The following is a 243,793-nucleotide window of genomic DNA, read 5'->3' as shown; positions in this document are numbered from 1 at the left end:
GTTTTTTTGTACATTCTCTTTCTTTATGGCTAGTAAATACATTAAGCACGCTCGGATTTTTCAAGAAGCTTCCTGGCCATGGCGGTTATTTGGGAAAAACCACCACCACCACCACCACACATCATCTTTCTTTTGAGTTTTACAGTAAAAATCTGTTTTGAGAGGGAAATGGAGCGTGCTAAGCTAATCACAGCTTTCCTTTCTCTTATTTTCCCCACGTCAGAACAATCCGCTCCTATCAGCTCCTTGGCGTGCGGGATGTTGGCAATGCTGCATAATTAAGTGAAGCATCCAAACCACTCGGAAAAATGCAAACAAATAAACCACCCCCACCCCGCTCCCCGCCCATGCGGGAACTAGACTAAATTTGTCAGCAAACAGACTAACAACACATTTCAAAGGTACAGTTTCTGAGACTACAAAAACAACCCACTTTGCGGGGAGACTGTTAGGTGCGTCCCGCTGAGTAAAGCGCTTGGCTAGTAACTTACTGCCTTTCGGATCCACTCATGCCAACCCACAGGCCGGGAGGATGGGTGTGCGGGGACCCCGTTTCCATTCTTGGGGATGGGAAGCCGAGCTCCGAGGACAGCTCATCAATAGATCCCAATGCTTGACAAGTGCCCCTAATTCCCACCCCGCACCTTCATAATTTGATTACAGAATTTCTTCTCTCCACCATTGCACCCCGCTTTGCGCAGAGGGTGCCACGACTTGGGCAGGAAGCCGCCATTCGGGCGGGCGAGGGCGGGAATCTGCAGGGCGTAGGGTCGGACTCCCTGACACCCAGGGCTGCGGAGGCGAGAAGGGCGCAGCCCCGGCTGCCGCGGCCACAGAACGACAAGCCGCCGAGGCCGTCTAGGCAGCCTCGCCCGAGGTTAGCGGCCGGGCGGGTCCTCCCGCGCCCTCCCTCTTTCGCTGGTGAATGAATGGTTGGTCAAACAGCACCTCCCCGCCTCAGTCCGCCCGCGGTTGAAAGGGAGGTGTCTTGGAGAAATGGTGCCTCTTTTTTAAGAACGAAAAGCGTTCGCCTCCGTGGGTTTATTAATCGACCTTGCGCATTCTGTCCTCCCTGGTGTCAGGACGCGCAAACACGAAAGCACCCAACACTGATCTCCAAGGTCCCTCGCCCCGCTGGCCGCTCAGCTCGTGAGTCCGCTGTCCGCCCCACGCCGGCCCCACTGGCCAGAGGGAAAGAAAGCATGGACGTGAAAGTTGCGGGGGCCCTCCTGGCCCCGTTTGCCGCACCTTCCCAGAGCTGGGGCACCTGGGAGGGAGTAGGGGTGGTGCGGACCCCTGGGCCCCATTTTCTCACCCAGCGCAAGGTTGAGCACCCGGGAGTGAGCAGAAGTGGTGCTGCATTCCCTGTGGGGAGGGCTCCCCCGGGACAGAGAGGAGGCACCGAGCGCGCGGGAGTTGCAGACGCGCCTGCCGGCTGGGACCCGCGCGCCCGGGTCCGGTGGCTTCCTTCGAAAGGCTGAGGACCGAACCGGACGCCGGGCTGAGACGTGTCCCGGGTGCGGGGCTCCTGCGCCGGGGCGCCCCCAGCGGGTTCCCGGAGGCGCCCAGGGCGCCCGGGTCTCCGGCGCGGGAGCGAGCGTGCGCGCCGGCCCGCCTGCGAGGCGGCGGGGACGGCGGGAGGTGGGAGTGCAGAAGAGCAGGACGCACGGCGGCGGCGGCGGCGCCCCGGCAGTTCCTGCAGCCCGGGTGGCGGCGGCGGAGCAGCAGTGCGCAGCGGGCAGCGCAGCCGCTCCTCTCGGCTTATCTCCGGCGGCCCCGACTCCCCTCCTCCCGGCCCCCTCTCTGAGTGGAGCTGCGAACAACTCCCTACAAAAAAAAAAAAAAAGCCGCATTGGAGGAGCCGGGCCACAGGACCCCTCCTCCCTGGGCGCCCCTCACCCTTCGCCTCCCTCTCCCGCCTCCCCCCCAAGCCCCCCACGTCCCCCCAGCCCCCACCCCCGGCGTGCGGGCGCCCGCCTCCCTCCTTCGCGGACTGTCTCCCGACTCCCCGGCTGAGAGCCCTTTTTGACTGCAAGCGGCGGTAGCGGAGCAGAGGCGGCGGCGCGGGACCTGCAGTCGCCCGGGATTCCCTCCAGGTGACGATGCTCTGGTTCTCCGGCGTCAGGGCTCTGGCTGAGCGTCCCTGCCGGCGCTCGCCCGGGATTACCTGCTGCGTCTTGCTGCTGCTCAATTGCTCGGGGGTCCCCATGTCTCTGGCTTCCTCCTTCTTGACAGGTAGGGGAGGGGGAGGGAGGGACAGGCCCTCCCGGACGCTGGCTAGGTACCTGGGAGAGGAGGCGCTGGTTTGCTCCGCGTACTGGAGGGTGGGGAACGAGCACCTTGGCGCCTGCCTCTCGCTGGCCGATGAGGATGAAGCGAAGCCCGCGTAAGGGGTGGGAAGGCAGTGAGTAGGTTAAGGGATGGAGGGCTTGAAAGGCTGTCGACATTAATATAGTGATAATAGAAATTCTGTTTGAATTTTGGAATTAAAAAAATGTTTTCCTCACCTATTTTGATAAGAAGAGTCTCCTCCTGAATAATTAAGGAAGAAATTTCCACCGTTTTCCACACATCCTTCTTTCTTACGCTGTAGGATTCCAATATAGCTTCTGTGCTAGAAGTGCTTTTTAAAGCACCCGCTCTCCAGACCTTGAATTCAAAGAAACTATCATATTTTAAAAGGGCAATAATAACAGGTTATAATAATTATATGCTTTCAGGCAGGTGAAGACCTCAGCTGCTATTCTGAAGGACATACTTTACTGACACCTGGTGCAGAAAAGCAAATATTGAATCAATTTATAAGAGAAGGGGAAAGAAGATTGTAATTCAAAAAGTCATCTTAGCTCAAGACAATATGAGGCAAAATCATATAAAGGCCTGTTCATTGACACAGTCCTGAATTTGCTCAAATTTAAAATTAAAATTTTTTTTGTATTTGGGAGTGAGTTTAGTTGAAATGCTTTCAGAAAGGAGTACATATTCCAGTGAAGTACTTGGAATTGTGCTTAATCATGTGAGAGCAAAAAATCTATATATCACAGTGCCTTTTTTTTTTTAAAGTGTGTTTAATGAAACTAAAGTAATCTTTTGGGGGGGGAAATTTGTTTTTGATGAGTTTATTAACTTGAAACTCATTAAGAATTTCTGAAATTTGGGTCATTGCTTCAAGAAGGATTAGTGTAAAAATTTAAATTTTCACAATATGTCACCAAGATAAGGTTAAGTTAAACTTTTTTTCCTTCACTTCAGGTTCTGTTGCAAAATGTGAAAATGAAGGTGAAGTCCTCCAGATTCCATTTATCACGGACAACCCTTGTATAATGTGTGTCTGCTTGGTAAGTATGGAGATCAGGTAACAGTGAAGTCAGTTACTCCCTCTGTCAAGGTGAATCCACTAAATATAATAATGTAACCAAATTTTAAAAACTGTTTTTAGTCGTTACAAAGCTATACGTAGCTGGTGAATGGAATTTAGTTGAATATCTGAGATTTGTGGACTTTGGCAATTTCTGTTTCATAGGACTGGGAGTTCTTATCTTTGACATCATCATTACAGAAGTAAATGGAAGATGGACTTTGTATGGCATTGTCTTAGTGGTAATCACTGTTTGTGCTGTATGTTTCTACTGCCACTGAATCAAAAGTGCCACCAAATTTTCTGCTTTGATTCTGTAGTCTTACCTTAGTGGGGAAATGATGAGATAACATTTAGGTATAAAGAACAGGAATAAGGTATGTGACGAGGGGAAAGAGAGGTGACAGTCACAGAGAACAAACATGAGGACAAGATGTAATCTTGGATTTCTTGGCCTAAAGAACCCTCCATTCTCCAAAACAGTTTTTATATTTCTGATTTGGAAGTGTGAGTCAGGAAGGACATTCTATCCTTAATAGAGAATGACACTTGGTGGTCAGCTGCTTATTCAACACTGGCAGTGGCTGGTAGATGCAAAAAAATTTGTTTCAATTTATTTTAGCTTAATAGTTAATGATAAGATTTAATAAGAAACCACCTGGGGGAGATTAAATCATATGAATAAGAATTTCTGAGATGAAATATAGACTCAGAAAAAGCAGCATTTTTGCTTAAGAGAGTTTTACATGCCAATCACTCTTGGCAAACCTTGATTAGAAACTACACATCACAAAAGCCTGTTGGAAATACATTAAAGCAGTCAAATGCAAAGCCGAAAAGTGATAGATGACTGCTACTTATCAAATCAACATGCTGTATGGAACTAGAGAAGGGATTCTTCTCCATTTAGGTGAAAGCCAAGCCATCTGGGTTTAAACTACCCAAACTTTTTCCTGACAAGAGATGAGGTCAATGTTGCAAAATGATAAATGAGTGAAGGTGAATGCCTGTATCAAATGATTATCAGGTTCTAAAGACTGAAGAAGTCCACAGGAACAGAAGTAAAAAGCGCATTATATTTCTTGAGATAAAAATTGCTGCCTTAATAAAAGAAAGCTAAGAGAGAGAGGCTCTTTAGAATTTGTGTTTATGAGTTGCCATGTTAATTGATGATCTTTCACTAAAAGATCTGTTGAAAAGAAGCTTTGAGTTTAAATTTTGACTCAGTTGTGTAATTACAAATACAATATAATGTGCATGTGTGTGTGTGGGGTGTGGGGGGGTTGTAGGATCTTCCTTCTTCATTTATCCATATAATATGAGTGAATTATTTTATCATAATCTCTTAAGATTTCAGAGGAAATTACCCTGATCTAGTATTATTTAAATGTGCTTGGAGCACCACATGTGAAAATGCTGTTTTTCTCTTCTGCACTATTACTGTTGATAAAGTTTAAATACATAATTTGGGTTTTGCAAACTGTTCCCAAATAACATGATGAAAAATTCTCCATGCAGCATTCCTCTCTTTCAGTGCTCCCGCCTGGGTGGAAAATAGTGCCCTTCTCTGAGAGCGCAGTCTCACTGATAGTAAGACGGGTGTTAGAAGCCTGACATTGTGATGGTGAAGAATGAATCTAAAAAGATGCATAAATTGGAATTCAAGTGGGAATGATATTCCAGAAAAGTGTTGATTAAGTTTAGAAGAGTCATAGGGTCCTTTACATCTTTAGGTAACATTTGGAGATATTTGCTTTGAGTGAATACTCTCAGAAATCCCTTCTAAACAAGTAACTTGATGCTGGCAATCTGACTCACTTGGTCTATAGAAGATGCCTCAGAGCTGTTTCATTAGTGATAGTTATTGTGACCTTTGCAGGGCTTTAGGATTATGGGACCAAAACACTGGTAATTATTGCTTCCCAAACATTGTAATGACTTGTTAAAATTAAGTAAGAATACATGGACGACCACTTCTCTCTGTGTTAAGTATTTGTTCTTACAATTTTCCCAGGGACTCATTGCAGATAGAAAATATCAGCAATAGCAACTAACATTTATGAAACACTTTGTTGACATTTACCCTGAGCCTGCATCATTTTATTTAATCTTCACAAAAATCGTGTGAGGGCTTTTACCCCCATTTTCCAGGTGAGGACACTGAGGCTAGAGGAGTTGAGTAGCTTATGAAGATTATGTATTAGTAAATAACAGAGCTAGAACTCGCTCTCGGTTTCATCTGACTCGTAGAGCACATGCGTATAGTCACATGAAACTATTTGTGTAAAGATGTGAAAAGCAAGGAAAAAAATAGGAAAGTTGTTGAGTTATTTTACCTTTTGGCATTGCTTGAGTTATTTTTTTCTTTTGAGTCTTTCAGGAGTTCAGTTAGCTAACATTTGTTAATCACATTATATGAAAGGAAAATCTCTTTATGATTTCAGTTGACCTGTAGGGAGCTTTAGTTGTGAGCTAGTTTAATGTATGTACATTAAGAGGGTATGTAATAATCAAAACTGTACTTTGGATAAAGAAAATAGTCATATTTAGTTTGTGTTGGTCCAGTCTCTTGGCAGAAATGTACCTAAGCTGAGCACAAGCACCTATCTTATTTCATAACATCTACTAAAAAAACGCTAACCTCAATGTATGCTTAAAAAAGACGTAAAATGTTACAGTTGGGAGGAAATAGGTGGCACAAAGTCCTGTATGTAATTACAGTGTAAAAGCTTCAAAAACCCCACAAAATCAACTTGGCCTGGTTTAAACTTTTAAGCTCCGAAAAGTTTCAAAGGTGGAATGAGCTCATTTCTGTGGGAATTTTGAGGATGACAGTGGCACAGAGGCCACAGCAAACAGAAGTGGATAATTTTATTCTCATTTATCCTCATCTGCTCAGACTGGAGCATCTTGCCAGGAAGAGTCATGGTCCAAGAATAATCTGTTAGCTGGTGATAGATACCATTTTTGAGTGTGTGGGTCAAAAACTTCAGTTCCTGTATTCAAAGGGGGAAACTGAGAAACTGGGGTATTGTCCTGGCTTTTCCCTACCTTACAAACTGGCCTCTTATGGGGCTGAGGAAGGAAGGCAGGCCCAGACTTATTGCTATTTTGTATGATTTTGCCCCTTCTTGCTGGAATTATTTTTCCCAGAATGCCCAGGAAACCATGTTGGTGCCCTCCCCAAAGTATAGCTGATGGGAGCCAGCCACATCCAGATATGAATCTAGAGCAGTTCTTGATCTTTTGGGCACCCGGGGAGGTGGTGCTCCTACCTCTCGCCCCTTTTCCACCTAATCCTGTAGCACAAGAGGAAAAGGCACAGGCTAGTGAGTTCACCTCAGTGCTGGAAACCTGAGAAAACTTTGGAGGCTGGGACTCGGAAAACCAGAAGTCGGTCAGAGCTTAGTTTGGCATACGTTTTGTTCAGCAAAAAAACATTATTCTGAGGTTTAAATTTCCTCTTTTAAATCCAGAGGTGCAATGTAGAAATGGACCCTCTGCTCATAAAAAGCAATGTGAAATTTGGTGTTACAAGAGGCTGGGCTCCACCTACCTTGGAGACAACCAAGTGGTGAACACAGAGGAGACTTTGTCTGCTGTCTTCTACTTGTTAATCACAAAACTCTCTGTCACTCAATAAGTAGCTACCAGTGTCTTCGATTCTCTGGGGTGCCTTATCTCTATAAAATCCTCATGTTTTTTATTGTTCAAATTAACAGCTGGAGAATAGATATCTATTATCTGAACAAGTGTTAGGCACATGTTTGAGAAAGAGGGAGATAACTGCATAAGGATTCAATTCGTGTTGTGTGTGTGAGAGAGAGAGAGACTGGAGAGAGGGATGGACGAAGAGGGTGGGGAGGGAGAGAGGAGTGTGTAAAATTGTCCAGATGGGTTCAGAGAGATACTGTACTTCACACAGGTCCATATACATAAATTGTCATAATTTTTTGAAAATTGTTTTATATTATTTTCAGACTTAGGATGCTCACTAAGGAAATGATCAGTATTTATTTATTTCTTTATTCTTTGTTTAGAAGTTATTGTGACCAATTGCCTTTCCATAGAACAATGTGTTCATCAGAATGTGTTCACCAGAAAAGTTTTAGGGGAAGGTGATAGTTTATGGCATTGTGCTGGCAAATCCACCGAATTCACCAACCCCAGGTCTGAGGCAGTTATTTTTACCCATGCTTTGGTAACATGCTTAACTGAGGTTAAGAGAGGCAGAGCAAATGTCCTGAGGTTCCACTATTACTAAGAGATAGAACTCGGATGTGAATCCAGTGCCCTCTTCACAAAACCAATTTGCTTCTGCTAGTCCTTTACTACTTACAAACATCTATAAATACTTCCAAAGGCTTCAGAGTTATTTTGACCTCTGCAAAGCTGATGTAGGTTCTCTTTGGGGGCAGTTAGTGATTTTGGTCTTGTCGTTCAAACCAAGTCCGAAATCTGGAGGGCTCTTTCAAAGGAAGACACAGTTCCTGTACCTTTACACTGATGTACAATTTTCACAAAAAGCTTTGTCCCTGGCATCAGACAGACCTGGGTTCAAATCTTAGTCTGTCACTTACTGATGCTGAACTCGGGAAAATGACCTCACCTTTCTAGGGCTCAGTTTTCTTATCTGGAGAGTGGGATGGATATCAGTATGGAGCTCATACAGTCACTGTGAGAATTAAATGAGATACAGCATTTAAGGCTTGGCCCAGTGGTTTGCATTTAGTAACTCTCTAAAATGATTCAGTGTTGTTGATGATGATGCTATTGTTTAAATTATTGTTTCTTCACATGGAAAAAGATGCAAAGTTCCATCAGAAAAGGATAAAAAAGGGAAGCTATGATGGGGAGGAGACATAGGGGAATGATGCCAAGCCCACCCATCGTTATGAATGAACAGGGCTGAGTCAGTAACATTTAGTGGGGTTTTCTGGCCCTCCAGACTTACACTGGGCCCATCTAAGCTGCTCCCTTATTGGTCCAGTGGTCTGTGAGCCCTGGTGTAAATTTCCCCTTGCTCTCCATTAAACACTAAAAAAACTTTCCATGGAAGAGGGGCCTTGATTTTCTGCGGAGTATTTACCTCTCTATGCCTGTGGGGTCACCTTCACTTGTACTTTTATTGGCAGAGGGAGAGGGTTGGGACTCGGGAGCGCCGTAATTCTGGAAAAACTGCCTAGTGGTCTGGCACCATGGGGATTTTCCTGGCCTGCCTCATGGAAGTTGCTCAACCCAATCCAGACGTGAGTGGGTTCTTGCTGCATACCTATGCGTGTGCTCCCCTTCCCCATCCCAGCCCCATTTTCTACACGCTTTCATTTCATTTCACGGCACTGGTCTTCATACTGCGCATTGAGAGCAGACTGCATTTTAAGTGTAGGAAATAATGTTGAGGAAAGACAGTCCTTCCCCCAGGTTAGGATACAAATATGGTGAGGGCAGAATAGGACATAATGAGAAAAGTCAGGCAAGGCAAAACGATGGAAAATAAAGCCAATTAATACAAATTTCTTGAATAAATAAAGGATACCAGTTTTTACACCCTCGTCTATGGCACTTCATCCAACTGGTGGTATATTGAATCTTTTGTGCTATAAAATAATACAAATAACATCACCTTTCGTGGCATCAGGAGGGCAGGTGTGTTGTTGAACTGAGTTAAGATCAGCCAAGTGAGCTGGGTGCATATTTGACCTCTTGGTTCTCAGTCCTAATTCTATAAAACCCCACTCAAAGCGCTAGGGATAGCAGGTTGTAAATTCTATAATATTATTCTTACTCCCTTCTCTTTATACTTCATTCTCCCCTTCCATTTTATTTTATTATTTTTAGCCTTTTCTGTGTTTGAAGCATTGTGCTGGTTGGGCACCTTGAGGAGGCAAAGACCAATAGGACAGGTCCTTGCCCACCATCTAATGGAGGAGAAAAACACATGCATGAAGTTTTATGGGAGGGACAGAAAAGCGCTGTCATAGACTGGAGCCCAAGTGCTAAGGGAGTTGTAGACGAGTTCTTTCTGGATTATCTGGGACCTGGACAGGCGGAGGAAAGATAGTCTTGGCAAGGCATTGTTGGAGTAAAGGCACAGAGGACTGTGTGCTTGGGGATTGTGGAAATGCCCGAGTCCACTGTGCACAAAGCTCTGATGGAAGCTGGAGCTAGAAAGCTTGGGCCAGGGAGCCAGCAAGGGGAGGACGCTGAGTGCAGTAATAGCGGGGTCAGTAATTCATGCAGTCAAGGGGAGCCGCGCAGCATTTTGGTGCAGCCTCATGACTCCATCCATAAGGTGTGTTTTATATCAAAGCCTCGAGGAACTTCTGTGGGGGATGTTTCAAGTACAGAGAGGCTGGAGTTTGGACCACAGTCTCCAGGGATGTGTTGTGGTCAAGTGAAAGCAAGCAACCTGGAGCAGGGATGGGCACTGGGAGTGGAAAGGAGGCATTGGGATAAACCAGTGTTGCTCATTCTTTTGGATTTCTTTAACCACCTTCCAGTTCTAGAGTATTTGGATTAAAAGACTGCAAACCCTGCCTACCAAGACACAGTAATTAAAATGCAGTGGTCATTACAGTGAGTGTCCCCACTGCTGTCACTTTGCTAATCACTTCTGTCTCCAGTGCAGGGAGCTGCTATCTGAATAGGATGGTTTCCTTTCCAGGGCTTTCTCCAAAATCCCATTTTGGTTGCCTGCTCTCTCCTCTTACTCAGTGATACCTTGCTGTGCACTGTTGCTTGGCCCATTTGGCAAATTATTCAGTCTGGTAGGTAGTACCATGACAGTATGTGTTAGTAGTGGTAGCACACATTTTATGCAATAAGCAAAATTGGGTGCCTTATATTAAAACTGTATTAATGGCTGGGACCCCTCGACCTGCACAGGAGTTTTGGAGCCCAAGTTGATAGCACATGGCAATAAAATCAATGGCAGAGGTGAGAGATGAGGTGAACTAAAGGGAGCTGGTTTTAAGAGTTCTTGTCAGTGTTACAGAGAGTGTGGAAGGAGGAGGTCATGAATGTGGGTGGGTGATAATGAAGTTAGACTTGATGAATTGGGCTTGACCTTCCAAGTAGAAAAGCCCAGTAGGCTCCTTACATCTGGATCTTGATCTCAGGAGAGAAATCGGGACCAGAGGACAGCAGTGTGTTAACTGTGCATTGAAATAAACTTTAAAACTTTGGGAATCAATTATTTGTCCTGGAAAGGGGTCTAAATTGAGATTCAAGCAACAGGCCAACAGTAGTACCTAGAATAAGGATTATGCTTAAGAGAAGGATAGACAGGGAGAAACCCATACCAGAGACTGAGAAGTAGTTATAGAAGAAACAGACCCAGGAGAGTCCAAGGCAGTAGATGTTAGAAGAAGAGAAAGACCAGGGGTATTAAATATGCAGTTAGATTGAAGAGTCTAGGAGATTGTCAAAGAAGGAACTTTCTCAACATCTTCCTGGAGTATTTGAAACAATCAACAATGGTGACCACCTCCCTCCCACCTGTTGCACAGAATTTTCACATGAAATTCAATTGATCGTAGATGGAATTTGGTGGAACCCTATTTGAAGAAAACCAAAACTAAGATTGCTTTAGGGATTTTGAAAATTTACTGCAAAAAATCAGAAATTTTCCAAACTTGTATTTGCAAGGATCTTGGTATAAGTGAATAAATACCACATGAAATTTTAAAAGGTACCAAAAACAAAACTAATTTCATAGGTAAAAGTAATATACTTTGGAAACATTTTTGGAATGTTTCTATAGTTAAGTGCAAAATGGACAAGGCCACATTGAGGCATTTTTTTTATTATGAATAAAAGCAACAATACAAAAGAGGCTGGGTAATATAAAATCTTACCATTATAAACTTTCAAGTTTGCTGTATTAAACTGTTAATGGTGCTTTAAAAATATTATGATATAATTTAATCCCTTGCTAAATCTTCAGGAAAAATATTTTCTTTTTCCACTAAATTTTTAATGTCCATTTTTGTCATTGAAGTACAACTGTGGAATGGTGGCCTTACTGTTTGAAATTAAGACAGGTTCAAGTCTCTTGGTAGCTGTGCATCATTGAGCAGGCACCTTGCTCTCTCTGAGCCTTAGTTGTGAGTTCTCGGCAAGTCACAATGGTGTGTGTGCCCTTCACCTTCATCTCTAAAGAGGAGTAACAATTAGGCCATTAACTGAGGGTGCTGTGTGTGGGTTAAATATGCTGATGTTTGTGAAAGACCTTTGTGAACAGTGTAAATAGAATTACTATTATTATTATTTTTAAGGGCGAGAACTTGAAGAAAGTGAAGTGTATGTTGTCAATCACTTTTTATACATAATTTAAAGAGTATATATTTTAGGAATGATAGTGGTGTGGTTCCCATATCTTCTCCTTAACAGTTGTGTGGCTTTGTATCTTGACAGCTTTATCTTCATCATAAGACTTTTGTCAGAATTGTGAGGGACAATGTCAAATTCTTAAAACGGGATCTGCAACATGGCACGTGCTTCAGAAGTGAGAGCCACTGCCACTACCTAAATGCTATGCAATTGCTAAGAAGTGATTAAGTGGACTGTTTGTATTTCAATATTATTGTTATCACTTATGAGGAGTATTTACTTTGAATTTCTGTCAGGGTCGACTGTGGAACTTCAATAGAGGTGAATGCTCTCTTTTCTGGTAAAAGATGGAAAACGCTGGCAGTGTTTGGGGCTTTGCGGGATGGCTGGCTCCTCTGTTTTTCATCTTCAAAGATTCACAGGCTTGACGGGTGTCCACCTACAGCCAGCTAAGCACATGTTGTTTTTGCAAGGAGGCTTAGTTGTCCTTTCAAGGCACCTGCTGTTGAATCAGGAAGTGGCAGGTGGGAGGCAAAGATGTAAAACTAATCACGGAGTGGACACGCTGAGCCTGGCACTCTGAGTCCTGCTGTCCCACTGAACACTGTCACTGGTGCATACCCGTGGTATGGGGCCTCCCTGTCTATAGGGTAATCTCTGATTAACTGACATGACTGGGTTTGGACATGCAGGCTCTACAAATTCACACAACTTAGTGTGTTTGCGACCAGAGGTTCTGTCAGCCTCTCTAAGAGCTGCATGTTCAATGTTGTAGTGTAGTTATTTGGGTGAATTTAGGTCTTATGAGATGAGGTCCATGGGTAAGAACCTTGTCCTATCATCTCTGTAAGCCCCATGGCTTCAGTGAGAGGTCCACAACCTTGAGACTTGAGTGGGAGTCAGGCTGGAGTTTCCTGTTTATAGTTTGGGCTGTTAACACTTGGGATAGCTCCCCCTCGAATGGAACTCCAAGTTCCAAAATGTGATTCTCCCAGTCTTTGTCACAGAAGGTCAACCTCCTCTGTGAAAGATGTCCTAAATAATCATTACAAAGGCACATTTTCTTTTCCCTTGGAAAGGAATGTACCCATGTTTGAACGTTTAGAATCATATAGACATTAAGACCTGCTATTATGTATGACAAGAGGAACATGCCCTCCTATATACATACCCTGCTAAAATGCAGCAATATGGGTGACAATGCACGAGGCTCAAGAGGGGAGGATCTGGGATTATCTCACGTCTGCTTTTCAAAAGTTACAATAAAATTGCCTCCCTGTCCCCGGAGCCACGTTCCCCAGTCATTTCCTCCCCCTTTCAGTGAGGCTAAGTCCGGAGCCTTGACACAAGCCTTAATGTTTATATTAGGTTTTGGATGTTAGCTCCCTTGGCTTCTGGGAGCTGGCTCTGTTGAAAATTATGTTTTTCTTTTAAGGACAAAGGCCTTATTGTATGTACATGTTGTGTAGTTTAATGAGTGGGTTTTTTGTGGTTGTTTTTTTAAAATGTTAGGTAATGGGTGGTACTAACCCAGATCTGCCAAATGAGTAGTTCAAAGGTCTGTAGCCTCAATGGCAATTTTCAGGTTTTGTGCAGGTAACTCGAGAGAAAATGAGAGGGTGGGAGAAGTGGCATCTTTGCTGCCCGGAGCATATCCCCCAGATGCCCTGCCTTGATGGAATGACCATAGAATGATTTGGGGAGACGACCTGCACCTTGAAGGATGGCACCCTGAGACACTTCCCGAGAGGACAACGATCAGAAACATAGTAAAGATAACAATTGTCATGTTTTAACTTATAAGAGCACATGTTTCTAAAATGACTCTTATACTCTTGGTCAAATAAATAGATTTTGGCCAGATGGGTTTTCATGGCTACTAAGGCTGTTGGGCATAGGCCGAGCTGCTTATTTTCAGGTCCTATGTGGTGGGCTCTCTGGTTGTGCTGCTGGCCTTCACAGCTGTGGGTGACCTCAGGGAGGCTATTTCCAGGAGAGACCAGGCCTGGCCCACCAGAAGGAGGCATGAACACCGGGAGGCCCCACGTTGTTCTTAACCTTCGTTGGGCTTCAGTGACAGGCAGTTTTAGCATCTTTAACCTAATTTTTTTTCCTTCTCTCTCCATAAACATTTTTTTTTTAAACTTGCTCTCCCAGGTCCTCTTCATGGCCAATCTGTGGACTGCAACAATAGCATTAAGGTTCTTTAACCCCTCACTTTCTTTCTTTATGGTGAGCAAAGTAATGACATTGCACTCTTCTTTCACACTTATTCTTAGAGCTTCTTATTTAAAAACACCAGGGGACTCCTTTTCCATTTTATTTCTAGTTAAACACAACTGTTTGAGCCAAGAAATGACAATTGCTCTTTCTAGGCTCAGATTCGTCGGCATTTTGTCAGTGGCCTGCGGTGCTTGAAGCATCTGCCTCCAGTAGGGCCTTGCTGTGCCTTGTTTTGCCCTTTCATCTCTCAGAAATTCACAAATCCTAGAGGCTTTTCCAGCCTTCTGGGTCTCTTCTGCTTTGTGGATTTATAGTGTAAAAACAATAGCATCAAGACACTCACAGAGCGGTGTTTCTTGGTCTCAGGGGGACACTATTTTCCTGAGTGAGAGGACATGAAAGGTTAATCAGATATTCTCTCATTTGAGAGCTGCCCAAACAGGGTTCAGCCACCTACCTGTGTTTTTGCTTCACAGGGAGACTGGGCCTCTTAGAATTGAGGTGTGCTGATTTCCGTCTTCAAGCACGTGGGAAACAATGTTTGGGTGCCCACCCGGACCCACCAGAGGTCAGCTGTCAGTCCCATTAGCACATAAGTGAGCACCCAGATGGAAATCCCTTCTCCGTAAGTGGTGGCTTGAGTCAGAAGCTGGGGAAGAGCCAGACGGCAGGGCAGAGGAGAGACACTTGCCCTCCTTTAGTGAGTCTCTTTAGTCCAGGGTAACTTCTGTTGGAGCCACCAGCCCTTCTTTCCCCCTGTGGGGATGTGCTGAGAATGCACGGACCAGAGCGCAGGGCTTTCCCGTTGCTTGTGAGGGCCTCTGTGTGTTGAGGGGAATAGGTGGGATTTATTTAAAATGTGAAATTTTCCATTTCATGTAAGCCATATACTAGACAAGGACAAAGAGAAGGTTGCTTAATAAATTTACACTCTCCTTGGCCACATAGAGCTCCCAGAATTTGGTGTTAGCTTGAAGTAAATGAAAATTTTGATACTTGGTGTTGACCTATAGAAGTAGCAGTTTCCTCCCCTAGGTGGGTTAACCTAATACATGCTTTGAGCTGGAGACCTTTTCACTGGAGATCGGTATCTTGACAGGTTGTTTTAGTGTATCTTAATGAGGGCCCTTTCAATCCAGGGTGAATTTACACTGGGTTCATAAACTGAAAAAAAAAATGTGGTGGTATAGTAAAATGCTAACACCCCCAAGTCTTTGTACCCCAAGCTCTGAATTAATGGCTCTTCTGATGGTGGTAGGGTGGGGGAAGGGAAGCAGTATGCACCTGTGTACCGATGAGAAGGGGACGTGGTGGTGCTCTGCAGGAAATGGAACTGAACTGCAGGACTGGGGTAGGAAAATGATGGATGGTCATTAATCTCAGCACATATTTATTGAGCACTTATGTTAATAATGGCCTGAGGCACTGCAAGACTGGGAAAAATGCCTTTTTTTCTGTGAACAAAAAGACTAAATTATGTTCCAGAGAGTTTTGAAGTTAGATATCTTTTATTGCTTTAGAGTTCTTTGAACATTGATGAACTCATGTAAGCCATAGATATTAGCTCTTGGTTAGAATATTTCATTAAGCAGAACAAACTATTATTCTGTGGCGGTGCTAGATTGTATAGGTGTATATGTGTATATACAAACAAACATATGTATGCTGAAGTATACTTATGAATTTAGCATCACATTTGAATAATGAATTTAGTTTGCAAACTACTTTCTGTCAGTAGTGAGTCTAAAATAAAAGTGTGAATGTGTAATTGAACTAGAGCACGTGTTGGGGGAGGCCTTTGAGGTGGAGCTTTGCGCACCGTGACAGGGCCTATCACTGGGGCCTTTCTCTCTCCTCCCTTCTCACCCACTCACCTCTGTCTTGCTGCTTGTCTTCTCTCACAGTTGTAGGATGTTAGCAAGTCAGTGGGAAGAATTTTGCCATGGGTTTCCCTCTCTTCTCACACCTGGGCTCCAGTGGTGGTGGCCCCCAGAACTTTAACATGGAGATTCTGTGGTCCTGCTACAGAGATTCTGACTCAGTTGGTCTGGTGGAGATCAGAGAATCTCTGTTTTTTATAAGTTTTTACAGTGACTCTATGCAGGAGCCCATTTTTGAAAAATTCTTCCCATTTGAGGTTAATGGAGGGAAGGATGAATAAGTTGAACATAGGTGTAGCTAAATTCCCTAATGAACAACATGTTAACTAGTGGTTAAACATTGTATTTGTGGGGCTTTCTGTGGTTATTTTGCATTTTAACTGTCTTCATTGAACAGCTGCCTTCTCCCTTTGTGTCGTCTCCTCTATCAAGTCTCCCTAGTCACCCCATCAGAATGGATCACTTACTCTCTGAAGCCTTATGTTGTTTGCTCTTGTTATAACCTGCCTGTCTTCAAGTTCTATTGATTATTTACATGGCCATCTCTCCTACTGGACTTTAAGCATCTTTAAGGCAGAATAGTGTCTGACCTCTATCACTCAAAGCATCTAGAAGAGCCCCTTGTACACAGTACATCCAACAACTATTTCATGAATAAATACTGTGTTGATAAGTTGGGGGATGGCCTGAACTTCACTTCCTCAAAGCCATGCTATGAGTAGGGCAGGCCTTCTCAAGCCTGTTTCACAGTGAGATAATTAAGGCTCAGAAATGTAAAGCAAGACAAAGCTCACACAGCAAGTCAGAGAGAGTTGGGACTACAGTTCAAGTACAGGAATCCTGACCTGTCCCAGGTAGACTCCAGTGCAATGTCTTCCAGAGAATGTTTCCTGACCACAAGGGTTGAGAAAGTACCCTGAGGGAGTGAGTGAGAGAGACCCAGCAAATAACTGTCCTGGGGATGACGTTTTTCATGGTCCTTGAGGTCCAGTTAGGTAGAGTCCTGACTATTGCCTTTGGGTGGGACCGGCTGATTCTCTGGGGTGCTGCCAACCTTTTCATGTGATGGGTTGCCACAGAGACACTCCGTTTCCTGTGGTGTTTCTGTGACGGGCAGCAGCTGCGGAATGAAGCTGATGTATGTTGGTTGCTTCTTCAGCATGAGCCAATGAGATGTAGCAATTGGACAAAACAGCCAGGTTTTTATGACTGACTTGCTGGAATCCAGCAGCATCTGGAGGAACCAGCAGCAAGCAATGAGGCAGGGGAAGTGGGGCCTACAGACACCCCCACCCCAATTCCTTCCCTTCCCAAAGCTCTGTAATAGAAGCTGTTTCCTTCTGACAGCCTCCTTGTCCAGAATATAACCATTCTGGGAAATCCGAGTTCTTTTCTTTTTATCTATCGCATTTCTGCCCACACCTTCCTTTTCTTGATCAGGGAGAAAGTGAAGTCAAGCTGACGAGGTTCTGACCCATGGTGACTTCACATCATTCTGGTCACACTGCTAAACTTTTTCCCATACTTTTATTGCAAATCCTTTTTTAAAATAATATTAAAATGAGCCTACAGCCCATTGCTCTAGAGTTTCACCTTTATTCTCTTTATCTTTTTTGTTTTTTTACCATATTATTTTCTTTCTTTGTTATTAGCCCAGAATTTCCATGATGTCACCACTCCCCAGGTGTCATGCCTTGTGTTTCTGTTTCCATTTCTGATTCTTAGCTGCAGCCTGATAATGAAATGTACAAATGTACAAGCAGAATTACCATGGCGTGGTTGTTCTTCCTATGTTTGCACTGGTGGCCCAACATCTGAGGGATGGAATGTCCGGTGGGGAGCTCGTTGATGTAGGCAGACCTGGGAGAGCTGGTGGAAGGCTGGAGAAGGGCTATTTGTGATAATGCTTAAGGGGTCAAGAAAAGGATGGCTGGATTAGCTAAAGGACTAGCTTCAAGTGATGTCAAATGCCCAGGTTGGGGGTCAGTAACTACTTTTCACTAATGGTGAAGCGCTGATATAATTGAGCCTGGTAGAGAGAATGCCCAGGGGGACTTTAACAGCCTTCAAATATGTGGGAAGGAAATAACGGTGTTGAAAGGACGGAGAGGAGTCCAAATCCCGAAGATACAGCATAGCTCCAGCTTCCCCACTGGCTTCTGCCTCGCCTTTCCTTCCAGAGGGAGCCCCAAGGTGGCTGCGGGGTCTTGGCTCTCTGCTTCTTGGCTAGTGCCTGCCTGGGAGTACAGGCCTCTTCCCTAGATCCCTAGATCCTAGTTATCCTGCCACAGATGAGATCATTCTCCCAGCTTTGAGCCACACTTGTTGGGATTAGAAATTGAAAGCAGGGTCTGAGTGTGGACTGGGTTCATCCCAGAGTTTTGGCTTTTGATCTTAGCATAACTGAGAAAGAAAACTGAGAAGGAGGGATTTTTCCTTTCCCTTTGTTCCTAGTACTCCTACGGGTTTAGTGTTCTCTTACTCCCACACCCATCTTTAACACTCAGCTGGCCTTCAGTCACTAGGCCCTGGGGAATCCAAACCCTGTTGGTTGGGGACATTGGTCCTAGAACTTTTCTTTGGCATTCTTAGCAATTCTAGCCACTCAGAATTTCCCGAAGCTTGAGTCTGTTCCCTCAAAGATGTAGCTTGGTAGGCATAGTGCATTTTAGCACTTGGCCTAAGGAGTGGGCAACAGTGGCCAGGACAGCATCTCTTGTGAACCTCAAATGGTGGTCAGTGACAGTCCTGTCCTGAGGTATCATGGTCTTTAGCATGTGGCACAGTGGCAGGTGCTGAGAGAAGGTGACCTCTGCTGGTCAATACAACAATGCTAATTGGATTAAGGTAATGATCTCAACCAGTGATCACGTATAGTTGTGTGCATTTGTGTGTGTGTTGTGTAGGTAAGGACTTACATGTATAGAGTTCTCTTAGCATTTGCATGATGGGTTTATAAGAATTTTATTTGTCTACTCCTTTGTAGACCTTTTTTTTTCGCTGGGTCTTTCTTAGCTTCTTAAACTTTAAATATTGGAGGGCCCCAAGATTCAATCAAGATGTTTCTTCCATTTACACTCTTTCCCTAGGTGATTTTATATAGATCCATGGCTTAAAAACTAAACTATCTGTGTGTTGAAAGTTCCCACATTTTTGTTCCCAGCTCCCTCACTCCTCAAGTGCAGACACATGTAGCCAAACTAGGCACCTCTACATGGATGTCTGGGAAGCATCTTGAGCTCAAAATGGCCCAGACAGAGATCTTGTTCTCCACACCTCCCCAGTAGTTTCCTCCAGCCAGTGATGTCAGCTGCATTGTTTCATCTCCTGGGATCCTGGATTCCTCTTTGTCTTATACCCTGAATTTAATCAATCAGCAAGTCTTAACGAAAACCTTGGCAGTATGTCTGCTAATTTCTAACAACTTCCATTATCCCTTTTGCCTTCAGACAATATATTATCAATCAGTAACCATTTAAAGGTATATATCCAATTATTTCACTTATTTATGAAAAATCCTCCAGTGGCTTCTGGTCTCACTGGAAATAAGGTATGAAGCATAACAGTGGTTTACAAGGCCCTGCAAGATATGGCTTCTGATGCCATCTCTGGCCCCACCTCCAAATGCATCCTCCCCTCTCTGCTCCAGCCACACTCGTTGGCTCCTGTTACTCCTGCCTGATACTTAAAACCTTCTTGACAAGGGAGTTTGCATTTGTTCCTTCCTGTACCCAGAACACACTTATCCAGTATATTATATACTCTCATTACTTCACTGTGGTCTTTGAACAAAAGTTCCCTTATTAGAGGCTCTGTTTCTGATCACTGCCCCAAGTAGTACCACACCTTGTGATTCTGTTCCCATGTCCTGTTTCATTTTCCCCAGGTTCCTATCAGGGCCCAATATATCACGCATCTGTTTGTTTTCTGTAGGCCTCCCTGCTACCCTGTCAGCTCTGTGAGCATGTGGATTCTCATTTCATGCTGCACTGCCGAGGCCTGAGACAGTGCTGGGCCATAGAGTGCGAATCCGTTGGATAAATGAATATGTTCCCTCTGTGTTTAATTTTTTAATTTACTAATTCAAGGATCTGACTTACTCTCTACCCCCAAAATAAACTGTACATTTCCCTTTCTATTTTAAGCTCTGCTTCTTCTGCCATGATTTGCCTTTTTCATTGCTCACAGTACTTTGCATATTAAGTCTGATAGTGAATAAACTACACAAATACACTGACTGAGATGAAAAGTCTGTATAATCACAGTAAAATATATAATAAGCAATAATAATTATGAAATAAAATCTTTCCTATAGAAAACTATTTTTAAAGACAGATATTACTGCTTATATACTTGGTAGCATGATAATGACTGGTTTTGGAATATAGATTAAAATTCAGTAGGTTGTTATTTTATGCCTTGCTTAAAACATAGATGAAAGACTAGCAAAGCATGTTAAACATTACGATTTCATAGAACAAGAAAAAAGTGGCATAAGATATTCTCCCAAGATAGACATAAAACAAACCATTCTGTCAATGGCCAGCACTGTGCTGCCCTTAAATTGGAGTGTGCTGGGATGTCATCACTGAAGGAGATTGCCTTCGTGGGCTGTTAGATCCCAATGCGCTGACATGTTGAGGTCAAATTCTGTCTCAGTGAGATAATTGTGCAGCAAAACTTTTTTTCAGGCTCCTTCAGTGGCGCACATAGTATCTAAAGAAGCCACATGATTTAGATCATCTCGGGGAGGAAGTGGCAGAAGAATTTGGTTGAAACTAATCTCTCCCTCCTCTGAAATGAAGAGCCCTGTGTGGCAGTCATGTTGCAACATGTGAAGTGCTTTGTTCTGTATTTATACTCTGTCCTTTTTCCCTCTTGGACTGTAAGCTCTTCTAGGGCAGAAGATGTATCTAATTCATATTTTCTGTTCCCAGCAAAACCTGGCACAGTGCCTCGCCCACAGCAGGGGCTCAAAAAATATTTATTAAACAGACTCATAGCTTTTTAGTTAGATAGACTTGAATTCTGTACTGCAAAGTTTTAACCTGCAGAAAGAGCCGAGTTTATAGCCAAGGTGTCACATTTTCTAAAGACCATTTATTTTCTGTTAACACTTTTGTCTTATTTTAGAAGTTAAAGCTCCCAGAAAGCTGTTTTATGGTGAAACCCTTTTAAAAACCAATCATTAAGGGTAAGAATCATAGTGGACCATTTATTTTTTAAAATGTGGCACATGTTGTGAATCCCATGAGCAGGCAGTTAATAATATTAATAATGTTTTGTGGATAACTGGTTGCTTTGATTTCTTTATAACACCTTAATCAAAAGTGGATTATATGCAAAATTTGCACTCCTTAATTGTTGAGTGAGTTTGAAAGTGGAAGCTAGTGGATTAAAATTGCATCCTAAATCTGTGAAATAAATCTGTGGCTTCTCCAGTTCTTTCTGACATCTGCATGTGGCCCCTGGGGGAACCTCGCTGAAGAGAACACGCTGCTAATGGCCTTGGTGAATGAGTCAGACCAACCCCAGTTCACAGAATCGCCTTCATATGGGAGATGCTGTCTGAGGCTGGCTTTTTTCAGCTCTCTGAACTTCCAGCCAGCTAGAGGGCTTCTGCTCCCCTTTGCTCCCCTGCCTGACATTCCTCAGGCTTACTGGATACCCTCTGCAGTAAGTGCCAGCAGGGATGCAGCCCGGGAGCAGAGAGCTTTCCAGCACCTGATGCATCACGCCGCCCTTACGGTTGTGCAGACGCAGGATGGGAGGCACCAGCCCTGCCGCCTGCTCTCCCAGGGGTCCCTTTGAAAGCCTCTGTGATTGTTGGTGGTCGGGGTCAATTGTGCAGATGTCTTGAAAAGTGTCTCACCAGTGACCAGAACGTTACTTTGTCAAGATGACAGATGGACTGCCAGCAGCTCCTCTGCCCTGCCCACTTCCTGTGATGTCAGCGCCATTTACTTGTCAGGCGCAGGTATTTTTGTAGCTCCCGACAGCACATGAGCTCTCACGGGCAATTCGTGAAAAATCCTCTGCTCTGTTCCGTGAAAAATCTGCTCAGTAGCTTGTTGTTGACCCACAGCAAAGCAATGCGGGGCATTTGGGAACCTGGTGAGTGCCACCCATTATGGATGGCTGAGGCAGGAAGGAGACACGTGCTGACAAGAGAGTAACAGGCCTGCCACCACCAGTCACTGGGCAGGACACAAACAGCATCTAAGGCATTTGGTTTCCATGTTTGGGTTGCATTTGCTCTTCTTTGGCGGAAAATCATCTATGTGTGTGATTAAAAAGGCCCATTGAGTTCTCAGCTTCTTTGTATAGCCAAGGTGCCCAGTTTTTTATATTGTGATGAGTTAGAAAAGCGACTGCTTAAATAAAATCTCCTGGTATCCCTCCTTAACCTCAAATCACAACCTTTCCTATGCAGGTTGCTCTAATTTTACTATTGTTTTAACTGCTTAACCCTGGCTCCCTCCTCTCTCCAATGCCCCTCCCAGCCTGGTCACTGCCTCCGAGCTGGGCCCCAGAGGTTGGGAAGCTGGGCTAATGCCCTCTGAGATGGAGACCCTGCTGGTGGTTGGAGTTGTGTCCCCATCAGCTTCTTGAGTTCAAAAGAACTCACCAGAAAGGCATGAAAGTGTTCATAGAATTTCATCTCCCCTTTCCTTTTTGTTTTCTTTTTGGGCAGAGGAAGAAGCTGATTCATTATTCATCATGTGCTGAAGGGCGCTCAGCAATGTAAAATAATCAAAGGTGTTGGGAGAGGCAGTTGGGCTCCTCGTGCTGGGACTTCACTTCTTCTCACCCCTAGTTCACACCCTCTGCCCAGGTCAGAAGTCTGGGGACATTTTCTCTGCAACACCGACTGCATCCCACACCCCAGCTGTTTGAGTCCCTTTGGGTGGGGCAGGAGATGAGGCAAGACTTGAGAATTTGGGCAAAATAAAGGAAAGATGCTGACAGTTATTCCTCTCAGTTCACATACCTGGCTCCTGTCCCTCTCTGGCGGAAGGGGACACAGCCCACCCTCTGGTTTCCCAGTCTGCTTCTAGGAGCAGAGTATGGGGACAGAGCTGCATCTGTGACAGGGGCCACTGCATTAAGTCACTAGCTGCTTTGTGTTCAGCCCATTCCAGTTACATTAACGTGGCGCTGCCAGCAGCCCCTTGCTTATACGATGTACAGTATAATAAAAACCAGGCAGTGCTACTTTCTTTGGGCTACTATTTTTATTTGGTGGTGATTTCTTTTGTGTTCTGCCATCTCTAATGTTTTGGTCCTATTTCAAAATATGATTAAACAGAATGAGGAACTGTTTGACACTGCCCTGTTTTAAATCAGAACTGTATTTGAGTAGCTGGGACATTCTAATGGCCTGTGTTTCTTTGTTCTGAGAATTCCTTGAAGAGGCCAAAAAAAAAAAACCAGACCTAAATCCTTAAACAACATAGGACCCCAAACAATCCCTCCAACAAACTAAAGCCCGTTAAAAAAAATTAAAATGTTAAGTAAGTTAAATCTAAAAACGGCCTCCTTATTAATCCCCCATTGCTTCTGCTGGCACGTGTCATATTTTCAAGGTACAGTATCAGGAGAACACTGTCATGTAGTGATGTATTAGGGCCATATATCATCAGAACATCGTCTTTGTAGAGGATATGGGTACTAAAAGACATGATTCTGGCCAGACAGAATAGCAGGGGGTCTTACTTCTTTTCCCCACCTCTGGCCCCTCCTGCCTTTTTCTTTAATCTCCCTCTGTTTTGTGTTGCAGGGAAGTGAATTTCTTCATGGGATATGACTTGTTGCAAAATAATCGGGGGGCCCCAGTGGGCTTTATAAAGTCTTTTAAATGGCTGGGCTTCAAGGGCAGCTTTGTTCAGAGCTTGCACCATTAGCTGGGCTGGAGGAGGCTGTGTTTGCCAGGGTCCCGGTCTCTGGGGTAAAGACTTGCTGAGCCTAGACAGGAGGAAGAAAGAATAACACTCCCAGATGCAGTGCAATGAGTTGTGATGTTCTTGCAAGATGCTTTAACATTAGTCTCCAAAAATATGTTCTTGCAAGATACTTTAACATTAAGATTTCCAAAGCATGGCCATGGGATGCTGCCAGCCTCCAGCAAGAGACTTCCTCCTGCTCAAATCAAGGAAGCAACGAGAAAACTTGGAGGCTTTGAGTCCAGGTTCTGGTCTGACTTGCAAATGACCAGGCACTCAGAACCTGAGACCTGTTTTGAATTTCTAAGTCAGAGATTAATCTTTCTTTCCCCAAAGGCATTATTTTTACTCATGTGTTCAAAATGAAATCATAAACCACTAAGGTTTATAATGGTCTGAAAATGGGGACTGCTTAACAAAGGCAAACATTTAAATTCTTAGCTGCAAGGAAGACGTGGCTCATCTTAAGTCTCTAAACCAAGCTGTAAAGTGTAGTGAGTAAATCACTGACTGATCAGTCAGTGAGTCCTGGGTTTGAATCTTTGCCCTGCCTAGCTGTGTTCTGGGTAAGTCATTTAATCTCTCTTTGCCTCAGATTTCTTACCCATAAAATAGGGGTAAATCAGTGCCCTCCTCAGGCTTGTTTCTAGGGTTAAAAGGACATAATACATAAAATGTGTTCAGCATAGTCTGGCAAATAATAGATTTTCTATAAATGTCAGGTACTATTATTCTTAAAAGTTCAGCCTTCCCTGGAAAGCTATATGCCACTTCATTGTTTGGTTAGTGATGGATCAGCTTTGTGGCTTTGGCTGTTGAAGGGATTTGCAAAAGTGGTGGAGTTCCGGGGTTCAGAAAGATCTGGAAATGATAATTTACATTAAAAGCAAGGGCCATTGACACTGTCCACCCTTCCTACTGACCTCAGGCACCTCCCATCTCCTGTAGTGACCTCACTTAATTGGGGAAGAGAAGAGGTCTTAAGAAATCATTCTCTTGGCTGGGAGGTTTGGGTCATTCTCCCTATCAAACATACTTTCCTTACTTTAGAAATGGTTTTGTTAGGTTTTTTTTTCTTTCTCTCCATTTTTTTTCAACTTGCAATGAGCTGAGAGACATGGCCCAGACCCTCAGACGTGTACACTAAGGCTTTGTAGTGGACCAAACACGTTTTATTTTTTTTCTCCCAGCTCTTTCTGTGAAAGAGTTATGGGGAAGTCAATTGTACTATCAGTAACAAAGAACAAGCAAGTAAAGCTTAATTAAAATAATAAATCATCAATCAAATTTAATATTGCCATTGGCAACCACTGAACTATCTCAGTTCCCCCTTCTCTTGATTATTTTCTAAGAGATTAAGAACAGATTTTGTCCAAAGGAGACAAGCTGGAGCAGGTACAAGCTTGTGTTATCTTTGCTTCTGCTTGCCTGCAAAGGATTTCCCCTGACCTTAGGTTCCAGGGAGGGAATCACTTTATTTTGCATTCCAGTTATCAAAACCTCTGGCAAGCACTGGAACCTGCCCCTTTGGGTCTTTTCTTTCAGCTTTTGCCTACATCTCTGCATTCTAGAGCTGTGACATTCTTCAGTCAAGGCTGTCTGCCCAAGTCCTGGCCCATCCCTTCTATGGCAGCTGTGATAGTTTACCTTAAATCAGGGCAGGAGACCTCACATGACTGATCCAGGTGACCTATTTTTCCAGAAAATTTCCAGACTAGCTCAACTACATCCTGATCTATTCCTAAAATCTCAACAGTTGTGTGGGAATAAACCTAATTCTAATATGCTACACCCATAAATTTTAATGCTGCGCTTTAGCAACTAACCTCCCTGGCTGGCCCCTTAGTCCAGGCCTGGGACTTGTGTTCTATTCCCAAGTCCACTGCTAGCTAGCTATTGGAGGGACCTGACACACTTAGCTTCATTGTGTGCTGTTCCTCCATCTGTAAATCTTAAGAAGCCTGTGAAGATTAATGAAATAATGTCTGCTGAACTCTTTAGAAGAAAAGTGCTATGTAAACATGAAGTATTATTCTTCTGTTTATGAGCATTGTATAATATTATCTAGGAGAAGTTGTGACCTGTGTTCAAAAGTACTGTCAAGTTCTCTTTGGCACTTTTGGGGCTGGCATTGGGTTGTAATGGGGCACTTCAAGGAGAAGTTAACCACTTTGACTTCTTGCATGGGAGACTAGAAATTCCAGGGAGAATACATCTACTGATGTGAATTACCTTCCTCTTTGGGAAACTTGACACAAGCCATCCATATTCCTAAAAACAAATTACCCTGTGAGCAGTTTTGAGACTCTCAAATAGTGAAACACTATTGTGCATGTTTTTCAAAGAAATTCTATAATAAAAAGAATTTGATTAAGGGGCAAAGTGTCCAACTTGTGCTCACTGGCCATGATGGCTTTGGAGTCAATGTGAAATTCTCTTCTGTAAATTTCACTTGGTGTGAGAAGTTACGCTGCAATTTTTGTGTCATCTTCTAATGTCTGATGTCTTGTTTCCTCCAAGAGTGCATAAGTGTCTGGAGAACAGAGAGGAATCGTGCAGTATGATCTCTGTCTCGCTGCTTCAGCACTGATACAATGGCACATGGGCCAGTCTTTAGTTCAGCTGCCCTGGAATTTTCACTGTTGAGCTCTTTTACTTCTCAAAGGTGCCTTGCTGGGCATCCAGCCCCTGACAGTAGCTGATGATAAAGGGAGTAGCCTATTTAGGGTTAATAGGAGTCTATCCTTATGGATATGTGCATTTCGATAAGGAGGTTCTTGAAGGCAGAAAAACCATAGGCTCCCTCCCCAGGTAAGACTACAGTGATGAAATGACAGGGGTGTGTGTGTGACAGAGGGAGGCATAGTCTGGAGGGCTTCTAATTTAGGAAGGAGAGCCACTTCTACTTGCTCATTCCCTCTAATGATACTACCTGGCCTGTGTGCTTCATTAACATATAGAGTGTTGTTAGTTTGGGCAGAAAAAAACCCTACAACTTCACAGCTTTCTCGATTTTCAGAAAAAAAGTTATAGCACTTAGAATTTTCTAGTTTGCCAAATGACAACTGTCTGTCCCCAAGACAGGCTTTGCTTTTATAGGAGACAAGGATTCAAGGAAAATAATGCATCTTCTAGAGGAAGAGACTCATGTGCTTTGATACCTTCCTGATGTGGCTATGGAGGGTTGGCAGGCAAGGCACCAGTTATTCTCCTTTTAATTCTTATTTCAAGAAATTTGTGATGCTGTTTCATGTTCTAAATATAGACTATCTGCCAGCTGACATTTCTCCATGATCAGTCTCATCATATTAGCTGCTGTGTTTTTCTCTCCAGAGTTCTACTTTATTATTATTTTCTTAGTATAAATGAAAGGTCAGGCAATACTTCACATATTGCATCATAGCATTGGTCCTGGAAGAATATTTGAAAAAATAACATCTAAAGATATTGGCTGAAATAGAACAAAAGCATCTCAAAAACATTTTTTTTTGTCTGGTTGAGGAAGGCAAATAGGAGAATTTTAAATTGGTGATTTACTATCTTCTTTGTGCAACCCTATCCGTGAAAGATCATTTCCCTGCAGATCAGACCCTGAGAACTGTGCAGGAGGCACTGGCTGGTTGTTTGGCCACCGTTCCTAAACCCAGGGAACTCTGTGCTACCATCTAGTGGCAGACCTCAGCCACTGCAGCCTGGCTGCAGGATTCCTGTTTGAACTTGGCTGTGTGGCTGGACCTGTGGTTTGGCTCGAATTCTTACAGAGCTGTGTTGCCAGCCTTGTAGACTTTTTCTTTTTTACTCCTTATATCCCCCTTTTATTGTTGCATGTTGGCACTTCATTTCATGTGCCTCCAGAGGCTATGTTTTGGGTTTTGATATGTTTAGTCATTTGGAAAGGAGGCAATAATGCAAACATGCCTTTGACAACAGGTAAATCACAACCTGGCAGATCCTAGAAAGTGATAAACATGGGAGACAGAGCTGGAGAATGAAAAATGTGATGAGGTTTATTACTGTTATGTACTGGTTGGGTCAGGTTTTTAGAGATTATTCTGATATTTTTCTTCAGTGCATTTTTTGCCACCATTTCTGTTGCTTAGATTTGGGTGGATTCAAACTCAACTGCAATCTTGGGGAAAATTTGTTTGAGGATGCCAGCCTGGCTTTCAAAGGTGTGCCAGGCTCAGTTGCCTATCAGTATCCCAAACTGTACAGTTTCCCTCGTTACCAGAAAACAGCTGGTGTTTGTAGACCTTTCTGTGGTTGATGGTGACACAGCTCCTTGGAGTTAGTCTGCTCTTGTTGGAGAGCTCATTTCACATCTATGGAACCACCCGGAAAGCACTAATGTCCCTTGAGCCTCAGGATGGGGTCATTGTTTTGTTCTTGCTTGTATCCTGAATGCCTGAGAAGTTGCAAAGGGCATCATTTAAACACTTGCCTTTCGAGTCCGACAGACCTCCATTTGTGTTCTACATCTGCTTCTTGTATGACCTTGGACAAGGTTTTTAACCTTGGTTTCTCATCTGTAAAATGGGGATGATGTGGAATTTTTTTTTTTTGTGTGTGTGTGTGTGTGAAATAATGCATGTAAAATTCTTAGCACAGAGCATGGTACATAGAAAGTATGACTCTGTATCAGAAAATATTTCTTAAATGAAAAAGTAGACACTTGATGCACATGGGGATGAGTTCCAATAGAGATGGACTCCTGAAGGTGTGGCTCTGTGTGTACAATTTCTCACCAGAACCACTGGCTTGAAGACCGGTGTTTTAGTCTTTTGGCAAAATCAGGGAAAGTACAGTGAGTGGTGTTAATTACCTATGCTTGAGTCTACTCTGGTGCTGGACTCAATTAAGGAGATGGAGGAATCAGCCTCTAACCAGTGATTCTTTGTACTTTTTCTTTCTTACTTCGAGGGCCTGGGATTCTAAGCATGTGCTCCACATCTATGCCAACCAGGCACCAGGGAAATGCTCAGATAGGGCAGCTCTGCGCCAATGTGACCTTTGGTGGAATATAAAAAACTCCAAGTATTACTATTAGAAGGTGGAGAAAAGCCCACTAAAGCTACCGCTAAGGTTTAGGTTTGCTCTGTCCGTGTGTGTGTGTGTGTGTGTACAAAAAAAATTCCAGATGTGAATCTACAAACCATCTGGTTGGAATAATTTTGTGCTGGGCTGTAATTACAAGCTATTTATTATGAATCCTGGGATCCTGTTAGGGATTTTGACTGGCTCCCAGGTTTCTAATTCAGCTCAGAGTTCCCATATTTAAGAGAATTTGTATCTTCCTAGTTGTCAGACCCTGCGTTATGACTTCATATCCACTCTGACTGCTTTGAACTCCTCGTGTCTGAGGATTTTTCTTTTCAGAGAGGAGATGCTTTTAGGAGTTGGCCTTGAAGAGATGAGCTTTGGGGACAGCCCTTCCCTAAGGCTGCAGCCAGGTCTGTTAGCCTAACACTGCAGTAACAGATACCTCTCTTGGGAAGGGTGTCACTGCACAGCCACCTTGGAGTGTGGGGATTTGGTACCCAACTATGGTTTTCAGGGACTGAACTTCGCCAAATGGCATCACCACTAATAATGCCAAACAGCACATATACCTGACCATTGTTCTTGCTCACTTTGGTGGTAGTGCAATGACACACTTAATTTTTAAAAATATGCCTCTTTGATTTGGGTTGTGACCATAACTATATATTAATATTTGCAATTTGAGAAAAATTCTGAGAATAAATCGAAAGGTCATGGCTGATAGTGAGTCTGGTACCACCATCACTGTGAGGAAGAGAGGGTGAGGGAGGGGCTTTGAAGAACTTAGATTCGGGACACCTGAGTCCAGGTTGTAGGGCTGTCATTCACTGAGAGCCTGTGGACAGCTCCTGGGACCCACTTAGCTTCACAGAGCAGTGGTTCTCAGCCCAGGCTACATCCTGGAATCATCTGGGGAGCTGGGAGAAACATCTAGGCCTTAGTAGACGCAAAAAAGATGAAGAAAGAAATATCAGCAGTACCAGCCCTGTGGGAGTGGGGACAGTGGCTGGGGACTGGTGTCCTCTCTCTGGGTGACTCTGCCATAGTGGGGACGGTGGCTGAGGGCTGGTGTCCTCTCTCTGGGTGGCCCTGAGGGAGTGGGGACAGTGGCTGAGGACTGGTATCCCTCTCACTGGGTGACCCTAATGGAGTGGGGACAGTGGCTGAACACTGGTGTCCTCTCTCTGGGTGACTCTGCCATAGTGGGGACTGTGGCTGAGGGCTGGTGTCCTCTCTCTGGGTGACCCTGAGGGAGTGGGGACGGTGGCTGAGGACTGGTATCCTCTCACTGGGTGACCCTAATGGGGTGGGGACAGTGGCTGGACACTGGTGCCCTCTCTCTGAGTGACTCTGCCATAGTGGGGACAGTGGCCGAGGATTGGTGTCCTCTCTCTGGGTGGTTGGGCAGGTCCCAGATGGCCTCATCGGTATGTTTACCACATTGGTCTCAGGGTCCCTTGCCTGACATGAGGGTCACTTTCTTTGTGTGTCCTTTAGTGGAAAAGTGTGAGCAATGCTGGCCATGGCAGGTGTGTTAATGGCTAGTGGCCTTGAAAAGCCATTAGGTTAGTGAAGTAACCAGACTGCTGTGGACATAGAGCTGTCGGGAGAGTGAGGCCCAATCATCCTGGGCCCCATATCCTCCATTCTGGGGGACGGTAATCGGTGAGTTGGTGGGAGCAGGTTCTGGGACTCTTGGAGGTTATGATCACTTGAAAGGGGAGGGCTTTACAATCTGGATTCATGTTAGAGTTAGTCCCTGGAGCATGCAGGGAGTTTCTGGAACTCCCAGGGAATTTGTGGGCTGCACAGAGGCAATGTGTGTTATTTTAGAACTGCTTTCGCTCTGATCTTTGGTGTACAGGCTTGGCTTGGACCACCCAACATGAACACACACACTTACAGACACATACACCACACGGTGCCTTAGTCCTGGACCAGAGAAGGTTAAGACCTTCCTTATCCTCCTGACACCTGACACTGAAGCATCCTGGGTACCCTTGTGAATCTTCCCAAGCTCATTGTCAGGGCTGAGTCAGGATTTCTCTTGCACATATTCCAAGAGGGTTTCAGGTTCATCTCAAGGTGAAAGAACTGGTCAGTCCTTTCTCTCTGATCTGCCCCCAAATCAACCAATGAATGTGTATTACCACCCTTCACTCAGGATAGGGCGTGGGTATGCACACATTTGTGAGTTCAACTTGAAATCCTCCTCAACCAAAGCAGGGCTGTGAACTTGTGGAAGCATCATATACCTTTTGTGAGCAGCAGTCTTCTTGTTTGTAAACTCAGGTTAGTGAAATACTTATCCCAAAAGTTGTAATCAGAATGAAAGCCACAGCACCTAGCATATAGAAGACACCTGTTAAAGCTCAAATCTTGTTGAAGTTCTGTGACATAGTATTTTCTGTTCATGTGCATCCAGTCTGTGTACAAACAGGCATATACATGATGTTTGAATCTTCTCTAAGACATTTTAACAGCTAACCTTTCAGGATAAAACCAAAGATACAAATGCTCACCACATTTTCATTAGCATTAAGTGCTAATATAACACAGCTGTCCCATGGCTATAAAACACTGACAACTGTGTCTCTGCTTGGTATGGGGAATAATTTTTTTCTATTACTTAGCTGATTCAATACTCAACTCTGTCATTATTTGAGTTGGAACTTCAGATTGCTGCATTTTAATGCATTCTACTGTTAAGGATTGTTGGACAGCTATGCACAAATATTTTTGTTCTCATGATGCAGTCCTGGCCCAGGTAGCCCAATGGGCAAAATACAATTTACACAAATATTATGATTTCTATAATGTGTACTAAAAAGAAACCTTAGAACAGAGTGGGACAAAGCTTCTCTCTTGGCATTTGGTTATCTAGGTTCAGTTGGTTTGTAAAGAAGGGACATTTCATCCTTTCTCATCTGCCCCTAATCTCAAAAAGTCCTATGTTTCTGGATGGATATTTCTGTTCCAGAGAGAGCAAGATCCTATTTGCTATCCTAGAGTTTTCTTGAAATGATGAAAGCAAGATAGGAGGTTAGGAAAACCTTAGCCATATGTCAGGGTTCTGGGGATTCTGTTTGAAGTTTATTTGAAACATCTCTTTTCTCTTTTTCCTAGAACAAGGAAGTGACCTGCAGGAGAGAGAAGTGCCCGGCGCTGTCCAGAGACTGCGCCCTGGCTATCAAGCAGAGGGGAGCCTGTTGTGAGCGGTGCAAAGGTGATTTATGTCTTGGCTGCCTTCTCTTTTGGCTGTTGCTTCAGACATTTTTCTTTCCTTTTCTCTCACCTTTCTCTTCACCCAGCTCTTGGCTGGGGTGCCACTGGTTGTTGGGAGGAAGGCTGGTGTGTGTGTTGGGGAGGTCGGTAGTAAGGGGCACTCTCCTGGTGGAGGAAGGAAAGCGTGGCCAGCATCTACATACTTGGTTTATTTTCTAAGGCAAGTTGCTAACATGTCAAAGAGAAGATGTAAACACGATGCCCGTGCATGTCCGCACACACGCACACTGCATATTTTGTCAAGAAGTCTCAACACTCAGTTTTTCCAGGCTCTTTGCTCACCCCGCCCACCTCTGCCAGAGGAGTCTTTAAGCCCGAATTTTATCATTTTGGTCCCTATTAAATTTTTTTCTTTCCTTCCAAATTAAATCTTAGTTCCTCCATTTGTTTTTGAAGTAGTCCAAAATATCCTCACCCCACACTCTTTCCCTGTGGCCGTGCAGTGACATGCTCTGTCTAGGACACGCTGTTCCTTGTCCTGCCTCTGAGCCTTCGTTCAGGTCTTTCCTCCCAGCCTGTCCAGGGACCTCCTGTGCTCCAGGGCCCCGCCCTCATTCACCCCTGCCCCGTGAAGTCTCTACAGCATACGGAAGCTCACACGGATGCTTGTCCTCCTTTGTGACCTCATTTGTGTGCAGTGAGTCAGCTTTTTGAGGACAGGAGCCAGACTGTGCTCTGACATCACCTCGTGTGTGTGTAAACAGCTTAGCAGAGTGGGTGCCTCACAGGGCAGCATGAACAGCGTGGTTCAGGATGTGGGTTCCTGTCCCGCCGCCAAGTCTGAATCCAGCAGCCCTGGGCTGCGGAGTGTTCCTCAAAAGTGCACGCCCACTAGGAACCTCAGAATATGACCTTCTTTGGAAATAAGAATCTTCAGAGATGTAATTAGTTAAGATAAGGTCATACTGACCCCCAGTATGATATCACTGCTGTCTATTAAAGAGGAGAAGACAGACAGACACAACGGAGAACATGGACATGTTGCAAGATTGTGTATATAAACACTTGGACTCTGTTCCCTGAGATTTATATTCAGTTGTCCTTGGGAGGAGGCATCTGCTTTTTAAAAAGCTCCCAGATGCAATGCGTGGCCTGGGTGGGGAAACCACTGAACTAGACCTTGATGTAGTACCATGGGATTTCTGTCATTTCTGTCCCCTCAGAAAGAATATATATATACTTTTCTTTTTGGAGTTGGGAGTGGCCTGAAAGAACCACGAAGAAGAGCTCTATGGAAACCAGTTGAAAATGAAAGCCTGATTTTAACTCATCAGTTTGTATATTCACTAGAGATCGTGACAACTTTTCAAAACACACTATTATATAAAATCCACATTTCAAGTATTAACGCCAAACTTCTTAACAACTATAGTTATTACAAGAAACCATAATAATTGTTTAAAAACTAGAAAAAAAAACACCCGAGAGGCAGAGATTGGAGTTGTGCTGCCGCACGCCAGGGGGCGCCTACCGCTGCCAGGAGCCAGGCCCAGGCAAAGAGGAAATCTTCCCTAGAGCTGTGGAGGAGCCTGGCCCTGCCAACACCTTGACGTTGGACTTCTAGTCTGCATAACTGTGAGAGAATGAATCAGTTAGGCTACCAAGCTCATGGTGATTTGTATGGCAGTCCCAGGAACCTGATTTACCAACATCTCCACTTGAGCAGGTGGAGACATGGGGCCTTTCTCTATCCCACTTCCCTCCCTTGTGAAAGAGGATAATAGTTGTGTTGGCGCAATCAAATGGGATGGTACATTCAAAGTGCTAGCACTGTACCTGGCGTGTAAACATTTCTCAATTAATGTAAGCATGGTTACCGCTCTTTAAATACTTGATGGACTGACTGTGCCAACATACTCTCTAAAGGCTTTTGGAGCAGGAGCCGATCGGCTGGAATGATATCTTTTCAGAACCTTCTGAATCAACCATTTACTTATCATCTTTTTTTTACAGAGTTCGGAGTCAGCTGTTTTACCCATATGACTTCTGAGAGCTATCAGTGCAAAGCCCGAGAAAGTAATTTATTAGGACTCTCCCAAGTAGATGATCAGATAAAGTAATTACAATGAAAAACACATTAGTGTATCTAAGTCATCTGACCTTAAGGAATCCTTCTCCATTTCATTCTTTATTTTTTAAACTGCTTATTTGCTATCTTCTTTCAATCATTAGCAAGGTTTCCTTGCCAGTGTGAGGTCAGTTGGATACTACAGAATGAAAGCAGAATGAAAGTCAAGCGCACGTTACCTGTGATACGGAGGGAAGTTCCTGCTGCTGTAATGTGTGACCTTTCCTCCTTGTCCTGCTGTTTCCTTCATCACCATTCTTTCCTTTGATTGCCCTAGGAAAGGAGACCCCCAAGACAGACAGGTTTCCTGAGTATTCTTTGTGAGCTTAAGAAGTCAAGATTCTTTAAATTAAAAAGGACCCAATAATAGAACTGATTTTCTTTCTGATAGTAAGGTTAAGTCAAAAGGCCCAGCCTGCCTCCTATGCCCTCTTCATAGGAGAGACTTCTGAAAGGACCTGATGTCTTAGGCTTTGGGGTTAAGAATGTGAAAGACGCCCCCTTCATTTTCTCCATTTCAGCTCCATAACTTCATGTTTACCCTGTGGGTTTTAAGGGACATGGTTGTATTTGCTCTTAGCTACTGGCTTATATATATCTGATTAGAATAGTAACATATGCTCAAGGAAGAAGCTTTGGCAAATAGTGTAAATCGCTGGAAAGCAATAAATAAATTACTCATAATCCCACCACCTAAAGGTAACAACTGTGAATATTTGGTGTATCTCTTTCTGAATATTTTCCCATGTAGAAGTGTTTACCTGGTTGATGTCCTCTAACTCCTGTTGCGTTAGTTTTTAAAAACTTTCCACTTAACATCAAGGCATAATATCTTCTCAACTTATTTGGAACTATTGTCCCTAATGGTACATAAGATTCTGTTGTGGGACTGCACCAACATCCTTGGATCATTCTCCATTTCTGGGCATTTAGGTGGTGCTCTGGATTCTAGCACTGGGCAAGGATAAACACAAGAGGCTGAAGCCAAAAAGCATGTAGTAAAGGAATTAGGACCAGACAGAAGGAATAAAGGGAGCATTACCTGGGTAGAGAGTAGATATTACTGTTAACCCAGAGATACTCTGCATTTAGCCTTCCAGGGAATGTGGTTAAACCTCTCCTTCACCTGTTCACACATGGGAAGAGCTGCCATCACAGCAAATTCTTAGTGTGTGGCAGAAATTCTGTGACATGACAACAGCTGCATCTTTCCTAAGTGCTCTCTCAACAGGCATCCTCCATGCTGACACCCGGGGTTTTCACTTTTCCTATTCAAAGAGAGTGATTCAGTGAGGGATTGTATTCATGAGAAGTGTGTTGATAATACCTTACTTTAGGGCAGAATGCTGTTTAGGCAAAATTGTCTCAGGGTCAAAATGTTTTGATCAGATTAGGGAATAATTTATAATGGGTTTTTCTTAGCAAAGAAATGGAGCCTCTTGTTTTTTAGGTCAGTTAACACATGGTAACTGGAGAGCCGATGGACTTAATTTTCCTATTTTGAAAGGCATTTACATTCAGAGGTACCACTTTATTTTTGAGGTGCTCACCAGGCAGATCAGGCAACACTGGTCAGGCCTCTTGTAGAGGTGAGCACGGCATGACTCAACCTGGTTGAATGGGTGGAGGGTGTGGGTCTACCAGTGTCCACAGTGGAGACAGCCCTTCTGGATGAACCTTCCTACCATTAGCAAGTGTGTGGAAAGGTGAAGTCTAGTGTTACTAACTGCACGAAGCAATAGTGAAAGCTGGATAGTTGCTTTGAGCTCCCTTTGAATATTGCTTTTTTATTATCCTTTCTCTTACCTGAGGGAATCGTGAGTATACATAGTATTTCTCAAAGTGCAGTGGCCCACAGACTAACCTGTTAGAATGCAGCTTGCTGGGCCTTGCCTAATCACAACAGTAACCGAGGTCATAATCCTCTTTATCGAAATGACAGCAGCTAGTATAGTTAGTCCTTACTCAGAGCCAGGCACTAAACTCAGTGCAGGCAGTACTGTCAGAGCCCCAATTTACAGGTGGAAGAATTGGTAGCACTAAGAGGTTTGCTAACTTGCCCAAGTCGCAGAACTAGCACATGACAGAGATGGGGACAGACTATGGTCTCTCCAGTAGGCTTGCGAGCTTGCTGCCTCAGTGGCTCTGGACCGAGGTCCCTGGGCACATGTTCAGGGCTCCACTGGACTCTCATGGGGGCTGAAGCTTGCTTACCTGCTGCCAGATAAATAAAGGAAGGGAGAAGGTGGGCCTTCTTGATGAAGGAATGAGAACCACACCTTTTAGAGGCTATTGGTCTATAGATGCTCTGGTGAAGGCATCTTTGAGGTGAGAAATCTCTTTGCCTTTTATAGCTGTGAGGCCATGGTGTTTCTTTGACCCTATGTTTTCCTCCTGCTTTGAAAATCTTGTATCACTAGAATCACTAGAATGGTATAGGAAATAAAGCAAAATAGATAATGACCAAGAAACACTTCAGATGTTGACGTGCTGGTGAATGCTTATCAAAATTTGTCTAGTTTTTCGATTGTGTAAGTGAGTAGGTGGGGGTGGGGCACTCAAGCGCAGGACTGGTTAAGCACCGCCCATCATTTGTTGGGCCTTTTTTCTCCCCCTTCTGACTTCTCCGTCTTCCTTCTTCCCTTCCTTACCACAATTATTTTTAATTTTAACTGTATGTATGTATGTATGTGTGCCCATGTATTATGTTCCTTAAGGACAGCAACTTGGAAGTCAAAAGTGCTGTCTGGGGAAGTTTGCTCCTGTTACATTGTCATGGACATTACTTAGTGGCCTTGGAACAAGGCAAGGCTAGTGTCAGTTCCTATTCCCTTGAGGGTTTTTAAGCCCTTCCCTACTAAAAGATGATGGGAAAGAGGAGGGAGAGCTGGGGTCACACTGGCTGTGAGCCCCACAGTGAGACACGTTGGCTGCCTTTGCCTTAAGATCTTTGCCACAGTGCATAATGGAGGTTCCTCATTTTAGACAGTCACATGTCCTCTCCTATCCCAGTTCTTTCCTGTTCTGGACTTTCCCCATGTTACTTTTGGGTAATTTTCCTCCCCCGTTCTGTGGTTGGGTGAGAAATGGTGTCAAGTTCCTATTGAAGAACCTAGCTCAGGGCCAATAATTGCTTTTATGTTTTTCAGTATATTGGGAAGTACTGACAGTTGTTAACAAGTTACAACTTGAATGATACTATTTTCACAGAATTTGGCCCAATGCTGACAATTGCAGTTATAGAATTAACTAAATTTAGAGTATAGGCTTGATGGAGAAAGGGGAGAGTGTTTTACTTGCCTCTTATTTCTAAGAATGATTTTTCAATGAGAAATACCATTATTATCTTTGCCATCCTAGTCATTACAAATTCTCTACAACTGAAACATTTGCAAGTGTTCTGAGGTTGTTTTTGTTTGTTTTGATACTTCCACAACAGGGAAAGTATGGAGAGAAGAGATATGATCAGTTCATTCTTTCTTGGGCAATCTCTTAAGAAATTTGGAATATTAAAAATCTCATATTATGCCATGTTTATATTTATATCTATGTTTATTTATATTTCATTTTATATTTATATCTGTATTTTATTTTATGTGTACCATCATACATTTGGGCCACATTTGTAATTAGTGTTCATAGTTTATATATAATTATGTGGAGCCTAATTTCATTCCTTTAAATAATTACAGCAGTTTATATGTATTGCCTTTACGGGTCTTTACTAGTCATTCCCATCCTTTGTTTGAGGCCAGGCTGCTGATCAGGGAACACAGCTCAGCGATGACATTTGTCCTGCAGGAAAACAAGATCTTCTACACGTTGATTACCTTCCAGGGTGATGAAAAGTGGAACCTGCTTGTATCTACCTAGAGCTTTGACCCAAAGCTGTGAAAGCTGTGGGCGGTTGCCTTTCCATTTAGTGTTGCTGACGCCCTGTGGGTTGTGAGGTGTAAACCTTCTGGTTGATTTCACGTCCTTTATCCCCACCTGTTGTCTTCATAGTAGTGATCGCAAAGAGACTCGCAGCTCTGCAATGCTAATACTGGGCTGGTTGGTTTATGCTCACCACCTGGTCCTCACAATGGTGACATCATTTCTGTCTTTCTCATTTTACATGTGAGGTAACTGTATTGATAGAGACTGAGGGCCCAGGAAGCTAAATAGCTCATTTGCCAAGAGATCAACCAGAGGGTGTCCATGCCCTAAAGGAGTTTTCTCTACTGGGCGGATGGAGGAATACCATGCGGTGGGGAAGTACTGCAGGGAAGACGAGTCAGAGTGCAGAGGGAGAGGGAAGGACAGCTTGTGGACCAGGCCTGTGTAGTGTGCGGGGAAAGGCTTTCCAGAAGGGCAAGTCGTTGTCGTGAACAAGGAGGAGGTAATCACGTCCAAAGAGGGCTGTCCAAGGGGAGGCTCTGAGGAGAAGGCTGTGAGACACACAAAGGCATGAAATGGTCTTAGACATGGCGTGCAATTCATAATCACTTATGGAACTTGTTAAAATACCAGTTTCTGGGCATCCCTCCAGACCTATTGAATTAAATGCATTTGGAGTAAGTTTTTGTTTGTTGATTAGGGGAAGGGAGAGGGGTCAGACATAAATGTAAGAGAATCCTATCAGGACTTCTACTTATTTTCCTCTGAAAAAGATGTTGGTATTGAAAGGAAGCGAGAGGGTATATCTGCTTGAGGACAGAAATACAAAAACTTGTATTTCCATAAGAATTCTTAGAAAGGAGTGTGTGTGTATTTGTGTTCCTGTATGCTTCAGTCAGATTGCTCATTTGTTCCATTCATTCATTCATTCAATGAGTATTTACTGATCCACGTGCCAGATATTTATGGGATGGCACTGCTTACCAAATTGTTCTTAACTTTTATGAAGCCAGAATATATTCTTTAAAACAACAACAAAATATTAAGTAAATTATAATTAATTCTTCTCAAGCAGGTATTCCAGGGCACTTTTTGAGATTATTTTATGCTAATAATGCTTATAAATTTTTACCCCAAAACTCCAACGATTGGCCAAAGATTAATCTAATTTGAAAAAACAGTATTGTTTGATGAAAACAAATGAGATCATTGAGACAAACAGATGGTTTTGGCAACTTTTCTGTATTTACTTGGACTGAGAATCACCCTTTAATTTGGGATTCTTTCATGAACAGTAAAGTATTTGTTATCTGAATATGTTTGTTATTAGTGGATCGTAAATGAATAAGGTGTGTTTCAATCATTTATAGGTCCGATTCTATCCTCTGTTCTTTATATAGAGCATGCATTATTAATTGTCTGCAATACTTTGATGAAAAAGATATACAAAAACAGACTTTTCATTCGTCAGATGGGTTTATTTTCCACAATCTTCCCTTACCTTTGATTTCTCTGCATTTTGTCTTGTTTTTTTTATGGATTGTGATCCCACGGGATGCATTTTTTAATAGCTTTACTTTTATATTTGATCTAAAAATATCCTATGATATCTCATTAACTGAAGTGAAAGAGGCAAAGTATAAATATCTGCGTACTGATTTCCAAAATCAGACCAACCATTCTAGGGTCTGATAAATAAGAACTAGAGAGCAGAGCATGTAGGGAGAATTTTAAGGGGATTGGGCTCATTGATAGAGACTAATTACTGACCAAAGTAAAAGAGAACTGTGAATAATGGTAAAAGATTGAACAGTGTTATTTGTAGGTTGCCATTAATACAATACAAGGTCATGAATAAGGGACTTCTTCTCCGTGTTGCTTTGAGAATGACCTGGAAGATGACCATACCTTTTAGAATATTGCTATGTGGCTGTTTTGGAGGGAGCCAGCCACTACCATAAATAGGAATGAACATTAAAAAAAAACTTATATTAAAAATAATCATGCTCCCTATGTTGACAAGAGTAAATTGTTCTATTGTTTAAATGTTTTAAGATAGAAAGCCTGAGTTAGCCATGTGCCAGTCTGATTGTCTGCTTTCAACGAAAACCCTATTGGCAATCCTAGCCATGCTTAGACTGGTGTCCAAACAAGAGTGGCTCTTTCCTCAACCTCTATTTTCCTTTCTTTTAGACAAAACCCAATTCTTTGGTAGTTATTACATGTAGTTGTTACATGTAGAGCTACCTGATGTAGTTGGCTCTAGTCTTCCCATTGCAAATAAAGAATGGTGTGCTTCAGGTTAACGCTCTATTGGTCATTTAAACTTTACTGAGAACTAGGTTTAGAAACTCTTTTGGGAGAAAAAACAGGCCCTTGATCATTAGACTTTCATAGATATTGTTGTATTTAGCCTTGAGGTGGTAGTTACTATTATTCTGAAATAAGGGAACCTTAACTACTTAGAGAGGTGAAGTGATGTTTTTCAAGATCCCACAGTTGCTGAGAGGTAGGGAGTACTCAGACTCCAAATGCTCCATTCTTGCGCCTGGTGTCACACCACCTGTGAGATAAGAAGGAGGGAGGAGACACCTGCAGAGTTAGAAGGGCTCCGAAGATAAAGGGGTGAGAGAGATGCCCATCACTTTGGTCTCGGCCTCCCCATACCTCTTCTCCCTCCCTGGGCTTTTGTACCCTGGATGGACCAGCACTTTCAAAGGAAGTATATGGGCAGAGAAGTTTTGTGGAGGTGATTAAAACCAACATGTGGCTTAGGAGGTGGTGGCTTTTCTTACTGATTGACTTAAGTTGATTTGCTCTTCAGTATCCATGACAGCAGTGCCCCAGTTTGATAATTTAGATGAGCTTTACTCTTTTGTGAGTATATGTATGCCTGCTTTCATAAAATATTTTTAATAGATAATACATTCATATAATTAAAAGTAATAAAAGCATCTATCGTCAAAGTTAAGATTCCCTCCCACTCTTGACCCCAGTCACCTGCTACCCTTTCCTGGAGATAACTATTTACCAGACTCTTGGGGATCTTTTCCAGAGCCAGCCTTTGCGTATCCTGTGTGTGTGTGTGTGTGTGTGTGTGTGTGTGTGTTTTGTTTCCAACCCAGTGGAAGTCTCCATTCGCTTAACTCCTAGCAGTTCTGATGCTGAGACTCTAACTTATCATTTAAAACATCTTGGGAAATTGTATTGCTCTGAAAAGCATCGTACCATGGAGCTACTCAATTCCAGTACTGATGTTATTTTTACTATGATTTTGAGTTTAGGAGAATTTCTAATGTTTTTCTTGATGAAAGTTGTTAGGTTATGGAATGCCTGTATACATAATTTAGCCTATGCAGTATAACTAATTTTATCTACTTAGCCCCATAAATTTGAATGGGAATTGTCAATATATTTTCAAAAACAAGAGAACAGAACAAAACAAAACAAAAAAACAGAGGTGCTTGTTTTTTCCCTCCTTTTCTCTAACAACAACAAAAAAGGTATAAAATGATGTATTTCATAGGTTGATTTCCCTTCATATAAACAGGCTATTTTGGCATTTAAATAAATATGGCCCTTATTGTTTAAAGATATTGCTAACATTAAAATCATACCTTACAAAAATCTGTTTTTGTTGTTAAAACTAGTTACAGAACTTGAAACAGAGATCTTTTCTTCCCTGTCAGATTTGTCCCAACCCATTTATTTGGGGTCTCTGTTTTTTAGATTCCATAGGATTTTGGAAGGCACTTTAAGTAGAGAGTTTGTGGTTGCCTTTAAGTTAGAAGATTAGATTTCAAAGGCTTGCTGCTGACAGAAGGTGCATCAGTTTTTTCACTTTTCTAGTGTGCAAGTTGAGAATGTTCCTTGTTGTGGTGGAAAAGGCCAGTGGCCCTGGTCTCCCTGTTGTATCACATGCAAAGTGCTTTAATCAGGCATGGGCCTCACAGCCATATCAGAACACAGGGGGTCTCTTAAATGTCTACCAACCTAACATAGCCACCTTCAGCTACTGATGCTATCTACTAATTTTCTACTGATACATAACAAGTTATGATAAACTTAATGGCCTAAAATAATACTCATTTATTATCTCACAGTTTCCATGGGTTAGGATTCTGATTCTGGGCATGGCTTAGTTGGGTCTCACAAGAATGCAGTCAAGGTCACTCATGGCTGGGGTCTTTCGTGAGGCTAAAGGTCATCTTCTAAGCTCATGTTGTCAGTAGAATTCAATTCCTTACAGCCGTAGAATGGCTTGCTTCTTCAAGGCCAGCAGAAGAGCATCTCTCTGACCTATAGACCCTTTTTAAGTGCTCACCTTAGGTCAGGCCCACTCAAGATTATTTCCCTTTTTAATAACTCAGAGTCAAACTGATTAAGGACATTAATCACCCATGCAAAATCTCTTCATGTTTGCCAGGTGATATAACCTAATCTTGGGAATGACATCCATCACATTGACAGGTCTTGTCTGTGCTCAAGAGCAGGGGATCATACAAGGTGGATATATCAGGGAGTGGAAATCTTGGGCTGCACCTTATAATTCTACCAACCACATTCAGAACAGCTCTTCTACAAACAAGTAGAAGCATTTTTTGAAAATGGTGCTTAGAGCTAGAAGAGCCTATGGATCACTGCACACAGTAAGTGCTAGCAAACGGTCACTCTTGGCTGAGCCCTCTCCTCCTCCTGGTAAGTGGCTAGGGAACAGCAAGGTCTGGCTGCAGTCTATTCCTTTAGCCTCCTTTTGTTTGGACTACTCTGGTAGGAGGCTTTCTTTTGTTTTTCTTAGTGCTCTGTGCCTGCCTCCTGCTGTGGGGCCTGGCACATGTGTTCCCTACTCTTGGGCTTCTTTTCCCTTAACTAGGTGACCCTATGTCAGTTAACTTTTACCTTTTCTTCAGTTCCCACTTTCAGCATCAATTATTCCTGGCCTCCATGGCTACTTGCCATAGAATTCAATATCTCTCCTTCCTAACGCTAGGCACAATGCTGGTTGAGCATTTTGATTTTCTGTAATTCCCACGACACTGGGTCTGTGAGGGCAGGGACTATAGTGTTCTCAGCTGTGATCACTGTGCCTGGTGCATAGTAGTTGCCTACTGAATATACATGTTGGAGACAGGGAAGTAAGAGAAAGAGGAAAATTGGGACCAAATTCCAGTCTTAGTTCAGTACATGTCTTATGATTTCAGCTGTATTTTTAGGGTATTACAGTTGACCTTATATACAGCTTAACACATCTCATGTCCTTTTTGGATTCTTCAGGGCTTAAAATGAATTAAGTGAGAATTTTAAGGAGAGAATAAGAATGGGTAAATAGGACTGAACAATGGCTGAAAGTCTATAAACCAGTTCTAGGCTCCTGAAACTTTACTGTTGCTTCACTCAATTCCATAGGGACTAAAAAAAAATCCTTAAAATCATCACAGGCTAAGTGTATTTTCATGTGGTAGTGGCTGTAATATATCTCAGCACTAATAGACTTAGTAATGAACTAAATGTACTTTTTTATAGATCTTTTGTTATATTGTGCAAAGTTACCAAAAAATCTTATGCAATTATGACTGCATATTTCACACTGACCATCATCTTGATATGATGATCTGCATCCTTTTACAACATCATATAAAATGCACCTCTCATTTGACTTTGAGTTTTCTGCAGTTGCTCCTAAAACTATTCTGTGACCCTTTAACTTGCCCACTATGAGGAGTAAGCTGTTGTGCACTTGAAGATTATTTTCCCTCCTCCTGCCTTATGTTTCACTATGGGAATGAAGTCACAGTGATGCTTATAATCTCAAAATGTCCTGGATTCAAAACAGTCTCATCTCCTCTGAGGCTTCTAATGTCATTGTTTCATGGAAGCTATTACACTGAGAAAAATAAACTAGGTACTCCAGGGTGTATCATCAGAAACTACAGGGAAGAAATGATTTGACACAGAAGTCCCCAACATCTGTCTAGATTCTCTTTCGTTTGCTGCTTAAGTTTGGCAACTGCGAAATTGAAAATATGGTTGTATGCATGACATGTATCTATTTATGAAGATGCATGAATGTACATGCATCTATTTATTATTTTTAAAATGATTATCATGCTGCAATTACAACCATTCTTATTGGGCTTTGATCAGAAAATACTTTTGCTCTCTTCAGAGGTTGGCTCAATTTTTTTAAGATCAAATGTTCTAGATTCTCTTTTTGAGAGGAATTTCATCTTGAGGGCTAATTTGCCTTAGAAATCTATCTGTTAGAGAGGCTGACATTTAATAGGACTAGAGTCCTAATAAAGATGAACAAAGTACATTGGTATGTCCATGAACTTGAGTGCCTCCTTCACTTAGATGAGCTTACATACAGCAGAGCCAGATAATTATGTTTCCAGTAACTTGGTTAAAGGGCTCAAGATGATTATCTACAGACATGCTTAGGCATTGACCAGCTGATATTTAACACATGAGGCAGTCCTCTGACTACGTGGGAAAGGTTGGCATCTTCAGAACCATACCTGGCACAGGCAAAGGGATCAGATAGAAAAATGCACTTTGAGTTTTTGATGTTTTGGATTCTGGGCTTGTGGTATAGCCACCCTAATGGTGCTTGAATGCAAGTGTAACAACTTCAAACCTCTAGAGGCAAAGCCACATTGAGGTGCTAAATGCAAAAGCCAGGATCATATTTTCAGGCATCTAGACAGGCAGGGAACTTCTGTGTCTTGGTGCCTGTGGATCAGAGGATAGTCATAAAGACTCTCTCAGCCATTTGAAGAAGACAGTGCAGGAGACTTGAAACTAGATGGGGAATCAATTCCTGACTTTGCCACTTCTAGTTACTTGACCTTAGCCAAGCCACTTCTTTCTAGGCCTCAGTTTCCTCTTCTGTGGAATGTGGAGGTCCTGAACCTGGATGTGCCTTAGAATTGTCAGGGCTGCTTGCTGAAATATTCAGATGCGTGAGTCCCAGTCCAGACCAAGTGAATCATAGTATCTGTGAGTAAGGCCCAGGCATCTCTATTATTTTTCTTGTTGTGTAAAATATACATAACATAAAATTTCCATTTTAAAGCCTACAGTTCAGTGGCATTACATGCATTCACATTGCTGTGTGGCTATCACCCCTATCTGTTTCTAGAACTCCTTCATGGTTCCAAACTGAAACCCTATACCATTAAATAATAACTCCTCATCCTCCCTGCCCCCAAATCCACGGTAACCTCTATTCTGCTTTCTGTCTGTATGAATTTGCTTATTCTAGGTACTTCATATAAGTGGAACCCTACAGCATTTGTCCTTTTGTGTCTGGCATATTTCACTTAACATGTCTTCAAGGTTCATTCATGTTGTAGTATGTGTTAGAATTTCACTAAGGCTGAATAACATTCCATTGCATGTATGTAACATGAATGTTTATTCATTCATTTAGCAATGGACATTTGGTTTCCTTCCACTGGGCATCTATAGTTTTAATTAGACTTCAGGTGGTTCTGATGTTCAACAGGCTTGGGAACCACTGAAGTGAATATTTTCTTGGTTAAATTATGGGTTTGTGTATACCATGTTTAGCAGGAGGAAGGCCAGATATAATGTCAAAGCTGAAAAGATGTGACTATTGTTATTAAGTTTTTATTCTAGGTATATAAAATAAGCAGTATGCCCTCTGATGCTATTAAACTCTAGCCAAGTATTCATAGTCTGCTATTAGGAAGAGATATGCTTTCATAGACCCAGTAGCCTCTAATGTTAAAATAAATGGTGCTGTATACAGTGGCATGCAGGAGTGCCCATCTTCCTAACTCTGTGTTCAGTGACATCATGTTGGTAGCTTGAAATCAGCCATGATGGGAATGTTTACACCTTAGAAATAGGCATGCACTACAAAATCAGGGCATTTCTCTTTTGTAGAGCTTGTTATTAGTAGCACACCACTGATATGCCAGGTGTTTGATATTTTTATTCTTTTTAACAAAATCACTAACAAAATAAAGGTTTAAAAGATAAACCTTCTTTGACAAGCCAATATCCAGAAATCCACAGTTCCTTTCAATTCAGAAAGTGGAGGAAATCGGTAGTACAGAGCTCCCGTTAAGCACCCCTCCTTCAACTCCATTTAGGATGAGGTGGGAACTCAGCTCCGGGTGGAAATTTCTCCTCATTCCTCTCCAAGTATATCACACTGATCAGTGACTGCTTTTCTTGTCAGATATTTGCCAGTGTCTTCTATAGCTTCTGCCCACAGGTTAAGGTCTTTTTCTATTTGTCCTGTTTTTAGAGAGGGTGAATTTTTCTCTTTAATGCCCTAACTACCCATGTTTAGGATGTAACAAAGACTCATGGTATGAGATCAGAGGGAGCCCTACATAGCTTCCCAGAAGACTATACATATATGTTGGGCTGTTTAATCAGACACCTTTTCTGCTGGTCACACTGTTATAAATCATCCCAAGCAAATGAGGTTCAGCTCAAACTTTCTAGGAAACAGCCTAGGTAAAGGAGATGGCAGGCAAGAGGAAAAATGTGGGCTGCAGGAAATCTACATTTTTACAGGCTCCCTAAAGATGCCCTGAGTCTTTAGACTATTCTTTGACAAATGCTTCTTAAAAGTGTACTTGGCATACACAGGCAGGCTTTGTCCTGCAGTGGGAAAGGCTCCTGGATGATGTGTGCATCAAGCATGATTTTCCCATAAAATAATTTTTGAAATAGTATAGAAAGGAGTATGACCAGCAGGAGTATTCTGTAGACATAGACAAGCTTTTCTAAAATTTGTATTAAAAGGCAAAGGGCCTACAATAGCTAAAACAGTTTTGTAAAACAAGAATAAAATGGGAAGAATCAGTCTGCCCAATGTCAAGATTTGTAATATACAGCTGCAGTATAAAGACAGTGTGGTATTGGTGGAGGAACAAATCATAGACTGATAGAATAGAGTGGAGAGACCAGAAACAGACTTACACAAATATGCCCAACTGATTTTTGATATCTCGGTAGAAGAAGAACCTTTTCAACATACGGTGCTAGAAGAATTAGATAGCCATAGGAAAATATAAACAAGGTCCAAACCTCATATATTATACAAACATTAACTCAAAATTGATAATGGACTTAAATGTGAAACATAAAACAATAGAACATGTATAAAAAGTATGTAGAAGATAATCTTTGGGACTTAGGATCCGGAAGAGTTTTTAAATTTGACACCAAAAGTACTGTCTATAAAAAGGAAAATTTGCTAAATTGGACTTCATAAAAAAAATCTGTGCTTTGTGGAAGACCTTGTGAAGAGAATAAAAAGTCTAATTAGAAATGGGAAAAAGATATGTAGAAAGATTTCATCAAATAGTATATGCAGATGGCAATAAAGCACAAGGAAAGATATTCAATATCATTAGCCATTAGGAAAATGCAAATCAAACCTGCAAAGAGGTATCACTATTCAAAATAGTTAAAATGATATAGTGTGATAACACCAAATGCCAGTGAAGATGTGGAAAATCTCTCATATATTGCTGGTGAAAATGTCAAATGGTTCAGCCACTCTGGAAATCAGTATAGCAGTTTCTTATGGAACAAAACATACACTTAATGCCATATAACCCTTGTTTTTTTCTCCTTTGGTTATTTAACCGAGCAATGCAGAGGTCCTTCAATGGGTGTAAGGTTAAACAAGTGATGATACATGCATACCATGGAATAATACTTAGCAATAAAAAGGAACAAACTATTGATCCATGCAAAAGCTTGGATGGGTCTCAAAAGAATTATTCTGAGAGGAAAGAGCCAATATTGAAGGGCTATATATATATGACTCTCTATATAATGTTTGTGAATAATAAAATTATAGAGATGTAAAGCTGATTAGTGGTTGTCAGGACTTAGGGATGGAGGTTAAAAGTGTCTGCAGTTACAGATGAATAGCCTGAGAAGACGTGGTGATGATAGTTCAGGTTTTTTTTTTGATATTTAAAGCATGCTTTAATCATTGATTTACAGTTAGTTTTATCCTATCAGGGAGTAATCCCCCTTTTCTTTCCTTTTTTTTATCATTAATCTACAATTACATGAAGAATATTATGTTTACTAGGCTCTACCCTATACAAGGTCCCTGCCACAAACCCCTTTACAATCACTGTCAATCAGCATAGCAAAATGTTGTAGAATCACTACTTGTCTTCTCTGTGTTTTACAGCCCTCCCCTTTCTCCCCCCCCAATTATGCATGCTAATCATAATACCTGCTTTCTTTTTTCCCCCACTTATCCCTCCCTACCCACCCATCCTCCCCAGTCCCTTTCTCTTTGGTACCTGTTAGTCCATTCTTGGGTTCTGTGATTCTGCTGCTGTTTTGTTCCTTCAGTTTTTCCTTTGTTCTTATACTCCACAGATGAGTGAAATCATTTGGTATTTCTCTTTCTCCCCTTGACTTATTTCACTGAGCATAATATCCTCTAGCTCCATCCATGTTGTTGCAAATGGTAGAATTTGCTTTCTTCTTATGCCTGAGTAATATTCCATTGTGTATATGTACCACATCTTCTTTATCCATTCATCTACTGATGGACACTTAGGTCGCTTCCAATTCTTGGCTGTTGTAAATAGTGCAGCGATAAACATAGGGGTGCATCTGTCTTTCTCAAACTTGAGTGCTGCGTTCTTAGGGTAAATTCCTAGGAGTGAAATTCCTGGGTCGAATGGTAAGTCTATTTTGAGCATTTTGAGGAACCTCCATACTGCTTTCCACAATGGTTGAACTAATTTACATTCCCACCAGCAGTGTAGGAGGGTTCCCCTTTCTCCACAACCTCGCCAACATTTGTTGTTGTTTGTCTTTTGGATGGCAGCCATCCTTACTGGTGTGAGGTGATACCTCATTGTGGTTTTAATTTGCATTTCTCTGATAATTAGCAATGTGGAGCATCTTTTCATGTGTCTGTTGGCCATCTGTATTTATTTTCTGGAGAACTGTTCAGTTCCTCTGCCCATTTTTTAATTGGATTATTTGTTTTTTGTTTGTTGAGGTGTGTGAGCTCTTTATATATTTTGGACATCAAGCCTTCATTGGATCTGTCATTTACAAATATATTCTCCCATACTGTAGGGTTCCTTTTTGTTCTATTGATGGTGTCTTTTGCTGTACAGAAGCTTGTCAGCTTAATATAGTCCCACTTGTTCATTTTTGCTGTTGTTTTCCTTGCCCGGGAGATTTGTTCAAGAAGAGGTCACTCATGTTTATGTCTAAGAGGTTTTTGCCTATGTTTTTTTCTAAGAGTTTTATGGTTTCATGATTTACATTCAGGTCTTTGATCCATTTTGAATTTACTTTTGTGTATGGGGTTGGACAATGGTCCAGTTTCATTCTCCTACATGTAGCTGTCCAGTTTTGCCAGCAACATCTGTTGAAGAGACTGTCATTTCGCCATTGTATGTCCACGGCTCCTTTATCAAATATTAATTGACCATATATGTTTGGGTTAATGTCTGGAGTCTCTAGTCTGTTCCACTGGTCTGTGGCTCTGTTCTTGTGCCAGTACCAAATTGTCTTGATTACTATGGCTTTAGAGTAGAGCTTGAAGTTGGGGACTGAGATACCCCCTACTTTATTCTTCTTTCTCAGGATTGCTTTGGCTATTCGGGGTCTTTGGTGTTTTCATATGAATTTTTGAATTATTTGTTCCAGTTCATTGAAGAATGTTGCTGGTAATTTGATAGGGTTTGCATCAAATCTGTATATTGCTTTGGGCAGAATGGCCATTTTGACAATATTAATTCTTCCTAGCCACGAGCATGGGATGAGTTTCCATTTTTTAGCGTCCCCTTTAATTTCTCTTAAGAGTGACTTGTAGTTTTCAGGGTGTAGGTCTTTCACTTTTTTGGTTAGGTTTATTCCTAGGTATTTTATTCTTTTTGATGCAATTGTGAATGGAATTGTTTTCCTGATTTCTCTTTCTATTGATTCATTGTTAGTACATTGGAAAGCCACAGATTTCTGTGTGTTAATTTTGTATCCTGCAACTTTGCTGTATTCCAATATCAGTTCTAGTAGTTTTGGAGTGGAGTCTTTAGGGTTTTTTATGTACAATATCATGTCATCTGCAAATAGTGACAGTTTAACTTCTTCTTTACCAATCTGGATTCCTTGTATTTCTTTGTTTTGTCTGATTGCCGTGGCTAGGACCTCCAGTACTATGTTAAATAACAGTGGGGAGAGTGGGCATCCCTGTCTTGTTCCTGATTTCAGGGGAAAAGCTTTCAGCTTCTCGCTGTTCAGTATAATGTTGGCTGTGGGTTTGTCATATATGGCCTTTATTATGTTGAGGTACTTGCCCTCTATACCCATTTTGCTGAGAGTTTTTATCATGAATGGATGTTGAATTTTGTCAAATGCTTTTTCAGCATCTATGGAGATGATCATGTGGTTTTTGTCCTTCTCTTTGTTGATGTGGTGGATGATGTTGATGGATTTTCAAATGTTGTACCGTCCTCGCATCCCTGGGATGAATCCCACTTGGTCATGGTGTATGATCCTTTTGATATATTTTTGAATTCAGTTTGCTAATATTTTATTGAGTATTTTTGCATCTACATTCATCAGGGATATTGGTCTGTAATTTTCTTTTTTTGGTGGTGTCTTTGCCTGGTTTCGGTACTAGGGTGATGTTGGCTTCATAGAATGAGTTTGGGAGTATTCCCTCCTCTTCTATTTTTTGGAAAACTTTAAGGAGAATGGGTATTATGTCTTCTCTGTGTGTCTGATAAAATTCCGAGTTAAATCCATCTGGCCCGGGGGTTTTGTTCTTGGGTAGTTTTTTGATTACCGTTTCAATTTCTTTGCTCGTAATTGGTTTGTTTAACTTTTGTGTTTCTTCCATGGTCAGTCTTGGAAGGTTGTATTTTTCTAGGAAGTTGTCCATTACTTCTAGGTTTTCCAGCTTGTTGGCATATAGGTTTTCATAGTAGTCTTTAATAATTCTTTGTATTTCTGTGGAGTCTGTCGTGATTTTTCTATTCTCATTTCTGATTCTGTTGATTTGTGTTGATTCTCTTTTTCTCTTAATAAGTTTGGCTAGAGGCTTATCTATTTTGTTTATTTTCTCAAAGAACCAGCTCTTGGTTTCATTGATTTTTGCTATTGTTTTATTCTTCTCAATTTTGTTTATTTCTTCTCTGATCTTTATTATGTCCCTCCTTCTGCTAACTTTAGGCCTCATTTCTTCTTCTTTTTCCAGTTTTGATAATTGTGATGTTGGACTATTCATTTGGGATTGTTCTTCCTTCTTCAAGTGTGCCTGGATCGCTATATACTTTCCTCTTAAGACTGCTTTCGCTGCGTCCCACAGAAGTTGGGGCTTTGTGTTGTTGTTGTCATTTGTTTCCATATATTCCTTGATCTCTATTTTAATTTTTTTTTTTGATCCATTGATTATTTAGGAGCATGTTTTTAAGCCTCCATGTGTTTGTGAGCCTTTTTGCTTTCTTTGTAGAATTTATTTCTAGTTTTATACCTTTGTGGTCTGAAAAGTTGATTGGTACAATATCAGTATTTTGGAATTTATTGAGGCTCTTTTTGTGGGCTAGTATGTGGTCTATTCTGGAGAATGTTCCATGTGCACTTGAGAAGAATGTATATCCTGTTGCTTTTGGATGTAGAGTTCTATAGATGTCTATTAGGTCCATCTGTTCTAGTGTGTTGTTCAGTGCCTCTGTGTCCTTACTTATTTTCTGCTTGGTGGATCTATCCTTTGGGGTGAGTGGTGTGTTGAAGTCTCCTAAAATGAATGCATTGCAGTCTATTTCCCCCTTTAGTTCTGTTAGTATTTGTTTCACATATGCTGGTGCTCCTGTGTTGGGTGCATATATATTTAGAATAGTTATATCCTCTTGTTGGACTGAGCCCTTTATCATTATGTAGTGTCCTTCTTTATCTCTTGTTACTTTCTTTGTTTTGAAGTCTATTTTGTCTGATATTAATACTGCAACCCCTGCTTTCTTCTCACTGTTGTTTGCCTGAAATATGTTTTTCCATCCCTTGACTTTTAGTCTGTGCATGTCTTTGGGTTTGAGGTGAGTTTCTTTTAAGCAGCATACAGATGGGTCTTGCTTTTTTATCCATTCTATTACTCTGTTTCTTTTGATTGGTGCATTCAGTCCATTTACATTTAGGGTGACTATTGAAGGATATGTACTTATTGCCATTGCAGGCTTTTGAGTCGTGGTTACCAAAGGTTCAAGGTTAGCCTCTTTAGTATCTTACTGCCTAACTTAGCTCGCTTATTGTGCTGTTATATACACTGTCTGGAGATTCTTTTCTTCTCTCCCTTCTTATTCCTCCTCCTCCATTCTTCATATGTTGGGTGTCTTATTCTGTGCTCTTTTTAGGAGTGCTCCCGTCTAGAGCAGTCCCTGTAAGATGCCCTGTAGAGGTGATTTGTGGGAGGCAAAATTCCTCAGCTTTTTCTTGTCTGGAAATTGTTTAATCCCTCCACCATATTTAAATGATAATTGCGCTGGATACAGTATCCTTGGTTCAAGGCCCTTCTGTTTCATTGCATTAAATATATCATGCCATTCTCTTCTGGCCTGTAAGGTTTCTGTCGAGAAATCTGATGATAGCCTTATGGGTTTTCCTTTATAGGTGACCTTTTTTTCTCTAGTTGCCTTTAAAACTCTTTCCTTGTCCTTGATCTTTGCCATTTTAATTATTATGTGTCTTGATGTTGTCCTCCTTGGGTCCTTTCTGTTGGGAGTTCTGTGTATTTCTATGGTCTGTTCGATTATTTCCTCCCCCAGTTTGGGGAAGTTTTCAGCAATTATTTTCTTCAAAGACACTTTCTATCCCTTTTTCTCTCTCTTCTTCTTCTGGTAGCCCTATAATACAGATATTGTTCCTTTTGGATTGGTCACACAGTTCTCTTAATATTGTTTCATTCCTGGAGATCCTTTTATTTCTCTCTTTGCCAGCTTCTATGTGTTCCTGTTCTCTGGTTTCTATTCCATCAATGGCCTCTTGCATCTTATCCATTATACTTATAAATCATTCCAGAGTTTGTTTCACTTCTGTAATCTCCTTCCTGGCATCTGTGTTCTCCCTCCAGACTTCATCCCATTGCTCTTGCATTTTTTTCTGCATCTTCATCAGCATGTTCATGATTTTTATTTTGAATTCTTTTTCAGGAAGACTGGTTAGGTTTGTCTCCTTCTCTGGTGTTGTCTCTGTGATCTTGGTTTGCCTGTAAGTTTGCCTTTTCATGGTGATAGAAATAGTTTGCAGAGCTGGGACGAGTGACGGCTGGAAGAACTTCCCTTCTTGTTGGTTTGTGGCCTTCCTCTCCTGGGAGAACAGCGACCTCTAGTGGCTTGTGCTGGGCAGCTGTGCGCAGACAGGGGTGTGCAGACAGGGCTTCTGCTTCCTGCCCAGCTGCTATGGAGTCTACCTCCACTGTTGCTGTGGGCGTGACCTGGCTTGGGCTGCTGCTCCTAAATGGTGGAGCCACGTTGGAGGGTGAGCGGCCAGGAGGCTATTTATCTCCATTAGGGGCCTCCGTGCTCCCTGCTACCCACGGGGTTAGAGTGCCCAGAGATCCCCAGATTCCCTGCCTCTGGACTAAGTGTCCCGCCCTGTCCCTTTAAGACTTCCAAAAAGCACTCACCAAAACAAAACAACAACAACAACAACAAAAAGCCGCTCGCTTTTCTTTGTCCTCAGGTGCTGGCCTCAGGAACCTGCTCACTGGTGTTGCTGTCCTGTTTCCCTAGTATTGGTGTCCCTGTCCCTTTAAGACTTCCAAAAAGCACTTGCCAAAAAAAAAAAAGCCGCTTGCTTTTCTTTGTTCTCTGGCGCCGGCCTCAGGGACCCACTCACCAGTCTTGCTGCCCTGTTTCCCTAGTATCCAGTACCCCACGCATGCACTGTGTCTGTGCTCTGGTCCGGATGGCTGGGGCTGGGTTTTCAGCAGTCCTGGGCTCCCTCTTCCTCCCCGCTCTGACTCCTCTCCACGCGCCAGGAGCTGGGGGGAGGGGTGCTCAGGTCCTGCCGGGCGGGGGCTTGTATCTTATCCCCTTCGCGAGGCGCTGGGTTCTTGAAGGTGTGGATGTGGTCTGGATGTTGTCCTGTGTCCTCTGGTCTCTATTCTAGGAAGAGTTGTCTTTGTTATATTTTCATAAATATATGTGGTTTTGGGAGGAGATTTCCGCTGCTCTACTCACGCTGCCATCTTGGCTCCACCGATAGTTCAGTTTTGTATGTTGACTGGTTATGCAAATCTACACATGTAGTAAGACTGAACAGAAACACACACACACACACACACATGTGCACACACAAATAAATGCCTATAAAACCAGTAAAATCTGAACAAGCTCTGTGGACTGCACCAATGTTATTTTCCTGATTTTGATATCATACTGTAATTATGCAAGATCTTAGCACTGGGGGAAGAATCTAGGTGAAGGGTTCATGGAACCTCCCTGAATATTTTTTTGTACCTTGTTGTGAATCTGTAATTATTTCAAAAGTAAAAGTAAAATAAAAAGATGGGGATGGGAGGAGATTTTGAACACTTGTTTCACAATGAGTCCTAAATATCTATTTAAGTCAACTGTAAAGATTATGTCTGTGTAATATGCTTCCCATGGTATAAAAATCATTCAGAGCAATAGATTAATGACACAAATGGTATTCTGTATGTGTGTTGTATATACGTCACTTCTGTATGCTTGTCAAAGAGATTTTCACTGATGTCTTTGAAATTACTTTGGGGAAACTGAGGTTCCTTTCATGACTTTTTGTCTGTAGCCCCCATAGTTTATCCTTTGAGGTCATTGGTTGTTTTGCTGTCTTCAAATAAATTGTATTTTCTTAGGCTGTTACTATGCACCCAAAGTATGAAACATGTTCCTGTTTTGAAAAATGCACGAATCCAACCTTAAATGCTTGGCTTTGATCTTCTAATCTCTCATTATTTCTTGCTTCAAAACGTCAAAGGCCCTACACATAGCATGATTGGTAGCCAAAGGTAAAGGTGTTGGTTTAAAATAGAGTTTAAACATAAATCCACAAAAATCAGGTCTTGTCTCTTCACCCGCAAAGCCTGCATTTTACTTCGTATTATTGGTTTTCAGACATTACTAGAACATGATGTTAAAGTATCACTGAAAGGCAGCATGTCATCCTCCCCAGGGATATTATTTTTACTTTGAAGCTACCTCTTTCAGAGTTTCTTCTCTGTGCCTGGCAGAACCCAAATCATAAATGGAACATGGATTTTGGAGTAAGATAAAAAAGAAGAGCTGTGTTACCTGGACAAAGTAATTTAGCTTTTCTGAGTCTTGTTTTTCTCATTACAAAAACTAGGGGTAAACTATTTTCTGTACTAGAGTGCTTTTGATGAGAATCAAATCAAGTCACCTGTGAAAACTTCCAATACAATGCCATGCTTATAATAATTATGCAATGTTTTAATTTTCTCTCTTCTTTCCTTTTCTCTTGTTGGAGAACTATTTACATAGTATTTCTGAAAATGTTTTTTGGAACTCATCTTTTGAAATGATCTCCAGTGACATTTTTCTGCCCACATTAGAAAACCAGTCTTATTACTTCACAGGATCATCTTTCCGGTTTTTCTTTCTTTTCCATTTTTGTTCAGTATGAGCTTGACCTAGTTCTTTCTCCTTTGCCTGCCGAGAAGCAGGGGATGTTGGCTATTTGACAATGGGGTGCTGAGGGTAAAAGGGATGCTACAGTTCTGATTCACCCAGAATCATATTTAGAACTGTTTATGGTAAGAGCAAATACAAGAATGCTGGGTGATGTGATTCAGATAAAAAAGTTGTTACAAGCATTTTTCTCCTTTAATGTAATACATATTTCCTTTATTGTATTACATTAAAAGTTTGAAAGCATATTTTATTGAAAAGGAGCCTAACTTATTTGTGGCTTATGGAATCTGTTTTATTACCTTAATATCAACTGCAGATAGTATATATATTATAATCCTAGGAAGTTATGAGACTGGTTCTGTAAGCCACAATTTCATCACTTTACAGTCTTCAATAAACATCCAGATTAGAAATTCAAGTAAGTCCTATGGAGAGTTTGTGTTCCTTTATACTGGTGAATTTGTAGGTCATCTGTACTCATTTGATATTTCTGCATATTTGGAATTTCATTCATAAAGCCACAAAAATAAAGTGAAGTACCTGTCTACCAATTTCTTTTTCTATTATTATTTAATTTCAATCCTATGTTTAATTCCTAATTGGAAAACAAAACAAAACAGAACAAAAGCTATTCTATATGAATAAAGAATATTGTGACTGGGGGCACACACTGTTCTTTAAGTCAGTTCATAGGCCTGATTCTTTCTTTTGGGATTGAGGAAATGGTTTAGCTATAAAATTCCCATTAGCCAAACATAAGCAAAATTGCCTACAGGATTCAGGGTAGGTACAGCCTTGAAGAGTAATAAAAGCCTGTTTTAAATGAACTCCTAAGGACACAATTTAAGCCCTCAAATGGCTAGTCAGATTTTATGTTTATCCCTTTTGATGATACTTCCATATGTTTCTGGAGAACAGTGTCCGAAAAGTGGTTCATTAAAAAAAATTGTATTGGGCTAGGGTAATTTGGGGCTTATTGACCAAGTCCAGGGGGTGCAGATACCCTATCAAGTAGCCCAGAAGGAGCACAGAATGGCAGACATGTCTGCTCTGCTTCCTTGTTCCATGTGGCATGAACGGACTTCAAAGACGTCAAGTTTGGTTTAACTTAAGTAAATATGACAGTTTGCATGCTAGTCCTTCCCTCCACAAAGACAAGCATAAACTAGTAGTTTGGGGGACCAAAGTGGATCTTGGAAAGAAAAGGCACCCTCCTGAAAATTAACTTAAGATGAGGCTTGCATAGCATGGGACGAGGGGATTGGAAAAGTGTTGATATGTTTCTCATTTCTAAGGTTCGATAGGTGCTGGTTTGCTCAAGGATTTCCCTTCATTGTGTTCAACCCTGGTGTTACAAAAGACGGACTGACATTTGAGTTGCTCCAGGAAAGCTTTGCTATTTTTGGAGGTGAAATAGTGAAACTAACTGGTTCACTTATCAACACAAGAAGGTTTAGGGAATGCCATCCTTTCTACATTTTTTTTTCTATGATTATCAGAAATAAGCTGTATGTTGCCCTTTACTATTGATTACCAGGGGAATTAAACATTTATTAAGTACCTGCTTTACACAAAGTCCTGTAGGGGGCCTGGAAACAGACATTTAAAAGGCCCAGTGTGCATGGAGAAGGTGCACAGAAACACCCTGAGTTGGGATGTTTCTAAGGGTCTTCCCAGAGGTTCTGACCTTGAGTTGAGTCTTGAAACAGGGTTATCCAGGCAATGGAGAGCATGGGCGACCTGTATGTCATGGTGGGGATGATGGAGATGGAGGGAATGGATGAGATCTGGATTTTTCAAGAGGGAACCAGCATTGCAAAACAATAGGATGAGATCTTCTGGCCATCTCTGGGGGAATTCTCAATGTGGCTTGTCCAGCATTGGGAGTTTGGGAGCAGTAGATAAGAAAATGGAGAGGTGAGTCAAAGCCAGGCTTGAGAGCTATATAACTAAGATGTTTGAATTTTGTAGTAATGGTCAGTGGTTTTTCAATCCTGGCCGCTCATTAGATTCTGCTTCTATTTGTAAGATCTTGATCCAGCTGGTCTGGAGAAGAAGGGTGGGGAATAGATACCCATCTATACCTCAGTCAGGCTGAGAACCACCAGTCGTTGATAAAGTCCAAGTGTGTGAATGAGATAATAAGACCTGACTGGAAAGAGCACGCTGGTAGGTGCACAGGAAGATGCCTGAAAAAGGCCCCTCTTCCAGTTAGGAAAAACAGTCAGCCAGGCTGCTGTAATAGTCCAGGTAGAAAAAAAATCCCAGCAGCATAGTTGAGGCAGAAGTGGAAGGAATGGAATGAGAATATCTAGAAGGTATGCGGAGCGTGGCCGAGGGGATAGTGGTCAGCCCACCACAGAGAAGTCCTACAAGGTAAAGACCGAGTATCCCTTACATTGGACACTTGGTAGGCAGCCGCAGCCTGGGAGAGAGAGAGTGACATTCAGTGGGCTGGTGAGGTGGGAGTCCAATCGCCTTGACTGAAGGACTTGAACCTGTTTTAAGAAGCATTCAAGTTCATTACGATCAGGGAAAGGTGTGTAATCCTAAGGACCTAGATGGAGTTCTAGGAATGAAGGACAAATGCTGGAGAGGCAGGTGGGGGTCACACTGTGAGGCCCTTGGGTTCCAGGGGTTATTGGTAAGAGTAAGACCCAGTTCACTGCTCTAAGGTTTATGTTAACAAGAAAAATGGGGATTAAGACTAGAAAGGGGAAACCAGGTGGAGCTGAGGCTCGTTAGAAGGGCAGAGCTATTTTTTATGGTCCTGATGATTTTTAACTGCTATTTTAATAACAGGATGATGAAAATGTGTGGTGTTCTCTCTCCCTTGGGATACTGTGGCCGCTGAAAAAGGTCAGAACTAATAGGAAAAATGAGTTTTATTGCTTAATTGTGGGTTCAATTTATTTGTGTTCTTCCTGTTTCCATCGCTGCGTGTTTTCTAAGTTGACTAGTTGGCTAGACTGAGTTTCTCTACAAGAGCATGTGTGCTTAAAAAATGGTCTGAAATTCTTCGCCACTCTGAAAATATTTAACTTAAAAGAATCCAAAATACATACGATAGTAAAGCGTATAGTAGAGGCTTGTTTTTGTGTTATTTTAGTTTAAAATAACTATTTGGAACTATGTGTGATGGTTTAGAACAGGGTTTCTCAGTCTGGCACAATAGACATTTCAAGCTGGTTGATTCTTAGTTGCTCATTGTAGCAGGTTTAGCAGCATCCCGCGTCTCTACCTACTCGATGCTTATAGCACCCTTATCACCCAGTTATGACAACGGACAGTGTCTCCTAATATTACTTAAATGGGTGGAGACGTGGGTGGAGCAGGGGGGAGGGAGAGGCAAAATAGACCTAGAGTGAGAACTGCGAGTTTAAACACACTGTGGTGATTTTAGCAGAAAATAAGCACTGCCTTCTTCTGCAGTATGGATAGTTTTATTGAAGCCTGTGGAATCTAAAAAGCTTTGTATCACCAGAAGAAAACTAAAAATGTTTATAAATTCTCTTTTCAGAAGTTTGCTTAAAAATAGTTCACAAAAAAAGAAAAAAATACTCTACTGGTTGCATAATTGTGCCTCTGCCTGCCCCACTTACCCACTCTCTCATTTAGTTCCTGGATCTGCTATCATTTAATTTTATGTGGGACAGTCTTGATATTTTTCTTGGGCCATTAAGTCTTCAATGCAAAGGATATTATGAATGAAAAAGTGTCCAAATAGTATCGCCAGTTAAATCTGGAAGTGAAAGTGTGAATTTCACGGAGGACCTAAATTCTAGTGGGGATTTCACATCTAATGCCTTCTAACTTTGAGCAAGCCACTTTAATCTTTCTCTGCAAATTTTCTCATCTGTAAATGAAGGAGCTAAAGTATATTATCTGTAAGTTTGTTTCTAGTTCTAGATATTGAGGATTAAAATATTTGGATTGTTTCTTTGGGTTGTTCTCCTACCGCATGATAAATCCCCCAGTGAAGCAACCCAAAATGTGCTCTGCAGGTTGCCAGTGGTCCATAAAGTACAACACCAGTCTACAATGAGATAAGTACAGAAGTGGAGAGTAGACAGAGTAGACAGTTAGAAGTGTTTACTATTACTTGACCGAGTTATTCTATGCTTGTTATATATAATGCATATAACAATAAAACAGTTGGGCTTATATTTTGTCTTGGGTTTTTAAACCTAATTTTTCTAGTAATTAATTTTTATCATATTTTATGAAAGTATCAGTCCACATTGGATTAGAAGAACAAAAACAAAACAAACTGGTCTGTCACTGGAGGTATTTGAGAAGCACTGACTTGATGTCTGATGGAAAATTTTCTTGGCCTTTCTACCCTGGCTAATAAGAGCTATTTAGTATATTCCTCCTTTGGGTTTCAATTAAAAAAGGGACAAGATATTGTCTGTCTTCCCTATTAGCAGAATAAAGTTGCTAGCAAGAAGAATATGTTATAAACTTTGCCTTACAGAAAATAAGAGGTAATTCTGGAGTACATATGAGGTTCTGTTTGATTGTATGTGTATGTGAGTCTTCATAGAGCTCATGTTAGTTGTTTTGTGTTATGATAACATGTTTATCTTAGAACGTGAACCCAAACAGCAGTAAAAATGTCCTTTTTAAAGTGATCTTATCCATAAGAATCCCTTATCTATGAAGCCTATTAGAATGCTTGGCATCTGAAGTCTCCATAATGAGCTGATGCTGGAGAGGGTTGGGGAAGAAGGGAAAGGTATACATTATACTTGCTTGAAGAGATTAATGCAGACGTTTTTTAGTCTATTCTGTTCTTCAGACTTATCCAACTTTTGGGAAAATCTTACATGGACCCAGGTGGGGAAGACTGACATATAAACAGGGCACTTCAGCAATGAAGTACTGCTCAATGAAGCACTTGACCTTGCTTTTACATGCTCAGCTATGGTGGAGAAGCCGGCCTTCCAACTGGCAGCTATTTGAAGCAGGAAACATTGCTGGGTTCCCTGCACTAGGGACCACTCAGTCCAATAGCTTTTATCCCATATGAGTGGAATAATCCAGAGACGCCTGTCTTACACCTGGGGGCCCTTTGCACATGACCTGGCATTGTTGAGGAATAGTCTCTGGGCTCCAAGGTTTCTTAGTGTACTTCCTCCTCCAAAGCAAAAAAGGCAGACTCTTTGCCTGCCCTATTAGCAGCATAAAACCACCCTTTCTTCTGGTTATTTTAATCCAGAGGATGAAAATATATAACATATTTGGAAACTCCACTGGCAGACTTGGCAGGCATTTAATATCCACTTGGACTTAACATGAATGGATTTGGTCCTCTGATTTCCCCGCCTCCATCTCTCAAAACAAGTTATTTATTATCCGAATGCGTCTGTGTTAGTGGGTCAGACATGCACATGGCATGTCTATTGTAAGTGCATTTGTTCAGTAAGATTTATGCTAGCCCCAATTGTTTTATATTGGTTTTCATTGTTGAAAATTTACTGTATTCATTCTTGGTTTGGCATAAGTATTTGTAGTGTGCTAGGGGTTCCTGTGGTTGAACATTTTACCGCTGTAACACTTCATGCAAAGGAAATTAAAAAATATATAGTGAAAGCATTTCCCTAATATGTTTCCAATCAGCTGTGTACTTTAGTACTTTGATTTGTAGGAACCAGAGAGAAGAGTATTACTGAGCTCTTTTCAATCATTCATAATTTGGATCATGGTTCTAAGTTTATGAAAGCATCTATTGAAATTTTCTTAAATCCATTGTTCTGTTTGTATGTATTATAAGCAGGTTTTTTTTGAATTACCATAGCAGTATCTAAAATAATTCAGGAAAGGAGGTGAATCTCCTCTCTGTATGTTCAAGAAGAAAAACAAGAAAGTGGATTGAGGTTATTAGAGAGGCAAGTTTTTTTTATTTCTGCATTATCCCATGTGTGTGTTCTTACTTCTGTGTTCTTTGTGCTAAACAACTGGACTATAATTGACAAATCCCTTTGCTTGGTGGGCAGTGACTAGAGGCATAGCCAGGTGCATTTTCCCTGTAAGTGTAATTCACAGGGGGTGTTATTTGGAAAATTCAATCAAGATCTAGGCTGTGATCTTTGCAACATTATTTCCTTGGCGCTTTCTACAGGGTCTTCAGCGAACTGGCCTGGTTCCTCTTGAGGGTCTCTGGCCTTTGACTTCTGTTTTGGCTAGTGAATTAACATGTGATAATCCATATATGGATAGTTTCAGATTTTCTTAATCTAGTTCCACTATCTCAAGTAAAATCAAAGTGAAATATGATATCATAGCTTTTAGAGCTGGGAGGCAAGACTTGGAAGGTTTCATCTGGAGAAGACAGTAGCTTATTAAGAGCCTAAGAAGGGTATAGAATTTTGCAATTATTTCCTATATTTTAATTCTCTGATTTTATTTCCTACCATGTTTTAAACTTCCCTCTTGACCCCTAGCAACTTGGAGTTCATTTATTAGTCTTAATGTAAAATCCCCTTTCACTGTGGTGTTTTTAGCCCTGGTTCTTTCTCCTCATATTTCACAAGGCATAAATGAAGTTACAAGGATATGCATTTTGGCCTAAAGAAGTCATCGATTCATGGTTTTCCATTTAAAATATAGTATGTAAGGTTAATCTTCTCAGTTAATGTAAGTGAAAGCCACATGGATATTTAGAAGGTTAATTGTGTGTTGTGGGGAAAATAGCCATGGAGCATGATGATTCCTGCAATCACTTGTCCTGGCTTAGAGATACAACTTGTTTTGCTCCAAGGACAAAGGGAACACACATTCATTCTTGGCCTTTCTCCCTGCTTCTGTGTTTCCTGTCTAGGTTGCACCTATGAAGGGAATACCTATAACAGCTCGTTCACGTGGCAGAGTCCTGCAGAACCCTGTGTCCTGCACCAGTGCCAGGTAAAGCCCAGTTACTTTACTCTACAGTGAAAAAGGAGTCCATAACGTGCTCACTGAAAACTGCTTTCAGTCAACAGAACAAAACCAAAAAAAAAAAAAAAGGGCAAAACAACAATGAGAAACAAATGAAAGACCAACTGTACTCTTATACACATTTATTGTGACATTCACCATAATAAGACAGGTATAGGACAGATATTGGATAGGACGTGCTTCCAGAAACACACAGTGTAGTTGTTCACTCTTGTTAAATTGTGCCTGGAAAAACTCCGAAAAGATGCATATGTCCTTGGGGAAAAGTCATGTCTTCCTGTGAGTCAACTTTGAGCAAAATACAAATTCCTGTTAGTAGAAAGAGGTATTGTTAGAGGATATATATGTTTTCCTTCTTTGATTTAGAAACATTTTGAACTGGAGCGGATCCATAAACTGTATTAAATCAAAGCAATTAGTACATTGTAACCTTAAGAACCACCAGTTCCCCTTCTAAGGAGTCTACTGTGGCTGGTGTTTGCTGAATTCTGAAAAGAACACTGATTCCATGGGGCTCTAATCACTACAGGTCCTTAACACGGCAAAATAAACACAGGGAAAATGAAGAATCTAAATTTTCTAACTCCTTATCTCTAAAGAAATACTCTTTAAAAAATGCTCATGTAATTTTGACATAGTTTCAAAATTCTTTTTTATTTTTTATTTTTTTGTTGTCAACACGCAAGCCACTTTATTTTCTCTCAGTTTCCAAGTAGAAAAAAGAGAGTAGTAACAACCTCATAATTATGGACATTAATCAGTTAATATATGTGGAACATCTAGAACAACACCTGGTACATGGTAAATATCTAGTGAATGTTGGATATTATTATCACTCCCTACTTTTTTTTTTTTTGAGAGGGCATCTCTCATATTTATTGATCAAATGGTTGTTAACAACAATAAAATTCTATATAGGGGAGTCAATGCTCAATGCACAATCATTAATCCACCCCAAGCCTAATTTTCGTCAGTCTCCAATCTTCTGAAGCATAATGAACTCAAAATTCTTTTATGTGGAGATGTTAAATCGTTTTTCCCCAACCCCATTTCAATGTCCAAGGATATGCTTTTGAATTTAAAGGAGAAATTACAGTTAATATAGTAGTATATATTTCTTGCTGATCTTAAGTCTACTGACATTTAGTTTATCAAAATCTGAATTTTATGTAGTCATGTTCTTATTATATGCCCACAGTGGACATGTTCATTTGAATGTTCTTCAGTTATTGATTCAGTTACATAGTCAGCTTATATATTTGGTAAATGTAAATTATTTGTGAAAATAAGAAGTAGGTAGAACAGATATAAATAATATATAAATTGAATAACACGCATTTGTTGAATTATTACTCTGAGTTATGGATTCAGTCAGCTTTATGGAACAGAAAGCAATGAGTTTAAATAACATCAAAAGCCTACATTCATTCTACAGTTTGCACCATCCCACCCCCATCCTGCTTCTTGACTAATGAAATTTCCACTCTTTGGTAGGGGCACTATGAAAGCCATGGTTACACTGACTTTTAGAAAACAAGTGCATGCCCTTTGGAGTGCAGTAGAACATTTTTGTACAACAGTCAGAGGTCTTAAGAAGGTCCTCAAGTTGCATGGCCCAGTGGTGAATTTTGCTGTCTTTGGATGAAGACTTTGTTTAAATTAAGCAAAAGTATTGCCTGGGAGGGAATATTTTGTTTACTGAATAACACCGCAAGCCACTAACAACTGTTAACATTGACACTCCTATTTCTGTCATCTTTGGGCATTAGCCACTCAGCAGAGCCCAGTGAGAATGATGCAGAGATATTGAATTATTACTGGAAAAGTCCTTAAAACACCAGTAGCCCTGGGAGTCAGGAAATGCTGAACTGCAGAACGGAGCACAGATTGGGGACATTGCCTACCAAAGTTGAGCTTTGCCTGTGAATATTTTCTTCCTTTTTGAAAACTTTGCCTTAGCTGTTTTAGCTAGTTGAAAAAATCATTTCATTCAATAGCCATAAAAGCAAACATCTGTTAAGGTAGTTATAAAAAGCTGCTCCTCTGCTCAGCTGGCACCTTCGCATCCCTGCTTACTTTCTTCCTTCTTTAAGAGATGAGATCTCATCCATGAAGGCAGCAAGGACCATTTATTGGTTCCTGGCGGTCTTCATTTAAGATGCTCCTCTGCAGAATGACACAATTGCAACCTATGGCTCCAAGCTCTTCTCTTCCCAGAGCATGGAGTCAGTAACAGAGGGGAGAGTGTAGTGCAGCAAGTAAACTATGAGCTCTGCTACTCACCTAACTTGTTACTTACCCTCTCTGGACTGCCTGTTTTCCTCCCCCGTAAAATGAGGATGGTACTATGTCAGGGTAATTAGAAGTAATGCTTGAGACTGCCATTAAAAACATTTCCACTGGAGCCTGCATGTACTGGTTACAACTTGGTGCCAGACAGATAACGGCTAGTCTAATGATCTGGTTTATTTGCATTTGAGTTGAATTCTAGCTTCTTTCTTACATCCTCCTACCAAAGGAGTTCTGATGGTGAAAAATTTACCTTGATTTTCTGCTTTTACTTTCTTACTGGAAGAGAAAAATCTGAAGATTGCAAACAGGAAATTCATGCTGGGAATGAACCTGACTCCTCCATCTGGATTGCAGATACTAAAGGGAAATTGATCTTGGGCCATAGCTTTTGTACTGCTTCAGTTATATAACTAAAGCACAAATCCTTTTTTGATGTTGTATGTTGAGTTATTTTGACAGTTGTCTTTTTCTTTCCCAAATATGATATAGACTACAGTAAATTCCTCTGATAGTGGAACCCTCAGACCTGACAGATAGGAAGACATTTAGAATATAAACTTCTTTGTTAGAGATAATATGGTAGCAGACTTGATGAAGAAAGTTATCTCATTGTTAAATTGTTGCACTTTTTAAAGCCTGTGCTACTGCCTCTTCTCAAAACAAAATTAAACAAACAAGTAACTCCATTAATAAAAATGGGTAGAGTATATGGAGAAAAATTCTTCAAAGACCAACTCTGAAAATTAGTTTAAAAATAATTCAATTGACTTTAAAATTAGTCCCAAGATCAGTTTGCAAATGAGTCACTTGATTTCATTATTAAAACCTAAAGTCTCTATTTTGACACATGTAATATGAATTTTAAAATAGTTTTATCTCATATCTTCATTTGATGCATGAGAGCCAGGCTTTATGTGAGGCAGAGTGAAATGTCTAAGATTATAGAGTTGGTCTGGTTATTTCTAGAAGGGTGGTAAGGATTTAGGTCTCCAGATACCAGCCTGGGGTATTATGTTTGTACTTTATGCTTCTTAAATAATGGCTTAAAGTGTAATAACAACTAAAGAACATATAGTAAGCGCAAAACCTTGAAACAATTGTGAATGAACAGCTAGGCTCTGACAGCTACTGACTGATAGCAAGAAGGTCTTAAGTACTAAATTTCAAAGAAATCAGGAAAGAGACCAAGGACAGGGTAAAGAATGGGTGGCAGGATTTGTATTCTGAGCTTAAAAGCATCAATGGGCAAGCTGGGGACACCTGACCTCATTTGTGTCAGGCACCCCTGGACCTGACACGCACCCTGCCTTTGCACCTTTCTTGTACTAACCTTGTTACTTTCCAGACGTGTGTAACTCCTCAGTGGGAACTCTGGCCTGATTTGACTTGTGGCGTTGTTTTTCAGGAAGGCGTGGTCACAGTGTCTGAGGTGCGGTGTGTTGTTCATTGTAAAAACCCTTCCAGGCATCTGGGGACCTGCTGCCCTGTGTGTCCAGGTAACACTCTCAGCAAGGGGAAGGCTGCAAGGCCCCCTGGTGCAGCACAGGACTGTTGACATCCCTCTGAGCTCTTCCAAGAATGCATGATTTTCCCTACTCCTGACTGAAATTTTTGTCACTTTACATCTGTGTATGTGATGGGTTTAGAGAACAAACTCCTTTGCATAGAAATGTCCGGTTGGACTCTCTGGTGTGCCCAGGATGAATGCAATGTGCTGTAGGTCTTGGCATGTGGAGGCTCCAGGCTCGGGAGGCCTGCTTTCCACTCTACGGGGCTGCAGGTAACGCTTATTTTGGAAGGAAAGGCTGTGGCTTTCCCTTGCTTCCAGAAATCTTTTCACTGCTTCATATTGCAATACCTTGGCTAGAGCTGGCCTTGGTGATGAGGTGACCAGATGTTTTTTGAAAACTGAGAGCACTGTCCCAGAGTGAATTTATCTTAGTGTTTTGCTGGTCTCACTTTTCAGTGTGGTGCAACAAGTTGGACCCACTGTCTTTTTAGAGGGCCCCACTGCCTTGCTGAAGCAAAGGCATCTTTCCATTCCAGTGGCTGGAGTATTTCCTCTTACTTTTCTTAACAGGATTACAAAGGCCTCCCACATCTTTTCTTACTCTTAGGTATGAGCTGAGGAATTTTGAGGTGAGAGGTTTTTTTCCTGATCCCTTAAGCTCCTGGCCCATACTCTTAAACAGATGTTCTGCGTTTTGGGTTTTATTCTGAGTGCTTTTCCTTCCTGGAGTTGATACCCACAACTGCTTCTCTTTGCTTTTTTGGTTCATCTGCAAAGGGCCCTCTGTTCTTTGAACCTTCCTGGGAAATGGCTAAGGCACCCCAAGGGATGTTCTGGAAAGATGAGTCCCTGTTCCCTTTCCAGGCACCTGCCATTCCCTTCCATACAGTCTGAAACATGCCCAGACCTGAGTCCTTTCCAGAGTCCGGTCTTTGTCATCTTTAAATGACAATAAAGATGGTTGTTCTCCAGTTCCTCTAACCTTCCTGAGTTCCCTGGTCAGTCTTCCTTTGGACGCTGGGATTGGGATTGAGCCAAACCTCCTTTTCACGCTGGGATTTCTGGTAAGCCTGTATTATTGGATGAGCTTATGTGAAGGCCGAAAACTGGTTCAAAGTAAAATAATTCTTTCCATAGTCTCATTATTGTGTATCTACCAAGCAGAGTTTGCTTGAGTGCGTTTTTTGCTTGAATGCATTAAAAGCTTTGTATCACATGACCGTACTCTTCAATGCCTAAAGGATCTTTACTCAGATCAGTAGTTCTCCAGACTGTACATTAAAATCACTTGGGAAGCTTAAAATAAGCCTCAATGCCCAGGTTGCATCCCAGATGAATTCCATCAGAATCTCTGGGGGCAAGACCCAGGCCTCCCAGATAATTTCTTTTCACTGCCAAGCCTAACATTGATAATGGAGCAAATTTTATATGTCATATAGATTAAAAAATCATTACAGCTCTTAAATATGAGTTCAGTTGTGTTGAGTAGACTATTACTTTATTGATACAGAATCAACCCAGCCTATATAACATCCTCCTCACTTAGGAGACAGTCATATTTTTAGGCTGCCTTTAAAAGTGGTGGGTATATAAACAGCAGAGTGAATTTGTTTCAGCAGTGGAGGTTATCATATTTGTGCAGTTGCTTCTTTCACTTCGTGTCTGGTTGAGTTCCCAGGAAGGAAAGGCTGAGCTCCGTGGCTGCACGTATTGCAGGGCTGACTTCTCACGACCATCCAGTGAGGGGTGAGGTCCTCTCCGCAGGTCACATGGGATCAACAGACCTAGTGAGAAGAGGTAGCTGCTCCAGGGCCAGGAGTGAGTAAGGGCCAAAGGTGGAGTTGGGGCCTGTTATCCTTCCTGGCCTCCATTCTAGGCTACCTCTTACCACCCACCACACCATAATTGTTCTGCGTGGGTCCAGATGCCCTGGGAAGCAAATCTTTAAAAGTTAGCATGCCAGTGCCACACACTAGCCTATGTCACCTGGACAGGCTCTGTGACCTTGGTTATGGGGTCAAGAATCCACTTGGCTCCCTCTCTTTCATTTCAAAGGCCAACCTTTGGGATGCAAATTAGAAGACTTGGAAGAGGCCACATAGAGAATGCATTATCCTTTGTCTTGGGAGGGAGGACTCAGCCAAGTTTAGCTGGGGACAGTCCTGGGAAGCCTTGGGGCATTCTCCTTGGTAATTCAGGAGGACTGGCATCTGTCATTGATCATGAAATAGTTTTCTGCATAATGACAAACATGTAGGGTCTGTGGGCAGTTTCTTCCTGAAACTGATTTCAGGGCATTCTTACTTGTCTGCTCCTTTCTTTTTGTCTAACTGTTTGCTCAAGGATGGTAGGTTGTGATGGAACAGTTGGCATAGAATTTCCATTTAAAATTCCCTTACTTAAGTTGTTAAATGTAGATTGTCGTGGTTCATCTGCCTATCAATCTATATGGTAGAACCAGTGGTGCAAACATGAAAGAAATGAAGACCCTTTGTTGGAAATGTCTATTGAAAAGAGACATCTGGGCACCTGCCATTATTAACAATGCTGAGATACAGCCGCTGGCAGGGACCCTAGCCTACAGACTTTTCTGTACTGAAGTGGGCACAGCAAGGAGGTAGTTGATTGCTCGTTCTGGGTATGGATATCAAAAAGACTTTAAAAGCACAGTATGGCTCAGATCCTCAGCTTCAGACTCAGTAGCATTCCTCTGCACATCTGTCAGTCTCCATATCTAGCTTTAAATGAATAGGTCTGGCAGCCAGATTGGGTGGTGGTAGGTAATACTTATTGCCCCATCAGGAACCAGCTGCTTCCAGAGGTTGGATGGTTCTGCTGAGACAACATTGGTTGGGAGCCTTGAACGCTTCCCCAGGGACCTGAGCCAACCTTTCACAGGAACTCCTTTGCTGGGTTTTGGCCACTGGTAGTGCTGCTTCCAGCACCGTGTACCCATGCGAAGGGGCCTCAGCTGTTCTGGCGCAATACCTCATGAGGACAGTCCTCAGGAAACTGCCTTTGCCATTAGCTGACAGTCCTTGCATGGCCCGCATGATGGGGGGTTACTGGCCAGCCTGTGCTGCAGGTCATTTCTCAGATCTCCGAAGTGTCCTGAGATCTTTCTGACTAGGAGACACCTACTGGGCTTTTGGTCCTATTTTTAGTCAAACTTGGTGGGGCCACAGCCCCTTTAATGGCACAGAGGGTGGGGCTGAATACCTGTGCAGCACCTCCTGCCCTGCCTTTGCCCCTCTTGCCTTGGCGCCTGTCTGCCTGGTGTGGCCGGTGAGTGAAGGCTGAGTTCGAATCCCAGCCCTGCCACCTGCTGGCTGGGTGAGATGCTTCCTTTCTCTGGGCCATGTTTTCCTCATCTGTGAGCACAGGGATGAGTCCCCACTTTGAGGTTCCCTGGGAAGATGGAGTGAGATCAGGGCTGTGAAGGGCCTGGATGAGGCCGGGCAAACTCACCGAGTGGCAGCCCTGTGTGTCATTAATTGTCTCACTCATCGCTGGCTTCTCTCTCTTGGCCTTCCCTTTGTCTCTCTGGCCCCTCTGGGGGTGCTGGTTCTCTTGGCGGTGGTCACAGTGGTCATGGTGCACCCCTCGGACTTGCAGGGCTCCCACCGTGTACCACTCCCCCCACACTGACCCAGACTCCACTGTCTTACTTGCTTTGTAGCGTCTTTGGGATTCTGGGCCCCTGTCAATCTTTTATACCCTATTTTTTTTTTTTTACCAGGTAGCAGTCTTGTCCTCTGATGAAAGAGGACACTCTGCCGGGTGGAGGTGGGGGTGGGAGATGGATGAGCAGTGGATAGAGGATAGTGTCAGGCTGAATGATGGCTGCTATCCTAATTCTAAACTTTTCTTTGCTTCCCAGGCTGTATGTTCGAGGGTGTGCAGTACCGAGAAGGGGAGGAATTTCAGCCAGAAGGAAACAAGTGCACCAGGTGTTCCTGTGTTGTAAGTACTGCCCTGGGTGTTACAAGGGCATTCCTTCTGTTTAACTGCTCCCGGGATCCACCAGGAGCAGCCCTGACTCTGCAGTTTCTCTTCCTCTCACTCCTGAAGTTGAACCCAGGCAAGAGAGCTCCTTGCTCTAAGGCAGGTTTCTCAAGGTTGGCACCATTGATATTCTGGGCTGGTTAGTTCTTTGTGGTGGGGCCAGCCTCTGTGCTCTAGGAAGTTTAGCAGCTTCCATGGTTTCTACCAATTAGATGCCAGCAGCACTCACCCTTCAGGTGTGATGACCAGAAGTGTCTGCACACATTGCCACATGTCCCCTAGAGAAGAAGGTCATTCCTAACTGAGAACCACTGGCTGAAGGAGTGAGGGAGAGAGGCTGTTTTCCTCCACCTGCCTTCTTCTTGGGGAAGACTTTGTGGCCTCTGTTCTTTGGGGCAGACGGCGCCCTGCTGGGGCAGCTGTTGAGTTCTTGAGTGCTGTCAGTGGGAAGCAGATGGGGATCAGGGCAGCTTACCTGGGGGTACTGCTGGGTGAGAGAGCCTGTCTGCTGCTCGGTCAGTTATCCTGGGGGGAAATGGACAGGAGGAAATGGCCCCTAAACTGTAGATTCAGGGCAGAGCAGGGATTAGGGAGACAAAGCCAAAGATACATTCAGAGCACTTTGGAATGAAAAAAGGAATTTGGCATATATTATAATTTAAAAGAGATCTTTCTTACTAATATATTTCAAATTTGGAGTAAAATCATTGGTAGTGGTGGTGGTAATGGTGATGATGGGGAATGGAGTCTTAACCACCAATCCAAGTTATTTACAGCAGGGAGTTAGTACAACCATCTATTTCTAAAGCTTTTACTCTTTTTTGAATACTGTTTTGAATATACTGTCCAGAATATTTAAAAAAACACATGAGGAACTCTAGCATCCTAATTTTGCCAAAGTAGAATCATGTGTGGGCCATCATAAATCATATCATTTGTCCATTCTCTGCATGTATTTTCTAAAACCATTCTCTCTTCCTATAGCACATACGCACACACAACCTCGAGAGTCCGATTAAAGTAAACATAACCAAGGGCAATGGTTTTTGTATGGCAGAGAAGGAGGTAAAAAAGAAAGGGAAATAGGATATATGTAAAAAAACATACAATATGAGGTATAAAATACACATTATATTATAATATATAAAAACACAAACATAATTTACTAATGAGGATGAACATGAGTTTGCAGATTCAGACTCAATCTCCATGCATTTCCTTTCTTGCTGATTATGGTCCAATAGCTTTATGTTATTTTTATGTAAATAATTTACATTTGCCACTCAATTTTATTTCTTCCATATTGGAACATGTTAAGTTTTCTAATTACATTTTTAAAAAATGTAATCATTCTTTTGAGTAGATTGAGGGAAAACAAGGCACCTTTCAGTAGAAAATTTTAAATCTGCAGCTGAAGGAATTGTCTTTCCCATAACAATGCTCCAAGGTTAGGCAGCTGAGCCTCCTTAATGATTGAGGAGATTTAGAAGGTGGCGAGGAGGATGGACAGTTCCTGTAATTTTACCACTGACAGCCATACAAAGTACAATGTGGGACTGGCAGTGAGTTTAGAGATTAGATGTACAGGGGGCACAAACTCAAGTGCAGTCAAGGCATTCATATTTTATGTGTTTCAAAACACAGTGCATGCTGAGCGAAACACACATGAGGGTCAAGTTCAGGTCCCTGGATGTCCTCCTTCATTTTCAGTTGAAATACAAAGTCAGAGATGTTGTTACTTGCCCAAACTTTTCTGCTTAGTGAATTCTCTACAGGCGTATCTTCTATATCATTTTCTATATCCCTATATTCTAATTTCCTACATTCCTTTATTCTTAATCCTATGTTCTTTCTGTTCTTCATGTTGGTTCCACCCTCAGCACTTCAGGGCAGCTAATGACTCTCTGTCCTTAAGCTAAGAGGACAGGTCGGAGAGAGGGTGGAGCTCCTGTGTGGCAGTCCGACATCTGGGACATCTGTACGGAGGCTTGGGCTGGAGAGGGTCATAAGAGCAGTTTTCCTCTTCATGGAAACAAAAATGTGAGGTGTAAGCTTTCTCTTTTGGCAGCTTGTAATTAAAATATGCTGGTTTTTAATGTTCTTTCATTTTACTATCTTTTGAGGTAGTATGCTAAAAAAAAAGATAATGTCTTGGCAGCAGATGGCTCTGCCTTGAGAGTGATGATTGTGCAGATGATTGCCTTGGAAGGTAATATGCAAACTGGCCCTGGCACTGAGGAGTCTGGGGTTTGATGGTGCTGGTGGGCAGAGGGCTTCTAAGGTTTGGTGTAGAAGGTGAGGTTTGGTGGGAGGGCTGAGGTGCCATCTGACTGAGTGAGAGGGCAGAGCGGACAAGGGCTGTAGACAGGACCACTGTGAGGCTGAATGCTCTGCAAGAAGGCTACATGGAGGGCCATGGGCTGCATATTCCCCTGTAGGAACAGAAGCTTTGGCAAAAAGGAGAACAATAATCCTATGTATACATAGAGATAAACACATTCATTTGAGCATGTGTGTGATAAGTGTGTGCACATATACCTGTGTGAATCTGTCTATATCTATGTATATCTTCACATGCACATATACAAATTTATCCAAATATGCCTATAAATATAAATACAGACACACACATTTACATGCGTAAATTTGGATTCCCCAGAAACAGACATCGAGACAAGTATTTACAGGTAAGTAGTTTCTGCTACAGATAGAGAAGACTGTGGCACGAGGGTGTGGGGCTGAGAAGAGGGGGAGGCAGCTGGTTGCAGGTACGCCACCAGGCGAGGATCATTGGGCTTGGCCAGAGCTCACTCTTGCTGAGCATCCCTAAGCCAGTGTACTATGGTGAGAGAGATGAGATGTGTTTACACCGATTCCCTGCCTGAGATATGTTTATACCAATTCCCATCTGCTACAGGGGCTTTTGACCAAGTGTCATTTTGAGCCTGTCCCTCAGGGGGCATGGTGGCCTTTAGAATCCTAGGCACTTTCACAAGTGCTGGCAGTTGGAAATCTGGCATGTGCACTTGTGTACTGAGGGCGAGAGGGTGTGGGTGGGACAGTAACTGAGTCAGCTACCACATAGGTGTGTATGTCTGTGGATACATATATATTCACACAGGCATAGGTATATTAATATTTTGTATCTCAAAATAGATATGTATATATGTACATACACATACCTGTAGGCGATATTCATACACACATCTTTGGAACACAGGATCACCAGTGTTTTCCTAAACCCGTTACTCTTTCTTATGCCTCCAGTCTGCTGTGCCTGCTGCTGTCCCACCTGTAATTCCTTCCTTTTCCTTCTTCACCTGTGGAATTCTTGACCTTTCAAAGTCAGTTATTTCCAGCCCCCGGCCCCCTGTCTGGGCACTCCTTTCCCCCAGGTGGAGGCAGCAGCTCCTTTCTCATTTGTATTCCTGAGGCTCAGGGCTCTTACTGGCTAGCTTACCTGCCATCTTTCCTGCTTTCCTTCCCCTCATATGCACACATAGCACATGTGCACACACACATAGCACATGTGTGCACACACACACAATACACAGCACACATACACACAAGCAGCACCCAGCACCCGTGTGCACGTGCACACACATGGCACACGTGCGCACACAGTACACATGTGCACACACAGCACACGTGCACACACACAGCACTCACACTTCCAGGTGAGCACCTGCCGTGTTGTAGCACGGTTACTGGTTTCGGTTCCAGTTCTCTGGGTTAGACCGTGGCCTCCATCAGAGCAGGGGCCAGGCTTCTCTTTCTAACCTCAGTGCTCAGCCCTGTGGACTCTCTGTGATGCTGGTGCTCTTTGCCCTCTTTTGTATTGTTGCCTTGGAATGTACTACACTAAAAAACCACTAACGTCCTCTTTTCCAAACTCTGACAATTCTGCGGTTTAAACCTGGCCCGCCCCCGCACAGGAGAACGGCTGTTGTGGGGATGGATGTCCTGCTCTCGCGGGTTTGGGACTCCTGGGAGCACGCCCTGCACGTGTGAAGCGCCCCCTAGTGTGTATGTATTGCCCTGTCTGACGAATAGATTGCGACTCTCCTAGGTGTTCACCACTCTCAAGGCTTGTATTTTACATCCACTCCCCTTAGTTACACTCAACAAATTTGTGGAAATGTCTACCCGTGTTTTTGTGATGTGGTGACAGAGGCAGACCACCAGAAAGACAGTTCATCTTATTGAGATGGATTCCTTAGATAATGAGACAAATGCCTTACACATGATTTTACATCCTTGCCTTCGGTCAGGACATTCATTATCCATGGCATTCCAGACAGTTGAGAGCATGTTAACTTTTGAAGATATCTGGAGATTTCACAGCCTCTCACTTAACCCACGCCAGAAGCAGAGCGTCTAACATTTTTACGTGTGAATATCATTATGACTCACATAGAAAATACAGTTCTTTGCTATCACTTGCTAAACCAGATCATCCTTTTTTTCCCATTATATAACTAAGAGTGCCAAGAGAATTACTTCTCCAATACTAATCAAGGAGGTGAAAACTTGAGTTCCTGTAGCTGTTCCATACGGCTGCATGAGTCACATCACTGTGTGTTCTTTATGGCATGTGTCCAGTGTGAAAAATTCATTTTAAAATGAAAAGAAGATGATTCTTTCCTAAGACAGAAGCAGACAATGCTTTGTAGTTCATAAAGCAAACCGAACATTGGCTAAAGCACCCATCTGCTTCTCTTTCACTTAAGCTTGAGCTTTTGTTCCCTGCTTGAATGAACAGGAAATAGTCCGGTGTCCCTCTGTGCAGTCAAATTTTCAGGGAATGGGATGGTGGCGGTCAGCACAGACATGTCTATAAAACCTGACATCTTCAGGCTTGTAAGACTAAAGACCATGGTGCCAACAGGAGGTGTTTGTGTTCCCTTTCACCGAACTGGTTTAAGAACGCTATGGGCTCAGTGTTCCTGGAAATTGCTTACTGAAGGGGGTAAAGCCCGTGGCGTTGTAGGATACTCTAAAAAGAGTGGCAAGCCCTCAGTCTGCAAAACCCGCCAAATTAACGAGCCAACATCAATTACTTTTGCTGACAAAGGCGTATTAAATTCAGAGGATTTTTAACAATAAACATGAGTTGTTAACGGGCTGTCTGTGATGAAGGAGCTGTACTTTATTGGCTCTTAGAAGCCCTGAAGTCCATAAACACCTTTGGTCTCACTTACACTTCAGATATTGCGAAGTGCTGTCTCCCAGGGAAAATGAAACTCCGGGAAGGTTCTTTGGAGAGAACAAAGAAAATGGAGAGATTCATGGTTCCCATTCCTCTTAGACCAAGTTCCTTAAGATGTTCTGCACAGCCTGGCATGGTCTGCCCTCTGTCATGCTCTCTGGCCTCAGCATCAGCCTTCCCTTTTTCTCTGTGGTCTGGCCTAGGTAGATCCTCCACATGCTGGCTACACAAAGTGTGGGCCCTACCAGCAGTGTTGGCCTCACCTGAATGCTTGTAAGAAATGCAGAGTCTTGGGCCCTATTGAATTGAAATCTGCAGTTTAACAAGATCCCCCACAGGAGTCCTTTGCCAAATAAAGTTTGAGGAGGATTGGTGTAATACCTCATGGCCTTTATCTAGACTGCTTTTTCTGTCTTATCTTCCCTATTGTGCCCTGTACCTAGTTAACCCCCTCCCATCCTGCACTCGGAAGCCCAAATATTCTTCTTTAGGAAGGCTTATTCGGACTACCAAGACCAGATCAGGTCCTGTGGTTATACCTTTTAAAACAACCCATACTTTACTTCCTAAACATTTAAAACGTTTGTAATTAGATATTTCTGTTTGTGGTGATTTCATTTAACTCTATGAGGGCAAAGTGGGGACTTTGTATCTTCAGTGCTTGGTACATAATGGGCACTCATAATATTTGCAGAATTCAGGAAGCACTGAATGCTGACTTTGAGTTCTTTACCTTGCCCTACTGTCTTTCTCTCCCCTCTGCTACTTTATTTTCTCCTTGCACATTTAGTCTTTCCCAGTTCAGCAGGGACTAAGGATGCACACCACAGTAGATGAGCTCCAAGAGGCAGATGGATTTATGTTCAGCTGTTATAGTGCTCATTATAAATTGCTTTGTATGGAATGTGCATGACTTCCCTGGAGATGTCTTGTTTGAGCAGGGTTCTCTAATCCTCAAAGGTTCCCATCACTCATGGCAGCAGGAAGATGCAGTGGCAGGAAGCACTTGCCCATGATCAGGGGTACGTGCTGTGGCAGAGCCCAGAAATGAGAGCATAATGCTCCACCCTCAGAAATGTCCTTGCCCTAAAGTGAGGGGGTGATGTCTCTCACCCCTCCTGCTCCAGTGTGTCCGGCTTCAGCTTGCATTTCCCTGTAATAGGAAACAGTGAGACATCTCATCATTTCCGTGGTCACATGATGCCTTGGCAATCCAAGCCACTTACTCCCAGGCACACCGCCGCTCCTCTGACATGGGGACTCAGGATCCTCAAGACCTAAACTCTCTCACACAGTCTCTGCCTTACTTGTAGAAACGTGCACTTTGGTACATCTTAGAGGCTGTCATTACATCCTCCTGTCCACAGGGAGAAATTTGACTACATTTGGGCAACATATTGGAGAATTGAGCAATAATTGAGTGAATTAGATCAATGTGGGCCATTTATCTAAGCAACACTTATCTAACCAAACCCTTCAGAATAATTTTCAAGACTAGTCTGAAATATGGGTATAATTACTGCAGTGCATTTTGCATTGTGGATGTACCGTCACTCTGAGGACAAATGGTCTTGGCACTGAACAGTTGAATAGAAAAGCCTTTTCATTAAGGGCTGAATGGAACTTGGACCTAGGAGGGTCCTCCAACTTGCTTAGAAAAAGTGACTGGTGCTCTACTTGTTTTTGCCTAGACCAAGAGGTTCTGAATCTTGGTGTTTCAGGTTAGAGAAAATTTGAAAGGTTGTGATTCATCTGTTCATTCAAGCTTCTGTTGGGAAGTCTCCTGTAATGCTGTTCTCTTTAGATTGAATCCATAAATATACAACTATTGTTATGGAGGTGTTAAATTCTTGCTTCTTGAAAATACTACCAAAATGACCTGTTTATAAGTCAAAGCTGAGTTTATTATGACTTACTGTCTTCATTGATTATTATATAGAAAGAGCCTTAAAATAGTCTTAGAAGGAAGAAGGCAAAGGTGGGGTATTTATCAGGTTTTGAGGGGTCTGGTTTAAGGTGAGTTTTTCAATGTAGAGACTTTATTTGGATTTGGCAAGTTTCATAATATACCAGTTTAAACTGGTGGAAACACAGAATCCAGGGCTTTCAAGGTATGTCTTAAAGAATTCATGAGCCCAGTTGAATTATCTGTGCCACTAGTTGTTCTCAGCAACTTCCTGAATCAACAGGGGTCTTAATTGTTTTGATGGGAAACAAGATCGGAAATAACTGTTATGTATTTTAAATCTTATTTCAGTCCTGCTTGATGTGTTTTCAGATCTAATCCTGAATTTTAATCCTCATATATGTCTTTATTTTTGTGGTTTCTAAGGTTCCTTATGATTACTTCTTTACATAATTTATAGCTGAAGCATCCTATGATGTTGTTTTTCTACTTAGGGAGACACCATCTCAAAAATGAGCCCAGTAGGGGAAATAGTTGGAACAGAAATTTCTTGTATGACATTTGAGCATCAATAGGAGAACACACAGTTTGAAAAGAGATCAGCAAATGATTTATTTACAGAGAACTTATTGATGATAGTAGTTTACTGAGTGTATACCATGTGCCAGATACATATAATACTTTAACGTTAATTTTCAAAACTGTCCTGCAACCTAGAAGACATTAGCCACATTTTTTTTTTTGATGAAGAAACAGATTTTGAGAAGTTTAAGATCAAAGATCAAAAAGATCAGTGAGCTAATAGGTACTGAAATCCTGAACTGGGTAATTATAAAGCCACATGTCAGTTCTTTCCCACCTACCCTCCCTCCCACCATCAACAGTGTAATTTTGAAATAATATGTATGATTGTGGACATTTGAAAGAGGGTGATGCCATTTGAATCTGTGGAGTGAAGAACAATGAGACATTCCAAGAAAGAAATAGTGGTGATGTGAGCATCTGCAAAGAACCCCAATTCTGGCATAAAAGAACCCCAATCACAATAAAACTGTGAATTACACTTCCTTTCTCTGAAACTCGCAAGTCTAAGCAAGTTTAAACTCATACCAGATTTCAGCCTTGGGCTTCCAGCCTAAGTCTGTGTCACTATGATGCCAGAGTGGATGAAGAACATGTATCTGTTACCTCCCATTAATTGGAGAATCAAGACACTATGATCTATAGTTGTCTACTCGCCAAGAAACTATGAATACACAAAGAAAATGTGATAGTTGCTGGGACAGAGCCATCCTCAGTGCCTCTGCATCCAAAGATGAATAGATATAAATTTTTATCTGATGGGGCCCCTCTAGTCCTTGCAACAGTCACTGACTGAGCTTGAGCATCAGTTTTGGGTAGCCCTCCTTGGAGAGGCAATAGCCAGTTTGGGTTCACCTATGTGTGAGTTTCAGCACTTCCTGAATATAAACTTGTCCTCCTGGTAGAATTAAGGGGCGATTTGTAATTAATTTTGAACAATTGCTTTCTTCTATCTGTTTAAGGAGCAGATTCATTTGTACCTATTTGAGTGGGGTTTGGAATAGGGCTTGAGAGTTGTAGAAAAACTAGTTTAAGTGGTTAAATCTCATCCTATTGTGTCTTTAGAAAGATCAGTCCTTTTATTTTTCTTCTCTTCCCTTTATTCTCTTTAAGGTCTGTCACATGATGAGCCCCTCTAATCTGAAATATCCCATGAAAGATACTGATTTTACTAAGTGCTAAAGAATTTTCAAACTATTTATCCCTTCTACCTTCTATCCTTCTCTTGTCTCTACAGCCAGCCAGTCATTTATTAATTTAACAATGATTGAGTATCTGATCTGTGAGTCAGACACTATATTGGGCACTGAGCCCTCAAAGATGAAGGGGTCTCACCTTTTCTCTTCAGACAATTACAATCTAGTGACTTGGTGTGCTTATTAAAATGAACCCCATATCAAAGCATCTTGCAACATTTTTTTGTGTACTAAGCATGTGATAATATTTTGTGATGTTATGTGCCAACTATAAGATACATGATAATTATGAAAAGTACTATATTGAAAAATAGAAATAATTGTACAACTCAAAGGTAACCACTAAAAATATGATTTGATCTATTTCCTGCCATCCCTTTTTCCTCCCTATTTACACAGAGTTGTATAACTAAATAGGATTACATTCTAAAGGCAGTTTTACATCCTGGTTATTTTCATTTAACATTATATCATGAACATAGCTGCATTTCATTAAAAAGTCAGTGAAAAATAATTTTTAAGAGCTATATAATATTCCACCAGTATACTATGATTAATTTAATCATTTTTCTGGTATTAAAAATTAACATTGTTTTTAGTTTTCATCATTGTGAATGAGGCAACAAACATCTGTGAAACTTAATCTTTCGTTGTTTCTCTGATTATTTGCTTAGGCTAAACTCATAGAAGTATAATCAATTGGTCAAGGATACAAACATTTTAAAGTGTTTGTATTTGTGCTTCTAAATACCTCATATAGTGATGTCCTAATTTGCACTCCAATCAACAGTACATAGGTGTGTATTTTTCTGAGCCAAAACTATTTGGCCATTCAATAATCTTGTTTTCATTGGCATTTGAACTAAACATTTTTCATATGTCTATTAGTTAATTGTGTTATTATTTCTCAGTCTATTTATATTTCTCATTCTATTGGGTGGTTAAAATTTTACTGAAGTGTTTGTATATATGAAGGATAGTAATATTCTCCTCTTAATGCTAAGGTGTGTTTTTAAAAACGCTGAAGAAAATGCTGTGTGCCCCATTTGACCTTAGTGTGAATACAGCAAGATGGATAAAAGCAGTTTGCTGAAACACCATGTCATCTTCCAATCTTTTCTCCTCAAATCTTGATCCAGATATATTAACAAAAAGCGAGTCAATATTGTCACCTCCCAAATTTAATTAATCCAAGACTTTCCTTCATTGAAGCTCCTCACTTCCATTTCTGACTCCTTTGATTTGAGATAGTGAAGTTCTGTACCTGCTGTCAAACTATAATGAAGTTATTATTTGAGTTTCTGTAACCCCTTCCCTCACCTGTAGGTCCGCAGCTCCCACCTCTGTCTTCCCCAAGCCTTCTCTTTTTCTCAGCTCAGAGTGAGGAGTGTTCCTTCTGCTTTCCAGGCTGTTCTTCCATTTGGGCTCTTGTTCCCATCCCTTCCCACCTTTCCTCCTGGTGTGTTTTAGATTGTGTTTCTTGTGGGCAGGCACGATGTGCCTTATGCCTTTGAGTACAGTGTCTTTCACATAGGAAACAGTAAGAATTTCACTGAAAGCCGGATATTACACATTCTGATGTGATTATCTCTGTTTCTGAAAATGAGCTATTTGATCTAGAACTTTCTACCTTCTTACTTGGGTCTTCATTTCGATCTGGAAAGCAACAAGCTAAATGTTCATTTTTTTCCTTTATGAGTGCAGTGCCATAAGGATTCATGGTAAATCTGTAGAGGAGGGGTTGCAGTGGGTGAGCTCTGGCTCCACGTAGCCCCATGGAATGGCAGGGGTAAGGGGGCATCTTTCTGTGGTGTTGGAGGAAAAGAAAGGAAGCATTCATTAGTAAAAGTAAAAATAAAGATCTTATTTTGTCAGCAAAATAAAGTAAAATATTAGTGTTACAGTACTTCAGAATAATTCCAGACCTTCTTTGGTCTTTTTCTCCATTATTACTTGGAGAACTTCTGTTTCCTTTTTTTCAGTTGGTACCTGTGGGTCTGCTTTTTTCTTTGTGCCCTTGCTGTATGGCTCCCTCTGCCCCCCTTCTCTTTTCCCTCCCGCTTCTGTTTCCCTGTCATTTCCAGTCCCTGTTAAGCTGCCCTTCTTCAATTCCCATCAGTATCTCAGGATGATTGTCCATTTAGTAAAGTGGCACGATGCACTCTCACTGCTCCCTTGGCCTCTCCTTGAATAACCATCCCGAGGCCCTGTACCCACTAGATACTCAGGAAATATCTTTTAAATGACTTGATTACACATTTTGGCACTTTTAAACTGTCACTCAAATGTTCAATTAGTAGGGCGGCAGTGCATTTGTGGTCCTGTGAATGGCTTCCATTACTACCATTCCCTTGGAGTGGAATTTTAAATGGTACCACTTGTTTAGTGTAAGCGGAAGGGTTTGGATTGAAGAGAGCCACCATTCTCTCAAAGACTAGGGAACACTGAACCACAAAAACACAAAAGACTGTTTCCCCTGCACACATCTCACACTGCCTGCCAGAGCGCATCTCTGAGCCTATGCTCAGTCATTGCAATGAATCATTCCTTTTAAACCTACCTAAGTTTTCTAGCTGTGGTTTAGAGAGCCAGATCGAAATGTTGAGCAGATTCTGCTATTTGAGAAGGGACAGGCCTCCAAGATCTGGGTGGACCTCCTATGTAAGGAGCACCATGAAATTTGTAAACAACTTGGAGTTATATCCAATGTCAAACACGTCTATCACATAAATCTATGCACTAAATTTTTGCTATAGTGCCTCCCTCCTGTTCTTTATGACACATATAACAGAAACAGATAATGTGATCATGATTAACATATTCTGTTCCAGATGTCTTCTGTGAGGACTTTTCAAACTCTGCACATCGCTGGAGTTAAGTAAAAGAAAAAAAAATGATATTTATAGTGAGTAAGAAGAAAGGCTATCATTTGTCCATGACTTTTTCTTTAGTTGAGGTGGAAAGGTACCTGTTTCATTTTTGGTCTGATTAAATATAAATCTATAATGAGGTCAAACATGAATGAAAGCAGTTGCTTATTACAAAGGAGTATCCTTTGGTCATAGTGTATGAACTAAACTTCAGAAATAGAAAAGTTATTTTTTAATTGTAAAATGAGTATGAAAAATTACTCTCATCACATCATTTATACTGACACATAGCTCAGTTTTTTTCCCATGTTTAATTTGTCAAAATAAACTTTGAATATACTTTCACATACTTGTTTGGGGGCTGTGTTGACTTTGGGGTTCTTTTCCTTCCCCAATCTGAGTTTATGAATGTGATTGGTAGATGACAGGCATGACTGGTCCTGACATCGGTGGAAAATGTGTTTCTTTTCAGCTTCAAGTTGAAGAAAAGGAGAGGGAGAGGACTCTTGAGAATTTTGGGTTTTGTTATTAGGTTTTCAGCATCCATAATATTCATAAACAATGGACACAGCTGTCTTTAATAACTGAGCCCACTAACTGAAAGAATAGAACACATGCCAGAAAACCATCAGGGTGTAAGAGGATTTTTTCCAACACAAAAGATTTTCATATATTGAAGCAAGATTTCATTTATAACCAAACTGGATGTTTACCCTAAACTTCTATCATTGAGTAGAATCATTTGACCAAGCACTTGGAAAAGTTCAGTGAAGTTTGGCACTTTGAAAAGTGTTGCCATTGCGATTAGATTGTTCTGAATGGTTTTAGAGCAGTAGATGTGTTCTGTATCCCTTAGGGGACACTGTTGTGGCTTGAGGTCACTGGCCATGCTGAGGAGACCTGTGGTCCTGTCCTGCTTCTGTCCCTGGCTAGTTTTGTGACCTGGAACCTTCCCATGAAGGTTCTCTGAGACTCAGTCTCCTCATAAGTAAAACAAGGGTCTGTTAGAGCCTCTTCAGTTCCATAATTTGCCAACTCAGGAAAGACCTTAGTTTTCTTGGGAAGCAGGCTGACAGACTCTAAATACCAGTTAATAGAAATGATTTTTTCCTAAATACTGATAGGTCATCACTACAATTTTAAATGTACTTTAAAAAAATTAATTTTTAAGTGATACACAGTAAAATTCACTCTTTTTTCAGTATACATATCTATGAATTTTGACAAATGAACAGTCGTGGACATTTAAAAATAGTTAACATTATTTAAATTATATTAAAAATGCAAAAAGTCTTTGCCTATTATTATAGCTATACCACAGCTTATCATATTAAAAAAGCTAAAGAGAAAAGCTCTTTTTGACTCTTCAATCATAAAGCTTTTCTGAAGTATTGAGACATGTCTGGTGCCTCCAGTATGTCTAGAATAAGGAGCAAGGGGCTCTCCTCCATTGCATGAAGTTTTTCAGTCATGAAAAGGGTTCATAGGTTTGTTTGCAGAACAATGATTATAGACAGAGGAAGATTTCTTTTTCTCCCCAAGACCAGGGCAAGACAGTAAAATGAGATGGTAGTGAGAGCTGGGAAGAGAACTCCAGTTGCAAGGGTCTGTCACTCATGCTGCTGAGTGGGGAGGGCTTAGCATGTTGGTGCTTATTATGCAGTCTCAGATTCATAATCCTGCAATGGAAAGGCATTCTGGTAGCTTGGTGTGCCTCCACATTAGTATAAAACCAGGCAACATGAGATTGATGGCTTTCTGGAAGAGTTTGAGATTAGCACCGTTGGTTCCTCAAGGCCTGTGCAGGTTTTAAGGTGCTTCACTCTCCATGATCACCTTGCTGCTTCCCCATTCCAGGCATTGTCCAAATGTTGGTATCAAGAGGCCTGAATTTTTCCATGGGGTGAGGTAGCCATGACCAGAGTATTAATACAGTCAGAGCCCAGCAGGTGAGTTTTGTCTATTCCACCTGGGATCTGGTGGGGAGGCATGGTCTTCGGAGTCTGTGGGGCAGGGATTTAATTTGGCTCTGCTCTTTGTGCACATGAATGCACCACTGAGCCTCACTTTCCTTGTGCATAAAATTGGGAACCACTTCTTGGCAAAATATACCCAGGAACCTTCGGTCTTCTTCTTCCATTTCTAGTATGGTTGGGGTAGCAAACAGGACCTACAAAGCTGTTCCACACATGAAGAGTTTCATGCAAAACAAAAAGATAAGGCTCCATTGCTTCTTGGTGTAGAAATGAAATGGAAGGTTTCAGAGCCATGTTAGGGTTTTGAAGCCCCAAACATCCCCACACCCATTTTTCTCTTCTTATGTAAGAGAAGTCCCAGATGGTGGCGAGGAGTTCATGGAATGACACATGCAAACTGCCCTGCCTAGTAACTAGCACTCGGTAGATGTCCTCCCTTTCCTGTTGGGCGGAATCATTCTTAGATTCCAGCTCTTTCAGTGGTAACCTGTTTGGGTTTGGGACATTTATCTGTGTATCAAACGTAAATATTTTAAAGCAGAGTTTCTTGGATTGGTTTTCTGAGGAGAAACTTACTGGGTAGCTTCTTGGTGTCTTACTAATGCCCTTTGTACAGAAGACTCCCTGGAGAAGCTGCCTCTTTGCCACCAAATGCTGGTGCCTTTATACTCATGGGGAGACAGGATTTTATAGTCTGAGCTGTTCTTTCTCTTCACTGAAGAAGCTGCTGAACGTTAGTCACCTTGGAGGTCCAAGCACCATCTTCACAGCACTCTGACTATGGTCTGTCCAAGGCAAGGGTAATGTGAGCCATATATGCAATTTCTAATTTCCAGCAGCTACATTAAAAGAAGCAGGAAAGAAACAAGTGAAATGGATTTTAATAATACAGTACATTATATTTAACACATTGTATCTAAAATATCATTTCAATATAAAAGCATTATAAAAATATCAATGGACATTTTACATTCTTTTTTCTTTTTTTCATACTCAGTACATATTCAACTTACAGTGTGTATTTCACACAGCCCTTCTTACTTCAGCCTAGCTTCATTTCAAGTATGCAGTAGCACATGTGGTCTGTGGCTACCGCATTGGACATGAATGCCGAAATGTAAAGAAGGAGCAGTTCCCATATTCACACTCATCTGGATCTTCTCTCCTCTCTTCTCACCTCATGTCCTCACTGCCATGTTGATATTCTATTGGTGGTCTGCCTGATTGATACTGTGCCAAGAAATCGGGATGAAAGTGAAAATGGAAGTTAGTGACCAGCCAGAGTGAGTCTTCCTAAGTGTTTGCCTCCCTCTGCTCTGCATTCTCCAGAGTTAAAGCCGAAGCTCCATCCCCAACCTTATCTCCCAAGACTCCTCTCTCACATGAACCTTTCCAGACACACTGAACTCTTGTATTTCTTGAACATTCCAGGCACACTCTGAATCTCAGGTCTTTTGTATTTGTAGAACCCTCTGCCTGGAATGTTCTCCAAATGTTCTTCTGGCTCTTTATCTCCTTCAAGGCTGTGCACAAATGTCACCTTTTAGTGAGGCCTTTTTTAACCAATACTATCTAAAATGGTCAGCCTACTTTGCTACCAGCTCCCTCTGCCACCTGACACTCCCTAGCAAGCCAACCTTGTTTATTTTTTCCCATAGCTTTTTGGTCACCATCTGATATATTTGTTTTTTCCTCTACCTTTCTCTTTTCTGCCTGCTCTGGTAGAATATGAGCATTATATCCCTTTAGGGCAAAGACACTGTTCTGTTCATTGCTGTATTCCTACTACCAAAAATGGAGCTTAGCACATAGTAGGCGCTCAACAACTATTTGCTGAATGGATGAATGAATGAACAATGCCAAGCATTTGATATTTCTGAGAATGCAGAGTTCCAATCATAGTATTTACCAACAACTTATTAATATTTGTGAAAATCCTAAATACTACCCTGCTCAAATAAATGGAGTTACCTTGCTTAATTTGGAAAATAATCAAATCATCTATGCATAGCATTGTTCCAGAGTGGAAGGACCACTAACAGACTCTTAAGTTGTCCAGGTGTCTTGCCAGTGGGTTTCAGCTCAGGGCAAATTCACTATGGTTTCAATGTGAACAAAGAAATGACAGTAGAACACTCTTGGGGTGAAAGGGTTATACCCAACTTTATTTCCATGGTGGCAGGTCAATCATGATAATCCCATTCACTCAAAGCGAGTCTGCATTCAGCAAGCCAGTCTCTGCCTCTGGGCCTCTCTGCCCACACAACCATCCTCTGGGCTTCTCTATCCACACAGCTGTCCTCTGGGCCTCTCTGCCTGCATAGTTGTCCCAGTCTCTGTCCTCAGTGCTGCCACCACTCCAGCCTCTGCTCTCCTGCAGCCTTGCAGCTGTGCCACCATGTTGCCCAGTGCACTGGGTGGGGCTCTTTATATAGAGTCAATAACAACATTGCCCACACATGTGTAGTGAGCCAGCCAACCAGGGCCAGGTGAGAATCCTGGCCACAGGCACCTTCCCTTTATCCATACCAGGTCAGCTATGCCCTGGTGGGGGACTGGTTGAGACCCTCAAACCAGGCACTGCTTACTTTAAAATAGTGGCTTGTTGGAAGGTCAGAGAAGATTCAGATCCATGAGTTCTTGAACGCTTTTCCTTCTTTGAAAGTAGACTTAGGAAGTCTCAAAATGTAGCAGCTCTCAGCTTGAATGTTTAAAGGGGGCTGGATACCTCCTCTCTCTTCACAGTCCCTTGAAACAAACCTCTCCTGTTCATTTTAGCAGAGTCCTTGAAACATTGTGAACATGTGCACAGGGTCAAGGCTGATGGTAAGAAGGGTTGGTGATGGCCTCGTCCATGTGCGGAGTCAGTGCTGACCGTGGGCTCATGTAGTCAAACCATGTGATGTGATCCTCCGGCTGCTGAGGGCCTGCCAGATGCCAGAGTCTGCACAGCAGCTGCCTGGCTCCTCTGAGGAAAGGCCAGTCTAATTGAGAAGCTACACAACTTTGTTTTGTCTTGTTTTTTCTCCAAGAAGGTGAAGTTTCAAAGACCTCAGCAGGAGGGAATTCTTCAGTGTCAGAAAGGCTTGTTCAGGATTTTGTGACTTGTATTATGGAGGTTAGCAAGGCACTCTCAGCATCTCTCTCCTGCCTGCCTGCTCTCAGTCCCTAAACATAAAAATTGGCAATGGCCATAAATGCATTTTATACTGTCATTCTTTCTAGCACTGAAGTAGCCTCTTACTATTCTCTTACATTCCAAAAGAGAAAAATCAAACCTTTGTCAGCAGCTTAAAAATCAAAACTCAAGATGGAAGTTTATAGGCAATGAGTCCTGTTTTGACTTTACTTTACCTGCCTGAGCACCAGGAACACATTGAGTTTCATAGGCTGAGAACATGCCATTGGGTGAATGAGAACTTAGAATTCTAGGTTAAGAAGGTCTTGAAGCTAGTTTAAAGTTTGGTAAGATAGTTTTGGATTAAAACCAAAAACCTCAAATGCTAAAAAAATATGTTCTCCCCATAAAAAAGAATAAAATATTGAAAGGTTTGTTCTTGAACTTTATTTTTATAATGCAATAATTTTTATATTTTCAGATTTTAATTAATGGTAAAAAGGCTTGACTTCACTTCACTGGTTTATATCATTGGAGCATTTATGAAAGATATAGTTTGATAAGAACTTTCAAAGTCATTCAGAGAAAGGATATTTTGCCTGAAATTAGTTTTTGCTTTTCTCTCAAAATCTTTCAAAGAGACTTTACTTCTGGGACCCTTAGGTCAGACCTTATGATCTGGATGAGGAAATGATATACAGTCTGTTGATGGCTTGGTTCCTGACCTTCCCACAATCCTCACTGAATGAGGCCAAATGCTTTTGTAAGATTGATGTTGAACTGTGCATAAATCTGGGTTTTGGGTGATGAAAAACATCTTGTAGGGAGGGGGACCATAGAAACCCATTTTACCCTCTAGACTTTTTTTTTTCACTTTCCCTTCATTTCCTTCATCTAAATACCTCTTTAATTTCTCCCACTTCTTCAGAACTTTAAAAGTAACCATGGTTAGAGATGAGTTGGAGACCTTCACAAATCCTCTACAGAGGGTTTCATATACAGAACTTCATTGTCAAGATCTATAAGAGTTTTGTATTTGTCTGTCACAAATTGGTTAATAACCATTCATTTTCTGATCTACAGAATGGCCCATTTGTAATGCTTTTCTGTAATGAATCCATGAATCAGTACTCACATGCTGACCATTCAGGTGGGAGAAGAGAAGGTAGAAAGGGGATTTGGGACAGCTTGATCAAATTATAAGTGAAAAGGAGCTGTCATTTGACAAAATTCAACATCCATTCATGATAAAAACTCTCAACAAAATGGGCACAGAGGGCAAGTACCTCAACATAATAAAGGCCATATATGACAAACCTACAGCCAACATTATACTTAACAGCAAGAAGCTGAAAGCTTTTCCTTTAAGATCAGGACCAAGACAAAGATGCCCACTCTCCCCACTTCTATTCAACATAGTATTGGAGGTCCTAGCCATGGCAATCAGACGACACAAAGAAATAAAAGGCATCCAGATTGGTAAAGAAGAAGTTAAACTGCCCCTGTTTGCAGATGACATGATATTGTACATAAAAAACCCTAAAGAATCCACTCCATAACTACTAGATATAATATCTGAATTCAGCATAGTTGCAGGATACAAAATTAATACACAGAAATCTGTTGCATTCCTATATACTAACGATGAACTAGCAGAAAGAGAAATCAGGAAAACAATTCTATTTACAATTGCATCAAAAAGAAGAAAATACCTAGGAATAAACCCAACCAAGGAGGTGAAAGACCTATACTCTGAAAACTACAAGACACTCTTAAGAGAAATTAAAGAAAATACCAGTAAATGGAAACACATCCCATGCTCATGGATAGGAAGAATTAATATTGTCAAAATGGCCATCCTGCCTAAAGCAATCTACAGATTCAATGCAATTCCTATCAAAATACCAACAGCATTCTTCAATGAACTAGAGCAAATAGTTCTAAAATTCATATGGAACCACAAAAGAGCCTGAATAGCCAAAGCAATCCTGAGAAGGAAGAATAAAGCTGGGGGGATTATACTCCCCAACTTCAAGCTCTACTACAAAGCCACAGTAATCAAGACAATTTGGTACTGGCATAAGAGCAGACCCATAAATCAATGGAACAGACTAGAGAGCCCAGATATAAACCCAAGCATATATGGTTGATTAATAGATGATAAAGGAGTCATGGACATACAATGGGGAAATGACAGCCTCTTCAACAGTTGGTGTTGACAAAACTGGACAGCTATATGCAAGAGAATGAAACTGGATTATTGTCTAACCCCATACACAAAAGTAAACTCAAAATGGATCAAAGACCTGAATGTAAGTCATGAAACTATAAAACTCTTAGAAGAAAATATAGGCAAAAATCTTTTGAATATAAACATGAGCAACTTTTCCTGGACGCATCTCCTTGGGCAAGGGAAACAAAATAAAAAAAAAGAACAAATGGGACTACATCATGCTAAAAGCTTCTGTACAGTAAAGGACACCATCAGCAGAACAAAAAAGGCATCCTATAGTATGGGGGAATATATTTGCAATGACATATCTGATAAGGGGTTAACATCCTAAATATATAAGGAACTCACATGCCTCAACACCCAAAAAGCAAGTAACCCAATTAAAAAATGGGCAGAGGATCTCAACACACACTCCTCCAAAGAAGAAATTCAGATGGCCAACAGGCACATGAAAAGATGTTCCACATTGCTAATTATCAGGGAAGTGCAAATTAAAACCACAATGAGATATCACCTTACACCAGTTAGGATGGCCAACATAGAAAAGACTAGGAACAACAAATTCTGGCAAGGATGCGGAGAAAGGGGAACCCTCCTACACTGCTGGTGGGAATGTAAACTAGTTCAGCCATTGTGGAAAGCAGTACGGAGGTTCCTCAAAAAACTAAAATAGAAATACCATTTGACCCAGGAATTCCACTCCTAGGAATTTACCCTAAGAATGCAGGAGCCCAGTTTCAAAATGACAGATGCATCCCTATGTTTATTGCAGCACTATTTACAATAGCCAAGAAATGGAAGCAACCTAGGTGTCCATCAGTAGATGAATGGATAACGAAGATGTGGTACATATACACAATGGAATATTATTCAGCCATAAGAAGAAAACAAATCCTACCATTTGCAACAACATGGATGGAGCTAGAGGGTATTATGCTCAGTGAAATAGGCCAGGTGGAGAAAGACAAGTACCAAATGACTTCACTCATCTGTGGAGCAAAAGAACAAAGCAAAAACTGAAGGAACAAAACAGCAGCAGACTCACAGAACCCAAGATTTGACTAACAGTTACCAAGGGAGAGGGACTGGGAGGGTGGGGGGTGGGAAGGGAGGTAGAAAGAGGAATAAGGAGCATTACGATTAGCAGACATCATGTGGTGGGTGGGGGGCACAGGGAAGGCAGTATAGCACAGAGAAGACAAGTAGTGATTCTATAGCATCTTACTACACTGATGGACAGGGACTGTAATGGGGTATGTGGTGGGGACTTGATAATGGGGGGAATCTAGTAACCACAGTGTTGCTCATGTAACTGTATATTAATGATGCCAAAATAAAAAAATTAATAATAAAAAAAGAAAAGGAGCTGTGTGGCTCAAATATCCCAAGTCCCTAAAATGCCTTTGTGACTCTGGCACATTGTAGTGTGGGCAGGGAAACCAGTCATACACTCATTTACTCATTTATGTATTAGCAGTTTTTACTGTGGATCCACTAGAACTGAGGGCCTGGCTCTGCATGCTGGGAATAAAACAGTCAGGTAGAAAAATAAAAATGTCCACCCTCATGTGGCTTACATTTCCAGTGGGGGAGGCAGGCAACAACCAGGAGGAATAAATGAAATGTATGTATATCAGAGAGCAAAAAGTGCTAAGAAAAAAAAACAAAGCAGAGAAGGGGGAAAAGTGTTGGGGAGAGGATGGGTAGTGATTTTATATCATGGGACCAAGAAAGGGCTCACGGTGTCCTCACTAGTGTATCTGGGAGCACTGGACCCCAAATTCTACTATGTTTGCAATTAGTAGACCTTCACATATCTGTCAAATGAAAGGAGGAGTTGAAAACTGAGGAAGCCCCAGAGATTTGTCTAGACTAAATAATGAATTTTAGTGCAAATAAATTTATGGGTTTCACATTGCTTATCTGTTTCTGAACTGAGAGTTGACCCTTTGAGTTATGGCCATTTTAGGGCCTCGTGGTGTGTGGTTTTTTGAGAAGTTACTGATACAAATGAATTTTGGAAAAACATGTTTTTGATGTTTTCCCTTTCAAAACATGTTTGCACAGAAATGGAGAGACAGCACTGTCATTCAGAAGCAACAACCCTGCCTGCTTAAGTGATGGCTGAAACATCACCTATGTACTACCTCAGCAAAACATGCTTAACTTGGATCTTATCATGAGTAAACAATCAGACAAATCCAAATGCAGTTGTGTCCCAGATCCTTAAAAAATGGAAGTGTTGTGAAGAAAAATTTGGCAAAAGGTCTAAATTAAAGTAGATGAAAGAGACATAACATTAAATGCAACATATGATCATGGACTGGATTTTAGGTAGAAAAATTTACTGTCAAAGACATTATTAGGAAAACTAGGGAAATTTGAAGATAGACTGTACATTAGATGATAGCACTGCATTAATATTAAATTCCCTGAGTGTGACAGTTTTATCACAGTGAAAAAGGAAAAAGGAATGTGTTCTTAACCCTAGGAGGTACATGTTTAATTGGGGGGGAAGGTGTCCACAACTGAGACTTAAATTGCTCAGAAAAAATTCTTTGTCTAAAAAGTATTGCAAAATACTAAAAGTTGATGATTCTAGGTGAATGGCATATGGGTGTTCATTGTACTATTCTTGCAACTTTTCAAAATTAAAGGTTAGAGAATAAGAAGTGGTTGCAAAGGTACTGTCATTTTATCAGCTAACCTGTATTTACCATTAGTATGATGTTAGCTGTGGGTGTTTTTGTAGATATCTTTATCAGGTTGAGGAAATTATTTTCTATTTCTAGTTCATTGGGTATTTTAAACATGAATAATATTGGATTTTGTCAAATGAATCTTCTACAGTTTTTGAAATGTTCATGTAGTTTTTGTCCTTTGTTGTGTTAACAGGGTATATTATATTGATTGATTTTCATATTTTATACCAACTTTGCATTTCTGTGATGAATCACACTTGGTCCTGGTGTGTAATATTTGTATATGTTGCTGGAATCAGTTTGCTTGTATTTTATTGAAGATTTTGATTGGTTGTGAATTTCTTTAAGCTTGTCCTACTTGGAATTTGTGGAACTTTTTGATCTGTAGAGTAAGGTTTCTAATCAAATATGGCAAGATTTGGTTGTTATTTCATCATGTATCCCTTCTGCCCCATTCTCTGTTTTCTTCCCGTCCAGGACTCCCATTAATTCTATGTTGGGATACTTTGTGGTGTCCCACATATCTCTGCAGCTCTGTTCTTTTTTCTTTATTCTTTCTGTTCCTCAGACTGAATAATACCAGTTGATCTGTCTTTTAAGTTCACTGATTCTTTCTTCTGCCAGTTCTAATCTGTTATTGAGCCCCTGTATTGAATTTTTTAAACTCTAAATATTGTACTTTTCAATTTCAGTAATTCTATTTGGTTCTTTTTTATAATTTCTCTTTATTGATGTTCTTTTATGAAATCTCATTCTCAAAGTATTCTTTTTTCTTTAGATCTGGTTTCTTCTAGTTCTTTGAATATGTTTGTAATAGCTGAATTAAAGTCTGTCTAATAAATACAACCTCTGGGCTTTTGCAGGGACAGTTTCTATTACCTTCTTTTTGTGTGTGCATGTGAGTAGGCAACACTTTCCCATTTCATTTTATGTTTCATTTTGTGTTGTTGTAGAAAACTGGGCATTCTAAAAATCTGATTCCTCCTGCGCCAGGATTTGTGGTTGTTATTGTCGTTATTTGGTGACTTTGTTGGAATAATACTGTAAAGTCTGTATTCTTTGCCCTGTGTGACCACTGGATCTCTGCTTAGTGGTCAGCTAATGATTGGGAAGAGAGTTCCCCAAATGTCTTGAACTGGTATATTTCCCAGCCTTTGCCAAGGGGCTCTGTATGTGTCAGGTCATGCTTTCAACACTACAGTAGAAAGCTTGCAATGCTGCCCTGTCTTTCACATCCTGATTACCCAGAGCCTCAAGGTCAGCCAGATGTGAGAGATTTGGGCCTTTTCAGGTGTTTCCTGAACATATATACTGTCTTGCAGTTATGTGTGTGGCTTTCTAGATTCACAGGACTATGTAGGCTCTTTTCAAAACCCCATGTAGATGTCCATTCCTTTAGCTTTTCTTTTTAACTTTTGGTCAATGTCTTGTTAACTTCCAATAGTAATGCTGCTTCTAGCAGCTACTATGTTAAATAATTACTACTGATCACTTTTAACAAATGCCCTGGGGATAGAGTAAGCTCTAGTTGGAGATAAATAAATACAAACTTTAGAGTAAAGCTTTTCAGTAAGCTGCCAGGGGGTTGAAATAGTGACAAATAACTCCGGTGATGGGATGTTTGGGGAACTTCAAACCTTCCTCTCTGGTGGCTGCTTGGCTACTGTACTTGTGAGGCTCTTAGTTTTCAGGGCTGAGACACTGGGTAGAGAGGGACAAGATTAGTGTAAGTTAAATCGCCATAAAGCTCACGCTATTCTTACTGAGATTCAGTTATTTTTTCTTAATAAATACTCCTCAGATTGTCATGAGCCTTAAATCTCTTTAGTTCTGAAAATTTTGATTTTGATAAGTTTTGATGGTATTCTCATTCCTTTATAGAAGAGTGAATTTTCAGAAGTCCTTACTCCACTCTTCAGGAATTTGTAATCTCTCCAGATCATTTTATGTTACTTTTGCATTTCATTTTATCAATTCATTTTACTTAAGTACTAGGAAAGGTCTTGAGATAAAATCTTTTATTCTGTCTTTAACTTTTTCCCTAAGATAATACATTTTTAGAAATATGAGTGGTAAGTCAAGAGATATTAATATTCTTACTTTTTTTGTTTTGCTTTGCCAATTTGTGTTCCAAAAACACTCAGTTTGCACTTTAGCTGTTAGTATATGTAAAGTGCCTATGTAAATATGTATATTTCTATATTAATATGTAAAGCTATTAGTATCTGTTTCCCATATCTTTAGCAATTAGGGATATTATAATGTGTGTTATTTTTCGATTATGAAGTTAGAAAATACAGAGTTCTAATTCCATCTTATTACTTATTTAGATGAACTACTGTAACAACTAGGATCATGGCCAAATACGATTTAAATGAAATAATACATTTTTTCTGAAGTAATCATTTTCTTCTTTATTTAAAAATATGTATATAATGCTAGTTTCACTCTAAAAGCCTTTGAAAAATATAGATAAACTACGAGGAGGTTTTAAATTCTGAGAGAGATTTTGGTTTATGTCTTCTTAATTAAAGATTAGGTTTTACAGTGTGTAAGTGAATCCCCAAAACCATCATGTAGTTTTGGCTAGGTTTCACTGGAAAGGAGATGCCTTACTAAACTCTGTTATTTGCCAAGGAAAAGAGGAGGAATAATGATGAAACCAGAAAACAGAGCATATGTGAACAGCCAGAACTAAATTGATGAGTACTCCAGAAATTGAAATTGCTAATCTGTGATATCTCTTTGGATGAAGCTGCTGCTGCCGAGAGCAGGAGGTACTTAAGAAGGGTCACTGACATATTATGCTTAACTAGCAATAGGGTAGGTTTGATGGATGAATGCCACGTAGTCACCAGGAGCTCCCAGGAGATGTCTTATAAGTTGGTGTATTACTTGCAAACAGTGGTAGACACCTGTACATTGTCATTTATCTATTCTTTAGGTTGCCATTGAAAAGAAGTTCATGAATTTGGTGGCTGTAGTTTGGCCTTCAGTGCAAATTGGCACATTTTATGCATAAAGCAAACAATCATTTTATGTAATTGTTCCTTTGTATGAGAACTGCAGCACCAGCTAGAATGAGGGAGATTTGAGGAGCACATCAGTCTTTCCACCTGTTTCAGAGTGGACCAGCCTTTTACTAGCCGAGGCACTTTAATATGATTTTCTGAGAACTTTTTCCTATGCTAGGAAGGAATTAAATGAAGGGCCATTAAACCTTACCCACCCTTAGCTAATTCATTGTATTCTGTGACATAAATAAGATCAGATAAATCATACAACCTTAGCATTGGAAAGGACATTGAAATAATCTAGTGATCCTGGACAAGTGGCTTAATTATAGATAAATTCTTACCTATGAAATGAGGGGATTGTGGTAGCCAATGATTCTCAACCCTTTCTATGCCCTGCTCTTAAGAGGGTTAGAAATGCTATGTATAGTGTATTAAAATTAAAAATTTAATTTTATTTCTTTTTAATAGGGTTCATGTGCACATGTACGTTCCTAAGGTACAAGCTGGTAAATGGTGAAAACAAAGTCTCCCACCCATCCCTGTCACTCAGTCTTCTAGTGTTCTAAGGAGGAAACCACAGTTAGTAGGTTTTTGTATTCTTCACAAAAAGTCCACGTTTACCACCATAAACATACTCATTTCCATTTCCATATACCTATTGTTCCTGTGAGTGGTAGTATTTTGTATATTGTGCTCTCTTTTACTTTTTTTTTCACTTAATTATTTATCTTGTATGTTGTTCCAAACCAAAATATTTAAGACCGGCCTCATTGTTTCAAATGGCTTATTCCATTTATAGGTATAGGATAATTTACTCATTGGCATAGAGTAATTTATTTATGAATGTAGGTATATATTCTTTGCAATATTTTGCTTTTATAAATGATGATGCAGTTAATATATATGTATACCCATTTCATTTCACACATGTGAAAATATTTCTTTAACATAAATTCCTAGAACTAGAGTGCATGTAGTTTGGTTGTTTCTGGGTACGGCTGAACTGCTCTCTACGAAAGCTGTGGTGATTTTCACCTACCCTCACAGTGTATGGGAGTGCCTGTTGGTCTGTACCTTTCCAACAGAGTACTTTTATTGTTTTATTTTATCAGTATCGTGGGTGAAATATATTATTTCATTGTGGCTTTAGTTTGATTTTCTCTTACTATGAGTGCAGTTTAATACCTTTTTATGTACAGCAGGCATTTCATCATATTTAAGAAACCATTGATTGTAAGACTCATCCAGATTTTAGAAGTGTTAAAATATAACAAACTGAGAATCAATGAAATATGGTATTTGGGCCATATATATTTCCATTTTTGTGAAGTATCTCTACTGGATTGTTGGTCTTTTGTATTGACTTCTAAAATTTTTTATAAATTGAAGAAAGTGGACTATGTCTGTGATATGTATTACACTGCACAGTTTTTCAACATCTATTCTGTACTATTTTTTTATGCAGAGTATATTCTTATTTTATGCAAATTCATCTGTTCTTTCTTTATGAGCTTCTGGATTTTGTGTCACTATGAAGAAGTCCTTTCTCACTTTAAGATTAAAAGAAAATAATTTTCCCACTTTTTTTTGTATTGTTCTGATTGTTTTACTTAATATTATATCACTGATCTTTTTATAATTTTCCAGAATTTTCTTATTATAATATCAACTTTATAAAAAGTCTGTTTAGTTCTAAACTGCATCCAGTTGATATGTTTATTAGTCATGCTTGGACTTTCTAATAAATCAACATATCTGACAATGATAATTTTTATTTCCTCCTTATAATGTGTATATGTTTTAATTCTTGTTTTGTACAACTGCTGACTGGCACTTCAGGAACATTCTTCAGTGATCCTGGGGATGGGGGATGTCTTTGTCTTGTTCCTAACTTGAATGACAACGTCCCATTGTTTTTCTGTTGCCCATGGGACTGGTTTTTGGGTTGACAGAGCATCATGTGAAGGAAGTATCCATCCAACCCTATTTTATTAGGAGTAAGATCGAGCTATTAAAGCAGAATTATTGACTGTATTTATTATTGAATGTTCTGACATTAGACTTTGTTCTTTCTGAACTCTTAAGGCCTGGGAAAGGAGATGAAATAACTCTTCTAAAACTGCCCACACTGTGCTTCATGAGGGTGCTCTATTAGGAGAAAGAGAGCCTTGCTTTGAGGGAAAACTCTCCGCTTGTTTGAGGAAGGGCCACCTTCATCACTGCATGCAAGACAAATGTTTTGACCTTACGGCCACATCCAAATGCAAGTAGCCAACTTGGCTTTTTAATAATCATTACTATCCATATAATGACAATTAGTGCTTAATATAATGAAATATAAAAAATAAATATAATGCAAGAGTTTCCTGTGGCTGGCAAAGTGTGCCTCCCAGCACAAAGTTTATGTATGTGAGAAAGTGATTGCTTTCTTTGGTGCTTTTTTGGGAGAAAGGAGGAATCCCAGGATTAAGGAAAGAGATGCGATAGAAAAGGTAAGGCTAAGATTTCCAAGTCACCTGTTTTAGCCTGTTCAGCTAGTTTCAAGCTTTGTTTCTAGAAAATTAGAAACTAATTAGAATTAGAAATTTTTCTTCAAGAGCAATACTTTACCTATATCTCTAGGCTTGTACTGTGATTCTCTGTCAGCAGGTTGCTTGTATATGAGAGCAGGAAAATGATCATCAAGTATTTTTGTTGAAATCATGTAATCTTAGGAGGAAGGCGACCTTCCAGGTAATTCTGATGAGATACCATGTTTCTGCTTTCCCCATGCCAGGGTGAGTAGGTTAAACAATTACTTCCAGCTGAAAACATTTTTATACATCCACCCTCCTTTACATATCTTTGTAAACTACATGCTTCCTTAAGCAAGCCATGTCTTCTCATGTCCATGACTCAGGACATGTGGTGTCTATGCTCGCAGTATTTTCCATCGATTCCTCTTCTATTCACCTTCGAAATTTAGCTCAGATATCATCTCCCATGAAGCCTTCACTGTTATCCCTATGCGTGGCTCCTTCCTGTATATGAATTTTGGACATAGTTCACTGTTAGTATCAATCACATTGTTGTATAATTTCATTTCTGTTTCCTGAGTATTGGGAACATTCGTGTGCTACTATTAGGTATTAGGTAGGCTACTCTCCATTTTTTCAATGAGAAAGTTAGACAGAAAGTTTTTGAATCAAATATTTATTGAATATTTTTGAAGGTATAGATGGAGTAGTCAAAAGTCTTTTAATGTTTAACTTATTAATTTGGTCATACATACATATTTAAACATCACTTGTCATATGAAATGTTATTTAAGGAACATAGCTATTCTAGTCTCACATTTCATAATAAAACAAATTTATTCACACTAATTACATGCATCTTCATCATGGACCTTTGACATCACTAGTGCTACGCTCTGAGTTGTCAGTCATCGTTTTCCATAGTAAACTACCTTCATTTCCATTTCAGTTGTTTAAGGTCCAGTACTTATTAAGTCTATGCATTGATGTTGTCACAAGTATCCACTGATATATCAGTAGGGATATTGGTTTTTGTCATTCATCTCTTGGGTTCTTGTCATAAGTTTCACAATGTAACTGTATGCTGTACTACTTTTTAATGTTGATCTTTTAAATTTTTGTTTAGGATGATATTCTGTGGTTATTGAAAGTGAACTTTTGCCTCAGGAATAGTTATATTCTTGTTAAATTTCTTTTCTTTTTTCTAATTCTACAAGGTGACCTTTTAGGTGGTGTTGATTGGCATACATTTGGGCTAATGGGTCTTACTTAAATAGTAATTTGGTGTTCTGAGTAAAGTAATTTACTCTCTAAGTATGAGAGATTTGTGAGTACTTGAATTCGGGAGGGATCTCTGATACATAATTTTTGGTGAAAAAGAAAAAGCCTCAACTTATACTGATCTATGGTGTTCTCTCTGAGAAGGACCTTGTCTTGTATTTCCTTTTATCCAGGTACTGATTCTAGTAAGGTTATCTGTTAGAAATTAAGGAGATTAATCTAACCACTGTTAACATGACTCTTAGTAAAGATCATGAAAAGACAGTAAAATGAGAGCAATTTTTTTTTTCTTTGAGAATTGCTTTGGAGTGGGCTAAATCTAGCTTTGCATTCATGCCCAATATTGACTGCTTGGGTGAGTTTTAGGTAAGCTACTTAAACTCAATTAACCTCAATTTTCTTTTCCATAAAAAAGCTGAAAATAAATAACTTATAAGATAGTTATGAAATTTAGAAATCATGGCATAAATATCCTCAGCATACATACATGTGTGCACATGTATGTATGAAAGGCCCCCATCATTATGTTCTTCCTCCATAATTTCTTTATCTTCTACTAATACCCAAAGCATCTTTCCCCAAATTCTCTACCTAATGGGCTTCAGGATTGCCTGGAGTTGCATACTGGGGACACATTCTGGGTATCGCTCTTCCTCAGCACTGCTCTACTTTGTCTTCCTGCATTCTCCAGATTTCTGGCATCTCAAGAGTATAGTCACAGACCAATAGAAGCAGCAGTGACACCTGGAATCTTGATTCAATAAACCTTCCCAGGCTTTAATGAGCATATGAATCATCTGAGGATCTTGTTAAAATACAGGTTCTGATTCAGCAGGTCTGGTGTGAAGCCCAAGATTCTGCGTTTCTAATAAGCTCCCACTTAACATCAGTGCTCTTGGTCCATGGACTACACTTTGAGTGGCAGGACAGGGAATGATGCTGTACCTTTAAGGATTGATTAGGAAATTGTTTGCCTGCCTCTAAAGGTATCAGTGAAAGGAAATAAAAAGCATACTTTGCATGTGCAAAGTTTCATAACACGAATGGCTCACCCATCCTCATATTACCCTCTTTGAGTGAGAATTTCCATGAAAGGAAAACCTTTTAAACCAGAATATAAATAAGGGCTTTGCTGCTTTCAGATGGACAGGGCAAGAATAGCGAGTTTACACTGTACCCTGAAACTCTCTTGGACTAGGAGAACCAGCACATTCCAGAGATCTGAGTCCTTCTTAGAAAAGACTGTTACTTTGTTGGGAATTTTACATTGCTGGAGATATGAAAAACGAAAGCCAAATTTAAATTTCAGCCTAGAAGTCAGTGCTGAAGGTTTAAAGTCCGTAATATTTTCCCTGTAAAATCTCTTTGGAAAGGCTGTCAGATCTGAGTTAGCTAGGGTGAATCCATTTTCTGAAATTTTGTTTCTGGAAGCATTTAATTGAAAGGAAAAACCCCAAGAATGCATCCAGAATTGAATGTCATGAAGCCAGTGGGAGGGCCTGGGAATAGCAACAATGGGAATAAGTGAAGCCAAATGGAATCTGCAAATTATTAGGATGAAATTGTAAGCAGCATAGAACTTCATATGAGGGAAGTAAGAGAAATCAGTTTCCCAATACAAACTCTGTACTGAGATATTGTGAAAAGGAGGACTGGAAACAAGAAACTTCTGTAAGCTAAGATGGCAAAGGCTAAAAGTTCAGTGAAGACTAGAAGCTTGTCATTTTAGTTTGATTTCCTATGAGGAATTTTTAGTTTTAAAGGTACTCCTCAGCGCAGCTTCTTTTAATGCTTCATAAAAATAACCCTCTGAAACCTCAAAAAATATACTCTCAAGAGCTCTGAAAATTGAGATAGGTGGAAATCTAATGTTGTTATCTGGAAGGAACTGGCATTAATCTTAAAGCAAATAGGTCTTAGTTAAGGAAATTGACTTAATTTTCAATTTATTATATATTTAATTTTCTTTTGTTCAGACTGCCAGAAAAAGAGCAGATGTCCTCAAACTCCTGTTCCCCATTCTCCTACCTTACACACACATACACACAAACACACACACACACACACACACACACACACACACACACACACACACACAGAAATCCAGACACGATTTCTTTCTACACTCCTTCTGAAGGCATATACCATCTCAAACCCTGAGGAAAAATTAAATCAAAGAAAATCCTGATAATATAATAATAAACAAAATGGATCAGCAACATATACCAATAAAGTATTCATATAACAATATTCACAACCAAATAAAATGAACAAAGAAATATGTATAACTTGTGATGGAGGGAAAACCAATATTTCAATCAAAACAATAAATGTAGTTAGATTAAACTTCTTTAAAGATTATCAACTGAAATCGATATGAAAACTTTATCAGTCTATCATTTCTAACTGTGTTTAAAAAAGTTGTTAGCTCAAACTTTTTGAAAGGACAGCATCTTTTGTTGCCTTTTTTTTGTTTGTGGAACTTCTGGAGTCCCCAGATGTCTCAGCCTGGAAACGCTGACTCATCAGGAGTCAGACATTGCTGAAAAGAACTGAAGACCTAAAATTCGCACAGAGGATGCTGCTGCATTGAGTCCCCTCTGCCGGGAGCTGGCTAGCCCTGTTCATCTCCGCTTACTGTTCTCCTGGTGCCGTTGTACGGGAACTCGTGATCATCCTGCACCAGCTCCGCTTCTCTACAGTTCCCTGTCTCAGCAAATAGCACACTCTTCATTCACTTTAAAGCCAGACACCCAGGAATCATCTCTACACCTCATCCTCCTCCCTGTCTCTCATCATTCGCCAAATCCTGCAGTTTTTATCTTAAATATTTCTTGAATCTATTTCTCTCTATCTTCACTGTTTCCATTGGAGTTCCACCTACCATCATCTTTCAGTTGATCTGCAGGGAAGGCTTCCTGACTAGTCTCTTTATCTTTACTATTTCTGTTTTATTATTTTAAAAATTTTAATAGGCAAATCTCTTATTTTGCATTCTTTTGTAATACAACTTTGTTGAAATGTAATTTACACATCATAAAATTCACTTGTTTCAGTGTGCAATTCAGTGATTCATTGGTAAATTTAGAGTTGTGCAACCACTACCTAAATCCTACCTTCTGTTTTCAGAACTTTTATTATGGAAAATTAATACATATGTAAGTAGAGAGAATAGTTTAATGAGCCCCTATGTACCATCAATAGTCATCAATGCATAGTGCATCTTGTTTCATCCATACCTCCTCCACTTGCTTCATATACACCAGATTACTTTGAAGCACAATCCAAACTTAAGATCATTTCATCTGTAAATATTTCAGTATGTATTTTTAAAAGGTAAGGACTCTTGAAAAAAATCATGAATATATTACCACATCTTTAAAAAGCTACCAATAATTCCTTATTGCCACTAAATGTCCAGTTGGTATTTAAATTGCTCTCAGTTTTTATTTGTATGATTGGCTTATCTGGATTCAAACAAGGTTCATATGTTAGAGTTGGTTTATATGTCTTTTAAGTTTCTTTTAATCCAAAGTTTCTCTTTTGCTCATATTTTTGTCATTATAATTTATTTGTTGAAGAAATCACATTGTATGCTAGAATTTCCCAGATGCTAGGTTTTCTGATGACATCCCCATAGTGTCATTTAACATGTTCTTTTGTCCTTTGGAAACTGGTAGTTTAATCTGGGAGATTGATTTTCTAGAAGTAATATATCATATCTGGTATCCTGAACTAACATCAGGAGACACCTAATGTCTGCTTGTGCCTATTTTTATGAAGTTAAGTTTGATCTGTGGATTCAGGTGTTGTCATCCTGATCTATGCATTTTGTGTTTTCTCATCTCATCAACCTTCTCTCTAAGATTTGTAGCAGCCATTGATAATCAATCATTGCCTACAGACAAAATGCGGCCATCACGAACTTTTTTTTAGGCAATGAACTTTTAAAACAAAAATCTGACCATGTCTTTCTTCTTCTTAAAACTTCTTAAAACTCCATCCCCTCAGTGCAATACCACTGAATCTAATTATAGTCTGGTGGGATTGTTTTGTTTTCCTCTGATTACTCTGCAAGCTCCATGACGGTACAGACCGTGTTTGCTGTCCCTCATCGTTGAAGGCCTATGACAGTGCCTGACAAATACTAGGCTTATTCAACACTTTTTGAGTGGATGAAATGAATGAATGAGCTAATGAATCAAACCAAAGGAGGATTATAATATCTATGAAAAAGGCACGTTGTGTGAGGTGTTTTTTTTTTCCTGGATGTGGAGCAATATGGGAAAGGCAGGTAGACTTGGAAGAAACCAGAGAAAGTAAAGCTGAGAGGAGACAGTTCAGGAAGAGCCTCCGTGTTTCTGACTGTGGTGACAGTGTGGAACAAGACGTGGAGCACTGATCACTGTTTATGGGGGAGAGGCAGCAAATGGGAAGCTTCCTGGGCTGCATAAGATGGCATTGTATTTGGGGCAAAGTGAGGAGGGTTGTCCTTGAAACAACACATGCTGTGCTCTGTAAACACGGGGGGCAGCCCTGTGTCCCAGTTCAGTGGACTCTGAGGGCATCATTGTGGTGTGATGAATTCGGCCAGTGAAAGCAGCCCATTCATCTTCTCTTTGTCCGTGGGGTCTCCTCACTGCTCCGTACAGTTCTGTGCCAGGCAAGTATTCTGGAGTGTGGAATTTCATCCCATGTGGGGAGTCTCTGGCCCTGAGAACACCTAGTATAAAAATTCTCAGTTGGGCAGCTTCAAGTCTTATAGGAAAATGATATTGGGAAATGAAGAGTGTAGGTAAACCTCCAAAAACCTTTATGACTCATTTGTATGGTCACTAAATAAAAGAGTCAAGTTAGCTCAATAGAAAGAATATGTGTGTATTTTACACATTTCACATTAGCAAAAATAGGTATGAAATGACTTACTTTTATTTATCACTAACTTTAGCTTACTGGCATATTTTCAGTGTTTCTCTCTTTTTAATGGATGCTCACAAATTTGTTTTGTTTTCTTATCAGTACTATGCATTCTAGGATGTAGTAGTTTTGTCCCTGTGATGTCCTGTCCCCTTTTGGGAAGCAGATTATTGAATGCCCTTGTGATTTCATCATAAAAAGCCTCTCATGTCATACTCTATCATGATTGGGTATACTCTGAAGATTCATTCAAATGTGCACTGACATTCCTTCAGGTTAAGGGACAAAATACAGAAGATGAGTTGAATATTGCATAGAGGCTTGAAAAAGTGGATTCTGGAGTCAGAATACCTGAGTTTGAATTCAGATTTCAATTAGTTGTGTGACCTTGGACAAGTTACTTAACTGCTCTGTGTTATGTTTCCTCATCTGATAAAGTAGGACAATAATAATTATACTACACAGTGTTGCACAAGGTTAAATGATTTATTAGAGGTTCTTAGAAGAGTGCCTAGTGCTTATTAAGTAAGAGGTATAAAAGTGAACCTATTAAGATTGATGTTACCAATGAAGTAAATCCTTCACTGTGAGAATTTTACCTGTGGGGAATCTGAGGTGAGCTTTCAGCTCTCCTCCAGTGAGATGCAAAGAACAGAAAGTTTAGTTAATTATGAAAGGGCAAGTGCATATTCTTTTTTACATTTGAGCCCATGTAAGCTTTGATCAGTTGAAGTTAAAACTGTTTTACTCTATTGTCTGCTGACTCTGACCAGAAAAGGTTTCCGTTGAAGGTGGTGTGCTCTGAACCTGGGGAGCTGAACACTGGGACATATTTTGTGTATCTACAGCTCCTTTGCCTTGCTCCAAGCCTGGGGCTCAAGCAGTGAGATCTGAGGGTGTGCCCCACCTCCCACACGGTGCTTGTGGAAAATGATGTGTGTTCATAGGAGCAGGTACAGGAGCATTTTGGAAAAATGGCTTTGGTGTTTCATTCAGATATGACATTAAAAAACTAGGCAAAAAAATGAGAGAGAGAGAACCCTGTAAAGTTTTAAGGCTTTTAAAGAAAACCCAGTCAGGACCATATTCTGTCCCCTGATCATACTTATTGCACCAATGAAAACTTTTGTTTGGTGCACTGATGAAAACTTTTGTTTGGGGTAGCATGTATCATTTATCCCACAAATTTTTTATCCTCCCTCCAGGAAAATAATGGTACATTTGCCAACTACCTTACTGAAATAAAGAGACAGAATGGCTCAAATATCCTTTGATCCCCTGAGAGGGGTTTTTGCTGTGACTGATTATTGAGTGATCATTGCATGTGCCCATAATCACTTTACTTTCTTTCTTGAATATTCAACCCTACCTGTTTAAAGCAATGCCTGAACAATTTCTAAAGCAAATTGTTAAACTCATTGGTCTGAAATTTCCAAAATTTAACTTTCCCTTCTCTTTCAAAATTAGGTCAGCATTTATCCTTGTGTGTCTCTAGTAACTTTCAGCTTTCTATGATTTCTCTGATTATTGACTGCATTTTCACAACAAATCTGCAATTTCTTTTAGTTCCTGTGGTGTAATTAACCTGGATGGGAACTGAAGCTTGAATTTATTTAAAGTGACTGGGTTGTCTGTCACCTCACCCATAGGGTATTTTCGGTTCTTCGTAATGTGTGTTCCTCTGTTGTTCCCAACTTTCCAGTTTTATGGGAGTAACTTCCCCCTCATATGAAACAGCTTTGTTCATCTTGTAATTCTCTTGCCCAGTGCATTCTACCAGCTCTCAGGAAGTCTGTTTTTTTGGAGGTGGGGGAGCAACGGCAGTATCCAGTTCAGAATTTTCAGGTGGAATGATGGTGTCAGTCATTGTTGTGTTAGTACAAGCAACAGAAATCAACTTAATTTTAAATCAGAACTCCACTTGACATTTAACACAATAAGGATTTGGGAGACTTTACTGAGGCTGGCTGAAGCAGAAATTGGAAAATTGTCAGCATCCCATGGAACGCCAGGCACTCCACAGTGGTTTTCTGTTTATGGTGCTGGGTGAGTAATATGTTAGTCATCTGTCTCCATTGAAGGCTGGTCATTTGAACTTGGGGAAATTCTGGTTCAGTAGTTAGGAGGTGGCACTGAGGATCAGAAAGTTTTAAAATGCTGCCTTGTGATGCTAATTATTAGCCCAATTTGGGAACCTTGAGTGAAACAGTGATTTTCAAACTTTAATCCCTTGAAGTGCTTATTAAAACACAAATTGCTGGGGCAAACCCCCAGAGGCTCAGATTCAGTAGATCTAGGGTAGGGCCTGACAATTTGCATTTTCTGAGTTCCCAGGTGATGCCAAGGCTGTGATGCAGGCTTTGAGAGCCACTGAGCAAAAGGGCTAACCGACTGTTGGTTGACATGGAAACCTGCGTGTCTAACTTTTGTATTATTTCTAAAATTTGTGTTGATATCTCCTGGGAGATCTAGGCTCTTCTGTTGGGATCCACGACCAAAGATACTTAAACTTGTCAACAAAAGCCTGTAGTTAAGTTTTTTGAATGAGTATCAGGAAAGGGTGCATTTACTTCAGTTCGGTTTAAAATCCATGACTTCACCTTGTCTGCGCTCAGATCCCAAACCACTGATTGTCGCCTGAGCTGCATTTAGTGAGTTTTGAAGTCGCCAGCAGCCACATCCAGTTTGCCACCCAACCTTCCTTGCTAGGAGAAAACAGAGAACATACTGGTTTGAAGGCTCTAATTATGGGCTGTAGAAAAACAGATTGACTTCAAAGAAGAGATCTGGTGATATAAGGAAACCTTTCCTCTCCTAGCAACCAAATAGGGATCTGCTCCCTTTGCTACTTCCCACCCCAACTGCCCTAAAATTCACAGGGACATTTTTATCTTTAGCACATATCGAGAAGTTTCAGATGGGTCTTGTCTTTTAAAGTGAACATGAGCAAGTAGATATCTCATGTTGAAGGTGGACTCAGTTTTATAACCTTCAGATCCTGATTTAGAAAGTCTGTGTACGAAGCTTACTGTCACTTTGGAAAGGCCCTGACAAAATTCTGCACACCTCGCAAAGTTTTGAGGTGTAACCAGACACCAAGATGAGTCCCATATTTCATTTCCAGTCCTAAATGTGGCTCGCACTTGTTTGACGCTCCAAGTTTCCAATGCTTTTGATGCAGGTCTGCCTTGACTTTATCACAAATACTTCCTGAGGTGTTTCCTGTGGAAGAGAGACTGTGCTGCAGTGGAATTTTTCTTTGGAAGTTGTCTCACTTTCTCCCTATAAATCTGGAAGATGAAAGACAAATTCCCAGGAGGTGAAGTCATGAAACAAAACTGCAAAAAAGAGAAAGAAAATGCCATATGGCTTTGTGTCTCACATTCCTTGTCTCACCTTGGGATTGAAATGTGCTTCTTGCCTTGACTCAGAAGGGGTCTGATGGGTGAAAATACTAGTTTGCAGTAGGAAAGGCCCCCGTGCCTGACCTACTTGTAAAATCTTCCTCAGTGCTGAGGAAAAGAAAACCACAGGTTTCCAGAGGACTGAGGAGCAATAGACCCACAGACGGGTGATCTGATTAATTACTGATTTAAACACTCTCTGGAAGATGTTGCTCTTTGGGGAATGGGTGCTTGTTTTGGAAATGAATCACCTGCAGGATTGCATCACTCTGTCTAGAATATAGCTTTGGAGAAACTGAAAAAGATCACACCACTCTTCCTCTTCAGCTTCCAAAGAGCTGTTCAGTTTTCCCAATACCACTTATTAAAGAGACTGTCTTGAAAAAGCAGTCATTCTTGATTCCTCTTTTATTTTTTTAAGAACTGCCATTTTACTACCATACATTAATGGAAATAGGGTGGAAACATTAATCTGAATAGATTAAAAGTCTGAATAATAGAATATTTTATTTGCCTTATTTCTAATGTATTTTCATTTAAATTAATTAATACATGGATGTGGAAAAAAATCAAACAGTGCTAAAGGTTAATAACAAAACCAATAGCTCCCCACCCCTTCCCCACTCCCAGGTGAACAGTTCTAGCACTTTTCAGCTGTCTCTTCTGATGACTTTCTCCATATTACTCAGTAACACACATGCACTGCTTATTCTTGACTCATCAGTTTATTATCCATAGACTTCCTGTAGTCTATACTTTGTAGATGAGGATTATTTTAGCTTTTTCATGTTCCTCTCCTTATGGACCTTCATCCCAGTATGTGACGTACTAATACTACTAAAATACAAATCCTGAATATAGAAGTGTTCATTAAAATCCCAGGCATATTCTGGTAGAGTAAGTGCAAGGTGTCCTCATTTTTATGCGATATGCATTTTTACCAAATGACTTGGGTAATTTTGATACAGGTATCCAACAAAGATATTTGGAGAAACTCTAGCCTGGGGTTTGACTCTTGATTCATCTCTCAGTGTCAGGTAATACAGGATTTCTAGAACTGTGGAGGATATCAAGGTGTGGTAATCATAAACATGGACTCTGGGGTTCTGTTTTAATGAACATATAAAAATTACTCTAGATGCCACATATATTGTTTGTATATAATTAGGTAGTTGCTGTTTGTAAGATTGAAAATAGTTTGCTCCCCCAAATATAACAAACATGTATCCTTCAAAAAAATTTGCTAATGAAAGCATAAACTTTAACTTGATCTTTTAATTAAGTGATTTATAATGTTAAAGTGATGTTCTGAATTGCTTTTTTGATTTCTAAATATGTGTTTGTATTTGTCCAGGAGGCACAGTGGCTCACAAATGTGACAGTTGTGGGGGAGGAGGCAGAGGGTTGGCTCAAAAAGTTGGGGTGCAACAAGGTAGATGGGCAGGCCTGGGGCGGTAAAGCCTTCAGAGCCCATCCTCAGGCAAATGGTTAGTGCCTGGGGCCCCAGATGAAGTAGAGGGATCCCAGGAGGGCAGTGTCTACTTCCGGGAGTCAGGAGTCTACAGTGCTCACATATGTAAGTGTCAGATCCTCTTTAGGAAGTTCTACCTACAAAAAGGAAGTTTCTACCCTTTGGCCTGGGGTTCTGGGTCAGAAAGAGAAGTGATTCTAGGTTCCAGGTGCTAAGCAGAATGAATGTTCAGTGATTATAAAAGGGGCGGATGCAGAAGCCCCAGCCTGAAAGAGTGAATCAATTTGGATGACAGCAGATGGGGAGACTAGTGATCGTTTCATGTCCCAGGCCTGTTTGCCCATGAACTAGATTTGGGGTATAGCAGGAGAACCTAGAATGTGTTCGTGTGCTGCAAAGTGCCTAAAAGGAAAAGCTCTGGAGATAGAGCTTCCAGGATATTTCTGATGTACCTAGAGGCTTTTGCATTCACTTGGAAGCTGCAACAAGGATTTATCAGTTAGCTTGTCCAGCTCGGAGGACTTTGGGAGGGCAGAGGATGCCCATGACCAAGAGGTGTTGGAATATAAGCTCAAGAACTGTTGGAGTTTCAGGAACAATTCCAGATACCCTACTTTTGTTTTAGCATTAGAGATTACCTCGTAGCCCAGCTTAGTAAGAAAGATGATCCTGTACCAAGTACTTCTGGGGAGTTGGGAAGGTAGAGAACTTGAGACTCCTTGACCCTCTACTCTCTTGCTGTGACTGGCCTGGGAGCTGGAATGGGACCGTGACTCTTGGTAACTAGATTTGTAATAGTGGTAGAGGAAGCAGGACCAGGCAGAGTCAAAGGTTCACTTTATTACACAATCAGATATTTCAGCTTCCAGCATTGTTATGAATCACAGGTTCTCCCTTGGATTGTTTCTTCTTTGTGGGTCAACTTAATGCAAGGATTTCTTGGATTTTGAAATGAGGGGAATATGGAATTTTCTCATTCAGGTTTCTTTAGGTGAAAATTCTAAGCAAGTAGCTACAAATGCCATATGGTTGACTTCAGCACACCAGGTCTGATCCTTGTAGGTCCTGGTTTACTCCAAACAATGACCATCTTGTGAGGACACCCCACCTGAAGTGTCTTAGAGAAGGGTTAGCTGGAGTTGCATGGACATCAGATTGATTACTAAGAGCTCAGAGTCACTAAAGTGAAAATGGCCACTGTGTTTATTTATAAAAGTTCTTTGTTGGTCTTCTAAGTTGAAGTTGATGACAGATGTGTTTTTAGAGAAAAAGTACAAACTGTAGAGCCATAAGCATCTGCTTTTTCTCAGCCTTGCCTCCTAAGTTTATACTTCATTTTTTACCCACACAAAAGGCTTCCTTTTTTCTACTGAATACCTGAAAATATGGGTGTAAATGACTAATATGGATTCTTGACAGGTTTACTGGAACAAAACTGGTGTTTCTAGGCTTTGATTGCCCATTGCTGGCTGGCTCTGTGGGTGGCGTTGATTAGCCCTTTTTCACCCCATAGTCCATATGGCATTACAGCCCACTAAATGAACTTGCCAATTTAAGTGATGATGTACATTGTTTCCCTGGGATCCTAGAGTTCATTTCTGTGACCCAAGTGTGCTGGTATCCTTTGGTTTGTTTTTCCTAGTCATAATAACTACTTCACGGAGGTAGACCTCAAGAATGTACATGTCAAAGCATTTGAGGCAGTGGTTCTCAAAGAACAGGCCATGGACTCCTGGGAGTCCCCAAGACTCTTTGAGATGTTTCACTATTTCAAGACTATTTTTATCATAGTACTAAGACATTTTTTGCTCTTTTGCTATGTTCACATTTGCACTGATGAGTAAAAAGCACTAGAGCCTTTGCATGGATCCAGGCAATTGCATCAAAGTGGTCATTGTATTGGTCACCACTCTGTACTCTCAGTTTTAAAAAAAAGGAGGCCATTTTTATTTGAAACTGTCCTTGATGAAACTTAAGTCTTATTTTTATTAAGACTTACACTTGAATGCACATCATTTTAACATGGGAAGTATTCAGGAAAAAAAAAAAGAAAAAGTCTGCTGACTATTGAAATATAGTGGATATCTAAAGGGAAAATATTCATATGTTCATTTGATTTGTGAGCTGAACCAACCATTGTTTTCATGGAATTCCATTTTTATTTGAAAGATTGATTGACAGACAAATTATTCAGACTTGGGCATTTGACAGACATCTTTTAAAAAATATAAAAAGTGAGCATGCTACTTTGAAAAAAATAAGTGGTGGTCTAAGTCACAAGTGATAAAATTTGAATGGTCATGTGAAAATTAGAATTTTGGAAAACTTGCTTGCCACTGTGAACTTGACAGATTTCTAATACTTAAAGACTTTTCTGAAGCCATAAGAGACGAGATTAATAAATGTAATTTCTTTTTGATGTTTGAGAATGAAACATACAAACATTTTGGAAGTTCTGCCTAAATCTTTTTTGGAAGTATTTTCCAAATGACCAATGCATAGTGTTATAAACTCATGGAAGATTTTCATGAAAAGTACAAGAAAATGGTTTTGAATTCCATGTTACTGTTACGGAAAATACTGAAAAACCTGGACTGGATCACTGATGGAAGAACCAAGCGGCACTCAGAGGTCTAGGAGTTTTGAGGTTTATTTCACACCGGTGTGCTCAGTGGGGAGTAATCTCCCAAGGTGTGAGCCCTGAGCACAAGCAAAGGGGAGCAATTTATATTATTTTGATATGTGGCATTTCGGCATGCACAGGGCAAAAGAGGAGCCTGGAGGAGGGGAGCTGGGAGCTGGGGGTGCTTTGCCAACTGGAGGAAGAAAGCGGTTTGCTGACCTTGACGACTGTGTTGAATATTTTCCTTATCATTACAACCAAGCTTTAAGATGGTTGAATTTTGGTACAATATCAAAGAAGAGTATCCACAATTATATAAAATGGCTCTTAAAATTCACCTCTGTTTTCCAACTGCCTGTTTAAGGTTGGATTTTCTTTATACACCCAAAACAACATATTGCAATAAATTGAAAGAAGAAAGTTGGAGAACCCAGTATCTTCTATTAAACTAGACAATAGAGAGATTAGCAAAAAGCTAGAATAGTGCTACTTTTCTTACTAATATTTTGTTTATTTGTTTTGGAAAGTATACTTATTTTTTTAAATGTGTTATGTTACCGTAATGAATTTTTGTACTTTTAGAATGAACAAGTTTCAGAAATATGTTTTAATTTCTAATGCAGTAAATATTGATGGATAGACAAAACCTGTGCATGCAAAAACTCTAGTAGGTTCAATAATTTTTAAAAATGTAGTGATTCTGAGACAAAAATTTCAAAAACCACTGTTTTAAATTATCTTCTGCATATATATCCCACACTAGAAATCTATATCTAGTTTAGATATTAAGCAAACCATTTTTTTTCTTTTTTCCCAGTTTTCTTAGCATTGCTATTGTCCTTTGGGTCCTGTGTGTCTGTCTAGAAATGCCCATAAGATATGTTCACTGGCTTCTAATCTAGAGGTTCCCAGATATGCAAATTGTCCCCTGGGAGGAAGCATTAGCCATGGGCTCCACCCACCTGAAGGGAAAGAAAGGAGCTGGTGTGCAATTACAGACAAATTGTTACTGTTTTTCATATCTGGTTAACTCTTCCATATAGAAGGATGGACAGTCAGCTGAGGATATGGTGACTAGCCTGAATGATTTGGTCTTTAACTAAAGATGGAATTGTAATTTGGAGGAGTTTTTGAGTTCATCATGAAGAATACCACCAACATTATGTAATAGTAAATGGGCAGTAAAATGTTAATTATGGGAAATCATGAAAACTGCTTGCTAAGATTTCAAATAGGAAGGGTGGATTATCAAACTGTAGTGCAGTCTAACAGCAAAAGCTATAATTATTAAAGAGACATTGTGGCAGGCACTGGGGACACAGTGGTGAATAAAAGACGTAGTCCTTGACTATAAAGTCAGGTGTGCATGTTGAGACAAATTTGAAGGCTATGAGTAAGAATGAAAATAGATTGATAGGGAAGCTGCCTCAAACCTCTCATACTTTTAAAAAGAATATTTTGTTGAAATTTTAATTTCAACATCAGGGAAATGAAGGGCTAGAGATGGGTGTGGATTTCATGTTCTTTTGACCTGTGCCTCTTTAAAATGCCTCACACGTGTGGAAGAGAGGCACTGGGAAGTGTGCTGAGTGGACTGATTGCTCCCAGCCTGGTGTCCTTGCCTGATCCCCGAAGCTCCTGCCCTGTTTATTCTGTCTAACCTAGCCCAGGGCTGTCTCCCTTGTGGTTCATGAAGTCCCACCCAAAGGGAGCTACAGGAGTAAACAAGGCTTTTTCTAGGACCTTTCTTTCTTTCATTACCGCCTACTGAAGAATCTATTAGGTTTCTATTTGTTTACAATGTGTCACCTCATTTAAGGCCACCCAGAGACAAGGACTGATGGGAAATTTGCTAAGTGAAAAAGACAAGAAAAAGACATGGCTGAAATATTCCTCAGCATATCCTGCAACTACCCCTTTTAAAGGCACGGAAACCACATGTGCCACATAGTCTGTCTGGGGAATTTGTAGTTAGCACGGTTTTCAGAGGCTGTGGGAGGTGGAGTTTTCATGCTATGGTATTTATAAATATTCCAGAAATGCCAGGCATTGGTAGGGTGACCTAGTTTATGGCATTGGAAAAGGGCCATGTGGAAGCCTTGAGTTCTTTTTCTGTAGTAAAATGTGCAAAGGTTCTGAAAAATCAAGACAGTCTTGAAAAACAAAAACAAAAGCAAATGGGACTTCTGAGATAGCTTGTTGGAAGAGTGTCCTTCCAACAAACAAACAAAAAACCTGTCTAGTGGTTTTTGGACTCTATAAAAATATACTCTTAAGTTGAATTTGAAGAGTTTATTACCTAATGCAGCATTTATGGGGTTTGGGAAAAGGCTTTGGGGAGCAGATTGTTTGCTCAATTAAGGAATATTGATTGCTCAATATAAGGACTTGTTTAACCAAAAACTGTTGCCAAGAAATTTGTTTCAAGGAGGATGGAGGAAGGACCCTATGGTTAGTTGTAAGTACTTGGGAGAGATGTACAGGAGTATATTGAAGTAAACTAGCATGTTCCAAACTGTGTTTCTCACTTTACTGTCCAGAATATGTTCATATGCCATGACAAAAGGGTTCTTTGGTCAAATAAGTCTGAGAAACACCATATCCTATATTCTCCCCATTGGGTATGCATATGCATTAAAGGATAAGGAAAGACCTTCACTGAAGAAATCTATTTAACTTTAACACAACCTGACTCATTTCTTTACAGGAGTCATATCACATGAGGTAAACATTGGTGTGTCTTGTACGGAACTGTCATTGTTTTTCACATCTGGCTAACTCCTTCCTCAGGAAAAACAGCTGGCTAGGGCTATGACAGTTTGCCTGAGGTATTCTGTGTGCTAAATTCACAGCCGTCTATTTCATCCTTCCTTCCAGACCATCTAGACCAGGTGGCTTGTGGTGATGGTGCCTATCAATACTGTTTTTTACTGAAAGAATATTTTAAAAATGTTTATACAGTGGGCTACTATATTGGGGTTGCCTCCTGTATTCATAGGAAACACCAGCCTATTTGTGGCTGTGGACCAAGGAGAGTGCCAGCATGTGTTACTTTCTACAGTGAGATGAAATGATCATCTCCCCCAGCCTTGAAACACACCCCTCCCTAGGAAAACAAACATTTGCAAGTTTATTTTATAAAATCTGCATAGGACTTGTATAAATATATTGTGACAGCAGCTGTCATACTGCATGTATCAAGAAAGGGCTTTGAAATTTTATGCAAATACATGGGCAATGTATACACTACTGTACACCCCAAAGACTACCCCATGTGTTCCTGTTGCCAAGAAAAACACAATGTTCTCCAACTAATTCAGAGGGAAAGTCACCATAGCCCCATACCTTTCACAGCCTTGTTCTTCTGGCCAGTGAAATATGCTATGATATCTAATCCTAAAGATAGCAGGCTGGGGTGAGGGTGCTGAAGGTTCATTTTTATCAGTCACTTTTATCAATCAAGTACTGTGCTGGGCACATGAAGCCCTTCACTCCTAAAATTTTCACCCCAGCTTTGTGGGGAAAATGGCATTGTTTAGTAATAAAGCAACCAAGACTCAGATTAAATGAATTTCCCAAGGTCACACATTTATTCATTTATGGAGCTGGCTGGGATTCAAAATTAATTCAACCCTAAATGTTTGTTGTTTGTAGATACTAATATTTAATGAGCACTTATAATGCATGAAGCTCTGGGCTGAATCAAGCTTTACCTCCATTATTTTACTCTTTACATGAACTTTGTGAAAAACATCATACTGTTATTTTTCTTAACATACAGGCAAAGAAATAGAAACTTAGAGAAGTTAAGTGACTTTGGTGCAAGGTAACAAGGGATAGAAATGGGGTCAGAAGGAGCCTTTAACCCCAGGGGTTTCTTTAAACCATGTGGGTTTCCAGTTTTTCTTCTTGATTTAGAATCTGGAAGCTTTCCTGGTTTGTACTGAGCTTAAGGCACCGATCTGCTCATGACTTCACGAACTAGGATTTGATACACATTTTAAAAAGTCACTGTTTTTCCTCAAATTCTTGCTCCATCACCCATTATCTGGAATTTGGGATCATTTCCACATTCATGGATATTGTTATTTCTACAACTCTAATTGGTCAAATTTGGAGTTTTGATAATATTTCAGTGCAGAGACCTCCTATCTGAGTATTACAGGAAGGAAACTGCCTCTTTACAAAGATTTGTAGTTTTTTGCCTGTAACATTGGAAAACATGCATAACTAAGGCTCTTTCTCTCCATTCCTGTGCACCCTTTGGAGCTGGGAATATTTGAGAACAGAATGAGAGATGGCTAATGGCTCTTTTTAGAATGACTTAAAATTTTTGCCATGTACAATTTCAGTGCTGGTACAGCTCCTTTCATTTCCAAGTTCTAAAAACTCTTCTGCTTTTTGAAGTAAAACCTGTTAGCCCCTTGGAGAACAATGGATTTTGAATCCTTCTCGTCTTGTGATTGCCTGAGTTTCCCCACCATGGCCTGCTTTATTCCTGCCATAATTTTCCAGGCAGAACTGATCCAAGAGAATGGGGCACTTGTGATTTCAACGTTAGCCTGCCTGGCAGGGTTTGCAGATGAGGGACCAAGCATTGAGCCTAAAGGCTGCCTCAGGCTGGACCAGTTAAAAGGCCCAAAAGATCACAAAATCATCATTGCATATGAATGTCCACAGGATGTATTTTAGGTAAAATATAGAACATCAATGTAAGTGTATTTTCTCCCTTAGCAGTTTCAGAGGGGGAATGGAGACATTTTGTTTTGGAGTCTCATCCACAGTCTCTGCACTTACCTTATCAGATAGTTACTTAGAACAATAAAAGTTTTCTGTCTTATCTAAAGTTGAGAGACATATTTCACTGCAAGGGCAGTATCTGTGATCTACAAACTTGCAAACTTGCCAGACATTCTTCAGATCACAAATATATGCATACAACCAATCAGAACTAGCAATGTTCTGATCCTGAGCTGATTGTATACTTTGAGCTACTTGTATATGTCAGTTCTCTGAACTTGGTAACCATATTGAAGTACTGCTTGATAAGGCTCTTTTTAAATAACACAAATCAGTTTGAAAGTGGTTTTCTGATTTTTTTTGTCAAAAAAGAGCTGGTTGTTCCACCTGACTATGTACATTTTCATGTTGTCTGTTTTCAAGACACTGCCATCGTCCTCCAGTTGGCTTAGGATATAAAATGGTGGATATCTCTGAACCACTGCCTCCTTAGTCCTGGACATGTGCCCCCAAAACATCCCCCTTCAACACTGGTCTATAGAGAGGGCCCTGGGTGTGTTCTGAGCCACTTGTCTCTGCTTCACTTACCACTAAAAGTCCTGATGGCTCTTTTAAGTGTATCGGGTTTGCCCTGACTTCCACTCCAGGACGGCCTGCTACGCTTCTTCCTTTAGCTTCACAGGAACCATGGAGACTGTCCTTGGTTTCCACTGAAACGTTTACGGTTGTTTGGCAAGCACTTGAACTTCTGTCCTACCTATGGCCTAAAAAACCCATTCTGTATGCTGTCTATCCTGTATAATCTTTCTGTGACCTTTTCAAATAGATTCTGTTGTTTAGGTAGAACATTGTTTCCATTCTTTTTAATAAGGTTAAGGATTTAACTTGGCCATTCCTAGCTCTTCATCCTTGTTGGAAAATCCTATGGGGTTGCTAACATGTTGTCACAATTAAGGAGCTTGTTGTCCCCTGAGACCCTGTACGTGACCAGGCAAGCTGCCCATCAGCTGCTCTCTCACTGAGGGACCTGCTCCCTTCTGGCTGTGCACAGAATGTTCTGGCCAAGATTATAAGATAATGCTCCTGAATCTGACCTAATATTATTCCAGGAGAGGCTTGATTTAATATAATTTATTACTTCTCCAAGAGACCAAGCATTTTCTCTTTCTGCCTTGCCAATATGTGAATCCATCTGTCAGAGAATATACCTACACCTGGGCTGTCAGTGCTATTTTACCCTGCCCAGTGCAGGGCACTGGTAGACGGTCTTCCTAACAAGTCAGAGTTCATGATAGAGGAACTGTCCCTTCCCTGGACTGGATAGGATCCCATCTTCTCCCATGTCTGCCTGTTTCCTCTGTATAGCATGGCCACTGCTGTCACAGGCATTTCAATTCTCAGCCTGACATGGCCACTACTTCCACCTTCTTTGATCGCGCCTTGCCACCCATGTCCTGGAGGCCTCCAATGGGAAAGCAGGAAGCAGGAAGGGAAGTGGGAAGGACCAATATCCCTTTCCTTTTCATGTGTTTTACTCAATCATAGGATTCCCAAATTGGTGGGGCCTGTGCCTGAGCATTTCACAGAGGTTCCCATGGCACAGTTCCGCAGGCTTTCCTGTCAGCAGCTTCCTCCAACACGGGCATCCATGGCATGGGATGTGGATGAGCTGAGTGACAGATGTCAGGTTACAGTCACAATAATGCCTTCCTTCTGTAACTAGGCTCAGTGACCGGGGATTCTGTTGTGCTGCATCTTTTCCTCCCTTACGATGGGATTTTTCTTGCGAGAAACCAAGCAGTTGAACCTCTCCCTTTCCCTGGACTTGCCCAGACACTGAATGCTAGCTTTGGCTCAGACGGGGACGCCCCACCACAGCTGTTTTCAGCAGCATGTCTACTTCTTTCCCTTTGATCATATTTGTCCTAGATTATGATCATCCCAAGAGCTTGCCAAGATTGGCTTGCAGGCTGATTGTCTCAGAACACAAACTTAGAATTGGTTGATAAGACCAATACCCAGAGGCATCACTGGTTTGAATGAATGGTGCCAGAAACCTCTATTTGGTCCCCTGATGGAGGCCAGAGTGTTCCTAGGACTCTATCATATTATACATATGACATTATAGATTTTCTTAGAATTATAGGTAATTGTCCCAATACAAAATAGAGAACTGCACATGGCAATGTATACCAAACATAGATCTTGAAATTTTTCATGTAAAGACCACAGTACCTAACACAGAGAGACTTAAGTGTTTGTTGAATGGGGGAGTGAAAGCCGTAATGCTGTGACTAGTCAAATGCTGTTTGGAAATTAAAGTTTAAGTGTAATCTTATTTTTCACTAGTGTGTGCAGGTATACTATGTTTAGGAAATATTCCAGAGACTGCTAAATATAATTTGGTCAATACAATGAGAGGATCCAGATATATCTTAATTAAGACTAATTCATTTCAAGCAACAGATATTTTTGTGCCTCAGGAAACCTCCCTGGAGCACAAACATTTTTGAGTTATTTTGAGCTAATTGATACCCAATGAGTAGGTGTTTAACTGAAAACCAAATGCTTCTGATGTTGCTGTGGTCTTTTTGTAAAGCTAGGAAGACAGAGATGCTTGTGGAAGAAATATGAACATGGCTTCTGCCTCAACCTAGTTTGGGGCAAATGACAAATCTAAATGAAACATTATGGAGACAAAGTAAAACAATAAACATATAAAGCATGTTGTATACATAAACTATTTTTGTTAACCAAAATGTAAAGTCACCAAAAAGGTTCTGGAGAAACCATTCATCAGTGATGCTTGGGTTCCTGGCTTCGGGCATCAGTGTTTCCGGAGACTTTTGCCTCCATCACAGGCCTTCACGGGGCTTCCTTCTTAGTGCATATCCAGCTCTGCCATGGTGTAGACAAACCAGCGAACATGAAAAATGCCCTTTCTCCTGCACAATAGTGTTATTTCCTTCCTTTCAGGAATGGTTCTTAACTCACAGGAGGTGTGAGTTCTGAATGATTGCTCCTTTCATCCCCCTGGAAGTGGGCCAGGCTGTAGATAAAGCGTTTGATGTGTCAGCAGTAGGCTTGTAACAGCTTTGAGTACTTACATGATGATGAAAGGTTGAACTTTGATAAAAATGGCAAGAAAAGGAAAAGGGCTCATTTTCTTTCTTTTGCTCTTTTTTATCGGGTGGTGGTTGAAAAACATCCTCCCGGGGTGGTCTGCGAGGTCTCTGGGAATCTGAAATATTAGGAGGGTGTTCTCTTGCATTTATTTGTTTATCGATTGTTGCAGAGAGGGAACACCCGTGCACCAGACACAGTAGGACCAGATTCACAGGGCCCTCATCGCAGGCCCCTACTGCTCTGCTCAGTGAGCCCTGGAAAGGCTATTGCATTCCCCAGGGTGGACCCCTGATGTCCCAGCGTCCTCAGCACTTGCTGGCAGATACCGAACAAACTGGCTGGCCAGTCTGCCCTGAGCCTCAGGCTTTCCTCGCCCGCGGTTCCCTGGGCACTTGTTCAGAGATCTCAGCTGAGCGTGGGCCCATAACGTGGGCCCGTCTTATCTTCCTGTTTCTAAAATAGATGAAGAAAGGAGTCAAATATCTGTGGAAACCCAGCAGCAGTTGAAAATTGTCTCAAATGGCCTCCCAGTCTTACCAGGGATTTGAGCGTCTGCCTGTGTGGAAAGCTGGGTTTGGGGAAAATGAAGAATTTATAAAAAAAATTTCAAAGTCAAAAACATTATAAAACAGAAAGAAAAACCCAAACCTGCCGTTCAGCTAAGTGACGAGAAAGAGCTAAGAATGAGGATTCAAAGAACAAGACAGACAAATTGTACCTGTAAGTATTTGAGGCTTAAGCAAACACAATACTGAACCCTGTTTTTAAAATAGTTTTAGTGAAGCAATAGCAAATGTATGTCCATCACCTATTTATTTATGAATCTAATATATTTTTCACAAAACTTTGGCCCTGAAGTCCAGTGCTGTCTCCAAAGCCGGGTTGGGCCCACTTACCTCTGCAGCTGCTAAAAGCTGACCTCCAGCTGCACTGTCAGTGGGAGAAGGCCTCACGCTGTGGTGCCGTGCAAACCCCCTGCTGAGGCCAGTGCAGCCATGTTCCTATAGTCTTCTGCAAGCATCTTTGAATGTATGAGCACAGTCAGTCTCTTTGGGTGTCATCTGGCCATCAATGGACATCAAAGTATTTATGGGGCTTGCCGGCATGGGCCAGAGGATGACTGATTTGGGGGGTTTACTGGTCCTCAGCAGGGCTGGTGTAGTGCCCTGAGAGGCCTGTTAGCAAACAGAACAGTTTTCCTATTTCATTAACACCCAAAAAGTTGCTCCTGAGTGTTACGATATGCCTGTGACACTAAGGAGAGGGTGAATGAGATAAGAAACTCGGATTGTCTGGTTTGAATGTCACTCTAAAAGGTAGAGTGAAATAACTAGAGTTAAGCAGATGAAACTAGAGAAGAGCAGACAAGAAGAAGGTGTGAACTTGTGCAGTTCAGCAGCCATGTGACTGGGATTTAAATGGATTATCTTTTCCTTTCTGAAAAACATGGGAAAAACTAGCTTTTTCAGAGAGAGAAAGGCTGATAGAACAGGTTGTTTTAGTGTGCTGTGGTGACAGAAGCCTGAAGTACTACATGTGGGACTGCACAGTGAGATTGTCATTTCTTTAGTAATAATCGTGGTAGGCAGAATAATGTGCCCTGGGACACCCTTGATGTCCATGTCCTAAAACCCAAAACCTGTTATTTTATATGGTGAAAGGGTCTTTACTGTGACTAAAGTAAGGATTTTGAGATGGGAAGATTATCTTGGATAATCTGGGTGGGGGCCCTCTTACAAGAGACCTTATAAGAAGGAGTGGGAGAGGTAGACCCGGAGGAGGTGTGATGGGATGAAGGGCCAGGGATAGAGTGATCTGAAGATACTGCACTGATGGTTTGGGAGATGGCGAAAGGGACCTGAAGCCAAGGAAGGCGCAGCCTCTAGGGGCCCGAAGGGACAAGGAAACAGATCCTGCCCCAACTCTGCCCACACCTTGATTGCAGCCCCAGGGGACTGATTTCAGACTTCTGACCTCCAGAACTGTAAGATAAGACATGCGTGTTGTTTCAAGCCACTAGTTCTATGTGATGGTTTGCTACAGTAGCAACAGGAAGCCAAAACAATAACATGAACAACAATATGATGGACTTTGAGACATCAATTGATGGGAAAAATTGAAGGAATTTGTTTCAGGTTCGGTTCTCAAGACAGGGCATTGAGTCATGGTTCTGTGAATGGGTAGGGATGGAGAAAGGGTTTTTGTTTTTGTCAGCCTACTGGGTACTCCTCAGGGGTCACTGTTTGCTCAAGGTTTTTATGAGACAAAATCTTGGTCAAGCTTTGCTGACATGTCCTTGATTTTCCATGTGTGGAACCAAAGTTGAGCTTTATCACTTAAAAACAAAAACCTATGTATGGCGTACTGTTCAGATTCTTAAGGTAGAAAGCAGGATCCTCACAGCTGGGGATGACAAAGCACAGGTGCCTTGGTGACCCTGAAAGCAAGCCCATCAACCTCAACCCAAACTACTCTCCGCCCCTGCTCCTCACCCCCTCTTCCTCCACAAATCTGACTGAAAGTGGCCTCCACACCCCAGAGTGGTGACATGAGCCCTGGCTGTCCTCTCAGAGAGAATGCCTTCACTTGGAAAATGTGCTCCATCCCTCAGAACACAGGTCTTGACACATGCAAAGGTATGATGTACACTATCTTCTAGAGGAACAAGATAAATCAGCCTTAATCCCTGCTTGTTGGAAGCTCGTGTTCATGAGGCATTTTGCAAAATGCAGTGCCTTGCACGGCAGCATGCAGTTCATCAGGGTAAGTCATTAAAAATGCTCGAACTGGGACTGTGGCTTGAGAAACACTGGTCTCATGCAGTGGTTCTCGATGGGGAGTGATTTTTGTCCCCCACGGATATTGGCAATGTCTGGAGATATTTCTTTTTGTTATAACTGGGGATGATGGGTGGTAACTGGTATCTAGTTATAGAAGTGAGGGATGCTGATAAACATCCTTCAGTTCACACAGGACAGTCCCCTAAAACAAACACTTATCTGACTCCAAATCTCCATAGTGCCAGAGTTGAAAATCCCTGTTCTAGTGGGTGAATCTCACAAACACACATACAAACTATTTTACCATAGTGGTATATAAATACATGTCAATGTAGTGTGTGTGTGTGTGTGTGCGCACGTGTGTAGCTTTATACTACCCCCCTCAGTGGGCTCCTCATGCACTACATTTTGGGGTGTCCATTCTCCCCTTGTCCACAGTACTTCTGCTCACCTGCCACCCCTCCTCTGCTTTGATTTCCACTTCTGCACTGGCCAAGAACAGTGAAGCCAAGTACCAAGACCTTTACCCCTGGAAGTAACTGTCATGCTCTGAAACTTTACCAAAATACATTTCTAGGTCAAAGAGAGGCATGGCTAAAGGCATTTGTTTCTTCTTGTGAAGTTTTTGACCAGATTGTAAGTTAAGACATGCATGTTGTTTCAAGCCACTAGTTCTGTGTGATGATTTGCTACAGTAGCAACAGGAAGCCAAAACAATAACATGAACAACAATATGATGGACTTCGAGACATTAATTGATGGGAAAAATAAAAGGAATTTGTTTCAGGTTTGGTTCTCAAGACAGGGCATTGGGTCATGGTTCTGTGAATGGGTAGGGATGGAGAAAGGGATGGGGAAAAGCAGTTCATTGGGTGCTCTGCTTACAAATCAGCTTTGCACCACAAACTGTTGTAACGTTAAGAATTATGGGTCATACTTAACTCTGTACTCAGTATTTCTCCCCTACACCAGCCTCTCCAGTTTTTCTCTCCCCTTGTTCCTACCTTCACCTAGAATCAATGAAGATCTTAATTCTCTTCAAAGGATTGAACACTGGGGGGAAAAATCCATCTAGAAGGTGGTTGAGTGCAGCTCATTGGTTTATAACTAGTTAGAAATGCACTGCTGTGCTTCTTCCCCACTCTTAGGGAGTTGGGCTCTGCATCCTGGTCAAGGGATAAGGGCCACGTCATATGCTGCAGGATGGTTTCCAGCCCTCAATTCTCAGCGGTCCTCAGGGGTGGGAGAAGCATGCTGTGTGCACATGGCTGTGGTTTTATCATCTTGCACTCATCACTATATTCGGGAAGATAGATTTCTATTATGCAACAAGACTGCTGCTTTAGGGTAAACTTTGACACAAAGCAAATGTGTTCTTGACTGAATCAGCTAAAACAAAAAATAATTGGGCAGAAAATAGGTCTGGGACAAATTTCATGTCTTCCTTTTAAAAACACCTACTTTCAGAGAAGCGTTTGGTTATGCAAATAGAACAAATGATGACCTTAAGGAACAAACCTGCCTTTCCCATGAAAGGCAAATAGTGAAAAGCATTTCACTTACCACTGAACTTACCAGTACTATGAAGTTCTCAACATTCCTTTTCTTACTGACCAGATGAGAATATAGCCATTATTCCCTCTGTATTTTAAGCATTTAGAAAATGTCAAACATTGTATAAAATACACATGATCCTAGGAATCCTACCAGCTTTAAGTTGAAGTGGAGTGTTGCTTAATGAGGTATCAGCACCGACAAACAGTTAGTACCTAAAATATGCAAAACTCAAGGAGATACAAAGGTAAGGGTTTGCATATAGCCCCAAACTATGCAATCCATCAGCATCCTGTAATTCAAGTCATCTGGAAAGGTCACCTGGTTTCTAGAGCTCATTAAGTGTGGTGGCTCTTCCTTTCAGTCAACAAATTTTCACTGATAAGTTTCCTTGAGCCCATCACTCTCCTGAAGGATATTAGGCTCAAAGGACTGGTCCTTGCCCCCATGGTGGCCTTGCTTAGAAGCAAAACCAGTGTCATCTTGCAAGGTTAGCCTTTTATGTATGTGTCAAAACTATAGGCGAATAGATGAGAAAAGAATAGATATGCAAATATGGAAGAGGTTACTGGTAAATGAAGGCTCTAGAAGTCTTTACAGATGAGAAGGGGCTTGAAATAGACCTTGAATAGTGTAGGATTTCCATGTGGGTCAATGATAGTGGGACAGAGGGAAAGAGTTATGTGTAAAGAAGATGGAAGGCATAAAGTATGTTTGGGAATAATAAAGAAATAATATACACTAGCACCCTCTGTGTTGGTGTTGGGAGGAAAGGAGATTATGGATATTTTGGCAAAGTAGGCTAACTGTGGTAATAAAGAACTAATGCCTCTGAGTGTTAATGCAGTATAATTTATTTCTTGCTCATTTGAAGTTTCACTACAGATACTTAGTTGGTGACTCAGAGAGGCAGGCTCTTTCCAGTGTTCTACAAAATTCTTGATGTTTCCGCCATTCAGCTGGCTATCCTATCTGTCCAGTAGAGAGAGAAAAATGAGAATGTGGAACATTGACATAAGAGATTTTTATGGATTAGGCCTAGAAGTGTGTTATATTATTTTCATCCACCTCTTGTTGGTCAGAAATGAGTCATAGGGCCACACCTAAATGCATGGGAGTCTGGGAAATGTAGTATTGCTCTGTTTCTGAATTAAAAAGGAACAGATTTTAGTGAGCTCAGAGTCACTTCTACACTGACTTTTAGGTTGAACTTAATCCTGACTGCAGTGGTAAATCATCCTCCACTTTAGCATGGGGGCATGCTGATGGGTAATGTAAGTTCCATAAAAAGAGGGATTTTTATATGTTATATTCACTGCTGTATCTCCAGCATATGGTAGACCTTAAACAAATATTTGATCAAATAATGAAATGATGGATGGATGCTGTGTAGAAGTCCTGGACTTACTGAACCTTCCAGGAGGGTTTAGTGGAAGTGAATTGAGTCAAAAAGTCAATTAGAAAGTGATTGTGATAATCTTATAGAACCGGAGTTAGTGCAGTTACAGTAGGAATTCGAACTCTTTGAGAAACAGAAACGTTTACTTCTGCTATTTTAACTTTTTTAGTTTACAGCATAGCCACAGCTTATAGTTCAACCAGAGTCCCTGCTGAGTTGAAATCATAGAAGCAGGTTGTGGGCCGAAAGGGCCTGGGCCTTTCTTTGGAGGTACTAATTGGAATGCAGCCTCGGGACTTGGGCTATGCCACAGTGCTGCAGCCCAAACAAAATAAAACTTCACTAAACCAGCAAACCCGGATTGGAGGTCAAGTTACTTTAACGGACTCTTGGGAAACACAAACTGCTGTTGTATTATGTATGCAAAATTCGCTCTTTGACCTTATTGTAAGGAAAATTATCAGGGTACACACAAGCTCTTGCCAGCTTTCCAAAGTGTTGGACAAGTTAACTCCTATGCAATTATGCAATATTTTTTTTTAATTTTAATTTTAAAATATGCTTAAAAAAATAGATGCTGATCCAACAAGAACAGAGAATATCGATGAAAAGAATACGTTGTCTGTGCACCTAAGAGAAGCCAACACACAGGCAACCTGGGGGGGCCTGAGGCTTCAGGGTTTTAGGAGGTTGCTTGCCCATGAATTTCTTTGAAATGAAGAGCTAAGGGCAGCATTTTGTCCTCCCTCTAGATTTGACATTTGCAGTTTATGTATAAGCTGGGGCGGGCCTCAGAGCCTGACCTAAACTCAGGTTATGGGCCTCTGGGGTCTGGTGAAAGGCCAGACTTTAGGATTATGCAGAGTTAAGTGAGGAACCTCACAGAGAATAGCCAGGGATTCTTAGGAGATTTTTCAGTGATTCTTGCTGATCTGGAAATAATGTAAAAACAACAGAAGAGCTTTTTGCGGTATTTTCGCATGTTCTCTATTGGTTTGGGGAAGAATCCAACCTGAAAGTGGCTTAAAAATAATAAATATTTAAAAAGACATAATGTGCCCTACTCTTTTTGCCCATCCCTGCCAAAAAATAAACTATAATAGTAATAAAAATGGCAAGAACAGGAAGGGAAAGTAGAAACAACAGGCGACAGCAGTGTGCTAGGATGGGAATCAATGTGATCCAGACGGCTAACGTCTGGTGTTACTGAAAGTGGTGGAGGTGTGAGGAAATGCCATTAGAGAATCTTTCGCTTTCGAGGCCCAAGACTCTGAGGCGTGAGTTCATTTCCTGAGGCCTCTTGAGATATAAATCACTGGCTTGAGATGTTTACCTGAGGGTCTACTGGTTTATTTTCTAGCTCAAATCCCAGCAAAGCCAACCCATTGAAATTCCATTTGCTTAGTGACCAAATTTACTGATGTTCTAAAAAAACAAAAAAATATTCATAAGTTTGATAGCAACTCATATTGCATAGTTTTGCATGAGGATAGTTTTTGCATGAGCCTTGCAAAATTGTTGGATGTAAATTAACTGGAAAGTACTTTTTTTCTTCTCTGCCCCAGCTTTCTGAAGATTGAGTTACAAATTGCTAAGGCTGGAAACAACAGGCGTCTCTGCTGAGGGATAGGGGAGGGGGAGCCAGTGTATTGCATCTCTGCATCCTAGGGAGGAGAGGGCTACTGATGGGCAGAGGAAGGGGAGAGTGCTGACACAGTGCAGGAAGGAATGGGTGTCAGAGGCAATGGGTGCTAGAGGGCAGAGAGGAGCAGGAAAGAGGGGCAGGGAAAAGTCTGAAGGCCCTAGAACTTCTCACATAGGCCGTGGGACTCTGCTAGTCCTTTCAACGTCATTCATACACTTTCTACACAGTGAAGAAACAGGTCTGGTTAGCTTGGTGAATTCAGTGGAATGTTTCTGAACATATGTTTTCATTGTATCCATTTCCAAAAGATTGGCTGCTTCCTCAAATCCGAATGTTGAGCCATTCTAGCAACACCTTTAAGCTGGGATGGAAAGGGAAGCCTTCCTGAAGGGAGATATCTGAAGAACCCATAGGTAGTTAGGGGTCTGGAAGAGGAGGAAAAGTCTCATAAAACCTAAAGGGTTCCTATGCTTGGAGGCTGGAAAGAGACCAGCCTGTCCTGGTTTGCTGGAGACTTCCTGGTTCTCGTATTGACAGCCTCAAATCTCAGGTGAACTGAGACGGTTGGCTAGTCTCTAGGAGGAAAAAGCTAAGTGTGGTGGTAGCTGGAGAGAGGGGGTGCTGTAGTCATCTCTTTATGGGCAGTCTTTCTGCAGGTACAATTTATAGGCCTACAGAGAAGAGTAAAAGATGCTTGGGAGAAATTACATGGATCGAGCAGTCACTCCAGGGACCTAATACCAGGGAAGGCCCTAGGTATGTCCCAGATACCTCGATTATACAACATATGTGCACTTACTTTTCTAAATGTACTTTTCTCTCTCTCTTTTCTTCAGGGAGGCAGGACACAGTGCGTGAGAGAAGTCTGCCCCATTCTCTCCTGTCCTCAGCACCTTAGCCACATTCCCCCAGGACAGTGCTGCCCCAGATGTTTCGGTGAGTGACTGTTCAGGTCAAAGAACAATGGAATTCACTTTCAGAATTTCTGCTGAGAGTCTTCAACCACACCGTTACCTTGAGGTGCTCAGGTTGTCCTATCTCACGGCTTGTTAGACGACCGCTGCTTCCGAGCACAAGAGTACAAAGCGTGCAAGGGGTTTCTCTCTTTCCTGAGGCCTCCAGAGACTTCTACTTTCTTGTCTTCTCTTGTGTTTGTAAACCTGGTATACCAGACAATCACAGATAATCCCCCAATGGGGAGAACAATAGTGAGGAAACTATCTTTAATCGGGCACATGGTGATTTGGAGGAAATGTATTTTAAAAGCATGTGAAATAAACATAAGGAGGAATATAGATTAGTGTTACTTTCAGAGGCAAAAGCATGCAAGAGGGTCACATGCCAAAGATGAGAGGTTTGAAAGGGAAAAATAAATCACCAGCAGAAAAGGAGGATTAGTTATTTTTTATTGAGTATTTACTATGTATTAAGCACCATGCAAAGATTGTATGCTTTTCCTCATTTTATTTTCTTAAGATGCTGTGATATATAGGTGCTAAATATGTAATTCTCATGTGTAACATAGGTGCTTTTATTGGTTTTTTTGTCCTGAGAGGAAAGTAGATTCCTAGAAGGAGGCACAGCTAGTGAGTTATAGAGTTGACACCTGAACACAAGTCTCTTTGATTCCGAAGCCTACGCTTTCACCTGCTGCAGCTCAGCTCCACCAGTGACATGGAGAGCAGCGTGCACATTGCCAACCGAAAGGAGACAGCCAATGGTAGAGGCTCTGTAGAGCAAGAGCCTTTGCTTTTTGTATAAGCCATATGTCATCTTCTTCCATATGACCTTTAGGTTCTTAAGTTAGTTGAGGTGAGACTAGTAAGATTCAAACAAAACTAGCCTGACCCATCAAATGAATACGATAGCACACCCAGAAGCCCCCCTGGAATCTGTAGGGAGCCAAGGTTTTCCCGTCACCCCTGGCTTGGTGTTACTGCTCCTCTTGTTTCTGTCTTTGCTCCCTTCCTCTTCCCCCTCTTTCCCTTCCTCCCCTCTGCACCCTCACTCTTCTTTAGCATCCTTTGGGCATTTCAGGACACTTCCCCTGTGGTCTCTTCCACTTCTGTGGTGCTGTCATATCAGGGCCTGTGTGGCAGGCCTTACTGAAGGTTTGCAGTCAGTGAGGGTGATTACTTTACAGCGCAGCTCGCTGAACAACCCCAAGTGGAATATTTAGCTCCCTTTGTTCTTCATAGGTCTTAGCTGTTTTGCCTTGTGGAAAGTGTCATTGTATGAAACACATGTAGATAAAACTAGGGAGAAGGCAAACCAGTTGATCACAATTTAAAAAAATTGCTCAGTTAAAGCAAAGCTACTTTTAATTTTTAAAAGACTGGAATATGTCTCTGATGGATTAATATAGAGGATAGTATTTAAAGCAGTGAAAAATGATTTCAGCATCATTTTTGTAGTAAATATGAAGGAAAATATGCATAGGGATGTTTCTTATGCCAGAATGTCCTAACACCCAGGCGAGATGTGACCAAGGTGATTCTGATTGGGCGGGTGGCCTGCACACAACTTTCTGATGCTTTAGGGTAAGGGTAGGGGGGGTTCCTAGAAGAAAATCTAGAGAAAGGATGAATTTTGTATTTTGGAGGCAATCCCCTAATTTAGTCTATAAATTCTCACAAACTTCAAGAGCCTCAGGACTAGGGTGCACACAGAAGAATGCCTGTCTTAGTTGGGGTATTAATACTTGCTAAGTGCAAATATAGTCATTATGCTTAATTTTGTTTTAACCATGAAAGAGTTTTGGTTGTATGGTTTAATAGCAACATTGGAGACCAAGATAGTGATATGTCACTGGGAAGAGGTATTATTGATACCTTTTTATGAGTGAACTAAGTGAGGCCCTGAGAAATCATATTCAAGGTCATCAGGAGGCCCTATGTGGGACCCAAGTTACAACTCACTGCCATTTTTGAGAGCAAGGTCTCAACTAACGATTCAATTCTGCATCTACACTGTATCTAACCCTTGAGCTTGGCTCTGATGGGATGACAGCATTTTTGCTGACTTCCAACTAACAGTAATTCCATTAACAATCCATTCCACTAACCATTCTAATTCTGAGAATAACATTTAGTCTGTGTTTCTAGGGATTTTCAGCATGTCATTGGACCTCTTGATAGAGATTGCTCTTAATCTTTTTATAAGAATAAAGAGGGTAGATGAAAATCTGATGAATGACCATGAACCTTTGACTTCTTTTCTCAGCCCTTAAGTAAAGTAACATTTCAGGGATGTTTTTATGTGCTGCAGGGAGTAGAAACTCAAATACTGAAAGAAGGGAGGAAACTGGATTGTACTCTTTTGGGGGTTGCTTCTTTGGCCCTTGCAGTCACCAGATTCTCACATCAGGGTAAACCAAGCTAACTCCATAGAGATGGGATGCCTGTGAGGCGCTGCCCTCTGTCTCGGTGCACTCTGACTCAGCGTCATCCGTATGCCATGGACTTGTGGTGGCTTCAACAGAGATGCTATGTCATTCGTTCTTTTTGCTCATTCTAATCCTTCTTGGGATATCTTGACTCCTCCTGTCTCCTCCCTGCTAATACGGCTTTTGGACAATTTCACTGGTTTTTTTAAGCTGCAACTCAGGTAACATATCCTCTCAGAGTGTTCTCTGCCCTCCCTGACCCCACAGTTCTGAGATTGGCTTCTTTCCTGAGTTTACCATATTGTTGTACTGAAATCATCTTTTGTGGGCTTGTCTCCCCAGTAGGCTATGAGCTCCATGAGGGCAGGTCTGTCTCATAGCCACCTTGATTCACTATGATGGACATGTAATAGAGATTTGAACTGAACACTTTTTTAACAAAAACTGTCTAACAAAATTAATGACTCCTGGGGATCCCCTGGGAACAACTGACCCAAGCCTCTGTTTTTGTGCATCAGGTTTACCTGGCCTTGTGAGAATGTTTAACAATTCTGTGATATCATTGCTGATGACAGAGTGGGACATCCTGGCTTCTATCTTCTTTATAGTATACCATTGCTTCCCTCTAGGTCAGAGGAAAGTGTTTGACCTCCCGTTTGGAAGTTGCCTCTTCCGCAGTGATGTTTATGACAACGGATCCTCATTTCTCTATGATAACTGCACCACATGCACCTGCAGGGTAAGGTGGTTCTGAGGGGCCCTGGTCCAACTAGGGTAGCTTTTTGGATCTTAGTGTTGACACTATAGCCCAACATGGTAATGTATGATTTATTGGAAAGAGGTATTACTGATGCCCTTTCACATGAGAAATCATGCTCAAGGCTGCAAGGAAGGTCAAACATAGGATCTAAGTTACAATTTGCCATCATCTTCCAGGGACCAATAAATTGGCTCTGGGTGGTGAGAACTAAACTCTGACAGGATGACCTGAGGCTCTTTTTAAAATCAGACAAATACACATGGCAGTGATCTCTGGCTCTAATTATCCAAGATGAATTCTCTGACATATTTGGCAATAAAAATGGCTTTAATCATATTCAAGAGGAAAGAAAGGCATGGATTTGCAGCTCATCACAAAGACAAACCTGGTAGTTTAGTAAGAGAGTATTTATATGTTGCTCATTGTACCGTCTCTTACTTGAGGCATTGCTGACTTTTCTCAGGGGCAACCAGAGGTCTAATGACTGGTCCAGAAAGAATTCCACAGTTCCAGAATTCTAAATGCATGCACATCACATATTCATAGACTGTTTATGCAGTGATTTAATTCTGAAACTCAGAAGAGAATCGTTTATACGTAAGACTTGAAGATCATTCATTAGTGAGTTAACCCAAACATCTGTGTGACACGAGTTTAGAGTAATTCACTTTGGTGGTGATGGTTTTTGTTTTGTTTTTATAGCTAAAGGGCTAGAGAGGGAAAGAGAACAAGCTTGCTCAATGTCAGCTATGAGTCAGTAGCTGGGATTAGGGTTCCGAAGTTCCTGATGACTTGAGGCAGGCTTTGTTAAGTAGCATGGACAGCTCAGGGAGGTGGCCGGGTAAGGGCTGAACTGCCTGTTCCCTGGCCCTGAGCACCCAGTAATTCCCAAGCCTGAGAATACTTTCCTAAGGCTCCTTCCTCTCTTCAGCAGTTTCTCTTAGCCTATGCGAAACACACAGCCACTCCTTCTGTGTGCCTCGGCCTCCATCCTCAGGACTTCCATTCCTGAAGTTTAGAGCACAGGTTAGAGCTTCCTCTTGGGGATGCTGAGCCTACAGTGAAATGCATCACATTCCCACTTGTCTTGATTGCAGGAGAGCCAGGCACCTTGTGAATGGGAACTGCTCATGCTTGCAGTGCTTTGGGTTCATAAAATCTTTGGGAGACTACTAGGTGATATATCCCAGTGCTCAAAAGAAGGGTAATTCATACTGGTCCTTCAGGAGCCTGTTTTATCAGAGTGTGAGTTCACTGTCATCTTTGGGAACCTGGATGCTTGAGGAATCAGGCTGCAGTCACTTTGGGTGGTCAGCACTCTTTTCTGTCTGAGAGCTTCCCTCTCTGGCACCCCCATCCTGTACCATGGCAGGTGCGGGAAACTGCTGAACAGTTCTCTGAACGCAGTATGGCTGCAGGTCTGGGTGTCTTCAGGCTTGATGCTTCCTCTATCTGCAGTGTCCTCATCTATAATTTGATGAGCAAACTCCTCTTCATCCACTATAGCCTATTTCATATGTCACCCCAGCCCACCTACATAGATAATTATCCCTTTTCCTCTTCTACCTCTGTACCTTTACTAGTCTGTTTACCACATTAATACTCCAATTTATTTGTTCATGTGGTTCTCTCTCCTCTTACTTTGTGAGCTTCTTGAAGCCAGAGGCATATCCATCCATCTCGGTTGTCCCATTGTATAACCTAGTGCCAGATCCATGATCTGATGTGTGCCCTGTGTGTGTGCGCATATGTATGTGTGTATGTGTATGTGTATTTAATGAAAGTTGGTAAATCTATGGTGAAGTATACCTTTTTTGAGAGCTAGTGAGTGCCCTTGTTTCTCAAACTAGAAATGAAGACATGCATTTTGACAAAGGATTTTTTTCTAATTTATGAGTTAACATTAAAGTTTCTATGAACCAAGTACTTTACATATTTCATTTAAACTGCACAATAAGCCCAAAAGGTGGGTATTATCATCTCCATTATGAAGATGATGAGTCTGAGGCTCTGGGAGATGGATTTGCACAAAATAGCATACTAATTAGTGAACTGGCATTCTACCCTGGCCATGTCCAGCTCTGAACCCTGTCTACTCATGTGATGTGATTAGAATCTTAAAATTGAAGGCAACAAATGCCATTTTTTGAAGGATAATGTCTTTGTCCTATTAATATTAGATGGATAAGTCAGTGGGAGTATGGTCAATGGGAGCAGAAGTACCTTTTGAAGTCATAGAATTTACACTGAAGCTATAAAAGTTACATAAGTTGATTTACACAACCTATCTGTATGGAATACTCAGAAATGAGTCTATCCTCAATGCTTACTAATTAGGCCTTTGTCTTGAAGAGGGCTGTGCTCTCATTTCCCTCCCACTGGTCTCATACTAATGCAACACTTTGAGGGGCTTGCTGATTCACCCTGGGCCACTTCTTTTCTCTCATCCATGTCTTCCACTAAGTTTCATAAATGTTTTGCTTTTACAGTCATTCCAGCTGACAACCTATTTGAGGTGAAATTGCATCTTGTTGGCTAGAGAGCTACAGAAATTAATTTTTCTTAAACTGCTCTGAACTTTTCTCAGTGTATTGTTGAGTTAATCAGTAGGCATAATTTGCTTGCTGTTTTGTTTGTGGAATGCCATGTCTTTAGAAATGAAACCTTGCCCCTACCCCTTTAGGTTACAGATATAAACTTGTCACCCTCAGAGATTAAGTGGCCTGATTAAGGTCACATGGTTTATGGAAGAGCCCTAGAATCCAGGTTCAGTTTTGAAATGCTCGTTCAGTTCCTTTGTGAACACAGAACATAATAAGGAATTTCATCTTGAGGTGGAAAATTATTAGCTCTTAATTTTTACTCTTTGATGGATGATATCCTGCCTTTACGCTAAATTCTTAGAAGGTGGCATAAAGCCATGGAACAGACCCAAGAGGGCACCATTAATGAAGGATGCAAAGGAAGAAAAAGGCAGGCAGAAGGAAACTGGTTGACTTGTCATGAGCTGGGCCTTCTTGCCACCTGCTGGCTGGAGCAAAATCATCAGTCTCTCGAGCATTAAATTATAAACTCTTGGAATGGGGTGAGGAGGGCATGTCACACTGTTCATAGCTTTCTGATCTTCTAGTCCAGATATTTAATCAACAAATAACGTTTTGAAGTAAATGAAAGATTTATTGCAACAAATTAAAATGTAGTATCTTCCAAATAGGTTTTAAAGCAGATGGTTGTGGGGCCTTAAGGGAAGGCCAGGTAGGAAGTTTGGTAGACGTAGAAATAAGTTTTAATTTCTGCTTTGCCTTTGGGCCCCCAGGACTCTACAGTAGTATGTAAGAAGAAGTGTTCCCACCCCAGTGGCTGTGACAAAGGCCAGGAGGCCTGTTGTGAGGAGTGCCTCCTTCGAGTGCCCCCAGACGACATCAAAGTATGCAAGTTTGGCAACAAGATTTTCCGGGTATGTCATGAACCAAGCTCATGGGAACTACCCTGCTGTACTGAACTGTAAACAGCTCCACACAAAAGGCAGATTGGAGTATTCCATGTTTTATATATACATATACATACAAGTGTGTGTATACTTATCTCTACTATACTATTATGTATACATATATATATTCAGAATCAAGTACACATAGGAACAGAGAAACAACTGTTTGAAAAATGTTTCTATTTGGCTTTAATTTTGCTTTATAAAATATTTCAAACCTATAAGACACAATCACCTTTTCCAAATGCAGTTGACTAGTGCCTGGGGTTGAGCTGTGGCTGCCTCCCACCTTCCCATCCCCCACCGCCCATCCCAGACGATGCAGTTACAGGTGCTTGGATGCCAAGGAGCTTCATGCTCAGAGGTGCTCAGTGCCCCTTGACAAGCAAGATCCTGATGGTTCTATAGCTTGATCATTTTAGAAGTTTTTCACAAAGCTGATTTTTCAAAGAGATTTTCTCTATTGGCGGACGGTCAGGTATGGGCATTCATGGCATATGTTGCTGGCAGAGCAGCTAAGCAAAGGGGAGAGCCTAGCCCCATCTGAGCCAGCAGAGTTTTCTCCTGGGCATCTACTACCATCTCAGGCGTGTTTATATTATATTCTGATGGCTGCATTGGGAGGCTGTGCAGTGACCATTTAAATGTCAGGGTGGACCTTGTTCAAAGTGCTTCCCATTTAGTCTATTTTCCCCAGGATGAAGGTGTCATCTTATGACACCCATGAAAACTGAAGCCCTCACAATAAAGTCAGATGTGGAAGCACTTCAGTCTGCACTTAGCCCAACTTCCTGTGACATTGACAGAGTTGGAGGGAGAGGCTTGGTTCTTATGGAGTCAGTAAGAAGCCAGGATGTGTCACGCCCAAGGGCAGGGGGTTGTGTGTGTGTGCTGTAGTTATACCAGGATTTCAGAACCCTTCCTATGTCCTTTCACAAGTCAACCTCTGTCTCCAGAGCTCCCAGATGCAACACACCTGCTCTCCTGATGGTGCTGGGTGCAAAGTGCTTTCAAAGCTCCTTGTGAGAAGATTCCTTAATGTGATGAGGCCTAAAATAATTCACAGGGGGTCATTCTTGAAACACTGAGACCTAGAAATGTGCACTCAGAGAATTTGGAATAGTCAGACATCCTTTAAGAGATTCAGTTAGGTCTTTCTCTCCTGAGAAATAAAAGGCACTAGAGAATAGGTAGTCCTTAAAATAGTTTCAGAAAATGAGAAGGAAGAGGAAACAGAGCTGTCATCATCAAAGACTGAAGCTAGTTTTTATGTTTTTTTAACAAAGTCTGCTGCTTAGATCCCTAAGTCTGGGAAAGAATCCTTGTTTCATTTTCAGGCTCAACTCTCTTGCCTGCAATCTCTTTTCCCACAGGCAAGGACTTAGATTTCTGCATGTTCTCCAGAGGTACAGGGCTTCTTGTGGCCAGGCATTGGACAGTTGTAGGTTATAAACCCTGAGCCAAAGAAATTCCTCCAACAGCCCTTTTGGGGCTAGAAAATGTGTCCCAAAGTGCTACCCAGCTTTTTGGGAGGAGAGTATCAGACAGACAGCAGTGTGGTCTGAATGGCCCTTGAAGTACTCTGTCTGGCTTCCACAGTTGCAGATGGCTTGCTTATCAGGTGTCTGCCTGGGGAGTGGGAGTTAGTTGAATTAGCCTGTTTTTTGCATGTTTGTGACTGGTGTGGTCTAGAACCATGTCACATCTGGGAATAAACTAATAACCCATGGACATCTCAATTAACTGCTGGTGCCTGAGACAGCTTAAACATTTCAGTCCTAACAAACAGGAAAAGTGGACCTTTGTTTTTACATCATGAATGAAAACTCATGTTTGTCTCACAGGGTGAAACTAAGTGAACAATGCAGGAAAAGCAAGACACAAATATGACTTGGTTAGACACTCGAGAGTTCTTTCTATATCCTGGAGAGGGAACACTAATACACACCACACATAACCCCCTCAAATCTAATCCTGATTAGATCAGTTAGGTGCAGATAGGCAGCACCTCAGAGTAAGAAATGCTTTTCTTGACAAGGAAATCCCAGCCTTTTGGATTAGCTCCTGACAGCCTCCAGCTGATAGCAGAATCCTGTGCTCTCTCCTTCAGGATGGAGAGATGTGGTCCTCTGTTAACTGCACCATCTGTGCTTGTGTGAAAGGCAAGATGGAGTGCCGCAAGAAGCAGTGCATTCCCATCAGCAGCTGCCCTCAGGTACGTTTGCAATGCGGGCTGGCTTTCTCTCTACTTTAACATCTTGGGAAGCATCTGGTGTGTGGCATGGTCTTCTGAATACAGAATCCAGATCTCCCCCAACTTTCAAGCTCCTAAATAGCCACGTGCCCCTTGCCAAGCCCCTTCTTTTATGCCACTCCTACCCAGATGATAGCTTGGCGAGAACAGCTCTCACCTTGTGCTTGTCCCACTTCTCCTGTTCCCTATTGACTCTCCCACTTCTTCAGTTTGACATCTCCACCTCCTGCTAGATCTGTGCCCTTGTTTCTTTTTGCCAGATTTTCTGCTGAACATCATCACCGTCCTTTGTGTTTTCCTCCTTTCTCTCTCATCTTTCTCTCTTCTCTCAAAGTTTTCTTCCGTTATTCATTCAAAGAAATATGTGGTCATTTATTAATAAATTCTCCAAGGGGTTCCCCAACCCCTTTACTGAAGTTTTCCCTTTCTAACCCTGGCCTCCATTGTAGCCCCAAATGGAAATAGCACCCTTATGGAAATATCTCCTTTCAGAAGCCCCCAGTTCCAGCACACTGAATAAAGTAACCATTATCTTCTGAAGCATGAGCTTCATTGGATTCACCTCAGCAACTTGAAACCTTTTAAGGTTTTATGCATTTTGGGAAAATGTCAAATCTATTCAATACCTTCCAGTAGAACAGAAAAATATATCCATATATTCAGGACATGTCCTCTCTTCTCTGTTATAGACAGCTTTTAATTTTATTCACATGTGTTATTATTATAAACAAAAAGTTGCTGTTTTTACTTCAGTGCCAAATGAGGCACAAAAAAAACAACAGCTGCTGCTATTGCACAACTGAATAAAGGGGGAAGAAAAAAAAGGAAAAAAATCCTAATTAGTCTTGCTTTAAAAGGCCTCAGACATAAAACTGAAAGCGTCCTATAAAAGAAAAAAAAGGATATGTAATAAGTAGACTTGAACATGGTCTGCCTATAAATATTCATTGGGAAAAATGGGATCACATCGTTTATGCCAGTCCTCGGGGAACCCTCGCTGCTAATGAACTCTCTCAGCACATGTTGGTAATAATGGGCTTCCTTATTCTACAAGACAAAAACAAGATGCTGTGCCAACCTGGTGGCTCAAGTAACTAGCCTCAGCAGGCCATGGTGGGGTTGCCAGCTTCACTTGAGTCCTGCCACTTGTAGCTAGGTTGATGGTTTTCATTGTCTTCTTGCTGAGGGGAGGTCAACATTCTTTATGTCACCAGCGTCTCACTAGCATTTCTTCTTTGTGGACCGCATTTGGGCCTGGAGCGTCTGTCCCTCCAAGTGCAGACCGTTCCTCCATCCCATCTCCTTCTTGCCTTGCCAAAGCTTGTCAGGGCCTGGCTTCTGCCTCAGGGGCCACCTTTCTGTGTCTAGGCCTCTTTCCAAATGTTGCTCTGGTTCACACTTTCCCTCCTTAGGGGCCAGCACAAGGACTTCAGAGGATAACTTAGTTCTACCATGGAAATCCTGTTACACATTAAACTTGCCCTCCTCTGCATTGCCTAGGGAAATTGAAAAAAAATTTTTGAAGAAGCAGCCTATATTTTCTGCTTCATCTTTCCTGGCTACTACACATCTTTTTCCAGAAGTATGTGTGCCGTGCTAAAGGATATAATGGCTGTATTCCCTTTCCACCCTTCCTAGAAACCACCCAAAGGCAAAGGAGTGCCTTTTGTGAGAAGGGCTATCAGGGTTCCAGTGGGGGTAGGGTCCTTATGACACTGTCATCTCATCATCACTAATCGATGCTAAGACTTTCTCTACAGGCACAGGGCCAACTCTGGTTAATGCTGAGATCACCTCTCTGAGATGGGTTACTAAACCTTTCTTAGTCATGAGGTCACAACACAGCTAGTTACATATAACTCAGGAGCTCACACTTCATAGCTTGTGTTTGATTCACACTCTACCTAAGTGAGTGGTATTACCAGCCCCATTCATTTCCCAATGAAGGGAGATGGCATTTCTGCCAAGGTGCAAATCTAGAGGATCATACAGTCATCTTTTGCTGGGGCCTTGGTTTAAACAGTTCTACTCCATTCGGATAAAGTACCCTACATCCTCCCCTGTGGACATCAGTCCATTGGCCAAGTGACCTCATTTGTCTTTGCCCTCAGCTGCTTTCAGTCACAAGAAGCTACAGGAGACCACTGTGCGGAATAGAAATAGGTAACAGAGCTCTAGGCAACAAAAATATGTCATGATGCCTTAAAGCATGTGAGGGTTGAATGGGACTGAGCATTGTTCTAGCTCTTCAATTATCAACCAGCAATTTCTTTTTGAGTGCCTAAATCTATTCCAGGAATCACTTAGATGTCAGGTGACTAGTAAATTGATGCAATTGACTAATAGTGAATGAGTGAATGGACAGTATATGAGCAGTGTGGCCTTGAAACGGGCCTTGGGCCACTTCGCTGCGGTCTGTTTTCTTAGTTTCCTATACACAGGGCATAGGGACAACTGCCTTCAGGGGGTTGTTGTAGGGTTTAAGTGAGATAAGATATGAAGAATGTACAACATTGTAGCATACATCAGATATCCAGTACATACTAAATTCTTCTGATGGTAAAAGGGTAAAAATATGGAGTGGAAAGAGCAAGCTCTTTTTTTAGGGCCACACAAAATTAGGTTGATTTTAGGTTCTACAACTCTGCTGTTGCATGTCATCAATTTCTTCATCTATGTAAAGGAAATTACTCAGCTCATAAGGTTTTTGTGCATCTTAATGACAGTGATTACAATAATATGTAATATTAATTAAGCCCTCGTATGTTCTACGTATTCACTTATTTTTTATTAATTGATTTATTAACTTTTTAAATCCTTACAACTACCCTGATGCTAGATAACCTATGGAAAATAAGGAGTAGGATGCTTTTACATATCAACTGCTCCCTAAATATTAATGTTCCACATTTTTCCCCTCTGTGAGTCCCATTAAGAGCTAAGACAATGGCATTCCCTGATATCGGCCCTGAGACTATGCTTCCTTCTTTAAATGTCATGCATTAAGAAAAATTGGAAGAAATGCAATATAGGAGATTACACTGTATTTCCAGAAAGGTAATGGAAAATAATTCAGCATTTCAACTTCCTGTGTCATTGGCTTTGATTGCATAACAATGACTTAACATGGACAGCATACCACTTTCTGAAAGAAGACATCTGAGGGATTTGTTCTGTACTACAGATATTGTCCATTTCCATAGGCAGACGCAAAGGTTACAGTTTATTGTTTGGACCCCTTCAGCAAGCAAAGACAGAAAGAAGAAGCCTTCACAATCACTGATAGGTTGATAGAGAACTCCCATTTTCATGTGTATACACTTGATCTTTAGAGGGCTAGATTTGAGATCAGTGAAAAGGCTGAATTCAGACTGTCTCCATTTTCCCTCCATGTGAGAAAAATCACACCAATGAGCCCTTCAGATATCATATTTCTTGGAGGACAAAAACAGGAAAGCTTTCTGAATGACTTTGCCTGTCCTTAGAACCTGATACTTGAAACTTCATTTTCAACACCATCATCACCATCTGGGCATTGAGTTCAAGTATAGCTTGGACTGATTTCATTGGTTTATCTGGTATTAGATTTAAAAAAGAGTTTTGTCCTCAGCAGACCCTGTTTCTTAACAATAAACTCTTATTTGTTTTTCTCTTGATTAGGGTAAAATTCTCAACAGAAAAGGATGCTGTCCTATTTGCACAGAAAGTAAGTTTATTCCTTTGAAATGTGCTATTAATATGTGCTTTTCATTTTATGGTGCAACAAGTGGTACAAGTTTTCTGCACATTTTGTTTCTGTATGTATAAAATAGGATCATCCCAGCTCCCTACAGACACTTTAAGTCAATTGTAATCCTCTCACAGAAGCACAATTGAGACAAATGTAGATGTTTCCATTGGAATTTGTTGCTGTAAGAAATTTGGAAGATAAATGGTCTGATGAGGTTTAAAGGAGGACGAGATAACTTAATTGCATTTTAACTGCTAATAGCATTTACAGTCATAGCAGCTAAGATAATGATATCCAGTAAAATAAATATCATACATAATACAGGGGGGATTCCTTCTGTCATAAAGCCCAACAGCTGCATTCACTTCCTCCTCCCTCACCTCCACCACCACTCTCTTCATCATTTCACCTGAGCATATGCGATGCTCCTGTTAGCAGAGATAAAGCAAGAGGTCTTTAGGCTGGCAATGGTTTGGCCATCCTGTTATTTTTAACTGAGCTCTTTAAGGTTTTCCCTAACACAGCCTATTCTGAAAGCTGTCTGAGATTGCACTACGAGTCACACATAGCATAGCAACAGGAGTAATGTCATTCCCACATGTAGACATATGCCCACATCTATTAGCAAATTGCCATTTTAATCCTCAAATTCATATGGTTTTGAGATAGCTCTCCTTTTATTTATTTTATTATTTAAGTCTCAGGTGTATAGCTTTGTAATTTAATATCTGTATACACTACAAAGTGATGACCTCCACAAGTCTAGTTACCCTCTATCACCATACAGTTGACCCTCTTTACCCATTTTGCTTACCCTGAACTCCCTTCCCCTGTGGTAACTACTAGTCTGATTTCTGTATCTATGAGTTTGTTTTTGTTTTATTTTGTTTGTTTGTTTACTTTGTTTTTTAGATTCCACATATGAGTGAAATCATATGGTATTTATCTTTCTCTATCTGATTTATTTCACTTAATGTAATTCCCCCAAGGTCTACCCATGTTATTGCAAATTGCAAGTTTCCACCCTTTTTTATGGTTAAGTAGTATTTCATTGTATATATGTATCACATCTTCATCCATCTACTGATGGACATTTAAGTTGTTTCTGTATCTTGACTGTTGTAAATAATAATGAACACAGCAGTGCTTGTATCTTTTGGAATTAGTGTTTTTGTATTCTTCAAATAAATACTGAGAAGTGGAGTGGCTGGGTCATGTGGTAGTTCTAATCCTAATTTTTTGAGGTATTCCAATAGTTGTGCACAGTAGCTGTATCAATTTACAATCCTACCAGTAGGGTATGAGGGTTCCCTTTCTCTACACCCTTTCTAACACATATTATTTTTGTCTTATATATAACAGCCATTCTAACTGGTATGAGGAGCTATCTCTTTGTGGTTTTGATTTGCAAGCCTTAATAATTAGTGTTGTTGAGTGTCTTTTCAAGTGTCTGTTGGTCATCTTCCTGTCTTCTTTGGAAAATGTCCCTTCAATTCCTCTGCCATTTTTTAATAAGGTTGTTCTATTGTTGTTGAGTTGTATGAGTTCCTTACATATTATGAATATTAATCCTTTATTGGATATACAGTTTGCAAATATCTTCTTCCATTCAGTAGGTAGCCTTTTTGTTTTGATGAAGGTTTCCTTTGCTGTGCAGCAACGTTAGTTTGATGTGGTCCCATTTGTTTATTTTTGTCTTTGTTCTCCTTGCCTTTGGAGTCAGAGCCACAAAGGTATTGCTAAGACCAATGTCAAGGAGATTATTGCCTATGTTTTCTTTTGGGAGTTTTATAGTTTCATGTCTTACATTCAAGTCTTTAATCAATTTTGGGTTAATTTCTGTCTATGGTGTAAGGTCTAGTTTCATTGTTTTACATGTGACTGTCCAGTTTCCCCAAAACCATTTTTTGAAGACACTGTCCTCTCTCTATTGTATGTTCTTAACTCCTTTGTTGTAGATTAATTGTCCAGTTATGTGTGGGTTTATTTCTGGGCTGTCAGTTCTGTTCCATTGATCTGTGTCTGTTTTTGTATTAATACCATATTGTTTTGGTTACTATACCTTTGTAATATGATTCAAAGTCAGGGAGCATGACATTTCCAGGTTTATTCTTCTTTCTCAAGATTGATTTGGCTATTTGGGATCTTTTGTGGTTCTATCGTATTTTATGTATATAGTTCTGTGAAGTGTGCCATAGGTATTGCATTGAATCTCTAGATTGCTTGGGTAGTATGGATATTTTAACAATATTAAGTCTTTTAATCTATGAACACAGAATATCTTTCCATTTATTTGTGTCTTCAGTTTTAATCATAAATGTCTCATAGTTTTAGGTGTATAGGTCTTTTATCTCCTTGGTTAAATTTATTTCTAGATATTTTATTCTTCTTGATGAAGCTATAAATGAGATTGCTTTCTTAATTTATCTTTCTGATATTTTGTTTTTAGTGTTTAAAAATGTTACAGATTTCTGTACATACATTTTATATTCTGCAACTGTACTGAATACATTTACTAGTTATAACTGTTTTTTGGTGGATTTTTTAGAATTTTCTGTATATAATGCCATGTCATCTTCAAATAGGGACAGTTTTGCTTCTTTTCTTCCAGTTTGGATGACTTTTATTTCTTTTTCCTACCTAATTACTCTGCCTAGGACTTCCATTTTTATGTTGAATAAAAGTGGCAAATGTGAGCACCTTTGTTTTGTTCCTGTTCTTAGAGAAAAACTTTTAGCTTATCTCCACTGACTTTGATATAAACCATAGGATTGTCATATATGGCCTTTATTTTGTTGAGGTAAGTTCCCTCTATACCACTTTGTTGAGAAATTTTATCATTCCTGGATGTTGAAATTTGATTTTTCTCCATCTCTTGAGATGATTGTATGATTTTTATCTTTCAGTTTATTAATGTTATGTGTTTTGTTAATGTGATTTATCACTTTGGTTTGCAGGTATTGAACCATGCTTGCATCCCTGTAATAAATCCCATTTGATTGTGGTGTATGATCCTTTTAATATGTCATTGGATTTGGTTTGGTGATATTTTGTTGAGGATTTTTGAATGTATATTTATCAAGGATATTGGCCTGTAATTTTCTTTTTGAGGTGTCTTTGGTTTTGATATCAGCTTGATGTTGGCCTCATAAAATTTATTTGAAAGTTTCCCCTTCAATTTTTAAGCATAGGTATTAAATTTTCTTTGTTTGGTAGAATTCTCCAATGAAGCCATCTAATTCTGGACTTTTGTTTGTTGGGAGATTTTTTTAAATCACTGTTTCAATCTCCTTATTAGTAATTGATCTATTTAGATTTTCTATTTCTTCATGATTCTGTATTGTCAGTCTTGGAAGATTTTAAGTTTTTAGGAATTTACGGATTTCTTCAAGGTTGTCCAACTTGTTAGCATAAAATTATCCATAGTAATTTCTTATCATCCTTTGTATTTCTGTGGTATCACTTGCAAGTTCTCTTTCATTTCTGATTTTATTTATTTGAGTCCTCTCTCTTTTTTTACTTAGTGGGTCTAGCTAAGAGTTTGTTAATTTTGTTTACCATTTCAAAGAACCACCTCTTAGTTTCATTGATTTCTGCTATTATCTTTTGAGTCTCTATTTCATTTATTTTCATTCTGATCTTTACAATTTCCTTCTTTCTGCTAATTTTAGGTTGTGTTCTTCTTTCTCTAGTTTCTTTAGGTGTAAAGTTGGATTGCTTATTTGAAATTTTTCTTGTTTCTTGAAGTAGGCCTGTATTGGTATGAACTTCTCTCTTAAAACCCCTTCTGCTGCATCCTACAGATTTTGGTGTGCTATATTTCTATTTTTATTTGTCTCTAGGTATTTTTTATTTCTTCTTTGATTTCTTCTATGACCTATTGGCTATTAGGTAGCATATTGTTTAATGTCCATGTTTGTGTGTGTTTTTCCCCATTTTCTTCTTGTAATTAATTTCTAGTTTCATACCATTGTGGTTGGAAAAAATGCTTGATATGATTCAGTTTCCTTGAATTTATTGAGACTTGTTTTGTGGCCCAACATGTGATCTATCTGGAGAATGTTCCATGTGTACTTGAGAAGAATGTGTATCTTGCTGCTTTTGGATGGAATGTTCTGTATATGCCTATTAAGTCCATCTGGTCTAATGTGTCATTTAAGGCCAATGTTTCTTTATTTAATTTTTTGTCTGATCTATTTATTAATGAAAGTGGGGGTGTTAAAGTCTCTTACTACTAGTATTGCTTTCAATTTCTCCTTTTAAGGCTATTAATATTTGCTTTGTATATATTTTGGTGCTCCTTTGTTGGGTGCATGTATGTATTTCTGAATGATATATCTTCTTGCTGAATTCACCTCTTTATGATTATTAATGCCCTTCTTTGCCTTTTTTATAGTCTTTCTTTCAAAGTTAATTTTGTCTGATAGGAGTATAGCTACTCCAGCTTTCTTTCATTTTCGTTTGCATGGAATACCTTTCTCTGTGCTTTCACTTTTGGTCTGTGAGTGTCCTCACTTCTGAAGTGAGTCTCTTGGAGGCAGAGATAGCTTTCTGAAGTTTTTCATTTAAAGAGGAGTATTAGTAATGTCATTGTCAAATTAGCTCTTATGTTTATGATAACAGGATTAACAAAGCCATAAAATCTACTAGAAAGTATTTTATTAGCCAATCAGGATTAAAGAAGTGGGCTTTGATGATGATTGAAAGCAGCTTTCATGTGGAAACAGGTTTGTTTATTCCATTTGTCTAAAATCAGAGTTTATATAACTAGGAGTTATCCTGACTCTGTTTTCTGTAGATAATAGACACATAGGTTCACTGTGTGTGTGTGTATATATACATATATGTATATATGTACACATATATGTTTATTTTTTGTGGCAGAGAACTATTAAAGAATTATACATTATACATTCAACAAAAGTGCTGGTTGAGTGAAAATTAAATTATAAATCTAATAAAAGAACTTTTCTATTGTAGTACATAAAATAAGTCAAAGGAGGCCAACCAAATATGACTTAATGGAGCCCAGGAATTAATGAAGGAAAAAGAATTAGCTATGACTGCTGCACCAGTTGACATGTATATAAATTATTACATTTAATCATCCTCCCAGAGACCCTCTGAGGAAACCTTGTTTTTGGGTAGTTTGAAGGCTGCCTCAGCTTAATTTCTTTCTGGATGAGCAGCAGAGTTGCGTCTAAATTGGTGAAGTTTTCCTCTGTTAATAGAGATTTTTGGCATTTCCCTAGAAAGTATCTCCTAGTTGAAGAAAAGACAGACTTCAGTGGAACTCCTAGAATTTTCTAGCTAACTCTTTCAATTTTTCTGAGCACAGAAGGGTTACATCTGCCAATAACATGCTGACAGGCAGGATCACTGAATAATGGCTTAATAAAAACATATGGTCAGTCTTGTACATCAACAGCCTAACTCTTGAATTATCTGATTTCATAAGAATTAAGAAAGTGATTATTGAGACAGTTGAGAGAAAAATCCACATTTCATTGTTAGTTTATCCATGAAGGGCTAGCCTTTCCATATCTAGAATACTGGTGGCTAATCAGGAAAAAAAAAAAAAAGGAAAAAAAGAAGAGTAGGAGGATAGGCATGACAAAATCAAACCAAGTTTTTAACGGGTCATATTAAATATTGTATTCTGTGAAATATGTGAACGAGCCTATGAGTTCTGTCACTGAGGATGGCAATTAGCCAGGGAGAAAGCTACCCAGCTGGAGGGGCACCAGGGAGACCACTGACTCTGTGCACCTGCATCCAGCAGGTCATTGTGCAAAGAGCCTGGGCATGTGGTACTCCGTCCAGATCTAAATGATATCATCAGATGTCTATTTCTCAATTTCCTTTGGTGTTCTTTCTATCTGTTTACTCTCTCTTACTCTCTAGCAGTTCTTCCATAAATTCTGTAAAACACACTCTATTTGGTGAGGTTTCAGAGTTAAGAGATGGGATGACTTCCAATTTTTTTAACCAATGCCCAGATTTTCATAACACATTCAGGTAGATTTATTCTGATATCCTCTAGCTACTGCCTAGAGACCTCATATTTTGAAATTTCTTTGTCATTATATCCAGGATCCAGAGTAAACCTCTGGACTCATTTCTTTCTCCTCTGTCAATTATGAAAATTCTTATATATGGATTTCTAGAGAAGACAAATGAAGGCTGAAATATGAACTAAGGCTAGTATTTTCTACAGCCAGAAAAATGACTGATTTTGCTCTTATTCAAACAAAGTCATATGCACACACATACATGCCCCATAGTTACTGCAGTTTTCGGCCTCAGTAGATAATTATTTGTGAGGGGCCATCCTGTGTGTGATGTTTAGCAACATCTTTGGTCTCTTCCAACTAGATGACAGGAGCACTTCTCTCCCTGAGGTTGTGACAATTAACAATGTCTCCAGATATTTTAATATCCCCTGGGGGGCCAAATCACCCCTAGTTGAGAACCACTGGCACTCTAAATAAACAGGACTGGCAGCCTGTGTGGATACAGAAAGACCCACCTGTGCTACTAGTAGCTGTTATTCTTAACGCACAGTGATTAGATGAAGTAGGGGAGTAAATAAGGTTGCGCCTCTGCTAGTGTAAAAATGATAGACCAGAAGCCTCTGGATTTAATTCAGTGTGTCTCGGTGTTTTCATTGCCTAGCCCTATAAAAAATTACAAAGGCATAATTAATCCTGACTAATTAAAATCACCATCTTTGCTTTAGTTGCTGGGAAGCTAGACATACTTTGCAGCCCACCTCCAATGGCACACAGTTTGTGAGTAGTAAGTTTATCCTTGACTTGATCTCATATGTCTATCCTTGTGTGTTTGGAATCATTCAATATGTATGCCTGAAAACTGTTGCCAATACTTTTTTGGAAGGAGGCAAGAATAAATACTTGGATACATATACACATACATACACAAATGAAATGGATCGATTACATAGCTTTGAATACTGTACATCATACTTTGATTATCTGTGATAGTTAAATGAGTGTCATTTTTCTAGGAATGGTGACATTGCATTGTCTGCTTCTAAAATCTCACAGAATTCCTGCCTTATTCACTGGGTTGGTCTGTCTTGGTAGTGTCTGGGGCCCTTTCAGACCTCTGAAAGACATAGCAAAGACTGAACTTACAGTAAATGCATAGAACACTTTCACAGTCCTCTCTTTACAATAGTCAGTAAATGTTACATAAATGGTACTTTACAATTTCACAGGTAAGAAGCAATAATTGAGGTGCAAATGGTTGTACTCCACATAGTAATGCAGTCTTTGTGGAACTGATCTGAAAGGGCAGTGATGATTTTATCCATGCAACACTAACAGCAGCAAAACACAAAAACAATCCTCTTAAAATCAGACCTGGAGGGAGAATGAAAAGCATCACTGTCTTTGAATAACACTGGACCTTCTCTTTCTCCCTTTCCAACTGAAAAGAATTAAATTTAACTTGGATCATTTATTTAAAATATTTGAAATGAGCTAAACCAACTTTAGAAAGCTTTTGTGCAAGTGCTACTTCTTGCCAAAGTATGAGCTGCAGCCTCAAGCAAGTCCCACTTTGCCACAAGTTAGGTGCCAAGAAGGCCACTGTCTGTTCTGTGTGTAGCACTTGGTTTATGGGAAATGTTATCTTACTGTGTGTTGGCAAACAGTAGGTGGAATCTTCACCTAACCTCCCAACAGAGACCTGAATCAGTTAAAGGTCTTTGCTGGCAGAAAGTCTGTTTTCAGACATGGAAATAATACATATTGGCAAAGTTTTCATGATAAGAGGTGTGTGTGTGTGTTTCTGTGTAGAGAGTGAAGGAGAGAGGTAGAAAGTGATAGAGAGAGGGAAGGGAAGGAAGAGAGAGAGAGAGCAGTTGACAATGAGAGAGAATTTAATCTCTTAACCATCTACAGGACCAGAGGCAGCCAAGGCCCACCCAGATGCGGCTGCTCAACCCCAGCTCTCACGGATTCATTAAGCTGTGCCTGTAGCTACATCAGTCCTAACCATCAGAATCCCAACCGAAAACGAAAGTTCACGATTACATAACAGAGGCCGGTAGGGTATACTGAGCACAGATGTGCATTTAATTGAAATAACCTTAACTATATGTCCCACAAGTAACAGGAAATATCAGATTTCAGCAACTCAGGGTGTGAGGAGGCTCACAGTTGCCAGGTGACTTATTAAACCCCCCAGGGTTAGTTTCCAGCTGTGTGCAGCGTTGGTATGTCTGTTCTCCGAGGGTCCTGCCTTCTGTGTGCACCTACCACAGGGCCATGGAATTGCTCTGGCTGGTTTCAGCCCATCTTACTTAAATCCTTGGGCATGCCTATAGGTATCCCCAGTTAAAGAGTAGCTGTAGTGGGGGGGAGTGCAAGAACAATTTAATGAAACAGTGGCCTCGGGGACTATTTTATGAGAAATCTCCACAGAGGTTCTGCAAATTAGTGATTCTGTGTTTGAGCAAGGATTCTGGCCTCCAAGACTGTAAGCAACTCCAGGTCCCTTAACACCAAGAGTCTGTCCTTAACTCAGGAAAGCAAGGAAATTTGAAACCGGAGCTCAAGATGCTTGTAGAAGAAGAATTTGTGGTGTTGACTTTAGCCCTGCCAAAGAGGTGTTAAGCTAAGTGGCCACTGAAGTTTTTGCTTGAGCATCTGGAGTTGGGTTTGTCCCTGCTCCTGAGGTCCGACCTGCAGGCAGGGGTGGCAAATAAACCCCACTGTACCACACATGCTGCCTGGGGAATCGCATCCCAGCCAGTGCAGCACTGAAGGGGTATGAGGAAATCAGTTTGTTGTCTGTTTTATATGTCTGTTCTGTTCTAAGGGACACTGCTGCTTAAAGCTTTTTGGCTCTAAGTTAGCGGAAAGTTGAAAGAGGAGCCTAGAGGTTTTAGGAGTTACCTCTTACCCACCACCTATTACTGGTTTCTACAGAGTGTTAGTCCTGCACAAGTTCTGGCTGTTTAGGGAACAGTCGTCATCCTCATCACCAAATAACAAAAGTAGCAATAATTGCAGCAGCAGCTAATGTTTATTGAGCATGTGCTGTGTGTCCAGCCACAGCGGTCCTGGGCTCTCATTGGCTCACATTTGATTCTGCGGCCACCTTATGGCCAACTAATATCATTAGCTGCTTCTTACAGCTGAGGGAATGGAGGCCTAGCGGTTAAAAAGGATGTCCAAGGTGAGAAGTGGAGTCTGAATTCCTAAAGGAAGCCTTGCCCTGGGGCCTGGGCTAGAATTTCTACCATTGACTTCTTTGCCATTTTGTACAGTATGACAACCAATTGCAGTTAGGAAGAGAAGAGAAGGTCTGGAGGGCTTTACAACTGGTAGGAATTAGAGACTGGAGAAGGAAGTTAGGAGGAGTTGCCAGCTCAGGAGTGTTTCTCCCCATCCTGCCCTGAATGAAATATAAACTCAAGTGCCTGGTGTTTCATCTCTACCTGGCGACACCACCCCTCCCTTTTCTCAGGGATGCTGTGCTCTGTGCTTGCTCATAGATCACGCTGGCTTGGTGTTACATGTCCATTATTTTTTCAGGGTTTTTTTTTTTCTTCCTGGCAACTCAAAGTTGTGGTATTGCCAGCAGGAAGCAAAGACCTCCCCAAATTTTACTAGGAATATAAATATATATGGTTTTATACTTGAAATAACTGTGTATAATTTCCGCTAAGAGTGAGAAAGAGCTGAGTTGCTCTGCCACTCAAACACATCACCATTTTAGCAGCACGGAATTGTGTATTCACACCTTAACTATGAGGTGGGCCCTTCCACTTTGCAGGTGAGGAAACTGAGACTCACGGTAGTGTTAACTGGAAGAGCTGGGATGAGAACCTGCAGTTTTTTAATGCCTCCTAATCTAGAATTCATTCTCAAATATCTTACAGTTTCTGTGAATCTTTACTTGGGAAAGTATTCTTGTTATAGATGTACCATTATTAAATCATTCAATTAAAAATGACTTCCTTGCCTAATTTTGAAAGAACATATTTGGTACATAAAGAGATATTTAAATTCATTATTAGACATCTGGTACATGTAGTCAGGGCTACTGTCTTGAGTCTCAAGGAAGATGCAAACACCCAGTTTTGATTGCAGGAATTGTGCAATCTTAGCAATGATACAGCTAAAATACAACTAAGTGACAAAATGAACAAAGACTACAAACCCTAAACTCTGAAACTGGAAAGTATACTTCACAGAAAACACTGTATAGTAAATTACACATTATTATATGCAAAGCTGAGGCAGACTGATTCCTTTTTGGAGTTCACTTCTCCTAGGAGCAAAATAAGAGCAAAAATTGCTGCTTCTGTGCAACTGCAATTGCTCTTACTATCTATCAGCAGCGATTTATTGAATGTAAGCCTGTGACAGACATGGTGATAAATGTTCCATGCATTCTGCCATTAATCCTCACAACGATCCATGAAACAGAAGCTGTTGTCATCCTCATTTTACAAATGAGAGATCTTAATGTCTGAGAACTTAATAGTGTGAGATCAGCTAATACCCTGGTCCATGAGACTCCAAAGCCCAAAAGTTTTAAACACAGTTTTATGTTCTGTATTGACTACATTTTAATTTATTTTGGAGGTTTGCCTATAAATACGCATGAAGTTTGCCAACTTCTTTTCTCTATACATGACTAGGGGCTTCTGTGTGAAAGCAGTTGTATTTGCTCACCTTTTAAAAACATATCTGCATGGATGAGGTCATTGAACCTATTCAGACTCTTGGGTTACAATGCTTGCACTCCCATCTTCCCTGGGAGTTTGCAGAGATGCCTCATTAGCTGCACTCTGGAGTTCCCTTTGATGTGAAGTTTTAGAACACTGTCATTCTTTCTCCTTATTGCATTCCCGTGCTGGTCAATGCTCTCTGCCCCGAGCCACTGCCCCCCGCCCTGCTCACCCTTCCATCTCTCTCCTTGGGACATAGATCTGGTCTCTTTTCCTTTGTGCCTTTTCATCCTGTGAGCTCCTAGCTCAGCCTCCACAGTACCCCTCAGTGGTTCCACTCTCATACTGGTTTCAGATTTGTCCAAACTTTGAGGTCCTCAATGTATGACTTCTTGACAAGATACTAATATGGTGGATCTCGGCTTCTAATTTATTTCGAGACCACATTCTTTCAAAGCACTGCGTTTAAATTTTGTTACCAGTTGCTACCTTTGATTCCCCTAATTATCTGGGCTGGGAGTTGGATGGAGGGGTTAATGGCTGGTTCCAACCCCTATCTGTTGACTGAAGTCTGGCACCCCTGTCACCCCAGCTGCACAGGTTTGGGGCCCTAATGTTATTATTCTCATTCTTTTGGCATTTCTCTTCCATGTTGCTAATCAGTCATCATGTCTGGTTGATTGTCTCTTCAGGTTGTTTTTCTAATAAATAATTTCCTTCCCATTCCCAGGGTAGCCAGACCCTCATCCAGTTGCCTGCAGCTAACCTCTGTCGTTTACCCTTGGGCCCTTTCTGCATACCACTGTCAGGACCAAACTTGGCTTTTGCAAGAACTTACACCAGCTTCCTTCCTTGGTCTTTCCCAGAGTTTCCCAAAGTTTGTTTTATAAAACGCCAGTGCTGAGGGATAGTAATGAGTAATATTTGCAAAACAAGTTTCTATGATTAAATACATTAGGGAAACACTGGGTCAAGTAAACTTAAATATGTTTCGTTACTGCAGAATTCACGGAGCCCTTTACATGCCAATGTGCAGGGTAAACTTCCAGGAGAGTGATGGAGTATAGAGTACCTCCTGAGCTAATTTCAGCTGCAGAGATATTTTTATTTCTACTTATTTTGGCAGAGCAACCGGCAAGATTGATGTTTCATAGGAAACACATTAAGAAATGTTGGTTCTTTGGAATACATTTAAACTTCTCAGGCTGGTAGTAAATCTCAAGCCAATCTATTTAGACAGTTTGGGTGTCTCACATCTCCTGAAACAACTCCCGACTCTGGCCAGATCAGTCTCCTGCTCTTCTTGTGGAAGCATGATTTTATTATGTCCATGACTTTATTAACCAGTTGGCCTAGAAGGATTACTCCATTCTGGCCCTAAATCTGCATTTTATGCATCTTCCTTTTATAGATGAACTCAATTCACATTGTCTTTTCAACAAATTCATGTTTTATATGTATGTTACAGTTCTATCCAGACCTCCTTTAGCCAACAGTGGATATCTAATTGCTGGATTCACATAGCATTTATAATGATAAAACTAAGAATGACTTTTCTCTGCTCATCTGTTATGTTCTGAGCTCTTCTGCAGTGTTATCCTTATATTTATAACTGCCCTGCAAGGTCCTTGTTCTTAGACCTGTGTTATAGGTGAACAAGCTAGGGTTGTGTATGATTTTGTAGTCATTAAGTGGCAAGATAGGGATTCAAACCCAGAAAGCTCAACAAAGCAATATACTTAATGTTTGTAAAGCTCTAAGGTGACTTTAAAGCTGGAAGCTGGGTTAACTTGAGTATGCGAAACTCATCTCTTCAGCTCAGGTTCATAGGTCTCTTAATTGATAAAAATTTCTAATTTAGAGAGCAGAAAATTTTAAGGCCAGAGCTCAGATGATAAGAGTGGCAAAAATGTAGCCTCTAAACAAGTTTATATTAACACTTGGTGCATTTTCAGCCTTCTGGAAGGTTTCCTGGAGGAAATGGGTGAAAAGGTGATACAATCCCTGAGTTTGGGAACTTTAAATAGTTGAGGAGATGCAATATTAACACATTAAATAAGAGACCATATGATATCATTTACAGTTAACTTCTAGGTAGGTTCTCTTAAGCTGAAGTTACAGCCTTCTGGGAGGTCATCGATCGTGCTTGGGACAAGGTGTCTATGAACCTCAACATCTGAGCAGATACATTCATGTTCATTTGGAAGGGAGAATGTTTACATATTTCTTCAGATCCCAAATTGCACTGTGATCCTAGTTAACAACAACTGTTCAGGATGTCGAGGCAAATGTTGTAGGAAGCATCAAGTCATGGTGGGAAAGTCACTGGCCTCAGCCACAGGGACTGGGTTCAGTTCTGCCTTTACTGCCTTTGGCTGAGTGACCATGGGCAGCATGGCAGCCTCTCCACACTCATTGCTGAGAAATTAGGGTAATAATATCCACATGCCAGAAGTAGTGAAGTTATTAAAGGAGATAGTGAAAATATGGAGAGCATCTGGCATGGTGTCTGGCATCAACTAGTCACTTTGGACTTGTCACCTTGGCTGTTGCTAAGTTTATTAGTTTCGTATTGCTGCTGTACAAGCATAGTGTCTTAAAACAATTACATATCTATTACCTTACAAATTCTGGAGGTCAGAAGTCTGAAATGGTTCTGAAGAGGCTAAAATCAAGGTGTTAGCAGGGCTGTATTTCTTCTGGAGCTTCCAGGGGAATTTTTTTTGCCTTTTCCAGCTCCTGGAGGCTGCCCATATTGCTTGGCTTGAGGTTCCCTTCCATGTTCAAAGCCAGCAAGGGCGGACTGAGTCCTTCTCATGTGGCATCACTGTGATTTCTCTCTCTTGCCTTCTTCATTCACTTATGAGGACCCTGTGGTGAAATCCATCCTGCCTGGATTATCCAGGCTACCGTCTCATCTCAGGGTCAGCTCATCTCAGGGTACCCACCTCATCTTGGAGGTAGGGACCACTTCCTTTTCTCTCCTGTTTGCAGTTGATGAGTATCATCAGGATACCATCTCATCTCATATTTTTAGCAACTTTAATTCCATCTGCATCCTTAATTCCTTGTTCTGAAAGCATTAATAATCCAAATAAATAACTTTTTAAGCAAAATTCTATTGATCACCTGCTGTATGTCAGTCATTACATATCTGTTAAATTAAATGTGGGCAGTTTTATTTTTTCCACTAAAATATATTCTTTAATTAATTAACCCATTTGCTCAACAAATATGCATTGATACGTAACCTATATATGTACCAGGGATTTCTGTGAGTAATGCAAAGATGAATCCTTTTAATTTACATAGACCTCCAATATCCAAGGTAATGTGTAGGTACTGAGAAGTATAAATAAAATTTACATATAAGGAGTTTAAGGCTGGGTTTAAGAGTTAAGGATGCATTACAATTATATTCTAGAGTAGAAACTAATTTATCATAAGCATGCTATGGGTTTGGCAACCATATTTTTAACCCCCAAACTGAAAAACATAATGCATCCATGGGGTATAATATTTGACATTAAGACTGTCTCAGAAAGTCTGAGCTATGTGGTCAGTTTTGCTTTTGGGATTTAGAAGAGACATGACTTTGACTGAGGCATCAGGGAGTTGCTCTGAGGAGTTGGCACTTGACTCGGGAGCTGAAGGATCTGTGCTGTGAACTGCAAAGTGTCGGGGAGGCACAGGCCCTGCAGGAGCTGAGGTGAGAGGTAAGGACCCACTGGGGTCAGCTGGGGAGGCCCTAAGAGGTCAGCAGTGGCTTCAGGGTTTAGATTAGGTCTTGGAGGTAGGGACCACTTCCTTTGCTCTCTTGTTTGCAGTTGATGAGTATATAGGGTTATGGAGAATATGTGAAAAGAAATTTACACTCTTAATGGTATCCCTGCTCAGTATGTTTTTATACATATATATATTATTTCTGGTGCCTACTCAACTTTTTTTAAAGTAGGTAATCATATGTAGACTGGTAAGTATATCTGAATTATAGATTGGTGGAAAGGGACCCACTAATTACCCCACCCCTTCATTCACACAGTAAAGTTAGATTAAATTCTTGAATTAAGAAGTCAAGGATGAAATCTTACAGGAATCCAGATGCCCCTTGCTGGAGCATCTGTTGGCCCTCAGGTCCCCTGGGGACAACAGCTGTCAGGGGCATCTGTGAGTGAGGCCAGAACTTCCCGTGCCAAGTTCAGCTCCAGCTGGGTCACACGTAGCCTTTTAATACTGGAGGCTTACATCATGTTCTGGAGGAGCCTGCACCAGCAGCAGTAAAAGCTGGTGTTAGGGGCGCTGTTTCTAATATCAGACTTTCCTGGTTCTTGACCCAAACCTGGCATCTCCAAGACTCTTACCCACCTGAGGTTCCCTGGAGCCCCTGCAGGACCCACTGGGCTTGAATTCCCACAGGGCCTGTTTTCCTGTGTTTTGTGCTGAGAAAAGTTTAAATCCATGTTTTTTAATGACAGACTTTCTCCTGGCTAAAACACTTCCCTGGGAATGTGCTATCTGGGTTGTGGTGTGGCACAATGAGTTGGAGAGAACTTCCTCTTTGCAGAAGTAAGGGACCGAGGATCAAAGTCACTTTCTATGTTTTCAAAGTGATTTTAATGACTGGATCAATCTTATGACGTGTTCAGTGAACAGGAAATAAAATTTCATGTACAGGATAATCTTAATAATGTTAAAACACACACATGCGCACACACACATACATATATCCCCACACCCCCAAATTATAAACAGTGATCATTTCTTGGTGGTGGAACCATGAATGATACTTTTTTCTTCCTTTTGCTTTGCTATTTTTGTTTTGTTGCGTTTGGGGAAGGGGGTTAGAGTCTACTAAATTTCCCTCATTTTCTTTGTAACATGGAATTGTATACTTTTTCCTTAATTTTCTTAGACGGATGTTTTGAGAATAATCAGTGCTTTCAGAAGGAAGGCATTTCATTACAATAAATATACCAATGGCAGAAATACATGCACCTATGAGGTTAAGAGAAAAATACTGGAATTATGTTTTCAGAAGTAGTCTGGCTCTCTTAATTCTCATAGCAATCTTATTAAAGTATGTAACATCAAAGCAATATATTTTAATCCACTATTTTTAATCTTTTAAAACATATATTCTTATCCAAAAAGTACACATAGTCATTGTTAACAATGAAATGTAATGTAAATTATACTATAATTACACATAAACAAGAAAGAGGAAAATAAATATTACTCATAATTCTATTACCTAAGAGAAAAAAAAACATTCTTAATATTGGGTTTATATACCTCTAATCTTTTTTCCACTGTGCCTACACATTGTATACATATATTGAAAACAAACCAAAATAAAAGTGACATCTGATGATTTGATTCAAAGGACTATGAAAAAATATACCACTACGTGTAACTTGGCATTTTTCTCTCCATTCTCTGACTTACATATATTCAAGCAAGGTTAGTAGTAGAATGGCCTGTTTATTTAGCTCCAGCAATCACTCCAAGCTTTCCAAAGAATCTGACCAGACATCTGGACTTCTTGGACAGCAGCTCATTTCTCTGGGTCCACTGAAAAGAAATTATATGAGGTTACAATGTTCATTTTGTCCCCTACGTTTTTCTCTTGCCCTTTCCCCTTCCAGAGAGGCCGAGTTTTGTAACCCTGAGATTCTCACTTTGAGTCATTCTCCAGTACACATGTTCACTGCTCCTGCAGGATCTGGCATGGGGACCTTGAGGTGCCAGGAAAAAGGGCCAAGGCTTCAAAATTATTTTAGCTCGTGATACAAACGTTCCCAAATGCAATGCATGATTCTCAGCCATCTTCCTAGCCATGAAATTTTGTTGGCCTCTTCTATATTGCTGTTACACCGAAAAGTCATCCTGCTCTCCAAACCCTGCTCTTGCACAGTTAGGGCCTCTTGAAAAATATCTTTCCTGACAGCCCTGTTCACACATGATTTCCCGTGCCTGGTCTCCCTGCATGTCCCTCACTGGTTCCAGCCCAGCTATGAGTAAGCACAGGGTCCCCAGGGCCACTCTAGGCAGTATATTTTCTGTTGCTTCCTTGAGGATTTGCTTTGTCACATAATTGGCCGTATCTACAAGAATCTGCATTTTGACTCTTAAAAACAGAACTCTAACAAGATGAAACAGAAAAGCATAAGGAAGAAAGAAAAAGTATCTCTCATGGTTCTGCCACCGAGAAATAACCACAGTTTACAATTTTGGGGTATGTGTGGTTGTGTATTTATTTTAACACAGTTAAGATTATCCCATAGATAGAATTTTGTTTCCTATTTTTCACTTAATATGTCATAAGCACTTCCTCAATCGTGCACATTATTCACAATCTTTTTCAATGACTAGATCATTGTTCACTTTATGGATTTACTACCAAGTGCCAAGTTGCTTATTTAATGTTAGGAGACAATCTAAGAATCTATTTTCTTTTTATCTATCCATGATCAATAAGTATGTGGAATAGTGCTAGGGGATGTACTGAATTCTTGGTAAGTGTTAGTTATTACTGTTTTTGTTAATGTTAATTTTGATGCAATTATTGACAGAACACCAGGAGAAGCCATGGCCTGTCCCTGGCGCAGGGAGAAGCTTGCTGCTACAGACTCTAGAGAGAAGGTATAGGATTCCTGCTCCTGCTCAGAGCTAGAGAGGATTTCTGCAGGAGTATAATTTTAGCTCTTTTCTTAGTGCCTTAACCTTTCCATGCTGAAGCCCAGTTGTTGCAAAAGCAAAAGCCTTGATTGGTTTTGTTATTTTTGTGGAGTATGTAGAGTTAAGAACTCTGAAAAAGCCCTTCTCTTACATTTGGTGCCTGTGGTGGTCAGCTAAACATTTATTCCTTTTGTGGCACATGGTAGTATTAACTCTGAACTATAATTCTCCTGAGGCCACTCAGGGTGTCCCAAGAACTGCCTCACTCCTTCTCAACCAAAAAGCACAATTCTCATGCCAGGGAGAGAATCCAATTGTCAGAATGTGAAGGAAATGTGTGAAAGGACAGTTTTGTGATCACGTGGAGAGAGGACTGGGAAGTGCAATGTGGGCGGTTAGGTGCTCACTGTGCCAGAGCATGGTTTGCATCGCAGGGTGACTTTTCTGTGTAACAGCAATACTGTCCAGCAAGTTCATGGCTAGGCAGATGACTGAGATTTATGTGTGGCATTTGGGGGTGTTTGGCTCCTATTTGGGGGAGGATTCCAGTTAGGAAGGTTGGGGGTGGGTGTACAGTGGAAGCAACAAATAGTGAAATTGGAATCACAAGGAGAAAACCACCAAGAAAAGGACAAGAAAGGAACAGAAAGGAAGGGTGGATTAAAATTATGCAACTGAGCTTTCAGAGTTTATCTCTCCCACCCGCTTCTTCCTCCCTCCTCCTGCAAGTAGTGCCTTTTATATGTCCCTTGAAGTCTTATTCATTGAAACTGCTATATGCCAAAGCGATCTCTTTTTGGGTCTCTATCAAATCCTGACAAGGAAAGCTAACTTAGAACAAGTAATTAATTTATCGAATTCTCAATACCTATGATGTAGATGGAGCCACCTGCAATTGACATATGAAATATATCAATTGTATAATGTTTCATAACATAAAACACCATTACTCTCCAAACACTTCAGAAATTAAAAGCAAATGTTTGCCTTGGATCCTGTTGGTCCTATCAGAGCAGTTGGCACATCCTTTCTCAGTCTTGACTTTTAAATTTTTCCCTTACATATTCAGAGCAATTACTTGTATGGTAGTCTCACGTTCTTGACCTACTCTGGTGTTACCTGGAAATTGCTCTTTTTATTGTAGTTCTTTTATCATGTGGACTAATTTCTTTAAATGAATCGCTCATTTCCTGGTTGTTCATGCCTCCTTGAAAATAGGTGACATATCTTTACAGGAGAACAAATCAATGCCAAATTTCATTAAAAAAAAAGAAGCATCTTTGTGATGCCCCAAGATGGAAAACTTTACCTGGGTCTCATAAGTAGTTGATTTAATGCTATTTTCAAGTAATGCACTCATTGGAATTTTTAAAATTTACTAAATGATGGGTTTTTCGATTAATTTTTACCTAACTTTGTTTTTTGATACATACATCAGGATATGGGAACCTTGTATTTCTGTGGAACATATTGAGATTATTAGCTTTATCAGTTCTTGGTTTCTAGCCATATTAAACATGTATCTGTTTTGATAATTTTATTTATTTCTCCTTAGTAAGTGCATGCCTACTGAATGTAATACTTTTCTTTAAAACCATGAATAACATTTAGATCCCATGTTTCACCATTTTTGAATCAGTTAAATGGAAATAATCTAATGCTTTGGTGTGTTGTCATTTACATTGCTGCCTTTTTTTGTTTTTTTTGTTTGTTTTTGTTTATGTGAGTTATGAAGTTAGGCCAGTTCTATTTACAAAATTATCTTACTTCCATTTCTCCATCCCTTACATTAAGGCCATAGAAGCATTTCAAACCTCTAAAACAGAGATGCTTAAAAAATTCAGAAATGTTACAAATAACTTCTAAGTATAAAAAGCACCAGAAGTATTACATGTTCTATGAGGTTTGATATAAATGTTTAAAACAACCACACAAAAAAATTTTTTAAGTTGATATACTTAGTGCATCTCTGCTAGGGCCCTGCCTCATCCGCAGGTGCCCCTTACTTTGCAGGGACCCCTGACTTCTCTGATTCCTTTGCTTGGTTTATGACCCTGCTTTTGTCTTTCACTCATCCGCAGAGCCTGGCGTTTGCACGGTATTCGGAGATCCCCACTACAACACTTTTGACGGTCGGACCTTTAACTTTCAGGGGACTTGTCAGTACGTTTTGACAAAAGACTGCTCCTCCCCTGCCTCGCCCTTTCAGGTGCTGGTGAAGAACGATGCGCGCAGGACCCGCTCCTTCTCCTGGACCAAGTCGGTGGACCTGGTGCTGGGTGCCAGCACCGTCAGCCTCCAGCAGCACCTGACGGTGCGCTGGAACGGCTCGCGCATTGCGCTGCCCTGCCAGGCGCCGCAGTTTCACATCGACCTGGATGGCTACCTCTTGAAAGTGACGACCAAAGCAGGTGGGCCTTCAGAAGCACCGGGCTTCAGTGTCCCTCCGGCTCTTCCCTCTGCCCCGCCAGCTGGCCCAGCGGCATCACCTGAGCTCTTGGGGGCTGCAGCTGCACCTCCTCCACGGAGGAAAACCTGGAGGCAGGCGAGTGTTCCAACTGCAGGCCTCGCCTCATCCTCACTCACCTGGGCTTTGAAGGGAGATCTGGAAGTTGCCACAAAAATACCTGAAGAAATTTACACAACGTGGAGCCTTGCTATCAGATGCCAGTCATACCAGCCTTGCAATCTGCTGACATCCAGTGCTTTTCCATCCTCATTCCAAAAATAGCAGTTGTGCTCTCTGAATAACCTCTTTCTCATGTTTTGTTGCTATTTTAGGCCACCGATGTCCAACTTGGAATTGTCAGTGTGTCTCTCCCAGCTCAGCCAGTAATGTGTAGTTAACCATCTGTGAGAAACTGTTTCCTCAATAGCATCTGTCCAAGAAGGGGGGAATCCTCAAAAGTCAATCATGAATGTGTGGGTATGCAGATGGGAATGTGAGTGACAGACTGTGTGACCAGCAGTCCTGTCCATTCTTGGCCCTGGGGAAAGATGATTGCTGAGCTGATGGCTAGAACCACTGGCTCCAGAGGACATGTAGGACCTGCTCTGAAAGTCTGTCCTCCAGCTGTGGGCCCACAGAGCTGGCCACTGAGCCCTCTTTATTTGCATCCCATATACTGCCTGAAGCTTGCTGGACCTGTATTTCCTTTCTGTGGCAGATGCATCTGTTCATAGTTGCTAACAGGCTACTTCTAGGGGTTCAAGGAGGCTCAAATTCTTATCTTTGAGGTGCTACCTAAGAGAGGCTTACTTAGGAACAGAACTTAGTCCTTCAACGTAAGTCCCAAAGGGTAAAGTCAGCTGGTTTCACATTTTATTACATCATGTATGGTCCTTTCATGCTACCTATGGCTAATGTGCATTGTTTGTCGATTGGATATCGAACTGCATGTTTTCCTGGCGTACACTCTCTAAGCATAATACTTGATGAAATCAGCATACTTCTTGTTTTTTGCAATGATGATAATTTAACGCTGTAAAAGATCAATAGGGTTCCAGTTCCTTTAGATAATATGGACCCAAAAGGGGAACATTTGATATAACAAGCACTTTTGAGGGATTGTAGAGACTGTTCCCTGCTGTACCTTCAGAGCACTGTTAATTGTTTCAGTTCAAGCCAAAGTATATTTGATTAATTGATTTGAGCCTATGGAATGTTTGCTTAGTTAAGTAAAGGCAGGGGGCCAAGGAGAAGCCCAGGGAGCTCTTATTTAGAGAGTATATGACACAGTTTCAGTGAAAGAATGTTAAGTATCAATGTATTGGAACATTCTGTAGAGGGGGAGAGACCCATTCTTGACTTTGAAAGTGGCAGATGTGAAAAGCTCTATTCATTCAACTTTAGAGGAATTAGTCCTCCCCAGAAAATTCAGACACCTGTTGTATTCAAACGACATGCCATTGTGCAGATGTGGGCCTCAGCTCATTCTTCTAAAGGAGGCAGCAGGTTGTGGCTCCCTGTAAAATGTGCTCAAGGTGACCCATTATTACACAGCACTAATTAGAAGCACCTTGCTTATGTGTTTTCAAGCTAGCTTAGCACAGTGGATCCTACTGATATGGAAATTATTCGTCAGCCACAGCCCAGTTCTCAAAGGGATCCTGGATACTGGACGATTGCTGACAGCGTAGGATGTTTCATAATGTTCCACTCACAGCTGGCAATACCTTATGGAATAAGTGTACTCTTTGTAAGGATTCCACATTGTAAAAATGAGCACCAAGACAAAGCTGCTAAGATAATAACAGTAGGTCAGAAATACCACAATTAGATTAGTGAATTTAACTCTTCTAGACCTGAGCTCAGTTTTATGATTTTTTATTTTTCCACCTCTCTCATCACAATGCAAGTAATTTATATGGCACCCTTAATACCCAGCTGAGCACTTTCCTGTGGCACTCACAGCGCACAAATTTTCTGCTTCCTGGGGAAGAACTGTATTCGTCTGGGCATTAAATTTGCTTAGATACTATTCTTTGAGTAGAACAATTCCATTTCCAGACAACAGTTATTTTCCCCAGACCAATTTTAGTTTGCACTATCCCTCAGGGGTATTTTCTTTTTATCACCTATTGTCTACTTAAAATATCACAATATACCCTTTGAGTGTTCTTCTCCCACAGATTTCTTTTTTAATTTCATAAGCTCTTATGATCAAAGGGTATATTCTTCAAAATAACAGCTTAAATCAAGCCTGAAGCTGGAAGATGGGAAATGGGGAAGAATGACTCTGCCCTGTGGTTTGTGGGTTCAGCCCTTCATGACGGAATCAGTTGGCAGCGGAGCACAGGTGGGCATGTAGTTTGGGTGGAATCAGGGCTTTACCTGCTTACCTAATACCTGCTTAGTGGGTAGTGCAGAGAGCACAGAGCAAGGCTTGGTTACTTGAGAAAGCAGTGCCCAACCCCATCACAGCCCCCAAACCCAGCTCTCAGCATTTAGTGAATAATTTAAAAAATACTTCCTTTCTACCATCTGTTCACTTCATCAGCTCTTCCTGAAAGAGTTGCATCAGATCCACCTGAAAGCATCAACACATGGGAGTGTGGCTTTTTATTTTACTTTTGGTAGAGTTCTATAACTTGATGAAGCTGGAGAATATATAGGTATTTCTTTTTCTTTTTTTCCTTTGGTGTAAAATCTGAACAGAAAAGCCATCCATTTTTATGCATCATTTTGGTGTGGCTACAGATTTTGCACCTCTTCTCTCTTTTAAGTGGACAACAGCAAAAGCAAAGAGAGCAACAATATTCAGAGCACAACAAGCAAAAACAACCACAAAATTAGTGAACAATACCCTCCCCACCAAACAAACAAACAAACCCAACAACTCCTAAACTACTGGTCTGGAGCCAGATCACACATTTGAAGAGTAAAAAACAAGTTGGTGAAACATTCACTGGTGAGAAGGGAAAATTGGAAGGCGCTTCATCCAGTGGAAGGAATGTGGCTGCTGCTTACATCCCCAGATGGGACATGTGCTTCGGTTTTGGCCTCTGACTCTGCCAGTTATTTCTACCCAATTTCCCATGCAGAGAAATTGGGAAACTCACCCCAGATGCAGAAAGGACTAACCCTAGACCCTCAAACACTTCCATGATGTTTTCATCTCATATGATGCCTATTTAAAAAATCATTTGGAAGAGCAATTTCTTCAATTGCAACTTACTCATTTTTTTTTGCCTGTCACCACTGTAATTTACTTTGCATGGATTTTACTCATGTAGAGGGTAAAAATAATCATGCAAACACAGATGTGTATGATCTAGCAGTGGACAAAGGGATATGCAGTTGAATAAATCATCCCTCCACAACATGAAGCATAGCATTGGTCCGTGAAAACTCTCTTAATACAATAATAACAAAGAAAAGAGGAGGAAAAGAAAATGAATTAGAAATTGTTCTCTTACTTTGGAGACCATGTTCTATGACTGAGATGTCAAGTGTTTGGAGAAGAGTTACAGAAAACATAGTGGGTCTGCATCTTCCTAAGCATGCAGAGACTACCAGGCCATTGCAAAGAAAGAACACATTGATCGGCTTTTTTACTGTAAATTGAATTCCCATGAACTCAGTTGCCCAAAGTCTCAAATTTATTATATTGTCATTAGTGATGCTGTAACTCCACTGGATGTAAACTCTCAGCCACTGTGGCATTTGGAAGAATAGTATTTGTCTGCTGTCTAGGAAAAAGATCTGTAGTTTGGAAAATTTTGCAACATGGAAAATCTTTGGAAATATGCTTTAAAAGTTAGAGTGTTATATGGAATTGATTTTCTCCCCTCATTTCTCTTGCTGGGCAGCTGCCTGGCTACAGGCTTGTGAGGTTGTTTCTTCTATACCTTAGAGAGTGTTTTACAAATCATATTATAGTTTGCTTGTCTTTTTTCAAAACTGTTATTTCAGTGTCTTAACTAGCATGAAATTCAAAATTTCTTTGGCTATGCAGATTTGATGTTTCAATATACAGGGTAAGTCATTCATTCAGTGAGTATGTGCTATGTGCCAGATAATGTATTAGATGATGGGGTATGGAGAAATAGGAATCATTTTTTATGATAGCTGTGGTTGTCACAGTTGACACCGTCTTCTCACAGAGAGCCGCACACAGGAGGTCGGTCCAGTGAGTGGATATTTTAGCAGTGTGTTCTTTCTCTGATCACCTCGTCCCATCACTGTGTTTCTTCACCGAATTATTTCCAAAAGAGAATTTCTTATAACCTTCTTTCTTGCTTCTTTACCCAACTTTACTTAAGTGCTTTTCTTAAATAAAAAGCACTTAGAAACTTAAATAGAAACCCATTTTCTTCTCCAAACCAAGAAATCTCTACCATTGGCCTTGGAATAAGAATGCTTTCTTTCCTTTCTACTTACCATACAGTGATTTCCACATGGGCCTTTCTGTTTATTTCTTGAGAAATCCAGTTTTAGACCACTGGTTTATTCTACCAATAACTCTCCCCATAGTGGATCTATAACTCTTTCTTGTGGCAGTTGTGTGGCCTACTCACAGGAATGCTCCTTGGCCAGCCTTCTCTTGAACTCTTGGACCATCTCCAGACTGAGGGAATAGTAACTTTCAAATCTTACTTCTGGGCATTTCTTACTGATCTTACATCACTCTGATGTTGCCTTATGCCAATTTTATATCCAGACAAGATCCATTCCCTCTCCCCACCCTGACCCCACTTTCTTCTTTCTCTCATCACTTTATTCTCTAACTTCTTTGAATCGTCTGAACATTTGCTTACTGGCCTAATCTCGATACTTCAGGAACAAAGGCAAAGTCTTCTAGGAGGAAAGTCATACTGCTTTTTCCAGAGGCACAGAATAGACTAAACAAAAGACTAGGTTTTGTCAGAAACCCAAGAGTGTAAGATAAAAACACACATGGGGAAACCTATTCTTTTTCTGTTAAAAAGAGACTTTATAGGTTGTCAATCTTAGGAGAGAGTGACAGTGAATAAGGAGGCATCCTAGGGCAGAAATGTACGCTGACCTGTTGTAGGTATTCTGTTGGTGTTCATGCTATAAAACAGGTACCTAGTTTGTTCCTTCCCTGGAGGGCTCAGGCACTGCCAGAGTATTCCTAGGAGAATAGTAAGAAAAAGTTTTCAGTACACACTTGAAACATAAAGAAACACTCTGATCAGAAGTGTTTGTTATTTGCTCTGGGTTGAACCCCAGAAGACTTTTCGTAAAGTCCTCTCCTTTATCTTATGGACACTATCTTCACAAACAGTATCAGGATGGATATGAGAACATTTCCTTTGACCTGCTAGTCATACTAGTCAAACTGATCTACTGATCTGTGCTGTGTGACAGCAAATGTGGCTGTCCTACATGTGACATAGAAATTCTATAGTTCAGTGGAGTCATTGGCTAGAGTGGGTCCTAGAAGCCTTGGGCCTGTGTATTAGGAGAAATGTAAATGTTTTCAGACAAACTCTTCAATATTTTAGATGGTCAGTTCAGTAAACCATGAGGGACCTACATTCTCTGCATTCTGGAGTGAAGATCATTTACTTGGTGAACCACACAGTACTGTGCTGCTGACACCCAGCACATGAGGAAGGTTTTCCCATTGCCTGATAGCCTCCAATACTGAAGATTATGATTAGCCCAGGGATCAAGGCCACAGCTTGGAGCGGCAAAGGTTGGAAGGATTTTACAACTCAACCCTAGGAAACATTGATTAAACAGTTGTGCATGTCTCAGGGATGAAGGTAAAATAATGAGGGAACAAAAGTTTTCATTCATATGTGTGTTGTTCTTTGAAGAGCATGTATTCAGAGCTATGTATTTATTCCTTTAATACTGTCAATAATAGCAAATAATTTGGAAATTTTCATTTGACATTTGGTATAATCATAGAGGGGATTTGGGGATAAAGAAAAAATTACATTAAAAAACTATCATCTTTGTTACCTTGCCATTTCCTTATTATAGTAGTCATTGGATAAATGAAAGCACAAATTAAACCAACACTATTATTCTGCAAAAAGGTAAAAACATAAACCCTCGAGTAACATTGTCAGTGAGTCAAATCTAAAAGTCAAACCAGGGTACATAAAATGTCATTATAAAGGCAAACTTTATATAATTTAAAAATTCTAAGTCCCAAAAAGTAGGTGATTCATGTGATATCACAAAACATTCAACGTGGCGAGGTTAAAGGTAAGTGAGAATGTGGACAGGCCCTTAGTATTCTCCAAGAAAGGAGAGTGGTTGATCCCCTTTTCTTCTCCTTTGCCTCTAGGTTTGGAAATATCCTGGGATGGAGACAGTTTTGTGGAAGTCATGGCTGCCCCCCATCTCAAGGGCAGACTCTGTGGTCTTTGTGGCAACTACAATGGACATAAGCGTGATGACTTAATTGGTGGAGATGGAAACTTCAAGTTTGATGTGGATGACTTTGCCGAGTCCTGGAGGGTGGAGTCCAATGAGTTCTGCAATAGACCCCAGAGAAAACCAGTGCCTGAACTCTGTCAAGGAACAGTGAAGGTAAAGCTCCGAGCCCATCGGGAATGCCAGAAACTCAAATCCTGGGAGTTCCAGGCCTGCCATTCAACTGTCGACTATGCCACTTTCTACCGGTAAGTGCAGTGGTCTGGGGGATGGGTTTGGGTTACTAACAAAGGATACATTTGACCTTGGACCAGAGTGTATGAAATCTCTTGGTGCACATAAAAGGACAGGGTAAACACTCTGTCTGTCTCATCTTGAGACCGATCCCATTTTGACTTGTCTGGCATTGTGTCTTAAGATAGGAAATTGCAGGGAGTGTTTCAGAGAGTCTCCTTAGGTGATTCAGTTTTGTGTCTGCAGGTGTGCTAGGAAGTTGGTGTCATCCTAGGTTTTTTCCAGATGTTAGCTTGACTCTAAGATCAAGGAGTGCTTCCCAAATTCTGGTCTAAACCATAGTAGTATAAGGCAGAGGTGGGAACCCCAAATCTCTGGCTGTCTTTGGGTGTATGTGGGCTTGGTCACCCTAGGTCTGAGGAAGAGCTCTGGTGGGCCTCATTATCTAGCCCAGACAAACCTGCATGTGGAGGACAAGGCAGCGAGGTGAGGATTCACTGAATCTTGGCCAACTATGAGACTTTGTGTCCAGAGTCAGAGGAGGTTAGAAACAGAGCTTGAGGATGGAGGAAGTTCTCTCATTAAGGCTATGGGTTTTCATAACCTTCTCTAACCCCCTTCCATACAAAAAAACTGGTTAAAAAGAAGACTGGATTTGTAGTATGGTTGCATTTGTGAGTTGATGAGTCTGGCCTGGTTGTGCTTCCATTTATTATACGGTTCCACAGGTTAGAGCTGTGACTGTCTAAAACTTTAACCGCCATGGGTGTGGGAGGAAACATGAGACGAACACAGCCCAAAGGCCTTGTTTAAGCGATTTGCCTGTGCCTCTTAAAATGAGAAAACTCCTGTGGTCTAAAGCCACAGAGAAGTTATTTTTACTCTCTAACTGCCACCAGTTTATTTCCTCTAGTTCTCACTAAGTGTGATCTTTTTTTTTTCATTTGATCTTTGGACATAAAAGATAAAGTTCTGTAAAGACAGCTCAAAGTGGAGTGGAAAAAGGACTGTCCCTGTCATCACATATCCCTGAACATGGCTGCATCTGCCAAACTATTTGGCTCCAACTCACACATTTAGCTATTTCAAGCCATTTTCCTGTTAAGATTTGAGTTCTCTGGGTTTCCTTCTTTCTCCTCCTTGTGCCACCCCCAGATTGACCCTGCCCTCATCCACTGAAATGGAAAGATATTAATGTAAGACTTTAGAGTGAGCTATGCAGCTGGACAGACAAACCAGGCTTCACTTGGAATCTAAGTACCTGTCACTCAAAGGTCTGTGGGAAGCGAGAGCACAGCAATTAAGAACTCTGTGGTTTCCCAAGGCTAAAAATCCAGCCCAGCTCTACAACCTTGAGCAATTATATCTAAATTCTCTAAATCTTAGTCTGCTTATCTGTGACATGGGAATAATTAAAGAACCTACCTTGAAGAGGTGTAATTCAGATTCAGTGAGAGTATGGACATAAATGCATGTGCTTAACCTAATGTTCACACACAGTGAGAGCTGTCTTTATAGAACTGCAATTGTTGGATGCTACAGTTTCTTCTACTATTAATTAAATGATTAACAAGTCTAAGGACTCTTCTGGAAGTTCCATTACTCCAGTCATAGATTTGGATTGGACTCTTCTCTATCAAAAATAGAACAGAAAGGCTGTATTTCTGGGGCCCCAGCAGTCTACACCTTTGTTTTTTATTCCATTTCAAAGGAATGCATCAAAAACAAAAACTGGAGAGCAGGCCTACAGAGGTTAGTCCCTTTTTGCCAATTTCTATTTCCTTTCCGTTTGGTCATATATTTCGTATCATGATTTCTGGACTGCAAACAGGAAGATGATGATTGCCTTGGCAGAGGTTGTGAGAAATGACCTTGACATGAACAGAGAGAACTGGACTTGTTAGGTGGCCAGGCAGACACTTGCTTTCCAAGGTGCTCCAGCAGCTCTAGCAGCGCCAGCAGCTGAGTGGAGGACACTTGTGTGGGTAAAGGGGCTTGATGTGCCAAGTTTGGGGAGCAGGGGAGCATGTTCTCGGAATGTTTGTGCACTGATATTTGGAGGGTGGGATATGGTGGGAGGTGAGCTCGTGTTCTGCTGCGCACCATGGAGTGGCAGAGCACCCTTCTGTGTCAGGCATTCCTTCCCAAAAGAGGCAGAGGGCTCAGAGGGTAGAGCTGGACCATCCTGCCTGTCACCACTCTGCTGATAATCTCACTGCCCCTCTGAGAGTGCGTCTTCCTGCATTTTCAAGTGAGGATGGTCCATGTTGGGAGAATCTTGGGTTTCTTCCTTTCTTCCAAGCATACATGTGGCAGGAAAGAGAAAACAAAGAAGGTCAACACAGAAAGGTAATGCTGTACTCAGGGACCTCCAGTGAGGACCACACCGTAGGGAGGCTTTAGGAAACAGCAGAGAATGTGTCAGGTGATACCAAGTTGGACCTAGTCTCAGCTCTACCACTTTCTACCTGTGAGGTTCTGGTAGCTAGCTGAGTCTCAGACAGTATGACAGTAGCCGGGTTGTCCCTCTCGGGACCGAGAACAATGGGCAGTGCCCCAGCAGCACACAGTAGCCGGGCAGAACCCGCACAGTGTGCTTTGGCCTGTGTCCCTTACTTCCTATGGACAGTTTTGCCCCAGCTCGGCCACTTACTGATTGTCAGTATCTTCTGCTGTCAACTTGGAGAACTGATTAGATAGATTCTCGCTGATGAATCCATGGAACAATTTTAAAATGATCAGTTTCTTTTTCATGATGCTGAATGAGATAGTGTAAGTGAAGATTGCATTGCAATCCTTTTTAAAAAACATTTGTTTTTGTCTTATAAGAATAATACATGTTCTTTGCAGGACACTTAAATAATACTAAAAAGAATAAAGATAGCAATCACATGACATTCCACATAGGTAAAATTTTGCCTGTATTATTTGATGCAATTGGTGGAATTTCTAAAGTAAACCTGAAAGCATAGTGCTGACAACAGCTGTGACCTTTCTTAGTGCTCATTGCAGGACTAAAGAGATTGATTTGCCCTGATATCATGGAAAGTCATAGATGTAAATTGTAAATGAATTTGATTGCTTTCATTTTCCCCACACCCTTCCCCCAAAAATCTGTATTTTCCTCTAAGGACAAAGAATAAAGTTGCATAACATATAAATGGAAACTTCCAACCATCACCGTGTTGGTAGCATAGAGGAGGGAGGAAATGAAGAAGATACTTCTCTGAGGAAATGTTGCCCTTTTTGGGTTTCTTCAATCTAATGACAAATCTACAGGGCAAACTCTATTATAAATAAGAGATAGCTATTCTTATAATGTCAAGATAATCATTCTGATTTCCCTCAGAGTTGACTTTTGAGATGGCTAGCATTTAAAAGTCTTACTTCATTCTGGTCTTTTACCCAGTTTAACATTTTTAATGGTAAGCTGTCCATTGTCTAAAAACTTGAAAACACTTTAAAAATAATTAAGAAATGTCTACCTGTAGCCAATACTCTTTTTTCTCATTTGGGACACTTTAAAAATTTTGCTAAGTTTTTCTTCACAACCCAGTTCTGCCCATCAGGGCCTCATGTGGTATAAAAATGTAATATTTAAAGTCGGTGATCAGCGTAATTTGAATTAATTAAATACATTTGGGTACAAAATCATTTCATGATGAAATCATATAAAAATTTTAACAGGCTGTATTGATAAACATGTCTTAAGTCATAGAATTGCTAATTGATTTGTAGTTAAAATAGATAATAATTCCCCTTTAATTGTTTTTTGCATTATCCTTCACTGGTGTGTTACAGAGAAATTGCTGGTAGCTCTCAGAGAGGTAGTGCTGTGGAAAAAATTAATGTGAAATCATTTGAATTACTTTTGGATTCAAATCTGGACTCCCTTGAGGAGAAAGTGTTGAGTGTGTTCATGTCTTTTTTCTCATTTCTCATTTCCACCTCCCTCTCCTAGTCTCATGTTGCCCTTCTCCACTTGTTTATTGGATGCCTCCGAGAAATCAAAGAGGAATAGGTAGACCCCCACAGAAAGTCTCCCTTGACAGCCTCAGTGGCCAGTACCACATACACTCCCCACTTCTGACTTAGGCCACACTGCCGAGACCAGCTGTGGGCAGCCTTGGGCCCAGAGAGAGATTCTGAGGTGGGCTGGACTGTGTGGGCCAAACAGGGGAAAGACAAGGCCTCACATACCTTGGGTTGGTATATGAAACACCAGCAGTGGGCTTTTCCCTAACTCAGATCCAAATCTTGGATGAAATAGTTGCAAGTACATATAAGCTGCCATCAAAGCAGGACTCTTAAATCAGGGCAGGTCCACATTTCAGAAAAGTCAGAAAAATGAATGTGAACCGCAGTGAAGCCCAGACATTTACAGACCACAGTCATCTCAGGACTGTTTTCTTCTCTGCACTCTCCTTAATGGGTTATAATTCACCAGAGCAAAAACTCTGTTCACTTGCTCAGTTTGGGAAAGTGTCTGGGGATTCCCAGTCTAGGAAATGTTCTTTTCTTTCCATGCAGTGGTTTGTACAGCTGTAAGGAATTGAAGCAGTGCCAGAGGATTCACAGATGTGTCCTTCCCGCTGAGGTGCTGGGAGGTAGGAGGTGGGAGGTAGCAGAGGAGAACATTGGAACTCTGACAGCGCAATGGTGTTGGATATACTGGTGTCCTGGGACTGACGGTGGCTTCCTTCCAGGGGAAGATCACAGACTTTGTGGATGACCCACTTTGTGTTTTCCTATAAAGGAAACTAGTTCGTTTATTTTAAAGCAAGAGGATAGATCCAGACAAGGAATTCAGACCTTATGTGTGTGTGTGTCTGTGTAAGAGAAAATCATATAAAGCTAACTGCTATTCTGTAATTAAAATCAAGTCAATCTACCCTTGCTTCAAAGAAGAACGTGCTTGAAGCATTTCTGTTTACATCTTTTAATGACTTGTATCAAATTGCCATTAGAACTAGGGTCCTAAATTAAATGAGATGTTCATTTTAAAGTGTAACATTATAGGCTTTCCTTTTTATTTTTCCTTTTGCAAACAGCTTTTAGGATGAGTAGTCACTCTGTATCTGTAATTAAGGTATGCTGACACCAGGTGGCAGTAGACACTTCCATTGTATCACCTATTAGATTTCCAGCAAGTCCAACCTTAATATTCAAAATGTTTTCCCTACTCATTAGGTTCTTTTCTTTTTTCTTTTAAACTTCTACCCTAGGCTATTTCTTTCACTGTGTCTAAGTATAAATGTATATTCCTGCCTCTGGGTCCATGTCATTCCCTTGCCTGACTTGCCCTCATTTTCTACGTAGATTTAAACTGAAGATATAGCTCAAGTTTCATCCCAGGCCTCTGTAAATGTTCTTTGTTTAGTTTCTTAGACATGCTGGTTGTTTTTATCATTATTTAGCATAATTTGTATTATGTTGCACTGCTATTGCCTCCCTCCAGCATTGGATTTTAGGTTCATTGGGGGAATGGGGAATGTCTTTTCTACCTTCTTTTATGTTACCCAGCATCACCCTGGAAAGTCTGCTCTCAGGAAATGTTGCTTAGCATCCTTTGTAGCTCATCTTCATTCTCTCTGATCTACTTGTGACTTCTGCTGCCCCCAATTCCAAATCCGTCTTATGTCTTTATCCACCCACTCAATTGCACACTTAGAGTCAAAATGTGCACACATCTCTGTCCTTTCACAGAAGATTAATTGGAACAAATGGAGCGAGCCTCTGGCTCACCTACAATGCTTCTAGAACTGTCAGCAGTTCTTACTGCATAAGCCTACTAGCATGACCGCCAACAGCAGGCCTCTGAATCTGTGTCTGCCTGCTCACAGTTTGCTTGTAAGTCACTTGGATGTCCCAGCTCCTCTTCTACTCCCCAGCTAGTATTAAGCTTTGCTATCTTTTTATGCTGTATTTTGATCCATAGATGTTTCTGCATTGACCTCTTTCAGGTGGTCTTAGGACCTCAACTTAGCCTCCATCATGGCACAACAACTGATCTCCAGTGGGGTGGTCTTGCCAAGACCACTGGCCCTCTGCCCTGGTACCACTCAGCATTCTTACCAAGGAGTCCCTTCTGCCCTGTGACTGACTTGTAGCCTTCCGCCAGCTTAGAACCAGACCACAGGTTGGAGCCTTGCTGTGGTTTCCCCCCCACCTTTCATTCATTCTTCACCTCAGCCCCAAGCAGAGTCTTCACTGTTTGCCCACCATTGTAACCCAAGAGAAGAGCCTTCAATTGCCTTCCAGCTGCCTGGATTTCAGATCAGCAGGACGCTTCTTGATTAGTCTGATTTTCCTGGGGGCCAAAGCAGAAAAAAAAGATACAAAGACACTTGGAAAGGTATGAAAATGCTTGGGAAATCATTTTATCCAAATCTAAAGTCTTCACATGTTTAAATTTCATATCAAAAAGAGACAAATACTATGCTTTAAAGAAGAAACAAAGAAAACTATACCTATCTTAAGAGGTATGTCAGCCTTTGAGGAGAGTTGAGGTTGACTATACAGTTAGGTAGCAACAAAGTTAGAGGAAACACAGTCTACACAAGTTCACCTCACTTCTGATGCCACCGGTTTGGAGGTGTTCCCCAAACCACCCTCAGGGTCAGTGATTTTCTAGGACTCAGAGAACTCACTGAATGCTGTTGTACTCATGGCCATGGTTTATTATAGGGAAAGAACACAGATTAAACTCAGAAGAGACACTTAGAGCAGAATCCAGAGATGTCCAAACATAAGTCCCACTGTTCTCCCCTGTGGTGTCCCGGACCAGCACTGACTCCTCTCAGGCACATTGACACTATTCATGGAGTTATGTCCAGTCAAGGAAGTTTGCCTGAACCTTTGGTGTCCAGAATTTCTACTGGGACTGAATCACCTGCTGACTGTGTAGCTGACCTTTAGTCTCTAGTCCCTCCTGGAGGTCATGATAATGCCTTTAAGTTTCCATTTCTTCTGGAGGCTGGAACTATTATCATGTGGCCCAAAACCTGTGTCCTAAATCACACTGTTAGAGTGTCTGGTGGTCAAAGCTCACAGGCAAAAGAAAAAAGACACTCCTGTCAGGCAGGACATTCCAGCGGCCTAGAGGTCACTGCCCAGGAGCCAAAAGTGAGGGCCAGACTCTCTGGGCAAGGTTGATTTTTTTCATTACACAGCTTGCCTGGCTCAATTTGATTTTAATTTTAGCTTTGAGTTTATTTTCAGCATGAACTTCCTAGAATCCTGCAGGGTTCTCCTCAGAAAATTAAATTCTGGGATTCAATTGAATATGGCCTTTCGAACACAGATTTGAATGAGTGTCATTTTAGCAGGTAAAACACTAATTATTTTGTAGCATCTCTCTTGGTTGCTTAGGGAAACTGTTTGGTTACTTCTTAGTAACAGGAGGCAGTCTGGGGTAGCTTCTTTATATTTATATTACTTACTGGTGTAAGGCACTTTACATCCATGAGAGTGAGGCTGACAAAAGTGATGTTCTCCTCTTTCAATGATGAGATGATTGAGGCAATGAGGGGTTAGGGGCCTCATTCCAGGCTGGCCATGGAGCCTGAGCAGCTGGCCTGATAGGACACCTGGTCTTGGATCTGTGTCAGAGAACTTGGCAAGAGCTGCCATGGCTCTCAGATCTATCCTGTCCACTCGGGCTTTTGGAGGAGGGTTTCATGCGCTTTTGGAGGAGGGTTTCATTAATTATTTAATTCATTCCCTTTACAATTTCAGTTCCAGTACCAGGCACTGTTGTAGGTGTGGCAGTTCGGGACTGACCAAGAGAGACAAAACCTCTTCCCTCAAAGAACTCATAGTCTAGTGTGAACAGACAACTGTAGCTAAGAAACAAGGTGATTGCCAATTGTGACAAGAGTGGAAAAGGAAATAGGTGGGCTGGAGGCAGCCGACATTGAAGTAGGTAGACAAGAAAAGCCTTTGTGAGGAGTTCATTTTTGAATGGACCCTCTGGTGGGGAGGATGGGTGAGGAGGCCCATCGAGGGCAGGGGGAAGGACAGGGTGGGCCTATTTGAGGACCAGAAAGGAGGCTGCCACAGTGAACTCCGTTTGAAAGTGATGGGTATGAGCTTGGAAACAGAGCCTTCTCTAGCCGAGGTTCACACGAGACCACAGCCCCAGTCAGCATCTAGATGACAGCCTGTGAGGCCCCGAGGAGAGTCCATGCCTGGATTCCTAATGCAGAAAAACTGATAATAAATGTGTATCATTTTAAGCCACTACATTTGTGTTTTAAGCAACTAAAATTGTTACCCAGCAGTAGACAACTACTGTATACAGGAAACAATTTTTGCTTATCTTGGGATTTGCTGTCCTTTAAATATTGACAGAAAGGGAAATGTGAGCATTTTCTTTTTTTCTAAAACCATTTTTAATTTGCCCATTCTGTATAGCTTGATGTAATTCCACCACGCCTAGGCTACTTGTCCCTATTACATGGTCCCATGGTACTCTGTACTTCCCTTATCACTGTAGGCATTAAAAATGTACTGTAAATGTCTTTTTCTAAAAGATCTTATTATCACTAAGCTTCCTTAAAGCTCATATGTTTGTTGCTTATTGTATACCCGGTGCCAAAGAAGGCGCATGAAATATAAATGTTTCCTGGTACCCAAAAATATATATATATCAAATGATTAAATAGGATAAATAAATAAATAAATAAATGAATAAATAAATAAATAAATAAATAGATGAGCTAAAGAAAAAATTTTTTTAAAGTGATGGGTAGAGTGGTACAACTGAGTGTGGCTAGTTGTCAGACTTTGAAACTTGTGTTTACTTCTGAGCTCTTCTACTTCCAAGCTGTGTGCCATCAGGCAGGTCAGCTCTCCTGCTGGAGGCCTGAAAGCCCCGTGCGTGCAAGGGAGAGATGGGAGGGCCTCTCACACTGCCACGCGGTTTTGTGGTGGGCACCACAAGGGCCACTCCATGCAGGTATTTACCCCACACCTGGCACCTGGCAAAGCTCAGTCTGCAGCAGATTTATTATTATACTACTTTTTGCTCTGACATAGAAATCTGTTTTATATGTAGTTTGCCTTCAGTATGACCTAGTGCATCTGGTGCCAGTGCATGAAGAAGTGTTTCTCTCCTATTTCCCATAGTCATTTCTAGACCCATCTGGAAGAACTTCCTATTTTGCACAAAAATTGATACTTTTTCTTAAAACAAGGCAAACAAAAACAAACCCTGCTTGGGAATTCATTACGATTTCTACAATGTGTTCTTCAAAACTGTGTCAGTTGATAAAACTGAACCAGAGGGGGAGGTGGAGAAGGCATTATTAATTATCTAAGATGAGTATTTAGATCTGAGCTTAAAAGAAAAGTCGGATTCATCCCCTCTGAGGGTGCATGTTGAGAAGAGGAGTTTGTGTGACTTGTTTTTCTTAGGAAAACACAGAGTGTAGGACAATAAATATATTCTGAATTTTAACTTTTTTTAATGCTAGTATTCTTTGATTCCTTAAATAGTGTCTGAGAATACCTTAATCATTACCTGATGATTCAAGGTCATTACTGGGGTGTTGGTTGCAGTCAGGAGTATCATTCCTAGGAAAGGAGGAGGGGGGCTTCTCAGCTCTAATTGAGATTTTGATCTTTCTAGTAGCTTATGTCTTTTTGCTATGGCTTCTCTTCACCCTATTTCCTTCTCCCCATTTGTTGGTTTAGATGCCGAAAATGAGTTAGTTAATGCTGTGTGCAAACTAAGGATTAAAAGTTTCTGAAAGAAGTCGCAAAGTTCTCTCCTATGAGAAAAGTAGTTTAGGACATGGAATTTGTTATTTTTTTGCCTCTTGTCAGTGGTTACCAGACAGCTCACAGCCGGTTTGTGACCCATTTCTATCAAATATATGGAATTTCAGGGCATGGATTTTACTTTTTGAACTAGTTTAAATCCTGGCTTCAGTTTTATCTTTCCTGTTTTCCCCATTCACCAAGTTTCACTTGATTTCATTCTGCATTGTAGTTTTGATTTGAATTGTAGGCTGATTTGAATCCTTCCTGGAACAAGTTGAGGAATAAGTGACAGGGCCATACTCAAGGGATCTCACACCTCTGAACTTCTATTTTTTTCATTGTGAAATAGCGATCATATCATAGCCCAGGTTGCTCATGAGGCTGGGTGAGGTTTCCCTTGTAAAGCCCAGATGGGATGACCGAGGAGTCCATTTCCTCTGGCCAATCACCAGCAAGGTCTGCTGGCTCTCACAAAGACAGCTCTGAGCCGTGTGGTTTCAGGTTATCTTCTGGACAATCAAGATATGCATTCAGGTGCCAGAACTGAGAATGGAGAGAGCTTGGGGATTGGTGTCATCAGGGACAGCCCTGTTGGCCTGGCTTTGATCAGGCCACATACAGATGGTTTGCACTTTGGTGTGTTACGAGTACAGCATTGTGACTCGGTGACCACAGGGACAGGGACAGGTGAAGTGTCTTGTGAAATCAGCTCATGTTCTGACAGCATCATGGACTTCTCAAAGGTGGCATCCTGGCCCTGTGCTGTTCTGGGACTGATGGGGCTTTGGGCTGGGGTCCAGAAATGTGCTGGGGTTAATGTCCATCCAGGACTCTTTGATTATATCCCAATCAAGCTGCCAAAAATTCAATAGATGGAGAGTGTGCATATATGAAACAGGAGGGAGGCCTTTGCATTGCTGGATCCTCCTACACATGTTCTCTCTTTACATGGAAATCTAATATTCAATCTCATTTTTCTTTTGATCTGGCAAGTAAATGGGCTGGTAAGCTTTCACACACAGGCTTTCAGATGGGGCAATGGTTCATCCAGAGACCATATATTCAAAAGCATATATATTTACAAAAAAACAAATAAAAAGAAGGAAAGAAAAGACTGGAGACAGCTTTGTTAAAAAAGAATATGTTGAATTGTTTATTTTATATCCGCAGGCTTCTTTTCTAGACTAATGATCAATTATTCATGTCTTGAATGAAGCCAATTGATAATAAATTAAAATACATATATATTACCTACTATAAAAAAATAGATTTTTTCATAGTCACAATTGATTGATAGGTTAAATAATTCAGCAGGCGCTGTTCCGGTGCTGGAGCTGTGGCGGTGAGTGAGGTAAATGAGTCCTCTGGCTCACAGAGCCTGTGGTGCAGGCCAGTGAGTGAGAAGGACAGGTAAACAGTAGTGACATAGGGAGGGATGCATTCTTGATAGAGGATGTACAGAATGCTGTAGGAACTCATCCCTGCCATGGGGTGGCTTTCCGGAGGAGGTGACTTCCTAAACTGAACCCCAAAGCATAATTAAGGATTAGCTACACAAAAAGAGGAGCAGGAGTTGGGAAAGAGAACAAAGGGAAAGATTCCAGCCATAGAAAACTGCACGTTCAAAGCTGTAGAGGCCAGTTGGAGCCTGGCCCAAGCTACTAACAGGAAAATGTTCCTGGGGGCAGTGTCATAAACTATGAGGGGTTGTGGACAGTGAGTCAGGAGGCAGAGGCCTCGGCCAGGTCATCATAGTTTATGCCCCAGCACCCACTGTCATGAAGGGGGTTCACTGTACTGTCTTTCAGCCATAAACTGGGAGTAGGTTAGACTGAACAAGTGGTTCAGTAAAGCTGAAGACTTTTCACTTATTCAACATCCATGAATTTCTCAGTTTTAATACACTTACTGTACAGTCTATGCATTAGGGTGTGGTTCCCAAACTTTAGCAGGAATCAGAATCGTTTAGAGAGCTGATTCAGGAGGTCCAGGGTGGGGCCTGGGAATGTGCATTCATAGTAAGTTCCCAGGTGATGCTGGGGGTCGGGTCCGCCCCCAGACAGACTCTGCATGAAGTGAAGGAATTACAAGAAGTGCTTCCAGGTGCCTGTGGGTTCCCAAGGGACTCACTTCTCTGTGAGTTGGTCTACTCAAAAACCTTTTTTCTGTTGACAGCGCTTAGGTTCTTTTGTCACCGTACAGCCAACCTCCAGATGTTAGAGATGAAAATGCAGAGTGGGTCCATGGGAAGGAGGTTAAGAACTAAGCATATACCACCTAGACCCAAGTGGGGATTGGAGCTCTGCATTTTTTTGTGTGTTGTTTAAAGTTTGGGCACCAAAATAAACCTTTTTGTGTCTTTTTTTTTGGTAAGTGGAAGTGTACAGGTCTTTCTGCCTCCTCATTTGAAAGACCAGGCCCAGAGGAAGTCCTGGACTTGCTTGGCTGGATCATTTATGAGCCAGAATCAGAATCCAGAGTCAATGTTCTTCTGGTGGCTGAGATGCTGCTCACAGAGCCCAGTGCAGGTAACCACCTGCCACATTCAGATGAGTGACCCAGACTCCAGAAAATGGGGGAGAAGAGCACCCTGGATACAGTGCAGCTTTGCTGCTGGGCCAACGCCAGCCTGGTGTTCCCTGTGGAGAAGAGCTGCCCCAATCCTCTCCTCCCCCACGCACGGAGGATGGGCAGGACCCCAGTCAGGGGCCAGCTCCAGGAGCCCAGAACGGCAGACAGGATGTATCTGTAAAAAATCTGCTTCCTTTCTACTCATTACAGGCTTCTAAAGAGCCTGGTGAATGGGCACAGAGAGTCGAGAAATAAACGCCTTGCAAGGAAATGGGGAAATCTGGTGACAATACTGGAATTAATAATTCTTTTAACATGAAAGAGTTGCTCTCTATGATCTTTACTGTCTTACCTAATGTTTGGCATTTAAAAAGAGAGGAGGTGAGCTGGTTTCTTCATTGTATCCCAAACAAATGGCCCATGTGTGAGCTTGAAGGTAGGGTGCATTTGAGCTGCTCCAAGAATATGGGCCAGAAGACCTTTCAGAACCCCTGAAAGCTTTTCCATATGAAAAGGAAACCAGGAAATTGGAGTCTTCATTTTGTCTTTGTGATCAGAGCCAGGGAGGAAAGATATTAAGCAGATACTGACCCGTTGCTTTGTGGCCACCGTTAGGATTTATCGACCTGAATGGTAAATAAAGACTTCAGGAGAGCTGAAGTTGGTATTTACACGAGAGGGAAAAGGATTCAAATCCAGAAGATGACAGGAAACAGAGGGCTGTACTACTATGGATAATGAGTCCATGGGCTGTGGCGGTAAGAGGTGTCAGCAGCTATGCTAAGCATTGACTGACAGGCATTATGTGCCTGAAACTCTGGGAAGCCTGATAGTATATTGCAGAGTTACTCATGGACAATGCTGTACTAAGAGGAGAATAAGAGCATATGTGTTTGAGTGCACACTCTGTGGCAAGCAGCAACTAAGGGAAACCCCCTGCCTGTAGTGTTCCATTTGTGTGAATGAGGAACCCCAGCTTACAGGAATTAATAATATCACCTAAGACCACCAGGCAAGAAAGAGGCAGAGCCAGGATTTGAAACCAAATCTATTTGACCCACAGCTTGTATCTTTGAGCATTACTATTATAATTTGGTAATAGCTCTTCCTTGTAACCCATCCCTCACCCCAAATTTTCTCTGTTTTCTAAACGAAGCTAAAAATACTATGCTTTTGCAAATGTTTCATATAGTACAATTTATTTTTATTTTGAAGCATATTGTTTTAAAAAAGATTTTCTTTTCTTTTAAGCAAAATTATCTGTTTAGGCTTTGAAAGTATTATGCTATAGTTTGTGTTGGCTGAATTTTAAATGAACTGATTTCATTCTACTGGTCTTTCAAAGAAAAATATATGAACTTCAAAATGATGACTATCTTCTTCTATGCATAATTTTTTCTGGTCCACAGTACTAATTATAGAGATTGACCCCACTGTGGAAGGCTGAGTTCATCATGGAACTGGGACCCTTTATTCTAGTGCTATTTACCTGCAAAGTATTTTCTCCTTTTCCATCTTCTTCTTCATCTTATTGCTTTTAAAGACTATTTAAAAACAGTTTCTAAAGACAGAAAGCATTTTTATTCCACATCCTGCTTAAGATGTTTTGACTGATGCAATACTAGCAACTCAGTGATTCTCAACTTTTGGGGGGGGAGCACATTCCCTTTAGAGATTCCAACAAAAGCCAAGAGAAGTTTTCCCAGAAAAATGCACACATGCTTGTGCATACAGCAGGAGATTATCCGCATAGGGATCAGTGGGCCCAGGGTTAAGAAATCCCACCTCCTTTCTCCCTCCCTCTTTCCCCATAACTCTTCAGTCGGTGTTTTTGAGCCTTGTTAAAGTGTCAAGCACTGTGCTGATGTGTCAGGATTACTGTGAAGTGTGAAATAGATGTAGCACCTGTCTTCATGGGGTGTATAGTCTGGTGAATGAGGAAGACAGGAAACCAATATCCTCATAAATAAGCATGCTATGATATGTGTGTGTGTGAACAAAACCATGGTGCATAAGATCATTTCACAGGAGGGTCAGACTCAGTAGGTGTGTTTGTAGGGAAAGGGGGAGGCAGATGGATCAGAGAAGGGTGCCCCTAGAGGAAATGATCATTTGAGCTGAGATCGAAAGGATGGATAGCAGTGAAGCAAGTTAAAGGGCAGGAGGAAAGGAGACTAGACACAGTGATGTGCCAACTTTATGAGCCTCTGAAATACTGATACAGCCAACCCCTTGAACTCCCCATGTGCCTGTCCCAAGGAGTTCCATGTCCTTCCTGTTTCATACTCTCAATGTGATAAAGCCCATTATACAGAATCTCACCTGACCCATTCATTCATATTATGGGTCAAATCATATTTCTCCTGAAGATAAATCCCTCTTATGAAGCTTTAAAGTTGGTTTTTGCTTTACCCTCAAGGTATTTCTGGATCTGTTATATCTGGGACAGTGGTTTGTTTAATTTGTCATAATATGGTTGGAGCCAGGGCCATACACCTTTTCAGAATATATCTGAGGTGAAGACACACTTGCAGTGCATGTGTGTGCACATACACAGGCAAGCACACCCTGCCACTTCCATGCTGCCCAGAACATATTCTGTAACATGCATGTGCCACTATACTGATGTGAAGGTCAGTTTTTTGTTAAAGTTCCTTTCTTGACAGCAACATGGGGAGCTTGTGAGAAATGCAAAATCTCAGCCCCTACCCCAGCCCTCCTGAATCAGAACATGCAGTTTTGATAAGGTTCCTACATGATTTGTGTGCACGTTAAAGTTTAAGCAGGGCTGGTTTTTCTCCTCCATTTCTGCTCTGGCCTACTGTGTGTGAGGCTGTAGAACTGTTTTGTCCAAATGCCTCCATTTAAGGCTTGACAGTACAGTGAAGCTTTTAATTATCTATATGTTAATGGAACTGTTGCTCTTTTTTTTCTATGCAAAGAAAGACAGTGCAGGTCACTGTCTTGTAGGACTTCAGTGTGTAGTATGTATGTACTCACAGGGTGTGGAAGGCACATGGTCACATGTCTGCACAAGACATTTTCCCCTGTTCATGGGTTGGTGACCTGCAGTCACTGGCATTGCTTCTCATTATGTACATTGGATGGAAAGTCTGTTCAACTTTTTTGAAGTAACTGATGATGCAGAAATGGGCAGGGAAATTGTCCACTAACCAGTGGACTCAGATTAATAGGTTGTAAGGTCATTTGTGTTTGCTTCATCCTTGGTCCTTAAAAAAGGGTCTTCACAGACATTAAGCCACCAAATGACAGTAAAAAGCAGCCCCAGGCATCAGCCGCCTCAGGCGTGTGGCCTGTCCAGCCATGTCTTTCACTCTCTCCAGACCCATTCCTCTCTGCTCTCTGATTCCCGGGCTCTGTCCTTCAGTTCTTGAAAATGATGACTGATCCTTATCTTGCTGGACCATCTAACCATCCCTTTTGTTCCATATTCTGTTCTTTCCTTGGATTTTAGCATCACTCACAGCCCAGGGTAAGAGGCATTTCCCACCCGAAGACCCCCCTTGGATGCTGGAGAATCACACCTCGGGAGGGTACCAGAGCCCATGTATTTCCTGTTCAGCTTGACTAAGTTTGGCTGTACCATGTACTTCTGCTCACCTAGTATTAATTAAAATTTTCTTCCCCCTTGCATATAAAGAAATGAAACTAGTTTAAACAGTAACATGTTTAATTTATAAAAATGAGTATTGATTAACTCAAGGAACCAAAAAGCCAGGGCAACGTTCACTTTACCCATGGCTTGATCCAAGGTTTAAATGAGGTCACCAGGGTTTATGCTTTTTCCAGGTCCTGCCACAGTCCCTCTTGAGTGGAACATAACCCCCTCCCTCCAAATTTTTCTTGGTTAGAGCTTCAGAGTAATTATGCAGGCAGGCGTGAATCTTGGCTCCTGAAAACCCCAGCACGGCTCAGGCACTCTTGACTTTGACTGGGTCTTGTGCCCATAACTAGATCAGTTGGCAGAGTTGGGAAAATAATGAGTCGATTCATTAACATGGGTGGCTCTGAAACTTTAGCAGGCATTAGGCTCACCTGGAGGACCTGTCCAGCACAGATGGCTGGGCCTGCACTCAGAGTTTCTGATTCAGCAGGTTTAAGGTGAATTTCTAGCAAGTTCCCAGATGATGCAGATGCTGCTGGTCTGAGGATCCTACCTTGAGAATAGCTGGTTCAGACCAATCAAGGCCTCATCACATAGAGAGTAGGGCAGAGGTGTTCTCTGCAGCATAATTCTAGGTACACCTTTACCCAAAGAGGGGAGAATAGGTGTTCCCCTCCCACCCTCTCTAGAGTACTCCCGGTGCTCCTGTTTAATTACAGCCCCTGCCAGTATATAGTGAGGAACAGCTATGGCATGTGCTTTCCTAGGCTCAGGGAGAGCAGCTGCCATCAAGACAAAGTTTCTCCTCCGTCACCTGGAGGGGGCGGTGAGGATGACGGGAACAAGCAAGGAAGGACATGTAATGTAAGAGGAGATTCCATGAGCAGCACAGAAACAGAGCAGGGAAGGAGACGGAGACTGATGGTGGGCCTGGAGGGTTATTTCATGTGACACGGTCAGGGAAGGAAGGCCTCTCAGATAAGGCACTGTTTGAGCTGAGACCTCAAGGGAGTGAGGGAGTGAGCCCTGCTCACATTTAGGAGAAATGCTTTCCAGGCAGAATGCAGAGAACCTGGAGAGCTGAGGAATAACAAAAGGTCACTGCAGTTGGGGCAGAAGGAGCCGGGTGGGGGAGAGGGAGACTAGGTGCAGAAGTAGAGGGCTTTCCAGGCTGTGGGAACGGCCTGGGGCTTTCCGGTGAGGAAGAGGAGAAACCTCCCTGAGACATGAGCAGCACATCTGGGACAAGGAATTTGAAATATGATAGAATAAACATGGATGTAGGGAGAATGAACTATGCCCTTACATTCAGTTAATGTCCAACTACTGAAAATCCTGCAGTGGTTTCTATGAGTACCTGGCATTTTTGCTCCCTATCCTGAATGTTTTATGTAACCATATGTTTTGAAACTTGTTCTTCTATGGAGGAAGGGGTACACTACCCCTTCCTCCCTCCCTAGGGTACTTGCGGTGCCTCTTGATCCCCAGTTTGTGTTCCTTTCTAGTTAAGGCTAATATAAGATTGTTTCCTTTTGGATTTAAGTTCTGAGCAATCCCCCTGGCATCATATGAACTTGAAGCTCAGCAATTTCTCCCATTCCTTTTTGAGCAGAGGAGAGAAGGGATTGCTATTGAATTTTGCTTAGGAAAAAGTTTTAGAAGCACACTAATTTTTTAAAATAACTTTCCTCCAAAGAAAAGGCAGGAATGAAAAAGCAGGTCTGATTAAAACAGGTGCAGCATAAGAGTAACGTGTTTACAGGGCTGCAGGGCTGCAGGAAAGGGGGGTACTCTTGGGGCCTTTGCAAGAGAGTGAATCATGAGGCTGACCCTAGTGGTATATATGAACATGGAGCACCCGCCAGGCTTCTGGAGAGCAGGCTTGTCCAGGAGTCTCTAAACTCACCTGGAAGCTCTGTGCTGGGGCCACCGGTGTAATTTGGCACATCCCTGCTGTGCTCGGAAGCACTTAGTGACTCTATCATTTATCCAACTAAGTTCACACTTCTGAGTTGGCTGTCAGGGCTCCATGCTGTCCGGTGATACTTCAGGTTTTGAGATTTGCTCATTTTTATCTGTATTCTACCCCAGCCAGTCTGGCAACTTGAGTACACCTGGTACTTTCCCATGAATGTGCCTTGGTTTACACTTGATGTCATTTGCTAGGACTGTTCTTCCCTGCCTATCTCTGTTCCAGCCTGGTATAAGGACCATTTCTTTCTAAAAGCCTCGTCTCTAGCAGAATTGGATGCCCCCTCTCCTTCCACCCCGCATTTTGTTCCTCGTGCTTTCATTGTTCCATTTCATGCACTAACTCCATTTGGCCTTGGATGTACTGCTGTTATTCCTCTATATGACAGCTTCCCTCAAGGGATATAAGCTCTGGAGGGAAGAGGCCATTTGTCATTCATGTTTATGTGTCCCCTCCTCCCCACATCCACCATACTCCAGCATGTGCCAGAGGGAATGCTTAAGAAAGACACAGCAGGTTGTGCCAAACTGAATTCTAGCTCTGGCTGAGTGACAGTGATTGTGGGCTGTTTTAATCCTGGGACTTGTCAAGAAATTCCTTTTTTTGTGTGTGTGAAGGGTATTTTTATATAACTTCTTCTTTTCTTTGGGGATACCTGGATTATGCTTTCCTGAGCCCAGGACTACTTTCTCTCTTTCTCTCAAAATTTCTGGAACCACCTCTGAGAAAGAGAAAAGTGATTCAACCCAACCAAACAGTCTGCCTCTAGGGTCAAAATAAGAGTGTGTGGTGGTGGTCGGGGAGGCCCAAGACTGAGCTCATACACAGTGTGTTCACGGACAGGCTTTAGGTGCCCGGTCTCCCATGGCAACTTGTCTTCCCTCTGCTGATTGCTTGGTGGGGAGAAAGGACATGAAATGTTACCACTGTGGATCTCCCAGCCTGACAGATTGGTGTGGGGCGTGCTCAGACACACATTTCAGCTTAGCAAGGGGAGTGGAGAGAGCTGACTTGTGCACATCTTCTGGGCTATGGAATTCCCAAAGATGTTCCTTACTATATACATGTAGCTTGTTTTCTTTCTTTTGCTCAAAAATCTGTCTTGTTGATTTATCTTAATTAGGAAATGCCTCCTGCATAGAAATGATTGGCTAGGAATGAGGTACAGAGTCTTCTGGGAGATGGAGGGGGTGAGCAATGCAGTTTGCGCTTGTGTCTTGTGTCTTGGCTCTTAATGAGTGTGTTGGGTAGGACTGTGTTGTTCCTCACTGCTTGTCCTTTGTGAATCTCATCTCACAGATGAATTACCATTTGAGGCATGTTGTGCACAACTGAGCTGTCAGGGCCATCACGTTGTGTGAATTCAGAACACATTCCTGAACATCTGCAGAGGCTGACAACAGATTGTGAGCGTGCCACTGGAATTCTACATGCCTTCTTGTCCTGATTTGGACTTTTTAAAGAGAGGTCTAAGAAGACAGGTTCAATTTGGGTTTTGTTCTTCTTCCCTTGAGATGACGTTGGAAGAAAACTAAAAGCACCTGAGGACTTGTCAAAGTCAATCATATTTATGCTTAGAAACCAAGTTCATTCTGGAGGGCCAATCAGCAGTGTTTGGACTCAGTAGTGATGAAAACAGTTTGATCTTGACTCATGAGTCAAGTTATTTTTCCAGTGGGAGCTGAAATAATTGTTGATATGTGGATTCCTCAGTGAGGATGACATTAGTTCCTTTTTAGCTTGTAGACTATAAGAAAATTTAATGTACAAAGTACGTATTTACTTCACAGCCTATATAAGAAAGGTGCATCCTTTCCCAAGTGCCCATTTGCCTTTGAAGTGAGTAGATTAACTGTTTTCCATGTGAACCAGGATCACAATTAAGCTAACACTACCTCTGAACTGAAAGAGTACAGAGACAATTCCCACCACTGCCATTGAAGGGACTCAAGGACTGGAGCAGATTGCAGACCCATTTTCTCAACGTGACCCATTGTATGAGAGGCAAATAATCACTGGACTGATATTCAGGCCTTCAGTGTCCCAGGTCCCAAAGCCTCTCTTCCAGATGGAATTGTTGATTCTTACCAATACACCACCCATGATTCCCTGATCAAGATGCCCCTAGGCTGCAGGTGGAGCTCATGCCAAGTCAGGGGCTCACTCCAAGCCTGGTGGGAGCAAACCGAATGTGATCTCTGTGTAGCTCTCCTGGGAGCATACCCACATGCCTGAGGGAAAATAGCTCCTCTGCAAAGGGGCCCCTATTTTCCTATGTGCTCTTGTTGGCTCATATTTTTATTAGGAAAGAACTTTAGCCTTTTCTGCTTGAAACTGTATGAGGAGGATTAGATTGAGATTCTGTCTTGCCTTTCACACCCTCTTCAAGCAGTTATCAGCCCTGTTGATTTGTCCTAAGAAAAGAGGTACATTTCACTTCTCCCACTTGTTGGCTCTGTGATTGGGTAACTTCCCTTAGCTTTCCTTGTCTGTGAAATGGGAAGGGTTAGAGATACGTTCTGGGTGTTTATTGGAACCCAATGAATCATTGAATGTGAAGCATCTAGACACAGTGCTCAGGTGTACATAGGGCTTAGCCAGCATTGCTCTCCTCTCCCTGCCTCTCTCGTTCACCGGCACAGTCTGAAGCCCTCATTCCCACATACCTGCACTATGGCCATAGACCCCTTTAACCTGCTCCTTTTGCTAGAATCATATTCTCCTCTACACCTCTCTGCCTGGTGAGCTCCACACTCTCCTATCCGCTGCTGCTTGAACTCTTTGGTCTTCTCTTCAAAAACCTTAAGTGGCCCTCTTACCTGAAGACCAAGGTTGAAACTCTTTAGCTTGGCATCCAAGGTTTGCTCCCATCTCTACTCTGCACACCTTTTCAAGTAAACACTTCATTTCCCAAACCCAGTCCAGCCAGACTGACAGTCTCTGAGGGTGCCATGCTCTACTGTGCCTCTGGCCTTTTTTGCCTGGAATCTTTTCCATTTCTCCAAATGCTACCCATCTTTCCATATCCAGCTCAAATTTCATGACTTTTGTAAGCCTTTCCTGTCCACCAGAGGCACATGCTTCTTTTTTTTGAATTCCAACATGAATTGACCACTCCATTGATTTGGCTGATAACCAAACTAGCTTCTTGCTGTGGTTACTAATTGGGATTTAGATCCTCTATTGCTGTTTAGCCTTTCTTCAGCTTATTTTCCATTTCTTCAGCTACAGAGTATAAGTGCACAATGGTGTAGACTATATCATATTTATATTTCACATCTAGCATGATGCTCCTTGCTTTGGAGGGTCCTAGTAGTTGATCTGATGCAGGGGACATCCATCATGATTAGAATAAATCTTTCCTTCATACAATCCTTTGTTTTTAGCATATATAAGCAATAGATGTGGCGACTGAATGCATAGCATCTTAATTTCGATTGGGACATGCCAATTTGACTCATCTTATTAACTGTGCATTGTTCTTAAACTAATTTGTCACTGTATCCTCTGGACATTAGCATGCTAATTCTCTCAGACTTTATAATTTCTGCCAAATCTCTGAGCATGGCTTTGGCTGACATCCTCCAGGGACTGAACTGGAACAGAGGCAACTGACTAGGTAAGCCATTTGGAGTGTTATATAATTTGACTTATATTCAGGTTTTTTCGGAAGTCAAATAGAAACATGACACCAACTCAGGCCCAGGTGTTTTTCTCCTCTCCTGTGTTCTGTTCTTTAAAAAATAAATCTAGCTCTCTATGTTTTAGGATTGTTTTTCCAATGGGCTTCTATTTCATTTCATGTCACATCAACCCCCTTTTCTGGTAGAAGCTGGTGACACATTGGGTTCAATGCTCAGTATGTGAGGCTGTATATTTCTGGTTCTTTAGTGTGTTGAGTTTTGGTGTAATGGTGTAAAGTGAGGGCTTATTGTCTAACGATTTGGACCCAAATCCTGGCTTTGCCATTACTGTGTCCCTTTAGGAAAATGACTTAAACTTTCTAGGCCTCAAACTCTTCATCTATGAAATGCATGTGATACTAATATTTACCTCATATGATTTTTGTATCTGTTATAGGAGACAATCGATGTAATATACCTAGTACAAAGTCTGCAGCATAGTAAATGCTCAACAAATGTTTGTAATTTTAAGAAATGCTATATATCAATTGCCAATGTAACTAAAGGGAATAATACAAAACAAAGCAAGTAGAAACCCTGTTTGCACTATGATCCTGGATCTACAAGAGTTTGTAGAGGTTTAAAAATATCAGTGGAAGGCCTTTATTGATTCTTTAAGTCTAATTATTAACAGTGGTTTTGACAGATAAATGGAGAACGTTCATCTTTTCATATACCAATTCCTGGTGTGTTGGACTTACCTAGGGGTTGTACATTTTTGGCATTTCCATTGTTATGAATTGAGCCTGGCTTATTAGAAATGGCCTTGCATCATGACCCTGAGTAAGCCAAGAAGCATGTAGAACTGGAAAAGACATTGTTGGGAATGGATCTCTGAATTTGAAGCCAGCTTATTGCTGGAGCCACTGACCTGCCTGCTGACTCTCACAGTAGAGCTCAGTTTCCATGTTGATTTTCTTTCACTGTCTTCTCTTGGTCACAGACCTTCAGAGTGCTAGACAGCATCATGGTATGCTGAGTAGCATATAGAGAATGTGTTTGCTACTTAGTCGCCTATTTCAGGGTGGATACTCCATGATCTAAAGTTTCCCTTCAGTGTTTAGCAGGATCTTGAGTATGTGAGGGGAGAAAAGGAGAGGAATTTTCTGACTACATTGTTTCTATTTTTTTTTAAGTTTTTATACAGGAAACTTGACATTTAGAGCTGTTTCCACCTAATGTCAAATTACTGGGTTGGAACAGGAAAGTGACCCTGGCAATCCCCAATTTTTGCATTTTCTGAAACATTAGGTACTCCGTTGAGTAGTATATAGTTTTGATATTTTCTAATATGGGTTACCAGATGGCCTCAGTCTTAGATCCAACCTTAAATATTTCTTCCAAGAGAGTGGGCATTCATGGGAGAGGTTGGAGTATGACTTTTCAAATGGATTGTTAAATCACTCAGGGTTCTTCAGAGAATCTGAGCCAAGAGGATATATAAGGAGATCTTTTGTAAGGAATTAGCTCACGTGATATTCAAGATTGACAAGTCCCAAGATCTGCAGGGTGAGTTGGCAAACTGGAAACCCAGAAAAACCAGTGGTATAGTTCTAGTCTAAAGCCCAGCAGGCTTACAAGATCCAGGAAGGGCCATTGTTTCAATCCGAAGGCAGAAAAAGGGCTGATGTCCAGATTGGAAGGAAGCAAGGAAGAACTCTCTCTTACTTGAGGCAGGGTCAGCCCTTTTGTTCTATGCAGGCCTTCAACTGATTAGATGGGCCCACCCACATTGCGGAGGGCAATTTGCTTTACTCAGTCTATCAATTGAAACATTAATCTCGTCCAAAAACACCCTCACAGAAACACCCAGAATAATATTTGACCAAATATCTGCATACCTCGTGGCCCAGACAAGTTAATACATAAAATAAACATCACAAGTGGAGTATTGACTTCTACTTTGATTCAGTTCTCCAGGTCATCCAACAGCTGGCTGTTAATTTATCACCCTTTTTCAGATTTCTTGACTGGCATAATATATAAAATAGTAAAGAGACAGCTCAGATTTATCACCCTTTTTCAGATTTCTTGACTGGCATAATATATAAAATAGTAAAGAGACAGCTCAGTCAGCAATTACTGAATTCCCACCATATGGAAAGACTGATTAGGCTCTGGGGGAGGAAAAGATGGGCTAGTTATGATTTCTGCTCAAGATTAAAACTTGCTCCATACCAGATGCCTGCTTCCAATCTTGTTTGAGGAATGAATTTTCTTTAACCTACTTGCTCCTGAGTGTGTCCACACTAAAAGGAGGTTTCTTTCAAAATTTGACTTTCTCAAGTTTCACCAGTACCAATGGGTTGGTTCCTCTCCACTTGCTCCAGCTTCTTTTTCATCTTTGCAAAATGAAGGAACTGATTTTTATCCTTCTGGTTTTTAATGTTATGTAGACTCTTCCCAACAGTCACTATACAGTGAGAGGGAAAATGCCTTCCAAGGAAAGTCCTAGAAGCACTTCATATGAAATCATGCTTCTGATGAGAGTTTTGAAGGAGTGACCTGGTTTTAAAGCACGTATCATGGTTTCCACCGGCTTTCATGAGTAGTGGTCTTTGTGGGCTGTTGCGCGCATTGGCTCTGCTCTGTAGTTTGCATTTTTATTATCTTTGATCTTCTCATAGGCAAAGGACACTTAGCTTTATAAGCACCAGAGTCTTACTACCTCAGATTGCCAATCCCAGGCCTATTTGTTTCCACAGCTTCTCTGCAGCCTGACTTTACCCCGCCGTGCATCCCCTACCCCCTCAGTGTCTGTGTTTATTGGTGGTGAGGGTGTGGGGCAGCAGGGAGAGAAAGAAGTGGATATACAGGTTAGCATTTGCTTCCTGTTCGGTGTGGTTAGTGTAGCATCGAGGGTTAGTGCCAGATTGCAAAGCCCCTGGAGGGTTGAGAAAAGGATGTAGTGATGAGAACAACAGCTGGCCTGCTGGGCTGGGAATTGCAGAGGTAGTGTGTTTGTCACTTTCCTCATAGTGTTGCATGTGCTTTCCAACTTCATATACTGTGTGTTCCTATGATATTTGGAAGAATCTGTATAAATGCATCTAGGGTAGAAAGGTTTAGTTATGTCCTAAGGAGGCCCTGGATGAACTGCATCTGGGGAGGGATTTTCCTGGGGAGCTAAAGGTGCTAGCCTCATATTCTAATGTTGTTTTTCCTAATTCAGGTCAGATTGATTTTTAATTTAAAAACTTATAATTTGAAGTGAGAAATGCACCCATATTGAATAATCAGATAAAACTGTGAAGAAATGGGAGCAGAAAATTCATTTTAATCTTAGGCTAGTGAGATGATCGCAAAACTCTGGATTAAGGTACAAGAGAGATTTACATGGACTCTCAAACCTCTATAAAAAGATAAAGGTCGCTTTTGCCCTTGACATGTTTCCAAAGGAAAAAGTCCTTCTGGTTCAGTGATTTTATTTTAAGGCTAATGGCTGACCCTGCTTTGAGAGCAAGGCAGGGAGAGTAAGTGCTGGGATTTCCGTAAGAAAGATTGATGCTTCAATTAGTTTTCAGTGGCATGGCCCTGTTAACAACTCGTTGGAAAATTATTGAGGATAGACAGTTTTTTACTATTTTTTCTTAAGCTTTTATGGAATCTCCTGCTGTTTCATAGAATTTCAAATGGGAAATCAGAGACTCAGTAGCATAATATTTCCATTCTAGATTATTAGCAGAGGTTTGGTCCTGGTGAGCTGTACCTAAGGTTTTACCTACCCATGGCCCTATGTCAATAATTTTTGTTCAGGTTTAATATGTTCCCCAGTTACCTTTCATGAATATGGTTTGTCTGCACAAGCAATCAGATGGGTTTTGCTGTCAGTCTAATTGGATTGTAAAGCTTTTGTTGATTGGCTGAAGCCTGAATGTTACAGTCATTTGGAGGCAGTTGGGTGGTCTGTCGAAAATAAACCTCATTTGGGGATAACAGGGTGGAGTAAATCTGGTTTCAAGACTTGGGTTTATACCTCAACTGACATTGGATGATGACAAATAATTGCTTGGTAATCTGTGTGAAGCTCACAGGCTAAGACCCTTTTCAATCCTCTAAAGAGAAAACAATTTAAGCAAAATTATGGTCTGTGGGAATTGCTGTCAATTCTGAAATGAACCTAAGGGAAAAAAATCTTGCATTCTCTGAACGGTTGCTAAAGAAAGAATAGGATGATTTTAAGAAAATACAATTTATGGGAACTTTTGTGTCAATTTTACATTTAACTCTTGGGGAAGTTTTTAAGATTTATTAAATTCTTCCTTTTTAGCAACTTAAAATTCAAACAGTATGCTTCTAAAATGTATAACACACATATCATGATTGCTGCAGGAGAATTAGGAAACTTAAACAATGAAGAAAGGAAACATAACTCCACCAAGATACTTGTTTTTTTTTATTTTGAGGCATACACATATATACCTATAGATCTATACTTATTTTACAACAGTCAGATCATAATATATGTACCATTGCAACCTGTCTTCTTCACCTAGCAATATATTATTCACATTCTTACTTATCAGTAAATATTCTTCTATACTGTTATTTTAAATGCCTGCATAGTGTTTTATTTACTTTAATTTTCATTTATTAAATACCTATATAGAGCTTATCATATGGCAGATAAAATTCTTGCTGTTTTAAGAATATTAACTCATTTCATATAAATATTTACATAGTTGATTTTCCCATTCTGCCAATGTTGGGCATTAAGATTTTTATCCTGATTTTAAATATTATTGCAATAATCATATCTTACCATTAAATGGTTGTGCTTATCCTCATTTTCTTAGGATGAATTTTCAGAAATGGAATTTCTAGGTCAAATGGCACACAAATTTTAAGGTTTTTGCTGTATATGTATATATATTTCTAAACTGTCATGAGAAGAGCCAATCCAATTTTATATTTTAGCAATATATGAGGAAACCACATACTAACACAAAGTATTTTCATTAAAACAAAAAATAAAAATCTGAAAAACTCAAAAGCAAAGAAAGAAATTTTCAAAAATAAGGAAAACTAGATTTTTTAGTTTGAATGGTATTCATCTTTTGATGATGCTTATTGATTTTTGGAAGTTCTTTTGATACTGAAGATATTAAGCTTTTGTACTGTGCTACAGTTTTTCCCCTGAGTCAGTTTGTTTTGGTACTCTGATTATAGTAGTTTATATCACATGCAAGTGTTCCTTTTTTGGTAGGCAAATACTCTTATTTTTTTCCTTGTGGTTCATGGATTTTCCCTTTGCATTTATGCTTATATGGGTTTCACTTGCATAAAAATATACATACATTTTCTTCAAATGCTTTTATGGCTTCACTTATTTTATTTTAAACCTTAATGCATCTGGAATTTATTTGGGTCAGCATACATTTTTTTTTTTGAAACCATATAGAATGCTTTCAGTGCACAGGAGCAATGTTGTCCGTGAGGTCTTGGGACAAGTTATATAATGAAATATCAAACCTTGGGTTTAATAATAGTAACATTAAAAGAAAATGAACAGTAACTGCTTACCATGTGTCAGGTAATATGTTAAGGGCTTTGAATGTACTAGTTCATGAACTTCCAATAAAAAGCTCAGTGTAAGATGTCCTGTAGCTATCAAGGTGGTGTCATGATAAGCAGTCAGCTTCCCAAATGGCCCAGGACACTGCTTGGTGAGGGGCACGATGACCCGACCATTATCCCATTTGTCTGTGGGTTCCCTCCTCTTGCCAGGCCTCCCTGCTGTTGGGATTTGGTCTAGGCAATGTCACTGTCTCTCCTTTTCCTGCTAGATTTTTCTTCTAATGGTTTGTAAGTGCAGCTGTTCCTGTGAATGAGTGTTAGTGTGTCTTCTCTCTTACTGACAGCATATACTGACACAATTGGCATTTTTATTGCCTTTCTGTTTTTAATCTAGGGGAGATGATTCTCTATACATAATAAGCCTGGGTTTCCATTTTTAGGCAGCTGTCTTCATGTGGCCATGTGTTTCATCCCCTTCCTCTTATAAACTCCACCACAAGCAGCAACATCTGCACGTGTTTTTCCAGAACCTCTGGGAGTTCACTTCCATCCCCACAGCCTAAAGACCTGGAGATTACCTCTCAGACTGTGCTGCTGTGCATTCAGCCAGCCAAGGGCTACATGACTTGAATTTTTGACCCTGACTGTGTCCAGCAGTTACCATTACAGATTCTCACCTTTCCTTTGTACCTCGCTGTTTAAATTCAACACTGAAATGGTTAATTGATGGAGTCTTGCTCATATTAGCACTGAGGTTTTTCTGCACATTATCTTTACAAGAGCCCAATTTACAAATTCATTCAAAAGTATTTCTCGACTGCCTTGTAGGTCCCCAAAACTGTGCTAAGAGTAGGATGCATATGCAAGTAAAAGAGGCAGGGTCTCTGTCCTCACTGAGTTTACAGTCTTGTGAGAACAAAGGCATTAAGTCACCATGCAAGTAAATGTTCCTGCAAATGGTGATACATGCAAAGTGTGATCAAGAAAAGTGAGAGGAGTTGTGAGAAGCTATAATGTAAACCTGATGTGGACCTTGAGCTGTAGGGAAGGTATCCTGAGGAAGAGAGCCCCAAGCTACTGTCTGAAGAGGAGTGCGCATGAATCAGGTGAGTCCAGTACAGAAGTTCAGTGCAAAGGTCCTGCAGTAGAAAGGAGCGAGGCATATTTCAGGAACTGAAAGGAGACAAAGTGAGAGCAGAGGATAGGTAGATGATGAGGCTGGAGAGGTGGGTCTGGGCCAGATTGCAGAGGTCACAGTAAAGATTCAGTCATCATATTCTCATACGAATAGAAGGGAATCAAAGAAGTGTGATAAGGGGGAAAAATTGTCATTCACTATGTGTTTGTAGTAACGTCTCTGGTTATCAATTACCGATTAATCAAATGATTCTTAATTTTGAACCAATTAATGGTTCAATCAACCAAAAGCATATTAGTGCATGCTCTGTAAATGGCTTTATATTAGGTGCTTCATGGGTTAGAAAGATGAAGCAGGTATAAGTCTTGTCCTCCAGGTCCTTGCATTCTAGCAGGGTCGATATACATGGGCACAAATAACTTTAATACAAGTAAGAACAGTACAGATAGACAAGTATAAATAATTAGAAATAGGGTGATTATCTTAGAGAAAGGGGATGAATCTTTTGAGAAAATGGCCATGGCATTAGGTCTTGTTTTTATTTTTTTTAGTTTCATTGAGATATAATCCACACACATACAAACCACCCATTTAAAAATGTACAGTTCAATGGTTTTTATTATAATCTCTGATATGTGCAGCAATCACCAAAGTTGATTTTAGAACATTTTTAATATCTCAAAAAAACAACAACTCTGTATACTTTAGCCATTATCCCTCACCCCAGCTATTATTCCACTCCACTCCCTGCCCGAGACAACTACTTAAATACTTTCTATGTCTATAGATTTCCTCATTCTGGACATTTGTGTAAATGAAATAATATATGTGATTTTTTGTGACTGGTTTATTGTTTATTTTACTTAGCATAATAGTTTCAAAGTTCATCCATGTCACAGCACACATCAGTATTGCAGTCCTTGTTAAGTCTATACCACATTTTTTATCCATTCATTAGCTGATGGACATTTGGGTTGCCTCCACCTTTGGCTAATGTGAGTAGTGCTGCTATAAACAGTCATCTACTTGCATTTATTTGAATACCTGTTTTTAATTCTTTAAAGTGAAATTGCTGGGTTGTATGCTTACTCTATATTAAACCATTTGAGGAATTGCCAGACTGTTTACCAAAGTGGCTGCCATTTTTCATTCCTCCTAGCCGTGTATTTGGGTTTTGAATTTCTCCACATCCTTGTTAACATTTGTTATTACCTTAATTTTTTATGATAGCCCATCTAGTAGGTGTGCAGTGGTATCCCATTGTGGTTTTGGTTTGCATTTCCTTGATGACTATTGATGTCCAGCATCTTTTTTTAATGTGCATTAGTTCTTATGTTAAAAACTTAATAACTCATATCCTCTTGTGTTGATAAAAGAATGAGATTAAAATGAGGTAGAATATAAACTGAATAAAGAGAGGGACCTTTCTGTTTTATTCATGACTGTAATCCCATTACCAGTAGTAGGCAGTAGTAATATACAGCAAAATATTGGATGAATGGATGGATGGATAGAATGAAAGAAGAAAAGAAGGGAGGAAGGGAGGGAGGAAAGATGAATGAGTAGATGGATAAATATATGTAAGGATGGACAGATGCCTTCTTCCTTCTGGTGAGGATAGAGTAAGGATTTCTAAAATGGAAAATAGTTTTTCCATTATGCCTTTTCTCTTGCCTGATTCCAGTTATAGATTCATTCCTATATTTACAAAGAAAGAAAACTTGTCAGGTATTAGATCTCTGTGGCTCATTTTCTTAGCTTCTCTAAATTATTTACTTTTTTAAATTACAGAATTGTGAAATTCTGTAATTGTGAATTACAGAAATGTTAGGAGAGACTTGTGAAGCACCTAGAGATTCAGTTTTTAAAATAAGTGTTTTATTATTTTTACCTTTCCAAATAATTATTGTTACCTTCTTTGAACTATTTTTCTGTTTCCATGTTTCTAACAAAATCAAACAGCAATGGACAACAGCAACCAAAGCAAAAAGATTATCTGGCCCAACATCATGTATAAATGAACTTCCAAAAGCAAATGGGATTCTCAAGTCAATACTTTTCCTTAATGGGTATTATTAATGGTACATAGATGTTAATACTTATTAAATAAGGGAGGGGTAGACTCTTAAAATAAATGTAAGTTCATACTCTCCCAGCCAGAATCTCATCTACCCTTAGGTTTTCAGAAATTATTTTTGATACAGTAAAATGTCAGAGCTTCAGATCAAATTGCCTTCTTATCAGTGGGAGGCCACCTCAGAAAATTAAATATTTCTGAATTTAAAACTACTTTTTCCACTTGTCACAACCATTTTTACAGGACTAACAGAGTCAAAAGTACTAAGCTCACATTCCCATAAGGATGTCTCAAGGGTCTTGAGTCAGAAGCACTGAACTCAGTGCCTCGGAAGGATATATCAAGAGGCCGTATCTTGTCCCAGGCCCCTTTGAGGTCAAAACGTCATAATAGGAAATAGGCAAGCAAGTTGTTATGTTGAATATCAGTTTTGATATTCAGTTTCCCTAAAGAGAAACAGTAAAATAATTATCTCTTTAACCCTGGGATCTTTATGATAACTAGAAGAAAGGTATTCTAAAATGTTATTATTGCCCTGTTTACTACTATCCCTTAATTGTCATTTTTGCCAGCTGTTATTTAATATCTTGGAAGCTGTGAGTTTCTGAAAAGTCTCTGCATAGCACAAGCCAAACTTGCTTCAAAAATCATTTTTCACCCAAAAACAGAAGGTTGAGATAGAAGACTTTCTGCCAATTTGGCATCAGGAAGGTTACTATAAAGCCAGTCAAAAGGACACTCTGCTAATGTAATAAATGCAGGCCATCCTAAGGGGATGAAAAGCATTTTCCAGAACTTTTATTCCTTGTGTTAAAGATTTAAGCATAAACCTCTGAAAATCTCTGAGAACTAAATTTGTACCTTCAATCCATTTCTTTGTTATAGTTTTTCCACTTTCTCTTTTCTTAAGAAAGCCTTGAATTCATTTACCCCATTTTATTAAAACAAAACAAAACTTACAGTGACAAAAGATAATTTAAGAAAAATTATCCCACCACCTCTGCACAATATTATTTATATTTACATCTCCTCTTTTTTTATAGGGCCTTCCCTGCTCAAAGGGGAGGAACATTTCCAGAGAAGATTCCATGTGGGTGGGTGGGCGGCCAGTTGATCTGGGATTTATTGCCATGAGGGAGGAGAATTACCTTGGGTAAGTGGGAAAAGAACACTGCCTGGCATATATCTGGTATTCAGTGCAACTTTGCTCTGTAGATGGAGAGTTGAGTGAATAGCATGAACAAGGTGAGTAAGGTGGTTATATTTACATGTCAGTTTGTCCAGGCAATGGTACCCAGATATTTGGTCAAACATTCTAGATATTTTCATGCAATTACATTTTCCATGAGATGAACGTTTCAATTAGTGGACTTTGGGTAAAGCAGATTACCCTCTCTAATGGCTGTGGCCTCATCTAATTAGTTGAATGTCTTAATAACAAAAGACTGACGTCCCTCAAAGAGGGAATTCTGCCACAGACGGCCTTCAGGAACTGCAGCATTGTTTCTTCCCTCATCTCCAGGTTGCAGCCTACCTGCAGATTTTCAACTTGCCAGCCTGTACGATCTTGTGAGCTAGTTTTTTTAAAATAAATATCGTAAATCTCTCTCAATCTCTCTCTCCCTCCCTCCCTTCCTTTCTCTCTCTGAGTTCAGGAAAACTTTCTGCAAGAGTGCATACATCACTGGCTAGGACTGCAGAGAGTTACAAACAGCAGGGAATGTGTGACACAGGCTGAGTCAAATATTCACATCACATGTGCCAGGGCACTCACACAGCACCCACAGTAGAGAAGGGCAGTGCTGGTCAGAAAAACCAGCTAGGCTGAACATCTTCCAGCCAAACACCAACATATCCTTACATCATTGAAATAGTGGTACACATGGGATTTGTGGAATTTTGTATTCTGCTTTTCTTCCTAATAGAACATCATTCAACATTTTCTCTTATGCTACATAGGCTTCAAAAATATTTGCAGTGGTTATAAAATATTTCATCATGTTCTCTATTGTTGGACATGTGTTTTTAGCTCAACATTATTGGTAATACTTCATGAAACATCATGTACATGCTATCTGATCTCTTAATTATTTCTATAAGGTAATCAACCAGTAATGAGATTGTGGATAGGACAGTAACAACATCTCACTGTCCTAAAGAAATGAGAGGATAAGAAGTAGAAAAATAAAGAAGAAAAATGATTATAAATCAAAAAACATATAAGGATGGAAGAGAAAAATCCAAATAGATCAGTAATCAGGAAAATTATAATTGAATTTAAATTATCTATTGAAAGTATAGACCCTCAAATTGGATTTCTAAAAAAAAAGTCATATGTGGTTGTATGTCATTTGCAAGAGGAATACCTAATAGAATGACACAGCAAGATTGAAAGTAAAGGGATGGAGGAAATGTATTCTAGCATAACCAATGAAAGCTCTTACTGCAATAATATCAGATAGATAACATTAAAGGTGAAAAGAGTAAAAATGAGATATTAGAAATAATATGCCAAGAAGATATCACAGTCATGCATGTGTCCATTCTTAATCATGTTGCCTTCATGTATACATCAAAAATTGTCCAACTTACAAGTAGAATTTGGCAACTCTTAACCATAGGGAAAGATGACACACTATTCTAAGAAATGGAGAGGTCAGGCTGAAAAATTGGTAATATATAGAACTCTGCATTCAAGAAATAGAGCATATATTTATTAAAGCATACAAGGAATGTTTTAAAACAGTGACATTTATTAGACTCCAAAAAGTCTCAACGTGTGCAAAGGATGATATACATACAATTAAAATTTTTAATTTTTCTCAATAAAGGTAGCAAAATAGAAAAATATACAAGGATGCTTATTGGGAGTAATTTTTAATAGTAACCCCAAATTGCAAATGCCCTGTTGTCCATGATTAAGTGAATGGCGTTTTTAAAAAAGAATATTACAAGTTGGTTAAAGTGAGTGAACTAGATATATTGGTATCAAAGTGCATAAATTTGTAAAAACTGTGTGGAAAAATCAAGTTCAAGTCAGATATATGCAGTGGTATATGTGAAAAATTGATAATATAAAAGTTTCCACATGTTATTGATGGGTACAGTTATAGTAAAATTATGAAATTGTTATAAAGAAAAGACAGTCAGTTGCCTCTGCGGAGAAAGGAAGGGGAATGGCATTAGGAACAGAGGGGGGTCAAAGAGAATTTCTGTTATTAATGCTTTCTTCTTCTAAAAGACCTAAAACAAATATAGCAAAATGTTCACATTAGTTAATTATGAGTGCTGGGTACATAGCTACTTGCTATATTACCCTCTGTTCTTTTCTGTTTGAAATATTTCATTATGAATGAAAGTTTGAGTTACTTGCCCAGGGATACACAGCTAGTGCTTGGTATTTTAGTTTCAATATTTTGGTTTCCTCATTTTTTTATTGTACAAAAGTTCTTCATGTTTATAGTTTCAAACAGAATTCCTACCATTTTCCCTAGGTCTATTTATATTTAAAAACTGACTTGATTTTTAGCCTTCCACTCTTGAAGTTTATTCTTTACATTCTTACTCACTCTTCTCCTCAACCTCCAAGAGTTTTGGTCAGGAATATTAAACAAGAAATAATTATAGAGTTAGTTTTCATTAGGAGAACCTTTAGTGTAAGGATGAAATAAAAATCTACCCTTTGTCCCTGACTCAACTCTGAGATATACTTGATTGCCATTCAGTGAGCGTCATCCAGGACTTCAAAAGGAAAAACAGTTTTCTTCTCTCACTTTTCAATCAAGTAACAATCGCAATTATTGAGCAACTATGATACATTCAGTGCAACACATCAAATCTAGAGCATTTGGGGAGGATCAAAGAAATACAGAGCAAGGACTTTCTCTGCACTCGATAGAGGTGGCAGTCTACTTTTCTTGTTTACAGAAAGCTAAATGCCTTCCCAGAACAAGGAGTAACAGAACTGGAAGGGGCTAACCAAGCCCTGATTATCAGCATTTTAAAGGAAAAGAAAATCTTTTCTCCACCAAGGACCAGCTGAGAAATTCCATCCCTGACCTCAAGTTCTGTCTTCCTTCCCAGTGCTCTCTAGCTCAGGACCGGGACTCGGCAGAGGTTTATCCTCCAGTATCGCCTTAGCCCTCAACGTGCAAGTGCCTGTTTACTTGGCTGTTGCCTGTCCAAACCTTTGCTCCAAGGGGGATGGCACTTGGTCTGCCCTACCCAGTGTCCTGCTCCTGGCCCCACACAGTGTGGGCCCTCAATTCGTGTTTGTGGAGGGAGCGAGGGAGTAAATGAAGCATATAATAAACACTTTGAGGAATGTAGCTGCATTTGCCATACAATGAAAGTCTGAAAAAAATTAAACTTAATAATAAAATGATAATGTGAGTGCTTTAGAGATGCATGCATCAGACTTCCATCATTGTAAAGATTCATTTTAATACTCTGATGACATCTTTAGTGGGGATGGGAGTGGGAAAGTGGGCCAGGACCTGAACTTTTGATTTTTGAAAAAATAAGAAATAGTGGTAGACTTTGCAAAAGATTAAGGTTGAGATTTCAAACCACTGGATTTACCATTTTATTCTTAAATTTCTAAGGAGTGAGAACCCAAGATTCATGCTTAGATCATGAGATAACCTCTGGCTGGGGCATAGATGGTAGGCGATGTACCTTCTGTTCTGAAGCCACAATTCCTCCACTTTCACCTCCATTTAACTATTACTCATCCTTTGGTGTCAGCCCACACAGTCAATTTTTAGAGAGTAAGTGCTCTGGAGGTAGGGATGCATTTGAACAAAAACCTGCTCTAGACCACTGCTTCTCAAACCTGGCTGTGCACAAGAACTACCTGGAGATCTTATTAAAATGCCACCCTAGGCCTCAACATCCACCCCTAGGGAGTCTGATTGAGTAGGTCTGGCATGGAGCCTATGCATTTGCATTTCTATCCAGCTCCTGGGTGATGTGGAAGCTGCTGTTACACCCACTGCCCTTTTAGTAGCTCTGTTTAAAACCAACACTTCTCAAACTTCACTGCACACTCGAATCCCTTGAGATCTTATTAAAACAGAGTGCAATTTCATAGATGAAAGTAGGGTTGAGGTTTTACATTTGTAACAAGCCCCAGGTGAGGACCCAGGTAGGTCAAGGCTGCTGGCTTGAGTGGAAGGACCATGGACACAGTTCAGCTGGACCCTCAGCTTCTTAGCAAATTGCCCTTAATGCCTTCTTTCCTCCCTTTGAGAATTTTGGTTTTGCAGTGACCTTTAGTTGAAGAACAACTGTGAGAAAAGATCTTTGAGAGAGATGATTACAGTCCTTTCTTTGGAATGTTTTAAATAATACCCAGATTGCTCATTTTTCTCTAAATTTATGATACATGCACAGGGGTGATTTCCATCCAAGGTCTGAAATAACATTTGCCTCTGCAATTACCTGATTCTTGTGCAAAGGTTAATGGGCAAATAATGTTCTTCTTAGAGTTCACAGGAACTCTTTCAATCAGTTCTCATACTTATATTACATTCTTTAACATCACATATTCCTTCTTTATAGGATACTGCAAGGAAGGATGAAATTGAAAGAGCTCAATGCCAATCAGAATTTCTAAATTTAAGTAAAATTGTTATAATGCAAATGTAGGGGGAGCAGGCTTATGTTTTGACTCCCCAATGTATTATACAACAGAGATGGAAAAAAAATCATCAGACTCTAATCAGCACTTTTAAGATTGGAAAAGCTATTCAGCTTGTAGCAGATTCTAAAAATCTGTACCTTAGTTCCTTTATTCTAAAAAAGTGATTTTATTGACTAAGATGAAGAATTTCTGCCAAGAATTAGGCGCTAATGCAATCTGTGAACCTAAGAATAGGGCTTCTTAGCACTGCTTGATGGCAATAAATACCTAGACCGTGAATCAAACCCACTAATGAGGAGGGTCCCCTACTGGGGTTCTCCATTAGAGCTGTACCAGAGAGTCACCTGAGGGTTTTCTGACACTCAAGCTATGCCAGGACCAATTAAGTCAGAATCTTTGCAGGCTATGGCCGTTATCTTGCTATTTAGAGCAGCTTGCTGCTCCTAAGGTACAGTGGGGTTGAGAACCACTGGCCCAGAAACCTGGGTCCTCTTTCATTTTTTGTGACCTTCAGTTGGGTTATAATCCTCCAGGATTATGATTCTGGCTCCTCTGCCTTTGCTCAGTCATAGCCAAATTCACGGATCTATTTTATGTCTGCCTTTCCCTGCAGTACTACATTCTTCTCCACTCGTTAAACAGTTTCAGATTCTGCTCTGGATATTTTTTAAATTTGACGGTATAATTTCTTCATAATTTCCAGCTAATTCAGATCCACATTAGATTTTATTTTCATTTGAATTTAAAGAAATACACGTAGGTTTCTTGTGGCATGAAACTCTATCTTTCAACTCATTCCCTTTCCTAGAAGGATGCTGAATTAATGTGTAGTCTGATTTAATTATCTATGGCTCCTGCTTTAGTGCCCTGACACAAAGAAGGTACTTATCAAATATTTGTTGAATATATAAGTCTTTGATTCTTTTTTAACTCCTCTGCTCAAATATTCAATCGGTTTCTGATTCATGATGATGTAGACTCTTAAATCTGAAGTCCATTTCTATAGTGACATTAACAACCAGCATTGCCTTGGTGTAGACCATTATCTCTTTGTGCTTCCAGTTTTTCTCCCTCCTCCCCCAGGTGCATACCTGTCCCCCTGTGGACACTCACCTGCCTCTACACGCCAGCTGCCACTCTGCAGCCAAGGAGATTTTTTAAAAGCATTATATTCAAATGTATTATTTTGATTCTTATTATTGATTACATTAAATTACTAACATATGATGTATTATTTATACGTCATATTATTTTATTAATAATTGCATGATGGATAATTTTTAGATATAAAAATAAAGTTGCTACATTAACCCAGGAAATCTCTCCTTTTGTACAGTTTAGTTGTTTGCTTTATGTAGATTCTACATTTTTAAAGTCATATATCTGTTATGTTGGCTGGTGGGTATTGTGAATTAGATCTTTTGAAGAGTGCATTTTCTAAGAAAATTTATTGCTGCCATTTAGTAAAACTGGTTTTAGAGCTTTTTTTTTTGAAGTTTCCTAGTTATAGACAATTATTATCATATCATTTACAAGCAAGGATAATTTTGTCTACCCTTCTAAAATCTATGTCTCTTGTCTTCTTATGTGATTTTAGAGGATTTAACTTTAAGAATACTGTTACCTAACATAAGTAATGAAAGGTATCCTTTGATTTTGAATTTACTGACATGCCTCTAATATTTCATCATTAGAAATAATTCAAACTCCTCAAATTGAGATAGACACTCCTCACTGTATTAAGGAAGCATTCTTTTGCTAAGTTTTACTATGTTAAAACCAGGAATAATGTTTAATTTATTATATATTGTATTGCATCTGTCAAGGTGAATGCATAATTATTCTTGTTTCATCTATGAGTGTGAAAAATTATATCTTTACATACCTTGACATCAAGCCAATCTTAGATTCCTAAAACAGACACTGCTTGGTTGGATATGTTATTTTTATGTACTGTTGGATTCTGTTTAATTATATTTTATACAGTATTTTCTGCCCTTATATTTACAGACAGTGTGTGGTCCTCCTGTCTGTGCCATCTTTGCTATATTTTTTGTAAGACTGCAATTCTTCCCACCTGTATGCAACCACTCATGCCATATAAATTAATTGTCATCAGTAAATAGGTACTGTCATTTCAGGGCTTGGCTTATGGCTTTACATCTGCTATTCTCCCTACTTTCCTTCCTTTCCTTGGTTGCCCTTCAAACTTATGTGAGACTAAGATCATTGGTGATTACTGGTCCCCACTTCACTGATGTTTTCTCAGATGCACTGCTCACATTCCCAGCTCAGTTGATCATTCCCTCTTCAGCTGTCTCCCTGTATTTTCTTCACGTCTCTATTGTAATGTTGATCCTATGGTATAAATTCATTTTATATTTGTTTTTCTCACTCAATTTTATATCTTTAAAGGTGGAGATTTTTGGCTCTCATCTTTGCATCACCAGTTCTCAGCATAATACTTGTATTTAGTAGGCACTTAGTAAGGCTATTTGGATGAATGAGTGAGTGAACTCACACTTCTGTTCACCATGCCTACCTGCAGAGCCTCCTGGGAAGTACTGTCAGCTGCTGTCAGTATGCCATGGAGAAATCAGCATGTACAGTCACAGTCGTGTTTTTCCAAAATGGCTTGTTTATGGCCCTATGCAAGACTTCAAGTCATATATTTAAATCATCCAATCTGTTGTGTTACTTTAAGGGAACATTCATGGTGGCAGGGCATTACGTTTAGACATGATGGAAGACAGGATGGTGGAGATAGGACTGGTCATTCTTTTGTTCTTCTTTCATAAAAATGTGTCCAGTGAATGGGAGTGGGAGCATTCTGCATCCCACAAATATGTATTGAGCACCTTCTATTATGATAGTGACTGTGTCTGGTGCTGGGGATTCAGTAGGAATTAGACAAAGTCCTTCATGGGGTATATAACCACAATAAACAAGCAGTCAACTAAATAGAATACTTTCTGATTTGAGAGAAGGTGGTGGAGTAGAGGTAGGGGGTTATTTTAGATACTGGTGATCAGAGAAGTCATGTCTGAAGAGTTCATTTTGGCCTGAAAGTTGAGAAGGTGTGAGCCACTCCTCCAGTGAGGCTGGACGATTGCTCCAGACACAAACGGCAATGAGCTGACATATTTAAGGAAAGCCAGAAAGCCCAGCCTGGTTGCAAGGTCATGAGCTAAGCCTAGAGACCCGAGATGAAGATGTAAACCAGGAACAGTTTAGGTTATCAGGGGCACACACAGTATAGGTTACCTGTGGACCAGGATTAGGCTTAGGGAGATTGTATGTTTCATGTGACAACACACCTTTGGAAACTTTTGATTAGAGGAGTGATATTTTTGTTTTAAAAGATCACTTGGCTGCTATGTGGGGAATGAAGAGTTTATGTTCCCTTAACTATTATAAGAAGTGGTTGTACAAAAATACCAAATGGCTGTTGTGTCTGGAAGAAGGCATATGTTGATATCTGTGCTATAACTAGAAAGATATGGGTGAGAAATTATAATTTTTCACTGTTGAGTCATAGTAAAATCCTTCTCAGCCATTCATTGTTTCCTTTTTCCTCTTATTTTCTTTCCCAGTGTATGACTGTTAACCATTATCTTTATATGGGCTATTGACTTTTTTCACCTTTAAAATTTCTTGATTCTAATATCTTACCAACCTCATAGCATCATTGACTGCCCCAATATTAATCGGTCTTATTGCTAGATTTTCATATACCTGGAAAGAGACAAAGAATAGTTTATAATTTTTTCTTAAAAAATTGCACTCTGTGACTGACTGAGCAGCATTATTATGAGCCATTATAAAGTGGTAGACAGCCCAGAGGTACTTGTAAAGGTGGCAATGAAACAAAGCAATCTTTAAATTGATTTAACAAAACACTTAGTTGTTATTTCATGATAGGCAAAACAATAATAAATCTTGAAGGAGGAATCTTCCTAAGACATTATGAAAAATAAAACTAACATAAACTCATTGATGGCTGTCAGCACTCATTTTTATGGTGTTTTTATGAACATTAGTAACAGAGATTGAGAGAACGTACTGTGGCTTTTGGCTGACATTGGAACACATCAGTGTGGATACTCAAGCCTGTCTGTAGCCACAGTGTTAACTTTGTTTCACAAAGAATCACATTTTGTTTACTGGGCAATAAGGAGCATTCTTGGCTCAACTGTCACTCTTCTCCAATGTCTTTTAAACACTTTTTAACTGTGTTCAGTGGTGTGCTGGATCTGGCTTACAGTGGCTCTCTAGAGCCAGTTGTTAGAATCGGGAAGAGCCCCAACTCCAGGTTTAGTGATCAGTGATGTCCTCAAGGTAGCCTGAAAGCATCCACCCTGGGAGAGTTTACACCACAGAAATTGGCATATGCTGCCAATCAGGGATTTTCTCTCTTCTCTCCAATCCCTAAGAGCCAGGTGCTAAATATTTCCCTCCACGTCATTGCCTGGATGTACCACTGGACACTCAGCATGTTTAAATATACACACATTGTCTTTCCTTCTGCTCCTTTCCGCTATCAGCTTTTCTTCTCATTTTCTTCTTATTTGTTGACGGACTTTAAACTCAGGTTCAGATCTCCAGAGGCATCTTTGACACTTCCTTTTCCCTTTTTCCCCCAAAACAAGATCCTTTTTCAAACTCCACAGACTATGCCTTCTTCTCTCATGTGCTGTACATCTCCTCTCCATTTCTACTGGCACTTCCCTGCACGAGACCTCGGCTGTGTCTTTTTTCTCTCATAATTCCTAGCTGGGTCACCTGCAATAGCTGCTTAATCTCCCATTTAATCCTCCATTTCCACCTCCTTCAGCCCATCTAACACACCATTATCACCTCACTTTCCTGAAGGTACACGTTGTATTCTATCACTTTTCTGCTCAAATCTGTCAGTGACACCTCTGATCTTCAAATAAGGTTTATACTTCATAGCTTGGCAAGCCAGGCAGTCTATTATATGGGCACAACCTACTTTTCCAGATGATTTCCCACATCTGTTCCTCTTCTAGATGCTCAGGAATCCCCAAGTGGCATACATAGTATTTCAAACAAAAGTAATTCTGAGCTTTCTGAAAGCCCTTCCTTCCTTTTTGCCTGGACAAAACGTATCCTTCTTTTAAGATGTAATGTAAATGAAGCCTAGTCTTTGAAATCTTTTCTAACTGCTAGCTACCAGGTGTAAAGGGAATAAAAGCATACGAAGTAAAAAAGGGGCATAATAGGAATATTTCTGGAAGTTCCCCAAAAGGTAACTTTTAAGGGGAGCTTCTCTATTTCTATTTTTTGTAATGTATTTGAAGAGGAGATCATATGGAAGCTGGAATAGAATAGAAAAATTCCATGATGTAACAGAAGGCAGAATCTTAACAAATGGGTGGAAGCTATAGAACATATTTTCATTTAATATGGAAGAAAACTTCCTGAGAAATAGAAGCCTTAATTGTGTAGCACAGGAATGAGATTCATTAAAAGCTACTGAGCTCTTATCACAGACATAATGCAGATGTATGACCATCTGTCAGGGAATTTATAAAAGGAATTCCTGCAAGGAGTAGATATTCAGTAAGCTCTTTTAAGATTCTCTGACTGGTTGTGAGTTATTCAGCCTATTGGCAATGTTTTTGAACACTCACTGTCTTAAACCAACATGGGCTGTCACAGTGGTTGCTATACTTTTACACGTAGCTGGGAACATTGAAATATTTAGGAAGGAAGCATCTAGAAAAGCACCCCTCCAACAATAAAAGTAGCATCTAAAATCAGTAGCACTGATTTGGGTGAAAATGTTCCATCACTAATCTTGAATCATCAAATAAAGATCTAGAAAACCTTCTGTATTATCTTTTTCTCCATAGGAGCTAAGGGCAAATTTCTCTAGCGCTCAATTTCTGCCTGATTAAAGCTCTGCTTTAGTTCTATTTCAGTTGCCCAAAGATCAGGGACTGAGAGAGCAGCACTCTCACTCTCAGAGCTGAGAATCTTGTTCCTTGTCTGTATTTGCTCCCTTCCCTGGAAACACCATTTGCAAATTTCAGCTCTACCCTCTTCTTCACTAGATATTTGCATTGGAGCATTGGTCTTCTTTCATTCAACTGCTGATCTAGAAGCCTTGATTATTACCCCTTCCCCTACTCTGCCTGTATATGTTTTTATTTATTTTCTTCCAGGACATTTTTTCAGGAATTTACTAGCAATTGCAAGTGAAAAGAAGGGCAATCTTACTTCTATGTTCTTGACCCCATCCTCACCTATTTTCTTCATGACATTGCCAATTTAACCCTCTCTTTAACTTCAGTGTCTTCTCTTGGACTTCATTTTCTGTGGTGCAAAACATGTTCACCTCTCCTTGATGCTAACACACACACACACACACACACACACACACACACACACACACACACACACACACACACAGGCATCCTTTCAAATTATCACCCTATTTCTCTCCTCCCTTTTACTGGCAACCTGCTCAAAGAATGGCCTTCACTCAATGCCTTACATATTTTCCACCAACTTCAATACTTGTCAGGATGATTTCTGTCCCGCCATTCCCCTGAAATTATTCCTGCTAAGGTCCATCACTGCTCTCCTACTTGGCCTAATACAGTGGCCAGTCTTCAGATCTTATTCCCTTGGCCATGGGAAGTGCTTGAATCCATGGGATGCTCACTTATCCTTGAAACTCTCTCAGGCCATTGAACCATCTGATTCTCACTGATGTCTTAGCCACTTTATCTGGACTAGACTATATAAACATCTATAAATGATTCATTCAGAAAAAGAGGTTTTGTACATCTTGACCATGTGCTGCACCAGGGTTAGCAAAAGATGGCAAACAAAACCTGGGGGTCCTGGAGTATAGTCGGGTAGGTGGAGAGAGGGATCAGTCACACCAGAACACAGTTGCAAGCTGTGTCAGGGCCATTCAGGAATGCCATGAGAATGTGTAATAGCAACCTCATCTAGCTTGGAGATCTGAGAAGCCTTCCCTGAGAAAGCTATTGGCCTACATACTAAAGGAGGAATAGGTTTTAACCATGGGACGAGGTGGAAGAACATTACAGTGGGAGGAACACCATGTACTGTTAGGCAATGTGTTAGAGGGGAGAGAACATAGACCCAGCTCTGCCACTTCTGACAGTGTGATATTAAAATACTGCTGGACCTCTTTGGGTCTCAGTTCTCTCTTGTGTTAAAAATTTTACGCAGCCAGAATTACAATGCTCATATATATAAAGGGCACATGGCATATGGTAGGTACTCGGAAATGTGGCCGCACCCCCATTTCTTCTACTTTTGGGGCTGTCAGCATTCTAGGGCCTACAAGGCAATGTTCTCCTTGGTTGCTCCTAGGAACAGGCCTCACATGCCATGTCTCTGGGGCTTATATGTGGGCACTCTCATTCTAGCAGAGGGTGGGAACCTGGCCAGGAGGCATTTGGTGCATAGTGTTTATGGTTTGGGTTTGGGGAATGTCTAGCCCCTGAACCTTTTTTCTGTGATTTGAGAATGGCCTCTTGTCATCCCTCACTGATGGTGGTGGGATGGGCCTTTTGGGGAGGGGTAATTTTCTCCTTAGGTCTGTCTAGTGAACAGATTTTCCCTGTAAAGCCACATTGCAGAGTATGGAGTGCAAAAACCCCTTTCTTGTTCAGTGATTGGATGTGGATGCTGGTTTATTGTGTAGCCAAAAGTCACGGCAGATGCTTGATGAAAGGCACCCAGCATCTGAAAAAGCTCACCGCTGGACCGCATCCTCCAGGGGCGGCGGGAACCACTGCCGCCCTTTTATTAATGCACGTAGTGGATGGTTTGTGGGACTTGGCAGCCCTCCACAGCCTAATGTGAAAAAGGCCTTTGGAAGGATCGGGCCCCTTTGAAGCAGTTGGGCTGGTGGTGGTGGCTGCGTACGGCTGGGGTGTGGCCTCCAGATGCTGGATGCCTTCACTTTCATGGATTTTCCTCACGGCCCCTCCACTACACACTCCCAGGGATGTCCTCTCAGCAGGCAGCCGCCGTGCAGACAGGCAGCCGGTCCTGTGCTGCTGGGCCACAGATTGTCAGCTTTCACAGAGGCGCTGCTGGGCCTGAAGTCCCGAGAATGGCGCCGAGGTGGATGTCCTTCCAGAATGAGAGACAAGAGAAAAGACATGCCATTATGCACACCCATCTCACTCTGAACTTCAGCTGGGCAAAGACAGGAGAGTGCAATTTCCGCCCGACTTTGACCTCGAGCCTTCGTTTTCTTGCAGGGATGAATTTCTTTCTCCGCTTTAGGGTTTGGCGGTTGTGGAAGTGGGGGACAGTCTGTTTCTCACTTATGTTTCATGAGAGCCCTATGAGAGGGTGCTCGAGGAAAACCAGCATGGAAAGGGGAAAGAAAGCACCCAAATGACACAGGGAGCTTTTCGCCCAGGTGTCCCAGGTGTGGTAACTCCACAGCGCTCTCTGCTTCACCTTGCTGCCTAACCGCTGTTCTGTGGGAGTACCTTCCTGTCTGTGCCCTGGTGTCCAGAGGTGAGCAGGGTGCCCTGGGAGCACGGTCTAAGTTGGCACTCCCTCTCTAGTGCAGCCCTGCACTTCCAGGAGCCCCTGAAGGAGCCTCCTTAATGCACTCTTTGTTGCCCGCTGCCTTGCGCAGTTGTGCCAGCGCCTCTCCACTACACCACAGAAGTCCCAAGTGTGAGGCAGAGTCTTCTTTCTTTGTTTTTGCATCTCCATCCAGCCCAGCTTCTTGCTTTGCACACAGCAGACTCTTAGGTAGTGTTTGGTGAGCTGAATGGAACAATTTCAAAGTCATGTGTATCTGTGTCAGGGGTGGAAATGTGATAAGACATACTTGCCACAGACAAGAGATAGTGAGCTTTTCTGGGTAAAGACCCCTTTCCATTTCTGGAAAGTCTTTCCAGATGTATGTATCACCTAGTTTTAGGCCTATCTGCATGCTGGCTATTTCATATTTGGACACAGAGTCATAGATACTAGTACTGTAGAGACCCCACCATTGCACTCTCATTAGGAAGCAGGAACATGAATATTGGCAACACGCAGGCACCTCCAGCCTCAGATGTGGTAAGGGATGTTTCTCTTCTGCTTAGATGAAGTGTCTGGTACTCTTTCATACTTACGATTCTTCATAAAACAAAAATGTGTGGTGTTACATGAAGTGCATAGGTAAGATGAGATTTTACCAAAAAAATAGGAAAGCTCAAAGGCTTTTCCTCTGATACTCCGCCTCGCCTGCCTCCGACTGGGTGTGCCTCAGACAGTGCCGTAGGCTCTTTTGACCATGCATGACTTCAGTCCACTGACCAGCCTTGCAATTGTTTTACAGGGAGCATGACAGTGATGAACTGAACATGTTAAGAGAAAAGTGACTGATTTTCTGACAAGCAGGCATTTTTAGGTTCTCTTTTCTCAGCCAGTCTCCCCCAAAATGTGAAGAATAAGAAGCAAATGCTGGTTTAAGAATTAAGATTACTCGGTGCTCTAACTCTTGGCCACTAGAGGGGGGTAGTGACCAGGCTTCCCCGCTCCCTGGCTGGCTCGTGCTGCGTCTTTACCCAAACTGAAATAAGGAGTTACTCCTCCGAGAGTGACAACTTAGCAAATGTCTGTTAGTCATGGTCAGCTTTTCCTTTCATAGAGCTAGTGTTTCATACTTCAACAGAAAGCTCATGTCTCCCCAAATGAGTGTTTCTTACCATTTCTGGGGCTTTGGCCCCTTTAAAGTCATAGCCCCTGGACGTGGGGCAAATAGCAGAACGATGTTCACACCTTCTTCAACCCTGAGACACAAGAAAATTTAACTATGGGCATGAGGGTCACATTCTCTACATATAGTTTGATATATGACTTTGTCAAAGGAGGAAAAATTCTAGGTTTCAGACCATGCATGCTTGGTTTGTACTCCAAGCAAGTGTGAGGGGCTTCTATTAAAATGCCATCTATGGAAAATCATAAGCATTGCTGCTCTTTAAAGGGGATCTCTGTGTCCACAGATGCCCATGTTATTCCACAAAAACAATCTCTAGCTTGAGAAGTGTGTCCAAGGCTCATGGCCATGTCTGGACTCCTGTACCACACTAGCTTCTGCTGTGCAGGTCCACTTACCTCCTGGGGAATGTGATGCAGATTAAAGTAATCAATATTCTTCAGCATCTAAAGAGTCTAAACCAGGAAGTCCTTAGTATTTAGATTAGAACTAAGTATAACTAGACAGAAGTGTATGCATGACAGAAATGTAGTACAGGCAGTAAAACGAGGGGTTTCATTGTGTATAAATACCAAAATTGTTTGGTGGGCTTTTTCCCTGTTCCTTTGGTAGTTGGATTTTTATTCTTGTGAGTCAGGAAGGCAGTAGTTTCAGACAGAAGAACACTGCAGGAAGGAAGAGGAGAACCCAGGGGTGACGGGGGAGCTCAGGAAGCTGCTGGACAAATTATCCTGTGCACGAACACACCGTCTAATTTCCTGTGGCTCCAGGTGTCACACGTAAGAGTTAAGGCTGGAGATTAAGAAGATTAGGACCCTCCAGAAAACAGAAATATCTTAACAATAGATCATCCAGGCTGTTCTGTGAGGAGACAAGGGCTTCAGGAATAGACTGTGTGACTGTCAGGGCCTTGTTTGTTTTGTTTTGTTCTGTTTTGTTTTGTTCATAGTTGAGGTTGGGTCACATGACCATCAAATCTAAGGCCTGGTGATTTGGAAACTGCTTTTACTTAGGTTCCTCATTTTGCCTGCATTTCCTTTTCCTCATTCTTTAAACAGGCAAAATTCCACAGATCCTTTAGGATCCAGTCCTCATGTCTCTTCTACTCTGTGAAGCCTCTAGACACCCTTGCCTACTCCCAGGCAATTAGTCCTCAGTAACCCATGGCATTAGCTTCCTGCCCATAATAGCCCTTAGATCTTTTGGAGTTTGGGTTTTAGAATCTACACAATCTCCCCTTCTAGATAGGTCCATCTCTGTTTGTCTCTTCGCCTCCCTTAGTGCCTGGGACAAACAGCTCGACACATTCATTCCTAGCACTCCGGAGTGGGCTAACGGTCTGAGGTGTACGTGTCTGGATGGGGCATTGGGGGAGGCTCAACTGCAGGGAAGTTCAGTACCCACAGCAAGAGACACACGCAGGCTCCCAGTTGCTCCTGCCCTGTCTCCTTAGATGGAGTATGTGAAACAGGAAAGCCCATCCAGAAACACCTGGCCTTGCTGTGCTTTCCTGGCAACCCCGGCACCATAGAACCAGTATCTAAGCCAATATTCGATGTTGAATATTCTCACCACTATTTAAGCCAAACTGTGGCTGGCCTAGTAAGAACTGATTTGAATGGCAGCAGGGACTCCCTCCTGTCTGGCGCTACAGGCTTGGCCTGCTCCTCATTAATAACTCCATAAAACAAACTAGTGTTTCCCCTTATTGAAATTTGTGGCCCTATTTTTTTACATTAGAACACTGGATTTTTGGTTTGTTTGTGTTTTGTTTTGTTTGTGGATATGTGAGGGTGCCCATAGTATCACAGTTTTGAGCAGAGGTCACCCTTCTGAGTTATGGATGAAATTATTTTCTTAGATGGTGTGACATGGATAGGCCTCCCTACCTTGGCTACTACCTCTAGTTACCTCCAGGCAGCTTAGGTTAGGGAAGGCAGATGGAACTTCAAGAGTTAAAGTGTAAGTGATTTTTTAATAGTCTCTTGGTAGTTAAATACACTTCTGTTTACCCAGCCAGGACTCTGTCTTCTGAATCCCCTCCCCTCCTGCTTTCCTGCTGATGCCCAGGCACTAGCAAGCCTGAGAGGTCTTCACTTGCTTCCCAGATACATGGAGCAAAGAAAACCATAGGACCCCAGTGTGGTTTCCTGGTCACGTGCTGGCCCCATTCCGTGGGCTCTCAGGGAAGCTGACCTCTGGACTGAATGGCATAGTCTAGCCAAAGACCCTTCCTGGTGGCAGAGGGGAAGCCAGGACTCTGACCCTGGCTCCCAGAAGCGGCTGGCCACTGTCACTCCTGTCCTGCCCTCTGTTCTCCCAGGAGCAGTGTGGGAAGTTCCCAGTGGTCACTTGCTGTCTTTCAAGACTGTGTCTGGGTAGCAGAGGCACCAGCACTTTCCTCTCTCTGACGGTGGGGGGGCGGGCCTGGTGCCAGAAAAAGCAGAGGGAAAACCACTTGGTATGCTGTCGCTAGGAAGCTGTTTGATGTTTTGATGCTGGCTGTATGGGAGGCTTGCCTTTTTAATAATATGAAGAGATATAGGCTGTTTCTTCCAATATTGAATATGTGCCTTTCTGGAAATGTATCATTAAAGCAGAATTTGGTCACCAAATCCTTTTTCCCACTATTCATTAAATTAAAAAAAAATTCCCTGAGATACAGGAGAGGAGTGCAAGAAGTTCAAAATGAAAATGGCAGTGGAAAGGTGCTTGCAGAAGCAGCTCAGGTCAGAGGTTGCTGTGGCCAGCAGCCCTCATGGCTGTGGCTGTTTACACAGTGGCCAGGAAGAGGGGCAAGGATGAAATTCACACTCTTCAGGTATCAGTGTCCCAGTGTCTGACCCCGTGGAAGCTGGGCACAGGTTACCAGACCATCTCATCCAGTGTTCTGATGACTCACCACATATTTACTGAGCGCCATGTTCAAGGCACTGTGCTCGGCTGCATGAGCAGATCCAGTCCTCCCCTTCAAACGGGGAAGGAGGTAATTAGGAATCAAAGGGTCTGTGCAGAAATAAAGTGTGAAGGGGATGGGACCCAACAAGAAGGGGCTAACTTTTCTTGGGCCAGCCATGGAGCAACCAGAGGAATTTGAACTGAGCCTGAAGGGAGATGGATCAGATTATTCCAGTGGAAAATACAAGGAAGCATATGAAGGCAGGAAGAGCAGGGTGGACGGAAGCCTGAGGGTTAATGACTGGATAAAAGAGCGAGGGGGAAGCAAGGGGGGTGATCTAGATGGCTAGGATCTTCAGTTTGATTTAAGAAAGCAGGATTGAGCTTGATCTTAATCTCACTGTACCCATAAATCCCTCTGGAGAGAACAGGAATGCTTTCCCAACACAGATGGGGGCACACTCTGGATGCTGCCATCCAGTAGGACTTCCTGTGATGATGGAACTGGTACAAATCGGCATCATAATTGTCCTGTATGATGGCCACTAGCCACATGTGGCCATTGAACACTTGAAATGTGGCTAGTGTGACTAAGGAACTGAATTTAAAATTTTATTTCATTGTAATTAAATTGCCATATAAGTAGCTCCATTTGGCTTCTATCTTAGATCTTTGCAGGAGGCAGTGGTTATAACTTGATAAGGGGGAGAGAGATGATGAGGGCTTCCCTGCTCATAAATCGCACTAAATTGGATTTCAGGGAGTGAATGGACCACATAGGTCATTTCTGATACCAATACTGTGCTGGGTGCTGTGAGAAAAGACCTTCAAAGAGTCTTACGGGGACATGACACACGTACAGAGCTATGAAAGCAGGAGGCGGTTGGCATGCAACAAGACACTGTGCAGCCTGCTGCCCGCTCACTGGGACCCTGCAGTAGCTCCCGGCAGCCTCCCTGTCACTGCGCTGAGCAGCTGTGTGAACCCCAAGGGACAGGAGTCCTGCCTGCAACTCTCTGCTGTCAGGAAGGACGCCAGGAGCAGAGTGGATAAATCAGAAAATCATTGCTAGGTACATTAATAAGCTCCCATGATGGAAAGGGATTGCAATAGACAGAAGCCCTTTACTTGTAGGGCTCTCCTGGAAAAGCCCAATTGTAATGCAGCCTGTGTTCTCCCACTGGAGCAAGGGGCAGCTGTGTCTTCTGCCAGGGAACTCTTCATCAGGCAGAACACAACCGTGACAGAATGATAACATGAAAGCAGAGAAGCCAAGGCCATAAATCTCAGTAACTACCAAAAGCGGTAAAGTCCTGCTACTTATTCTATAAAGTAAATATACATGTATTAGTATTAGTGCATATTTACTAAGGAAAGGACAGAAGTCTTCCATTAATATATAAAAATTAATCTCCACTGTGTCATAAATTAGATTTTCCTCATACGGAATTATTAAGTGAGAGAGACACAAATTGAACATTTGGATAACAATAGTTCTGCTCCTTCCTGAAATGTGAAGGGCATTTCGGAATGCTTTTATTTTTCTCTTGATAAATTCCCTTGTAGCCAGCAGAAGCATGCCGAATTATTCCATTATCCATTCCATCTCCTCGATGTCAAGTGCCCAGCATCAGTAGACCAATGAAGTGGAAGTCTGCAGGCAACACAAAGTGAATCAAATCAAAGCCTTTGTCAGAAGGCCTCTGATACACAGAATGGAAAGATTTTAGCTGGAAAAATATTTAATAACTAAGATCTACAAGGGGTCCTCTAATTTTCTCCCATTCTTTATTCTTTCTCACTCAAGTTCCTAAATTCTGATTGAAATACTAATATGTCCCATGTTATTGTTTTAAAACGACTCCATGATTCGATTCAATTTTTTAGGAAAGCAACGTGTTCACTGTAGAAAACACAGATGAGAACAAAATACAGAGAGCCACACACAGTTCCACTGCCCAGAGCTGACTGTTAAAAATATCTGTTTATGTCCTGTGTATGGCCACACAACACTGGAACACAGTTTTGTGCTTTTTCAATTAATCCTTCCTGAACATTTCCTCCTGTTTTAAAATATATTTCCCAACCATCATTGTAATGTCTATAGAATATTCCATTGTGGAGGTCATCTAGATTTATTTCACTAGGCCCAATAAGGCATTTTAGTTATTTCCTTTTTTTTTTTCATTTCCAATAGCATTGTGATGAAAACCTCTACAGTTAAAGTCTTTGTCCACATTCATTACTATTTGCTTAGTGTAGGATTTTCCTCTCAAAGGATAAGAGCCTTTATTAAGGCAATTTATAAATATTGCCAAATTGCTCTCCAGAAGGATCTTCTAATATAATTTTTATGAATATGGGTGTTGAGACTAGTAAGACCTGAGTTTTGGTCCCGGTTGTGCAGTTCTGGACCTGTCATCAGCTACGTGACCTCGACAAGCTGTTCACACGTCCAAGCTTCAGGTTCCCTATTTTTAGTGAAGTGCCCTATAGTAGGACTTGCCTCATAGCCCCCTGCTGCGTGGTGTAAACACGGTGTTCCGTGTAAAAGCTGGGTATAGCAAAATGCTTGACGAGATCTGACAGTTTTCTGCTTCTTAGACCATCTATTTCTCTATCCTCTCACAGACCCTGGGCACAGTGTTGTGTAAAAATCAACAATTTGACAAGTGGAAAAAAAAAAAGACATCTTGTAGTTTTAACTTCTGTGACAAAACACATCTTTCAAGCTTTTAATAATATATGAAACATTTCAAGCAAAGGGTGGCTTTGACAAAACGTTTTACCTCAAATGTTCTTCCTCATGAGTGCCAAATAAATAGTATGAACTCAAATCTTCCTTAGTTTTAAAGGGTAGATATATTATTGGTTGTGTCTGAGGGCACAGAGTGGTCTGTTTCTGGGATGGAGTGTATGTACATAGCAATTATTAAATGTGTACCTAAAACTGCTATTTTCTCTCAACAGTCTCAATGAATTGGATTTAGCTGTCCATAATTATGTTTAGATTGTATAAGTAGCTTCATGAGACAGCCAGTTGAAATAAAGAGAAAAAAGGAAACAGTCACTAACAAATTAAATTTTGTTTGCTGTGCACACAATTTTAATAAACCCCATGAGATGTTCTTTTAAATCAGAGGATGCATTTCCTTATGTTGAGACCACCTCTTTTCTGTGCAAGTGCTGTCATTGTCCCAGGCCCATCGGGTGGCACTCTGTCCAGGTCGTGGCCATGGGAGCTGTGTGCGAGGAGAAGAGACCACACCCCAGGGGCCAGGAAAGATGAAGCGTGATGAAGCCTGTGGTGGAAGTGAAGGGAAAGCAGGACTGGGTCGGGGCGGCCAAAGATGCTGTGAAGTCCGAGCAGGAATGCAACAGGTGTGGGTTAGTCTGAAGTGAGGACTGAAACAACAAAGGAAATGGTGTTGAGGAAGGTTTATACTTAGACGTTTAGAGGCCCTTTTAAGGACAAGCTTCATTTGTTTTTTCTTGGAAGCCCAGAGGCACCACACAAATTTAAAGCCACAGCTCTGTGTGTCTCATACTGGAAAGGGTTTGCTAGTGGATATGATTTCCCAGGATTTCTGTAATGCAAATGGGAGAAGGTATGAAGAAATATAGCCTTTATTGTTCCAGAGAAGAGAGAGGGTAGTTTTCTGTCCTGTTTATTGCGTCTTAAGTATCAGTCATCGAATAATCTCTCACTCGGTGAAATGGAAGAGGCATTTTAGGTTTCAGATCTGTCCCTCCTCTGTCCCTGTTCATATTTCCCAAGGCTGTGCCATTGCATGTTGGGTTGTAATAACTTTGTAGGTATGTGGTGAGTTTATTGATCCTTTACTATGGTTTCTGTGGTTTAAATCTTGTTCAGAGCAGGCAGTACACCAGCTTCTACACGGAGCTAACCGGTCACTCCTTGTAATCAGGTGTGTAGGCAGCCCAGCACCAAGAGAAAATGCTGGCATATCAACATTGGATGACCATGTCCTCCTGATCACTTTTCGAGAACATCTGAGTTATTTATAATCTTGAATATTGTTTTCTCTGCTTTCAGCCTTGAGTTATATTCTGTTAAGGAATGGTTTTGCTGAACAAGAGTATGAAAAAAATAAGGGCCATTTAGTTTTATTAATCATGGGGGCCTCTTGCATAAATGTTAAGTCAAAATTGTTAGGCAGTGAATTTGCTGTAAGATGAAGATGAGGGTGGTCATGTGGTATGACAAAAAGTGTACTAGTCTCGGGAGATATACTTTAATTTACTCTTTTACTGCTTATTAATGTGACTTTGAGTCCATCTGTTCGTCTGTAAAAAATGACCTCTTCTTTTACAAAACAGGGACTGTGCAATGTCCTATTTAACACTCAGTGACAGACTGCAGGTTGTGAAAGCACTTTATAAACTGTGATATTATATACTAGTGTAAGGTCCTTACTATATCTTTGACAATCAATATGTTTGAAAATTTGTTAGTTTGTATAATGTACATTTCTCTTTCTGTCCTGGGCCATCATTTCCATATTTAAACTTAAGCTACAAAGACTTCGGCTCAATTCACTTTGTGTTCCTGTTCGAATTAGAGGCCTGAAAGTTTTGCTCTTTTGGAATTTGTCACCCCGCATTCTAAAGAATGAGGTTAGGTGTTCCTCAAAGGACTAAGATTCTAAGGTGTTGCCAAAGGGAATCCCAGTAGTATTTCTTCAGAAAGCCATGGATTTATCTTTCATCAAGTTGGTAACTATTTTGATTGTATTATAGTAGAACCCATTATTCTTACATCACTGTTGCTGTTTGCAAATGGCAGCACTTTGACCCGCTATATTCTAAGAGCTGTCTTTCCAACGTTGGAACCTCTATGCATACGTGACAATTTACATCTGAGTTAATTAAAATTAAGTCAAATACAAAATGTGGTTACTCAGTCACAGTAGTTACATTCCAAGTGCTCAGGAGCCTGATTTGAATAGTGGCTATTGATTTGGACAGTGGAGACTGTAGAACATTTCTATCACTGCAGAAAATCCTATTGGTTAGACATGCTCTAGAAGGAAGGGAACCTAATATCAGTGTCTGGAGGTATCCAGTAAGTTTGCATGCATAGTTTTTATACAACTTTTACGTCTCCAACCCCAAATAACTACTTTTAATGGCCAAAGTTCAACATCCACCCACCCGCCCCACTGCATTCTGCAAATCACATTTAGGTCGTTTGATAATTTCACCTTTTAAAATGTTAATTTCTTTCTGTTGGGCTCCTTAGGTCCTGCGTGACAGACATGTGTGAATGTCCAGTCCATAAAAACTGTTACTGTGAGTCATTCCTGGCATATACCAGGGCCTGCCAAAGAGAGGGTGTCAGCGTCCACTGGGAGCCTCAGCAGAGCTGTGCAGGTGAGAAACTGCTGGTGGGTCTATTCATCAGAAGTTCCACACAATACCCAAGATGGCAATAGGAGGGACCTGCTGATGTGATCGGGGCCGCAACCCTCTTGGCCACAGGGAAGTCTCACAGCGGCCCAACTGGATTGCAACTTGATAAAATGCAGGGGCTTCCTACTGGGCAGGATGGAAATCACTTAAGAGAAATGTTTTGTGACAAGCACATTTGAATAATTTAAGGATTTCCACTGTTGCAAAATCCTCCCAGACTCAAGATACCAGCTGGATGTGCTTAGGACATGTACAGTCACGACTGTGGCTTAGGTTTTGTGTGAAGCAAAGAAGATTCAGGGCAATTAGTCATTTAAGGTCTTCAGGATAAGCATGATTTTATTTTATTTTTTGAGACAGAGAGAGATTGTTATACAAACCCTAGCAGAATGTTCTTTTCCCTCTGAGAGAGATTTCTGTAATAGTTGTTACAATTCCTTGATCTCAGGCAAGTTAATTAGCTTATTTGATATATTTAAGATCGATTTCTTTGTTCATCCAAGAAATATTTCTTACAAAGTGGCTAAATACTGGGCATTGTGTTAAGCACTGCGGGTACTTGGAGGACTGTAAAAGATGAAGCCCTTGTCCTTGAGGTGCTTGCAGTCCAATGGGGGAACCAGACAAAAATAATTACTCTATGATGAGTCCTTGCTAAGTATGGTAAGTTTGATGAAGGAAACAAATAGGGCAAATGGAGAGGAAGTGGGTGGCTACTTAGCTGGAGAAGAAGGAGGCTTCTCTGTAGAGGTGATATTTCACCCAGCCCTGAAGTGTTCAAGGGAGTCAGAGCAAACATTCTATGCAGAAGGAACCTATTCGATGGCCCTAATGTAGGCATAAGACCGCATGCTCCCAAAGTAGGAGGGAGCCAGTGTGGTGTGAGCATGGTGGGTAAGGGAGAGAGGGGCACAGCATGAAGTGGGATAGAAGCAGGAGTTGCATCGGGCAGGGCTTTGCAGGGTGTGGGAAAGACTCTAGCTTTTATTCCAAGAGGAATGGAAGCTACTGATGGGCTTTAAGCAAACCTCTTTCTGCTTTTCAGAAATTTCCTTGCATAGGGATTACCATGTAGAGAATAGATTGGATGGGACAAGATTGAAAGCAGATGCCCAGGCAGGAGGAGGTTGTAGTATTTGTGGTGAGAAAATGATGGCAGCTTGGATTAAGATGGAAGCAGTGTACAGGGAGGGAAGAGAGATCTTAGATGTATTTTGGGATTTTACAATAACATCTACTCAGCAGAGTTAGATGCATTTAGTGATATATATGCAAAACTTCTAGAAGAGCATCCCATGTATAGGAGATGCTCAGTCAATAGTAGCTCCTGCTGCTGCTTGCATTTGAGAGAAGATGATGGGTATTTGCCACTTACTTTTAGGCTTCCTTCAAGGCTTGGCAAACATTTTCCTGTAAAGGGCCGTATTTGCCTGGAATGAAGAGACTGGGGTTTGCCAACATCTACACTAATTCTAATAAGCTAAGCTCTGATGTTAGAGAAGAAGGTGGCTCATGGAATTACTAGCTGTAAGATGTCTGTATTGCTGGAGGACAGGAGTAGTGGTCTCTTTGGAAGACAGATCAAGAAGAATTGCCTGAAAGCTGTGTCTTCAGTGTATAGACATCTTTTTCACTGATAACAGTGGGTCTCAGTCTGGCTGGACATTGGGGTAGCTCCAGGAACTTAAAAAATAAGCCAGAAACCTATGCCCACCCCATGACCAGATATCCTGCTTTAATTGGCTGTTATCTTTTAAAGCCTTAGGTAATGCTGACTTGTGACCAGAGCTGAAACCACTGAGTAAATGTGTATGCTTATTTGGGTGGATTTGAGGGAGTAGGATAGGTTTATGGGTGTTTGGGGTTACTAAAGATTCCTCAGGCTGCCTCTTGACACAGTCACTCGCCTGTGTCCATGAAAAGCACCGAAGCCCTTTTACGTGCTTCTGACGTCCTTTTTGGATTTGCTCACTCCTCTGCAAACCCAAGACCAATCTTTATATGAGTTTACTTTCGTTAGTAAGTGCGCCTATCTATCAATGCTGCCCTCTCAGAGGAGCATTGGTTTGTTAAAGATAACTCACAGGAAGGTGGGCTGAGGCTCCTGAAAGGTGAGACCGAGTGGCTCACCTCTTACCTAGTGCATCACGTCGGGGCAGCACAGCCAGGGCAATGTTTTTGAGGGCCTGGAGCCTTTCAGCACATCCTGAATAGTCATAGGTCTCTCTCTATTTTGAGTCCTTCTTCCCTTGAATCTACCAGAAAATGAATAAAATATATGAAGTCAAGCCCCATCCATCCTTCCTGGTGCAATGTAGGGCTCAGCAGAGCTTCATTCATTTTATTAGCTCTGGTTGTGCTGTGGTAAGGATCATATTAGATACAGAGTATATGAATCTTCTCTTCCTGGCCCAGAGCTACACTTAACACCATTTCAGCGCATACATTGCATTTGAGGACTACACATTTCACCCCAGCATCCTGATTTTAGGGGCTGAATTGCAGGATTCTGATGGAAAAGGAATATGGCTCCTGAAAGGTTCCATTTACCACTTAAAATTAGTGGAGCATCCGAGTGAAGTATACCTCCATTGATGTGTGATTGTAGGGGGAGCATTTTATGCACACACATACACACACACACACACACACACGGAATTTCCCCAGATTGATAGTTGGTACATGAGGAATACATTTACAGAGACATGCAGTATGTCTCAGTAGATTCATTTCAGATTCATCTGGAATATTAATGATTATAAGAATATTCTTCACTTGTTTTTAGCTCCCAGATCTTTGGACTTATGATAGCACTTAAGGCCACTTAATACAGAGAAGAGAAGTTTTCCAGGATAAAAAGCTTGGAAGGTGAACAAATAAAAAGCTAGAAAATGAGAAAATTGGGAACCAAACCCAAGTCAATATGTGTTACGGCCTCTAGTTCTTAATCATTATGAGAACACTGACACGTAAGAGCATTGTGGAAAATATATTTAAATATGAGTATATATTTATTTGTATATTTACATAAGCACAACTACTTGATCCAAATTGTTGTTATGTAAATCTTTCCAGTTCGTATTCCTTTGTTCCTTGTCACTGATAAATGTACTTGGTTCCTTCTAACTTTGCTCTAATTGTGCTCCTGTGTCTTACTTTGCCGTCTTTAGCACATTTTCTGCCACCTCCCTGTAGCTGACACTGTCATTGCACTTCCAGTAATACACTTTATAAAGGGAAAAGGTGCCAGGGTATTCACAGTGCTGCATGACTTTCTGTGGCTCCTCAGGTAGTGTGCTGAGTTCTATGAGCAGTTTCTTTCTTGTTTTTCTCTACAAACTCTAGGTGATTCTAGCCCCTTTGTTGCAGCAATTCTGCCCTAATCATACACTCTGAACTTTTCCTTGGCTGACTGGATGCCTCCTGTACATTTACGAGATAAAGTCAGTACTGTGATCTTCAATACCCAGTAGGGGGACGTGAGATGGCTCAGTTCCAGAGGGCACCAAGCCATGCTATTGAACTAACCGATAAAGCCAACACATAGTGCCTTTATGGGTTACCACATAGAGTTACCACATAAATGCTACTTGTACACATTACACAGTAGCTGTTGTGTGCCCCCATGAGAATAAATACATGCTAACCGTAACCACTTTCATGGTTTTCTGGTTTAAAAAAAAAAATTAGTTAACAAAAAGAATGCTTTTTAAATGCCCATATGCAAATCAAATCACATTTGTTTTAAAAAATTATCTTTTGCCTTTTATATAAAAGTTTGGAAAAAAAATGGACTCACAGAAGGGTAAAACAGTTAGTATTACCTTTCTAAGGCCATATAAAAGTTTTGTGAATTTGAAGGCAAATCTAGTCATTTCCTCCCAATTAAAACTCCTCCAACACTCCCCTTCACCAAGGCTTACAGCTCCTGCCGACCTCTCTGCCTCTGGCTCCTGCCACTATCCCTCCTAAAACCCACCCTCCCACCTACCCAACCAGGGGTCCTCCCTTCCCTGACTGAGCCTTGCCAGCTTTTCTGGCCACACCCTGTCTCTACTCCTGCTGCCCTCTGCCTGGGGAAGTCTGCCATTGTCTCTCTGACAATTCCTGCTCACCTTTTCAGACTTAAATGGGGTTTATTCTGAAGTCTTTCTGGATCCCTACCCCACCCTCAGCATTGAATTGATGTTTCTCTCCTACTCCTCCAATGTCCTTTGTTCTCATTGTCTCCTATGGTCCCTCTTGCATTTTATTAAGAATCTGTTTACGTGTCACCTTCACCTATTTGGTTATAAGCCAAGCTTCTGCACCTGGAGGCCAGAGAGGATATCTGATTCACATTTCATTCCCTGGCCTAAGCAAATGCCTGCCATAGAGTAGATACTCTGCAGATGTTTACTGATTTAATTTGAATTAAAATGGAGGTGATTTTTTTATGATGAAAACAGATCCCCTTTTTTTCCCTAGTAGTTCATTTTCTACATTCTACTTTCTGTCTTATATTGTGAGGGAAATATCAATATTCAATAGTCAAAGTAAGATGTCACAGAGGAGCGTTAGTGGTTAGAGCCAGAAGAAAGAATCAGAGACAAATAAACACCGGAGACTTCATGACTATAAGGGAAAAGGAAAGCACAGTGGGAAAGAGAAATACTGTCGAATTTTCATACTATAAAGGGACTTTGCAAGGTATGAAGGGGAGCAAAGTATCTGGAGGGTAAAATGAATTGAAAGAGGCATTCTGGAAGCAACAGAGTAGAAAATGAGCTCAAGTCCAGGCAAATGCAAAGCACACTGGGAAATGGGATGATAGATTGAATGTCATTAAGATGAAATCATCATCCACCAGGCACAAGCATTTACTAAGCAGCTCCTCTGTGCTTGGCCCTGTGCCAGAACCTTGGGTCATGGAAGACAAAGGACTCTGCCCTTAAGAGCCCAGGTCTCCACCGTTCACCCTTCAACCAGGGATGCTTGTCATGGTGACTGCTGGGCCTCACTGCACACTCAGAGCAAAAATCTTCAGGGAATGTGGTTGAGAAATATAGGTACCTTTTAAAAAATCCTTGGGGGACTGTTATGAGCAGCTCTGGTTAAGAACTACCCCTGTATTATAATTGGGGGATTAAAATGAATAAACAAAACACTGTAACATGAAAAGTGCTGTGGGAGGCAGAGGAGGGAAGGGTATCCTGGGGGGAGACTTGGAAAGCTAGGCAGGTGACCTGGGGGGGGTGACATTTGAATTAAGACTTGGGAAATAATGAGATTGAGAAGAGAATCAGAACTGATAATATTTCAGAGCTCTCTGACTGGAAATCAGAGATAATACTGTAGTAGCTGATGGGGAGGGACGGGGAAGAGGGGTGGGGGGAAAAGACAGACAAGACAATGTAAAGGGCAGAGTACTGGAGGTAATTTGAACATTTAGTGCCAGGGAGTACGCAAAGGGAGCCCAAGAGAGGGAAGGTGTTCTCAAGGAGTTGGCAGAACAACCTGGGGGTTCATTCTTATAGGAGAAATGGACAAAAAACAACATTTTATGGAGAGGTCATGAGAGAAGGGGGATTGCCAGCCTACCAGAGGGTATGGTCATCAATGACAAGTTTGGTGAGAGCTGCTTCAGTAGATAAAGTGGCAGGTGAGGCGGACAGGTCGCCCATGATGACTAATTACAGAGAGATTGGATAAAATGACTGCACACTTTTCTATAAAGTTTGAAGGTAAAGGAGACAGGAAATAAGTCTGATAGATTAGAGAATATTTTTTGTTAAAGATGAATGTTGATCTGAAAATATTTCTAATCTTTAGAGGATGAATCCAAGAGAGGAGCAGGTTCATGTACAACAAGGACAGATAACAGACCAAGTTCCTGGAGAAATGGGTCAGAAAACAGGAATGGCAAATCAAAGGATGGGTGCAAGTGAGGAGACAGGGTAGGGAGATGAGGCAAGGGTGCTTGTGCAAATGACCCAAATCCATCAGAGAGAACCGAGTGCTCTGGGATTAGGGAAGACCTCCCATGGGGTTTCAGCGGGAAGATGATGGGAAACAGTAGGAGCTTCCATTGTGTGCCTTTTTCCACTTTGCAAATATTTGTTGCCCTCTCATTTGCTAAAAAGCAGGACTCTCTGCAGTGACTGAGGCATGAATGTGTTAGAAGCATGAATGCTGTTTATAGGACCAGTTCTCAATCCTGGCAGTACATTAAAGTTACCCATGCTGGGAGTATTTTTTTTTTAATTACTGATAACCTGGCACCACCTTCAAAGTTTCTAATTTAATTGGGTTTGAGTGGGATCTAGGCACCACGAAGCTCCCCAGAAATCCTAATTTCCAGCTTGGAACACCATTGGTCTGTAGAAGCGTAACAACACATGGATGCAATTACTGTGTGTGAAAATGATATTCGGTGAGAATGTTTCTAAGTTATTAGGCATGTACAGCATATAGGATATTCTGTTAGCCACTGAAAAGAGAAAAAGGGAACTTTGAAGGGATGAGTGAAAAGCCAAAAGCTTATCAGAGAATCATAAGCTTTGAGTTTTAAAGAAGAGTTATGTTGATCTACCTACTCACTTGTCCGTATATCTATGCAGTCAATCACCCAGCAGGCCTCTGAGTACCTGCTACATATTAAACACCACAGTATCACTGAAAAGAAAGAAAGTAGCCTTTCCATCTAGTATCTTAGATTTATTTGGAGAGGGAGAGAAGAAGGAAACTGATGATTATAATTTCATATTGTAAATGCAGCAGCAGAGGTGGGCAGCAGGAGCTCAGAGTATTCAGTCAAGGGACATTTTATCCAGATGAGAGTGGTGGGAAAAAAGGTTGGTAACTGCGTTTAAAACAAATGAGGATGTGGTGTATGGTGGTGACAGTCGCTGAGTTAAATAATGGCAGCAGTCAAGGCAGAGGACAGGCCTTCAGGACTGGCTGGGCTGCAGGGGGTTCCTAGAATTCTAAAGAATAGAATTAAATTAATGAAAACCGTAAACAACTTAATAAAATGTGTAACATTGTGAAGGTAATGTTAGGGAATGTAGCATTAATGAGTGGTGGCAACCTTTTACTTATCCACTGTATGAGCTGGGGTAAGGCAGAAAACAAATGGTGCAAATTGACTGGAGTAAGTTTAATAGATGGGCTGTTTTAAAAGCAATAAATGAGTGAAGGAAAATGACAAGAAAAAGTCCAGGACCCTGGAAATAAATTGTTTTTACTTGCAATACTCTGACACCAAATATATGGGTTTTTCGCACACCAGCCAATTCTCCAACTTTCTGGAGACCAGCTGGGTGTCCTACAATTTGATTCAATTCTGACACTAACTACAGAGTTAGCATCAAACTCCACAGGTGTAAGGGCTCAGTCCCCCAAGACCCCCCTTACTTCAGACACCAGTTCCAAGTGTTGAGTCCCTAAGCCACCCTCATTTCTGTCCCATTTGCCCACAAAGCAGCAGGAGAGAGGTGTCCTCACAATCCCCCTTCCATTTCAGGTTTATTAATTTGCTAGAATGGCTTACAAAATTCAGGAAAACCACTGGTTGTCACTGGTTTATTATAAAGGATACAAATGCACAGCCAGATGAAGTGACACACAGAACAAGGCCCAGAGGGTCCCAACACAGGAGCTCCTGTCCCAGTGGGGTGAGGATACCACCCTCCCAACACCTCCATGTGTTCACCAGCTCCGAAGTTTTCCAAAACCTCATTAGTCATTTAGGGGTTCTTACAGGGTTTCATTATGTGGGAATGATTGATTAAATCATTGGCCACTGGTGATTAATTCAATACCCAGCCCCATTCCCTTTCCTGGAAATAAGGGCTGGGGGACAGGGCTGGAAGTTCCAACCCCCAGTCATGCTTTGGTCTTTCTGATGAGCAGCCCTCACCCTGAAGCCATCTGTGGACCTCTACCCACTAGTTATGTCATTAGATACAAAAGACACTTACCATTCTGGAGATTCTAAGGACTTTAGAAGCTGAGTGCCAGGAACTGGGGACAAAGGCTAACTATTTATCTTTTATTATATCATACTGTGGCTTATAATATAGAGGCTGTTACCTGAGCCTAGATAGGCCAGGAGGGGTGAGCTATAGAACTTGGGGAGAGAGAGATCTCTGTAGACAAAGAAGGTTACTCGCTAGGAGCAGTGACTTTTGCATGAGGGCTGAAGCAACTGCAGGAGGAAAGGGCTGGGGAATAAGTCCCTGCACCTCCCTCTTCTTTCCTCCACTCTCCTATTCCAAAGGGACGCTTTCTTTTTGCCTCCCTACGTCTATTCTCTTTCCAGCTTTAACTCCTCTACATCCTGTGCTCTTTCAAATCATGAAGCAGTAACTTGTCCTTCCTTTGGTGTATCAGGCAGATGGCTGTATCTTCTACCCTCTACTCACAAAGCATCTTATACAGTGGCTTTATTCAAAACAGACAGTTTGTAACAGTTAATAGTTTAGTTAACAATTGGGATAGGGATAAATATGCCAATGCTTAATATGGAAATCAGAATCTGTATAGAAAAATGGCAATTGTAGAGCCAAATATTATGAAGGTGGTTCCACTGAGATGTTTCTCAGAATTCTGTGTTTCATACAGCTTAGTTTTCTAATAATGCGTAAGGATTTTTGAAAGATAATTACACCATTTTTTTTCATTTGAATTCAACTAATATAATGGGTATTTGAGAAATCTTCATAGACTTTACTTTTGTGGTTCTTATTAACTTGCTATTCATTAGATTTGGTCAAACACAAATGTTCTATGGTAACTCTAAATATATAATTTGAAAGACTCAGAGTAAGGCCCATTCACTTGAAAACCTGTTCTGTTTTTCAGCTTTACAATGACATGATCTTCACCAGGTCTTTTCTATAAACTGCATAAACAACAACAGGGGTGTTCGAACTGATAATCTTCCATTTTATTAATTTTGTTGGGAGCCACTTCAAGTGAAGGTTAGACTGCTGATGGCTTTCTTATTGAGTCCCTCTTCTAAATGCCTGCCTGTGTCAATGTTCCTACTCATGAAAATGAAGGTGGCCTCTTTGATTGTCACTGGAAATAACTCCGATGGAGAAATCTGTGTGTCATAAAACTTCCAGAATGTTTGTAGTATTTTTTCTGACAAATCTATTCATGAATTTTTAGAAACTCCTAGAGTATGTCAAAATCATTTTATTTCTAAGTTAACAAAAATAGGAAATTGGCTATGATTTGACTACATCATCACTTTTACATTCTCTGGCCCAGCCAGCCACTTCCCTCTCCCCAGTTGCACAACTGATTTTTCCTTGTTTGGCTTTACCCTACTCTGGCTCTAATTTGCCTCAAATTGATTAATTCAACACATGATCACTGTGATTAAACTAAGTCACACATTTCCAATATCCTTGGCACATTTTACTTTTCTGCATATTTAAGTATTGTTGTGGTTGCACAAAATATTTCTATTCATCACAGCTCAATAGCATGGGACTACTTGGAGTTAATTTTGCATACTGTGCTCAATAAGTAAATAGCCTTATGGATTTTCTTACAGCTTTACTTACTAATGTATAGTTTGTCCATGTAGGAATAAAAAGCTTTTCATTTATTTGTTTCTGCAGTGCACTGGCCCAGGAGGTAGCTCTTTGATGTTGTCTTTTGTTAGGAGCTGGTGATTCCCAGAGGGTTTGAGGAATGTTGGGTGGTTTTGTTACTCCTTTGTTAAAACACAAAGGTGAACCTGTGCTGAGGAAACGCCTTCACAGGGAGGGACATGGGCCTGCAGAATGGCATCGGGCTGAGGGTGAAATAACATGGCCATTTCTCCATGGCTCACCTTTGTCTCCTTTTTTTTTTAGCCACCCAGTGTAAGCACGGTGCTGTGTATGATACCTGTGGCCCCGGATGTGCCAAGACCTGTGACAACTGGAATGAGATTGGTCCATGCAATAAGCCATGTGTTGCAGGTTGCCACTGTCCAGCAAACTTGGTCCTGCACAAGGGAAGGTGCATCAAGCCAGTCCTTTGTCCTCAGCGGTGACCTTTATTCTGCTCCTTAAGACTTTGAAACCTGGTGTCCTTGATACGGAAGTGGAAGAGCCAATGAAGGACTGCAGTATTTGTGTGCTGATTCTGCAAACACACACACACACAAAGTATATATGTGTACATATATAGATACATAGATATATTCAGAAACATTTCATCATTTATATAAACTATAGGTGGATTATTATATGTATATTTTTTGCTATAAGACATGTATGGTTTCTAGGATCCTAATCTGTATTCCACTGGGTACATTGTATAAATAAACCAGGTGTTTTTAATTTAATAAGGCAGCATGCAGACATATTGGATGGCTTTAACATCACATACATTTGTCATTCTTAGAGAAGTTTTCTAAGAAACCTGAATTGCCTGCCTGCTTTAATTTTAGCTTTGAATCAGGATTTGCAGTTGAGTGGGAAATGTGCTTCTCTGGAGAAGAGCAACTTTGTCTAGGGGTATTTCATGCTTCCAAAGAAAGGAATGTATGCCCGACAGAGATGGCTGGTGATTGGTGACAGTCCCTAATGGTGCATGTAAAGCAAGGGATAGACTGTTAGACTTCATGGGTCATGGTCCAGTAGTATTTCCAAAACTAATCGGCTAGTTGCCAAGAAATATATACTTGTCACTAGAGCACAACCATAGAATCAAATGATTTCTTGCCGTCTTTGAATATTCCTTGAATCTCCTAATTATATATGTGTGTATGATGGATTTGCCCATTTATATGTCACATGTTGATATTACAGAGTGTCTGGTGACATGTTAGTTTTATTGAGCATGAGTAGATCTTTGGAGAAACTGTTGCACCACATATGAAGAATATCCATTTCTCTGAATTTCAGACCAATTTAAGATGGGCAAATCCAAGATGTAAGCCATCTACATTTTGTGACTATTCCATGTATAAAATGAAAGCCTTTAATTATTTCTGGAGGATTCCTATTGACTGTTAATATGTCATAATGATTAGACAGAAAGAAAGTTCTTACTGAACAGTTGCTTTAACATCACTCCAAAGAAAGACCTATGTATTTGCTCTAATTTACTGATAGGTTGCTACTAGTCACAATGTAATTTTCCTGACTTTTGTTGTCAGTTGAATAAATGAAAATGTCAAGAAAACAAAACCCACTGATGTCTAAACATAAAATGTTCTGCATTGTAGTAAATAAAGGGCTTAAGATTCAAAACAATGCATTTTCTATTTCAAGATACACTGTTATACTTTATAAATAAGCTATTGCAACTTCAGATTTGACAATTTTTAAAAGGCTTATTTATATATATTTTATATACCCTACAATACTTTATAAAGAGTACTATTAATAGACAATACCTAATTCCTAAATTTTTGACAGTCAGCATATTGACATTGCTAAGATACTTGCATCCCTTTACGTATACTCATGAGAGCTAAAGGGTTTTTCTTAATTGAAGCATACCTGATATACAATGTTATATTGGTTTCAGGTACATAACATAGCAATTCAACAATTATATGCATTATGAGATGCTCACCATGATAAATTACCATCTGTCACCATACAAAGATAATACAATATTATTGACTATCTTCCCTATGCTGTATTTTCATCCCCACGACTTATTTATTCAATAATCGGAAGTTTGTATCTCTTCATCTCCTTTACCCCTTCTTGCCTGTTCTCCAGCTCCCCTCTGCTATGGAAACTACCATGTCTCCCCAGGCAAGGGAAACAAAAGCAAAACTAAACAAGTGGGACTACATCAAACAAAAAAGCTTCTGGCAGCAGAGGATATCATCAACAAAATAAAAAGGCAACCTGCTGAATGAAAGAATAAATTTACAAATGATATACCTGACAAGGGGCAAAAATCCAGCATATATAAAGAACTCATAAAACTCAACACCAAAAAACCCCCACAAATAATCTGAGTAAAAAAGAGGCAGAGGACTTGAATAGACATTTTTCCAAAGAAGATATACAGATGGCCAACAGACATGTGAAAAGATGCTCAGCATCACTCATCAAGGAAACGCAAAACAAAATCACAATGAGATATCACCTCACACCAGTCAGAATGGCTAGTATCAACAACACAAGAAATAACAAATGCTGACAGAGATGTGGAGAAAAGGGAACTAACTCTTGTGCACTGTTGGTGGGAATATAAATTGGTGTAGCCATTATGGAAAACATTATGGAGGCTCCTCAAAAAATTTAAAATAGGAATGCCATACAACCCAGTAAATCCACTTCTTGGCATATACCCAAAGGAAAAAAAATCACTAATTTGAAAAATATATACATCCATATGTATATTGTAGCATAATTAGCAATAACCAAGATATAGAAGCAACCAAAGTGTCCACTGATACAGATGAATGAATAAAGAAAGTGTAGTACATATACACAATGGAATGTGAAAAAGAATGAAATCTGGCCATTTGAGATAATATGGATGGAACTAGAGAGTATTACACTAATTGAAAGAAGACCGAGAAATACAAATACCATGTGATTCCACTTACATATGGAATGTAAAAAAGTAAAAGAACAAATAAACAAAACAGAAATAGACTCATAAATAAGAAGAACAAACTTAAGAATTGATTCAGATTTTTTTTTACTGGGACATCTGTAGCTGTCTGCATAAACTGAATAAAGTACAGAGTGTAATACTGGCTGGCTGGGGCACCAGGGAACGGGGGTGTTATTGTGCTTGGGTCCAAAACACCTACCCATCTGGGACCCAAGGTAACCAGGTCACTGTTTCAGTGCACTTGAAAAGAGGGCTTTGATGTAGGATACTTGTTCCCTAGGTGTGGTTTCTGACCTTGTCTACATTGTTTAAGCATTTAGGGCCACATTTCGCTTATCTGTAACATAAAGAGGCTGTGTAGTATATGAGCAGGGTTAAGGTATCAGGAAACCTAGATATCCTTGCATAGTGATCTGAAACACCTACAGTTTGCAAATACTTTCACACTTGTAATCTCATTTATTCTCCTTGTTGTACTGAAAGAAGGGATAGGGAAAGTCAGTCACCCTGTCCTGGTTGGTTTCTTTTTGACCCCTTTAGATTAGCTTTAAATTCCTTTCCTTTTCTCTTTGGATTTTCCCTCTATGAAAGAGGGATACAGAAAGGAAATCAATTGTCGATGGTTATTTACTGCTCATGATTCATCCAAAGATTGAGTAACGCTACCCAAAAAGGTTAAAAGCCTCTTTCCCAACATTTTAAATCATGGCTAACCATAGAGGATGAGATGAAGGTTTTTCTTCATGGACCACTTCCATCAAGTTGTGTGGCTTGATTGTAAGTCTGTGTGACATATTCAGGGGTTAGTTTGATTTTGTACATTTTTAAAAATTCCTAATCCTAGAAGAAAGAGAAGGCAGGACAGAGGGTTATTCCAGCCTACTAATCCAAACAGGAAGGTGTCCAGTGGGGAAGAGTGTGGAAATCAGCTGAATGATTGGTTTCCATGTTCTGTTTTGGCCATGAGGTATAGCTGAGTAATGAGTTTGTCTAATGATTGATCAGAATGGAAATGAGTCAAGTGCTTCAATGGTAGTAACCCGACTTTATTCACGTGGGATATTTTCTGTGGGTTCTCAAAGCCAAACTCCTGCAGAGTTAGATGATTTTAAATGAAAAGGTTCTGCTTCTCTCTTTAATGTACATACTCCAGGTTAGCAAATACAGTTGGTTCTATATGCAAAATTATGGAATTATCACTCTCCCTACATGAACAAAATCCCATTTTGATTATGCTGTTGGCTATGAATATTGAATTGGTCAGTGACAAACATCCTTGAAGAACAAGCACAATTATTCCAATTACACATAGTTGGTGCTCAGTAAAAGTAAGTTCTTTCCCTTCTCCCTGTGGAAATAGAAATCTTTGAAGATCCTAAGCTGAAAGTTTTGAAGTAAAAAGAGAAATGAATGCTTAACATTGGCAACAGCAATTATTTATTAAAATGGTGGCACGTTGAGAATTGCCAGCTTTTTGGGTGAAAGGTCTCCCCCATTCCCTCGAGCATTTCCACATCTGATGACCAGCCTCTGAAAGGTACCTACTGATGAAAGAAGAAGGTCCAGGGGTTGGTTTCTCCCCCAGCTTTCACTGAACATGGCTAAACTGTTTTGACTGGAAAACTTTTTATTATGAAATATTTCAGACATACAAAATGGTATAGAGAATAATGTTGTAAACACCCATGAATACATTACCCTAATTAAGAAAACTACCTGGTAGGTAGTCAATACATTTTTCTTGCATAAATTAAAATCAAACCCAGTCTCATGGTGGCAGCAGCTCCTTGTGGAGATTTTCCTTGTTGAGTTTCTGTTCACTTTGCTGCTCTTTGTCACTCACCGTCTTTGGATCTGACAAATTTTAAGGATGTGAGCTGGAATGCTCTTCGTGTGGGAGAAGGAGAATGCCTTAGGGGACAGGAGCCAAGATATTTTAATTAACTCTCTCCTCCAAACAACCCTCAGGAACAAGTAAAAATTGTCTCCAATTCTAAATCCTGAAATACAAGCCTTTTCAGAACCCAGGATTTTAATTCTGAAAAGGGATGATGTTCCAGTGGCCAAGAATGAATAAACAGGAAAGAGAAACGAATGCTGGTGATCCTGCTGAGCCTGTATTAAGAGCCCAGACATTTCTTCCTTTCAGGGGAACATTCAGGCTTTACAGCCATGTTGCTATATCAAGTTTAATTAAGCCAATTGAATGACGAACACTTGCATGAGGTCCACTTTTACTGTGGTTGCCTTTCAGGTTAATTCTGAGCAAGCCGGCTTAGAAAAGATTCATGTGGGATAGGATAGGAAATCTACAGACATAATGAGTCTTAAATGAGACTTCAGAGTGAGCTGGCTATGCCAAATGGGAAGGTGCTCCAGGTAGAGGGAGAGCAAAGCAGCAAAGCAGCTACCGGCTCTGTTCCTGGGGCTGCGCTGTAAGTGCGGCATGAAGGGGCAGGGTAAGTGTGGCTGGTGGAGGGCCTCAGAGTCAGGCTAGGGAGCCTGGGGTTTATTCTTTAGGGCAGTCCTTCCCCAACTGTTTTATGTCATGGTACATTCAGAAGATAACATTTGGGTGGGTACTGGGGTAAAGAGGGCTGTTTGCAGCTATCAGAGCTGGGGACATCTTAGGTCTTGTCCAGTTGCTCCAAGAGGGGAAGGGATGCCAATATCCCCATCACCCATTCCCCACACAGCTCATAATGGGCTGTGGCAAAGATGGGAAGCTGTGTCACATGGCAGATCCTGCCACTGGACAGTGTCAAACCATGGATGGATGTGACCAGAGATTCATCTCAGCAAGTGGGGGAAATGGAGTTTCAGTCAGCAGAGCAGGTGGGAGGCCCTGGAGACAGTCCAGGCGAGAGATGATGATGAGCCCCAAAAGTGGGAGGAAGAGGTAAAAAGGGGAGAACTCGTGACAGACCGGGTGGTGGGTAGGTGTTTGCGGCTTGTGTGATGGTGGTGATGATGCCAGTCTGTCACCTTAGTAATATTGGCAGGGGAACATATTTACAGGCATTCCTATTGTCATCAAAATGTTTTCTTTAGGCTGCATTTGGTTTGGATCAATGGACATCCTGAGCACTGGGATTATGACACGGTCCTTTCTAAAATGATCACAGTCCAGGATGAGTGAGTGTGGTAAGCCAGAAGAGCACACACCTGACCATGGAGCCTCCAGAAGCCCATTTGAGGGTTTTCTGTTAAGGAAGGCTTGCCAGAGAAGGTGACCCCTGAGATAAGCTTTACTAGGCAGAATAGGCTATGCATATGCAGAGAGATCTGGGACTGTGTGGTATATCAGCCCCGACCAGGCAGTCTGGGAATTTAAGGCCCACATCACCATGTGGATAAGGAGAAAGATGAGTATGTGGCCTGGGAGTGCAGAGAGTAACAGGTTTTTGGTACAGCTAGGGTAAAATGGGTTCAAGAACTTTTCTGAGCTGTGGCAATGTAGCTCACACACCCTGAGAGATCTTTACAAGCCTCCATCAATTTCTAGTGAGGTGGGCACAAGTAGAATCTGAGGAAATTTTGGCATTTTATTATACGTCCTCTTTAATTCCTGCACCTGGGTGTGTTCTGAACATCTGGAGAGGGAAGAGGCTTCTAAGGAGATTGTTTTGACCTTCAGTGCTGTGACAATGACTTTCTGAACATACATCTAGTGAGGCATCTTTCAGATCTACACATTGGTTGCTTTAAAAGAACTGGTCCAAGGTAGATGTATTTAACCGCTGCTTTTGTTGACTTGGCTGTGGCCTGATGGCAGAGGCAGGGATGCTCCAGATCCAAACAGCTGGACCTACTAGGTGTCAGCAGGTCCTGTCACACCTACAGAGAAAAGGCCTGGAACACAACTCACTCAGAGTTCTGGTTGGAAGATTTTGTCATGTTTTAGCCACTTTGTGTCATAACCCAGCTTATGCCTTAAAAACTGACATAAACTGCTTCTCTGCTTCTTCCAAATGGAACTTGGCTTACTAAGTAATTCCTCTGAGAGGTTCTTTCAGCAGCAAAATTTTGGGCTTTAGGAAATGTTTGTGGTGATGAAAAAGTTTCACTTTGGCTCTGAGACTGTAAATACCATTTGTTATATTGCCATTTTCACCATGTTTCTACATGTAATTTAAAGAATCGTATCCTGAACAGCTCCTCTGGCTTGAGTGCTTAAACAGGCATGAAGGGAAGGGGAGGCTACAGGAAGCCTGGCCAGACCCCTCCCGGAGCTGAGCAGGCGGCCCTGGGAGCCTGTGATGGCACCTGTTCCAGCAGGACCCTCGGCCCGCGGCTGTGACAAGGGCAGTTCCAGGGATCCCCACCACCCAGTGTGAATTCCCACTGCCCTCTGAAGACAGTCAGACCAGGTGGACTCCGTTTGGGGAAACATGCTTGTTCACTTCACTTTTCTCAGAGCTGTGAGAGGACTTTGAAGTGGGAAGGGAGAGAGGATGAAAGGACAGCACCTGCCACTCCTGTCCACCCCTAAAACCACAGGGAGGACGTGGGGCAGACTGGTTGATTGTACTGAAGAGCGTTCTCCTCTCTTTTCTGTGATGATGTTTGGGGAATACTTGTTTTCACAGAGCAGCTCAGCTTGATTTCATTTCCATGATGGATGCACACAGCCATCTCCATCCTGTGGTCGTCTGAGATGCACCGGGGGGAAGTTGGGGGTCTGTTGGCAAGCTGCGCCCTCCCACTGGAAAGCCCTCACAGGTGAACTGAGAGCTACACTGGTTTGGGTTCGTCTGTGGAGACCGCTTATGATCCATGGCATGAGTGTCTTGTTCTGTTTGCTCTGCCACTGGCATGGGCCCCAGAATGGGTGGGTCGCCTTGTTTAAAGGAGGCAACGACGGTAGCCAAAGAAGCATCCCAGAGGCACTGGAATGTCTGAGTGAACTGGGCGGTCCTTGCTATGCCTGCTATTCCTGAGGGTCAGAAGGGATTCATCAGTTTCCCCCTTTTGTTTGGGAATGGAGAGGGTGGCAAGGGAGGGAAGGGTTTTTCCATATTGATTCCCTCTGAATTTGATATTTACTTCCTTTGGCTTTACTTTGGGGGAGGAAATGTCAAAACAATAGGGGATACACATTTCAATATTTAATCTTAAAAACTTGGGTAAAATAAAAATTGGTTTCAAATTTTGAGAATTTTTTTTCAGTAGATTCAAGTTCTACCTAATCTAATTTCTTGAATGTTAAAATTATCACATTTAGCTGATTTCTAGCACATATATTTTGACTGCAATTTTCCAAAGCAAAAGTTATTTTCCTTGAAATTTGTTTCATGATTTATCATTCATATGGCTACCTCATTTGGGCTGTTTTGTGACAGCAAGTGTACAGAAATACTTGCCCAAATAATGTATATGCATATTATTTTTCTCACATAATAACATTTATTATCTTTATTTCAGTAATGCATGTAACTTCATTTGTTTCTGCTCCTCCAAACATCAGCACACAATTCTTTCTGCTATGAAAGAAGAGGCCTAGTAGGAGAACAGGGGAGCCTGTTGGCAAAGATGCAGCAGATACAACATTTTTGGCAAAAATACACCACAACCCAAGAGGGGCTGCACCATGCAGGACCTGCATTGATGCACCTTTATATATGTTGCCTTTGAGCAAATGGAGGGAAATAAAATCCAGTTCTGACATTCTCATCCTATGAACTGCATGACCTGACCCACCCTGTCTTCAGGAATGTGCCTTTATGACTCATGGGAACAGAGTCCCCATGTCTAGAAGCATCCACTGAGTTCCATCTGACGTGTGATCTGTCATCCAGATGTTGACGTTGCTGGGGGAAGGGGCAAGCTTCAAGATAGGCTGGCCTTCCAAGGCGCGAGCTGGTGGGGTGCTGGGGATTGTGCAGGCCAGGCCTGATTTGCTGCTTGAACCCTGGGTGTGGGCAGTGCCTGCAGGCTATCACAGGTCATGGGCATGGGTGTGCCTGCCTGGAGAGGGCTCCAGCCAGCTGTCGAGTGAGGCTGAAGGACTGGCCTTGCTCTGTGTGCTTGTGATCCCCTTCTAGACAAAAGGCTTCCCTCATAGACCACAGGATCCCAGCCTTTCCAGCCAAGACCCCAGCAGTTAGATTACAGCATGCAAGGACAACTGAAATCCTTCTGCTAGGAGAAACAGATCACAACAGAGCTTCCTGAGATTTTTCACCAGCAAGTAAAACAAGTCGTCATGTCAGACAGTAATTTGTGCCTCTCTCCCCTGCATATGTGCTCCCTTCCTTCTTTCAGCTTTGTCCCTTTCTTCTCCTTCTCTCCTCTTCCTCTATGTGGAATTGCCTCATGCTTCTCTCCACCATCTCCCCCAGGCCCCACCCCAGACTGGCTGTTCCTCCTGGCAGCATCTTCGGTTCTAGTTCTTTCCTGGCACTTTTTTTAAATGTAGTTGATCTGGTTCCCACTCCTACAAGAATCACTTGGTTGAAAATGTATTTGAGCTGCTCTGAGGTCTAAGCATTATCAATTTTAGGTACCATAATTTCATTTTCTTGCCTTGAATTTTCTGGCATTTAACATCCTTACCAGTAGTCTAGTTTCAATGTGGGCATTTAAGATACTGCATCAGATCAGAGGGGAAACTATTAGAGGACAGGTGACACTACCTACAGAATGGACTGGCTCTGTTTGCTACACACACTTTGAAACTTTTCTTGAAACTCTTTGTGGTTATGGAACATTCCTCCCATTTTTAGGTAGAATGTCTGGAATTTCTGATGTCAAAAACTCATTCAAGAAAGAAGGTACTATTTAATGTTCTTTCTTGTGTTCTGACCCACATCCCTCTTCTCATGAAAAGTGGCCTCAACTATTTTCCTTTTAGCAATATGAATGGATTTTCTAAGGCTTTTCCTTCATCCAGGGTCCTGGATGAAATTTCAGGGATGTGGCATCAAAGCACAACTCAGTAACATCAACTGTTGTATATCTTAAAGATAATATGCTTCAAAGCAAGCCGTCTTCTGATCTAAGGATAACAAAAAATGTATTTGCCATCTCTAGGCAAGATGGTTTAACTCTCAAGCCAACTCCAAGTGAAGTTTAGTTATTGTTTGCGTTTTGTGTTGGGGACTCTGAGGTCCCTCCCTGTCTCTGTAGGAAACAGGGCCATGAGCTACTAGCAAGGACTTCACAAGATGGAACCAGGTTTGTCTGTCCACTTGGACATCGCTGATGGGCTGCATGGTTGCCCAAGTCATCCTTTTATCAACAGTAAGGACATTCTAAAAACCACATCACATGCACACACAAATTAAAACAGAAATTCACTGTGCCTATAGGAATCTTTTGGATAGAATTTTATGTTCTAATTGACCTTTTGTCTGAGATACAGAAATTCCTGAACATAAAAACATGGTGAACCAGCTCAAGCAGCTTGTCAAGTTGCAAAGCAGAAACCTCAGCTTCTACAAATTGGTCTAATTAAGGCTTATTAAAATTGCTGCCCTGAGGTGAATTTTTATCGCCTGCACAAGGGATGACATTGCAGATTTCCACCTATAATGCCAACTAGTCTGATGCTTTCATGGGTGAATTTTCCAAGTGGGGATAGCAAAGTGCCAGGGGCAGCATTCCTGAAGCACAGGGGGGTGTATAACTGCTCTGTAATTGCAGTTTTCATTTGGGCCAATTAAACAGAAATGAAAATAAAGGCATGTCCTGTCCCTGCAGTGTCTCAGTAACTGAGTCTCAGGCTGGGGGCAGGGCCGGGGGGGCTGTCAGAGGCGCTTCTGGGGCATAGCGGCTCATCCCTCTACTTCCCCCAACTGCCTCTCATCTCACTTTTCTTTTTCCCTTTTCTAAAACATAGGGGGTATCTTAATGAAGATAAGAGGCTTCTATGACACAATGTCCCTCTGCAGATGTGGCCATTCTGACTTTCTGCAACAAACTTTCACTCTAACGTGACTATCCGCTGTGAGGACATTGTATCTGCCGGAATGAGGATCAGATGAGAGCATGGAAGAGCCGTCACCACAGGACAAGACATGCAGCTGTGTGCTCCTTTCAGCAGCCATTGCATCCTCTTCAGCTGCTCTTCTGGCCAGGAAAAGAGTCTCCCATCAAGGGAACAGTGGGAGATGGAGACTCTTTACATTGGTGGAGCCTAGGAATGTGGGGCACCTGCCACACCCCAACATGGGAACTGCTGAAGACAAGTTGCCTAGTCTGTTCTACACATGTCCTGAATTCTGGACCCAAGTAATCCAACAGCCTCCTCACCATCTCCACCTGGAGAAGCCCTAACCCAGAACCCCCGAGGCCAACAGCTATTTTCCCTCACTTTGTCTCTGATTCTGGTGACTCCTAGTCCTCTGGGGTGGGGATAGGGAAGTGGTAGGAGAATTAGAGCAGAAGTGACAGAAGTCTGTTTTTGTGTAACTGGTGCTGTTTGTAGTATACTCTCAGCTATAGAAGGCTATCTAGCACGGCAAGTATCCACGTTCTAGCACATTTCTCCTGGAGCACATTCATGGTGGAGAACCAAGTCCACAAGCCCATCATGATGATTCACACGGCACAGCTCCCTGGCTGACCTCTTACTGTGTCCCCTCAGCCCCTGCCCTGGAGCACTGTAACCCTGGAGGCCAAGGTCCTGGATCCCACAGCTGGAAAATGGCCAACCAGGCTTTGAGAGCAGAGCTTTGTCACCGTAAAGAATAGCCTCTTTCTTCTGTAACCTGAAGACACAGAGGAAGGTAGAGTGCATCTCTGATGGCCTCCTTTTCCCTCACTTCTCCCCTCCCTTGCCAGTACCCACGTTCCCCTGCCCCATTGGTCCAGGACTTCCTACTTGTGCTTCACTTCCCCATTGTAAGGGGATGGGCTCCTCAGCTGTCTTCAGGCTCCGTGGCAGTGGCTGCTGATGGCGTAATCCTGCTCACCTGCTTCCCCCCTCAGGTGACAAGCAGGATGCTTGAATTCGCTAGAACATCCACTTCAGTGGGCCGTAGTGTTGGTGTTCAAGGTGGCTGGGGAAATCACGTAAGTCAGATGTACTTTTTTAATTCCTAGCTCTGCCATTTTATTATGTGGATATATTTGGGCAGGTCACACTACCTCTCTAGCCTTCTATTTGCTTATCTGTAAGGAGTGAGGGCTCCATCAAATGGGTGATGCATATAACATGGCCCAAAGGATTCTAACATCCTATCAGAGGTTTCCAGATCACAGTCCTAGACTTACAGCCATTGAAGTAAAAACGTGCTTTAGCAAGCATAAAATGATTCATTTCTGAATCTAGAATTTTCAGTTTATTTTGATAGGTACTTTTGACTTCTCTATGATTACCTTGCAAGGCTTTCTAGAGAAAATGCAATAGAGAGAAAGCCCAGGGCATCTAAGGAAACCTGGCTATCTGCTCCCTAATTGAATAGTCTTTTATTCAGTTCCATGCGAGGATTTTGTCCTTCTATGATCCGTGTGTGGACTTAAACAGGTTTCTGTTTTAAACATCCTCAGACCTGTGAGAGCTTGTTCTAAAAGAAGTGAGTGATAAACTCCCCCAAATCTTAACAAAGTTAAAAAAAAAATCAGACACCCAGCCTGCCAGGATTCATCTCTTGGAAATGACAATAGGCTTCCTCAGACTTTAAAACATCTAATTTTAAGTGATGTATTTTTATGAAGGGCAAGGAATGGGGAAGGGTGGTAGGCAAACAGTCTCATAAAATTTCTCATGATGATGTAATGAGGATGGACTGTTTTCATTTTACAGTCAATGAAACAGGGGTTCAGAAAGAATAAGCAACTTTTTCAAAGTCACACTGCATGTTAGTAGGGAACCTGGAATACAAAGCTAGCTTTCTCTTACTGCAAATCCCATGCTCTTTGTACTGGCTACAGGAGCCCCACTAGCACCACTGGAAATAGGTAAGGGTGCTTTGAGAAGGAGAAGCAAAACAAAAACAGTGTCTTTGAAGTTTTAGATATAGAACAAGGATAAACAATAACAAGGAAAACATCATGAGAGGACAGACCTTGAGGAGAGTCTCCCAAGAAGAGCAAATGGACTTGAGATAGTCCCTCACTGAAAGTCATAAAACGCCTGTCACATGTTTCTTGTCCCTCAACTGAAGGTCTCAACTCCTACCACATGGCTCTCTCTGCCCACACAACTCTGTCTAGGTTTTAGTGACCGCCTCTCTCTTGCTCCTTCAGATCTTTTGTTGATAATGATGTCTGCAGTGACTAGTCTTGAGATACTACAGTATTTCTTAGTGCTTTTCTATCTTACTCACACCTTTGTAAATAGCTCATTTTAAAAACTGTCCTTGAAATCATTGTTTTAAGCCTGCCATCTGTTTCTCTGCAGACACTTTACTTGACCCTGATCCACTTCTTAACCTTAGGGAGTCAG

General features: G+C 41.0%; 1 protein-coding gene across 3 annotated transcripts; it reads left to right on the top strand.

Annotated features, from left to right (window-relative positions):
• The first annotated feature begins 1,987 nt into the window (after window positions 1-1,987).
• On the top strand, window positions 1,988-232,063 carry BMPER (BMP binding endothelial regulator). Of its 3 annotated transcripts, none has more exons than XM_073238615.1 (15): window positions 1,988-2,096; window positions 3,253-3,338; window positions 31,902-32,001; window positions 62,491-62,573; window positions 66,304-66,394; window positions 70,289-70,371; window positions 127,515-127,614; window positions 130,693-130,802; window positions 134,140-134,280; window positions 136,424-136,528; window positions 140,228-140,273; window positions 159,765-160,094; window positions 166,452-166,788; window positions 220,664-220,794; window positions 230,685-232,063. In XM_073238615.1, exons 2-15 carry the CDS (start codon window positions 3,324-3,326, stop codon window positions 230,864-230,866), a joined length of 1,854 nt encoding a protein of 617 aa, XP_073094716.1. In that variant the 5' UTR covers window positions 1,988-2,096; window positions 3,253-3,323; the 3' UTR covers window positions 230,867-232,063. The 3 variants fall into 3 exon arrangements, with proteins under 3 accessions (XP_073094716.1, XP_073094717.1, XP_073094715.1); XM_073238614.1 differs by having other exon boundaries at window positions 2,023-2,235; XM_073238616.1 differs by lacking the exons at window positions 220,664-220,794; window positions 230,685-232,063 and adding an exon at window positions 172,738-174,354 and having other exon boundaries at window positions 2,013-2,235.
• Window positions 232,064-243,793: the final 11,730 nt, after the last annotated feature.

This window comes from Manis javanica, chromosome 6, assembly GCF_040802235.1.
Source record: "Manis javanica isolate MJ-LG chromosome 6, MJ_LKY, whole genome shotgun sequence".
Taxonomy (NCBI): domain Eukaryota; kingdom Metazoa; phylum Chordata; class Mammalia; order Pholidota; family Manidae; genus Manis; species Manis javanica.
Note: the sequence above shows the minus strand (reverse complement) of the source record. Positions and strands in the feature narration are given on the sequence as shown.

Excerpts from the sequence above, each read along its gene's own strand:
- BMPER (XM_073238614.1), top strand. The coding sequence starts at position 2,103 with ATGCTCTGGTTCTCCGGCGTCAGGGCTCTGGCTGAGCGTCCCTGCCGG. Across the intron at positions 66,395-70,288 it reads CTGCTGCCCTGTGTGTCCAG|GCTGTATGTTCGAGGGTGTG; the intron begins GTAACACTCTCA and ends TTTGCTTCCCAG. Across the intron at positions 70,372-127,514 it reads GCACCAGGTGTTCCTGTGTT|GGAGGCAGGACACAGTGCGT; the intron begins GTAAGTACTGCC and ends TCTTTTCTTCAG.